This window comes from Muntiacus reevesi, chromosome 21 (genome assembly GCF_963930625.1).
Source record: "Muntiacus reevesi chromosome 21, mMunRee1.1, whole genome shotgun sequence".
In the NCBI taxonomy this organism is placed as follows: Eukaryota; Metazoa; Chordata; class Mammalia; order Artiodactyla; family Cervidae; genus Muntiacus; species Muntiacus reevesi.
The window spans coordinates 12,465,344-12,753,701 of NC_089269.1; the positions used below are offsets into that span (position 1 = coordinate 12,465,344).

Below are 288,358 nucleotides of genomic sequence, written 5' to 3' on the forward strand. Positions count from 1 at the left end.
AAATCCCATGGACAGAGGAGCCTGGCAGGCTACCGTCCATAGGGTTGCAAAGCATTGGACACGGCTGAAGCAACTTAGGACGCACGCACTCTAACCAGTGTAAGGTGATACATAAATGTCATTAACATACGATTCATGTATATCATATATCATATATATCATGTATATCATATCATGTATATCATTGATATACAAATCATGTAGATACACAAATCATTTCAGTTTTTATTTATGTTTCTCTAATAACAAGCAATACTGAATATCTTCATGTTCCTATTGGCCATCTGTATGTCTAACTTGGAGAAATACCTGTTTAGATCCTATGCCCATTTTTTTCATTGGATTGTTTGGGGTTTGGGGTTTTTTCTTTCCTTATTGAGTTGTACAAGCTGTTTGTATATTTTGGAAATGAACCTCTTGCTTGTCACATCATTTGAGAATATTTCGTCCCATTCCATAGGTTGACTTTTCATTTTGTTTATGGTCTCTTTTGCTATGTAAAGCTTATAAATTTGACTAGGTCCCATTTGTTTATTTTTGCCTTTATTTCTATTGCCTTGGGAGACTGACCTAAGAATACATTGCTACAGTTCATGTCAGAAAATGTTTTGCCTGTTTCTCTTCTAAGAGTTTTATGGTATTGTGTCTTAAGTCTTTAAGTCATTTTGAGTTTATTTTTTAAAAAACATTTATTTTTATTTATTTGGCTGCATAGAGTCTTAGTTGTGGCATGTGGGATCTAGTTCCCTAACCAGGGATCGAACCCAGCCCCCCTGTATCAGCAGCACAGAGTTTTAGCCACTGGAACACCAGGGAATTCCCTTGAGTTTATTTTTGTGTATGGTGTGAGGCACTGTTCTGACTTCATTGATTTACACACAGTGATTTAGACAATGAAAGTTTAATATTAAAGGATATGAAACTATGGCCAAAGAGTAGCCATAAGGTATTATAAAAACTATATATAGTGTCTGAAGGCTGAGACAGAGTTCCCAAGGAAGGCCAAATTTGGAAGAAAGACTTCCTCCCCAAGGCTAAGTTCATACCCCACTGGAGAAGGTGAGGTTGCATCCCACGGTGTGCCAGAGAAGTTTTCTGGTTTTCCTGGACCAGGTCTGAACTGCTCTAAGTGGGCAAAGAAGGAAGCACCCTTCAGGGGAACCAGACGTGCCCCGCTTGGCACCCTGACATGCAGAGAGGAGAGCCCGCCAGGCACAGGCAGAGTATAGATGAGCCTCAGCTAGTGACCAGGGACGGGCGTGCGCTGAGCCAGTGAGGGCGCCTCTGGAGGCAGGAGCCCCGGCGTGTACAGCATCTAGATGGGCCGGAGCTGCGAGGATTTGGAGGGGTCACACATTTGGGCTCTTGGCTGGGGCAGATCGCAACCCTGTTTCAGACACACACTCCTGAGTTTGCACCCTCTGATAACAGCAGATTCCCCCTTCAGCCTACTACATCCTTCCAGGGTCCTCTACTGAAAAAACCCAACATTATCCTTGCTGTAAAGGATGGTGTTCCATCCTTTATCACAGAGCAGATATTGGAGGATAAATTTGGGTCTGAGAGGCAATACACTGATAAGTAGTACATATGAATAAGAAGCTATATGTGATTAAAACCAAATATGGGTGTAATGATTTTCAAAAAAAATTTTTTTGTATTTCTAAAGTTCTCAAATCAAGAACCCCTCTAGATATTGGTTAAGTAGATTCTTGGACTGGATGGACCCTAACTGATCATTAAGATTCTGGAATCTAGAGTGTCAAGTAAGTAGCATAAACCATCTGGGTGAGGGAGCTCCATGACACTTTCATAATATCTAACATCATAAAAAAAAAAAAAAAAAACTCTTGTGAGGCAATTATTAAAATCCTTCTATTGCACATAAGAGAGGCTAGTGAGGATCAGGGAAACATGTACGTCATGATAGAGATAGAAAATGTCTCATCTATCAAGAGTTAAAAGGGCTTCAGAATACTTTAAGCATTTATTTCTGTTTGTTATAAAAATTAAAGACTTTCTAAACATGAGGGGATAAAATAACCCAGGACTAAAGGCACAAGAAATAGTCAATGCAGGGACAGTCTGGTAAGGTGGGAGCACTGATTCTGGAAGCAGACTGATGGGGCTGAAATCAGGGCTCTGCCACTAGTGATGCAATGTTTGAATGACCAAACATTTTACATCTAGCATTTAGATATTTTAAGGTAAACACACTCACTTCTGAATATTTCTACTCACTCTAATAATACAGTTGTTGCAGCTGGAAATTTCTTGCTGTGTCCGCAACCATAATAAGATACTTTTCTACTTTGAATTTCTATTGAATGATAACACAATTCTACACACTGCTTGTGAAAAATAATTGGAGTTGGTCATGCTTTCTTTCTTAGGCAGCCTCATTTCCTAGGGAGCAAATGAGTGGAATATAGGTCCTGCCCTTAATTTTCTTAGTCCAACATGCTTGAAATGATTGCATAGTCTTCTGTTCTACTAGAACAGTTCCATCAACTGTCTCATTCCTTATTCTGTAAGAATATTAAAAATCAGTAGTTTTTTCTGGTGCATGTCTGTACAACTATTCTTGTTCATTTCTGTTTTTCAATTTCCCCCTAAAATTCCAACCTCTTAAATTTTTAAAAAATTCTTCCCACTTATTTTATATCCTGATAAGATTATATATTAATAACCTAATGCACATTATACTTATTAAAGTCTGATTTATTTCCACATTGTGAGGAAGATATAAAAATATATGTGTAAGATGTACAGAACAGACTTTGGGACTCTGTGGGAGAAGGCGAGGGTGGGATGTTCTGAGAGAACAGGATTGAAACAAGTATACTATCAAGGGTGAAACAGATCACCAGCCTAGGTTGGATGCATGAGACAAGTGCTCAGGGCTGGTGCACTGGGATGATCCAGAGAGATGGGATGGGGAGGGAGGTGGGAGGGGGGGATCGGGATGGGGAATACATGTAAATCCATGGCTGATTCATGTCAATGTATGGCAAAAACCACTACAATATTGTAAAGTAATTAGCCTCCAACTAATAAAAATAAATGAAGAAAAAATATAAAATAAAATTCAACATTCAAAAAAAAATAAAGATCCTTCAAATTGAAAAAAAAATAAAGCAAGTCATATGCTTTAAAAAAATGTGTATTTAATTTTGTTTCATTCAAACTGCTTACCTCAGGGATCATTCTTTGGGGTAATTAGTGGATATTCCCTGTATAGGTAACCCTGATAAATACATAACAGATACTAATAGGAAGCCCAAATCTAAGACCATAATATTCAGGGATTCAAGTGCCATTAGTTTAGCAAAATGGTAAATTTCAATAAGTGGTATCCATTAGTATTTCATGGACTCAAACACTAGCCACAGACAGGGCTAGGGTGAGTTTTCAGACAGGAGACACAGTTATTCTCTTTGAGCATGTTCTTTATTTTTTGCACATTTGTAAGGAAAATACATTAGCCTGACTGTTGTTAAACCATGATAAAAAGGCATTAGAGGGAAATGTGTGAAAGCAGAACTCCAACCAAGTAGGAGAGTCAGAGTGTCATGATTTTGTGTCATCATTGTTGATTTGCTGTTGATTTTAGAAGCTTGCTGCCCATCCACCCACCAAGGCTTGGTTTCCCTCTCACCCCCCACCTCCCATTTCCCTCAGTGGGGAACCCTTCCCTGGAAGTGAGAACCCCACTACACCACCTCTGCCTCCAATTGGCCTTGCCTAAGAGCTCCCTGGTAGCTCAGCTGGTAAAGAATCCACCTGCAATGCAGGAGACCTGGGTTCGATTGATCCCTGGGTTGGGAAGATCCCCTGGAGAAGGGAAAGGCAACCCACTCCAGTGTTCTTCCCTGGAGAATCCCATGGACAGAGGAGCCTGGAGGGCTATAGTTCATGGAGTCACAAAAGAGTCGGATATGACTGAGCGACTTTTCACTTTATTGCAAGAGTCTAAACAAAAGTCTCACAACTACTATGCCTCAAAACAAGACCCAACCTCAGTTCCCTTTGGCTTTGGGGTTCTCTATCACATAAACACCCAGGCTGCGAATAGCACCTCAGTCCGTTTTCTGGAATTCCAAAATCCAAAACCTCTAAAAACTGTCAATTTTTCTAAGTTAATAATAAACACATTTGGTAGCAAATCCGACCTGAACTGAAGTGAGAATGTCTACTGGCTTTATTTTTCCCACTTGGTGTGAATGTTCATGCATTTCCCCAGGGACGTACTGATGTGTTTCATAATTGTTCTCAGCCCCTTGCTGCGGGTGTATATTGAGACACTGTAAGCAGGCGCTCACTCGGGGCCCCATATGTACAAAAGGCCTGCACCTGGCAGAAAGCTCTGCGCTCACTATCTTGAAATCTTTAATAACTTTCGAACAAGAGGTCATGCAGTTTTCATTTTGCACAGGATCCTGCAAATTATATAGCTGGTCCTGGGAATAAGCACTGACGCATCTTTCTGAAATCTGAAAAGTTATGAATTATAAAACATTTCTGACTCTGAGGACTTCTGTTAAGGCACCCGAGCTGGTATACTACCAGGATTGCTGTCATTATTACTGACACAATGCATTGAATGCCTCCTATAGGCAGGCGATCTAAGCACTTTCACATGTTAAATATAACCTTGTGAGGTACACAGTACTTTCTTCATTTTAAACAACTGAGTTGAAATTTACCCTGAAGTGTTTATAGTCACCCAGATATAAATGGCAGAGGTAGAATTCAAACTAAGGCAGTGGACCTCAATTTTTCAGCACTAGGGACCGGCTTTCTGGAAGACAATTTTTCTTTCAGAGCGGGGTCATGGATGGCTTCAGGATGATTCAAGCGGATTACATTCCTTATGCACTTTCAGTTCAGTTCAGTCGCTCAGTCGTGTCCAGCTCCTTGCAACCCCATGGACTGCAGCACGCCAGGCCTCCCTGTCCATCACCAACTCCTGGAGCTTGCTCAAACTCATGTCCATTGAGTCAGTGATGCCATCCAACTATCTCATCCTCTGTCAACCCCTTCTCCTCGTGCCTTCAATCTTTCCCAGCATCAGGGTCTTTGCCAATGAGTCAGCTCTTCGCGTGAAGTGGCCAAAGTATTGGAGTTTCAGCTTCAGCATCAGTCCTTCCAATGAACACCCAGGACTGATCTCCTTTAGGATGGACTGGTTGGATCTCCTTGCAGTCCAAGGGACTCTCAAGAGTCTTCTTCAACACCACAGCTCAAAAGCATCAGTTCTTCAGTGCTCAGCCTTCTTTATAGTCCAACTCTCACATCCATACATGACTACTGGAAAAACCATAGCTTTGACTAGATGGACCTTTGTTGGCAAAGTAATGTCTCTGCTTTTTAATATGCTGTCTAGGTTGGTCATAGCTTTTCTTTCAAGGAGTAAGCGTCTTTTATTTCATGGCTGTAGTCACCATCAGCAGTGATTTTGGAGCCCCCAATATAGTATCTCACTGTTTCCATTGTTTCCCCATCTATTTCCCATGAAGTGATGGGACTGGATTCCATGATTTTACTTTTTTGAATGTTGAATTTTAAGCCGGCCTTTTCACTCTCCTCTTTCACTTTCATCAAAAGGCTCTTTAGTTCTTCTTCACTTTCTGCCATAAGGGTGGTGTCATTTGCATATCTGAGGTTATTGATATTTCTCCCAGCAATCTTGATCCCAGCTTGGGCTTCTTCCAGCCTGGCATTTCTCATGATGTACTCTGCATATAAGTTAAATAAACAGGGAGACAATATATAGCCTTGACATAATCCTTTCCCGATTTGACACCAGTCTGCTGTCTCATGTCCAGTTCTAACTGTTGCTTCTTGACCTACACAGAGATTTCTCAGGAGGCAGGTAAGGTGGTCTGGTATTCCCATCTGTTGAAGAATTTTCCACAGTTTGTTGTGATCTGCACAAAGGCTTTGGCATAATCAATAAAGCAGAAGTAGCCGTTTTTTGGAATTTTCTTGCTTTTTTGATGATCCAGTGGATGTTGGCAATTTGATCTCTGGTTCCTCTGCCTTTTCTAAGTTGTGCACTTTATTTCCAATCTAGTGTTGCTGCTGATCTGACAGGAGGTACCGGTCCATGGCCAAGAGTTTGGGGACACCTGAACTAAGGTCTGATTCTGAAATCCTTGTAAGAACACTTAGTATTCTTGGAGAGAGGTACTTTGAAAGTGTTAGGATGAGACTGGCGTATGAGATTGCCAATATTCATTTCTTTTGATGTAGGAAAACAGCATTTTCTTCTGACTTTGCCTAACAGATATGAAGGACTACTTGTAAAACATAAGCTTCCTCTACTTCATCTATTTATTTATTTTTAGTCTGAAACCATGATTAAACTAGTATTTCTGCAAAAATAAATAAAAGATTGCAGTGAAGTCAGAAGAAAAATTTATGTGTTGCAATTTAAACCCAGTTACATGTCTCATCCTGTCTCACCAGAGATGACATCACTGCTCCTAAATGGGGAGGACTGGTCACAGGGGAGACCCTGTTTTTATTGTCATCAGCTGCAGACCATCAGCAACGATGACCTCATCTGCAGCTGAGGAGGTTTGACCTTTGCCCCCTTAGGCATGTGAAGCAGAAAAAAACGCTTCACAGGCCGAGGAATGTAAAACAGACAAGCATCCTTCAGCTTGGCAGAGTTTATCAAGCAAGTGTTAAGTGCAAATGGTCAGACTTGGACATGATGTAAAAGCAATTAAGAGGGAAAAAAAAACAAAAACAGTGAGCAGCCTGGGAGTTGGGTGGGTCCTTTGACATTTCTTGGAAATATTAAAAAAATATATTTTTCATTTTACAATAGTAAAAGATAAAGGAGATTTTTAAAAAACTGTGCTTATATGAATTTTCCATAAAGAGATGGTAGAATTTAAATTCTTTTTGTTAACAGTTTCCATGAGAATGTCTTAGACCTAATCAAATCAGTTTGGTCCACCAATGGATAGGTTAATTGCCTACCTTTAAAAAAAAAAAATTGTAAGACATTCTTTTTAGCTAAGTTTTTTTTTTTTAATTTTTTATTTTGTACTGGGGTATAGCTGATTAACAACGTCGTGACAGTTTCTGGTGAACGGCAAAGAGACTCATCCATACATATCCGTTCTGCTCTAAACTCCCTTCCCATCCAGGCTGCCACGTAACAATGAGCAGAGTTCCATGTGCCTTAAAGCAGGTCCTTGCTGGTTATCCATTTTATTTTTTTTTTCCATTTATTTTTATTAGTTGGAGGCTAATTACTTTACAATATTGTAGTGGGTTTTGCCATACATTGACATGAATCAGCCATGGATTTACATTGGTTATCCATTTTAAATACAGCAGTGTGTAGAGGCAAGCTTAAGTTCCTTCTCTAATTCTGTGTGTCTCTTACTGTTTTGTAAGTTCATTTGTATCATTTCTATTTAGATTCCACATTTAAGGAATGTCATACGACATTTCTCCTCTCTCTGACTTACTTCACTCAGTATGCCAATCTCTAGGTCCATCCATGTTTCAGCTAAATTTTTTAACTTTTGCAGTGATAGTGAAGATTCCACATCAAGGGCCTGGGTTAGACACTCACACACATCCTGTAATGTGTGGACATTCACTGGGGACATTCTACTGAGTATTCTTTTCCGGTCCTTTCTGCTTCCACTGAACAACTCACAGGCAGACCAGTTCCAATGTAACAGTTCCTTCTATTCAAAAATTCCTTAATAACCAGAAATTGTTTAATATTTTAGGGGTTTTGACATATATCCTTTAATGTAGCATCCATGTGCACCATGAGTAGAAATTCTGAAAGTCAGTTTAAAAAGATGGGTGAAATTGTTAGGTCAAAATAGATTGTTCCCATCTTCTGGCTGATTGTTAATCAATATCATCTAAATCAAACAGCCTGTGGGAAGCAGATTTTTTGTGTGTTTCACTCGCAACTAAATTGGAGAGATGGAAGCCTTCCAAAAGAGTGCTGAAATCTGAAACATGAGAAATATTTCATTCAGGTAAAGAAGGCAGTTCATTTTCCTAATTTTAAGCTGGGCAGTTACCCAACGAACAGACCAAATCGTTTATGTGTCCTGAGTGAGTTTTATCTGACCCACTGCTTCCCACTCTCCGAATGAAATGTAGCTCATTCCCTCAAGCTGAGAATCTGAGAAGACCAATTGCTTTAAAAGATGTGAGGAAAAGAGCTGATGATTTAGGTGAAACTTCTGGGGAAATCTTCATGTTCTCTTCTAAGACAGGGGAAACTTATGGGAAAAACAATACAGCAGAATGAGTGTTTAGACCTGGATTTCTCAAGTCAAAAACGTCTGCTCTTTTAGGTGGTTAGCATTGTAAGGATCCCCTCCATTATTATTTTTGTGGTGCTGGTGATGATCATTTTAATGTTTGTCTGATGTATTTCTATTTACTAAAATTCTGTTGAAAGTGAGATGTCAGATTTCAAAAACAGTTCTTATATTCCAGCAATTAGAATTTCAGAGAGTTTTCCTTGGTTATCCCTCAGGACCCCAGAAAAAAATAGTCAATATACCATCTGGGTCCAATAGACCCTTTTAATTTGCATGGTTAAATTGTATTTATAATTCATTTTTGAATACTTACAGAGGTAAACATGAAGAGATAGTATAAAACTTTTGTAGAAAAAGAAGTTCATAAAAGTATTATACCGTAGTGTCTTTCCTTTTCCACTCCGTAAAGTTTATTGGGTTCATAACTGGATGGCGTGAACGGATATAATTGTGATTTATCCATACGATAGAATACTATTCAGCATGAAAAGGATACATCCAACAACATGAGCATAGCTCAGAAAAATTATGCGGAGTAAAAGAAACCAGACCAAGAAAATAATACATTCTGTATGACTCTGCCAGTTATTTAAAATTCGTAGTAAATGGACACTAATCTGTACCGACACAAAGCAGATCAGCAATTGCCTGAAGGTGCCAGAGGAGGGAGGGAGGGAGGCAGGAATCACGAAAGAGCAAAAGAAACTCTTGGGGTTGCAGAATACATTCGTCATCGTGAAAGCTTCACAAGTGTACACACATGTCAAAACTTATCAAGTTGTACACTTTACGTGCAGTTTGTCACATCAAAATAAAGTTGCTAAATTTTATCCACGAAATTAGGCATGAAAAAGCAAAGGGTTAGGTCATGAAAAAAAAACAAGGACTTGCAGTCAGGTCTCCTGACACTAAAGCCTGCAAAGAACAAAAGGATAACTCCGCCCAATGAAATGCTTGCTAGTTAGAGGGGACAGCTTGCCTGGGCAAGATTGCTTGTGGATTAGGATCACGGGTCAAGGATACTTCACTAGGGAAGTCTTCTAGGGAAGGACTGTCAGCAGGGAATTTAACTTGAGGGCCTGTTCTTTTTTTTTTTTTTAATAATTTTATTTATTTTTCGCTGTGCTGGGTCTTCGCTGCTAAGCAGGCTTCTCTCTAGTTGTGATGAGAGGGGGTGATTCTCTAGTTGCAGTGCGCATGCAGACTCAGTAGTTGCGGCCCCTGGGCTCTGGAGCACAGGCTCAATAGCTGTGGCCCATGGGCTTGGTTGCCCCTCAGCATGTGGAATCTTCCCAGACCAGGGCTCAAACCCACACCTCCTGCATTGTAGGTGGATTTTTTTTTGGGGGGGGGGGATTTTTTTTTTAATCACTTAGCCACCATGGAAGCCCAGGACCTGTCTATGTTTTCTCTGTGAGACCTCTAAAATCATAAGAGTGACCTTAATTTATCAGAGAAAAATTAATATGGGTAAATTCATGTGACTTTCCTCGGTCAATGTATGGCTGTTTAGCAAGAAAGTCTTAACGGATCAAGAAATAAACAAATACCATAATCTTGGAAAATTCTGGGAACATATTCACATTCTCTTTTAAATATAGGAAAACTACTGGAAAAAAATAATATACCAGGATGACTGTTCAGGGTAAATAAAGAATAAATTGACTTAATCATAATTCTCCTTTTGTTAAAAATGACAGTAGATAGAAGTTCTAATCCTAAAAAGCACTGTGAATGTTTGGAGAAGGCCTCTCAATGTGGATTCATCAAAGCAACATTTGTATCCAGGGCCACTGATAAAAGATATATTGTATATGTGATCATTTCAGACCCTTCCACAATGTAGAGAAAGAAGTCATTTGCATGCTAATGTATGCAAAAAGATAAGTAATTCCTCCCCTTCTTCTCCTGCTAAATACTGATCACAAAGCTTAGATTCAATGGCAGTCTCTGAAAGCTGGTACTAAAAGTCATTGCTGGGGAAGAGAAGAGCTTTATGTGTCTAGCCAGGCCCATGAACAAAGCCAAGGTTTTAGTCAAATACAAGGCTTACATTCCAGCTGTGCAATCATCTCCCTCTGTGACCTCAGACAAATGATTGTACTTCCACATTCCTATTTCTTCATCTTTAAAAAATGTCAAAGTATGGTGGAGGGGAGAAGAATCTCAGTGTTCCTACTCAAACTATAGATCAAACTGTTATAATTGAACCCACAACATAACCTAGTCCCACAAACCTAGAGTAGATGCCATGATGTTATAGCATTTGTCACTTAAAATCTGCTTATATCCCAGCTGTACAGACACGAAGGTGATGTACTATTTAAACAGTAAAATAAATCCTATTAGAGTGTACTACTAGTGTTGTTCTTTCCCTGCATTCTTTTAACTCCCTTAAAACAAAAGTGTTCTTCTGGGAAACATGAAAAAGACTGAATATACAGGATGTGAAACTCTTTTTGAAGAGTAAGTTTAGTTTTAATCAAAATCCCATTCTTTTGGGGTTAATATTATCCTTCATCTGAGAATGGAAAGAAAAACTTACTTGGATTATGCTCTTAGATGAATAAGAGAAAATTGTTTCTAGCTCTGGTTCTGTGAATAACCAGGTATGTGACCTTGGAAAATTAGGCTGATATATAGAAGAAAGGGCTTCCCTCATAGCTCAGTCGGTAAAGAATCCACCTGCAATGCAGGAGACCCCGGTTTGATTCCTGGGTCAGGAAGATTCGATGGAGAAGGGATAGGCTACCCACTCCAGTATTCTTGGGCTTCCCTGGTGGCTCAGCTGGTAAGGAATGCACCTGCAATGTGGGAGACCTGGGTTCGATTCCTGGATTGGGAAGATCCCCTGGAGAAGGGAAAGGCTACCCCCTCCAGTATTCTGGCCTGGAGAATTCCTTGGACTGTACAGTTCACAGGGTCGCAAAGAGTCAGACGGGACTGAGTGACTTTTTCACTTTATAGGAGAAAATATTATATAACCATTACATACATTTGGGAGGCTTTATAATAACATTGGAAATAATTATAATAAGTTTAAAAGCCTTTAAAAGAATTTTTTGTGCTTTTAATAACTTACAAAAGTAGTCAAATAATATTAAGTGAAGAGGCAAGAAAAGGTATATTAATTATATGTTCAGTATGATCTCAGTTGGCAAGACTAAAAAGAAATCCAACAAAATGTCAGCAGGGGTTGTCTTATTTACTGTGGTAGAATTGTAAGTGATGCTTTTCTCTTCTCTCAACTTTTCTACAGAATTTTCTCTAATACCATATATTATCTTATAACTAGAAACTAACTATAAAAGAAAAAAGAAAATAAATTACCCCAATGCAAAGAGACTGCTTTAGCTTTCATCCGTTAATCCTGCAGGCAGTAGTGACAGTTATCCCTAAGAATGCTCAGTAAACTTACACATGACGAACATTCTCAGAGTCAAAAGATTAGTGATACCCCACACCTTGCAAACATAGATTTCCTGGTATTGCTGAATTTCTCTGCTCATTACTCGAGTCAAGTGATGTATAATCAGGGTTGGCAGTGAGGGAATAATTGCTTTTGCCATCGACCAGGAAGCCATCGACCCCACTGGAAGAGGGGTTGGATGGTGGGCAGCTGTGATGCACTGGGAAACACCTTATTAATGGAGCCACAGAATAACTTTCAAATGAGCGTAAGTCATGCCTAGCAAATGTGTCAGCAAACCTCTGTGGCTTTATTGCTCAACCCTCTTCCTAGAAGAAACCACCTCCCTCTCCCACAGAGGAGTCATGGCCAGTTCTGGAGCCTGCACAACTGCACACATGCTCCAGAAGGCCTCTCCAGTGTCTTTCTGAAATGTACAACCAAAGCTCTTTCCTGGCGCAGCTGTCACATCCCCATTCACTCTATGTTTATCCAGCACCAAGTATGTGCTGGGCTTCACTGGTTCAGACAGTAAAGAAAACCCTGCAGTGCAGGAGACACAGGTTCAACCTCTGGGTCGGGAAGATCCCCTGGAGAATGAAATGGCAACTCACTCCAACGTTCTTGCCTGGAGAATCCCATGGACAGAGGAGCCTGGCCGGCTGCAAAGAGCCTGACACAATTGAGCGACTAACACTTTCGTTTTCAAGTATGCGCTAAACCCAGGAGACAAAAATATCTCCTCGTTTAAACATGAAAGTTTAAAACAAGCCAAATTTGACTCACTCTGGCATAGCAGTATCTTGAAGTTATAACTTGGAGTTTGCCTCAAGGCATTATAGCAAGAGGTTGCATTTTATTTTATTTTGGTTATTTATTTTTGTTCTTTCTTACATTTTCAGTATGTAATCTTCTCATCAAAAGTTGCATTTCAGAGTCAGGAAGAGCTGGGCTTCAATCCTGAAAGAAAAAAAAATATTAATAGCTTTCCCTGATTAATTTACATAAGTTTTCTGAGCTTTGATTACTTATCTACAATGGACCTAATAAGACTGATGGCATTTAAAATCCCTGCAGCAGATCATTGCAATTCTTAATACATGTTACTTGCCTATGCTGTTAGCAACATATATCTATTAACAGTTAAACATAATAGTAAAGGCATATTCCAACAAAAATCATTGCTACTTCAAAAACACATGGAAAGAATAATCAATTTATCTGGTCAGAACAGTGTGCCCCTGAGAAACATGGCTAGAGAACAGACCATTAGTCCCTCAATTACTTGTAATAAACAGAAGTCATTCTAGGCTTTAAAATTTTGTTTTTATCTATATCTGATGGAAGCATTAATTCCAGCATAGAAGCCCCCAAGTAAGTTGCTGACTGTAAAGTAAGGTATCTTACTAGAGCCACCTCTCTCTGAGAAGTCCAAACTACTAGGAAACAAACAAACCAATAAAAATCTCATATACTGTTGAATTTTGGCTCAATCCTAAATCATCCAGAAATGGGCAACCAGCTCAACTAGCTTAAAGCACATTCGTCAAGGAAACGAGAATAGTTGCTTTGTATCCTCATTCACTGTTTTCTAGACAGTAGAGAATGACCCAAGTATTTATGAGTGAAAAATAGAACAGCTACTTTCTGAAATATAAGAGAGAAGACCAGGTCAAATGTTCATTTTGCTGAAGGTGAGGATACATAGAGGGATAGTGTAGGAATGAGGCTTGGAGGAGGCTATAGACCATAATTGGAAGTACTTGTATTTGCCATCATCATTTCATTTAAAACTTGTAACATATACAGGATCTAAGCATGTGAGAGATAAGGAAACCAAAGTAGGTAATGTCACCATGCAAGAAAGGGGATAGCAGGGTAGATACACAATTTCCTGATTCCTAGGCCAGAGTTGGTTCCCACCATCTCATGCAACCTAGTAGATGTCTTACCAATGGACTAAATTCAATGCTTGGCAGACTGGAATAAATGTGCGTACATTTGTTATATTGTTTTGTTATGTTTTGTTCACATGTCCTGTAGCATATGAAATGACAAATTTGTTTTGGTTGCATCTTTGGGGTTAGTATAAGCAATACACGTAAACAAAGTATTCTGAAGAAATATACAGAGAAATCACATGTGGATAAAATAATTGAAGAATCACTTCGGTGATGAAATAAATCACAAGGGTTTTCCTTTCTAGAGAAATGAGCAAATAGAGGAGAAGCATGATTTACCATGCCTGTCTTCTGTTGGATGCATCCCCTCAACTGCAAATGAATTATTTTACTTTCTACATATTTTCCTCCTTGAAACTCTTTGGTAGTTAGATTAGCTGAAATGTGTGAAGCCCACTGTTTGCTGAGAGTAAAGGAGAACTCTCAACTCCAGTCACAGTTCTTCATCTGCTCTTTTTGAACTGTGACAGTATCTGGAGCAAGGAGATATCTGCCAAGGCTTTAAAAATGCCATCTTGCTGCTCCTGCACACATCAGTTAAGTAGAGGCAGGCCCTGACTCAGTCTGACCTCTTCAGCCTTCTTTTCCTCATAGACAGAACTACTTTATCCCCTTCTAAGTTCTCCTTATCCCCAATCTAAGAGACCAATCCTGACAACTGGCAGCAAAGACATAAGTAATGCCAGCTCTCTCTATTCTAACATTTGTCATCTTGTGATACTTGCTCCTAGTTAGGTCATGAGCTTGCATCTAATTGTGAGAAATCAGAGGACAGCAGCTGTGTCTTGCTTTCCTTTGTACATTCAGAACCTAGCATACCAATGGCATACAGTAGTCACTCAATACCTGTTTGCTTTCTAACTGACTGATTCATTAAACTGAGCTTCTGTCTTGGTGCTGAAACCCAGTCACCACCAGTCTGGGGACTCAGTCCCTATTCTGAGTTGGTATCCAACCCCTGTTGGGTACTCCCTAATATTGTAGCTCTTCTTGGACACAGGGCCCTCCGTTTCTCACTCCTGAAATTCACATACAGACCTTAATCCCTGCTCTTGAGCATCCTACTGCAAACTTTTGATTCTTGGATCACCAAATGCCGTCCTTCTCTGCCTCCGCCCTCACTCTGACTTCATGACTTTCCAGAACACTGCAGCAGCCTGCATAGACTCTCCTGAGGGCTGTTTTTGCCTGGACTATCACTTCGATGAGTGTAATGTGTATACCCAGATGTCTTTTGCTTATCAATCATACACAGTAATTGATAAGCAAAATCACCTGTTTTTATAAAAATATAATGGTTTACATGCTACTACAGCCTATTCTACTTACATATAAAATCTGTGACTATCTAAATTATATCAGCATTCCACGAAATAATCTGTCAAATGCAAAAAAGAGATAGGCAAAATAAATGTTATTTATCCAAACAATTAAGTCACCTCACAACTCATTAAAGTTGTGTGTGTGTGTGTGTGTGTGTGTGTGTGTAGTTTTTGCTTAAGTCAGTTGAACTGTCTCTACCCTTTATGTTTCTTTCCAGTTTAAATAACTGTCAACACATTTCCTCATATTGAAAGTTTCAGTCTTAAACTCTTGCTTCATCTTACTTTTCATAAAATCAAACAATCTAATTTGTTGTTTAGATGCTAAGTCATGTCCAATTCTTTTGCAACCCTATGCACTGTAGCCCGCCAGGCTCATCTGTCATGGGATTTCCCAGGCAAGAATACTGAAGTGGGTTGCCATTTCCTTCTCCAGGGGATGTTTCTGACCCAGAGATTGAACCCACATCCACTGCATTGGCAGAAGTTCTTTACCACTAAGCCATCAGAGAAGCCCCAATCAAATGAACTAAAACAAGTCAGAGTTTGGGGAATTCCTTTTAAAAATTCACCAATGGCTCCATTTGTCATGGAATCTGTAGACCCAAGTGTCTTGGCCTTGATACTGAAAACTTACCTCTAAGAAAACATCCCAACCAAAAAACCAACCTCTGCCAGCTCACTGCCTACAACCACTAAGATGAATAATTAGAAAAGTCCCCTGGAGCTTGGGAAAAATCAGAGAAATTTGTAACCTTCACAAAATAATGGATAACATTGTCATCAGTTTTTCAAAATTCTTTCTGAATCATTGAGGAATGAATTGTTTTAATAGCATTTTCCCTTGCTAAGAGGAAAATGACTCATGGCTTCAAAGACCAGCTGATGCCAAGGCCGAGGCAGAACTGTGCTTTCAGTTTATCTACCTCACTGCTCTTAAACCAGTTGTTTGGAAAATCCGCCTAATCTTCCTCAAAGGTCCCCATTAGCACAAGGATCACAAGGTCATGTTTGTCCATATCATGCCACAGCCTACAGCCAGTAATGGACGAGCAGAAAAGTGCTCAGAGGAAAGGCTCACTTCATAACGTTTTGTGTGAAGAGTGAGATGAAACACTCAAGGGAAAATATTTCCTTCTAACAGTGCTTCACCACATGAGAAAATAAAGGAGATTAAATTTAATATTTAAGGATAACAGAATATTAAAGCAGTTTTCTTTCTATCTTTAACTTCCAGATCTAATTGAGTCACAAAGCATTAAAATTGGGTCATTTTAGTTAGGTCGGATCTCCCATTACCTTTCTTTAAAAGTCCAGGGGAAGTAAACTATGTATTGAGTTCTCATGCAATTGTAGTAAAATATGATAATTACATTTAAATTTATCTCCATGGTTGGTGAATGCAGAAAGTCAGGAGGAGAAAGATGGATGTAGTGCATTTGATTGCTTTTATTTGCCTTGTTGCTTCCACGTGTAATAGACCATAGTCGTAGACTGCAAACTGTTCTTCACTGGGCTGGGTTGAGAGGATATTCTGAAGCACTTAACGGTGGCTACCCATGATGTGCAAAGCACAGGAATGGAACAACCACAATTGAAGATTCTTTGTACAGATTTTCCAATGGTATTATATCATATATTATATGATATATTATATCATATGGATATCATATATTATATTATATGATATCATATGGATATATGGATATCATATATTATATGATATTATATTATATCATATATCAACCAAGTCCATATTGGCTCCACTTCATAAAAGAGGAAATAAAGATGACATGCAGAGGTAAAGTAGTTTACCACACAGCTGGTAATTAGCATAGCTGGAATTCAAACCCAGATTGTTTGAAGGCAGAAGCCTACACTTTCAATCACAACACCATATTGCCTCTTGGTCTCACTTTTTTTTTTAACCAACAAGCTGTATGACAATATCCATCTGTCTTGAATTTTTTTCATAAAATGCACAGTAATACATTATGTTCTGTTTGTTTATGAATTTGGGCAAGGTAGAGCACTAATCTGAAAAGGCAGGGTAGTGTAACGGTTAGAATTGATCGAAAGTCAGACTGAAGGGTTTCAGTTCCCACATCTGGTCTGCCCCTTGCCATCTGTGTGACTTTAGGTGAGTTACTTGACCTCTTCTTCATCCATGGTAAAATGAGGATATTAATAATCCCTTCACCATGGGTTTGGTATGAGAATTGAGTTGTTATTGGTACAGTGATCGAGACAGTGGCTGGCACATAATAAGCACCAAAATGTTTTAGCTAAATAGATTTTAAAAATCTGAATAGGTTAAGGCAAAAAGTGTTTAAACATTAGTGTGGATTGGCCACATGTTAAGCAACAGCTTAGCAATCACTACTAACACTTTATAGCCCATGTCTGCCCTCTGCTAATTTTTTAACCAGAAATTTGATCTAAAATGCCAACTTCACGTTAAAAAAAAAAAAAAACTTCTGTAACGGAATTCAGATATGGTTCAGTTGGCGCTCAAATACCAGCACTCAGCCCTTTTCCTCCTCTCACCAGCACTTTCTTCTCTGTTGGCCTCTATTCTCGGGCTGGTTCTGTCTGTGTGGCAGTTTTGAGTACCCACAGATCTCCCTTCTCATCCTGCAGCTGAAAATCCCAGTGAAAAAAAGGTTCTTATCACCGATATGGTCAACCAAGTCCAGAACTGACTCTCACTGGCCCGAACTGGGTCCCATGGTGATCCTGGACCCATCACTGCGCGTTGTGGCTGAGGGCCTGGATGTGTTGATTGGTCTCACACACGCCGTGTGAAGGGCTTCCCAGGGCCAAAGAATCTGCCTCCCAGTGCATGAGATGCAAGAGTTGGGGGTTCTATCCCTGGGTTAGGAAGATCCCCTCGAGGAAGACGTGGCAAATGGCAACCCTTCTAGTATTCTTGCCTCGGAAATCCCACGGACAGAGGAGCAGTCCATGCGGTTGGAAAGAGCCAGACATGACTGATCACACACACATACACATACCGCATGAATGGAAGGTGGGAGAAAGCTTACATCATAAGGAAAATGAAGGTGTGGTTATGAGAAGATGTGATAACCAACCACAGAGAGGCAAGATAATAAATCGCTACCATAATAGGCAATAATACTTTTGTGCTACAAAGGTTGCATTGGGAAATAAAAACTTTGTTTACCTATTTTTTGGTCTGTGCCACGTCCAGCCTGTGCGGGTCTGAGTTCCCCAACTAGGGATCGATCCCATGCCCTGGCAGTGAAAGCACTCAGTCCTAACCACTGGACCTCCAGGGGATTCCCACTGTGTATGTGTTTTGAAATAGTGACAGACTCTTTACGCTGAAGTTAAGAAACTTAAATGATTTTGTCCCTATGGCATTCTCCGACTGTTGAAAAGAAAGATGCCTTTCATAAGCAGAAACCATTTAATACTTGTTTTCACTCTTTGTTAACTATTTACAAATTTATTTTTAAACTCCATTAACCTTGTTCCTTTCAGTTCTCTTATAAAGACAAATGAATAATAAACTCAAGGAAAGCATGAAAAGTCCAACAGACCTATTGAAAGAGCAAAAGGTTTTTGGTTTTGTTTTTTAATTTAATTTACCACAATGACTCCTAGAAACATATCTCTAGAGGTTATATTCCTTTCCAACCTTCCTGCCTCAGACTGAGATCATGGCTCATTCTGTCCTGTACTTTTTCTTTAAATTAATGCTCTCTTTCTACTCAAATGAACACATTAAATGCATCCAGAATAACTGGCATTAGAATGAATAGACAAAGAGATTTTAATGTCAAAATTCGTGTAAGAGAAATGTTGCTGTTTTGTTACCCTCTTAAAATCATAAGGAACAGTGATCAAAAGCGGATTTCCATTTCTTTCCAAGAAATCTTAGTGTAGTTTAGCAGAAGCACAAGATATAAGTGGTATTTGGAAACCCCCTGTATTCTATAATGTGGTTAATGTTGTCATACTGTCTTATCTAGGAATTTTTCTGTGCCCCTCTAAAGTGTCAGTCGTCACATTTTTAAATGTTTATCTTGTATAGTTGTTTGCTTCATCCTTTTCCTAAGTCACTGGAATGATATTTCTAAAGAGTTACTTTAGATAAGATTTGGCATTGACCTTACTTGAAAAAATGTAGGCCATTTTACAAGCCACAGTGAATTCCTCACAGCACGAAACCGCCATGACATATGAGCTTTGTGTGATGATAATGTTGGAGCCCATGAAATGTACTAAATATTAATCTGCTCACACTGTCCTGGCTCTCTACCGAGCCTGCATTCCCGCATGCACACATCTTATTCTCAAGTGAGGTGTAAGAATTGTTGAGCTCAGAGGTGTCAGTCCCCCAGCTCTGACATGTTGTGTGTGTTATCTCCCCTACCAGGCATCTTTCCACAGGCAGCGCAGAACAAATAATGTTGATATGTTTCTATGAATAGAGAAAAAGCTCACATCCAAATTCCCCAAACCTCATGCAATTCTGTGGGTGATTTACCAAGCCCAATTTTCAGTTCCAGATCTTGGGTGCGGTGGGGGAGAGGAGCCCATTAGCCCTCCTTTTAAAAAGCCCATAACAGTTTAACAGCTTGCTCAGCCTTAATATCTGTCCTTCCATGCCTTCTACGTATCTTGTAACCCTCAGAAAACATCTCATCTAGTAAATCCTAACTTTCTGGGGAGATGAAAAGACCAGAGTAGGAAAGATGTTCATGCGATTCTTCAGCCTGTAGTTTAGAGAAAGTAAATGTTAGAATGAAATGCTGTCTCGCTTCTCTGTATTCTTATTCAGATATGGAAGTCCTCAGGTCACCAGTAAGCTCTTCAGCAGGAGCATAGAAATAAGGGTGACTTTGAAATTCTATCACCATGGTCTCAAAATAAGCATTCTTATATGAATGGAAGGCTAAGATGCATCAAAATCATTCTAATAAAGGATCAGTGTAGGTTGGCCCTTTTGCACCACACAAGTAATACCTTTAGGACTGCTATGTGATAAACAAACATCATTGTGCCAGTGAGATGTCAGGGACAAACTTGAAGCAAAGGCTACTTAGGAAAAAAATATTGACAAGGATAAAGGCTGTGGGAAGTGAAGAAGAAAGAGAAGGGAAGGGAGATAAAAAGAAGAGAACGAAAGGTAAGCAAAAGAAGTGAAAAGGAAAGGAAAAGGGACAGGGGAAAAAGGAGGAGATGAAAGACTGTAGATGTAGCCTGCAGAGAGTGTCCTTGGCAGATTAAACAAGCAACTGTTCACAGAGGGAGGGAATGCCTGTCCCTTATAGGCAGGAAATGTGACATAGTTCTTGGACCTCTGTGTAGATGCGGGAGCCAGAGATTTATTTCTCTAGGCCAAATCTAAGTATTGTACATTTTTTCCACTGTCACATTACAATTCACAACAATAACAACAACAAAATGAAGTCATACCTACTTATCTTCCTTCATGAATAGAAAGGAATAACTTCCTGAATAGTTCAGTTCAAAAAACATTAGGTGGGGTGTCATGGAGGGTGGGCGTAGGAGCAGGGACTGCAGTGGCCTGGCAAGGAGTAAAAGCCCAAATGGTGCTGCTGCTGCTAAGTCGCTTCAGTCGTGTCCAACTCTGTGCAACCCCATAGACGGCAGCCCATCAGGCTCCTCTGTCCCTGGGATTCTCCAGGCAAGAACACTGGAGTGGGTTGCCATTGCCTTCTCCCCAAATGCTTGATGAGGAGGGTATTTATACACAGTGTCACTGTTGCTAGGCATTGGGCCAAGAGACTGATTACATATATGCTGCTGCTGCTAAGTCACTTCAGTCGTGTCTGACTCTGTGCAAACCCATAGACGGCAGCCTACCAGGCTCCCCGGTCCCTGGGGTTCTCCAGACAAGAACCCTGGAGTGGGTTGCCATTTCCTTCTCCAATGCATGAAAGTGAAAAGTGAAAGTGAAGTCGCTCAGTCGTGTCAAACTCAGCGACCCCATGGACTGCAGCCTACCAGGCTCCTCCGTCCATGGGATTTTCCAGGCAAGAGTACTGGAGTGGGTTGCCATTGCATATATGGGTGTTGATCAAATAAGTAGATATATTGGAACTATAAGAATGGTGGGGATCAGTATCTTCACTGCCTAGGACAAGCTAGGATGAATCCTGTGATGTTGGATTGAACTTGGAAGGATTAGTACAAACACATAGATTCCAGTAGATAGATGGTAGATAGGCAGGTAGATAGGTAAGTAGATAAATAGATAGATATGGATGTTGTGGTAGTCTGCTTCTAAAACAGCCTCCAGTATTTTTGAATCCAGTTACTCATACCTTTGTGAAGTTCTTTCCTATACTGAATAAGGTTCACTTGTATAAACAATGCTAAAGAAATGAAAGAGTGAGACTTTTGAGGCTAGATCCTAAAAGACATCTGGGCTTCCCCGTCTGGGGAAAGCCAGCCACCACACTAAGGTGATACTCAATGACATGAGGGAAAAAGACCTCCTGCCAACAACTGGTCCCAGTTTGCCAAACATGTGAGTAAGCCACCTTGACAGTATGTTTTCCAGCCCTCGTCAGGCCTTAAGAAGACTACGGTCCTGGCCAGCATCTTGACTTCAACGTCATGAGAGGGATGGAGCCAGGATCACCCAGCTAAAAAACCCCTTCTGAATTCTGGACTAGACTGTGAAGTAATAAATATCCATAGTTTTAAGCTACTATGTTAGTTATATAGCAACATACACAACACACATATAGAGAGCACCTGCTTACATATACAGCCTAATCCTTTCCATTGATAGTATCTGGGTGCAATGACACTTTGAAACTAGTGAGCATACCAGATGCCCAGATGCCAGTTTCTAAACACAGTTCTCCACCAAAAGAAGCCAGCGTTCCTTGGAGAAATGGCTGACTTCAGGGCTAAAGCAAGGAAAAATTAAAGATGAGTCCGAATATTTTATTAGTAAGGAAATGGTCAAATAATTATAGAAGTCATCCTAAAAGGGCTCCCACTGGCCTCTCTAAGGAACTTATAAGTTTATACTGATACAAATAAATAAGTGAAAAAATAAATTGGAAGAACAAATTCCTTACCATAAAATGCCAACTAATAAATGCAGGAGAAATGGTCTAATTAGAAAATAACCAATTGGCAACCATCATAGTAATAATGAATTCAGCCATGAAACAACAGTAGATACTAAAATTAGTGAGTACAAGTTTGATGAAGAATGAAATGTTTACATGGTCTCAACTATCCACAAAATGCTTATTCGTTTCAATGAAGAAAAGAATGGCTTTGCAAAGGAGAAATTTGGCAGACACCACCTAAACAAATTATTAAAATTAATGTCAGTATTAAGGGGATAAATTGAAAACAGGTACCATGTAATTGGATGCAATAAGAAGAACACAAAATCATTATGATTGTATTCCAGCCCTAGAGGAAGCACAACTTGAATCTAATCCTTGGGAGACATTAGATAAACTTAAACTTAGAGACAATTTATAAATTAACTCAAAAACTGTCAAACCCATGAAACTAAAAAAAAAACAAAAAAAAAGACTGAGGAATTGCTCCTGATTTTAAGGGAACTACAGAGATGAAATACCTCTGTATAACATGTGACCCTGGGTTAAATTCTTTTTACTGTAGGAGACATTTTGGGACAAATAGTAAAACTTGAATAATATCTGTGATATAGGTGGTAACAATATATCAACATTAATTTCCTGTCTTCAGGAACCCTCTTACACTGTTGGTGGGAATGCAAACTAGTACAGCCACTATGGAAAACAGTGTGGAGATTTCTTAAAAAACTGGAAATAGAACTGCCATATGACCCAGCAATACCACTTCTGGGCATACACACTGAGGAATCCAGATCTGAAAGAGACACGTGCACCCCAATGTTCATCGCAGCACTGTTTATAATAGCCAGGACATGGAAGCAACCTAGATGCCCATCAGCAGATGAATGGATAAGGAAGCTGTGGTACATATACACCATGGAATATTACTCAGCCATTAAAAAGAATTCATTTGAATCAGTTCTAATGAGATGGATGAAACTGGAGCCCATTATACAGAGTGAAGTAAGCCAGAAAGATAAAGAACATTACAGTATACTAACACATATATACGGAATTTAGATAGATGGTGGCGATAACCCTATATGCAAAACAGAAAAAGAGACACAGAAATACAGAACAGACTTTTGAACTCTGGGGGAGAACGTGAGGGTGGGATGTTTTGAAAGAACAGCATGTATATTATCTATGGTGAAACGGACCACCAGCCCAGGTGGGATACATGAGTCAGGTGCTCGGGCCTGGTGCACTGGGAGGACCCTGAGGAGTCGGGTGGGGAGGGAGGTGGGAGGGGGGATCGGGATGGGGAATACATGTAACTATATGGCTGATTCATGTCAATGTATGACAAAACCCACTGAAATGTTGTAAAGTGATTGGCCTCCAACTAATAAAATAATATTAAAAAAAAAAAAAAAAAAAAAATTTCCTGTCTTCAGTGGTGTTACTGTAGTTAGGCAGAAAAATATATTTATTTGTCAAAAATACACATTAAAGTATTTGAAGATTATAAGTCATCTTGTCAACCATTTGCTCAAATTGTCCAGAATGAAAAAACTCTTCAAATTATTCTTGCTCCTTTTTGTAGGTTTTCAATTATTTTGAAAGAAAGGGGGAAAAAAGAAATACACCGCAGATCTGAAAATTATCTCTCTCATTTGGCAGAGAATATAAAGGCAGTTCAGAGACATAGAATACTAAATAGAAATACACATAAAGGGCATACATCACACACAGGTAAAGTGCCAACAATAACAGCAGCATGAAAGAGAAAGTAGGAATATGAGGAGTAGGTTCAAACAGAGATGTCCAGTGAATTACTTAGTGTCCCAAGAGGAAACAGATGGTGGGTCAAAATAGAGTAACTCAATGAAGGTTTATTTACAAAGAGACACTTCCAATGAGGTGGACTAGGGTCACCATACATCCAAGACTTAGTAATAATAGCCTGATGCCTAAGCTATTAAGAGGGGAGGGAGTAGTACAGAAACCCAGGAAAAGAGTCATGCCTGCTGCCTTGCGGGAATCCATGACTGCTGGAGAGACCCAGCTGGCTGGAGGAGACCTTGCCGGAAGGGTACCAGGGCCTCCCTCCCCTTTCTCGGCTCCAATCTACTCCCAGCACTTTCCACTGGCCAGACTCAACCAGAAAGCCCATGGGAAGCCCCTGGTGTGGTCTGTATGAGTCTCCCTGTCTGGGCAGAACGCAAGGTACAGAATAGTTGAGAGTGAGGCCAATGGGGGTCAGTGGAAGAGATCTGGCCTGCCTATCTTGAATATATGAAATTAAGACCAGCAATATTTAGCTCTGTAGAAGTACCAATCAATAAAGGCTATATTTAAAATCTTTGATAAAATTTCAGAGAGACTGAAAATTCTTTGAAATTGCAAGTAAATGATTCAACACTGTACAAAGAAGTATGGTTGAAAGAGAAGAGAATCTGGAAAGCAGCAGGGAAGGAACTATGAGCCATGTTTCCTCTAAGCACACTGCCCAGGAGGTTTACCAGTTCCCTACTGAGAAAATTGAAAGTAAATATCAAAATTGTTTGGAGACACAATTTTGCCTGAATTACCCATTGGTAAACTGCATAGAGTTCTCATACCTTTGTGTAGATGCAGTCCTTTCCATTTAATCTTTTTGTTGCTATATAAAGTTCAGAAGTCAAAACTTCCCCAGGTATGTAAATCTGAATCGAGTAAATCTCATATTTAAATTACAGTCAATAGTTGTTTTTTTTTTTTTTATCAAACCCCAAATTGACAGGTAAAGGTAAAGGACTTTAAAGGACAGGTAAAGGACTGTTCTCAAAAATGAAGTCTTAACAAGGTTTCTTCCTGACTGATTGTGCCAAACACTCTTTAAAAAAAAAAATTTTTTTAATTTGGAAGACAATTGCTTTACAATGCTGTGTTAGTTTCTGCCTTACAATAATGTGAATCAGCCGTATGTATACATACATCCCCTCCTTCTTGAGCCTCCCTCCTAACCTCCACCCATCCCACCCTTCTAGGTCATCATACAGACCTTCTTTATGGTGCAGACAGGTGCAGAGAACGAGAACAGTTTGCAATCAGGTAAGTCTGTCTCATAGGATTCCTCATATTTAAAAAGCTTTTAATGCAAATAAGTCAAAGAGGAAAAAAAGTATTTTCTGATAATAGTAACTTTGGCCTTTGTGGTCATCTTAAAAGAGACTTTACAATCATTATGTATCTTTTAATAATATTTTTATTTTCATAGCAACACTGTAGAATACTCAGTCTATATTAGCCCCAATTTATATGAAGAAATTAACTAAAATGTCCATAGCTAGTAAGTAGCAGAGACAGGATTCAAATTCAAATTTTCTGAATCCAAATCTAGTAACTTTCTCATTACATGAAGTGAAGTGAAAGTGTTAGTTGCTCAATCCTGTCTGACTCTTTGGGACCCCATGGACTGTAGACTGCCAGGCTCCTCTGTCCATGGGATTTCCCAGGCAAGAATACTGGAGTAGGTTGCTATGCCCTGCTCCAGGGGGTATTCCCAAGCCAGGGACTGAACCCGAGTCTCCTGCATTGCAGGCAGATCTTTTACCATCTGAGCCACCAGGGAAGCCCTTCCCATTATATAATTCTACCTAAAATTAAACCCAGAAGTACAATCAAGCCACTTCACCTATTTTCTATGATCACTTTAAGATTCACTGTTCTGTCATCATAATGAAGAAAGAATTTTCCTCCAGTTAAATTGAACCCAGGAGGCAGGGAGAGAGAGAATGAGAAAGAAAGGGAAGGAATAAAAAAGTTTGTATTTGAAGGACTTTCTGCTAAAATTCACTTGCTGAAAGAAAGTGTTACTTTGAAAGCAAGGCTAAGAGCCACTGATGGTCTTTCTTCATATTCTTGACTATAATTCCATCCCATGAATGGCTACTGCCTGTAATACTACCCAGGTAACCATCAGAAAATTCAGTTCTACTGCTTGGGAACATCATTGCTAATAAAAGATAGAGATTTACTGGGGAAAACAGTAGTAACACCAGCCAAAAAGTCAGGCATTTTTTGAATCCCTGGCATTAAAGAAACAAAGATGAGAAAGTATGATATCAATGAGAATGGAATGAAATATATTTCAGCAATAAACAGCCACCCACTTCCTACTCAAAACTAGGATTAATTTTATGCTCTCACTGCATGTCTATTGCAATTTGTCTGGGTCTCCGCTTCAAGTCATCCTCTCTGGGACCCACACTAGGGAAGCAAACTCTATCTGGAACACTGCTGGTCCTCGCAGCAGATGAAAACAGAGTACACAGCAAATTGTATACTGCTCTTAAAGAGTCCATCTGAAAGAAATACATAACCTTCTCTTCACATTTCATTCCCCAAAGCAATGAATGACCAAAGTTCATGACCACTCTAACTCCAGGGAAATAGGGAAGTACAAATCTGCTGGGAAAAAGAACCAGAAATATTTGTTGAACAAAACTAATGACTACCAGACACTTTCCTGCCAAGACCTTGCTATCTAACTTCCATAGCAGCTCCCAGGGACAGGGACAGTTAGGGCTCACCAATTATTCCATGTGATTCCTGATGTTCCTCAGCCTCCTTTGCAATTACTTTAGAGCAGGGCAATGAGTTAAGGCAAACAGGCCATTGAGTAGAAGTGATATTTATGACTTCTGGGCCTGTGGAGCTAAGACTGATGTGCCACTCCATGCTACTTTTCCTGTGCTAGAGAAATCTCAAAAGCCAAGTGTTACTGGTAGTGTGTGTGCGTGTTAGGGAACTTTCCTGGTGGCTCAGTGGTAAAGAATCTGCCTACAATGCGGGAGACCTGGGTTCAATCCCTGGGTCATGTAGTTACAAATTATTAGAACCTCCATTAGCCTGGTTTCCTGGATGACAGTGTAGAGGAAAATTTCCCTCATCCCCTGCCTATAATTCTTGGACTTAGACAAATAAGATGAACCCTTGGTTGTAAAAGCACTCAGATTTCAACATATTTATTGTGGTAGCTAGCATTAATCATCCCAATAAAGAAACTAACCCCTGAATGCAGGGTGTTGGTGTAACAAAACCTAACATATGTGAATTTGCTTAGTGGGTGATGAACGGCAAGGAAACTGATATCAGAGGCTGAAAAAATAATGATATGTGTTTTGCAGTGATAAAATATTTGGTATAACTGTCATGTACAGTAACTTGGAAGTCAACGCACATTAATATTCAGCCAGAAGTTTCTGAGTGAAACAAGGGAAAATAGATCTTTAGTGCTATGTATTGGTGATGTTTGTTGCATTTAGCAAGGCACTGCCAAGGAGAAATGAATTTCAGGAAAAAAACAAAAATTAAAAAACTAACCATAAGAAAGCAGGCTGGAAGGAAATTGTAGAAAAAGACCAGCAATTCAAGTCCTTTCAGGTTGGAATGTCATCTTATACATCTCAAAAGTAAGAAACAGGATTTATAAAAGCTTTGAGTGACAAATGCACAATTAAAATTCCTAGTTGGTCAAAGTGCTCCTAGGCAAAGTCAGATTAAAGGTGTGTTCTTCCCATTTAAACTTAATAGCCCTAAAGTAGTCTAGATATGACCTGGTTTGGGGTTGAAGAAGCACAGAAATAAAGCAAATCTGAGAACTAGGTTTCAGAAGAGGAAGGTTACTGGTACATGAAATAGATCAGAAACCTTCTTCTCTTAGGGGAATAAGTTGCCAGAGAAATAAGAACTTTGACCAAAAAAGCATTTGACTTAAAACCTCGAAGCTTCCTGGATGAGAATGGATTGAGAAAGCTATTCGGCCCCCAAGGAGGAAATACCCACCCAATGCTCCCTTCAGATCCGCCAAAGAATAAAGAGAAAAGGACACGTCCTGTGAAGACCTACAGACAAAGAGATTCCTCCTGAGAACAGAATCACAGCCCAATGAATTAAGGAAGCTCGCTCAGCCTGGACGTTCACGGTGTCTGCTCAGCGGGATTTCAGTACTTCCACAGCCCAGCACCCGCTGTCTGCCTCCATCCCCCATTCTCTGAATCAGGGTCCCTTTTCTCCCATTGTTATCTGTTAGAGAGTAGGAAGCGAGGGAGAAAACCGGGCTTTGAAGTTCCCCTAAGTCTCCAAACAAGAGGAGCCACATCTGGACCTGACGGAGACGTCACTGTAATAAAATTCACTCTATCACGGCTGTGGTGATACAGAGAAAGAGCAAAATTCTCCTTCACATTTTAACTGTTTTGAGCACTTACGCTACTGGAATTTAAAGCATTTATGTTTTGACTTTTAATAATTTTGTTGGGTCAAACTTAGATGTGGTAGAGAACCAAGGAGGAATATCCCTAGTTTCTCTGAACAAGAGTTAGAGAAATTTTATATAGCAATAAGAGCTGATATTTTGCATCCCAGACTGCTGCTAGTAATAAAACAGGCAAATAGCAGGTAATAGGAAACTCTGTGAGTTGAGATTCCTTTGGCTCCATATGCCCACAACCCAGCAAAAATTAACTTAAGCAGAAAGGGAAGTGAGTTGACGCCTCTGGTTTGGAAACATACTGAGATAGGTCATGAGCTTAGACAAAAAGCCACAGAAACCAGTCATTCGGAGACTGGATCGGGGCCTCGTTGCCACCACAGTGTTTGTCTCCGTCCCATTCTCATTTGTCTTGTGCTCTGCTTCACTTTGCACATTTTTCTATCTTCTGCTCCTTGCAAGATCTCTCCATGCCTTGGAGGGAACAGCCACTGGCAGTCTTGGTCCATATCCTTATGGTTTACTAAGTGAAAGGCAGTGATTCCCCCTCAACGGTAAGGTTATGGGGAAGAATTCTGATTGACCTGATTTGACTGATATACGGACCCTTGGAAAGAACTGTCCAGGTAGGTGTGGCGCTGTGATTGGCTCAGCCTGAGTCGTGTGCTCAAATATGCCCGGAAAGGAGGAGGACAGGAATGCCATGATCAATCTGTATACCAGGACCACGTAAAAGAGGAGAAGGATCCCCCCAAAGAAAGGAAAGTCTGTAGCTACAAAAAGGAAAATGGAGAAGATGAGTGGGCAAGAATAAAAGCTACCAGATTGCTCGAAGATAAATACCAAGAGCAAAGACCCCCATGGTACACACCTAGAAAGTATGCCTACCAAGAGAGGCACGGACACCTCCCTCCAGGGCACATGTGACCCTGGTCAGTTCTCGCGGTTACCCTGTGTCCCTGTCAATTTCCTCACTGCTGTTCACTCTCATTCTTCAGTGGAATACACAGATCTCCTGGGACAAGTACGATGATTATAGTGAGGTTCTGCCTTCTCCTCTTTCAGGCTTGGGAGTGACCCAAGATTAAGTTCACATGCTCTCTTCAGCCCTAAAACCCACAATATTTACATAAGCCTCACATACATTATGATTAAATGACTAAATGCTTTCTAATTACCAAATAGTTTCTAATACCTCAACCAGCTTAATGTTTCTACGGTGCCACTTTGTGTCACCCCTTATTTAAAAAAAAAAAAAAATTCTACTCTCTCTAAACCTTACATTATAAACCACAAATCCCAGGCCTTCAAAGCACTCTATAACCTAAGCCCTAAATATCTTTGCAGTCTGATCTTTTACGAGTCTTCTATTCATGTCTTCTTTCCATGCAAAACAGGCTATTCGCTGCTTCTAGTGTACATATAATTCTTTCATCCTTCCTCATTCATTCATTTTTTAACTTTTACTTATTTGTCTTTGGCTGCACTGGCTCTTTTGCTGCATGCAGGCTTTCACTAGCTGGGGAGAGCAGGGGCTACTCTCTAATTGTGGTGAGTGGGCTTTTCATTCACAAGCTGTAGAGCTTAAGCTCAGTAGCTGTGGCACATGGGCTTAGTGGCTCCATGGCAGGTGGAATCTTCCTGAACCAGGGATCGAATCTGTGTTGCCTACATTGGCAGACAAATTTTTATCCACAGCACCCCCAGCAAAGCCCTTCATTCATTTTTGAATCAACATATATTGATTGCCCTCTTGTGTGCCAGGACTTGTGATAAGTACCAGTGGTGCAAGGATGAATGAAACATGAACCCTGTCTTCAACGGGCTCACTCTAACTATAGAAGAAACACACATTATACATTATTATAATTCTCTGTGAACCGTGGCAAAAGTGAGTTATGAGGAAATTGCTAGACCAATCCACTGTATAAAGAATGAAGAAAAGTTTCCCCTTGGGTATATTTAATCTGGGACTTAAAAGATGTGTGCATGCGTGCTAAGTCACTGCAGTCAGGTCCGACTCTGTGTAACCTTATGGACCATAGCCCACCAGGCTCCTTTGTCCATGGGATTCTCCAGGCAATAGGTGTACGTTTATTCAGTGGAGGAATAAGAATGAGAATTCCAGGACAGGATGAAGGCATCCAAGAATCTAGCAATACGAAGATAGGCAGCTTGTTCAGGAGAATACAGCTGAGTATAAGCTTCCTTAATTAATGTTCACTAAAACAACACTAGAGATTAAATAATGCACTGATTTGCCTGTGTTGGCTGTGTTTGCACTGTTTTGGCTGATGCATAGGACATGCTAAATGATTATAAATTAATATTAAATTCTTCTATTCACCCATAGAATTCTATAGCTGCTGGGTGAGTTTGACATTTATTAAGAGTCAGTGGCCCCCTTTCCCAAATCTGTTGTTATTATAATTACACAATTGAATTAAGTATAATGTAAACCAGGGGTTTTCAATCTCACACTATTGACATTTGGGGCCAACTAATTCTTTGTGCTGGGAGACCATCATGTGCTCTCTAGGATATTTAGCAGCATCCCTAACCTCTCACAGAAGATGCCAGGAGCACCCTCCCTTGAACTGTGAAAACCAAAAGTGTCTCCACTCATTGTTAAATGTCCCCTGGAAGGTGCAAAGTCGTGAGTTGTAGAATTTGGTCAGATCATAAAGGACCTTGTATGTGGACTTGTTTTCTAGGTATGCAATGAGAAATACTTCTTGTTTCCTAGTGGGAGAGTACCATGCGGCAATGTGTTTTGAGAGGATAAATTAGAAGAGATGGACTGGAAACAGGAAGACCTACCAAGGAGGCAACTGCCATAAAGCAAGTGAGACATAACAAACATGTTGATGAATACAGTGGCAGGAATGTTTAGAGGCAAGTTGAAGAGAGAATTTTGGAGATAATCAGACGCCATTCGCTCTCACTAGGATTCCTCTCCATCTTCTCTTCCTACCTGTGCTCACAATTAAATCCAACCCAACTTGAAGGTTCAGTTCAAAACTCACATCCCCAGGCCACCAAACAAAACATGTCCTCCTTTGAAACCCGTTGTTCTTTAGTCACTCAATCATGTCCAACTCTTTGCAATCCCATGGACTGCAGCATGGCAGGCTTCCCTTTCCTTCACTGTCTCCTTGCTTGCTCAATCTCATATCCGTTGAGTCAGTGATGCCATCCAACTGTCTCATCCTCTGTCCACACTTTATCCTCCTGCCCTCAATCTTTCCCAGCATCAGGGTCTTTTCTCATGAGTCAGTTCTTCACATCAGGTGACCAAAGTATTGGAGCTTCAGCTTCAGCACCAGTCCTTCTAATGAATATTCAGGGTTGATCTCCTTTAGGATTGACTAGTGTGATCTCATTGCTGTTCAAGGGACTCTCAAGAGTCTTCTTCAACACCACAGTTCGAAATCATCAATTTTCAGTGCTCAGCCTTCTTTATGGTCCAACTCTCACATCCATAAATGACTACTGGAAAAACCATAGATTTGACTATACAGACCTTTGTCAGCAAAGTGATGTCTCTGCTTTTTAATAAATTGTCTAGGTTTGTCATAACTCTTCTTCCAAGGAGCAAGCATCTTTTAATTTCATGGCCACAGTCACCGTCCACAGTGATTTTGGAGCCCAAGAAAATAGTCTGTCACCATTTCCATTGTTTCCCCATCTATTTGCCATGAAGTGATGGAACCAGATGCCATGATCTTAGTTTTTTTAATGCTGTTTTAAGCCAGCTTTTTCTCTCTCCTCTTTCACCTTCATCAAGAGGCTTTTTAATTCCTCTCCACTTTCTGCCATTAGGGTGGTGTCATCTGCATATTTGAGGTTATTGATATTTCTCTCGGCAATTTTCACTCCAGCTTGTGATTCATCCAGCCTGGCATTTCGCATGATGCTAAGGTCACAAGAGTTGGACACGACTGAAACAACTTAGCAGGCACACATGCACTCAGCATATAAGTTAAATAAGCAGGGTGACAGTATACAGCCTTGATGTACTCCTTTCCCAATTTGGAACCAGCCTGTTGTTCCATGTCTGGTTCCAATTGTTGCTTCTTGACCTGCATACAGGTTTCTCAGGAGGCAGGGAAAGTGGTCTGGTATACCATCTCTAAGAATCTTCCACAGTTTGTTGTGATCCAACATTCAAAGACTCTAGCATAGTCAATGAAGCAGAAGTAGATGCTCTTCTGAAATTCACTTGCTTTTTCTATGATCCAATGGATGTTAGCAATTTGATCTCCAGTTCCTCTGCCTTTTCTAAACCTACCTTGTGTATCTGGCAGTTCTTGGTTCATATACTGTTGAAGTCTCACTTGAAGGATATTGAACATTGCTAGCATGTGAGATGAACGCAATTGTGTGGTAGTTTGAGCATTCTTTGGTGATGTTCTTCTTTGGAATTGGAATGAAAACTGACCTTTTCCAATCCTATGACCATTGCTAAGTTTTCCAAATTTGCTGGCATCTTAAGTACAGCACTTTAATAGCATCATCTTTTAGGATTTGAAATAACTCAGCTGGAATTCTATCACCTCCTCCAGTTTTGTTCGTAATGATTCTTCCTAAGACTTCACACTCCAGGATGTCTGGTTCTAGGTGAGTGACCACACCACCATGGTTATCTTGGCCATTAAGACCTTTTTTGTACGGTTCTTCTGTGTACTCATCCACTTCTTCTTAATCTCTTCTGCTTCTGTTAGGTCCATACCATTTCTGTCCTTTATTGTGCCCATCTTTGCATGAAATGTTCCCTTGGTATCTCTAATTTTCTTGAAGCGATCTCTAGTCTTCTCATTCTATTGTTTTCCTCTGTTTCTTTGTACTGCTAACTTAAGAAGGCTTTCACATCTCTCTTCGCTATTTTCCGGAACTCTGCACTCAAGTGGGTTTCCTGCTGAAGCTTAGGTGTTTCTGTCATGTCTGATCCTGTGCGGCCCTCTAGGCTGCAGCCTGCCAGGCTAGTCTGTCTATGAGATTCTCAAGGCAAGAGTACTAGAGTGGGTTGCCATGCCCTCCTCCAGCAGATCCTCCTGACCCAGGGATCGAATTCAGGTCTCCTGCATTACTGGAAGATTCTTTATTACTGAGCCACCAGGAAAGCCCTCAGATGGGTATATCTTTCCCTTTCTCCTTTGCCTTTTGCTTCTCTTCTTTTCTCAGCTATTTGTAAGGCCTCGTCTGACAACCGTTTTGCCTTTTTGCATTTCTCTTTCTTGGGGATGGTTTGGTCATCGCCTCCTGTACAGTGTTACCAACCTCCATCCATAGTTCTTCAGGCACTCTGCTCATCTGATATAATCCTTTGAATCTATTTGTCACTTCCACTGTATAATCATATGGGATTTGATTTAGGTCATACCTGAATGGCCTAGTGGTTTCCCCTACTTTCTTCAATTTAAGTCTGAATTTTGTAAAAAAGGAGCTCATGATATGAGCCACAGTCAGCTCCTGGTCTTGTTTTTGCTGACTGTATAGAGCTTCTCCATCTTTGGCTGCAAAGAATATAATCAGTCTGATTTTGGTGTTAGCCGTCTGGTGATGTCCATGTGTAGAGTCATCTCCTGTGTTCTTGGAAAAGGGTGATTGTTGTCACCAGTCTTGGCAAAACTCTGTTAGCCTTAATTTTAGCCTCTCTTCAGGCACCTTGTGATATTGTTAACTCAATGCCTAGATTATAAACTAGAGTTTAATTTCAGATTATAAAATCCTTAAATACAGGGTCACATTTTCTTCACATTAACTTTCTACTCAGTTCCCAATATCATGTTCTCCATATAACAGATGATGGATACTATTTGTTGAGTGAATTATGAAACTCTAGCCTAAATTACTACAATAGATTTGTAAGTGATCCTTGAATTCTCACTGTAAGCATTGGGAGAGTATGGGCTTAAATTATTCAGCACTGCATTCTTTATACATCTGCTTCCCACACTTCCTATCTACTCACATCCCTGGAGGAAATTCATGTTCATTAATCTTAAAACCTTTCTTATAAACTGCTCCTTAGAGAAACTCCACAAAACAATGCCCATATGATCCCTTCACAAATAAAAAATTAACTAGAGGCTAGATGGCATCAAACTAGTAACAAATGATACGGAACTATGTTAAACCAGACTAGAATGAGTGTTAAGTAAAAACACCCATCTGGATTTTTCTCAAGGTTCATGTTTTCTTCCTGCCATATTAGTCATCAAGATCATTACTCACAGCTATATTCTTTTTCAACCACTCATAGCTATCCTATTAATTTCTGTGAATGAGTAGCAGGAACTATTAACTGGGGACAAAGTTTTTGTTACAAATTAGGAAATCAGGTACTTGAGAAATAAAGCTCTGGTGATAGAGGTTAGGACATATAAATAAAATCAAACTGAACCTCAGACACTCTGTACATAGGAATTGTCTTTCTACATCAATGAAAATGGCCAAATTGTTCAAATCAATGTTTTTTTGAATACATACTATGAGTTTCATACTCTATCAGCAAAGCAAGAAGTACAGAATTAACAAAGTCAAGAAGTTTCATAAACTCCAAACATTTGCATTCCTAGACAGTTAGCAAAGAAAGATGGTCAATGCAGAGTGGGATTTCCAGAATGTTTACATCTATAATTTAAAAGACTTTAGAAAAAAAAATAATCACGGGATAAAATGTCATTCCTTATTGTATAGTTCAGTTCAGTTCAGTTCAGTAGCTCAGTCGTGTCCGACTCTTTGCGACCCCATGAACCGCAGCATGCCAGGCCTCCCTGTTCATCACCAACTCCCGGTTTACTGAAACTCATGTCCATTGAGTCGGTGAAACCATCTAACCACCTCATCGTCTGTCGTCCCCTTTTCCTCCTGCCTTCAATCTTTCCAAACATCAGGGTCTTTTCAAATGAGTCAGCTCTTCGCATCAGGTGGCCAAAGTATTGGAGTTTCAGCTTCAACATTAGTCCTTCTAATAAACAACCCAGGACTGATCTCCTTTAGAATTATTTCAAATTCTCCTTTCCTCTTTTTCTGTGCATTTGTTGGCATTTGTGTTTCAGGCATCAGTGTGTCTCATCTCAGTTATTGTAATAAGATGTATCCACACAAGTTCAAGGATTCACAACTGAACAAGTGTGAGCAACATCAATGTCAATTAATTCATTCCATCTTGCTGGAGATGGAGAATGATTGATTTTCAGACTTCATATATTTTGTTTGTAGAGGTTAGACACATACTGATGGAATAACCAATTCTAATACAGTACAGAGGCTAGGAGATCAAATATCCCCAGCATGCCTCTCACCAGAAGACACCTCCCTTTCATATCCCTTACTCACCACTAATTTTTAGTCTGGTTCATTTTTTCTCATTCCTACAAATCCAAACATCCATAGACATTTCCTATAAGAGTTCATCCTGACTAATTATCATCTGTGATTCAGCCTCTAGGAGACTAATTCAAGTCTAGGTGTATAGCTAAATTGTTCAATAAGTGAGAATTTCTAGTGAGGAAACCTGTAGTGGTGACCCTGCCATTCAATCTATAGCTCTTAACTTCAAAACAGTGAAGCACAAATGTTTTCATGCATCCCATGTAAAATCAGCCTTCAATGTTCACAAGGCTAGAAGCACAGGCTCCACTTTTATAGAAATGATTCACATATTTCTGTCATCTTGGGGATGCCTCTTACTCATCTGACTTTCTTGGCACCATATCCCTAAATTAGCTAATTCATCAACACAGACATATCCAGATCAGGATTTTTATCTTAGAAAATGTCTTACAACAGCTTTGCACCTCACTAAAAAGTTGGTCACTGATGTCAGTGCAAAATTGAAATGTATTACGTTGCTTTGTATACTGATCAGACAATTCATAAATTTACTTCCATATTTTGTTATTAAAGAAATCAAAGAATGCTACTGTAAATTTTCAATATAGGAGACCTTTTATTGAAAAGTGATACACATTTGAAAACACCCAAGGGTAACTAAAAGAGGAAATAAGGAATGATTTGATAGCATTGAAATTGTAGTTGGCTACCTCTTAAGGAACCACAGGAATCACATTTTTAAACAAGGAATGATAAACTAGCCTTTACTGCAAAGCTGTTTAGTATGAGAACAGGGTACACTGGCACATAACATTCTTTTCACAGTTCATTATATGACTTAAACTCTAATAAGAACAAGATGGGATGTACAGCTGTTTTGTGAGCAGAAAATTTATTCTCCAGAGAAAACAGATTATTTAGGATGTGTTGATAATGCTGTGGGCTTTTTCTAATGTAGAGAAAAGTATGATTTTATTTCAGAATACATCTCTTTGATTGCCTCTGTAATATGGTTTTAAAAACATTCCTCATGCCCAAACTAGTGAGAAGAAATAGTGATGCAAATGAGCCAGGATGTATTCATCTTGGTGAAGAAGAACCAAGAACGGTTACAAAGACAAATTCTATGTCTTTGGCTCATAATGCTACTTCTTACACATAACTGATTTGATCTCCTTGCAGTCCAAGGCACTCTCAAGAGTCTTCTTCAACACCACAGTTCAAAAGCATCAATTCTCAATCCTAAAGAAAATCAGTCCTGAATGGGAGGGACTGGTGCTGAAGTTCTCACACTTTGGCCACCTGATGCGAAGAGCTGACTCATTGGAAAAGACCCTGATGCTGGGAAAGATTGAGGGCAGGAGGAGAAGGGGATGACAGAGGATGAGATGGCTGGATGGCATTACCAACTTAATGGACATGAGTTTGAACAAACCCCGGGAGATGGTGAAGGACAGGGAGGCCGGTGTGCTGCAGTCTATGGGGTCGCAAGGAGTCAGACATGAGTGAACAACTAACAACAACACATATAACATTTAAGACAGCACATCACCAGAGAACAAAAGAAGAAAGGAGAGAAAAAAGACCTACCAAGTGCTCGGGCCTGGTGCACTGGGAAGACCCAGAGGAATCAGGTGGAGAGGGAGGTGGGAGGGGGGATCGGGATGGGGAATACATGTAACTCCATGGCTGATTCATGTCAATGTATGACAAAACCCACTGCAATGTTGTGAAGTAATTAGCCTCCAACTAATAAAAATTATTGAAAACAAAAAAGACCTACCAAAAAAAAGAAAAACTACGTCTCTCAATGAAAGTGACAATAGAATAAGATTATAATTCTATTACTTTATAATATAAAAAGTAACATAATACTTTATAACATAAATACATGTGTGTGAACTGATTCAGTAGGTTTCTTTAATCCTGGTGTTAGCGTCACTTTTTCTCTAGAGATCTGACAAAAACCTTAGCCAGTTGTCACTGTAGAAAATATAGCTTGATCCTTCATGGATCATCCTGATTTTTATCATCCTGATTTTTATGATTGTTCATTTTCTCAAGCTGAACTATAAATATAATAGCAGAACATCCTTGTCCTTCTCTTCACATGGTCAATGTTCAGATTCTGAGTAAAAAAATTTCTTTTCAATGTTCCCTGAAAATGTCTTCCAACTGGGGCATATTTCACTGGCTTTCTTGACTTCCTGTAGCTCTATCAACTTTTCTCCCTGGGAGCAGCAGGTGAGATTTTATACTTTAAACATTTCTCACCTACTTATATGTAGGGTGCAACTATAGATGGTATTACTAACTAGGCTAGAAATTTCTCATTGGAATTCTCTAAGACATCATTTAAAACAGCTTTTGGGGGTTTGGGGCCGCAGATTTTAGATTTTGTAAAAAACCATCATCTAAATATCCCAATTTATTTTATCTGTTAATGAATATGATCACAGCAGTAGGATTTATAATAAAGTACATGGTAGTTCAAATGTTAACATTTGTCTGTGAGTCCAACCTACTATTATAAAAGGGGGAAATTTAAATGCTATAAAGTATACAGAAATATTCTTGATATAAAAATACTTTTAAAGGACAATAGTGAATGTTATTTTTGAGAATCCAGCTTAGGTGGGGAACTATAAAAAAGTTCTAGTCTCTTTCTGATCTAAAACTACATAATTTTAGATCTTCTATGATTTTAGATCTTACTCCACTAAAAATTTTTTGATTCAGTTTTATAAATGTCTTGTATTCATTCCCATCTTGCAATCTTCTCCAAGGTTCAGAACTTGGATCATGCAAAATCTGTGGTCATCCAAAATATTCTGTCATTTCAGAGAAAGACACAATTCTGAGAAAACTGCTAGCGCTGATGTAGGTTCCCCAAGGTCCTCAAAACTGACAGGTTGGTGTCCAACAAGATTATTGCCAGCTGAAATATACTTCCTAATGTTTCATAAGCCACGGTGATGGTTGTCTGTTCATTTTCTGCTTAGAATGGCTTAGTTAGGCCATGGGACTGGCACCCCCTTCAAAGACCTTTAGACACCTTTCTACAAAACCTCACCTTCTTACAACCTGCTTACTTTGCCCCATACTGTCTCCTCTCCTGCAGGTCAGATGTTGCCTTTATTCAGCTCATTTTAGCTTCATCTTTATTTCTCAGTCCCATGCTTGCCCCTATGACCTGAAGAACAGATTTTACTCTCTTGAATTTTGAGTTATGGATCTTATCTTTTCTGATAGTTTGTTGCAGCTCCATCTTATCTTACCATCCCAGGGAATAGCCCTGCCATACCTTCAGGAGGCAGAAACAATCCATCCTATTTCACATCTCCTGCACCATACCAGGATTTGTGCTGTAGCTTCTTAACCATTCTCTTGACTTGAAGTTGTCCCTTTCCAATCTTTTTTCCATATCTTTGCTATTTTCATCCTAAAATATTTGAACATCTCCTTAAAACCTTCCATAATTCCATGCTGCTTTAAGATCTACTACAAACTCCTAAGCCTAAGAGTACCCTGCGTGAGTGCAAGGTCACTCAGTCATGTCTGACTATTTGTAACCCTTTGGACGGCGGCCCACCATGCTACTCTGTCTGTGGGATTGCCTAGGAGTGGGTTGCCTTCTCCAAGGGAACTTTCAGACCCAGGGATCGAACCTGTGGCTCCTGAGGCTCCTGCATTTCAAGTGGATTCTTTATACCCACTGAACCATTAGGGAAGACCCTACCCAATTAACTGCTCTCTACACTCCTTTGTTCCAGCCACATCCGTCTCTTCACTCTCTCCAGAACATACCAGGCTGATCCTTCCTCCCACTTATTATACCCACGTTGCCACTCTCTTAATTCTTCAGGTCCTAGCTCAAGCTCACTTCCTTCATGAAACTTCTCATAGTTGGTCCGCATTGTTCTACCCCTGCTTGAATACATCTAGCAAAGGGACTGAGCAGAGATCACCACTCCAGGAATCCATGGACAGAGACTTAGACGATGTTTGTAGTATTCATTGCAATACTTCACTAAATAGAATTCCTCTGTGAGGCTACATATGGTCATCTAAATTGTAATGTGAATAACCAGTTCTCTTAATGGGAAGTGCTAGGAAGACAAGAGCTGTATCTTAAAATTCTTTAAGCTGTTCATAATACTAACAAATAAATACCTGTTGAAAGAAGAACCCAGAAATTGAAGTGACGTTTAAGATTCTTGTTCCAGTCATCCTTGGGTTAAGACAAAGAATGGGCTAGATTATCTCATAAAATGCTTTTTTCTGTTTTTTTTTCCCTCAGATACTAGACTTTTAGGGTTTTGTTTATGGAAATTATAATTAAAATTCTTGTTTCCAAACAACCAGATGGACTATAATGTCAATGCATCTGCTATATTTCTCATTTTGCATGGGTTTTTGATTTCCATGGGAAATTTGTCTTGATTCACAAAAATTGTCTTTTTTTCAAATACTTCAAACTTGAGCTCTGATCGAGAGGAAGAAGAGTGGAATGATTAAGATTTGGGTTTAAAATCCTGGTTTTAAATTCTGACTCTATCAATGATATGTTGCATATCTTAAGCAAGTAGCTTAAGCTTTTTTTGCCTTTATTTCTTCTTCTGTAAAATAGAAATATTAATAATAAATGAATCAACCTGATTAGATGGTGTGAAGGATTAAATAACATATACATTAAGCAGTAATTATATAATACATAGTTAACAAAAAATATGTGCTAGATCTTATTGTTATCAATCATTTCTATGTAGGCTAAGACTCAATCATGGAAACAATATATAGATTTTTTAATGAATCACTTTTTTACTCTAAGCACTTCATTTATTTATTTACGCTATATGATAGGTCCTGTTGGTTATCCATTCTAAGCATAGCATTGTGTATATGGCAATCCCAAACTCCCTAACTTTTCCTCCCCCTACCCTTTCTCCCTGGTAACCATAAGTTCATCCTCTAAGTCTGTAGGTTTGTTTCTATTTTGTAACAAAAGTTCATTTGTCTCACTTTTTTAGATTCTTCACTTAGGCAATATCATGCAGTATTTCACCTTCTCGGTCTGACTTACTTCACTCAGTGTAACAGTCTCTAGATCTGTCCATGTTGCTGCAAATGACATTATTTCATTCTTTTTAGTGGCTGAGTAATATTCCATTGTGTATACGTAACACATCTTCTTTATCCATTCCTCTGTTGATAGACATTTAGGTTGCTCCCGTGTCTTGCCACTGAAAACAGCACTGTAGTGAACACTAAGGTGCGTTTATCCTTTTAGACCATGTTTTTCTCCAGATATATGCTCTGGAGTGGGATTGCAAGATAATACGGTAGCTCTGTTTTTAGACTTTTAAGGAAATTCCATGCTGTTCTCCACAGTAGCTGTACCAATTTGCATTCCCACCAACAGTGTAAAAGTGCTCCCTTTCTGCCTGTCTTCCCCAGCATTTATTGTTTGTGGATTTTTTTGAGGATAGCCATCCTGAGGTAGGAAGTGATATCTCATTGTAGCTTTTAAATCCATTTCTCTAATACATAGCAATGTTGAACATCTTTTATGTGCTTCTTGGCCATCTGTATGTAATGTCTGCTTAGGTCTTCTGTTTTTGATTGGACTGTTTGTTTGGATTATATTAAGCCACATGAGCCATTTGTAAATTTTGGAGACTAATCCTTTGTTGGTCACATTGTTTGGAAATATCTTCTCCCATTCTGTGGGTTGTCTTTTCATTTTCTTTATGGTTTCCTTTGCTGTGTAAAAGCTTTTGAGTTTAATTTGGTCCCATTTGTTTATTTTTGCTTTTATTTCCATTACTTTGGGGGATGGATTGAAAAGATATTGTTGTGATTTATGTCAGAGAGTGTTCTGCCTATGTTTTCCTCAAAGATTTTTATAGTGTCCAGCCTCACATTTTTTTTAATTTATTTCTTTTTTATTGAAGGATAATTGCTTTACAGAATTTTGCTGTTTTCTGTCAAACCTCAACGTGAATCAACCATAGGTATACATAGATCCCCTCCCTTTTGAAACTCCCTCCCATCTCCCTTCCCATCCCAATCCTCCAGGTTGATACAAAGCCCCTGTTTGAGTTTCCTGAGCCATACAGCAAATTCCCCTTGGTTATCTGTTTTACATATGGTAATGTAAGTCTCCATGTTACTCTTTCCACACATCTCACCCTCTCCTGCCCTCTCCCCATGTCCATAAGTCTATTCTCTATGTCTGTTTCTCCATTGCTGCACTGTAAATACATTCTTCAGTACCATTTTTCTAGATTCCGTATATATGTGCTAGAATACAATATTTCTCTTTCTGACTCACTTCAGTCTGTATGATAGGTTCTAGGTTCATCCACCTCATTAGAACTGACTCAAATGTGTTCCTTTTTATGTCTGAATAATATTCCATTGTGTATATGTACCACAGTTTCTTTATCCATTCATCTGTCGATGGACATCCAGATTGCTTCCATGTTCTAGCTATTGTAAAGAGTGCTGCAATGAATAATGGGATACATGTGTCTCTTTCAATTTTGGTTTCCTCAGGGTATATGCCTAGGAGTGGGACTGCTGAGTCATATGGTGGTTTTATTCCTAGTTTTTAAAGGAATCTCCATACCATCTTCCAGAGTGGCTGTATCAGTTTACATTCCCACCATCAGTGCAAGAGCGTTCCCTTTTCTCCACACCCTCTCCAGCATTTATTGTTTGTAGACTTTTTGATGAGGGCCATTCTGACTGGTGTGAGGTGATATCTCATTGTAGTTTTTTTTTTTTTTCATTGTAGTCTTGATTAGCATTTCTCTAATAATGAGCAATGTTGAGCATCTTTTCATGTGTTAGCCATCTGTATGTCTTCTTTGGAGAAATGTCTCTTTAGGTCTTTTTCCCACTTTTTGATTGGATTGTTTGTTTTTCTGGTATTGAGTTGTATGAGCTGCTTATATATTTTGGAACTTAATCCTTTGCCACTTGTTTCATTTGCTATTATTTTCTCCCATTCTGAGGGTTATTTTCACCTTGCTTATAATTTCCTTTGCTGTGCAAATGCTTTTAAGTTTAATCAGGTCCCCCTTGTTTACTTTTGCTTTTGTTTCCATTACTCTAGGAGATGGGTCATAGAGGATCTTGCTTTGATTTATGTCAATGAGTGTTCTACCTATGTTTTCCTCTAAGAGTTTTATAGTTTCTGGTCTTACATTTAGGTCTTTGATCCATTTTGAGTTTATCTTTGTGTATGGTGTTAGGAAGTGTTCTAATTTCATTCTTTTACATGTAGTTGTCCAGTTTTCTGAGCACCATTTATTGAAGAGGGTGTCTTTGCCCCATTGTATATTCTTGCCTCCTTTGTCAAGAATAAAGAACCATAGGTGCGTGGGTTTATTTCTGGGCTTTCTATCTTGTTCCATTGGTCTGTATCTCTGTCTTTTGTGCCAGTGCCATACTTGTCTTGTTCCATTGGTCTATATTTCTGTTTTGTACCAGTACCATGCTTGTCTTGATAATCTGAAGTCAGGAAGGTTGATTCCTCCAGCTCCATTCTTCTTTCTCAGGACTGCTTTGGCTATTTGGGGTCTTTTATGTTTCCATATGAATTGTGAAAATTTTTGTTCTAGTTCTGTGAAAAATGCCATTGGTAATTTGATAGGGACTTCATTTAATCTGTAGATTGTGTCTGGTAGTATAGTCATTTTCACAATATTGATTCTTCCTACTCAGGAACATGGAATATCTCTCCATCTGTTTATGTTTTGATTTCTTTCATCAGTGTCTTATAATTTTCTGTGTACAGTTTTTTTGTCTACTTAGGTAAGTTTATCCCTAGATATTTAATTCTTTTTGTTGCAATGGTAAATGGGATTGATTCCTTAATTTCTCTTTCTGATTTTTTATTGTTAGTATATAGAAATATAAGTGATTTCTGTGTATTGATTTTGTATCCTGCAACTTTTTAAATTCACTGATTAGATATAGTAATTTTCTGATACTACCTTTAAGGTTTTCTATGCACAGTATCATGTCATCTGCAAACAGTGAGAGCTTTACTTCTTTTCCAATCTGGATTCTTTTTATTTCTTTTTCTTCTCTGATTGCTGTAGCTAGGACTTCCAGAAGTATGTTGAACAATAGTGGTGAAAGTGGACATCCTTGTCTTGTTCCTGATCTTAGGAGGAATGCTATCAGTTTCTCACCATTGAGAATAATGTTTGCTGTAGGCTTATCATATATGGCCTTTACTGTGTTGAGGTAGGTTCCTTCTATGCCCATTTTTTGAAGAGTTTTAATCATAAATGGGTGCTGAATTTTATCAAAGGCTTTTTCTGAATCTGTTGAGATTATCATATGGTTTTTATCTTTCAATTTGTTAGCATGGTCTTCAGTTCAGTTCAGTCACTCAGTCGTCTCTGACTCTTTGTGACCCCATGAACTGCACACGCCAGGCCTTCCTGTGCATCACCAAATCCCAGAGCTTGCTCAAACTCATGTCCATCGAGTCGGTGATGCCATCCAACCATCTCATCCTCTGTCGCCCCCTTCTCCTCCTGCCCTCAAACTTTCCCAGCATCAGGATCTTTTCAAACGAGTAAGCTCTTCACATGAGGTGGCCAAAGTATTGAAATTTCAGCTTCAGCATCAGTCCTTCCAATGAACACCCAGGACTGATCTCCTCTAGGATGGACTGGTTGGATCTCCTTGCAGTCCAAGGAACTCTCAAGACTCTTCTCTAACACCACAGTTCAAAAGCATCAATTCTTTAGTGCTCAGCTTTCTTCACAGTCCAACTCTCACATCCATACATGACCACTGGAAAAACCATAGCCTTGACTAGATGGACCTTTGTTGACAAGGTAATGTCTCTTCTTTTTAATATGCTGTCTAGGTTGGTCATAACTTTCCTTCCAAGGAGTAAGCATCTTTTAATTTCATGGATTGATTTGCATACATCGAAGAATCCTTGCATTCCTAGAATAAACCAAACTTGATCATGGTGTATGCGCTTTTTGATGTGTTGCTTAATTCTGTTTGCTAAAATTTTGTTGAGGATTTTTGAATTTATGTTCATCAGTGATATTGGCCAGTAGTTTTCTTTTTTTGTGTTGTCTTTGTCTGGTTTTAGTACCAGGATGATGGTAGCCTTGTAGAATGAGTTTGTAAATGTTTCTTCTTCTGCAATTTTTTGAAAGAGTTTTAGAAGGATAGGCATTAGCTCTTCTCTAAATGTTTGATAGAATTCTCCTGTGAAGCCATCTGGTCCTGGGCTTTTTTTGGGGGGTGAGGGGAGATTTTTTTATCACAGCTTCAATTTCAGTGCTTGTAATTGGGTTGTTCATAAATTCTGTATTTTCCTGGCTCAGTCTTGGAAGGTTGAACTTTTCTAAGAATCTGTCCATTTCTTCCTGGTTAAATATTTTATTGCCATAGAGTTGTTCATAATATCCTCTTATAATCTTTTGTATTTCTGCATTGTCTGTTGTAACCTCTCCTTTTTCATTTCTAATTTTGTTGATTTGAATCTTATCTCTTTTTTTCTAGATGAGTCTGGCTAAAGGTTTGTCAATTTTGTTTTATCTTCTCAAAGAACCAGCTTTTAGTTTTACTAATCTTTATTATTTTTTCTTTTGTTTCTTTTTCATTTATTTCTGCTCAGAGCTTTATGATTTCTTTCCTTCTACTAATTTTGCGATTTTTTTGTTCCTTTTTCCAGTTGTTTGAAGTGTAAAGTTAGGTAATCTATTCAGTGTTTTTCTTGTTCCTTGAAGTAGGAGTGTATTGCTATAAACTTCCCTCTTAGAACTGCTTTTGCTGCATCCCATAGGTTTTGAGTTGTTGTGTTTTCATTATCATTTGTTTCTAGAAATTTTTTTATTTCCCTTTTGATTTCTTCAGTAACCTATTGGCTATTTAGAAATGTTGATTAATTTCCATGTGTTTATGTTCCTTCACTTTTTTTCTTGTAACTGATATCTAGTCTCATAGCATTGTGGTCAGAGAAGATGCTTGATATGATTTCAATTTTCTTAAATTTACTGAGGTTTGATTCATGACCCAAGATGTGTGTATCCTGGAGAATGTTCCACGTGCACTTGAGAAGAAGTCTGCATTTGGATGAATGTCCTGAAGATATCAATGAGATCCATCTCATCTAAGGTATCATTTAAGACTTGTGGGGTTTTTTTTGTTTTTTTTTTTTTTTTTCTGTTTTGATGATCTATCCATTGGTGTAAGTAGGGTGTTAAAGTCTCCTACTATTATTGTGTTACTGTCAATTTCTCCATTTATATCTGTTAGTGTTTGTCTTATGTATTGAGGTTCTCCTATGTTGGGTGCATAGACATTTACAATTGTTATGTCTTCCTCTTGGATTGATCCCTTGATCATTATGTAGTGTCCTTCCTTATCTCTTGTAATCGTCTTTATTTTAAGGTCTATTTTGTCTGATATGAGGATTGCTACTCCAGCTTTCTTTTGCTTCCCAATTGTATGGAATATATTTTTCCATCCTCTCATTTTCAGTCTATATGTGTCTTGAGGTCTGAAGTAGGTTTCTTGTAGACAGCATATATGGGTCTTGTTTTTGTATCCATTCAGTCAGTCTGTGTCTTTTGATTGGAACATTTAATCCATTTACATATAAAGTAATTATTGATATACATGTTCCTATTGCCATTTTCTTAATTGTTTGGGGTTAATTTTGTAGATCTTTTTTCTTTTGTATTTCTTGACTATACAAGTCCCTTTAACATTTGTTGTAAAGCTGGTTTGGTGATACTGAATTCTCTTAACTTTTGCTTGTCTGAAAAGCTTTCTGTTACTCCATCAATTTTGAATGAGATCCTTGCCAGGTACAGTATCTTGGTTGTAGATTTTCCCCTTTCGGTACTTTAAATATATCCTGCCATTCCCTTCTGGCCTGCAGAGTTTCTGTTGAAAGATCAGCTGTTAAGCATATGGGGTTTCCCTTGTATGTTACTTTTTGCTTCTTCCTTGCTGCCTTTAATATTCTCTTTGGGTTTAGTCTTTGTTAGTTTGATTAGTATGTGTCTTGGCATGTTTCTCCTTTGGTCTATTCTGTATGGAACTCTTTGTGCCTCTTGGACTTCATGCTGGGGAAATTTTCAACTATAATCTCTTCAAACATTTTCTCAAACCCTTCCTTTTTCTCTTCTTCTTCTGGCACCCCTATACTTCGAATGTTGGTGCATTTGATATGGCCCCAGAGGTCTCTGAGACTGTCCTCAGCTCTTTTCAATCTTTTTACTTTATTCTACTCGTCAGAAGTTATTTCCACCATTTTATCTTCCAGCTCACTGATTCGTTCTTCTGCTTCAGATATTCTGCTATTGATTCCTTCTAGAGTATTATTAACTTCAGTAATTATGTTGTTTGTCTCAGTATGTTTATTCTTTAATTCTTCTAGGTCTTGTTAATTGATTCTCACATTTTTTTCATTTTGTTTTCAAGGTTTTTGATCAACTTTACTATCATTATTCTGAATTCTTTTTCAGGCAGTTTGCCTATTTCCACTTCATTTATTTGGGCTTCTGTGTTGCTAGTTTTTTCTTTCATTTGTGCAGTATTTCTCTGCCTTTTCATTATTTTTTTTAAAGTTATTGTGTTTGAGGTCTCCTTTCCCAGGCTTCAAGGAAAGTCGAATTCTTTCCTTGAAGAAGGTTGAATTCTTTCTTCCTTTTGGTTTCTGCCCTCCTAAGACTGGTCCAGTCGTTTTTGTGAGCTTCATATAGGATGAGATTTGTGCTGAGTTTTTTGTTTGTTTTTCCTCTGATGGGCAAGGCTGAGTGAGGTGGTACTCCCCTCTGCTGATGATTTGGTTTGTATTTTTGTTTTGTTTGTTGTTTAGATGAGGCGTCCTGCACAGGGTGCTACTGGTGGTTGGGTGATGCTGGGTCTTGTATTAAAGTGGTTTCCTCTGTGTGAGTTCTCACTATTTGATACTCCTTAGGGTTAGTTCTCTGGTAGTCTAGGGTCTTGGCGTCAGTGCTCCTACTCCAAAGGCTCAGGGCTTGACCTCTGGTCAGGAACAAAGTTTCCACAAATGGTTTGTTATGGCATTAAGTGAGATTAAAACAAATATCCAAAAATGAGAAATCAAAGATGAACCCCAGGCAAATGGCAGTTACAAAATCAGGCAAATAATAAATAAAATAATAAAATATACACATATACATATACATCCATGAGCAAAGTCAAAACAGTCCAACAAAAATAAAGTATAGTAGATTGACCTGGTAAACAAAGGAAATCAAAAGTTATACTTACCTGTAAAGAACAAAGCTAACTTATGGAGAAACTGGAAAACAAAACTAAAGCAAGATGCCAAGTGGGGAATAAAGCAATGAAAACAAAACTAACAAATATGTTGAGAGGAAATGAAAGAAAGAAAAGAAAGGATAGATATGCAAAGTTAAATAGAGGTAGATTAAGAAGATTTATAGACATTAAAGATTAACTGCAAGGGGGAAAGAACGGTAGGAAAGGCAAAAAAAAGGAATAAGTGTAGAAAAAATGATAGCTTTTTAAAAATTAAAATTATAAAGAAGAGAAAACAAAAAAAAAATGGAAGAAGAAAGAAAAAAGGGAAAAAAGGAAAACTCTATAGAACTGCAGAAGTCCAATGTAGAGGCAGGGGTTTATAACAATAGGAAGTGTGACTGCATATACACATATACATATACACCCATAATCAAAATCAAAACAGTCCAACAAAGATAAAGTACAATAGATTGACATGGCAAACAAAGGAAACCAAAATTTATATCTACCAAAACAAAACTAATAAAGCACAAACTGGAAAACAAAACTAAAGCCAGGTGCCAATCGGGGAATAAAGCAGTGAAAACAAAGCTAACAAACATGTTGAGAGGAAAGGAGAGAAAGAAAAGAAAGAAAGAATAGGTATGCAAAGTTAAATACAGATAGCTAAGGAAGATTTATATACATTAAACAGTAACTGCAAGGGGAAAAGAACAGTAGGAAAAGCAAACAAAAGAATAAGTGTAGAAAAAAAACAATAATAGGTTTAAAAAGCTAAAAATTAAAATTAAAAAAAGAGAAAAGAAAAAAAGGAAAACACAGAACTGCAAAAGCCCAACATAGAGGCAGAGGTTTATGACAACAATAAAAAATGTGACTGAGGGAAAAAGTAAATGTCTTAGTGCCAATAAAATTGACAACTACAACAGAGATGGGGGGTGGGGTGGGGAGAAAAAAGAATCCAAAAGAATCTACAGATCAAGTTGAAAAATAAGAATAATAAATGTTTTTCTTGAGTCACTGCTGTCAGAGTTGTTTCCCTCTCTGGGAGTCACAGGCCACCTCCCCTCCCCGGGATGCCCTCCAACACTGCGCTTATCTCAGGACCGGCTGTGGGAAGCTCAGATTCTAACCTGGTCCTGCTTCTGTACGTTCTTGCCTCCAATGTCCACAGCTATTAGAGCTAGTGCGTTTTCTTTTGTGGGAGCTCTCAATGACCTTTATATATTCCATAGACACACAGTCTGCTTAGTTGATCGTGTGGACTTAATCTGCAGCTTTTACAGCTGGTGGGAAGGTTTCGGGTCTTCTTCCTTAGCCACACTGCCCCTGGGTTTTAACTGTGGTTTTATTTCCACCTCTACACGTGGGTCGTCCACTGAAGTTTGCTCCTGAGGCTGCCCTGGAGGACTCAGGTTTGCCCCTGTGAGGGCCAGGTGTGGAGATGGTGCAGCTGCTTGGGTCACAGGGGTTCTGACAGCATCAGGTACTCAAGGGAGCTGGCAGCTAGCGCAGCAGGGAATATAGTGCTCTAGAAGGGGATGGCAACCAGTATTGGTCAATACACTCCAGTATACTTGCCTGGAGAACCCCATCTATGACACAGAAGCCTGGCAGGCCACAGTCTACAGGGTCGCAAGGAGTTGGACACGACCAAAGCGACCCTGCGCACATAGACGCAAGACATATTTTTGCCTGTGGCAGCCCTGCCCCAGCGAGAGTTGAGCAGGAAGGTGGTGCGGCTGCTTGGCTCGCGGGGACCCTGGTGGCGCCAAGGGGGCAGGGACATGGACTGCCTCCACCGCAGGGGTTATGGCCCCATCAGAGTCTTTTTTCAAGCCTCTTGTAGCTGGTGATCAGAAGGCCTCTTTGGCCAGTCTGTCTCTGTAGATCTGCCCATCCCAGCACTTAGAGGGCTCGCTTGCTGTGGGGTCTTTCTCTGTTGTTCAGGGCATCAGGCACATAGAGGGGCCCCCCTGGGTGGGGTCCTGCTCTGTAGAGCCTTGGGCGTTTGATGGGGCAGCCTCTCTATCGTTCAGCTGCCAATGCCCGCGTGTGGGGAGAGAGAAGCTATGCTGATGGCTCCACCCACTATGCGTGACTCAGCAGTATCGCCTTGCTTCCATGGCTGCCTGCCTTTCCTCCACCGGCATTTCCCACCACTATCTCCTCCCTCACATCCCCTCAATCCATCTCTCCACAGTCAATAGTGGCCCTCGCCCTGGAATTGCTGCACAATCCCTAAGCTTCAGCTCCCGGCCACTGCGCCTTCCAGGAGACCCGCATTCCTGTCTGAGGTATGCATGGTTGAGGCAAGGACTGTCAGATCCTCATTCCATTCAGGCTGCCGCAGATCAGCTGTTTCACTCTCAGCCTTAAATGTTTCTCCTCTGACTCAGACAATTGCCCCACTGTGGGGATCAGACCCCTGCTTCAGTTCCCCTACCTGCTGAGCGTAGGTCCAGTCCTACTAACACTCCTGTTTCCCCCACTAGTTCCTTTGTCCTACCAAGTTTTCTGTGGTTCTATATATTCTTTTCCACTGGTCAGGTACTCCTGTCCGCTCTCAGCTGTTGTTCTGCACGCACTTCTGTGCCCGAAGGTGAATTTCTGAGGTATCTGTGGAAAGAGAATGTACTCCACGGCCACCTAGTCCTCTGCCATCTTGTTCTCCTCCAAAACACTTTTAAAACTCTCGCCAGGGACTTCCCTGATGGTCCAGTGGCTACAACTCCATATTCCCAGTACAGGGGGGCCAGGTTTCATCCTTAATCAGCGAACTAGATCCCAGATGCTGCAACTAAGAGTTTGCATGCTGCAGCTCTAAAGCAATGCCCAGATTCTCCCACTTCTTTTTAGTCATGTTCCAGTCTCACATTTAAGTCTTTAATCCATTTTGAGTTTATCTTTGTACATGGTGCTAAAGCATATTTTAATTTCATTTTTATACATGTAGCTGTCCAGTTTTCCCAGCACCATTTATTGAAGAGACTATATTTCTTCCATTGTATAAGATTGTCTCCTTTGTCATAGATTAATTAACCATAAGTGTGTGGGTTTATTTCCAGGCTTTCTATCCCACTCCATTGACTAATATTTCTATTTTTGTGCCAGTACCATACTCTTTTGATGACTGTAGCTTTGTAGTATAGTCTAAAGCCAGGCAGCCTGATTTCTCTAGCTCTGTTTTTCTTTCTCAAGACTGCTTTGGCTATTTGAGGTCTTTTGTGTCTCCATACAAATTTTTAAGATTTTTTTTTGTTCTAGTTTGTGAAATATATCAGGCAACATATAGATTTTGATGTAATTGTTTTTCTAGAATAGTCAGCTGCTATAAATATTTTCCATAGTCTGATCTAATTCACAATTTTGAATCAGACTAATGATAATTAATGTGATTATTCCCTCAGTCACAGAAAGGGAAAGAAGTGAAATCTCTTCGTCTACATAGTTCCAAAGTGCAGAAACAACAGGGGCAAAGCCAAAAAGACAAGTGAGAGCAAAGAAATGGTTTTCTGGCATTCTTTTGGAGGTTCCCTTTTTGGTGACGTGTTCAAGCCTACCCATAAAACATTGAGTAAGTAAGACATCAATATTTCTCACTCCAATCATCTCACTTAGGGACTTCCCTTGTGGCTCAGCTGGTAAAAAAAAAAATCTGCATGCAATGTGGGAGACCTCAGTTTGATCCCTGGGTTGGGAAGATCTCCTGAAGAAGGGAAAGGCTACCCACTCCAGTATTCTGGCCTGGAGAATTTCATCGACTATATAGTCCATGAGGTTGCAAAGAGTCGGACATGACTGAGCATCTTTTACTTCACTTCACTTCATCTGAATTGATTGTGTTTTCTCTAACCAAACTGGCAGTGCATTAGCTGATTTTAATGAGTTCGTCATGGTTGATAGGTTGCTTTTGTCCTAAATTCATTGAGCCATATCTTTGTATGGACACAGAACTTGTCAAGGTGAAAACTGAATATAGTACACACTCCTATATTTAAAGTGGATAACCAACAAGGACCTCCTCTATAGCACAGGGAACTCTGCTCAGGGTTATATGGCAGCCTGGCTGGGAGAGGAGTTTGGGGGAGAATGGTAACATACATATGTATGACTGGGTCCCTTTGCTGGCCACCTGAAATGATTACATTGTTAACTGACTATATTCCAATACAAAATAAAAAGTTTAATTTAAAAATTAGTCATTTAAAGCCAATTTTCTTTCAAAATTTCCCTTGTTTTCACAACCCAATTGTTCTCTATAACTCCTCAAAGAATAAGAACTTAATATTGTGTTTTGAAATCTCAATCATTTTTATTATCTGCATTCAATTAAGAGAATACTAGTTTGCTATGAAATGGATTATTGTTATCAGTGTATTGTTGTCATCATTTATCCATATGTGGTATGGGTTTTTTGTGCTTTGTGTGTGGTTTTTTTTTTTTTTTTTTTGGCTACACTGTGACATTTGTGGGATTATAGTTCCCCAACCAGGGATTAAACTCATGCCCCTGGCAGTAGAGGCACAAAGCCCTAACTACTGTACTGCCAGGGAGTTCTTATCTATCCATAAGTATCTTGTGTAATCATGGCAACAATACAGAGTAAAGAAAAAACAAGTCTTAATAATAGATGTATATTTTGAGATACTGAGAATGTTGAATGTTGAGAAAGTAAGAAAAAGGTTTATTCCAAACACATTCCAGTTGGAATATTTATTTCCCCTATGGGTTCTCTTCAGCATCTTTTTCACTTCTCCAAGTTTCTCCCTGTATCACTTACTTATGGTTCCTCATAAGTCAGAGATATACATCATTAATGATAGGGTTTTTTGTTGCTGCTCTTCAGTCACTAAGTCACATCCAACTCTTTGCAACACCATGGACTGTAGCACACCAGGCTCCCCTGTCCTTCACCACCTCCCAGTTTCCTCAAGTTTATGTCCACTGAGTTGGCCCATCTCATCTTCTGCTGTCCCCCTTCTCCTCCCGCCTTCAATCTTTCCCAGCATCAGGGTCTTTTCCAATGAGTCGGTTCTTCGCATCAGGTGGCCAAAGTATTGGAGCTTCAGCATCAGTCCTTCCAGTGAATATTACTTGTTTTAAATCAAACATTTTAATGAACTGTTTGAAAGGACATCAGTATGTAAATCATCTGGTGCATTTCTTTCAAAATGTATTTGAATATTTGCTTTTTTTTAATCCGCATAACATAGAACGAAGAGAATTACAATGATTCATACATCCTTGGAAATGCTAGGATTCAGCTCACTATACTTAATATTGACCTCACAAAGCACTAGGAGGCCCATTTCTAGTACTGGATCAGTCATGAGTTTAGTCATGATCTTGAGCAAATTATCTAGCCTCCCTGAATCTCTGATTTTTTTAAAAAAAAATTGTAAAACAAAATTGCTAAAGTGAGCAGTTTTTCAACGGCTTTCCAAATTTATTTCTCTATTTTTTTCGTAGGATAAGATCTCCAACTCACATAAGAAAATAATCACATTTGTAAATTTCAATTATGTCTCACCTGTCTTTTAGCTATTGACCTGACTGCAGAGTTTGAAGTGAAATAATGAATACTTTCCACTCAGATGTGTTTTAGTTGATAAACGTTTGCATAGAAATGTTTGCATAGAAATGGCAACAATATAGTAACTTGATAATTGTAAATAAAATACTTAGAGTGGATAAGCACCAAGTTAAATATTGATAATGTGCAATGCCTTTAAAGGAAATGTCTTTAAAGGAAACAACTATTAAGAAACCTCATCTATAAATTCATCCTGTGGCTGAACATTTATTTTCAACCACATGCATCCTAATTCAGAGTTAATGCTAAACACAGTAAAGTAGAAGAGATCGGTGGAGTCTGGAATAGTAGTTAAAACAATTCTCATGTTGCTGAAACATAGCCAGGAATATCTACTATAGTGGTTGCATGTTCTCCAGTACACTGTGATATAAAGTCAGTTGCATCATTTCATCTGTAAGGAGACAAGATGAGGGTGTGCAGCTCTGCTCCCTCATGCCAAAAGGAGAACGTTCTCTGTGTGCAAAGAGGGCTTCCTGCTGGCTCAGTGATAAAGAATCTGCCTGCAATGCAGGAGACCCAGGTTCGATCCCTGAATCGGGAAGATCCCCTGGAGAAGGGAATGGCAACCCACTCCAGTATTCTTGCCTGGAAAGAGGAGCCTGGTGGGCTACAGTCCATGAGGTCACAAAGATGGACATGGCTAAGCGACTAACACTTCACCTCATGCACTGAAGCAGAGATTGGGTTTTACTGATACTCCTACTGTGGGAATAAGGAAAAGTTTAATTTGACAGAAACGTCTATTTGATGAAAATCAGTCCAAAGTCCTGAAGAAATCTAAGGAGTGACCTCAAGTACAGTCTCCTTCTTGCCATTTCTGTTTCCTTCTAATTGTTTTCCTTGGTCCCTGGAGTTGGCAGAGTTTTCCCAAAAGGGTGGCAGAATACCTAGACTGAGGCAATTGTACACCAGAGTTGTTCATTTTGCTGTTCTTCCTGTCTAAAAAGTGGCTGGTCAATCCTGGAGGCAATCTGTGTTTTTAAGAAGCCCCCCATGTGATAATACACTCAGGTTCGAAAACATCAACAAAGGTTTCAGAGTTTCACTATGCTCCCTCCCCATACCCATCCCACAAGAGTAACAAGGCTTAAATTGCCTTGAGACATTAGATCCAGTTTCTCAGGGCAGTTGTTTTATTAAAAAAAATCAGAAGTATCTGACACCTTGGTTTTTTATCCTTATTAAAATCCTCTAAAGCATCATGATTAAAATATAAGCCTTCTTTCCAAGTATCAATTGAATAGAGTGTTTCAATAAATATCTATTGATCTCAGCAACTTTATCTTCCAGACAGTCTCTGAATTAAAGGGAAAGGTGATGATAATGAATTTACTCTTTTATATTGAGAACCCTGGCAATATGCCATCCCAGATATGAAAAGAAGAAAAAATTCTTCCTGGATTCCTCTCCTTTGCTTAGCTAAAAGTAGCAATAACTCCAGAAATCTTATCCCTCAGTGGACAAGGAGCTGTGTATAACAAAACTAAGGTATTTTTCACCTATATGACAAAAGCTGAAAAGAATGAAAACTAAAGCTAAAGGATAAATTCAGGTTCAAAGAGATCAAAATGAGCCAGAAAGCTATTTGTCTCCAACATAACAGTCTGGAGGCAGTCAGTCCAGAGCCCACAGTGCAGTTCCAGATGTCAAGGACTCGTAGCTTTTCTATTTTGTTGCTGTGCTGCATGGGAATTTCACATGGAAATTGATGTCCAAAATGATAGCTGACCCATCAGCCCTATCTACATTCTGAGCAACAGGTAAAAAGGGGAAAGATGACAAGTCCTTTACTTAAAGAAAACATTCCACAAGCTCCACATACCATTACTTTTAGATACAACTTTTTTTATTTATACATGCCATTATCTTTAGATCTCATTATTAGACCTTAGCTATATTGTCACATCTAGCTGCAAGAGTGAAAAAGGCTGGCTTAAAACTCAGTGTTCAGTAAACTAAGATCATGGCATCCAGTCCCATCATTTCATGGCAAATTGAAGGGGGTAAAATTGAAAACGGTGACAGACTATATTTTCTTGGACTCCAAAATCACTGTGGACGGTGACTGTAGCCATGAAACTAAAAGATGCTTGCTCTTTGGAAGAAAATCTATGACAAACCTAGACAGCGTATTGAAAAGCAAAGACATCACTTTGCCGACAAAGGTTCGTGTAATCAAAGCTATGGTTTTTCCAGTGAATTGGACCATAAAGAAGGCTGAGCGCTGAACAATTGATGATTTTGAACTGTTGTGCTGGAGAAGACTCGAGAGTCCCTTGGACTGCAAGGAGATCAAACTAGTCAATCCTAAAGGAAATCAACCTTGAATATTCATTGGAAGGGCTGATGCTGAAGCCAGGTGGCTCAGGAGTAAAGAATCCTTCTGCCAATGCAGGTGACTCGGGTTCAACCCCTGGATTGGGAAGATCCCCTGAAGTAGGAAATGGCAATTCACCCCAGAATTCTTGCATGGAAAATTCCATGAACAGAGGAGCCTGGTGGGATACAGTCCATGGGGTTGCAAAGAGCCAGATGCTGAAGCTGAAGCTCCAATACTTTGGCTATCTGATGCAAAGAGTCAACTCAATGGAAAAGACCCTGATGCTGGGAAAGATTGAGGGCATGATGAGAAGGGGGTGACAGAGGATGAGATGGTTGGATGGCATCATCGACTCAAAGGACATGAGTTTGAGCAAACTCTGGGAGACAGTGAAGGACAGGGAAGCCTAGCGTGCTGCAGTCCATAGGGTCTCTAAAGAATCAGACAGGACTGAGTGACTAAACAGCAAGGAGCATAAACTGGTGCCATGTTTCTATGAACGCTTTGGAAATATTCATCAAACACTTTAAAATGTGACCCAAACACTTTAAGGAAGTTATCCTAAATGTCTTTAAGAAAAGGCATGTATTATTATAATATTTACAATAGTGTTTTTTTCCTAGTTGTGGTAAAATAGACATAAAATTTACTATACTTGGAGAAGGAAATGGCAACCCACTCCAGTATTCTTGCCTGGAAAATCCCATGGATGGAGAAGCCTGGTGGGCTGCAGTTCATGGGGTCGCTAAGAGTCGGACATGGCTGAGCGACTTCACTTTCACTTTCCAATATTCTTACCTGGAGAATGTCATGGACAGAGGAGCCTGGTGGGCTACAGTCCATGGGGTCACAGACATCACTGTGTTGGGCATGACTGAGCATGCACTTGCATGCACTCACAGGAAGTATACTCAAAAAAAAATTTACTATCTTAACCATTCTTATGTGTACAGTTCAGTAGTGTTAATTAATTTTACACTGTTGTGCAACCAATCTCCTGAATGCTCTTCATTTTGCAAAACTAAAACTCAGTACCCTTTAAACAACTGTTCATTCTCACTTCCACTTTCCTCCTGATCTACCCCCAGACCCTGACAGTCACCACTCTGCTTTCCATCTCTATGAATTTGACTACTCTAGGTACCTCATATAAGTCAAAATATACAATATTTGTCCTTTTGTGTCTGTTTATTTTACTTAGCATGAAGTCCTCATGGTTCATCCATGTTGTAGCATGTATAAGAATTTCCTTACGTTTTAAGGCTGAATAATACTCCATTGTGTATGTGTATATATATATGCCACATTTTGTTTATCCATTGATCCATCAGTGGGCACGTGGGTTATGTCCACCTTTTGGCTATTTTGAGAAATGCTGTTATGAACATGAATGCATACCATACTGATTTTTTTTAACCACAGTGATCTTAAGAGCACACTTTTTGCTCTTACCACTTATTGACGGGAAAAATACATTGCTATAACAGTGACAGGAGTTAAATATTAATTAAATATTTGTATTAAATATATACTCATTCACTCTAATCATCAGCCCAAGAGTAGCCATTCTGTTTAGGTCTGACACACGTCTAGTCAATCACGTCTGGATAGCACTTTATCAGGAATGCATAGAATGTATGTGTCTTGCGAAGAATAGGATAAAATAAGCCTCTGCTTATGACCTCTACTTATGAAAAGCATTCTCATAGGAAGCTGAAGCAGATCTAAGCAGAGAGTCATATAGCATTAGTACTATTGTTATTATTATTACTGTTACTGTCTTGTAATACCTGTGCCAAGTTTTGCTATCAGCAAAACTTAACCATATAAAATGAATTGGAAAATGAGCCCTCTTCTATTTTCCAAAAAGGCTGTGTAGAATTGGCAGTTTAATGTTTGGAAGTATTTATCCTTCTTAAATGTTTGGAAGAATTTATCAGTGAACCCATCTGGGCCTAGGGACGGGGTGGAGAAGATAGTTTAAATCATGAATTCAATATCTGTAGTTGTTATAGGATTATTCAAATGGTCCGTTTCATATTTGATGAGTTGTGGTAGTTTGTGCTTTTAGGAGAATTGGTTCATTTCAACTAAGCTGTCAACTTCATGTGTATAGGGTTCTGTGCAGTATTCCCTTATTTCCCTCTTGATGTCTGCAGGGTCTGTACTGATACAGACCCTGTTACAGTGATTCATTCCTGATTTATGTAACTTGTGTCTTTTTTTCAATGTTGTTAATCTTATTGGAGGCTTATTAATTTTATTAATCTTTTCAAAGAATCAGGTCTTTTTTTCATTGATTTTTTTCTTTTTTTCTGTATTCAAGTTCGTTTGTTTATCTCCTCCTTTATGATTTCCTTTCTATGCTTACTTGGGGGGAGGTATCTTAACAATTCTTTTCCAGTTTCTTAAGTTGGAAAGTTAGATTATCAATTGAGATTTTTCTTCTTTTCTAAGGTACCTAGCACTATAGATTTCCTCTCAGCACTGCTTTAACTTGAGCCCCCAAATTTACATATGCTGTATTTTAATTTTCATGAAACTCAAGTGTGTTTTTAAATTTCTTTGAGATTTAGCAGCATGGCAAATGCTAGGCTGCCAGAGTTTGTTGGCCCACCAAAAAAATGATTTAGACAAGAAATAAAATTATATGACATACTGATACAATTATATTTTCACAATAGTATTATGCTTTCCTTAAAAATTGGTCTATTTTCTGTAATTTATACAAATTCTTGAAGTGAAAATGGGTATTGTAAAACATAAGATGTTGATCCATATTAAATTTCACTATTTGACTTATTTTACCAACAAAAACATTAGCTTTTTTCATATAGAAAGTATGCAACATTGTTTCATGTGGTTCAACCTAATAGTCCTTATAATATGCTGCATGAGATTCTTCTGTAGTCATTGCCTCTCGATATCCCATCTCAGGATTAAAGACCACAAAAAAAGAAAAAAAAAAAAATGTGTGATGCAGATCAGAGTCAGCAGCATGACTCAGAACCAGCTGAGGTCATAGGTCCCCTAAGTCTACCAGATAAGAGAGCAAATTCTTGAGACTTAATTAAGAGAAAAATGAAGCTTTGACTGGCTGTCTTAGGTTTTCTAGAGTGCCCAAGAGGTCAAGGTACAAGAATGAGAAGACAGTGCCAAAGATGAGGTCCCAGGTAAAGGCTTCTTGCTCCAGGTTTGGCTACAGGTGACAATCAAATATATCCTTTAGAGGGTAAGGTATAGAATTAGCTAGACAGAAATCTGTTTCTGTGACTTGCAGTGTGACATTAGGTAAGTTTGCTTTTTTTTAACCTTGTCTATAAACCTGGGATCATAATCTCTGGCTTGAAGTGCTGTCGCAGAGATCTAACTACATAATATAAGCTGGGTGCTTGGCATGAATTAGGCACCCTGTAAACGTTAGTTCCCTTCTTTATCAGTCTCCAAGGAAGTCATGCTCTGGCAAACCCTAAAGTTTGAGAAGGGGTATGTGTCACTGGTTCAAGCATGGACTTTGGAACCCCAAGGCCTGTGTTCAGATCTCATTACCATGTGACTGTTGCCAAATTATGCAACCTCCCCATGCCTCGGTTTCTTTCTCTGAAAGATGTAACAATAGGGCATACTTCCTCAGGATGTATAGATGATTAAATGAGCCAATATATGTAATGTGTTTAGTAAACAGTCTGGCACATAGCAAGCACAATGTAAGTACCATTTTATTTGTGGTCTGAGAAAATTAATTGGGATAGAAGAAAATTCATTTTTAAGGGAAACATGAATTACAAAGGAAGAAGAGTGGGAGGAAGAGGAAGGGAGTGGAGGGAAAGAGAGAAAAAAGGAGGAAAGAAGAGAAGGGGAGGGGAGGAAGAGAGGAGGAGGGAAAATATGTGTTGAAATAGTTCCTTTTTTTCCTGAGAAGTTGGGAGAAGTAGTATTAACACTGTGCCAGACAGGGTGCTCTCTACATAAGAGTCTCTGGTAATGAAATCTAGAGTATTTTTGTTTGTTGTTAAAGAAAAAAAAGCAGGTAATGAGGGAAAGTCCAGAGAAAAAGACCTTCACAATCAGTGAATGAGAACGTAGGTAAAAATGAGAGGGAAAGTTCATATGCAGCTATATTTCAGCCATTGTGTATTCCATTTCGGAGAATTGTGAGTGACAGATAATCACTTCATTTACTTTGTAGGTCTCTGGAGATAGTTCTTGATGCAGGAGTATCTTTGAGGAGCTCCTTAGTGATTTTTTTCCCCCGTAATGGATTGACATCTTCGTAGAGCATGTTGCGAAAATTAACCTTGCTTCATAGAATACGTTGCAAAAGTTAACCTTGCTTTATCTCCTAAATGCATAACCTTTCAGTTTTCTTTTTAATAATTGTTGGCAACTAGCTTGCATGACAGCGCTGAACACAAATACCACTGATGATGATGAATGTATAGAGGAATGTGGGTTGCATTGTACTGAAAGGGTAACACATTATGTCTGTGTAATTGCTTCATCTCCCTTAGGATAGACAAAGTTCAAAGAAATGTGAATGTAGATGACTCACAAGACATGCTCTTTGGGGCTACCCAGAATTCATTTCTCTAATTACATTAACCTTTTCTCCCTTCCTCACTCATCACATGCGCACTCATTGGACAGGGCATCTTGACAGGGTACTCAACCACTTCACGTGCCCACTTTTATTTATTGCAGTCTTTTCTCAAAGACAAAGCACTTAAAAACACTAAAGTGGCAGGAAAACATCCATTTGAAATTAGATTTCAACATTTTTGTAAAATATATGATAAGGAGTTTAGGAGTTTCATTTAAGTATTTCAAGTATTATTCCTTCAAATTTAGTAATAATATTGCCCATTATTATATGCTAAGATGAGTCCTTCAAAGCTTTCTTAATTTTGATGCTTTCCAGTTAACAATTATGCGGATACCTGATTTTTGGCTAGAAACTACCTTTGAAAAGCCAGATTCCTAAGAAAAGCCAGATTCCTAAAACAGCTTTGTTGCGATGCTATTCCAATTAACACTGTTTTCTAACAAATGAGATGTTCAACAGATTGTCATCCAGACACTTCTTGAACCTTCTATTGCCTGGGAACTCACTGCTTAATGAGGCAGCCCAGACTATTGTGAAAGACTTTGAATATTTAGATGATTCGTTTTGGTTTTGAGCTGAGATATTAACCATACCATAGACCATACCTCTTCAGATATTCTTGGAATATCTAAAAACTGCTATTATATGCCCTCATTTTATGCGGAGCAGTCACTGGACTGAACATCATTTTGGCTAATATCTTGAGTTGGATAGTGTTGCTCGTGAACTCTGTACCTGATAGACGAAATATTCCAGCATAATCTACTAGTCAGAGTTAGAATACAGTGGAACATTTACTTCCTGTATGCTGAATCATATTTTTCCTTGCCAGAAGCCCCGGGTTGTGTTAACCTTTTTAGAAGCAGTTTATTTCCTTTCAAATCCAGCCTGTGATCACCCCAAAGCCCTGGTCCTCTTTCAAATAATCTGTTGTAAAATCAGCTCTTTCCTTATCTATTGTATTCTGCTGTTTGTTTTAGCACATCAAAAATACCCATTGTATGGGTTTAACTCTTACACCATGCTGAGGGCATCAAAACAGAATGACTAGGAATATGTACTTTAGAGCCAGTCCACTTAGATTCAAACCTCAGCTCTATTCTTCCCTTGTTAAGTGGCCTTGGGCAAGTAACTTGAAGTTCCTCATCTGTGAAACAAGAATTAAATGAGCTAATACTTGTAAGGTAGATAGAAGAATGGATACAGTAAGCACTAGGCGAGGATTTGCAGCTGTTATTTTGTGTTCAGCTGTTCCTTCCAGTTTTGTGTCATCTAGAGTACTATGATTTCTACTTTTTAATCGAATTGATAAAAATGCAAACAGGATAGCAGTAAGGATAGACCCACAGAATTTCCCTCAGATTGTCCTTTAAGTTTGAGTTCTGAGAGTAGAGTAGACATTTACCTTTCTGTCTAGAGTGTTGGAAGAGGCAACTTCACAGAGTTATGGAAGAGACTGTAGAGATAGCAAATCTTGCCTTTGATATTCTATTACTAACAGCCGTATTGTTATCGTTGTTTAGTTGCTAAGTCATACCTGAGTCTTTTGTGATATAGCCATGAGAGGGCTATACATTACCCTCCTTTTGAATCTGGTGTGATCTGGGCTTCCTGGTGGTTCAGACAGTAAAGAATCTGCCTGCAGTGTGGGAGACCTGGGTTGGATTCCTGGATTGAGAAGATCCCCTGGAGAAGTGAACAACTACCCACTCCAGTATTCTGGCCTGGAGAATTCCATGGACAGCAGAGCCTGGGATGCTATAGTCCGTGGAGTTGGAAACAGACACAACTGAGCGACTTTCACTTTCCCTTTTTGTGATCTAGCCGAGAGGGCCATATTTTACCCGCCTCATCTTCCCAAGTCCTTCATGACCTAGAGTGGTATAGAGAGCAGCTGGAAGTAGAATATGGGGTTTAAGTAAGTGTGCACTAGAGAGAAAAGCAAGGTGATGTGCCAATCCAGGGTTCTTCAGTGTGGATGGGGAGTGGACATGAGAAAGGTACCAGGAGGAGAGTCCTCCACTAAAGTTAGGATTTAGTTGTGTCTCTGTAGATTGTAAAGGCAGGTGAAGCACCCAAACTAGGCTGGTGCCCATAGACTGTCCAGTCACCAATGGCACCAAAGCAGAAGAGTTACCTCCAGAATAAAAGGCTAGTAAAGAGCACTGTGGATCAAGATTGAAAGCTGACAGCTCCAGGTCCAGTGATGCCTTGAGACAGTTGCATCACAGACCTTCCTGATTACATTTCTTATGTATATGACTTTTTCTGAACTATCGTGAAACCATAAGTATGTACATCGCATAATTAGAAGACCCTCCCCCACGCACACTCCCTAAGTTTCACCCTACCACCTCCTTTTATGTGATACTGTCCTTCTTCCCGTCACCATTATAGAAGGGTTACAGGGCACTCATATTAAAGTGAAAAGCACAGATTATTTCACCACTGTAGATGAAGTAAAGTACAAAAAGACATCATTATCCAGTTATACTGAAATGGTTTTAACCATGAAACAGTTCGTTTAAGCATTCTCTATAATTCTTTTAATGTAGCATAGACCACTGGCTCTCAGCTTTGGGGGTCACTATTTCCATTCAGCTGTGACTATTTAAAAGTAACAGAAAACCCTACCCAAGGTCACTTACATAACATTTATCAGTAACAGAAAGGAAGTCCAGGTGGAGGTCAGGCTTCAGGAAATGGTTGAACCAGGGGCTCACTGAAGTCATGAGGGCTTCAGTTCTTTTCGTTTCTCTGTGCTTCCGTCCACAATGTCAGACTCATCCCTTCATAGCTGTAGGCTGGGTCACATGCTTCCCCAGACTGTGCCTTTAGTCAAAGAGCAGTTTTTCTCTCTCAAGAGTCAGGAAAAACACTCCATGATGGGTCCCTCAGATTTATTTTTCTATTCTCTCTCATTTAAACCAAGTATTGCAAATCAGATGTGGGGTTATCCTTAGATCAAACACACCTCCCTAGAGCAGATATTAGTCTCCAAAACTATATCATTGCTACACATTGGGGAACCATGACTGAGGGAGTTAACTACTAGGATGGCTGTAGTTGAATCCAAAGAACACGATGGAGCCTGTTCCCCAAAACACAAATGTCTACCGAGATTTTCCCACAGTTTCGGGGGGGTTCACAGGGCCTCCTGAAGCACACTTATGCCTCCTCTAGGAGCCTACAGACCTCAAGGTTATAAACTTCTCAGCAAAATACTGACCCTGTGCTGCAGTCATCCTAGCATGAGACCTTTCTTCAGTCTCTCCGGCCAGAAATTGCTACGGTTCTCCCTCTGACCTCCAGAGAAGAAAAGGCATCATGTGTATGCCAGGAAGCTCTTTGGTCTTGAGTGTGTGAGTGCGAATTCTCTCAATTGAGTCCAACTCTTTGAGACTCCATGGACTGTAACTCTCCTGACTCCTCTGTCCATGGGATTTTCCAGGCAAGAATACTGGAGTGGATTGCCATTTCCTACTCCAGGGGATCTTCCCAACCCAGGGATCAAACCCACATCTCTTGCATCTCCTATATTGGTACCACTATGTCACCTGTCTTAACCTGATATATAAAATCAACACCTCCGGGATTGCCAGTCTCCTTCTTTCTCCTTCCTTCATTGTGTGTTTTCTGCACCTCTCCACACAATCCATAGACCCCCCCACACATGGAGGCTTATCCAATTTTCAGGTCACATTTATCCTTCCTTTCTCTCTGCCTTAAATTCTTTATTAAAAATCGACTACCTTAGTACCTACATTCTGCATCAAAATAGCCCACATTCTAAGACACAAATTTATTAAGCATTTACTGTGGAGTAGGCATGCTGGTAGGTAGTTTTTGTACATTAAGTTGTAAAATCTTGCAGCATCATAGAAAAGGTATTATTTGCCTCGTTCTAAGGTGATAGAGTCACTGTTCAGAGAGGTTGGTTAGCAAGGGACAGAGCTGGGATTTGAACCCAGATTTTTCACTTGACTCTGGGTCATGTGCTCTTTCTACATCTCTCCACACTGTGAGACTTTCTGGCTCTGGACATGACCAAAAAGATACCAGATGTTCAAAGAAGTCTTTGCTAAATGCCTATTAGCATTTTAAATATTTCAGGTCTCACATTTATACAAAGCCATGAACATATTGGTTCTTGATCCAGAACTCACCCTTCAACTTACAATTGCCATATGGGGAATTTCATCCTGGTTTCATAATTGATGCTCTCAAAAAAGAGACTTTTTTTTCACCAGTCACAAAATTTCAATTTTTTTTCTTTTTCTCTACTTCTCACAAAGTCTTAACTTGACCTAATAATCTGAAATATTTGCCATGTGACTTTTGAGCAAAACAACACAATCTTTTTCTTCCCTCTTTTTAGCCCTAACTCTCTGAAACTCTCCTTTGGTTTTCTTAATCCTATTCACAGAGACCAATTGTCTTCTCCACATTCCGGCCAGGGGAGTGGATTCACACACAGAAATAATCTTTTTACAAACGCTGTGATTATGAGAAGAGACAGAACTCTCCTTTCAAAGCTCCTTGCTTGAAGAAACCATAATTACCCTGCAATTCAGTAATGTTGATAACAAAATCTAGTACCTTCCTCTCTTAAATAAATATCTTGCTATTTATGATAAGTATAAATAACAGCTACAAAATTGAGTGTGACATCCATGTATAATAGAGATGAAACAGAAGAATAGACTGTGGGTATCTTCACCATCCTGAGACTAGGTTGATAGATGACAAAGTCAGAGAAAGGGAGACTCGGTAGCCGGTAAAAGAACTGACATAATAGCAAGGTGTTTAATAACTGGTATGGTACAGGCCCCTGCCACAGCACATGCAAACCTTAGGCCCCGTATAGGGCCCTACAAGCCTCTAACCATGCCAAGGCCATCCTGTTGAGATGCTGGAGGGAGGTCTGGAGAGTCCTGGGAGCGGTGCTATAATGGTGAAGGTGCTTTGTCTAATGATTCACTGAACAGAAATATCCCATGTGCTGTGCTTAGTTGCTCAGTCATGTCGGACTCTTTGCAACCGCGTGGACTGGAGTCCGCCAGGCTCCTCTGTCCATGATGATTCTTCAGGCAAGAATACTGGAGTGGGATGCCTTGCCCTCCTCCAGGGGATCTTCCCACCCAGGGATCAGATCCAGGTCTCCCGCATCGCAGGCGAATTCTTTACCATCTGAGCCACCAGGGAAGCCCAGAAATATCCCATACATAGCTCCTACTCTTTGAGTGTGAACCTGCTGCATATCAGCTTGGAGAGAGAGAAGGGCAGGTGATCAGACACCCCAGGGTGCTCAGGATGGTCCCAGTTTGTATTTGTTATCCCAGTGTCATTATCAATGGCTCCTTCTTAGAGGATCATGTTTGGTCTTTGTGTCCTTGTATCAGGATGACCATATGAAGTCTTTTAAAGTGTTCTCAATTAGGCTGTATATAGACACCCTCATAAAAGGACACAAAGGCAAACTATGGTTCTCTTTGAAGCAAAAAGTCACAGGCAGGGGAAGACCTTGACCACCGGAAGGAGGGGAAAAAATGGTAACAGAGAAAATATCCCCACTACAGGCCCAGCAAAGGCTGTGGGTATATGAATGTCAGTTTTCAAGGTCGTCTAGGAACTCAAGGACAGAGGCAAAGACGGCCTGGGATAACAGAGCTGCCAACAGATCCCACTGCCAAAGCGCCAAGGAAAGTAAGAGCGGCAGGAACAGCAAAATACACAGGGAAGCTTGGCAAGAGACTCCTTCAGCTACAGTCAGCAAGACAAAAGGCAACCAAAGAACGGCCTGGGCTGCCTCGCATGGCCTTGGCGGCTGTGCATCCCGCAGCAACAAGGGCGCCATTCCCCAGACTTTGATGCAAATGTCAGTGTCTAGAGTTGAGCAGCACACAGCGTGCATGTGGCAGCTTCAGAGCAGCGCTAGTCCAGCTTCCTTGTGCCCACAGAGAATGCAATTTTTGTTATGCACACTTTTAATTAAATGCATTTCTTTGCTGAAACCCCTACAGTCTGTTCAATCATTCAGACGGTTCGTTCAGATTATGTGCCAAGAAGTCCATGGTATTAATTACTTGGCAACCTTGAAGAAAGGTAATCTCTCCATCCCACCATCAAGGAACAAAGTATATCAGAGACTCGATTTTAAAAATATAGGAGTTAAAGCAGTGAATAAAGATTCATTAAGGATTCTCCCACACTGTGGAAAAATTCACAAAATACACATTCTTATCAGTACACAGACCCTATCACTTCCTTTGAATAATGTTCTTTTGCTTGACAAGGAGTCCAATTAAAGACCATCACACATTACAGGGTGGGCAAAGATAGTCAAGGAGATTGCATTTATTATAATTCTGAGGTTGTTAAAAACAGCAACTTCCAAATCATCATGGAAAATAAATATGGTACTAGTATATTCCAAACTCTCTCACAGACAGGGTGCAAATGAGGAATTTGTTTAATTAATGCCACGAAATCACAATGTCCTCAGTTCATCCTTTTGTTGCTAGAAATAAATAGAGAAATAAATTTTTTATCTGACAAAAGGGTCAGTGGTGGCTGAATTAAAATATAAACGCAGGATCTCAGTGATCTAAAATGATATTTTGACAGTTATCAGGAGCTTGGAAAAAATAGTATAGTTTGTATGGTAGCTAGTAACATTTAAGATCATACTTTTTATGTTCCCACATTCATGCCTTTGTCTACACCATTCTCTTCTCTGATCATGTCTTAACCTTTCAACCTACTGAAATCTAGTTCATCTTGAAGGCCTCTTCTATGAAGCTTTCCAGATCTCTCCAACAAAATTCAAAGTCTTTACCATTGCATCTACACCCATTTCATGATAGGCACTGGACTCCACTTTTTAACACATATATTTGTATGCTTGCCAGACATCTCTGGGCTTCCCTGGTAGCTCAGCTGGTAAAGAATCCACCTGTAATGCAGGAGACCCGGGTTCAATTCCTGGGTCAGGAAGATCCACTGGAGAAGGGATAGGCTATCCACTCCAGTATTCTTGGGCTTCCCTGGTGGCTCAGCTGGTAAAGTATCTGCCTACAATGCAGGAGACCTGGGTTCAGTCCCTGGGTTGGGAAGATCCCCCTGGAGAAGGGAAAGGCTACCCACTCCAGTATTCTGGTCTGGAGAATTCCACGGACTGCATAGTCCATGGGGCCGCAGAGTCAGACACAACTGAGCGACTTTCACCTCATACTTCTTAGTTGATTAAGGGCTTCCCTCATAGCTCAGTCTGTAAAGAATCTGCCCGCAGTGCAGGAGACCTGGTTCTATCACTGGGTCGAGAAGATCCTCTGGAGAAGGAAATGGCAACCCATTCCAGTGTTCTTGCCTGGAGAATCCCATGGACAGAGGAGCCTGGCAGGATATAGTCCATGGGGTCGCAAGAGTTGGACATGACTTGGCGACTAACCCACATCATAGTTGATTAACCATGTTGTGTTAGTTTCGGGTGGGCAGCAAGGTGATTCAGTCATCCGTTATACACACACCTATTCTTTTCCAATTTCATACTCAGCATCCGTGAAAGTGACTGTTAGGCCAATTTACAGCAAAGTCTTTTCAATACAAAGGCCTCTTAGAACATGTTCGTTGTCGACCTGCTTAATGATTTGTTTCAGCAGGAGTGTGGTACATACCGCCCCCCCCCCCCATACATACTCATCAGTTAGGATTGCTTATGGCTGCAAATAACAGAAACCTAAATATATAGACTACTAAATAGGGGTTTATTTTTAAATTTTTATCCTGTAACATGGGCTTTAGGACAGAAGGTACTGGCGAAATCTGGAAATAGAAGGGTGGCACATAAAATCTAAAAAGAAGACAATTTTTCTGAGTCAAAAAACTCACAGTTCTTTCATTGATACATGATTAATGCATCAAGCATTTATTGAAAACCACTATGGTGCTATCTATTTATCTATATAATATATATTTATATAGTCCATGATCTCTAGCAGCAAATACTCTAGTTACTTAAAATGTAAGCATGTATGTAGACCAACATTCACAGTTAAGCCTGGATCTTAAGATCTCGTGATACTAAAGGAATGGTCTATGGCTCACTTTACAGTAAGATTTGAAGGGAAAAATTAAGCTCCCAGAAGGGATTCTGTAAAACCTTTAAACTACGCTAAGAAAATCCAATAGTGTAAAGCAATATTTGTGATTTCCAGTTACTCTCAATAGTTTGTACCAAGTCCACTGTAGGTAGACTTCATGCAAGTGGAGGTAGCAAATCAGCTGGAAGCATGGAGGAAGGGAAAAAGTCAAGCAGAGTAGAGACACAAGCATGACTTTTGGGAGAGCAATTGTTCCTCGCGTTTGGGGTTATGGTGGTGAAGGGTTATTCTAAGATTTACTGGAAGTTGGAGCTTCCCAGGTGGCGCTAGTGATAAAGAACCCGCCTGCCAATGCAAGAGATACAAGAAAGCGGGTTCAATCCCTGGGTTAGGAAGATCTGCTGGAGAAGGAAATGGCAACCCACTCCAGTATTGTTGCCTGGGAAATCCCATGGACAGAGGAGCTTCATGGGCTAGAGTCCATGGGGTTGCAAAGAATCAGACACTATTGAAGTGACTTAATGCACACCAGTGGTTGAAAAAAAATGCCTTCAGGACCCAGTTTATCACAAAATTCTCATATGGTCCACTAGAAAATTTACAGTTTTATGTTGCTAAACTGGCTCAGTGCAAAAGAACTTGACAATTAGCTTGGCACCAAGTCAGCTCGTGCTCTCACCCACCTAGTAAGAAGCTGTGAAGATGCAAACAGAATGTTGGGACTCCAGAGATAGGAGATGAAAGTACCCACTGACCAAGCCTACCTCATGAGAACTTCAACGGGCCCAAGACAAACTATAAGCCGCATACTTCTGGCATAGGAGAATGTTCCAGAATCTCAGAAAGTGCCACAACATTTCATTTATTTTATAGAGGTACACTGTGGTTTGGTCTTTGGAATTGTGAGAATACGAAGGCAAAAGGGCACCAGAGACCTGCAGGTCAATATGTACATTCACTGACTTGCCGCCGCCACCACCCTTCCATTTCCAGGTCTAGCCATTGTCATTGGTATATACTAATACTTTCCTAATTCTTTTATTATCATTTTCACATCATTTTGAGGAGGGAATAAACATTTGTGGCCAATCCACCATTTTCATCTGGAAATTAATCTCTCAAATTCTTTGATCTCTGGTGGGATTCAGCAAAGATGAAGAATGCCAGTACATTCTCTGAACCCTAAACTCAATGCTATACAATTCCAGGACCTGGGCTTGTGCACTTATCAAAATATTCAAGACAAACATTTTATGAGCTTTTAGAAAATATGAGATAAAATGGACATCTCCTAGCAGGGTTTTCCAAATAACCATTTGTATGAAATGATAATTTTATAACCAAAACAACACACTTTTATTAGGTATTTGTTGCCTGTCGGTAGCAGGTTTTGTAAAACATCTAGGTCCCTGAGTGACATAGCATTTCTCAGAATAACAAGGAGGCGGTGTGGTTAAGCTGAAAAAAAACGATCATTGCTCATGTGAGGCAGGCCTGGAGTCTCAACCCTGCTGAGTCCTTTCCCAACCACTGAACCAGTGTTTTCATGTGTGAATAACTAAACTTCACTGAGATGCCAGAAAACATCAGTAACATCACATGTGTCAAATACCCAGCAGAGGTAGATGCTCGCTAAACATGAGTGCCCTGCCCTTCCCCTTCTGGCTAGGGTCCCCACACACAGGAGGGGACCCAGCATCAGAGCATGATTCTTCAGGGTCTCATCCTGGTCACAGACAGCCTTCTGGCAAATCCTGGAGGCAGGAAAATGTGTGCAACTAATTCCTACCATGAGAAAGCTGCGCCCACTGTGACGGGCGGGCCGCTCGCTGGAGACAGAGGGGCCCATTAAGCAGGCAACGCATCTGACCTGTCGTTGGGGTTTAGTCACTGTCTGCAGCCTGGCTTGCTGCCTGTTGCTCCTGGCGGCTGTAAATCACCATTGTGACAGAGAGGGCTTTGGGTCAACTACATTCCACTAACGGATCAAAGTGTTTTCTTTTAGACTCATAGAAAAGGAGAAGGAATATGGAAGATATACAGCTTGGAAGGGACACAAGCTTGGCAGAAACAGACATAAAAAGGATTTTTGAATGTAAATCTGAAAAAGTCAAAAGACCCAAATGAACTCAAACTGCCTGGTTGTCAGAACTGAATCCTCTAGCCCAAGGGTTCTCAGTATTTTTCCCATCATTACTCAAAAGAGACCAGAGGTTTCCATGAGTGGGCTCTCAGAATCAGGGGACTCAGTTGGTACTCACCATCTCAGGAGAGCAACTCATTGATTCTGCAGTCCAGAAAATTATGTCATAATTTTTATATAGCTTGTTTTAAATTAATTTGGAAATCTGTTAGCGAAAAAATGAACATTCAACTGGATAAAGCTTGGGATTCTGAGTTTCTTTACATTTTTTTTTCCAAGGATATTTTACATTCTCAAGAAATCATCAGAGACAATTCATACTGTCTTCTCCTAAATACAGTTTTCTTATCATTTATTGGCTACATGAAGTCCATGAAGATAATTTTTAACAAAGATATTTAGAGGTTACTCTATCTTTCACAGGCGTTAGCCACCTCTTGGATTAATTTGGTTTGGGCAAAAAAAAGGTGGGGATTATTTCACATGATGGAATGGAATGAAATTCACAACTATGAAAATGATTCTAGGACCAGGAAAAAAGTCTTGACAGGTAAAGAAGAGCTTAGATGCTTTGCACACATAGTATACAGACATGAATGCTGGAAACTAACTTTCAGGAGAGAATATGTGATTACAGATAGGATTTGAGTATACTATTTTGTTAATTAATTTCTTTATATTTTGTTTTCAGTTGTGCTGGGTCTCTGTTGCCACACACAGGCTTTCTCTAGTTGTGGTGAGGGCGGGCTACTCTTCGTTTCAGAGCATGGTCTTATCATTGCAGTGGCTTCTCTTATTGTGGAGCGTGGGCTCTAGGGCTGTGGGCTTAGTAATTGTGGCACACAAGCTTAGTTGCTCCACAGTATGTGGCATCTTCCCAGGCCAGGGATCGAACCCACGTCCCCTGCATCAGCAGGCAGATTCTTATCCCCTATACCACCAGAGAAGTCCCTGAGTGTAATATTTTAAAGTATCTTTAAACTCGGCTCATTTGTTTCATTTTGCTTTCCATTAGGACATAGATGGTATTAAAAGATTTCATTTTGGGCCATGCACAACTATAATTTCTCTAAATTGACAACTGCCATAAGCATGTATGTATGGCTATTAAGAACTGGTTAAGTTGTAGAGAATTTCAATTTAATTATATACACATTGCATGGCTCTCTGTTGAGGATATTATTTTGTAGGTGCTTTAATTAATTCTATACATATGTGACATCTAACAGTATCTAGAGTGAATGGATATATTTATATTATGATAGGAAGTACTTTGTTAATCTTATTTTTATATATGTGTATAATAACATGTGATGAAAAGACCAAATTAAATCCTGAATTGCTTTATGTCTGGTATTTGATTTAGGGGAAAAAAAACACTTTTACTGTTTCAAATCAAACAGCTAAACAAATAGTTAAATTTTGTTATAAGGTGGAGTTGTTGTTAATATCTGAGCATCTTTCAAGTGAAACCTAGCCAGATAGGAAATCCATGATTTTTTGTTACTATGTGGCTTTTTGTGACAATAATTTATATCTTTTACCAAGGTCTTCCCTCACCCTCCATTTTAGTCATCAGTAGTGTCAAATATACTGATTATATTTATCAAAAATGAATCTACATATTTTCAGACCTACAAATGGAAACTAAGCTGTGATTTAAAGGGATTACCAGTAAATAATGCCAGATATATGATGAGAAAATAATTTTATTTATTCAAAATCCTGTGAGCACTAGGCATGTACTGTCCTTCAAGATTAAAAAAAGAAATTAGCTAAGTAAGGAAAATTATATTCTGCTTTTTTCCCTCCTAGGAGTTATCTTGGTCTGCAATCAATCCTTCAGAAAAATCCCTCACATTATCACTTTTGTGCAGTATGTTAACTAGGAGCAAAATGATAGTGTATGTCAGTCAAATGTAAAGCGTGACTTCTATTGGTGTTAAAACCTGATGATTAATGCAGAAGCTCATGGCAAGTCAGGTTAATCTGAACAATATATTATTTCCTTTTAGTCTACAATCTGTCATTTCACAAACTATGGTTAATAGAATGCCCCAAATAAAAAAATCAATTTAAATGAAAATGTATAATATATTTTGCATCTCATTTATACCTTATTGTATTGAAAGGCAGGCTAACATTAGCTAGTCTGTGAATGTGATATGAAGGAGATGATATACTTATTTGTTTTAAAAGCCTTAGGTATGCTTTTTACACACTGAATCTCTAGGGGCTTTTGATTGTTGAGAATACTGCTTCCTATCTTACTGACTTACTACATTTAAAGGATCTAAATTAATTAATTAAAAGATCCAAAAGGAATCGTTGAAAGAATATGCACATTAAAAACAATCTCTAATTCTATTCTCTTGAATCTTAGAAAATAAAAAGTAGAATTATTGTATTATTATTCACTTGTCCTAGTATAACAGATGTCAGCTACCTGGATGATTCCAAATCTCTAGCTTGCAACCATCACCTCATCCTTTAACACTTAAACTAGTTCAAATATCCTGACTTACTTCGGGCTGGAATCCGAGTCTCTTGTTAAGAAATGGTGAGCCGCACAGAAGGTTAGTTTTCTCCAGGCCTCTGGTTCTAGGAGCTTTCTGATTTCTCTGAATTTTTGATCCCTGCTGTCATTTCACCTCCTAAGGAAGCATCCCTTTTCCATATAGAATCAATAAACTCTACCACCTGATTGTCCCCCATCCAACTTGTGTACAACTCCGCTTTTCTCAGTTTCACCCAGTCTAGGCTGTGACTCAAGCAAACTTGATGAAGAATTTGGGAGGAAGAGGGGTGGGAGTGGCATATGCCACAAACAGTCTTAGCATTCCAACCACTGGGGAATTTGCACTGTTTCTCGCCTCTCCTCCATTCCAGCTTCCATTCAAATTGCAGGCCAGCTTTATCTCCTCTGACCTCCCCCATCTCCTTCCTGATAAGGTCCCTTCCCCCTCCAAGGTCCCATTTGCTCCCTTTCACAGAACAGAACTGAAACTCTTCATCCAGCTCCAGTTCATAAAGGCCCTGCTGGGCAGGGTGAAGGGGTGTGAAGCAACTCCTGCAAAGCCACTCCTGCTCAGCACAAACAATGCTTTTCACAGAGGAATTCTGTAGTCATCAGTTTCCTCTCCCTTCTGTAATAGGAAGTGATTCAGGGATCAAGGACTTAGAATCTGGCTGTGCAATGAAAGGGGGCAGCAGACAATGAGAATTTGGAAGAATTGTCTAACTTTATGCATATATCTAGGAAGACCCCCTGGAGGAGGGCATGGCAACCCACTCCAGTTTTCTTGCCTGGAGAATTCCACAGATAGAGGAGCCTGGTGGGCTGCAGTCCAGAGAGTTGCAAAGAGTTGGACATGACTGAAGCAACTTAGCATGCATCCTATACTATGGACCCTATGAAGTGAAGTCGCTCAGTCATGTCCAACTCTGCAACTCCATGGACTATAGCCCACCAGGCTTCTCTTCCGTCTATAGGATTTTCCAGGCAAGAATACTAGAGCGGGTTGCCATTTTCTTCTCCAGGGGATCTTCCCGACCCAGGGATCAAACTCAGGTCTCCCACATTGCAGGCAGACTCTTTACCCTCTGAGCCACTAGGGAATCCCATGGACCCTATAGGAAATGCAAGTTAGAAAAGAATCATGCAAAAATTTGGAGCAGAAGCTCCAAATGAGGTGGTGAGGTGGTAAAGAATCCACCTGCCAATCCAGGAGATGTAAGAGAAGATGGTTCGATCCCTGGCTCAGGAAGATCCCTGGAGAAGGAAATGGCAACATGCTCCGGTATTCTTTCCTGGAAAATCCTATGGACAGAGGTGCTTGGCATGTTATAGTCCATGGGGTCACAAAGAGTCGGACACAACTGAGCACTCACCCAGACAGATGCATATACTGAGATCTAAATATCTTCTGTTCCAGACAAGGAAACTGATACCTAAAGAGTCCAGGAGACTTGCTGGAGGTTAGACAGCACTTTTCAGTTGGATAGAACTATCTGGTTATAGCTTTCCATGAGCTCATGAAACAACACAATTTCTCAGAAGCCAAACAGCATTTCATCTTTGTCTATTTAATTCTGGGCTGCGTTGCCAGCAAAGGGCCCAGAGGAAAGAATACAGGGGGAGGCAGGCAGCTACTACACACCTAAATCATATTATTGCAAGTACTCTGGTATGTTCACTCTTCAATTTTCACTTCTCTGCCAACCATGCATGTGTAATTAATTCTCTAATTTCTAGGCATGATATTGATCTTATGGAGGTCAGTGTGTACACAAATCCTTTGCAGCTTCCATCAGAGATAAAATACCAAGCTGAAGCCTTCTTCTTCTGACCCCCAAGAAAGTGAATTGGTTAAATTTCTTATGTTCCTAGAAAAACCAAGGAAGGTAGGGTGGGGAAAGAGAGAGGTGCTTGTAATAGAGGAAGAGGCAAATGGAAAATGATCATGGTTAATCATGTTGCTGAAATAGGACAAGAAAAAATATTTAACCTATTTATCTACCAGTAGAAATTCAACATCTTCTATAATAAATTAGGTTCCCAACACTTATATTTGCTATAACAAATAAATACCTAAAGAAATAATTTATACATATTAAGGAAATCGGAGCAATAAACCTGAGAGCTACATTTGACTGACAAGACTCACTGAAAGAAACTTACAAGATAGAGAGAAAAATGTATCCAAACCACTTCCTTCTGTGGAAATGAAGAAAGTCTCCTCAGCAGAATTCAGACATTTAGCAGCCATCTTGGTTGTAAACATTTGTCCAAACAGTCAACAGGACAAAGAAAATGCTCCTGTGAAAACAGTAACCAGATCTTAGGGCTCTGGTCTTTGAAGTTTGAAATATTTCCCTAGAACTGCCACATTCCTCTTTCTCCCATTCCTCTAGAAGATCACAAAAGTAAATTCTCGTTTGTTCTCTCTTTCTGTTATCCTGCCAAAAATACACATTCACTGATAAAACCCACCAGTGATTCATTACATATCATCATCCCAAGGTTTCCAGTATAAATGCCATATTAAATGAGCCTCTTCTGTTTTATTAATGCATAACAGACACTTAATAGCAATGATGGTGCCAAGGATTCTTACTGTATCATACCATTAAAACCCAGATGTTCTGATACAGTCAGAAGCAAATACACCAGCTCCCAGCCTCTTTTCCTCCATCTTATTTCCTTAGAAGTGGCTGATCTGGGATTCATTTGGAAGCAGAAACAGTGGTATATTACCTCTCTTTTCATATTTCTCCTTTTCTCTACAGGTCAAATTCATTTTCAGTATTCCTCCACTTATCAATTAAGGAAGAAAGAATGAGAGGAAGAGAGAGAGGACAAAAAAGGGGAGGAAGGTCTTGGAATTAAAATTTAAGGTGAGACTCTATTTATTTTTAAATTTCTTAACATGGATTAAACAAACATAAATATATTAAAATGATATATATTTCAGTTTTCTTATATTTAATATACAACTACCCCATGTATGCCTTTGCCCAGAGCCTTCATCCAAGATATTCATTCATTTACCAGTCCATGAACAGAGTCCACCGTGACCACTACAAGTTCTAGTGCATTGTCAGTGGGCTCCTGTGTCATGAAGGCATTACTCAGTATGTGTTTTCTATGTTGGTCTTGTCCCCATGGGAACCCCTAAAGCACATGCCTTTTTAAGACTGTAGGAAGGAGCTTGGACCAGGGTCTCCTTTGTGGAAGCACTTTAGCTTCCAGGGGTCTCTGGCTGCTCTGAAGATGGCCTCCTCCAGAACCATCCACTTTGGGTCCTGCTTAGAATCCTCAGTTCTAATCTAGCCCAGCCATCTGGGTCATGTGTGTTAATAGTCCTGGACAAGTAATGCCTCAGCAGATGTCAACCCCCACAGCCCTACACCAAGCCCCAGAGACAAGGGTGATGACAAAATCGGCCTGAGTAACACGCAGGCAGTGAGAAACATCATATAAACTAGAATTCTACTCTCCCCAGGCATTGTCCTAGAAATGAGTATCTGTTACACTCTCCTGGTGTGAGGTGTTCCAAGATTCTGGCCCTCTCAGCGAGGTCTTTTGCGGTCATTTTTGCAACTTAGTAGAATAACAATGATCAGAAGTGAGGAGAAAACAGAGGCAGAAAGAATTTCTACCTACTTGCTCTACTTACAGTTCCCTCATTCAGACAGTAATGGGGCCTCCACAGATGCTCTTTAGCCAGAGTTCTATACTCTGTATTTCCAAAACAAATCCCAGGAAACTGAGTCATAAGAATACATACTGAAGTTGTTCGATGATCTCAGTCATCAAGATATTTTGGTTTCACCTCTCTCTATATAACTCTAATTTGCTCCTTTCCCCCTCATCCTCTTCCTGCCACTGACCTCAGTTAGAACCTCTTTAGCTCTCTATTCTCCACTTTTAATGACCCTTTAAAGTTCCAGCTAGTCTGTGAAACAGGGATGAAAAAAAAAAGAGATGAAGAATGTAAGTGCTTCTACCTCTTGTGCTATGTATGTGTAGGTATGTGTTGCCAGGATCTTTTCATCCTATGATAACCAGGAGTAGAGGCACCTACAGCCCAGCGTCCCTATTCCAGGAAGGCGTCTATAACCTGTTAGCTCACAGAGGAATACTCTGCCTCTGGTGCAGTTCTATGTAGTCACCATCCTGAGATTCATAAAATCTTTCTCTGTCCACCACCTCTGTGACCTCAAGGTTATCTCTCAATGCCTGATGAAAGGAGTTGTCCAACAAACAAGACGGGCTGTCTCAGAGAGAAAGGCAATGCCTGGAAGTCTTAGCACATGACTGACTGCCTGTCACATTAGCACGTATTCAACTGTCCCCATACTGTACTCACACCCTTGTCTTCTACTTTCTCATCCAACCAGTTTCCCTTACTGTGTGATAGGCACTGCCTTCTACTTAGAAACCTGAGCATCTTCTTCAACTCCTCCTTACTCACCATATCCAGGCAGTAAAACATTCATAAACATTCCTGGGAAAGTCTCCCCTTTCCAAGCTCACTGGAATTGCTGTTCAGACACACCATCACTCCCTTTAACCACACAGATCACTGGGTCAGTCTCTGGACTGACTCTTTCTGTCTTCACAATCTCCCTTCCTCCAGTCTGTTCCTCACCTACCTATCTGGTTGAGCTTTCTAAAGTAAAAATTTGATAATGTCACTCTGTCTTAGAACCCTTCAGTTGCTTCTCAATACTACAGAATAAAATTCTGACTTCTTCAGTTCAGTTCAGTTCAGTCACTCAGTCGTGTCCGACTCTTTGGGACTCCATGGACTGCAGCACGCCAGGCTTTCCTGTCCATCACCAACTTCCAGAGCCTGCTCAAACTCATGTTCATCGAGTTGGTGATGCCATCCACCCATCTCATCCTCTTGTAGATCTTGCCCCTACCCGCTTTTCCACACTAGTCTTCAGTTACTCCCATTAAGTCAGCAGTAGTTAACCCCATTCAGCTCCATCAACACCCTTCACCATGGGGTCTGTGGGCCAGCCTACTTTATAGCTGGCCTGAGACCACCTTCCTCACTTTGTCTTCTCATTTAGGACTTGGTGGAGGTTCATCCTTTCCTGATTTGGAACCAGTCCAGTCCCTATTTGGACTGTTTCATGTCCAGTTCTAACTGTTGCTTCCTGACCTGCATACAATTTTCTCAACAGGCAGGTCAGGTGGTCTGGTGTTCCCATCTCTTTCAGAATTTTCCACAGTTTATTGTGATCCACACAGTCAAAAGCTTTGGCATAGTCAATAAAGCAGAAGTAGATGTTTTTCTGGAATTGTCTTGCTTTTTCAATGATCCAGCAGATGTTGGCAATTTGATCTCTGGTTCCTCTGCCTTTTCTAAATCCAGCTTGAACATCTGGAAGCTCATGGTTCACATACTGTTGAAGCCTGGCTTGGAGAATTTTGAGCATTACTTTGCTGGCGTGTAAGATGAGGTCAACTGTATGGTAGTTTGAGCGTTCTTTGGCATTGTCTTTCTTTGGGACTGGAATGAAAACGGACCTTTTCCAGTCCTGTGGCCACTGCTGAGTTTTCCAAATTTGCTGGCATATTGAGTACAGCACTTTCACAGCACCATCTTTTAGGATTTGAAATAGCTCAACTGGAATTCCATCACATTCACTAGCTTTGTTTGTAGTGATGCTTCCTAAGGCCCACTTGACTTTGCATTTCAGGATGTCTGGCTCTAGGTGAGTGATCACACCATCGTGATTTTCTGGGTCGTGAAGATCTATTTTGTATAGTTTTGTGTATTCTTGCCACCTCTTCTTAATATCTTCTGCTTCTGTTAGGTCCATACCATTTTTGTCCTTTATTGTGCCCATCTTTGCATGAAATGTTCAGACAAATTTGGCCTTGGTGTACAGAGTGAAGCATGGCAAAGGCTAATAGAGTTTTGCCAAGAGAACGCACTGGTCATAGTAAACACCCTCTTTCAACACACAAGAGAAGGCTCTACACATGGACATCACCAGATGGTCAACACCAAAATCAGATTGATTATATTCTTTGCAGCCAAAGGTGGAGAAGCTCTATACAGTCAGCAAGAACAAGACCGGGGGCAAACTGTGGCTCAGATCATGAACTCCTTATTGCCAAATTTGACTTAAATTGAAGAAAGTAGGGAAAACCACTAGACCATTCTGGTATGACCTAAATTGAATCCCTTATGACTCTACAGTGAAAGTGACAAATACATTCAAGGGATTAGATCTGAAAGAGTGCCTGAAGAACTATGGATGGAGGTTCGTGACACTGTACTGGAAGCAGTGATTAACACCATTCCCAAGAGAAAGAAATGCAAAAAGGCAAAATGGCTATCTGAGGAGGCCTTACAGATAGTCGAAAAAAGAAGAGAAGCGAAAGGCAAAGGGGAAAAGGAAAGATACACCCATCTGAATGCAGAGTTCCAAAGAATAGCAAGGAGAGATAAGAAAAACATCCTAAATGGCATCTTTCTCCTAAAACCAGTTCCTGCCTAGTCCTGTGCTTTCCCCTTTCTCAAAGAGTCAGTTCTTTCTTTTTATTTATTTATTTATTTATTTTTTGGTTACTCCATCTTTTTACAGCCTCCATCTGATTACTCACGACTCTGGTTAATATTTATTTTATTCTGACTTTCACGATGCATTTCCATCTCTGTCCCAACACAAGATCTTGGAAGATTTCTGTATTATGACTGCAAATCTCACAACCTGTACTTTACAGATACACAGCAGGTGGCCAACAAGTCTTGGTAGACTGGCTTAGTGAATGTTAGGAAGTCAGGTTTAAATTGCTTTAGGGGCATGGATCTTGTCACACACTTTTTTTGCGCCATCCCCCGGCCCACATTAACATGGTAAAAGGCATAGGCAACAGCAAATACATATACATCTTACAGTGAACACTGTATCTGCTATTGTAACTGGGAGTTGCTGCAACAACTGGATGCAATTTTAATTTAAAAAACAACAACAACAACACACACACACATGCTCTGCTATTGAGCGGGGAAAAAAACTCCCTCAGACTCAGCTCCCAGCGAAAATCAGCCAGAATCCAGGTTTCCCACCCCTTCCAGTGGCCTGATGTGCGACGTGGGAGGAGCAAGGAGCAAGTTGGGTCAGAGCAGCAGGGAGAGCGGGCTCGGGGGAAGTCCCGGAAGTCATTGACCAGAGCAAGCACCCGCCTCTGCGGGATCAGCTTGGGCTGAAGTCCCAACAATAACAGGCGCGCGGGCCGGGAGGGGGCTGTCGGGGGCTAGAGTTTGGGGGCGGAACCCGTTTTGGGGGAGGCGGGTGGGACGCTTCCCAAGGCCGCAGGGGATTGGAGGAGAGAGATGAGGGGCGGTGGAGCTCGAGGAGTGGGCCGGGGAGCTAACGGGTCGACCGAGGAGAGCGAGTGTTGATTGGGTGGCGCAGAGGGAGACGGACCGGAGCTGCCCGCGGATTGGCCGGGGCGGGCTGTGGGGGCGTGGCCAGCACGCGCGAGAGGGAGCGCGAGGGAGCGGGCGGCCGGCCTGCCTGCCAGCCAGCGCGAGCCCAGGACGAGCGCGGTGGGCAGGGGTCGGATTGCTGAACGCGGCTCGGGAGGCGCGTCCCCCCAGCTGTCCTCCGCGGCTCGAGCACCCCATTTCCTTCCCTCCCCTCCCTAGCGCTCCGGCCTGGGGTCTCGGGGAGGGGAGCGGAGGGAAGGGGCGAAAGCGAAGGAGGTTTCGCGGAGTGCGGGCGGCGTGGGGCGAAGCGCGCGCTGCCTCTTGCTCTCCCGCCGCTGCCTTTGCCTGCTCGCCCGGTGCCGCGGCCCCGGGGCGCCCGCACTATGCAGGCGGACTGCCGGCCGCCGCGATGGCGAGCCGGGCGGTGGTGAGAGCCGGGCGCAGCCCTCAACGTCTCCTAGTCCGGGCCGCGGTCGCCGCCCCCGCCCGGGCCGCGCTCCCCCTCTCCCGCTCCTACCCCCTCCCTCTTCGCTCCAACTCCTCCTCCGCCGCCTTCCCCAGGCCTCTGTTCCTCCTGCTCGTACTGATCCTGCTCCTGCTGCTCGAGGACGCCGGAGCCCAGCAAGGTGAGTTCTTCCCGAGGGGTGCGCCGCGCGCGGGGCCGTGGGGGCGCCGTGGGAGCCTCTGGGGCGCAGGGCGTCCGGGTCGTTACGGAATCTGCAGACGCGCAGGGTAGTTGTGGTGCGCCTCGCTGCCTGGCCAGACCTGGTCCCGCACTCGCTGGGTTGAATTGCAAAGCTTGGCTGTCTGTTTTCCCCCAAGTTGGCGCGGCTTTACTTTTGGGGAAGCCCATTCATTTTTTTTTTAAAGAGGGAAGTGAGACCTTGCTATGAAGACCTCCTTTGGGCATTGGATTGTTCTGGGGAAAGTATTTGAGAGGTAAAGGAGAAGTTTTGGAGATGCTCTGTCTAATGTTTAAGCTAAGTGGGTGGATGAACAGAGTAAAACTGCCAGGTAATTGAATAGCATCTTAAATCCATTGAAGGGAGTTGACGACGATTATCTTTTGTGAAAGTGCCAAGTTCAAAATCGAATAGAGTTGATTCTGGTAATCTTTGAGCCTTGGATTTAGAACATGCTGTTTGCAATCCCTGCCTATTCAGGATGGTGGTCTAGATAGATTGTTTGGGTCAGACTCTACGTCTAGGACCCAAGGCAGCGTGCTCTATTGCCCAGACGGAGCGATCCGTACTAAATGGGCAAGCCCTTACAGAAAGTGACAAAACTTTCCTACTACAATCCTTCGAGATTCCAGAGCGTACAAAGCTATTTACTTAATAATCATAGTTGAAAGAGAATGCTGGGCTGATTTCTTCCCCTTTTTAGTACTTTTTTCAGGCATTGAACGGCAATTTGGAAAACAATTTGACAGGTTATTGAACACATTTCTCCATTGCATTTCCATTTTATTACAGTGAGAGATAAGAACTGGATTGATACTTAAAACTTGGAAGAGGTTTTGTTTGTTTGTTTTTAGGTTGATCTCCATGTTTAAGTCCAGCATAATGTTGCTTTCATGTAGTTTTCAGTAGAGTATGGAATCATGGCCTTAAGCATGTCATTGTGAAGATGCTAAAACTTTGACAGGCATATGGAAATATAATGTAAATGGAAAAAATGTATTTGGTAAACTGACCTCTTTCAATTCTAGGCAGCATTCAGGTTTCAGTTAGATCATCTCCTTAATTGAATTCTTGAACATCAGCACTAAATTAAAGTGAAATCCTTTCCTTCATTGAAGTTTTAGCACCTGTGCTTTTATTTTCCTCCTGGTAGAAAGAAAAAGCAAAACAGACTTATATTAACATGTGGCTAACATTGATTGAATGGGTCTTAATTTGTGACAACCCTAAGGGGTTTACATCTATTAACTCATTTAATCCTCACCACAGCAGTCTGGAGTTAAGTATTGCTATCCCATTTCAAACACAAGGAAACAGACACCAGTAAAATAAGGTATTTTGATACAAAGTATAACTACATAAGCAGGACACTCTGACCACTTTTGCTTATTTCAGAATCTGAAAGTGTTTATGTCATGTTTAAAAAAAAAAAGATCTTTGAATAGTTTATAACTGATTAAATGTCTCCTCCGCAAATGAGACAATTGCTTTGTTTTTAGAGTTTCTCAAGCCTGGCCTAATTAAACATGCAACATTACGTTTTTTTTAAAGTTTAATTTTAGTTTTTAACCAAGTATTTTAACAACTAGAGTATCTGGTTCTCTTTCACAGTGTCATGTTGTATAAAAACATCAGTATAGATTAACACAAATAGAAATGATCCTGATAATTTAAAAAACCTAATTTCTAGTTCTCCCAAGTTGATTGGGTAAATTTTGTAAACTCACTTAGTTTCTTTGTACCTCAGTTTTCTACATCAGTGATAAGAGAATATATACCTGTTTGCTAGCTTGGTGAAAATGAAATGCTAGTACACAGGAGTCTGGCAAAGGGTAAAGTACAAACAGCTATAACTGATTATCATTGTTAATCATGAGCTTACTAAATTGATAAAGTAAGGGTCATTTAGGTATACATCACCTGAAAAACCTAGGAATTGTATGGCATTTGAATTCCCCAATTTTTTAAAAATTGTATTTCTTATCCAGTGGATCCGGATGCAGTCTGTGGTCTGTCCATGTTACTGGTCTTAACAGATGTGCTTTAGGGTCCACTGGGATTCTTTACATAACCTGGAAAGAAGTCTGGCTTCAAAATGAGAAGCAATGTTTTAAGATGCCTATAGAACTTTTTCTAATGGGGATGTCTACAATATTGTAATGTTAAGTTACACGCTGGAGTTTTTACTCTATCAGAAGTCTTTATAATAACCCTGGAAGGAGATAATAAAATGATAAAAGTTGTCTTTCGATGGTAGAGTTGTAAATTTCTTTATGCATTTTCAAATGTTCTGCAAATTGCAATAAAAATAAGCTGTGAGAAAGTGTTTTGTGATATACAGATTTTTTTTTTTTTCCCTTAGCCAGCCTAGGTAGAAATGCATTTAATACGTGTTTTGAGGTAGAACTGTATTTCAGGATATTTTTCTTTTAGTCTCTCAGACCTCATTTTGAATTGGAAGATACTACACTCATTCCAATTAGTGCCACACATTAATGCCATTCCTCAGCAGATTTTCTGCTGACCAAATGTTTTTTTCTTTTTATTTGGTCTAGAATAAAATTTATCATTGGTCTGAAAACTTGTCAACCTTTCACAACAGAGATGTATTTAATTAATCTTACTTCATTAACATATTCATAAATTCTGTTTATTCACATCTCTTTGACTGTGATGCTGTTTTCGACATGGCTTATATTTGTGTGTCTTGAGTTCTAAGTTTGATATTAAGTTCACCTTCAAAGTCTTTCTCATTTTTATTGAAAGCATTTTTTACCTGTAAAATATGTCTCTCTAAAAAACTTAAATTGGTGGAACTTATTATGCTGATTGCCTGCCTGTTACTGTAATAAACTTACTTAATAGGAAGTTGCAGGCCTACAGAATGAATTTTAGTCTCTGGTTTACATTATGACTGTAGGAATTTGTGTCACCTCATCTCAGGAGCTCAGCTTCCTCCTTTGGGTCGCGGAGGGTTCGCCTGCCTTCTGGGTTGGAATTTTTTTCTTTTTGGCTGTGCTGAGCCTTCCTTGCCTTTGTGCAGCTTTCTGTAGTTGCGGTGCGTGGGCTTCTCATTGCGGTGGCTTCTCTTACTGTGCAGTGCAGGCTCGAGGGGGCTCGGGCTTCAGTAGTTGTGGCACACGCTTAGTTGCCCCACAGACCAGGCAGGGATCGAACCCATGACCCCTGACTGGCAGACAGCATCGTATTCACTGCACCCCGAGGGAAGCCTGTAGGTTAGAATGTTATTTAAATGTGGTAAAATATCAGGGGAATCAATTTTTAAAAATCCATTGAGACTGACTTCTTTATGCCTATTAATACAAAATATTCATGAAAATAATTATTTTTGTTAGCTAATTTAATAAATCTGTCAAATCAGATTCTTTTTTAAAAAGAATCATTCAGTATTACAATGATTTTTGAACTAACGTGTGAAAAAAATTTACAGTCTGTGGGGTAGTGCCTTTATTTGCTTGTGATGCAGGGAAATAGTTTTTGAGTAGTATTTGTGAATTGTCGGAAGTGAAGAACATGTCCCAGTGCAAAGACCATTTGTAATTATTACTAATATTGATATTAAGTTAAATTAGAATTTTACGTGATCTGTTTTTTTGCTTTGATGAAACATTAGGGCTCCCTGGTGGCCCAGATGATAAAGAATCTGCCTGCAAAATGCAGGAGACACAAGTTTGATATCTGGGTCTGGAAGATTCCTTGGAGTAGGTCATGACAACCCACTCCAGTATTCTAGCCTTGAAAACTCCATGAACAGAGGAGTCTGGAGGTCTGCAGTCCATGGGGTCGCAAAGAGTCAGACACGACTGAGCAGCTAACACTAGGGCTCTTATGTGTAGCTTTTTTCAGAGGCAAAAATCAAAGCATGCTTTTTTCTCCTGTATTTCCGATTAATTTTGCATAGTGGTTAGAAATATAGCGCATATTCCATATGTGTTAATGATCAAATTTAAAATTCATATTTTAAAAGCTTGTAAATTAAAAATTAATTGTAAAATTACAGGTTAAGGATTTTTAGGTAGATTTCCCAATGTTATCAACAGAGAGGAAACTTTATTTTGTTCTGGAAATAATTAATAGTTCTGTTCGAACATTCAAGCTTCCAACGAAATGTGTATGAGTTAAAGTATCAGTACTAGAATTTAAAAAATAATGAATTAATTTCCAAAAAGAAAGCATCAGATTATAGTATGATGAGGAAAGTCTTGATTTACATAGAATTAGACTTTAAATATAAGACTGTACTTTACAAAATGAACCCAGGGTATGAAAATTCAGGTATTAATTAAATGTATGCAAATAGATGGTTTCCACTTCCATTCTTGACTAGTTGGAAGGATGTGGACTGATGACATGAAACTATACGGATCAGGAAAAACTTTGTAGAGGGAGTGATATTTGCTAAATGTGATTGTTGATGTAGTAAGTGAGACCACTTGGCGATTTTTCTTGTGTGGTTCATGGATTCAGTTTGTTTTATAACAACCTTATGGCCTTAGCACTTTATTTATTTTAAAAAATATCATACAGATAGCAGTTATATAACAATTACTCAAAACCAAAAACTTAACTAATAATTACAGTCCTACCCCTAATCTATCCATTTGTAATTTTTGTTGGTCTTCCCTTGTGATTTAGCTGGTAGAGAATCCACCTGCAGTGCAGGAGACCTGGGTTCGATCCCTGGGTTGGGAAGATCCCCTGGAGAAGGGAAAGGCTACCCACTCCTTTCCCTGGAGTGCATTCCTGTCCCAGTATTCTGGCCTGGAGAATTCCATGAACTGTATAGTCTCTGGGGTCGCAAAGGGTCGGACATGACTGAGCGACTTTCACTTCACTGCATCTTCCTTTCTAGTCCATATGCACACACCTGCATAATCTTACGTGGTTGTAATCTTAGTAGTGTGGTGTTGTGTTCTGCAGATGTATCATGTTAAAATTAATATGTAGGCTGATTTAGTACACAGAAGCCTACTTTGAAAATATGGCAAGACAAAAATTTTAAATTAAAATTTTTTCACAGGACATTGATTCTTTATGAAGTAATTACTATATTATTCAAAACTGCTATTACATTATTTCCTTTAATCCATTTGATTAAATTCTTCATTTAGGATAGGATCTTTAAGAAAGTATGTCAGTTCAAACTATTACTTTAGAAGCCCATATAATGCTAATTTTCCAGGTCCTTATGTGGATTGAATCAGTATACTCTATAAGTACAAAAAAATACAGATATTCACATAAACTAGAATTTAATGAATACCAGTGTCCACTGAAGCAGATGGATAATGGAATGGTCTTAAAAGGCTGCTAAAGCATCACCTGCTAGATCCACCTGCACTCGGAAGGTATGTAGTTGAAAGAAGATCTTTGGCTCGCTCCTTGAGTTACAGGAAAGACCCCAAGATGCACACTCCCTCAACTGCTTTCTAAGGAAAGGAGGCTCAGCATTCCTTGCTTCTGTGGAGTACACTTTCTGCGAGTTTGCAGCCAGAACTTATTCGCTTGGGATCAAAGAGAAAATGCTGATACTTGTTATCATCCTCTCATAAAAACTCTCAGCATGAGAGAGTTCCAGCTATAAACTCCCATGGTGTGTGCACATATGTTAACACAGCCCCGAGATAGTTATGAACGAGTAAAATACTGTCATTGTCTTCAGGGATCCTGCAGCCTAGTTGGGGCAGTAATCATCTTCGAGTTGGAGCATGTGTGTAAATAGCCAGGGAAAGTTGCACAGTGCTGTGAGTTTGAAAAGGAGGGTAAGCTCACAGTGTCCAGGGAAGTAGGAGAAACCTTGCTGATAAAGGTTTTAAGCAGATCAGCTGTTAGGGTCAGTAGATTCCTAGTTCACAGGGATACGTGACATTTAAGGAGTAAAGCTCGCAGCATCAGAACAGCAAGGAGTCAGGAAACTTGTGAATGTCAAAGCCAGCCCTGCTGCGGTGAGTAGCATGCCTCAGACACTGGCCCTGGCCCACTGCTTCCCCCGCAAGCCCCATACCCTGCACTCTTGCCCCATATTTGGGCAAATATTTGTTGGTTCTTTTCTGAGGGCTATGGTTCCGTGCACTGGGGCACCGCCCTCTGGGAACTCTATTAATCCTTCCGTAGTGTGTCCAGCAGCCCCTTTATCACCTGTAAGATAAAATCTACCGTCTTCCCAGTATCTAGACTCCTATGCTTTTATAGCGAGAGGAGTCCTTTGCATTTTATATGTATTTTTTCAGAATCTGGCCCCTCCCTTCCTTCTCTGACTTGATCGCATACCAGCATCCCTCACCCTTTATATGTATATAGTTCTGTGTAAAACTGAGATGTTTACTCCTCTCATATGTAATTTGATCCTGTTTTGCCTTGTTCTTTATTCTGATCTCTTTACGTGTATCGTTTTCTCTACTTGAAGAGAAAGAGCGCCTTTCCTTATCTGCTTGATAACCTCCTTGCTGTTATTTAGTTGCTGAGTCATGGCCAACTCTTTGTGACCCCATGGACCGTAGCCCGCCAGGCTCCTCTGTCTATGAGATTTCCCAGGCAAGAATACTGGAGTGGGTTGCCGTTTCCTTCTCCAGGGGATCTTCCCGACCCAGGGATTGAACCCGTGTCTCCTGCTTGGCAGGCAGATTCTTTACCATTAAACCCCCTGGGAAGCGGTAACCTGCTCATCATCCTTCAAACCTTCCTCAGTATCATCCTCTCTGAGAAGAGTTCTCTGTCACCCCATGCACTCATCTCGATGGTAATTTCCAGTTTTTTTCTGTTCAGTCATTAATCACAATGTATATTAAATATTTATATCTGGCAGAGTTTTATTCATTTTCTAATACTTAAAAATGTGAATTTAGGGGAACTCCCCGATGGTCCAGTGGGTCGGACTCGGCGCTTTCATTGCCAAGGGCCTGGGTTCAGTCCCTGGTCAGGGAACTGAAATTCCACAATCCACTCGGCCGGGCCAAAAAGAAAAAGAATTCAGAACTCATTTCTGCAGTGAATTTGCTGCCCCAAGCATGTTATTCATTAGTCTCTGGGCACCTGCATGCCCTTCACCCTGTTGTCCTTTGTCTATTCCCTCAGAGCCTGGGCTTCTCAGTTCCATGGAAATAGAGCCCTTGCTTGAACCTTAAGCTGCTTGCACAGGGCCTGACATCCTGCCCAGTGTTTTCCCAGCCACCCTCTTCCCAGGAGCTAGCCTCTCTTGCTTTCGGAATGAGAGGAGTCCTCCCTCAAGCGGAACTCTGAACAAAGCCACGGCTGCTGTTTAGAGAACATTGCTGTGTTGCCCTGTCAAATAAGTGGTCTTTAAGAGCTATGCTAAGCCAAAATCAATGAAAGCCAGTGAGGTCCACTCCTTTGTCTGCTCATTCAGATTTTGATCTCAATAGTCACCTCCAGTCACCTGCCTTTTTCTTTGCTGGCTGAAATTCCTGGAGAACATTCAAGTAGCTTCACCAATCTGGTGTCAGAGGAAAGTAATGCAAAACAGGCCTGAAATGACAGTGGGGACAAGATTGTGGAGGACTTCCACTCTGGGGCAGACTGAAGAGTTGGTACCTTATAGTGATAACAGCAGTGACATCACCCTTAGCTACCTCTGCTTCTCCCCAGCCCATTTGCCCATATCTGGGTCACTTGTCTCAGCCCAGGTCCATCATCCCACTGATGCTTCTCCCCATATCCTTGGTCGATCCTAAACCTGGCCCACATGCCAGTCCCCACCGCTTTCTCTCGTTCGGAATAGCTCTGGGTTGCTGGAGAAAGGCATGTGGCCTTTGTGACTAGATCTGCCTCAGATAAGGATCACTGGTCGAACGGCCCATGGGGTTTCTGCTCAGCCGCAGCATCATGACTGACCTGCCTTGTCCCGAACCCTTGTCCCGCTCTTCATCCCTGCAAGTAAAACTACGTCCTACCTCGCCTTTTCTTCTTCCTCAAATCATCTCTTCCACCTCGTCCAGTACCCTGCTTCATTGGGGAATGTAAGTTGTGCCTTTTGTATGATTTAAACTTCCATGGTGCTTCTTAACCTTGTATCTGGAAACACAGTCAAGACGCCATTGGCTTATATATACATCTTTTCTTTCAACTGGTTGCTTTGCCAGCAGCTATATTTCTCCTTTTTTCAGGGACCAGCCAACAAGTAGACTACGTTTGTGCTGTACATTTTCTTAGTGTCTAGCACACATAAGATAGTTGTTAAATGATGAGTTCCTTGCAGTCTAGCTTCTGCTCTTCTGAAAGTGTCTCTTTAAGTGTGAGTTGTTTTTTTTCCTTTTAAACCTGAGAGCTTTCTTTTCTTCATTATTTTTTAACTTGGATGGAGTTTGAAAGTATAGAGATGTTGGAGTCAGACATACATGGATTTAAATATTAACACTAGGCGTGTCACTCTCCGTGGTTTTTTTTTTTTTAAATGTATAACTCACCTCTGTACAATGTATGAGGCTGTGACCAAATCTAGGCAGTTGCTAAATTTTGGTTCAATGAGTGAAACAATGTGTGAATGAAAATTTTGTTTCTCTTTCCCTACTGTGCAGTTAAGATTTCCATTTTCAAGTGTTGGCTTTCTACTGAGATCCAGTTTCTCCATCCATCTGGCCCTTCTCCCCATTTTCCCTACACTTACTGTATAGGAAAGTTCCACCCCTAGCTTAGTGGAGGGGTCAGGCCGTGTAGTGAAGAAATGTGACAGATTGTTCATGTGAAATGTCCTTACTTGGCCTCCAATCCACCGAGACCTTAATACAGGCTTTGTCCCCTTGCTTTTGGCCTCCCCTTTCTCCAACTTCCTACCTGTTGATTGACTTCAACTTCCTTTGATCTCCACCCTTTTCAGGTTCATGGTTTCTCTCCCTCTTCCTAGCATGACCTATTTCTGGTTACTCTTTTTATCTTAGATGCTAACTTTATAGGTCTGGATGTGAGACATTCTGTTGCACAGGTGGAGGAAGAGTGTTTTAGTTAGGGTTATAGGGAACTGAAAATTACACATGCTTAAAGTAGAAGGTAATTTTGGGCAGCATTTTGAGGTAGCTTATGGAATCTTCTTAAGGACTGAGCCAGACTAAGCTCTGGGAAAAGCAGGGATGCTGCCAGACCTCTGATACCAAGGACTCTGTCTTGTTACAGTCTGGCTTCCTCTGTATGCAGCGGATCATGGCTGCTGGCAATCCTCAAGGCTTGTAGCCTCAACACTGGAGAGATTCTGGGGTTTCCCTGACATGGAAGGGCAGGAAATGGGAGGGCAGGGTAAGTTGGCCTCAGATGGGCAGAGTGTGAGTCAGTACCCACCCTTGGACCAGTTAGCTAACCAGGGGGCATGAGGTCATATGAAAACTGTTGCAACCTACAAAGTAGTTCCCAGAAGGAAGGGAGGGTACTAGATATGTAGACATCATCTTCAGAGAGATTGTTCCCATTTATAGAATCCACTGCATTTTACATGAGTTCTTACCAAGCCCTCACGATTACCTTGGGAGATGGGGTGGTATTATTCCCATGTCTAGTTGAGGATGTAGAGGTTGAGTGCTAGGATCACTTCAGAAGTTGGCATAGCTAGAGTTTACATCGGAAAGCCTGTCTGATCCCCAGGCCTGTGTACTTGGTATTGTATCACTTATCTCCCATGTGCCTACCCTTGGTTTGTTTTGAGTTTGTTATTTTCTAAATTCGGCAGCATTTAAGAACCAGCGTGCCTTGTTTCTATGTCTGGGGCTACCCAGGCGAACAGAACGCATTGCCTGCCTAGCAGAATTCTGCAGCTGGTGTGGCAAACCGACATAACTATGCATAATTAAGCATATTCAGTAAAGAGATTTTAATCATGGAAATGGAGAGAAAGACCTGGACTTTCAGAAAGGTTTCCTGAGAGAGCACCGAGTAGGTATTTGCCAGGTGGCTCTGAGGAGGTAGGACATTATTGCTGGCAGAGCTGGGAAGTGCGGAGAGAGAGAGTGGGTGCAGCATGGGGGAGTTACCTGGGAGTCACCCACAGTTCCAGAACAGAGATCCAGGGGGCAGAGAGGTTCTGGACAAAGTTGAGAGATGAGATGGGAAAGGGAGTCAGGGGAGAGATTATAATGGACTTTGTATTCTTGCCAAAGAGTTGGAGATTTATTGTAGCATCAGTGGAGAACAGTTGCAGGTTTTTTAAATGAGGGACCCACATGACCCAGTCTAAGAAACACTGGCAGGAGTGTGAGCAGTGGATTGGAGAGGAAAGAAAGGAGGTGGAGGGAACCTGTTGGAGAACTCTTGCAAGGGCCTGCACTTGTCAGAGGGACTAAATTTAGAGATACTAAGGAAGCAAAGTATAAAACTTAATGACCAGTTAAATTTGAGAGAGCAAAGGTCAGTTAAAAATGCTGGGTCTTTTTCCTTCTGGAATTGTCTTCTCTCTGCCTTCAACACCTCCCTCATCCACAAGTATTTGTCTACTTAATTGGTATTTATCCTATGCATGCGCACGCATACACTGTATCACATCCATTACTTCCCTGCAGTACTCAACATCCCGGAAATTATTTATTAATACTATGTCTGTCTTACTATTTTGTAAATTCTGTAAGGACAAGAGCCTTGTCATTTCTCTTGTTCTAACACCTGGTTCAGTGCTTGGCACATGGAAGATGCTCATTGAATGCTTGGTACATGAGTTTGAATACTGTGGAATTTCTGAGTGGAGATGCTTAATATAGAAGTAGATGACAGATCTGAGAATTAGGAGAAAGGTTGGAAACTTTGGAGCATTCTCCACCTAGTGGTAACTGAAGTCGGGGTGGAGAGATGGCCCTGGCAGCATCCAGAGAGAGGGGAAAGAGCTCTGGAGAACCACAGCCTCAGTGATCTGTAGTCCAGAGATGTCAGCTAAGATGCCGGAGAAGTGGCAATTAGAGAGTTAAAAGAAGAACTAAGTTGGGGAAGGGGAGTTCTAAGAAGGAGGGAGGGCCGATAAGGAAGGAAGGAAGGTGGGAGGGAAAGAAAGGCCAGCAATACCAGATGCTGTGGAAAGGTCACAGATGATAAGGGTGGCAAAGTGTCAGTTGCCTTGGCAGCTCGCACACTGACCGCTTTAGTGAATTAGTCCCATTGGGAAGGTAGGTCTGCGCTTCCTGGTGCTGCCATAACAGACCACCACAAATTTAGACGGCTGCAAGCAGCAGAAATTTATTGTCTTACAGTTGTGCAGGCTGAACTTGTGAAAGTCAGGTATTGGCAGGGCCATGTGCTGTCTCTGAAGGCTCTAGGTGAGGGCTCTTGCTTGCTTCTGGCTTCTGGGGGTTGCAGTCTTTGGAATCCCTTCGCATCGTTCCAGTCTCTGCCTCTGAGGTTCCGTGGTATTTTCCCTATGTCTGTATCCCTGTCCAAATTTCCCTCTTTTTATAAGGACACCAGACACTGGATTAGGGTTTGTCCTAATCCAGTATGACCTCATTTTAAATTGATTACATCTGCTAAGACCTGTTTCCAAATAAGGTGACATTCATAGGTTCCAGGAATTAGGAACATATAATTTGGTTGTTGGGGTATTGGGGTCTAGGGAAAGCACAATCCAACCCACAATTGTCTGGAAACTGAATTGTCGTATTTTGAGCCTAGAATGGAAGGGAGTACAGGACACAAAGAAATAAGACATCAAACGTGGAAAACTGAGAAATCTCTATAAGGAAAAAAAAATGGGAAAAAGTGGTAGATATTGGGGGACACTGGGTGGAGAAAGATTGTATGTTTTTGTTATTGCTCTCATTGTTAGAATTCTGAAGTTTATTAAAAGTGTGGATCCTTCCTAGGCACCACTGAAGCAAAATTATACCTGTCGTGCAAATATAAAATTAACACGTCAAAGATTTTATTCAACTCATTAATTAATGAAGGAATCAGTAAGAGGTTAAAATGTGTCCAAAGAGTATTTGAGAGACTAGGTGTTTAGATAGGCAGTGTTAGGCTGTAACTGCTAGATTAGATGACTAAAAGTGGGCTATTAGGGCTATAAACTGTAATAATTGGATTTATTTTTTTCAACTGTCCAGAAATTATACATCTCCACAGGATAAAAATCTACAAGTTTATAGGAATAAAACTAGCATATGACCCAGCAGTCCCACTACTGGGCATATGGCCTGAGGAAACCCAAAACTGAAAAAGACATATGTACCCCAACGTTCATTGCCGCACTATTTACAATAGCTAGGACAGGGAAGCCACCTACATGTCCATCAACAGACGAATGGATAAAGACGCTGTGGTACATATATATAATGGAACATCACTCAGCCATAAAAAGGAACCCATTTGAGTCAGTCCTAATGAGGTAGATGGACTTGTAATTTAGAGCCTGTTATACACAGTGAAGTGAGTCAGAAAGAGAAAAACCAAATATCATATACTAACACATAGATATGGAATCTAGAAAGATGGTACTGTTGAACCTATTTGCAGAGCAGCGGTGGAGACACAGACATTGAGAACAGACTTGAGGGGAGGAAGGAGAGGGTGGGATGTATATAGAGACAGTAACATGAAATACACATTGCCATGTGTAAAATAGATAACCAGTGAGAATTTGTTGTATGATTCAGGGAACTCAAAGTGGGACTCCGTAACAACCTAGAGGGGTGGGATGGGGAGGGAGGTGGGAGGGATGTTCAAATGAGAGAAGAGGGACATAGGTAAACCCTATGGCTGATCCATGTTGATGTTTGGTAGAAACCAACACGATACTATAAAGCAATTGTTCTTCAATTAAAAAATAAGTTAATTTAAAAAATTGCAAGTTTATGTGCAACCAAGACTAGGACCTTTAGTTGATGATAAATTACAAGTCCGATTAAATACTTTGTAGTTTGGGGGCAGCTTTTGGTCTCTATGGCATTTAAAGCTTCTGCTGCTCACCTTTTTTTTTTTTTTTTTTAAGCCTATTTCCAAGTTTCAGATAATTTTTCTTCCATATTTATTATAATCTATTGAAACAGAGATGGGGGCCTGAGAACCTAATGTTCTAACGTTGACAAAATTGTGAGAAAATCTGAGTGAAAATACTGGTGACTTTCAGTGCCCATCTGCGATCAGGATCCATTACTGTAATGTCAGATGTTCCTTAGACTGTGATTTTTTTTTTTCTCCAGTTGTGCTTGGCTCCTGGGCAGAGAGATCATTTGATCCCAGGTGGAGGGTTCCCAGGCAGATAGATCCTCGAGAAGGCATAGGGCCCGGAAGTGAAGGGGCCCGGAAGTGAAGGGGCCCGGAAGTGAAGGGGCCCGGAAGTGAAGGGGCCCGGAAGTGAAGGGGCCCGGAAGTGAAGGGGCCCGGAAGTGAAGGGGCCCGGGAGAGTGTAGCTCACACACTGGATGTGAGAGCCAGGCTGGGTGGGGAAAGAAGTGAGGCTAAGGGCAACATAATAGATGGGGAGAAAAGAGAGAAGGTCCCAGAAACCGAGCAGTGGGTGTAAAAGAGCCGGAGGGTCAGGAGACTGACCAAAGGAGTGAGACATTAAAGATTTTGACATTTCAGAGGTGGGAGGAGTCTACAGTAATAGCAAGAACAACGCCTAGGTTGTGTTTTCATGAGGCACTGAAGTGAAGTAGAGGTCATCCGGGAGAAGATTAGTGGGAATTACTTTCTCATGATTTATACTTTTCACAGGACGCTGTACTCGAAGCTTTAAAGCTGCTGTAAATCTTCTGAAGTAATGAGCCATTGTTCTGACGGCTAGCGAGGCTGTGCCAAACGCACTGGATCTACATATGATAAGCAGAAGCCTTTCTGGTCTTTATGACTGTAATAATACCCTCGGACATTTATTGTGGATTAGGCCCTTGATAGTAGACAGGGTTTTTTGCTTTGTGTTGTGTTATCTTTTTATTTATTTACGTATTTGTTTATTTTTGGTCGTGCTGGGTGGTTGTTGCTCTGTGGGCTTCCCTCTAGTTGCTGCGAGCGGGGCTACTCTGGTTGCAGCGCACCGGCGTTTCATTGCGGTGGCTTCTCTTGTTGCAAAGTATGGTCTCTAGGGTGTGTGGGCTTCAGGAGTTGCACACGCTGGCTCAGTTGTCGTGGCTCCTGGGCTCTAGAGTTCAGGCTCGGGAGCGGTGACACAGGGTCTTAGTTGTTCTGTGGCATGTGGGATCTTCCCGGGCCAGGGATCTAACATGCATCTCCTGCGTTGGCAGGCAGACTCTCTACCACTGAGCCACTAGGGAAGCCTGATAGTAGGTGTTTTCATACAGTATCTCATTTCATTCTTCCCCTATGCGGCTTGAGGTAGTAGTATACCCATCTGAAAAATAACTGACCTTTAGCAGCAGTAAACAACCTTCTCAAGATCACAGTGAGTGGTAGGGCGTTTGCATTCATCCTGTGACCCCAGGGCCCATTTTGCTTAACCATTGTGTTCTATGTAGCTGTGTGTGCTTGGGGATTGAAGAGGATTTAACATCTCACTTTCGTACATGTGATTCAGTTTTGCAAATTATTACTACATGCAGGCAGGAGTTTGGGCTTAAAGAAGACTGAGCTGGGAGCTGCTGCTTCTCCTTAAAATTGCCACCGTAACCCTCTTGCAGCTCTCGGCACTTATCCATCTTATTGCAATATTTTTTCAAAAAATGAATGAAATTAAAGTAGGGCCTTGAAGTATCTTTTTGAGATTGTCGTGATGCAGCTTTAAAAATCTTAGAGTAATAGGATTTATATAGTACTTTGTAGTCTGAAAATTCTTAGTGCTAAATAGTGCATTAAAAATCTTGATTGAAGTCTAATGAAATAGGATATTCTGATTAATGTGAGTCATTCTTCGGAACACTTTTCCTACTCTGATTTCTCTCTTCTCCGTTTCTTATAAGATCTCACAGATGTGTTACAAGATGTGACAGAAGTGACTCTTATTTAGAGGAAGTATACAATCAGACTCACCCGTGCACCGTGACAAAAACCCTTGAAAGTCCACTGGAAAAATATAAGCCTCTCCTAGTTTATAATGATTGTAATGAAAGTTGCCTTGCTCTACATTTTTGGCATATTTATGCAAGTTTCCTACATTTGTGTTTGTTCTTGTTAAAGAAAATGTTTTTAGAAGTCATTTCGTGTTCATGTTAATTAAGGTAATTTCTATTATTTTTAATAGTAATGTGACTACAATATGGGGTTAGCTGGAGGGTTACATAAAATCAGAATCGTGAGCACATGTTTATCTAAAAACACACTTGCCGTTTAGAAGGCAGCCTAAAATAAGCATGTGTTTTTTGTTGTATTAATTCACTGCTATTTAAATTAACATTCCTTGTGTTTTCTCTTGAGATACGTAGTAAAAAAAAAAAAAAATTACTCGGCTATTTTCCTGGAGCAGTATCAAAATTTGTATCTGGCTTACCACATCTGACCTGACAGTATTCGGAGGAAGTGAACACATGTTCTCTGAGTAATCCCCTAGATACATCTGCAGCCAAAGGGGCAGTGAAATCAAATTCCAGTGTTTTCTGTCCACTGAAATAAAATTAAAATTCAAAAACGGCACGAAGAGGCTTTCTACCCTTTATGGTCCACTATAGTTTGGTAGAGACCATCTAGGGAAGAAGTAGCTGACAAGCACGGGGGTGATGATGGACTTGGAGAGGGAGAAAGAGCTGGCCATGTGGAGTTACTGATGAGAGTGAGTGTGTGGATTGGTCCTGCGATACCCATTTTGAAAATTATTTTTCCAGTAGTGGTTACACTCTCTGTCAATTCTGCCTTGTGAAAGTGAGTAATAATAGGTGGTGTTAGCCTGGTCACAGATTATTATTCTTTCCAGTTACAAAGCTAAGCAGAAAATCTAGAGACTCTTACTTCCTGACCCTATTACCGTCCTTTTTTCAAACACTCGTGTTAAGTGAGGGACCCCGACCAAGAAAAATACTTGAGGGCTGCAGAGTAATAAGAAGAACCTTTTTTTTTCCCCTCTTTGGCTTAAAGAAAAATAAGCTTTCTGCTTATTTCTTTGACCTTGTGGGAAAAACTATTCCCTGGGTTGTACCCTTAGCCAGAGGAAAAGGAACTAACTCAGATCTGTTGGAGACGCCCTAGCCTTTTCTCCAAGTCAGCCCATCTCAGCCTTGACTCTATTTGACACTTTGGGTCCCTCACCCTTTTATTCTTGGGGGCTGTTCTGTGCCTTGTAAGATACTTGAGCAGCATCTTTGGCCTCTACCCGCTGGATGCTAGTAGACCCTCCCCCTCCAGTGGTGACCTGTCTCTTGTTATTATTTAGTGGCTCAGTCAGGTTGGGTGGGTTGCCATGCCCTCCTCCAGGGCATCTTTCCCACCCATCTCTATGCTCTGCCAAGTGAAAGGTAGAATTGCTCCAGTGTCCCCCATTCCCGTTTGAGAACCTCTGCTGTCCTGTGTTAGGTGATTTGTTGATAATATTTTGCCGATTTTAGTGCTATTTTAAAATATGTCGTTCCATTTCCAGTATTTTGGTGTAGACTGGGCTTCACTTTTAAGCACTGTAGACATAAACTGGAAGCACATTTTCTAATTTGGGGGCAAAAATGAGGACAGGTCTTTCTTTGAGAATTCAACATTGTCACCTTTTATGCGTGGTAGTGTTTTTTTTTTGTTGTTGTTGTGCAGGTAGGGACCCTTTGGTGGGTCAGGAATATATATTTAAAACCATATTGAGTCACAGTGTAAAATACATTTCTTACTTTGTAATAACAGAAAAACTTTTGAAAACTGCTGGCATAGTGACCCTCTCCAACTAGAATGTTCTAAACATGTTCTTCATAGCAGTAGGTATTTGATCAGGCCAGCTAAACTACTTATCAAATCAGGTTAAACTTATCAGATGGACTTGGAAATATGAAACATTCAGGCTTGTGCATTGCAGTAGGTTTGAGACTTCCTTTTAACTTTAGTTTCTGGTGCATATCATCTTGTTTGCAAGAGGAGAAAAGCTCTGAACTCCATCACATATTTTAGAACATTCTTGGCACGTAACTTGTGGACTGTTCGTGCCCTCCCCCTACACAAGATACTGAAAAAAAGACAGCTCCATTTTAATTGTTTTCTTCATCAGCACATGTGCAAAAATCCTGTTTTTCATTCGTTAGTATTTTGTTAACTTTTGTAAGAACTACACTGCATAGAGGAAAAGGCAAAAAGACGTTTTGTGTGCTTATGAAGAATCAAACAAATATGAACATAAAGATATCTAAAAAAGATATCTCCTCACACTCTGCTTGTAGTCTTTTTGAAAAATTCATTTTTATATGACAACCTTAGGTTAAATAATAGCCTGTGGGGAATACATGAAATGCCACAATCTGCCATTACTAAGTTCTGACTTCAGCTGTTAATAGCAAAATTCTTGGCTTTCTGAAATCCATCAACACTTCTAATCACTTAAAAAACTGCCTTAGTTTTATACATACTAAAGAAAATACACTTATATTTTGAATTACTTCATTTATTCAGGGTTACTTTTTAAAGATTGAAACACTTCCAGAAAGCTCAGTTTCATCTTTTCAGTGCTAAGTGTACATTCTGCTAGTTTCAAATTGCTATTAATAGACGTTCTCTTAGGATGGTTGTCTTTTTCTCTAAGGAAAAATGTTGGTGATTATTCAAAAGTTATTTAAATTATAATTCATTTATTTTCACAAGGGAGGTTTTTGTATCCCTGTGTTTTTAGTTTAGGTGATATCCAGAAGCGATATTTAAAGGTATTTTCATGGTAGTTTCAGGGGGAAATTTGTGGTTATTTTCTATTCCTCTGAGTTGTATAACGTTCTAAATTTTATATTTGTAAAAGATCAGTGGATGTATTACAAAAACTCACAGGTTTACTTAATGGTACTTTTCTGTATTATGATATCATTGAGCCACAATGCCTCATTTTTGTGTGTGGAGTGAAGGCAGGTGTAGAAGACAAATGAAGTCCTGGTGGGTCAGATGGTAAAGAATCTGCCCGCAATGAGGGAGACATGGGTTCGATCCCTGGGCTGGGAAGATCCCCTGGAGGAGGGCATGGCAACCCACTCCAGAATTCTTATCTGGAGAATCCCCATGGACAGAGGAACCTGGCGGGCTGCAGTCCATGGGGTCACAAAGAGTCAGACACAACTGAGTGACTGAGCACAATGTTGGTTAAAAGCTACCAACAGAGAGACATTGATTTAAGAAGCCAGATGTTGGCATTGACCTCAGTAGACTAAGTAACAATACTAATGTGGATTTGAGAGTAAAATTTCTCTATTAGCGAGATACTAAGTATTGTCCTCAGAATCTAGGTACAGAGTTGTTGTTCCTTCCTTGAAGCTAGTTTTGGGACTAGTTAGAGATAACTTTTTCATAGGTTAATGTACAGTTTCTTTATTCATTCAGTTCAATTCAGTTGTTCAGTCGTGTCCAACTCTTTGCGACCCCTATGAACTGCAGCACGCCAGGCCTCCCTGTCCATCACCAACTCCAGGAGTTTACTCAAAGTCATGTCCATGGAGTTGGTGATGCCATCCAACCATCTCATCCTCTGTCGTCCCCTTCTCCTCCTGCCCTCAACTTTCCCAGCATCAGGGTCTTTTCAAATGAGTCAGCTCTTCTCATCAGGTGGCCAAAATATTGGAGTTTCATCTTCAGCATCAGTCCTTCCAAAGAATATTCACGACTGATTTCCTTTAGGATGGACTGGTTGGATCTCCTTGCAAATAATCATTTATTTTACATCTGCTACTTGTTAGATACTATGTTCTTATTCATAGACTTTTAAAACTCTTTTCTAATAAATAAAATCAACCCTGCATTGTTCTTAAAAATAAAAAATCAAGATAATAGAAAATTTTCTTAAATTTATCTGTATCCATATTGAGGTTGAAACTCAGAGGTGTCACTTTTAATAGTGTTTTTTTCCCCTAAGTTCTTAACTATTCCAAAAGGTGATTATAAACAGCTCTTTTGAAGGAGAATATACTATCATTTTGAAAGGATGTATTCATTTTCCTATTAGACATTTATTTGAATCTCATCATTAAGGAATGCTAAATGATACAATTGGAGCAGCAACTGAAACTTTTTAATCAATATTATTGTCTCTTTCCAGGTGCTCAGTGAAATAGCACATTTTATGATAAAGGGAAGAATGCGGATATTGGATTTTTACAATGTGTTAAGTTAGCTAGGTTTCCATATTCAGTTGCTGAGGGAATTTCTGGAACAAACAATGCAGCTCCCAAGATGTGAAGGGTTGCTGTGCCCTCCTCCAGGGGATCTTCCCCACCCAGGGGTCGAACCCCCATCTCTTAAGTCTCCTGCATTGGCAGGCAGGTTCTTCTGCCACTTGTGCCACCTGGGAAGCCCCAGTCTTTTGTATAGCTTAAGTATTTTTAGAAATCATTCAACTTCTTACAGAGATTTTAGAAGAGGCTTGTGGTGTTTGTAAGTAAATAGATGAAGCTGATCATGTAGATTTATTTTTATAGTTTTATTTATTTTGAACAATTACTGTGAATTAATACTCTTAAAGATTGGATTTGTTATGGTATGTATATATAAATATGGTATAATTGTTACTAAGTTATGTTTACTTCTGTTTATTCTGATTGGAAAGTTCTTTGAACTCATAAAGCTAACCATTGATTGTTTTGACCTAACCTGGCTTCTCCTGGCTCACACAAGTAGATTTACCAAGAACCATGTCATCTAGTTTATCTTGTGTATGGGAGTTATTGGCGGTTAGTATAAAATATCTGATGTCATACATGTTTTAAAATACTCACAAAACCCTGACTATTTATAGTGTAAGTTAAAGATGTAAAGAATAATATATCACTTCTTTTTTTTTTAAGGTGATGGATGTGGACATACTGTACTAGGTCCTGAAAGCGGAACCCTGACGTCTATAAACTACCCACACACCTACCCTAACAGCACTGTTTGCGAATGGGAGATTCGTGTAAAGACGGGAGAGAGAGTGCGCATCAAATTTGGTGACTTTGACATCGAAGATTCTGATTCTTGTCACTTTAATTACTTGAGAATTTACAACGGAATTGGAGTTAGTAGAACCGAAATAGGTAGGACATTTTCAATATATCCATGCCCAGAGTTTTAAAACTGAAGCCGTATTAGATGCTTAACACTGATTAACTGTGCTCCATAGGATATGTGGGAAATTACTCAAATGTCTGGAAATCTTGAATTTGAATCTTCTTTTGGGAAGAGAAGATTCTTGTCTGTCTTGTCCACTTTTCTAATAAGCTTGTGTTGGTTCCTTTGTAACAAGATACCACTCTACTGCTTCCAAGGAGGAGGAAGTTAATTATCTTTTTGTACTGGTTTTTTTCTTTGATAATTTTATCTGCAGTTAAATATAAGTCTTGCTTAGGAGTCAGTATATCATGGTAATTAAGGGTATGGGTTTTGGGTTCAAACTTCCTGTTAGTGAAGTACTAACTCTGCTTTTAGCTTGCTCTGTGTCCTCAGGAAAGTTACCTGATCTCTGTTTCCTCAGCTGTAATATAGCAAATGAGACTAGTACATGTGAAGTGCTTAGAATGGTACCTGACACATAGTATTTGCTTAGTAAATACTAGCTGCTGTTGTCTTTATTTTTAGCTAAGAACAGTGGTTCTCAATTACAGCTGGATTTTAGAGTCACCTGGATAGACTTTTAAATAATGCCAGATCTCTGGTCCCCAACCTACAGCAGTTGAATCAGGATTGGGTGGGACCCACACCTTGGGATTTTTAAAGCTTCCCAGGAGAATATACTTTGAGGTCACGTTGAGAACCTTTGGCTTAGAGATCAGCACCTTTCTCTTTAGCAGGAAAGGTAGAAAAATTCCTAAGACTATCTTGGTGAATTAACATCATAAAATTAACGACCCTAAAATTCTCTGTGACTTTATTTGGAAAGACTTACTGATACAGGTGTGTAAAATGTCTTTTAAAACTATAACTGGAACTTAGTATCTTGTTCTTTTGAGCATCGTGTTTATCTCCTGGGCTTCTCTCCATCTCGAGTGGAACCCTTCATCTCTTCCCCACTTTTCAACCTAACAAGAGGAACAGTTCCTGGTCTGTTGAGTGATAACCTCTGTTGTCTCCCAGGCAGCTCTCAATTAATCTGGGTTCTTGATCACCATGTGCATATTGCCTTGAATATGTGGTCTTGGATAAACTTTTAGAAACTCAGATCGCCTGAGGAACCGTCTATCACTGTAACAGTAATAGAAGATAGCTGGATATTAACTGCCTCCTGAGGTGATGCAGTAGGGAGTCAGCAGTACCACCTGAGCAACTTTGAGACAGCAATGAAAAAAGTGAACCACAATCTGATCAAGCCCTTAGCAGTTTATAGGAAATAAAGGAGCTAGAGAAACACATTCTATCAACCATAAAGACTACATGTAAGTGACATTTTTTAAAAAAGAAAAGGAAGGAGATCAAGATAACTGGCATGCATTAGACAGATACATCTTCCAAAAGTAATGTGTGGACCTTGTGATTTTGTTTGGATCTTGATCCAACTTGATTGCAAAAAGACATTTTTAAGATACGCAGAGAAATTTTAGGGTAAGATAAGAGTAGTTGGGCATACGGCAATACTCAGGAATAATTTTTTGAGGGTATGGTAACATTATATTGGTTTGTTCAAGATCTGGTTTGTTAGAGACATTCTGAAGTTCAAACAAAATGTCTTGGATTTGTTTTTAAATAGGTCATAGAAAAAAGTGGTAGGAAGAGGGCAGGTGAAACCAGGAGGGCTCACTGGGCACATGGGAGTGCATCTCTCTACTTTGAGGTTTTTTTGAAAATTTCCACAATGAAAGTGCTTTTTATTAAAAAAGAACACAAGAGGATTATGTATTTGGACAGTAGGGGCATGCTGCTAGAGAGGAAGAGTGACATGGGAAAGAAATGGAGCATAGGTTTTAAATCACTCGCCAGGTTCTCATCCCAGTTCTAGGACCTACTTGCTGGGATTCCTTTCTACAGGGCAAAGTCATCACCTGTACTGTAGGAAGATTAAATGAAGCACTTTACAGTGCTCAGCTCTCCCTTATTTCCGTGGGGTTTGTTTTCCCTTGCTATCTCTTCACACAGGTGAGTGGGAAGATGCAGAAAGGTCAAGGGGACTGAGTGATGATGATTCCTGTTGGGCCTGAGTTCTGCTCCACCCCAGTTCCCTACCCCTCCCATCTCCACCTACCATATGTCCTCCGGTCCTCCATCTGAGGAGCTGTTTGAGGTTGGGGGGGGTAGAAAAGTAACTTTCCTGATTGGCAGAGAAATAAAGGTCATTCAAGAATAACTGTTTAATATTCTGATTAGGTAGATATGCCAGGAATTACAGGATAGAAACAAATATATGTGGGCATAAGATTCCAGTGGCAATGGTAAAGAATCCTGTTTTCTGTGTTACCTTTTCTCAGGGTCCCTTTTGAACAGAGGCAGCTTCAAATGAGCTGCATTTTCCTATAAATATGGTTCCTACTTTGGTATAAAGCTTAGATTTTTTCCCCCCTGTAGGTGTTAATTTTAGGGACTTTTCTCCCCTGAGAGATGGTATTAAGGAATAATCAAGAAAAGAAAGTGAAAGGAATGCTTTCTCAAGGAATCACTTTTTAAATTGTAAATCATTAGAATGTGACTTAATTGATAAAGCATTTTTGGTTTACATGGTTATTTTCTATTTTATTTAAAGAGTGGGCAGTAATATATAATATTATTTAAACATACGAGTTTATTATGATACTATATAACAACTTTCTAAGTAGCTAGACTGTCCAGAAGTCTTTGTGAAATTAATGTAGTGGTACTCATTTTCACTGACAGAAAGGATGTGTTTAATGATAGAGCTAAGACTGGCTTTCCAGATCTGTTCCTTTTATAGGCAGATTGTGTAGGAATGAGAAATTTTCATTGTGGCTTTTCCACTTTGATTATTCTTTAATCCTTGGTATCTGAAACATAGTGGTTGCTTTATAGTTGCCCCACAATCATAGAGGTGAAAATTAAATTCATTTGTTGTTAATCTTAACTTTTATACATATATAAATATATAACTCCAATATTTTATTTTGGTCCATAGACATCCTGATGGATATTGTTGATAATTAGTCCAAACATGAAATTTAAAAACAAATATTTAAAAGAAAAACCTTTGCTTACTTGTAACCTTTTCCCTCTCTATTGTATATATTTTCTTCCTGGATTTTGCTTAAAATTTCCATTTTAAATGAACTTCTGGGGAGATGAAGGAGTTTGTGGGTAGCTCTCTGAAAGAGAAGGTAAATATTTTAAAACCAAGTAGCTATTAAAGGAACATGCATTCCGTAGAAGAAATGTAAATATGTGTCTATGTGTTGAAAGGTATATTTAAAGATATATATTCTGTCTTAAACCTTCATCCAAAGTATCTTTAAAAATCGTGTCTCTTAGATTCTTCACATGATATTTACAAAGAGGGAAACTGAGGTCCTCAGGGCTTCATCTCGTAAATGATTCTGTGTCTATTACATTTTCAGAGAAGTTTCTCTTTCTTTATTGTTTGTCCCCTTTCTCTATAATATGCTTCGGTCTTCCTTGTTTAAGAGAAAAAGTAAATATATTTTCTTTCTGTTTACCATCAAACCTCTTGAAAAAGCTGTAGTGATGATAATATTAGGTATGCAATGATAATAATGCTTTCTAATATTTTCTGATTGCTTATTCTGTAGAGGCTCAGTTTAATAATGAAAATACTACCATGCATGCAGTGCTTGCTATGTGCCAGGAACTATTCAGATCACTTTTGTCAATTAACTTACGTAGTCTTCACAAGAACTCTTGAGATAGGTGCTTTTATCACCTCATTTACTGATGAGAGAACTGCGGCCCAGAGAGGCCCAAGGTCACACAGCTGGTGGGTTGCTGTGTGATCACACCTAAGCAGCCTGGCTCCAGAATTGGCGTCTCTTACTCTCAGCCCTTGGCATGCTTGGTTGTATTGAGTCCTGCAAGAATCCTGCACATTATTCCCATAAAACTGATAAATAGAAGATTTAAAAAAGGTAAGCAACTTGCCCGAAGTCGTATAGGCAGAGTTGGGACTTGAATTAAGGTCTGGCTAACAGCAAAGTCTGTAACCTCAACCACTAGGCCATAGAGTAATAGATACCAGCTATTAGTAGGTATCTGTTGGCAGGTATTAACAGGTATCCAGCTAGTACACGAGACACAAGAGACATGGTTTCTATCCCTGGGTTGGGAAAATCCCCTGGAATAGGAAATTGCAAACCCGCTCCAGTATTTCTTGCCTGGAAAATTCCATTAACAGAGGAGCCTGGCAGGCTACAGTCCAGGGGGTTGCAAAGAGTAGGACCTGACTGAGCTACACGCATGGTGGTGGTGACATTACTCCTTAATTTTTTTACTACGTGGTCTACTTACCCTAGGCTGTTGAAACTAGCAGCTTTCTAGTAAACATTAACTTTTTCCTTTTAGCTATCTGTTTTGAAATAACCTTGTTTTTTGGGCCATGTGGCAGCTTGCAAGATCTCATTTCCCTGATCAGGGACTAAATCTGGGCCACAAGAGTGAAAGCCCAGAATCCTAACAACTAGGCCACCAGGGAACTCCCTGTTTTGACATTATTTTTTCTTTACAGCCAGTGTTAAAATATTTAATAGTAGTTTCAACATAGGTATTGACCAATCAAAACAAATGTCAGCCCTGAAAAATCTGTTTTTCTACAGTGACTAAAATATGTTAACTGATGCACATACATGAGAGAGACAAACTTTTTATACAACAAACACAACTTATATGAAAGCTAACCACCCAGAGGTAATATCTGCCTTCATTAACTCGCTCGGATTTCTATTACAAATTATCCTAATCCTTACCCTTCTCTCTCTCTAAATCCTAGCTGGACCTGTAACTCTTGTATTTAGCTTCAGCCTCATGCTTAATTTAACTCTCTAAACCTCAGTCAACTAGCTTTTCTTTTTGAGAGCTTTGTCATTTTCTCTTTCGGGAGTGTTCTCAAAAGTTTGGCATTTTGCCTTCCAAGGGGACACTGGCGATGTCTGGAGACATTCTTGATTGTCCCACTGGGGGAGAAGGCAGTGTTACTGGCATCTAGGAGGCGCTGTTACGTGCCCTAGAGGACATAGGACAGCCCCCAAAGTACTGTCTGACCCAAGTTCTCAGCGGTGTTGCTTCAGATTGAGAGTGTCAGTTCACTGCCTCTAAGTTGATCCTCAGGTAGTTAGTATTAAAAGAAACATTGTACACATACTGTTAATGTTAATAGTTTTTTAGTTTTATTGCATTGTGCTTAGAAAACTTGTAATATTCTACTTTATGGAACTTGCTTTTATTTTATGTATAACCTAAGATATCTTTTTTTGTGACTGTATCGTGTATGCTTGAGAGGAAGGTTTATTCTCTAATAGTAAGATATAAAGTTTGATATGCCTCCAGAATATCTTATTATGCTGTTTAGGTTTTCATATCTTTATTTTTATCTACTTGATCTGTTTCTAGTGTCTTTTTTCTTGCGGCATATCTTTGGGTTTTTACTTTTATAAAGGTGATTACAATGTTGTTGCATAGCTATTCATAATTATAATGTCTTCATTTTAAATCGTGACTTTTAGCATTAAAAAGTTTCTCCTTTGTCATATTTAGTACTTTTTAGTTTGCATTTTTCTTTCTCTGATATTAGTATCACATGGACACCTTCCTCCTTATCTCTTTTTACATTCATTTGCTTGGCATTCCTGTCTTTGCTCATTCCTTTTCTTTTAGCCTTGCTGAATCATTTTGTTTGGGATGTATTTCTTACATATAACATACTTGAGGGTCTCATTTTATGAACCAAATTGAAAATATTTTTTTAAAATAATTAAAGCTAAGACCTGTTTTATCTGTTTATAAAACCGTAATTTTTTTTTTCTTAATCATGCTATTTTAAGGTATAATCAGTCATGTGTTTTATATTTGCTATGTTTATCTCTTTGTATTGTCTTCTTTTCATCTATATCTAAACTCATAAGTTTTGTAGTTTTAAGTATGACCTACCAATTTTACTTTTCTTTTTTTTCAATTTTATGTTCTTAAATGCCTCTAATCCCATTGACTTCTTCTTTTATCTGATTTGTCTACTTTTCATGGTGTCTTTTCATTCCTACCAGTTGCCTGTAACTCCTGTCTTTTATTCATATAACATTCAGTGAACTGTTCTATTACGTTGGTGCAAAAGTAATCGTTATTTTTGCCTTGTTGACATTTACCATTTGATATTGAATACATTCTTAAATAAATATGGTTATGTTATACCTCATTTTACTACATGTCTTTCTCTGTGGGTTTTTTTTTTTTTTTTTTTTTGCTAATGACTTATTGCTTGCTGTGTATTTTATATGTATTTTAGACTGTGGAAATGATGTTAGACAAAAAAGCAAATTTAAGTGGTTTTCTTATATTTGAGTTCAAAATGGGTCTTAAAGCAGCAGAGGGACAACTTGCAACATCAACAACGCATTTGGCCTGGGAACTGCTAACAAACATAGAGCGCAGTGGTGGTTCAGGAAGTTTTGCAAAGAAGACAAGAGCCTTGAGGATGAGCGTAGTGGCCAGCCATCAGAAGTTGAAAATGACCAATTGAGAGCATCATCGAAGCTGATCCTCTATAATTATATGAGAAGTTGCCGAAGAACTGAATGTCGACCATTCTATGGTCATTTGGCATTTGAAGCAAATTGGAAAGGTGAAAAAGTGGGTGCCTCGTGAGCTGACCACAAATCAGAAAAATCGTCGTTTTGAAGTGTCGTCTTCCCTTATTCTGTGCAACAGTAAGGAACCATTTCTTGATCAGATTGTGACTTGCAAAGTGGCTTTCAGACAACAGCCGGCGGTCACCAGCCCAGTGGTTGGACTGGGAAGAAGCTCCAAAGCACTTCCTAAAGCCAAACTTGCACCAGAAAAGCTCATGGTCACTGTTTGGTGGTCTGTCGCTGGTCTGATCTGCTACAGCTTTCTGAATCCTGGCAAAACCAAATATGCTCAGCAAATCGATGAGATGCACCGAAAACTGCAGTGCCTGCAGCCGGCATTGGTCAGCAGAAAGGGCCCACTTCCTCTCCATGACAAAGCCCGACCACATGTCGCACACCAAGGCTTCAAAAGTTGAACGAATTGGGCTGCAAAGTTTTGCCTCATTCACCATTTTCACCTGACCTCTTATCAGCCGACTACCACTTCTTCAAGCATCTGGACAACTTTTTGCGGGGAAATTGCTTCCACAACCAGCAGGAGGCAGAAAGTGCTTTCCAAGAGTTTATCAAATCCTGAAGCACTAATTTTTATGCTACAAGAATAAGCAAGCATATTTGTCATTGGCAAAAATGTGCTGATTGTAATGGTTCCTATTTTGATTAATAAAGATGTGTTGGAGCCTATTTATTAATGATATAAAATTCACCGTCCGAAACCTTAATTACATTTGTACCAACCTAATTCTTTCCTCTTTCCCGCCTGCTTCTTTCTTCATTTCTACTCTGACAGAACAAAATTCATAACACATAGCTTGTATCATATAATATCTTAATCTTCAACTCATCCAACTTTTATCACTGTTTAAATATATTAAATGCTCACCGGCAGTCTTTACTTAAGTTCTGCCAATTTTATCTTAAATGGATGAAGTTCATCTTTGAATAGATTGATTCTTTAAAAGAGGCTTGAGTACAGTTATCTTGCATGCTTAGAGCTGCTTAATTTAAAATTTTTTCTTACCTTGAGTATCAGTTTGATTTTATATGTAAGGTTTTGGTTCATGTGTTCATTCTCTGAGGGTTTTTTTTTTTTTTTTTTTTTCATTCTTTTGAGTTTGAAAAAAAAATGCTCTTCCATTATTGCCTGACTTTTTAGTGTTATTGTTGGTGTTTTTCAAGAAGTTTGATACTAATTGAATTCTCTTGCCCTTATAAGATATTTAATCTTTGTATTGAAGCTGTAAAGATTCCTTTAAAGTCAAACAGTTTTACAAGGATATGTACTGAAGTTTATCATTGGGTTAGTTTTCACTGTATCCAATGAACACTTTCACTATTTAGATTCTAGAAAACTTTCTTGAATTATACTTCAAGGTTATTTCTGTTCCATTTGTCTTGTGTATCTTTTTAGAATACCTTAATTGTAAGAAAACAGCCTTCTTTGCTGTTTCAGTCACATTCTTTAAGCCACGTTCTCACTGATCCTTTTTACTTTTTCCAATTTCCTTTTCATTGTTTTTGTTCTTTTCTTCAACATTTATTATATTTTCATTAGAATATTATTCCTTGTGCACCTTGTAATATTTCTGACATAATTTTGTCACTGTTTTGTATTTCTTTTCTGAGATCAGCCAACTCTTTCTTTCCTGCTTTTTGTCCATTTCTGTTCTTAGTTTTTGAGTTTCTGTTTCGGGGTGTTTTGCCATATCCCCAGTTGCTTGTTGGAGGACATTTAATTAAGTTTAGTGTTGTGTTCCAGTTTCCTTCTGTTTTACCATCGTTTGGGGGGATTAGTGGGTTTCCATAAACTGAATCGCTGAGATTCTCATTTTTTTTCTACTTTTTTTGTTTAAATAGGTAAAGACAATGCCTAAGTATTTCTGTGGACAGTGCTGGCAGTTTGCAGTGGTTTTCAAGTTTTGTAGTTTATCATAAGTTCATGATAGCCCTCTTCTGTTAGTGTAGTAAATTTTTCTTTCCTACCTTTTTTTCCCCCTCAAGAGAAGAGGCCGTAGAAGAGAAGGGATTGTATATCCCTTTTTAAAAAATATATATATATATCTTGTAAGATCCTAAATTTCCTGCTCTTATTTAACTTCATCCCCATCTTTGCCGTACAGTTTCCATATCTCTCTGCTACTTTTAACCTACTTCTTCCACCAAAGTGTTTCCTTTCCAAAATTGCCCTATTCAGGATTTCTTTGCTTTTGAGTTCCTCCTCTGAGGTCAGTCGTCTTACTTACCAGTGGATTTAGTCTTCAGTATTTTCTAGCTATGCGTGGGATACCTTAGGTGTGTTTGTCTTCCCTGATTGGTCTTTCGTTAACCTTTGCCACTTAAGTTACTTTTAGACTCCATGAAATCTCTTGATATGTTTTAGGGATTTGTGACCCTGATAAAAATAAAATAAATTTCATTCTTGGAGTTTCTTTTAAAGTTCTGTTTGTCAAAAAAAATTTTTATTTTACAACAGTTTAAAGTATAAATTATTTCATTTCATTTGAAAGAAGTGTTATTACAATAAAATCATCACTAATATTTTACTTATGGGCAGGAATTAAAGACGTGATCTTTAATCTTAATGATTATGGGTATTTTCCATAGTAGATTTAAGAGCCATGTAAGAATTTCATGTGAGATAAAGTCCTGGTCTGTGAAAACATGATCTCAGGAAGGCTAAAGTCATCTCATATCTGTTTACCACAAAAATACATTGATTACTGTGAATTTTTTTTCTTTAGAAGCTAGATGGGTACCCATATTTAACTTGGTTTTGTTCCTAATGCAGAAGCATCATATGAGGTTGGTTGTTGCATTGGAAAGTACAGAGGCCACATGCATTTCAAAAGACATTAGTGAATCTTTGTACCCTAAAATGGTCAAGCTGGTTTGTGGACTAGAACAGAGAAATGCTAAAGCTTTGTCTCTGTAAATGGTATCCTTCAGAATGTTTTTTCTAATGTTTTGAGACAGGTTAGTGAGGAATTGACCCCTGTCGCGTTTCTCATTGTCATTCAACTGGATAAAACTAAGCCATGTGATGCTGACCCTCCCTAAGAACTCCTATTTATAAACCCTTACAGGAAATATTAAAAAAGTCTTTGACATCTTATAAGTGGTAAAAAGTTTACTTTTCCAGAAAATCTTTGAAAGAAATTTCTCGGTATGCTATGTATGTCTCACCTGTGATGCTTGGCAGCATTTTGGTTTTGCTGAAGTCCACACAGTTGTGACTCATTGCTTTTCACATTAGTGTACCTAGTATGAGAAAACTGCCGGCTGTCCTGAAAGAAGCTGTCAACTTAATAAGAGCCAGGGCCTTGAGTCATTTACCTTTTCTGAGTATGGAGCTTCCCTCTATCCAGAAATGTGCTGCTTTTCCAGAGAAAAAGTCTTGTAGTTCTCAGTTTGGGTAGAAAGTTTCACAAAAGAGAAGGAAAGCCTACTTAGAAAGATTTGATAAGGAAGGTTGGTATTGCTTTGCAGACATTTTGATCCACATGATTGCGATAAAATTTTCAGTCAGGACCCTTTAAGGGTCAGCATCATGGGAACTGGTAAAAACTTGGGTGCTCTTTTGTCCATGCTGCCGTTATGAAAGAGGATATTGGAGGAGACAACTTTTCTTATAATCAGAGAAATGTAAAAGTTTTAGAACTAAGTATATGACCTCCTCCCTTACTCTTGGATTGGTTGAAAACGTAGCTTTTAATATAGTGCTGTGATGAAATTTGTCATTTTTTTAATATTGAGGCTGTATGAACTGGCATAGCTCACTTAAGTAGCAGTGTGGAAGCAAATGTTAAAAATCACTCTAAAAAAATCACTCTTAAATATTTTAAAAGATAGAAGTTACGTTAGGAAAATGTTTATTGCAATATTATTCACTGTGTAGAAAAATCAGAAGCAAGCTAACTTCTGACAATAAGGAAGTTAAGATATATCCACTATATGAATAACCCTTTTTGGCTGTTATTAATTGTTTGCTGTGAATGTTCTCTCACCTATCTTTTGCTGAACATTAATGCACATTTCTGTTTCTAGGAGAGGAATTGCTGGTTCCCTGAGTGTCCATATGCTCAGCTTTGATAGATATTGCCAAGAGCCTCTGTGGTAGTGCCATTCCACACCCACCACCAGTGTGGGAGAGTTCTAGTTATTACTCTCTATTTTTTTCTTTTATCACACGTCTAGTGTGTATGAACTGATATCACGTTGTAGCTTTGCCTTATCTAATAGCTAATGATATTGTTCTCTCTCCATGTGTTTATTAGCCATTGAATATCTTCTGTGAAGAATCTTGAAGTTTTTAATGCATTTTTTCTATTGGATGATTATTTTATTTGTAGGGGTTCTTTTATATATTCTGGTTATGGGTTCTTTTTAGACATAAATGTTACAAATATTCTCCCTTTCTATAGCTTTCCTTTTTATTCCTTTATATTGGTATCTTTTGATAAGCAAACATTAATTTTAATTTAATTTTAACATTCACATTAATTTTTTTTCATGAGTAATATTAATACATTTTGCATTCTCTTTTAAAATCTTTGCCCTCTTACAGGTTATGAAGATGTTCTCAGGGTTTGCCTCTAAATGCTTTAATTTTTCCCTTCTGCATATTTAAATCCTCAATCCATCCAGATAGTTCTTTGTGAATGTGTGAAGGAAGAGTAAAGGTCTCAAGGTACATTTTCTCACGTGAACCTTATTCATCTTAAAATGTGCAGATACTGGATCTGTCATTTAGTCATGAACAAAATAATGCTGAGATAGCTACTTTTCCCTGAAATCAAAACGAACAAGGACTAAATAGTCCTAATCTTTCCTTCTCTAGAAGGAAAGGCAAATCCATTCTTAGTGATGTTACTGAGTCCCTTTTAGACAGTAATTTGTCCCTCCCCACCTCTCTCTCCCCCCTTTGGTAACCATAGTTTGTTTACTGTGTCTGTGAGTCCATTTTGTAATGAATTCATTTGTATTATTTTTAGATTCCCTGTATAAATGATATCATAGATTTGTCTTTGTCTGACTTAGTTCTCTAGGTCCATCTATGTTGCTGCAAATGGCAGTATTTTGCTTTTTATGGCTGAGTAATATTCCATTATGTATGTCTGTGTGTGTGTCTGTATATATATGTATGTATATGTATCTATATATGTATATATACCACATCTTTCTTTTATCCTTTCATTTGTTGATGGATGGTTAGATTGCTTCTGTATCTTGATTGTTGTAAATAGTGCTTTGTGAACACAGGGCGGGGTGGGTACACATGTCTTTTCAAGTTAGAGTTTTTGTCTTTTATGGATATATTACCAGGAGTGGGATTGCTGGATCATATGGTAGGTTTATTTTACAGTTTTCCATAGCAGCTACACCAGTTTACATTCCCATCAGCAATATAGGCGAGTTCCCTTTTCTTCACGCCCTCTCCAGCATTTATTATTTGTAGAATTTTGATGATAGCATTCTGACAGGTGTGAGATGATACCTCATTTCTCTAGTAACTAGCAGTGTAGAGCATCGAAATGTCTTCTTTAGAGAAATGCCTGTTTAGGTCTTCTGTTCATTTTGATTAGGTTATTTTTCACAATTGACTTCTGCATATCAACCTTGTGACCTTAGCTCCCTTACCAGTTCTGGTTTGGGTGGTGGTGGTGGTGATAGAGGTAAATTATTTAGCATTTTCTACTCACATGATAATGTATAGTCAGTGGAAGTACACATTACTGTTATTAAAGTGATTTGGTGGTGGCTTAGTCACTAAGTCGTGTCCAACTCTTGCGACCCCATGGACTGTAGCCCACCAGGCTCCAGGCAAGAATACTGGAGTGGGTTGCCATTTCCTTCTCCAGGGGATCTTCCTGACCCAGGAATGAACCTGGGTCTCCTGCATTGCAGGCAGATTCTTTCCCAACTGAGCTATAAGGGAAGCCCATAAAGTGATACTGCTCAACTTAAATATTTTAAAAACTTTTTATTCAGAATTTGTTAAAGTTACTGTGCGCATAAGAAAAACTCTTTTATTTTTATTAGTTGGTGCAATATCTTTTCTTTCAATTATTTTCTTTTCTTCCCTCTTATCTTAATAAACTTAGATCTGTTCTGAGGGAAGATCTGTTATTTTTTACATGTCTGTTAGACCTTAAAGAGTAAAAGTTGCTAGGCAGTTAGATATATGCTTCTGAAGTTCAAGGAAAAGGCTTTATAGAGGCGTGAATGTGAATGGTCATGTCATAGTTAAAACTGTAGGACTGAACATGACAGAAGGGGTTGACAGAAGTCCAACAATTCTTGGAAGAAAACTTGAGAAGATATGTAAAAGTTTGGAGGTGTCCCTGTGCTCAGGAATCTAGGGGCACCCTATGGGAAACATGTTAAGAATACCACCGATTAACTATTGGTTCATTTATGAGCCACTTGCCTACATGAAATACTTTAAGTTAATTTTTTTTAAATTCCTTGTCACTGTTTTAATTCCTTGTCACTTGTGTTTCACAGGATATTGAGTCATTATAAGGTCAGTGATGTCTGAATACACTGTTTTTCCCTTTGAGTCATTTGAACAGTTTATTACTTGCTGTTTTTGGTTGTTTTTTTTTTTCTCTCCAGAGTAATATTCTAGTCATCATTTTAGATTAATGTAATACATAGTTTGTTCAGCTTGGTGTACTATTATGATTCTGTTACCTACGTCGTAAATAATGTTGACTTTATGAATCATACCAAATATCTGCTTTCCTGTCATCCTAGGCAAATATTGTGGCCTGGGGTTGCAAATGAACCATTCAATTGAATCAAAGAGCAATGAAATCACAGTGCTGTTCATGAGTGGAATTCACGTTTCTGGACGAGGATTTTTGGCTTCATACTCAATTATAGAAAAGCAAGGTAATTTTCACCTTATATGATGATTCTCACGTTTTACAAATTCTGAAAACAGAAATGCAGTATTTTCTTTGAGTACCTGTTATCTGAGATTGGAATAGCGTAGGAAGATTGAACAGTTTATAACACATACATAAATCTGACAAATAAAATTAAATCAGTTTCAGAATTTTAAAAATTAAGTATATTAACTTTTTATAAAGTGCTTTTATATACTTACCTTTCCTTAGCAGAAGAAATACTGATTTTTCCACTTTTATAAGATTGGAGCACAAGCAATAACTTTTAAAAAATCTGTCAGTTGCTGAGATGATCAGTTTAAAGCTTTATTATCCACAGGTTACCGCTTCATCTTACTGTGTTAAAAACCATATTACCATTCTTTCCTAAGAAGCGTGTTGCTTACCAGCAGGGGTAATGGGGAAAGTGCTCTCTGAGACACTGCAAAATAAGCACGAGATGTTTTCTAAATTGTTGACGTTTACAATATGAAGGGGGAATTAAAAACAAGACTATTAAGTGGAATAGAATGGAAAATTAACTCAAATCTCTATAAGCTAAAATGCAGGACTTGAATGAAATCTCTCCCAAGTTTTGGTCACTGTATTCGTTCATTCCCCTCTGCCATTGGGTTCTTGTGGTGAGAAAAAGTTTTTTAATTTTATTAATACAAGGTCATATGAAAGAAATCATTTAAAGTAGAAAATTGATAATTATTTTGATATTCAACAATGACTTACCTAGGTTGGCCATTTAAAATTAAAAATTAGCCTCTACTTTATGTTGTGTAAATGAGAAAACTGTTAAGAACCTCCTCGGTGTGAGAATGTCTGGGAATGAATGGGCCTGGGAATGATTCAGGGCCATGCCAGCTATTCCTTCTTGGCTGCGGTGGGTTTGAGATACACTCTGTACCTCATTAAAAGTCGCGTTAAGAGGATAAGAGAGGGGAGCGGCTGTGTGTATAGGAAGGTCTGCTTCCCCTTAATCTCTAAGCTATGGGAAAAGGTGTGATAGAATCCCTCAGAGTGAAAAAGAAAGCTCATTTGAATGGAATAATGGAAAGAAATGAGCTGGAAATGTTGTGCTAAATAAACAGTTAATGTATTTGACAGAACAAGGAGACCAAGGCAGTGGGGTGTTGCAGAAGGGGCACTGGGCATCTGGAATCAGAGCTTGTCTGTGCCAGGCACCAGCCAGGGCACCTCTGACCGGTCATGTCACCGTGGTGAGCTTCATCTGCAAGTGGGTTAGTTGTGAGGACTAAATCTAATAATGTTTAGTGTTTTAGGCCCATATCTCAGTAGGCAGAAAACATGTTAGTTTCACCCTTTCACTACTGTACAAACACATATCTCGTTTTTTCCCGCTGCCCACCCTCCCACTATCAAGAGAGTAAGGTGGAAAACAGAGTGAAATGATACGCTTCCTGTCCTTTTTAGTTTTACTTTGTGAAAGTCTTGGGTTATGGGTGAGAGGATAGAAGATAATTAGCTGCTTATTCTCCTTAAGTTTCTTGTCGCAGGGTTAGTTTAAATTATTTATTCTGCATTTTCCTGTTTTCCTCTTTCTCTGTTAGTCATTGAATTAAAGGTTTCTGGGAAATAAGTATCTCCTCTTTAAAAAAAAAAAAAAAGAAAGTTTCTCACATTGGATATTTAAATTACGGAGCTTTTGATCCAAAGGGACCTGAATGTCCTACTCTAGAGTTGATTAAGAACTTCCAGTCATCTCAGACACCAGAAGCAGTGTCTTGTAGACGTGTGTACATCTGTGGTAAACCTCAAATAGCTGTGTCATTATTTTAGATGAATCTTCAGTTCCAAAGATTTTTTGAAATATCCACCATAATCTGGAACTTCTTTATAGTAGCACTGTCCAAAGTCATAATCATCTTGGGAAATCCTCATTTCACAGCTCACTCCTGGACTTTTTCTTAATGTTTTTTGTGTGTTCTTGCCCATCCATCAAGCATTTGTTTTATTTGAAGTGAATTGGCTAGATTCAAGGGAGCACTGGTTGAATCTCATATTACTTCTTCTTGGGTGGCCTTTCAGACATAATTTCTTATAATGACTTGTTCATCTGAAGGCTGGTTGGCTTTGGTTTAGAGTCTCAGTTTGTTTCCATCAGGAAACCTAGCTGCCACACTGAATTCCATGAATATTTTCAGGGAACATCACATGTGCCCAGCTTGACAACCTGGTTGAAGGTTGAGAGTATTTGGGAATGCAAAAGTGGTGAAAACCTTGCTTTACTGGCTTCCTCATGTGTTAAAGTGTCACAAAGACTTGTTAATGTTATAGTGTGATATGTTATTGATAGAGTCATGATTTTGTATGAAATAGACTAGTTTTCGTTACTTCTTAGAGGAGCCCATTGCAAAATTATATTCCCTTTTTAGTGCCTTGTTTCCTGCCGTATTCCTGGCACTGGGAAGACAGCAGTAGATGAGACAGAGGCAGTCACACCTTCATAGGGTTTGCGTACAGGGTTGGAAAAAGGCATTAGACTTGTGGTTGTTTAATTGCAGTTACAATAAGCGTGATGAAGGAAGCATTCAAACAATAAGAGGCCAGAGGGGTACGGGTAGTAGGAGACAGATGAAGATTAAAGCTCTCTTGAAGAAACCACTCCTGAGCCCAGAACTGAAGGATTAATTGGAGATTCCAGACAAACAAGAACGAACACTGTAGGGAGAACAGCAGATGCAAAGGCCTTGGGGGGGAAGGAACTTTGAGGAAACTGGAGAAACAGCCAGCTCAGCTGAGGTGAAGTGAATGGATAGAAAGTCTGTCACCTTATTCAGGACTTTGTGGCAGATGTAAGGGTTAGAGTTTTATCCAAAAAAAAATTGCATGGAAGCTATTAGAGCAGAGGAGTGATATGATTGGATTTATGTTTTTGCAATTCCTTGATCTGTAAAGAATGGGCCAAAGAGAGGGAAAAATAGTTGTAAGGAGGCCAGTTAAAAGGCTCTTCAGAGGAGTCTGGTTCAGAGATGATCAAATTAAGAGATCTTGTTTGGGAAGATCCCCTGAAGGAGGGCATGGCAACCTATTCCAGTATTCTTGCCTAGAGAATCCCATGGACAGAGGAGCCTGGTGGGCTGTGGTCCATGGGATCACAAAGAGTCAGCCAAGAAGGAAGTGATTTAGCATGCATGCATACAATGCATGTTATAAAAGTAGCTCCAGGATTAGGCCAGATTCTAATCTAATTCTTTTTAAAGACTTTTGAACCAAACGTGTCTTTTCCTTGGAAACATTTCAAAGAGTTAGTATTTGGTCTGCACAAGTTCATGTTGAAGTAAGAGGCTCTGGACACAAAGAAGCCTCTTGGGTAAGGCGTTGAGTTGCTGTGGTGTCTTGGGCTCTGCACCTGATGTCCTCTTCCCTTCGGGGTCTAATTTTTATAACTTTATGGCCTTATTCCTCCTTTTTATTTTTAAAATCTTTCAGCAGAAGTTTCCAGTCTTTCCCATTACCAGTTACCACTTTTAATTTTCACCTGTAAATGTCATTGTTTGAAAGATTTTATCTACCAATGAAAGGAAGTTTCTCTGTTTCCACTGAGTAACATAAAAAGACAAAAATATATGAATCAGCACTTCAGTGATAATTAGAAGGTTGGTAGTTCTACTCTGACTTGGCATGTATGTTAAGTCACTTCAGTCATGTTCAACTCTTTGCAACCCTATGGACTGTAGCCCACCAGGCTCCTCGATTCTCCAGGCCAGAATACTGGAGTGGGTTGCCGTTTCCTCTTCCAGGGGATCGTCCCAACCTAGGGATCAAACTAGACTTTCTGAAATTGAAATTTTTATCTGACAATTGAAGGGACTCCCTGGTTGCTCAGGCAGTGAAGAATCTGCCTGCAATGCAGGAGACCAGGTTTCAATCCCAGGTCTACAAGATCCCCTGGAGAAGGAAATGGCAACCCACTCCAGTGTTCTGGCCTGGAGGATTCCATGGATGGAGGAGCCTGGCGGGCTACAGTCCATGGGGTTGCAAAGAGTCAGACACGACTGAGCAACTAACACTTTTTCCTTTTCTGGCAGTTGAAGATGTTCATGGATTCTGAGGTATCCTGGGGTTAGAAGTTCTGTAGAGAGAACTCCTTACTACTGCTGGTCTTACCGAGAGAGGCACAGCCAGCCTTGCACAGGTCCAGATGTACTTAGATCTTTTAATCCAGAATGATAAATGATGCTGACATTTTTATCCTAAAATGTAAATGTAAAAAACAACATTTACCACGGGACTTGAAAATAAAATAAATTTTATAGATGAGTGCTCTCAATTCCTGGTTTTGAATCTGTTCAACATTAGCCGGTTTCTAAGTAAAGCTCAACGTTTCTGGGATGACTCTGGGCAATAATTTTTTAGGTAATTTTAGTTACTGAATAATGAGCTCAGAAGACACACACCCACATTTGCATCAATAACTTCAGGTCTTTTAAGGCAGCCTCTCTTTGTTATGTGCCATCAATTAGCTGTCTTTGTGTGTGACTCTGTGTGTACACATGTCTAGGTGCATGGCCAGCTGAAAAGTGATAGTCTGATCCTTTTTTAGAACGTGAATTATCACTTAAAAAGTAATGCTAAAGCTTATTACTTCAGATTTCATCAATCCAGAGTTTAATAGTGGTCAAAGTTTGCCTTTTTTTTTTTTTTCTTAGAAACAGGAGCTAGTTTAAAATTTCATGTGAAATAAAGTAATCCAATGAAGATATATTAACATATTCCTTAAGTGGAATTCATAAACACTTGTTTATTCATTTCCGCCAACACCTTCGAATCTGATGACAGTGTACATAAGGCTTGGGAACAGCTGAGCCTGCAAATATTCCCACTTCACAGGGTTATTGTTGCTATATGTTAGATTATTTTATACAGCAATTGTATAAAAAGTTTTAATTGCTACATTCTTTAACTACATTTTTTTTTTGCAGATATTTTCCATTTCTTCCATCTTACATCAGATTATATTAACTTATAAATAAAACATAGGGGCAGAATAGAGAGCTCCTTTCTAACAGTCCAGATTTCTGTAACTGGTTGGTTTTTTTTTTTTTTTTTCCTGCTTGGGATGTTTTTGGTTTTGAAAATAGAGCATGAATTCCTTGGATTGTTTGCTACCTTAACTGCACAGTACTTTTATAGCATCCTTTCTGTTTTGAGGACTGTGTTAGCTGCGTTTCTGTTTGTAGTTTTTCTGTTGTGTACCTAGTTTCTGTTGTATCTGGCAAACAGTTTAAAACTTTTAAACTATTCAGTAAGATTTTATTAATGAAGTCTCAATTTACATGCATATTTTAAAATCTGTCCTTGTACATAAATCAGTGCACATGGTGTTTGTGTGTACACATGCAGAAAAACATATATTTTGTTGTCAGTTTGTAGAACAAAGGTGCTGATGAATAAAGTTTTTACTAGTTTTGCAGAGAAGTTAGCATTTATAAACAGAATTAGTTTGTTAAGATGGTGTGACCCAAAGAGGCAGTTTATCTTTGTGAGATAAAGTTTATTTCAAGCTGACAGATAACCTGAAGAGCACCTTAATGATTTTAAGTGTTTTCTAGGTGGTTTGGGTTTTATTTTTGTTTTTTTTTTTCTTTTTAGTAAGTTAGAAGTGCTTTGAAGGGGCTGCATATGTATTTGTGCTGACTTGTGCCACCCAGGGGACAAATTCATTCACTACTACTCTTACTAGATATTAGGAGTGTCCTCGATACTAGATTACAAAAGAATTTTAATGTCTTATAATTTTTAATATTTTTAAATGTCTTTTATATTTCAATATACAATGTCTTATGTTATTTTAGCATGTCATAATGTCTTTTAATATGTCTTATAATTCATTTTTTAGTATAGAGGCATTTAGGTGTGAAGAGGATTTGATTTAGCCATAAGTAGTTTGTGGTCTATTCAACTGTATCACTTACTGCTTAGGCAACTAACTGAGCCATGCCTACATTGTCTGTTTAAAAACTTTTTTTTTTTTTTAATATTTCCATCTGAGAAAATTATCCCTGAGCTCCTGTTGTGGACTCAGCTTCCATAGATGGTGATGTATTAATAATCTTTCTAGGAGAAACATAAGATTTACTCTACTCTCAGTATGCTAAAGGAAATTAGATGTAAAATACTACATGAGTTATCTCCCACTTAGTAAATATTAGTTACTAATGTCAGAGTCTCAATCACGATAAATTACATTTTATTATACATGTAAATTTCCCTGACACTACATTGCAGATGGTACAAATCAGTGCCAGGTTCCTATTGTGGAAAGAAGGAATTATGCCCAAGGTCACACAATAATACTGACGTGAGAATCTAGTAGAAAGATGAACCTTGTCCCTAGTCCTGTAGCTCTTGAATGGAGTGACTGGCTGTACACCTACAATGCAAGGTTGCTGACAGAGTGAGAATTAGGAAAGCATGGTGTCATGTCCCTTCAGGCTCTGGGGGGTTTGTTATTTAAAAGAATTCAGAGCAAATAAAGGAGGAGAATCTGTAGGTCTACATTGTCTTACTTCATGTATTTTCTTCCTTCTGGTAAATAAATATAATTAGTTATAGTGCTGTATGCTTTGTTGAAAGAAAAGTGAAAGTGTTAGTCAATCAGTCATGTCCAACTCTTTGTGACCGCATGGACTACAGCCCGCCAGGCTCCTCTGTTCATGGGATTTCCCAGGCAAGAATACTGGAGTGAGTTACCATTTCCTACTCCATGCATTCTTGAGTTAGAATAAATACAGGCACTCAAGTACCCTTCCCTCAGGAGTAAATGGCTTCAAGTGGACAAAACTTACACCCTGCAGCTAATGTAGTTCACATTATACTTTTGTGATAGATACTAACACCGCTGAGAATCTTTTCCAATATATTCAAGATCACAAAGCTGACTATTAATTGGAGGAAAATCTATATCTCTTTCACAGTCTGTAGTCTAGGGAATAACCAGTGCTGTCAATCAAAAATATTTCTAAGTTGGTAACCAATATGCTGATATTTTTGATTGTATATGAACTTATAAAGTATTTATCATATTTTCATAGTATTTTATGTGGATTAGCATTAGATATTATGTTTTTTAAAAATATTTCATGAAATAATTATGAAGCTCCCAAGCCTATTCAGTTATTATGTATTGGGAAAATTTTAATTGTACTTTAAAGAAAGGCCTGTGCATAGGATATCAATTGTGGCTCATAGTGATATTGCTAACTAAGTCAGAGCTGTCTTAGGAAATCTGATGTTGATGTCTTCATTGTCATCCTGTTATTGAATATTGGCTCACGTTTTTATTTTTTTTTTAATTTTTTCATGCTCTTTCTCACAATCACATTATCCTCCCTTCAAAACCCCACTGACCCTTTCCTCCTCTGTAAAGCCTTCTGAGGTTAAGGAAGGCAGATGTTACAGCAGCTGTTCGTGTAGACATTATGATCACGCTCACTTCGGGGTAGACCCTGCTGCTAAGACCAGTGTAGAGTCTGCCCTGTAGATCCCACCTGTCCTTTGGGCCCTGCAAGGAAAAGAGGAATTGAGTGCTGTGGGCTTTGGAAGAACCCCATGGGCATCCTCCTTGCTACTGCTGCTCCTCTGTTGTCCAGAGCACCAAGATGAAGTACGCCAGATGTTTGGTGTTTTGTGTAGTAATGTGTATGTTACAAATATTCTTTTGTATGTATTAAGGATTAAAATTACCAAAAAAAAATTTCCCATGCAGAAGCTCTTAGTGAACAGAGTGAATTACATACTGCTGTTCACTGTGAACATGCTACTGATTCCTGGTGTTGTCAGACATGGTAAAGTGGATCCAGCATAATTGAGCTGACAATGAGTGCCTTATTAGTGCTGCTTCTTACAGTTATTATTGCCTAACTGTTATGTGTGTGTACTCAATCGTGTCTGACTCTTTGTGACCCCACGGACACAAGAGATACCTGGAGTAACAGTCACATTTGACCTCGGAGTACAAGATGAAGCAGGCAAAGACTAACAGAGTTTTGCCAAGAGAACGCATTGGTCAGAGCCAACACACTCTTCCAACAACACCAGGACTCTACACATGGACATCAATACCAAAATCAAATTGATTATATTGTTTTCAGCCAAAGATGAAGAAGCTCTATACAGTCAGCAAAAACAAGACCAGGGGCTGATTGTGGCTCAGATCATGAATTCCTTATTGCCAAATTTAGACTTAATTTGAAGAAAGTATGGAAAACCACTAGACCATTCAGGTATGACCTAAATTGAATACCTTATGACTATACTGTGAAAGTGACAAATAGATTCCAGGGATTAGATATGATAAGAGTGCCTGAAGAACTATGGATGGCGGTTCGTGACACTATACAGGAGGCAGTGATCAAGACCATTCCCAAGAGGAAGAAATGCAAAAAGGCAAAATGGTTGTCTGAGGAAGCCTTATAGATAGCTGAGAAAAGAAGAGAAGTGAAAGGCAATGGGGAAAAGGAAAGATATACCCATCTGAATGGAGAGTTCCAAAGAATAGCAAGGAGAGATAAAGCCTTCCTAAGTGATCTGTGCAAAGAAATAGAGGAAAACAATAGAATGGGAAAGACTAGAGATCTCTTCAAGACAATTAAAGATACCAAGGGAACATTTCATGGAAAGATGGGCTCAATAAAGGACAGAAATGGTATGGGCCTAATAGAAGCAGAAAATTTTAAGAAGAGGTGTCAAGAATACACAGAGGAACTATACAAAAAAGATCTTCATGACCCAGATAACCATGATGGTGTGATCACTCTCCAAGAGCCAGACATGCTGGAATGTGAAATCAAGTAGGTCTTAGGAAGCATTACTACGAACAAAGCTAGAGGAGGTGATGGAATTCCCATTGAGCTATTTCAAATTCTCAGAGATGATGCTGTCAAAGTGCTGCACTCAATATGCCAGCAAATTTGGAAAGCTCAGCAGTGGCTGCAGGACTGGAAAAGGTCAATTTTCATTCCAATCCCAAAGAAAAACAACGCCAAAGAATGTTCAAACTACTGCTCAACTACACTCATCTCACACGCTAGCGAAGTAATGCTCAGAATTCTCCAAGCTAGACATCAAAACACTACGTGAACTGTGAACTTCCAGATGTTCAAGCTGGATTTAGAAAAGGGAGAGGAACCAGACATCAAATTGCCAACATCTGCTGGATCATCGAAAAAGCAAGAGAATTCCAGAAAAAATGTCTGCTTCCACTTATTGATACCCCAAAACCTTTGACTGTGTGGATCACAGCTAACTGTGGAAAATTCTTCAAGAGATGGCAATACCAGACCACCTGACCTGCCTCCTGAGAAATCTGTATGCAGGTCAAGAAGCAACAGTCAGAACCAGACATGGAACGACAGGCTGGTTCCAAATTGAAAAAGGAGTACATCAAGGCTGTATATTTAACTTATATGCAGAGTACATCATGCAAAATGCTGAGCTGGATGAAGCACAGGCTGGAATCAAGATTGCCAGGAGAAATATCAATAACCTCAGAAATGCAGATGACACTACCCTTATGGCAGAAAGTGAAGAAGAACTAAAGAGCCTCTTGATGAAAGTGAAAGAGGCAAGTGAAAAAGCTGGCTTAAAACTCAACGTTCAGCACTCGCCCGGGAGGTCCGGGCGCGCGAAGAGGGGCCGGGAGGTTTGCAGGTGTGGGTGTAGCGAGTGGCGTAGGGGACAGGGCGCCTCCGGGTTCAGGATGCAGCCCCCGGATGAGGCCGCAATATTTTCCTTATATGATCGGGCCCCGTGGCAGGCGGCGCCGCCGGCCCGGAGCCTGAGAGGATTATGAAAACGTGTTAGGCGAAATGGGGCCAGGGACCCGGGGGTTGGGAGGTTAGGGGAGGCAGTTAGGCTAAGGTTTGGGTGTGGTTAGGGTGGCCCCTGCCGCTCTGTGAGCCCTGGTCGATGATGACGGGACCACTGCGCAATCTGAGTTCTGGGAACTAGGTGATGGAGCGTGTTCTGAGAACGGACTGAGACCGAAAAAAATAAAAAATAAAAAAAATAAAACTCAACATTCAAAACACAAAGATCATGACATCCAGCCCCATCACTTCATGGCAAATAGATGGGGAAACACTGAAAACAGTGGCACTCTTTATTTTGGGGGGCTGCAAAATCACTGCAGTTGATGACGGCAGCCATGAAATTAAAAGACGCTTGCTCCTTGGAAGAAAAGCTATGACAAACCTAGACAGCATATTAAAAAGCAGAGACATTACTTTGCCAACAAAGGTCCCTAGTCAATGCTATGGTTTTTCCATTAGTCGTATGTGAATATGCGAGTTGGACCATATAGAAAGCTGAGCACTAAAAAATTGATATTTTTTTTTTTAATTGATAATTTTGAACTGTGGTGTTGAAGAAGACTTGAGAGTCCCTTGGACTGCAATGATCAAAGCAGTCAATCCTAAAGGAAATCAGTTCTGAATATTCATTGGAAGGGCCAAAGCTGAAGCTTCCATACTTTAGCCACCTGGTGTGAGGAACTGACTCATTCCAAAAGACCCTGATGCTGGGAAAGATTGAAGGCAGGAGGAGGAGAGAACAGGATGAGGTGGTTGGATGGCATCACCACCAACTCAGTGGACACGAGTTTGAGCAAGCTTCGGAAGTTGGTGATGGACAGGGAAGCCTGGTGTGCTGCAGTGCATGGGGTCGCAGAGTTGGACATTACTGAGGGACTGAACTGAACTGATTATGCATGTGTGTTCAGTCATGTCAGTCTCTTTTTGACCCCTTGGACTGTAACCTGCCAGTCTCTGTCCGTGGGATTCTCCAGGCAAGAATACTGGAGTGGGTTGTCATTTCCTCCTCCAGGGGATCTTCCCAACCCAAGGATGGAACCCGCGTCTTCTTGCATCTCTGGCATTGGCAGGCGGATTCTTTTACCACTATGCCACCTGGGAAACCCACTGCCCATATGCTGTACTTGGAATGCATACCTTTAATTAGCACAGTTCAGAAGCCTTCAAGTTATCCTTGACTCTTTGTCTCAAACCTCACAACCATCAACCACCTCTCTGAATATATATGTACATACTTATCAGAATCAGACCTTACTGTGATTTTTATTTTTATATCCCTGATAGCTAATCATGTTGAATGTCTTTTTAGGTGCTCATTGGCCATTTGGTGTATCTTCATTGGAAAAACGTCTATTCAGATCCTTTGATCCTTTTAAAATTGAGTTTTCTTTTTAGTGTCTAGTTGTAACAATTCCTTGTGTATTCTGAATACTAGATTCTTACCAGATACATGATTTACAAATATTTTCTGTTATTCTTTGATTTATCTTTCTTTTTCAGGATAGCATTCTTTGAAGCATAACAGTTTCAAATTTTGGTGAAATCAGTTTATTTGCTTATGCTTTTGGTGTCATGTCTAAGAAGCCATTGCTTAAGGCAAAATTAAGATCTATACCTATATTTCCTTCTAAGTATTTTATGTTTTGAGGTCTTCAATTTGACTCCGCCTCGAGTTAACTTCTGTGTATGATCTGAGATAGGGGTTTCGTTTCCTTCTTTTGTATGTGGATATCCAGTTGTCCTAGCACCATTTCTTTAAGATATTTTTGCCCCCATTGAGTTGTCTTGGCACCCTTGTTGGAATCAATTGACTGTAAATTTGAAGGTTTATTTCTGGACCCTCAGTTCTAGTTCTGTTCCATTCATTATGATAACTTCCTACATTGCTATGTGAAGTCTTTCCTGAGTCAGATGGTTTTCTTTGAGCTGTATTCATCTTGCCCAGGCTGCATACTTATTAACTAGGAGCCTTAGAGTAATAGTGATTTTCTGGAATTCTCTTTACTTGGGAAATGCTTTCTTAAAAAACACATTTTAAAACTTACCAGTTCTCTGCTTAATTGATATTTTCTTTGCCCTTGTGGAGTTGTAAAGGTCAAAATCTCTAAATCATGACTTTCTTTGTCTGTTTTCTTGACTCTGCTTATAGCTTTCTGTTCTGAATTCATGTTTTCCTCCTAGGGAGCTCTTTTAAGCCCCCAGGGAATTTGAGAGTGAGATCACGTGAGTTACATACATTTGAGCATAATCTGGACTTTGAGCACTGCATGGACTTTTACTATAATAAAGCCCAGCTTTGATCAAGTATATCCATAGTTGACTAGCATCCTGGCATGTGGCCTGAAGCTAATAGGGCCAGCTGGCAGTCTTCTTGTGACTTGAATACCATGCTGGACCACACAGGTACCTTTTCATCCCAGACTATTAATCTTAGAAGTTCACTTTCTAATCTTAGAAGCTGGAAACTCTCTTGGTGGAGCAGGAAAGTGGAAAATAAATTTCTTGTTGAGGCTGTGTAAAGATTGCCTTGAATAGCTATAAAGTACAGGTAATTCAATTTGTCAGCTTTTCCCAGTCAGTCAACCAGGTGGTCGTGAAACTCCAACCAGGCATGTATCCTCTCAAACTCCTTAAACACAGATTCAACTTTATCGTTATTCAAGTACCTGTGGTATGTAAATACTAATCCATGTACTCACTCTCAAAATACCACTTTCCTGTTAGTTTAACAGTTGTTATGCTCTAGTTCCTTCAAGATACATAGCAGTTGGATAATAAATACATAATTTTTCTTCAGAATTGTAAAATAGAATACTCGGTTATTTTGTGCTTTCTACTGATTTAACAGATATCTGTACCCCTTCATTGTGCTGGGAAGTGTGTGAAGCATTACTTCTGTCAGTGTTTTTGGTGACCTCATCACTCATATTGTGTGTGAAATCTCACCTTTTTGATTGGCTTACGACCGTCTTCTAGGTTTTCCTCCTGTGGGGTAGTCTTATGTTTGGACTTAGCCAAACATGTTAGCAGTCAAACATTTACTTTTCCATTTATTCAATAAATGTTAGCAGAAAGCCTCTTCTTGAAACTCTGTATGCTCTGGTAGTTGCTGACGATACAAAGATAGAGACCAACAGCCTCAGTCTCTACACCTAAGATGATGTTACTTCTAACTCTAGAATTGCAGCAGACCATTCTTACATAAGACTGTGAGAATGTATATAGTCATCCATTCGTTAAACCAGAAAACCTGTTTGTGCCTACTACGTGCTATCACAGTTGGACTTGCAAAGATCAGGAACAGCTTTTGAGAGGATGTGATGGTTGAGCTGAGCTCTGGAGAGGGTCAGCCAGCTGAAGGGATAGTGGGAAAACCTTCCTGGCCAAGAGAGCACCAAGGCACAGAAAGAAGGCTCATATGGCAAGAAGGCAAGACGGGGACAGAACCAGACCTTGAGACGTTGTTCCTTGAGGTGGGACCTTGTGGGCCATGTTGACAATTTTGCCTCTGTCTTAAGAGCAGAAGGAAACCCCTGAACTGTTTGAACCAGAAGCCTCTTACACACAGCATGTGACTTAGTTCTTAATTGGACAAGGTTAGCTCTTACACAGATTTGATTTTGAGATAGAAAATGTTAAAACTTTTATGCTTCATCTTTTGTAGAGGGTGCTTTAGAATTACCTGCAGGACTTGCTAAAACAAATTTTGGGGCCCCACCCCCAGAGATTCTGTAGCTATGGATGGTGTTCAAGAATGTGAATTCCTAGTAACACCCCAGAAGATGCTGCTGCTGCTGCTGCTAGTCCTACCCATGGACCAGATTTTGAATAGCAGTTATTAGCGCCATGGAACTAACTCACCTCTCTTTTCTTACTGTTTTCCTCATGTGTAACCAGCAAAGGATCATTTTTAGTCATGTAATAACAAGAAACATTTTTTATTTCAGGAGCTGTATATTATAGAAGCTACTTCCGGGCTATAAATTATACTTTTTCTGTGTACCATCCATGTGTATGATAGGTGATTCTGTGAGGTGATGTGGCAGTATTTAGTAACAGTTGGTGTTTCTGCAAGAGTAAACCTACTTTTATTGAATCAGGTTTTTTTTTTGCTTGTTTTTCTAGATCTAATTACCTGTTTAGACACTGCATCCAGTTTTTTGGAACCTGAGTTCAGGTATGACTATATTTGTGACTTTTTTTCCTTAAATGTCACTGTTCATCTACTTCATCCTCATCTTATACACTTGATTATATAATGCACGTTGTATGACTTATAACCGTTGTTCTAAAACATCAATAAATAAGAACTTATTTAAAGCCACTCAGTTGTCATGTTTAAGTTTTGCTTTACTCATAGCATGTGAATCTTCTCTACAGTGGAAATATAGTTTGGATATACTTTAAAAGTAGAACTAGTCAATCTTCAAAATCTAGTAAAAACTCCTTGGAAAGATAGAAGAGCTGTTTATTTCTGCTCAAAAAGAGTTAGGTAGACAGTTGAGGCTGTTAGAGGAGAATTCTCTGTTCTTAGCCCAGTGGCATTTTTACTATCATTTCTCTGCATTACACCCTTGACTCTTGCCTGGACTAGGATGAACTCATAATTGGTTTCCCATTTCTAACCTTGGCTGGCTTTTTTCTGCCATTCACATTCTGCCAGGTTATTTTTTAAAATCTGTGTTCTATCACTCCTCTGCTTTGAAATACTATTTCAAAACTTACTATGACAAAACACCATCCCTATTTCTTAGCCTGGTTTTCAGGGTCCTTCACAAATTGTCTGTAGGCCATTTTTCTAGTCTTACATTGAAACGTCTCTGGATTATTTATACTGCTCTGAGCTCTCAGAACTTTTGTCTGGAATCACTTTACTCTTCGCTGCTTAGTAAATTCATTTTCGTCTTCAAAGACCCATCTCACTTACTTCCCCCAGCTTGCTGCTACTCCCCAAAGAAACTTCATTTTATCTTCAAGAATGGGTTCATTTTATCTTCAAGAATGAGTCTCCCTGTGTGAGCTGGGGGTGCTCTTCAGCCCTCCAGGGGGATCCTGGTCAGCAGAGGCATTCCTGGTGTCAGTGTGTGTCGTGCAGCCCTCCCAGAGGGTCAGCTGTCTTGAACCCCCCGTGCACCAGCTCCATCTTCCCCACCCAAGTGCACGCTGCCATCCTCTCTTGCCTGGACTACCTAACAGTGTCTTATCCTCCACTCATGGTCCTTACACTCTCTTTTCTTTCCAGGAGCCAGAAGGACTTAAAAAAAAAAAGCACAGTCAGGTTATGTGTAGACACCATTAAAATCCTTTAATGACTTCCTCTTTTAGAAATATACCCCCAAGTCTCTCCCCACAGACCCCCCAGCTTCTGTGTGGTCTGATCCCTGGCTCCTGTTCCAGGCTTCTTTCAGACTAGCTGCGCCTTTCTCACCGCACTCGGCCTGCATGGTTTGTCCTTGGTCCAGACCCACACGAGCCACCCTGCCCAGGGAGAGGCTGTTTCTCCTGGTTGGAGCGCATGTCCCTGCTGTCTCCAGTGATGGTCTCTGGTTCCCTGCTGAGGCTTCGCTTCCTCAGAGCCCCATCCCTTGGCCGAGGCAGTTGCCAGAGCCCCACATATGAACACAGAAACTGGAGCCCAGCCGCCTCGGCACGGCTGTGTGACCTGGAAACACAGCTCCTCGGTGTCTTCATCTGTAAAATGAGGATAATGATGGTACCTAGCATGTAGGGTTTTTACGTGGATGACCTGAGTGTAACTCAGAATGCTGCTTGGCGCATAGGGGGTTTGTCAAACATTCATAATACTTTTGTGAAGTTAGAGTCCTTCTGATTATTTCACAGAGTACCTTTTCTTTACAGCAGAAACGTAATCCCATTCTTTGATTTCATGAAGTATTGGCTTAATACTTAATACTTCTCCTACCATGGGCATATAAACCCAGAGAGGACCGCCACCATGTGTCTGGTTGACCTTCATGAACCCCACCCCTTGCTCAGCCCAGCACTTACAGTGTTACAGACATACATACATGTAAATATGTGGAGTGTGTAGGTGGATGAGTGAGTAAGTGAATGAATGCCAAACATTTTTTTAAAATCACGTTAAATTTGATCAATAGAGGATGGGTGAAACAAATTATAGTTCATCCACAAAGTCAAGTATTATGTAGCTTCTAAGTATTTTGAATTGCTTTTACAGCAGAAATATGTCCACCATTCATTATGAAATAATCAAATCAACATGTAGAATATGAGGTGATTTTTGTGTATATGTGGGTGAAGACATGTGTAGATGGATGGAAGAAAGTCTTAAGGACCTCTTAGAAGTGGTGGTTCTCTCAGGGTGGTGAGATTATGGTATTTACATTGAATTAAAAAAGGGTACGTTATTTTTTGTTTTTTTCCCCAGAAAGTACAGCAATGTATACCATTTAACTTGTTTTTATTTCACAGCAAGTACTGCCCAGCCGGTTGTCTGCTCCCCTTTGCTGAGATATCAGGAGCCATCCCTCATGGATACAGAGATGTAAGTTGGTTGTAGACTTAAGTTAAAGTGATGCCAAAACTTCTCATAGACAGATGTGTAACCTATTGTTTATCTTTATTGTGACTTCTATTTTCTGACAGTTACTTCTTTTTAGTAATATGTAATGTTTTGTTCTTTTTCTTCTGCTACAAATCAATTCTATGTTATATTACCAGTCATCTACCCCCTCTTTATTAAGAAAACTGCCCAGATCAAATAATTTCTAGAGGAAGTGTAAGCGTTTTGTTTATGAATCATCAAAAGAAAATGTGGACCTCATCTTGTCTCTTTCCTTCCTGAAGTCCTCCCCGTTGTGCATGGCCGGTGTGCATGCAGGCGTCGTGTCAAACACTCTGGGCGGCCAGATCAGCGTCGTAATCAGTAAGGGCATCCCGTACTATGAAAGCTCTCTGGCTAACAACGTGACGTCCGTGGTGTAAGTACACGTGCTGTTTGTAATAAATGTGCTGCGTGGGGTGGGGTAGGGCCGAATGACGCCTGAGCAGCATCGCTGGTGGTGGTGTTCATGAGATAACGCTTGCGTGACAAGGACTCACGTGTGTGTCCGATGTCTGAGTGGCTTGTTCTCCAGCTGACAGGGTGGTGGTCATTTGGGGGGAGTAATTTGTTTCTTCTTTCTGAGCATAGAAAGAGCCCAGAATGAGCCTGGAAGTTTATGGCCAAATCTCTACTTCATTTTAAAGATGAGAAGGCATAACTAACTACTCTGTTCCTGATGCCTGTGTGGCCCAAGATGGATTAAGTTAATTGAAATGCACTGAATAGAAGTCAAATTTTGACATAAATCAGAGATAGTACTATTATGAATCCCTGCCATCCCGAGAGAATATTGTAGGAATGTGTTTTCGTTATATTTATGATCTACTGTTTCACAAAATCTAAACGAGGTATCCAAAGTGGGAGGAATTGAAACCCCGAGTAGAAGCATAGCATGGGTGATCTGTCTGTAAACCTTACATCTCAGACATGCCCGGTCCTGCAGTATAATCGAAACCAACTTCTCTTTAGGTCCTGGCCAGTCTCCTTCAGAAGCCCAGAGCTCCACACTCAGGACAGTGGAGAGTTTTACTGTAGAAAGCCAGTATCTCTGTTGCTTACTCTTTTTTCATTTTATTTACAACTTTTTAACCATGTAAAAACCATTCTAAGCTATCTGATCACACAAAGCAGGCGACTCCTGGACTGTCATTGGTCCATCCCTGCTATCGATAGAGTCAGCTACCTTTTCCCCTCTGGTTTCTTCTGGATGATTTTATGCAAGTTGTTTCATTCCTTTCCTCTGTTCTACTTTTAGAAAGAATTTTTTTTTCATGAGTTCTTTCTTTTTTTTTTTTTTTTTTTAATAAAGGACAAGTCGCATCCACTTGTGATGGTGTGAATGTTGTGCTGAAGGCAGACGCATACGCTGCTGATTTGGATGGTTTTATCCCTCCAAGTTCCTCAGGGCTCCTAGACCTGCCATGTGGTGAACTGATCACTTGTCCCACCCATGCGCTCTCCCCAGGCACCTATCCTGCCAGTTACAAAACCCTAATGCATTGCTACCTTGTAGCACTGAAACATTGATTTCCTGTAACAAATGTAGTCTCTTCTTAGTAGTCAGCTTTTCTTCTGTTTGCCCCTGGAAGCTTGAGCCTCCTTCTCCAAGAAGATCACCTTTTGTTTTAGAGTCCCAAAAAGCAATTGCTGTAGAAACATTTTAGAAATATGTTAGTCTTATGAGAAGGAAATAGAATACATACTTATGAAAGGTTGCATGGATACACTTGCATAATCATGTATGAAACTAGGCACTAGATACTTGAAGACAAAATTATTTATGCTGATTTCAGAAGTTGTTCTGCTTAATTAGAAATGTGACTCCTTTTTTGCTAGGAACAATAGCAGTTGTCTAATATATAGCCATAGACTATTCTTAGTAAAATAAAAACAAGAAAGTTTTGCTAAGACAAATATGAGGAAGTCATGTGTTGTATGAATGTCACCAAAAAAACCTTTCTCTCTTTCAGGGGACACTTATCTACAAGTCTTTTTACATTTAAGACAAGTGGTAAGCCTCTCATGGACTTCATAACTTATTATGATTTATATAAATTATATATAATTTATATTTTAATTTTTGAACACCGTATGTCAGGCACTTTGCCAGTTTCTAGGTTTTGTTTTTTGTTGTGGTGGTTTTTTTGTTTTTTGGGTTCTTTTTTTTGCACTTCCTCATTTAGTACCACAAATAACTCTAGGAGAGAAAATAGATTGTTGTTTAGTCACTCAGTCGTGTCCAGCTCTTTGTGACCCCAGGGACTGGAGCACACCAGGTTTCCCTGGCCTCCACCATCTCCCACAGATTGCTCACACTCCTGTCCATTGAGTTGGGGATGCCATCCAACCATCCCATCCTCTGTCACTCACTTCTCCTGCCTTCGATCTTCTCCTGCATCAGGGTCTTTTCCAGTGGGTCAGTTCTTCGCATCAGGTGACCATATTATTGGAGCTTCAGCATCAGTCCTTCCCATGAATATTCAGTCCTTCCCAAATCAATTCAGGGTTGATTTCCTTTAGGATAAAATAGATACTTAATAGTTTAATGAATAGAATAAACTGAAGGTTTTATATTAATAGAGAAATGATCAAGAGACCATGAAAGTTTCCTAAGTAAAAGGGATTTTTTTTAATATGTCTGAAGAAATTAATTAATCAACAGAAAATAATGAGTGCCTTTTTTCATTTGTCAGACACTCTTCTGGTGCTAGTGAAACAAAAGTGAGCAGAATTTCCATTCTGGTAGTGAGATATGGACAATGAACAGTGGATAAGTAAATGAATGTTTACAGTGTACTGTCTATAACATTATAAAAGATATAGGAAATAAGGCAAGGAGCGAGGACAGGCACTGCCGGAGGGACTGGTTGGGAGTTTGAAGTGGGTTGGGGCCGGCCTCGTGGAGAAGGTGACGTCTGAGCAACACCTGGCGGATGTCGGGGAGCCTGTTGCCTGGCGAGGAAGGTGTCCCAGGGAGAGGGTAAGGTGTCGCCAGTGACTAGTGGGCATTGCTGTGAATGGGCTTCTCAGGTGGCTCAGTGGTAAATAATCTGCCTGACAATGCAGGAGATATAGGAGATGCAGGTTCAATCCCTGGGTCAGGAAGAACTTCTGGAGGAGGAAACAGCAACCCACTCCAGTATTCTTGCCTGGAGAATTCCATGGACAGAGGAGCCTGGCGGGCTACAGTCCATGGAGTAGCGAAGAGTCGGACACAGCTGAGCACACTCACATGCATTGCTGTGAATAAATAACGTCTGTGTGTTCTCTGATGAAACACAAAGACAGACCCAGAAAGCATTTGCCTGCTTTTGAAATCCTCTAGTATGGGCTATTGTCAGCACAGCAAATGTTAATTAAAGGTACAATTCAGAGTTTCCAATGAATAAGTATGTGTAGCTTTCTGAGTTTATTTCTGGAAACCGAATGACTTTCTTCTGTGTTTCAGGTTGTTATGGAACGCTGGGCATGGAATCCGGCGTGATCGCTGATGCTCAGATAACAGCATCCTCCGTGCTGGAGTGGACAGACCACACGGGACACGAGAACAGCTGGAAACCCGAAAAGGCCAGGCTGAAAAAACCGGGGCCTCCCTGGGCTGCTTTGGCCACTGATGAGTATCAGTGGTTGCAAGTAGATCTGAATAAGGAAAAGAAGATCACAGGTAAAAGAGACAGAAGTTTCTAGATGATTTATAATGCTGACTTCATTTGAAAATCTGGTGACATGTAAGAATTTCATAGAAAATTTGGTCACTGCCAATTTAATTATATGATTTTAAGTTTAGTTCTGGAGAAGGAAATGGCAACCCACGCCAGTATTCTTGCCTGGAGAATGCCACGGACAGAGGAGCCTAGCGGGCTACAGTCCGTGGGGTCACAGGAGTCACACACAACTTAGCAACTACACCACCACCAAGTTTAGTTTACTGGTACTAATATGACCGAAGAAGGTTTTATAAAGCATTGCAAAGGAGAGGAGTTAGTATTTGATTCTTATTAGTTTTTCTTTTCATTGTAGTAAGTTTTTTTTTAGGGTAGTACTAGAGTAAAGGGATCTTGAGGCATCTGTAATAACCATCTCCTACAGTCATTAAGTGGAGAAGGAAATGGCAACCCACTTCAGTGTTCTTGCCTGGAGAATCCCATGGACAGAGGAGCCTGCAGGGCTACAATCCCTGGGGTCACAGAGAGTCAGACACGACTTAGTGACTAAACAGCAACAACAGTCATTAAGAGAAGTTTGTGTTCAATGAGTCTATTTTAAGTGCTGCAAATAATATCCCACATGTATTAAGAATATCCCACAAGTATAAATTTAATTATTTAGAGCAACTTAACAAATGGCCAGAATAGTTCGTTAGGATTACTTTAGATAATTTTGTTAAAATTTATTTTGCTTTGGTACTAAAAATAATGCCAATAATCTTTATTCATCCCCAGGAAGTCATTCTCTTTCATAAGTGAGCAGTATTTTGCAGTGACATGAGTACAGGCTGCCAAAATACAGTAGTCCTTTCCTTACATGTGGTCATAATTCTTCCTGTCCCTCCAAGGGAACGAAGCCAAGGAGCAGTTCCTATTAGGATGAAACCTGGCACTTAGGTATGGTCCTGTGCCATAGACAAGACTGTTTGAACCGTACACGTTAGGGGTTAATGCTTCAGTGATGACCAAGCTTCAAGGATCCGACTGTGAGCTCTAATGAATGACCTTCCTGTTCCCAGGCATTGTGACTACTGGCTCCACCATGGTGGAGCACAATTACTACGTGTCGGCCTACAAGATTTTGTACAGTGCCGATGGGCAGAGGTGGACTGTGTACAGAGAGCCTGGTGTGGACCAGGATAAGGTAAAATGATCACTAAGGTATTTCTAAAGAGCATTTTTAAAGTGGGTGATGGGTAGGTGTGGCCTCTGCAGTGAGCCACAGAAGCTCTTCCTATGTGATACTGAAAATTAAATATCACTTGGTTTTGCTCTGCCCTCTCCTGGTTGTTTTAGGTAGTGTTGGTTACTGGGCTTCCCTGGGGGCTCAGATGGTCAGGAATCCACCTACTATGCCGGAGACCCGAGTTTGATCTCTGGGTTGGGAAGATCCCCTGGAGGAGGGCGTAGGAATCCCCTCAGTGTTCTTGCCTGGAGAATGGAGGGCTGTAGTCCATGGGGTCGCAAAGAGTCGGAGACGACTGAAGGACTAAGCATAGCGCACACGGATATTGGCCTTACCCTTCTAACATAGTTAGGGAATTCTCAGGGCTTCTGGGTCCTTTTTGATGGTTGTAAGGGTAAGAACTTTCTTGATTTCTTTTCCCAGTATTAATTAAATTGTTTAAATAATTCATTATTTACTGTAATTAATTAGTTTCTTATCTTCAAAAACCTCTCTTATCAGTCCACAGAATGGTGGAGATCCTAATTTGTTCCTAGATTTCTGCTCTCTAGGCAAGTTGAGGGGGGTGCAGAGGACAAGGCAGAAGGGTGTTAAATTATAGGATATTATTGAAAGATCATTTCAAGATCACCTCACCAACGTTTGTTTTAAAAAAACAACTGTTTTTTTTCTGCGTGGAGAATTTCCCTATCTCATTTTTCAGTTAGCCAGAAAATGACAGTCTGTAATGTGCCAGAACAGAGGCTGAGGGGTGGAGCGAGAGTAGCAGAGGTGGCCCTCAGCTGGAGGTCAGTGTCTTTCTCCTGGGCTCCCGGTCTTGATCCACCCACCGCAAGGGGCCCCTGTCCCCAGGGACAGTGGATGCCTCTCACCTGGAATTGAATTATGAGCACATTTTTTCAGTGAAACCTCCCCGTGAGTTTTGTTTTGATTTTATGACACTATCAGTTCTCTGTCGTATATATGGTATGCTGATATTTTCACTTGCCACTTATCTCTGTTCAAAACACTCCAGGGGTTCCTTTTAGTCTTTCATCTGGATCTAAACTCTTCAGCTGTTACTCAAGGCCTTCCTTCTTCTCTTCTGCTTGATATCAATCACATGAACTTCACCTTTAGTGAGCCTCCACCCCTTGAAGCAAATAACAATATTGTCTCTGTATGTAACTTACTTCTGCTTAATGCCCCCAAACTTGACTACTTATTATTAGCACATCCATATTTATTTGTATAGTAATACTTGTTATACTTGTGGAATAATTTTTATAATCATAAGTATTATCAATGCTTATATTTTGAAAATATCTTAACAAATTTCTGAAAAAATATTTTTGGGCTCTTTTTTGAAAGATAATTTCACTGAGTTTAGACTTCAAGGTTGGGACTTCCCACGTGGCTCAGTGGGAAAGAATCTACCTGCCAGTGCAGGAGACGCAGTATACAGCCTTTAAATCCCTGGGTCAGGAAGATCCCTGTAGTGGGAAATGGCAGCCCACTCCAGTGTTCTTGCCTGGGAAAGCCCATGGACAGAGGAGCCTGGTGGGCTACAGTCGATGGGGTGGCAAAGAGTTGGACATGAGTTAGTGACTAAACCGCCACCTCTAAGGTCAGAGTTCTTACCTGTAAAATGAGGAAGGGGTCTGGCTTATCAGTTCTGATCTGCTTTTCTGCTGTGACACACACAGCTATTCTGGGATGCAGTTAGGTCACTTGGAAATCATGTGATCTTTTCAAGGCTTACATTTTTGTGTTGTTAGGCAAGACCTGAGCAGCTTTAGTTCTCATCTTTCCCGACTACTGAGACAGTATTGTTCTAAGAACTCAACCCCGTATCCTTTGTCTATGAGGCTTCCCCCCTCTCTGCTGGCAAAGAAATGGGAACTGTTTTTATACAGTTTCTCCAGTAGGTGGAGATATATATCCCCATGTGTTTATTAGTGTGTTCACTTTCAATTTATTGACAGAAAAATTATGAAAAGTACACAGTAAAGCATTTCCTCTAAGACCTCAAATGTTCAATTATGCTTTACTTTAAAAATAATTTTATTTAAATGGCTGATGTTTCCACAGGAATTATTAATACAATATACTGTGCACTGCAATTAAAACCTTCTCCTCAAATTACCGTTCAACTTTTGTTATGTTTAAGTCATTTAAAATGATTTTTATATTCAGTATTTCCTTTTCTGAAATTTTTATGAGGAATGTGCAGCTTCTTAATAGTTTTTCCAAATTATGATTTATTTTCATACAAATTAATGCTTATTGTCATACTTTGCAGAGCTCTTTTAAGGCCCAGAGCAAAACCTAAAAGCATGTTTCAGTGCAGCAGTTTAGCCCTGGCCTCTGTTGATGTAAAGTATCAATTTTTTGTTGTTTTTTAAAGATATTTCAAGGAAACAAAGATTATCACCAGGATGTGCGTAATAACTTTTTGCCACCAATTATTGCACGTTTTATTAGAGTGAATCCTACCCAATGGCAGCAGAAAATTGCCATGAAAATGGAACTGCTTGGATGTCAGTTTATTCCGAAAGGTAATTCAACAATATGTTTAAGGCATCTTGTTTTCACTGCATTAATTAAAAATGACTTCGCTGTTCTCTGAGAAACTAATAATAATGTGCTTATCCTGTGGTTATCATATCTTCTTAGAGGGATTTTAAAAAAGAAATAGTTATCCCTATTAACTATCATATTAGATATCAAACTGGTTTCTAAAATTACAGGTGGAAGAAGAAAGAGCATCACTGATGAGACAAAGAGTTGGATTTCCAAATGTAATCTCAGCCTTAATCATTTATAATCAGGTCTCATGTAGTAGAATATTTCTATCATTTAAGCACTGATGATTGTAACAGTCATCTTAGCCTAAGTACATTTTACTTTAAATAAATTAAAAGTAGGCATAAGTTCCATCAAAATTATGTAATACTTTAATACTTTGTTTACTGTTATATCCCCCAAAACCACCATAGTGCCTGACACATAGTAGGCCCTCCATAAATATTTATTAAATGAGTTGAATGAGTAGTAAGTATATATATATTGTGACAACATTTTTATAGCTTTATCCTTTCAATATCATCTGGTATTTTCCTTCCTAAGAAGATTCTTTTCGGACAATTTGATTATTTAAAAACTCAGAAATCTCAGTATATTTGTGCATTTACTGCAGATCGCATTTATCATTCTGACATCTTTCTCTTAGATTTAAAGTTACTGTGTAAAACTAAGTGCTATGGGAAATGTTAAACACATTTAAAATGACTATTTTTTAACAATGATTTTTATAAGCAAAATGTAGAAACTTTTCTAAACCATTTTTCAAGGTCGTCCTCCAAAACTTACTCAACCTCCACCTCCTCGGAGCAGCAATGACCTCAGAAACACTACAACCCCTCCAAAAATAGCCAAAGGTATGCCTCCTTTAAAAGTGAGCATTCAGTATTCCCTAGTTTTGTGGTATAATTTTCCATAAATATGTTGAAAGCATTATAAAGTAACTATTTTAATCAAGTTGGTGTAGATAAAAGAATAAAGAGTTTTTAAAATTTCTTTCAAGGTCGTGCCCCCAAATTTACTCAACCACTACAACCTCGAAGTAGCAATGAAATTCCTACACAGACAGAGCAGACAACTGCCACTCCTGAAATCAAAAATACTACCGTAACTCCAAATGTGACCAAAGGTATGCAAACCCAAAAATTAATACCTGTTTATAGGAGTGAATTTTTTGTTTTTAACAAGTTTTCAGGAACATCTCCAGCTTTTAAACCCTCGAGGTTTCTCCCTCCCCTTTTTTTAAGTATAGCAAAAAGTTCAACTCCATACCTTATAGAAAACTGGCTGCATTGCTAAGTTCTGTTATCTGTTACAATGTAAAATGTTTCTTTAAATATTTAGAGATGGCTGCTGTATTCTAGGCTTCCTTTTGTGATTTTTTCCCCTTCTATAGCTAAATACATGGAGCCTCAGCCTTAGAAAGAAAATTTTTCTAGAAATAACTAAAACCATAGCAAGAAGCAAACTTTTTTCTGATTATATATTAATTTGTTAGACAGGGATTTGGTAGCGAAAAGGGAAGAAGAAAAAAATAACAAAAGGTTTGGTGAAAATTAACATACTTTAAAAAAAAATAAGATACTCTGTTAACATTTTTTTTAAAAATGTGGTCTCTGTCTTTTAAATGTTTATAGTTACTTTTTCAGGTGACACTGTCCAATTTACTTTCAAGCTTGTTATTTAGTATTGTTATATAAAATGTTAACATATATAAACATACTAGTTTTTTATTTTACTAGTTGAAAACAAAATTTCAGTTGAATTCAGGAACAAAAGAATCAGTGCCATTAAGGAATTAATTTCAGTGTTGACAGATGAAAAGCACACTAATTTTCAAGACAATGCAGAGAAGAGAAAGCATCCATTCAGAGTGACTTAATAAAATTTTAATCATTCTCATTTTCTGAAAATTAGTCTGGATTCAGATAGCTTTCTACAACTTTCCACGTCAGTTTCCTTCGTATCTTCTAAAATATTCCCAAAGAGACCTGTGTCTTTCTCATGTTGCAGGAAAGGCTAGTGTTGACTGAAAAAAAATAAAAACAAAAAACTTAAAGCCTGAAAGTTGAGAATTGTGTTTTAGCCAGGTTCTTACTGAGGATTGTAGTCTGGGATACAGCCTCTCAGATAGCTCTATGAAACCGTTATAAAGACATAAGGGAGGAGCTGGGATATATAGGAATTTTTGCTGGGGAAAAAAGATTAAAAAGCAAGACTAATCTAAAGTTAATGATTTTAATGCTTTTCTATGTAGGGGAAGATGCAAGCGTCTGCGCTCACTGAAATTATTCATTAATATGTATCTTGACTGTTTAGAGTCAGTATTCCGTTTTTCTCCATCCTGAACTCCTCTCGGGGTACATGGTCACGGGTGGGCGTAGTGGCTGAGAACTTGAGGCAACACTGATTACTGAAATGGCAGGCAACATTTATTTTGTCCACGTTAGAAAGAAGCCAGAGTTGACAGAGACAAGAAATTTCAGCATCCCACAAAGAGCTTCAGTTTACAAAAAGCATGCATTTGGGTGGGATCCCAGACCACATACCATATGGAAGAGCAGTCATTTTAAAGTGTTGCTCATCTTAAAATCTGATTATAGAATTTTAAAATCTTAGGACTAAAAGTGTTCTTAAAGCATTTTATTCTGGAACTAGGATCCATGTAATCTTTAAAAGACTAACAAAGAGCGTACAGGTCTTTTTGGTTGAAGACTTCCCTGTCTCCTTTTCTTTGAAATAGTACTGTATAGAATTTATTATTTTTTGAACCTAAGCATATATTGTGTTAATAATACCTCTGATTAGGTCAGACGGTATCCATCTGAACCTATTTCTGTACAGTTTCCCACATTTTAGGGATAAAGCACTTTTGCTTTTCTAATTTCTTAGTCATTTCTATCCTGAGTCACTGTTTCTGTTGGACGCCCTTCTCCTTTCTCCATCTTTACCTCCAGTCTAAGGGTGATGCTGGTGAAAATCACATCATGGCCAGATTTGTGGTGCTCTAGCATCAGGGTCCTCCCTCAGTACCAGCTGGTGGTCTTTCTATTTCCCTGGTTGGTTCTTCCGTCTGTTCCCAACAGTAGCTCTTAGACACATTCTCTGTATTTTTCAAACCCTTGACCCAGAGATCCTCCCTCAGTCTCAGTTACATCTTCAGCTTCACATTTGAAGGGCACTTCAGTGGAAGCTTTCTCTGGAACCTGCATGCTCATCTGTTTCCCATCCATCCTACTTTCTCAGAGGCCTGGTGTTCTGGATTATCCTCTCCCTTCCTGACTTCAGGCTCGCTCCTTCTTTGGGCTCTGACGATATGGAGTAAAGGAGATGCAGGTCTGGAGCTTCCCACCCAGCAAGTATCAGCAGCTGTTGCTGTTGTCATCGTCATGGTCAGGAGGAGGTTAAGGAGTGGAGGAAGAAACCAGCTTCCCCGATGACCTTCGCTGTCGTTCAATCGGCCAGTCATTTCTGATTCTCTGCGACCGCAAGGTCTGCAGCCTGCCACGCTTCCCTGTCCTTCACTATCTCCCGGAGTTTGCGCAAACTCATGTTTGCTGAGTTGGTGATGCCACCCAACCATCTCATGCTCTGTTATCCCCTCCTCCTCCTGCCCTCAATCTTTCCCAGCATCAGGGTCTTTTCCAGTTAGTCAGCTCTTCACATCAGGTGGTCAAGGTATTGGAGCTTCAGGTTCAGCATCACTCCTTCCAGTGAATATTCAGGGTTGATTTCCTTTATGATTGACTGATTCAATCTCCTTGATCTCCAAGGGAGTCTTAAGAATTTTCTCCAGCACCACAATTCAAAAGCATCAACTCTTTGGTGCTCAGCCTTCTTTATGGTCCAACTCTCAACATCCATACATGACTACTGGGAAAACCATAGCTTTGACTATCAAACCTTTGTCAAGAAAGTGATGTCTCTGCTTTTTAATATGCTATCTAGTTTTGTCATAACTTTGCTTCCAAGGAGCAAGCATTTTTAATTTTGTAGCTGCACTCACTGTTCACAATAATTTTGGAGCCCAAGAAATAAAATCTGCCACTGTTTCCATTTTTTCCCCATCTATTTGCCATGAAGTGATGGGACCAGATGCCTTGCCATCATCTTATTCGTTTTTTGAACATTGAGTTTTAAGCCAGATTTTTCATTCTCCTATTTCATCTTCATCAAGAGACTCTTTAGTTCCTTTTTGCTTTCTGCCATAAGGATGGTGTCTGCATACCTGAGGTTGTTGATATTTCGCCTGTTAATCTTGATTCCAGCTTGTGATTCATCCAACCCAGCATTTTGCATGATGTACTCTGCATACAGGTTAAATAAGCAGGGTGACAATATATAGCCTTGACATACTCCTTTCCCAATTTTGAACCAGATGATCTTGTTGTTCACTTGCCCAGTCATCTCCAACTCTTTGTGACTCCATAGACTGCAGCACGCCAGGCCTCCCTGTCCGTCACCATCTCCCAGAGTTTGCCCAACTTCATGTTCACCATCTCATCCTCTGATGCCCTTTTCTTCTGCTCTCAGTCTTCCCCAGCATCAGAAACTTTTCCAATGAGTCATGTGTTCACATCAGATGACCAGTGTACTGGAGCTTCAGCTTCAGTATCAGTCCTTCCAGTGAATAATATTCAAGGTTGATCTCTCTTAAGATTGACTGGTTTGATCTCCTTGCTGCCTGAAGGACTTTCAGGAGTCTTCTCCAGCACCACAGTTTGAAGGCGTCAGTTCTTTGGCATTCTGCTTTCTTTACGGTCCGGCTCTCAAAACTGTACCTGACCACTGGAAAGACCATAGCCTTGACTATATGGACCTTTGTCAGCAGAGTAATGTGTCTGCTTTTCAACACACTGTCTAGGTTTGTCATCATTTTCCTGCCAAGAAGCACATGTCTTCTGATTTCATAGCTGGACCCACCGTCTGCAGTGATTTTGGAGCCCAAGATGAGGCAATCTGTCACTATTTCTACCTTTTCCCCTTCTGTTTGCCATGTCGTAATGGGGCCAGACGCCATGATCTTAGTTTTTTTTTTAATATTTAGTCTTAAGCCGGCTCTTTCGCTCTCCTCCTTCACCCTCATCAAGGAGCTCTTTAGTTCCTCTTTGCTTTTTGCAGTTAGAGTGGTATCATGTGCTTATCATGAGGTTGTTGATGTTTCTCCCGCTGTTTTGGTTTCAGCTTGTCACTCATCCAGCCTGGCATTTCTCATGATGTGCTCCGTGCATAGCTTAAACAAACAGGGCAACAGCAGACAGCCCTGTCCTGCTCCTTTCTCGATCTTTAACCAATCAGTTGTTCCATACAGATGACCTTAAGCAGGCCATTTTCTACCCGGGATTCCTTATCTGTAGAGTGAGGTCACTTAATCCCCTCATTAAGTGATAAGTGATTAAGTGATCTCCAAGTTCCCAGAGGCTCCAGCATTGTGTTGGCTTCTGCCTTGTTCATACGTGCATTTGGTTTCAATACTTAATACTATATGCAGAGTACATCATGTCAAATGCCAGTCTGGATGAATCACAAGCTGGAATCAAGATTGCCAGGAGAAATATCAATAACCTCAGAAATGCAGATGACACCACCCTTATGGCAGAAAGCAAAGAGAAATTAAAAAGACTCTTGATGAAGGTGAAAGAGGAGAGTAAAAAAAGCTGGCTTAAAACTCAGCATTCAAAAAATGAAGATCTTGGCATCTGGTCACATCACTTCATGGCACATAGATGGGGAAACAGTGGAAGCAGTGATAGACTTTATTTTCAGGGGCTCCAAAATCGCTGTGGATGGTGACTGCAGTTATGAAATTAAAAGATGTTTGCTCCTTGGAAGAAACAGAATGACAAACCTAGACAGTGTATTAAAAAACAGAGATGTTACTTTGCCTACAAAGATGTGTATAGTCAAAGCTATGGTTTTTCCAGTAGACATGTACAGGTGTGAGAGCTGGACAGTAAAAGGCTAAGTGCCAAAGAATTGATGCTTTTAAACTGTGGTGTTGGAGAAAACTCTCGAGAGTCCCTTGGACAGCAAGGAGATCCAACCAGTCAATCCTAAAGGAAAAGAACCCTGAATATTCATTGGAAAGACTGATGCTGACACTCCAATACTTTAGCCATCTGATATGAAGAGCCAGCTCATTGGAAAAGACCCTGATGCTTGGAAAGATTGGAGGCAAGAGGAGAAGTGGGTAACAGCGGATGAGATGGTTGAATGGCATCACCGACTCAATGGCCGTGAGTTTGAACAGGCTCCAGGAGATGGTGAAGAACAGGGAAGCCTGGCGGGCTGCAGTCCATGGGTTCACAGAGAGTGGGACATAACTTAGCAACTGAGCAACAGCCACAACTTGGTACCAGGGTGTTATCTTTTCACATCTGTGACTATTCTGCCGTCACTTCCAGTATCTAGGTAATATTTTATTATAAGGAGGATACGGTGATTTACTTCCTCCCCCTCACTGTTGAGCATTTGGATTACTTCCTGGTTTTCACTCTTCTGCAGATACAGTAGCAAAGATCTTTAAAGGTATATCTTTGAATGCCATCATAATTTTCTCCTAAGAATCGTTCTACATAGAGAGTTGCCAAGTAAGCACCTTTTTATAAATTTTGCCCCCAAATGCCAATCAGAATGATAGTTATAGTCCCATCAAAATACCTCTTTCTTGAGACCCTCTTCAGCAATTAGTTGTTCTTTTAAATATTTGCCAGTTTGATAAGCAAAAATAGCATCTTATTCTTGTCTGAGCTCTACTTCTTTGATTACTAGTGAGGTGAACATGTTTAATGCTCACTTTTTTTTTCCCCCGCTTGTTCAATAAGTTTATTATTGTGTTTATCTGAAAAATTTTGATAGCAAATTGTGGTTTGGTTCATTAACTCTCGGCAGCCTGTTCCTGAACTTGAAGGAAGCTGATCTTTCTTCTGAGCAAGTGACATTTTGGGACAGTTCCACCTCTTCTTTTTAACTTCTTTCTTAGGCGTGTTCTCATACGCTGGATTTTCTCGTATTGCAGCGTGAGCTTTCTTATACATCTCCTCCATCATGTCTGGAGTTACATTGTCCTTTATATACTGAGAGAATTGTTTCTTGTAAGCATCCTCATCTTCTTCAATCAGGTAACGCATGTCATCTGCAGCATCCTGCTCCACGATATGCTCTCAGTGTACCTCAGCGTTGAATTCTTTGCCTCTTAATGCATTGCTTTTTCATCTCTGCTGACCTGTTTATTTTTTTTACTATAAATTCTGTAATAGATTAACTATTATTAACCTCTTATTACATATGCAGAAAATATTTCCCAGTTTATCATTTGTCTTTTAATCTGTCTTGGTGTTTTAAAAACATACAGTGGTGGAGCAAATAATGCAACAAATTTCCATGTATCTGTGAAATCTCTACAGTTACCACTTGTGCCCACTCTCATGGCATAAATTATGGGATTTTTTTTAAGCTAGAAAAACTTTGAATGATGATACGATTAATCTTCACTCTTCTCCTTGATGATTCTTTCTTTGGTGTTAACATCTTTGTCTGTTTCTGTTTTTTAGATGTAGCCTTGGCCGCGGTCCTCGTCCCCGTGCTGGTCATGCTGCTCACCACTCTGATTCTCATACTGGTGTGTGCTTGGCATTGGAGAAACAGGTTAGTGCAAGACCAGTTCACCTGACTGGTCCTGGAGGGGATGTTTCCAAATGTGAATAGAACTAAATATAGAAGATGAACCCTTTTGAGAGGAAGAGTTAAGGTGGCCATTAAAATAAAAGGATGTACATGTCTCCTTTATTCCCGTAAAAAATGAGTAACTTGAATCCCGTAGTAAGTTATTGAGTACCTTTATTATATCAACCTTTGTGTTACGCACTGGGTTACACACAGGAGTAAGGTAAATAGACCCTGAGTAACATTTACTGAGAGAATGAAACGCCATTCTTATCTCCAGATTGTCTGGCAGATTGACCACTAAACTTTGACTTGATGAGTTTTACGTGAAGTGCAGAGTAACACAGATGCAAGAACCTTGAGAGTTACCTGAAACCTTTTTCCCAGAAAAGAGTAATCCTCATATTTGACAAGTTTTCCCTTAAAGAGGGAGTTGATTTTAGCTAGATAGAGGAAGAAAGAACGGCCAAGACTGAGTGCATGGCTCGGTAGAAGGCAGGAGATGTGGAATGTAGGCAGAATAGCGAGTTGTCTCACAGGGGCTTGGCATGGGGGAGCACTGGGAGACTCAGAGATGCAGCCTGGGTCTGGACCAGGAAGGGCTTTCTGTAGATGGGGAAGACATTGAGCAGTGTTTAGCAGGCAGGTGATATTATTATCAGATGACTGTAGGAAAGTGGTGGCAGCTGTTTGGGAGGGTGGATTGAAGAGACAAGAGAGTAGAAAAGACAGAGAGATGAGTCAGGAAACTGCTAAGGCCAGGCAAGAACGTAACAGCAGTTCTAGGAGACGGGGAGACATGAGGCAGAGAGGTTTGCCAGTGGTGTCGGGGGGGACTTGATGGGCTGCCTGCCAGAGGAGGAAGATCTAGGATTCACTCCAGCTTCTTGCCTGTGCAGTTAGACCAGTAGGGATAACAGAGCCGTGGGGACAGCTTTGGTGACTAACAGGTTTGGAAGGAGTTCATTTGTTCAGCCATTAAATATTTGCGCTCTGACTCTGTACCAAGTATGTCAACCGTCTGGCGGGAGTCCTCTGGTGAGCCCCAAAGTCTGTCCAGTGGGAGAGAATACATTGCAAAGAACCATCCACCATGGAACCTGCTTGTCATAGGGTGGAGGTCTCAGGGCAGGTAGGAATCACAAAGATTAGAGTGGCCAGTATTCAATAAGTCGCTGGGTTTATTACACGTAATTAGCACAGAACTCAGGTTGGGCAGAGTAGGGGGTGTGGGGTAACAAACCACTCCAAGGAGCAGCCTGGAAGGAGGCGTCTCGGCAGCAGCAGCAGCAGTCTCTGGTCCAGCTGCAGGCCTTGGCCCCAGCAGGGCCACGGGCAGCGTCCCTGTGCATGGGGTCAGGGCCTCCAGCCAGGAGCCTTCGGGTCACTCAGCTCAGTGGTCTCCTCGTAAGGAGTAACTGTTCCCCTGGGGAGGAGCCTGACTCCTTTGGTCGGTCTGTCTGTTCCTGTGCTGTACACGGCCCATCAAACTTCTGAGCTAAAGTAATGTTCTCAGTTTACCGCTCTAAGACCCTGGCAGCCCTATAGCAGATGTTTCAAAACACCTCTTAGGAGAGTTCACCGTGGCCACTGGGACTCCCATTTTGAACTAGGTAGCAAGTCGTGCGGGCTTCCCTGGTAGCCCAGTTGGTAAAGAATCTGCCTGTAACGCAGGAGATCTGGGTTCAGTTCCTAGATTGGGAAGATCCCCTGGAGGAGGGAATGGCAACCCACTCCAGTACGCTTGCCTGGAGAATAGCACGGACAGAGGAGCCTGCTGGGCTACAGTCCGTGCGGTCACAAAGAGCTGGATACAGCTGAGCAACTAACGCACATACACACACACACACACACACACATCATAAATAGCTTAAATCCTGTAAGTTTCACACAAGAGGAGTAGGAATCGTAACACAAATCCCATCAAAACAGGACTGACTACAGTGTGTTCCGGGAGGAAGGACCCTGTCTGCGGGACTGACAGCTTAGTGGGGAGGGGGAAGAGGAGGAGGGAGCAGGCTCCGGGAGGGTCCAGGAAGGGAAGCTCACGCTGCTGTCGGGCCAGTGGGCAGCAGCAATAGTGGGGGCGAGAATAGCACCAATGGCAAATCTTTATACAAAATAAAGTGAAATGCTGACTGTACGCATTGTTCTAAATGCCTTACATGTTTAACGCATTTAGCCAGTTTGTAAAGCAGGTATTGTCACAAATCCCATTTTACAGAAGAGGAAAGTGAGGCAGAGGGAGCACGAGTAACTTGCCGAGGTCACCTGGTCAGCACATGGCAGGGTGGGGATTTTCCGGCCTCTGACAGTCAGCCGATCAGGCCTACTCATCTGTGGTTACAACCCTGGGCTGGGCGCTGAGGAACGGGGAGCAGAACTGCTGAGAGCCCGCAGGCAAGTCCTGAGATGAGTTTGGGATGGTATCTAGAGGACTCTGTGCACATTCAGACTCCAGAGAGGCAGATGGAACACGAGCCTGTTCAGGACAGAAGGTCTGAGCTGCAGAGTTAAGGTTACTTTTAAGAACTTAGTGGGTGCAATGTCGGACAGCTGGCTTTGGGACAAGGAGCAAAGAGGAACTGCCTGCCGTTAAGGGGCTTACAGAACATAGTCAGGAGAAAAGTAGTAATAAAAACAGCCGCCACTCACTGAATCCCTGACCCAGGCTGGGCACTGTTCTAAGTACTTTACATGTCATGAATATAAACAACCTGAAGCTTTTTCATTTGAGATCAAGCATATGCAATCCTTTATAGTACAACCATTGGGCAACTTCAGCACCTACCTTCTTATTCACAAATTTTACACTATACTTACTTGAAATAATGAAGTATTATATTTTAAATACAGCTATACTTTTAAATGAGGAAGCTTTTAGTATCAATAATAAAAACACAGTCTTATACTGGAGAAGACAGTTTCCAAGTAGGAAAGGCACATACCTTGGGCTTTTTGAGGAAGCCTCATTTGTGATGGTGAGCAAATCACATAACCCTCCTAAGCTCATTTATAATGATGGAACAGCTTCTTTCTCTTTAGCTTGCAGCACATTACTTTAATTAGATTTACTTTCTTGAACCAGAAAATGTCCTTTCCTGTGCTTGATATTTTTCTCTGTAGATAGCAGTTCTTAATGCCGGGGAGAGACGGGAGTTTCTCCAGGGAAAGACATTCTGAATTCTGAGGAGCGGGCTGCGGAGAACCTTCTCCACAGCCCGCGTGGCCCTCAGCTCTCTCACTGTGCGTGATGGTGTTGGCTTGTCCTGGGCAGGGTGGAGGAATCAGGTCTTCACACTTTTTTGTGACAGTTTAAACTTCTCAGGTGCAAAGGACCGTAAGGAAAAAGCAGTAAGTTGAGAAAATAATAACAATGCAGAAGAAAATGTGAGGGTTCTGTTATTCTTGTTGTCCTGTGAACTTGATGAATCAACAGATTTGTGAAATTTGTATTTGAAACCAAAATGACCCTAGCAGGATTTCCCCATCTTAATCCACACATCAGGGTTGGGTCTTTGGTTTGATTCAGCTTTTTTATTTACAGAATCAGTCTTTAAAAAAAAAAAAACTGTTTATCCATTTTGAGTGGGAAATAGTTGGGTAACAAAATAACTGTCAGCAGATAGTTGCTTAATAATTATTGAGAGTCCAGAGTTCAGCCATGGCAACCTTGAAAGTCAAATGAAAAAGAGGTCTCCCCTGGGTAGAACAGCAAGTAGCAGTGTGTACTCTTGACTAATTATTAACTTTTGAGTGTTTATCTTACTGTTTCAGAGCTTTCTTACTAGTGAATTCATTCTATTTGCTTTTTTTTCCCCCCTGTATTTTTCCAGAAAGAAAAAAACGAAAGGCACCTATGACTTGCCATACTGGGACCGGGCAGGTAATTTACAGCTTCGTATCTCTATCAGAGGGAATTCCTGCCCTGTAAGGGGCGACAGAAGAGGAAAGCCATTTTCAGGCGCACATCAACTCCCCAGCACTGTTAGAAAAATAGCATTTCTCTTCTGATCATTTTTTTCTTTTCTGTAAAAATCTCCTGTAGTCTCTAAGTGATGAAATGGAATTTCATTATAAGAATTTCTCATAACACACGCTTTGCTCTTTTCCTCCTGGAAACCTTGTCTGATTTGCCTCCACGTACGTCTCTGTCCTGAGACCAGCTCTCTGTGTGGGGCGCGCGAGCACTAGGAACGAGGCAGGGGGCTGTGGCTCTGGTGACAGCGTGGTCGCTCTGCTGTGGCCGTCTGGCCCGTGGGGTTGGTCTGCCCTCTCTGCCACGAGTTGTCGTTCCTTCTGAGTCCTGCTGTGTGTGGCCGGGGGCGGCAGGGCCCTTCTGCGGGTCTGCCACCTCCCCAGCCTCAGTGGGGTGACTGGAGCCCAGAGAGCTCACTGCGAGCAGGGCAGAAAAGAGCAGTGGTGGGGTCGGATCCTGTGCTGCTGCCCCCCCTCCCCCCCACAGGGTTAATCTTAGAATTCTCTGAGCTTATTACTGTATTAAAAGCCCTGCTGTACCAACTGTCCGGCTGCGCTGTGACAGCAGTGGTTTGCTTCAGTGTGTCGCTTTTGGTAGAGGTTTGTACCGTGTTCTGCTTTGCACTGGATAGTCTATCAAAGCAGAAAATAAGCTGGGACAACTTAAGGAACTAGAAAAAGAACAAGCTCAACCCAGAGCTACTGGGAAGAAGTAAGTAATAAAGATTAGACAAGAGAAAATAGAGAATAGGAGGAAAAGAGAAAATGGCAGGTGTTGGCAAGGATGTGAAGAAATTGGAACCATTGTGCACTGTTGATGGAATGTAAAATGGTTCAGCTTCTTTGGAAAGTAGATTTTTTATCAGTTCCTCAAAGAGTTAAAAATACAATTACTGTTATGATCGAGCAATTCCACTTCTAGGTGTGTACCCAAAAGAATTGAAAGCAGAGTCTTGGACAAATGTTTCTACATCCATGTTCATAGCAGTGTTATTCAAAATAGTTAAAAACATGGAGGTAACCCAAGTATCGATCCACTAATGTATGAATAAGCAAAATGCAGTGTACACATAAAATGGAATGTTAAGCCTTGAAAAAGGAAATTCTGCAGTATATACTGCAGTGTGGATGAACCTTGAGGACTTAATGCTAAGTGAAATAAGCCAGTCACAAAAAGAAAAATAACATACGACTCTGTTTATACGAGGTACTACTCGTATGTAGTATTCTAAAGACAAAGTAGAGTGCTGGTTGCCAGGGGCTGAGGGGAAGAGAGAAGCAGGAGTTACTGCTTCATGGATATGAAATCTCAGTTTCACAAGATGGAGATATCTGGAGTGAGGGTTGCCCAACAGTGAACATATGTAATATCACTGAGCTGCTTAATTAAAAATGGTTCAGGACATTCCCTGGTGCCGTGGTGAGGATTCCAGGCTTTCCCTGGTACTGGATTCAATCCCTGGTCAGGAAACTGAGATCCTGGAAGCCGTGTGGGTGCAGCCAAAAAACGGGGTAAGATAGAAAATTCTGTGTATTTTACCATATTAAAAAAAAAAAGTCTTGAACATCAAGGCTCATTTTATAGATATTTGTCACAGAAATGGCTTAAATGCAGCAGGACTTCTCCCCTCATATACTGTTATCATTTCAAACATAGCTTTCTCCTTAATGGTCTCTCTTGCTTATGATCACAATGAAGGTTGGTGGAAAGGAATGAAGCAGTTTCTTCCTGCCAAATCCGTGGAGCACGAGGAAACCCCAGTTCGCTACAGCAGCAGTGAGGTGAACCACTTGAGTCCAAGAGAAGTCACCGCTGTGTTGCAAACGGACTCTGCAGGTAATTCTAGCACGGCCCGGGCCCAAGGAGAAACGCTGAGCTTGCCGCAAGCACGTTGGTATTTACAGTGTTTATTTTTTTCACGTGTAGGAGATGAGCTAGTTTCCACATGTAGATCCACTTTTTAAAAAAGACCTCGAGAGAGTCATTTCTGTGTCTCAGATGTTCTATCCATAAAATTGGGGTATTCATTTCTAAAAACTTTGGGCATATGTCTGCTCACCTGGAATTTCATTTGATTTTATTGGGAGTTTGAGGGTAGTAAAAGGAGAGCAGGAAAGACACAGTGGCCTCGGTATTTATCCTATTAACCCAGTGTATATTTTAAACATTTCCAAATATTTGAAAAAGAAAAACATGAAATTATTTTCCAAGACCAATATTATTTCTGTAATGGACTATTTTCAAATGAAATAGTTATCTGTAAATCTGAAGAACACATACACTCTTTATGTAGAATTCCACGAATGAAGCTTTCTGGCACATTGACATATTACCTTGAGATAACATCTTTAATTTTAATTTTTGAAGTTGATTCTTGCAGGAAATCCATCCATCTCCAGGATAGCACAGGTGCCATAAAGATGTGTGTGTTTTCAGGGTAAGCCTGTGGCATTAACGAGAGAACTTTTCTGTTTGTGTTTTGCGACACCCAGAGTATGCACAGCCACTTGTGGGAGGAATCGTGGGTCCCCTCCATCAGAGGTCTACCTTTAAACCCGAAGAAGGAAAAGAAGCAGGGTATGCTGACCTCGATCCTTACAGCTCCCCAGCGCAAGAAGTTTACCACGCCTATGCAGAGCCGCTGCCGGTGACCGGGCCTGAGTACGCAACCCCGATCGTCATGGACATGTCCGGGCACCCCTCGGCTGCAGCTGGCCTGCCCTCCACGTCCACTTTCAAAGTTGCAGGGAACCAACCGCCCCCCTCAGTGGGAACATACAACACTCTCCTCTCCAGGACCGACAGCTGCCCCTCAGCACAGGCCCAGTATGACACCCCGAAAGGTGGGAAGCCGGGCCCCAGCACCCCGGACGAACTGGTGTACCAGGTGCCGCAGAGCTCACAGGAGGTGGCAGAAGCAGGGAGGGAGGGTGAGGGTGACGTTTGTAAAGAAGTCCTTTGAAGGTGATGCTGCTTTTTACAAAGCATCATTTTAAAGCACATGGCCTTTTTTGTTGTTGTATTAGTGGTAGAACGTGTTACATATCTGTCACGGATGTGGTTGGGGGAAGTGTGATGACCGAGGTACAAAAAACTACTAATCTTACCATCTTGCTTTTAAAGGGTTACTGTGGCAGTTACTGCTTGCCTATGAAATTTCAAACATCGTGTTTGTTACTACTGTAAAACACTATTTTATACAGAAAAGGCTTCCTACTATGCACTTCAAAGAAATTTAAAATCACTGAGTATTTATTACCGATGCTGCAGGTACATTGATGAACTCGAGATGGCTCTGTAAGCCTTTCTGGCAATAACGCATGGTACTGTTCTTAAAAATGTCTGATGGCTTGAAATTCAGCAATTTATGAAAGGTGGGTACTATTGTGATTTCTTCCTCTTCTATTCCTGTATTGCTTTCTGAATTTAAAAAATATATATTGATATAATCATTGTTTTGATTGCAGCATTATGTATTTATCCATCTTTCCTTAGGAAGAGCTGTAGCTGGGAAACTGACCTGTAGTGAGCAGAGTGATTTTTCACTTTCTGACACTCTAATGAACTTAAGCATCTCATAGTACATGACCTGGGCTCATCCCTTGCTTGTTCCACCTGGGGCCCTTGGTGGCCTGCCCCATTCTCATGCTTATAAATGCCTGGGTTTTTTTAGTGGGTGATGCTTGCTATATCAGTCTCATTAATTTAGATCCCCTAGTGTCTCCATGCGGAAACAGGAACAATTTTATAAATTTAAAAAGCTATAAAGGAGATCCTCTGCTCCAAACTCTATTTGCAATGGAATTCTTCCTAGGAGAGTGTGAAAAGTTAAGGGCTTCTAAACAGGAACACTGTAAACAATGCCCACTTAATATTTATCATCAACGTGCAAGGCAAAATTATTCCTCAGGAATCATGTAAATTACCTCCCCTCCACAAAAGTAACCAAATTGCTTTGGTTTTATATACAGACTGTTCTTTGAATCTCAAGGTATTTATTGCTTTTAGTGAAATAAAGAAATGTTTTTCCACAGTAAGAAATGTAAAGCCAGCATGTGTTCTTCAGCTCTCTGATTATGCCATCTATGTGGTCGGGGGGTGTGAGTAGCCTCATATATCACTAGGAACAGAGGGGACAAATGTTTTAGCATCCTAGCAAAGGAAAATTCCTGTCTTGCTTTTGATACCTCTGGGCAACTTCGGTCACCCAGAAGTAGTTTAAATGACCGAAAATAGAAGTCATCTGCAGTTTACTAGCCTTAGTGTAGAAACCATCTTTAGAAGTCTGTAGATTGGTAAGATGATATGAGAAGCTAACCATATGATTAAAATATATGAATTTTACACCCCCTAGTTTAGAGTTAATGTTGAAATGTACTTCCCCAGCAGGTTCTAGTCACTTCTTTTAGCCTGTACCGCCAGATGATGGCAGAATTTGCTAAAATTTGACCAACCATATAGTGTTCATTCTGCTTGCTTCCACGAGTCTTTCAGTATTGTAAAACGTTGCTCCAAAACAGAACTGCCAAATCCTACAGCCTCCCTGTGTTCTAGTTGTATGATTTTGTTGGTCTTATTTTCAGATGCTTTTCCTTTTTCCAACAGGCTTTTGAGGCATAATTTTATTCACTGAAAAGCCAATACACATTTTGTTTCAAAATATTTGAAACAAAAAAGCACAGATGTTGATCGTTTATTAAAACAGGTATGAATGTGTAAAGCACATATATTAATGCAGTCATCCCCCTCCAGGTGGGAAGAGAGTAAACCAATTGCTTTATTTTTTTATTCATCCTTAGTATACAAAAATCTACTTTCTAAAATCATATGCCTATTTGAAGCTTTAAGAGAAATGAGTTCAGTAACTATTTCTTTTTTCCAAAGATGCTTGTTATTTTTAATTGTGCGTACCTGATTGTTTTCCCATAGAACTTTTTTTTTCCGAAGCAAATGTTCTCTTAAATAATGCATGTTTTAAGACTTGATTCATATATTGCCACTGTGCTGTCCCTGAACTACCAATAATTTTTACAAAATGTCTAGTTTTTAACTACTATTATATATTTTACTTTCCAAATGAAGAGCTGAGCCTGATACAAAAGATTAGTCTGGTTTGTACTTTTGAATTCATTTTCATATTAGAGTTTTTTGTTTTTTTTTTAAACGTTACTATGTCTGATATATATACAGCTTTGGAGACAATCAAGTAACAACTGAAAATGTGAAGGTAACCATTTTTTACAAAATTCCCTTGATTTTTTATTCTTTGCTTGAAACATGTAGGGAAAAAAGTCACTGTGACTTACTGGGTTAAATTTTTTCCTGTTAATGCAGTTATAAAAATAGAATCAGACCGTGGTACAGGAAATATGGCCCTTAAGGTTTCATAAAATTACACTGACTTCGCTGTTACTTGATTTTAGGAACCAGCACAGTTAAAGGTAAGATATTGTGAATGCTGATTTATATTGTATTAAAAGCTGTAAATCTAAAGAGATCCTATTGTGTATGCAGGGTCTAGCCCAGTTATTTAAGTTCACGTTTCGCTATTTGCACTTTGCATTGAACAATGGGTTTATTTGCTGTTGAAATGGTTCGAGTAGAAGCTTTATACAGTAATTGAAATTATGTTATGTATACATTTGCCCTTCTCCCTCCCGCCCACAAGAGGGAGCAGAAAATGAGCTTATTTAAATATGAATGTGGCCATAATTCTGTGGAATGTAATAAAGCTTGAACCTCTTTCCCTGGGCTCCACATTGTTACCTGGAGAGCAAGAGGGTTATAGAAAAACACCATGTCAGATAATAGGATTAGAAAGAACAACTAGATTAGGTGGGATAATAAAAGCTTTTCAACCCTCTTAAGAGAAATCAGTGAAATTCTGTTTATTTAAAAAAAAAAAAAATTACCTACTGGCTCTGCCTTTTGGTTCTGAACTTGAAATCCCTAAACTGCAATATCTAAGAGTTGGATATTTTTAGGTCAACTGTGGCATCAGTTCTCATATAATCCAACTTGTAACTAGTTTCTTCTTCTCCTCTCCTCCTCTTCTTTTTTGGCACTGGGAAAGGTAGAAACAAAACATATTGAAATACGTATTGGAAATAAAAATGGCTTTGAGTGTCAGTGATATTTCTCCCAGAATGTACTTTTCTTACCTCGGCATGTACTGTAGTCACTCAATATTTGTATATGTTGCTAGAATTTGATTGTATAAATAGTGAGATTTTAATGTGTTCATGTGTTTTTAATAAATTGTATATATGTGTCTTGTTCCTTTTTTCTCCCCCTTAAACCTTGAGGTTTGTAACCATTCTCATATTATACAAAACACCAGATTCCTCAATTTTAAGATCAGTCAGAAATGTTATGGCCAGTGTTTATAGTATTTACATTTGAGAACATTTGAAAATGCCACCATTAGTGTTTGACTTTTAACTTTTTCTATAGACAGCACCATCCTTTCTGAAACCAGACTCAGCATCCACAGTCATAGCTGTGGCCCCTGGCTGTGTGGTGTGAGGGAATGATCAACTCTGCCTATGCCACCTGAGTTATCAGAAGGATCAAACGAGACTGGTATGTGGGAACATATGCTGGGATTAACAGCACAGAGTCCACATTCAGCATGTCGGTCTGAGTTCAGTCGGCTACTAGTTCTCTCCCCACTTCTCTTCAACACCACTTTCAAGTATGTCATTTATTCCTGTTTCTGACCCAATATTTACACACCCTCTTTAGAGAGGCAGGTTGTCAGTGATAATTATCACTGTCTCCCAGTGATACCAATTCTTTCTACACATACCTCTTCTGACAGCTTTTGATTCTAGCCAAGTAACGTCTACTGCTCTCTCCACCCCCTGTCCCCCTCCCTCCCCATAGCCTTTGGTTATAGTCATCAAAGTAAAAAGGGAGGCTGGCTCACCACTTTAGTCCACCTGGCTTGTCTGCATCCCACAAGTCTTTTCTGGCGCACCCTAGGCGAGCTTTCCATTTGAGGATGGGACTGACTCAGGTGGACAGCTGGTCTTGTCATGAAAGCGCCACTGAAATCCAGAAGCAGCTCGACTCTTAAAGGTTTACTCGTTCTTGTCTTCCTTGTTTCTTGTCTTTTTTACTTTACTTCAAATAAATTGCTTTGAAAACATAATGAATTAATAAGCCAGGCAAAAAATACCACTTAAAAATTTTCTTCTTGAGCTTGCCTACTTCAGCTTCTTTGTATAAACTTTATTTCTTTAAAATAATGAAATCACCAGACTTGAAGAATTGCAGTCTTTGGTTATTTACTTATCCAGAGTTTCATGTTTATCCTGTTTCTTTTGACTTGAAAAAAAAAAATCTTCATTCTACCAAACTACTGATCATAATCATGGTTTACTTAACTGCAGGAGAAAAATGCTTAATTCAGTCAGTATGATCTTATATTTCCATAACCAATCATGCTTCAGGTCTGGTTTAAGATTCCAGTCCGGCTACTCAGGTATAACTAAAAAGGAACTAGAGTTATACACCTGAAGTGGGTCCAGTACACTACATCAAGGAACTGCCACACACCAGTTCACAGTAGCCAGATGAACCTCTCAAAATGTCCTGTTACATTCAAAATTTGTCATAGTAAACTTAAACCCCCTTACTTACTAGGAAGTCACAGCCCTTCGGAAGTCTAAGATGAACTAACTATAGTTAAAAAACATCTCAGAAAACTAGCTTATTTTTAAACAATGCAATGCAAAGTTCACTTTCCCTGATATCTTAACATCTTGGTTTCCATAAATTAAATATATTCACAGAAATTAAGCTGGTGGTTATGAATCACCAGGCAGCAAGAGACTTAATACACACAATTTCTTGACAAGTACATCCAGCATATTTAAAAATAAACTAAAAATTGCAGTATAAAAATAAAAACACTGTTAGCATTATCTTCTGAGTCTGTAGGGTTACTGTTGGGTCAAGTCGGTTACAAAGTTTTTTTCTATAATGTCCTTCAGAAAGAGCTGCTCCGCAGTGACATTGTGATATTCATTCTAAAGAAGAAAAACAAAAGTCACCGTCTGTCCCAATCTGAAGATATCAACAGCGGCAGCAATGGAATATGCTATATCAAAAAAAAAAACTCAAGTAACAAGTGACATGGACTTGAACTTTTACCTAATTGTTTTTCGTTTCTCATTCTTTTGCCAGAGCCCTCCCTAAAAGCCCACTCTTTCCACTTAAACCATCAGTTAAGTAAGAGGTTCCCTCACATCATCTTCTGGTCTACTGAATTATGGTGTAAATCTAGAAACCAAAATTGACAAGATCTAACCTGAATAATTCCACTTCTTACACAGTATTTAGGGATGAGGATTTAAGGGGACTGGTTTCATTTCATGGGATATAGCCATATACTTAACAATAAATCACTCACTGTTCAGTGTTAACATGTACATGTAATATTTTAACTCCTATCACTTGTGCCACTTATCTAAGTTATTAGGAAAATAGGAAATTTGTTCCCATTCACAGTAAAAATTTAAGGATCAAATCTACCATTATTAATCCCTATTCAAGAGAAAAATGATCTAGTATAAAAGTTTACAACTTTTCTGACCATGAAGATTCTTTCATGAGGTTAAAAAGTTATAGACCTTCCCATCTACTTAACTGAAAAACTCCAAGAATTAGTATGATCATGGCCATGCTTTTGGGTGAATCTGCCATATCTCAAACAACAGGTTTCTCTTTTCAAACAGTGCATCAAATACAGCATCTAAGGTAAGGCTTGGTCCCTATGTAGGTTTCATAAGATTCTTCCAAGGGTCTGAGGCCGACAGACTGGGAGCTGCTGCAGTGAGAACTCTGGACCCCACTCCTAATTTCAGCACGTGCTCTCTCTGTAAACCCTTATTAAGCCATCAACCTCTCAAAACCTGTTCCCTCAGTAAAATGACAGGGTGAAATGGCAGAATATATAAGCTTACCTCACTCATCAAAGACATGGTGGCATTCCCATAGTAGTGCAAAGGACTCTTGAGGTCAGAAAAGTTGTACTTAAAGCCAGCAAGATGAACTTCATGACATATGTGAAATGCCAAGGTAATGGCAATAATGCCTGTGGTTGGGTGTTTGGGTTTCTGGGGGAGGAAATGAAAATTTAGGGAAAGAAGTCCACACAAGGTACTTGTTTCCAAAGCCTATTTGGGTGATCCATCTTACAGCATCTTCTGAGCATTTCATCAAGATAAAAACTTCAGTTCAACCTTCATCATGCCCCAAGGCTCAAGTGCCAAGTTAATGTCCTAACTCTATAAGGTGTTGGTTGTAATCTTAGAAAGTCTTTCAAGTAAAACCTAACTGCAGTACTAGTCCAGAAGACAACTATCAGATGGAGCCTTGAGGAAAAGGATGCTGCCTCCTTGTTTAAAAAACACATCAAGTCTGGCAACTTGTGGAAAAAGCAAAGCCTGAGAATATTAAACCCATGTATGAAATGTAAGAACCACTTAATTCACTAACAGAATCAGGCTAAAAGGCTTCAAATCATTTAGCCAGAAAATAGTTCTGTTTCATAATGCTGATAATTCAGCTCTAGGGAAAGATGGCTTTAATCGAGTAACTTCAATAACAAACTGCCAAGGTGAGGATATGACTAGAAAATGAAGATTCCAGATGTTTTGTTTTTAAATTGATAAATTTCAACAACAAGAAATCAAGCATCCCCTTCACATGTACATATATCTTAAAAAGTCCTATCATAGATGTCTGACTGAAGGGTCGTGGCATTCTAAGCTTTAATTCTCCTAGGATAGCCTTCAAAAGCGAAAACAAAATATATCTTTGGTTTTTTTTAAAAACAAAAATTCAAGGAGATTTTCTTTTGATTAAATGTTTCCTACAGATCCCATGGAAATTACATATGATTACTTATGGTTTCAAGAAAAATCAGAGCAGCATAATAAAATCAGGTAAACTCCAGGAAGCAAATTTGTCTGAAAGCCTAACAGCCTTCTACCCAAGTTTTTCTTTACCCCTCACAGAACTGTGACTCCACCACAGCTTCTCCATCTGCTGTGAAAGGAAGTTAATGGTTGGGTTAAAAACCTAGGGGTCATCCCAGCTCACCGATGACATCACATTTCAGGTTCTCTCTTTCTTCACATCTTAGAGTTTTCCATTCACCATTATAGGCATTCCCTTATGAAGGCCTTCAATTTCCTTTGGCACCCACCACCCACAGAACCTATACTGTCCCTGACAGAATCTTAACCCTGGTTAAGGTCAGAGAAAAACGGCATACTTGACTGGTCACAGATTACATTTGTGACCATCTCAAGTGGGCATTCAGTCATGTCCAACAACCCAGTTACACTCCCCTAGTAAACTTCCATTTCTACTCTGTAAGATGGCAATCTCATACCTTTCTATCCAACAGCTCTACCTTCCTTCCTACTTTAAACTGTCAGTTTAATCCTCATTTTTCTTAGAAAACAGAATCGCTCAGACAAGAGCTACATCACCTCCCCAATTCCAAATCTCCCTTTGTCTTCACCCATATTTCCAGTGTTCACTCCTATGTGGATGAGCTGTCCCTGTTTCTCCCGAAAGCCAGCCTCTCCACTCATGCACTCCATTGTCCCTGTCTTTTTTCTCAACAATTTTGCTTCTACAAGTATCCTCTTTCTCTCATCATCAGTATTTCCCGCTAATGAATCATCCCTTCAGCATACAAACACATCTACCTAAAAAGCCATGACAACAAAAAGGACCCTTCCTTGAGCCTATGTCTTCGAGTCATTCCTCTGCTTTCTTTTCTAGCAAAACTCCACTGAGGATTTGCCTCCATTCACTCATGTCCCACGTTCATTCTCTCTAACCCAATTCAGTCGGGCTTTCTTCCTCTTTCTATACTTGTCCCTAACAGTGTGACCTCTGTCCAGGACGGCATCTGACACAGTTGACCTCTGAAACACAGCTGTGTCCCTCACTTGGCTTCTAGGACAGTGCCCTAGTGGAATTTCAGTGCACTTAAAACTAGTTCTAGTACCGTCTCTAAGTAAGACCAGAGGCTTCCTGTGGACTGCCTAAAGCAAAAATCAAGGGATAAACCTGACCTAACCTCACTTAGGAAAGTAACAGCTGAAAATTCACAAAATATACATTCAGAAGCTGTCCTTTCCCCTCAAAATTAGCAAGACAGGACTTAATATTTATGTTTTTTTGACTTCGGGATTCCACTTCCAGGTGTCTTTCCTACAGAAATCACACAAGTGTGCAGAAAATCCCTATAAGCACATGCATTTCTACATTACCCATAGAGGAAAAAAAGCTGGCTATAAAACTAAAGGTCTACAAATAGGGGAAGAGTTAATTAGAGAGGAGAAACAGCAGAACATAGTATAATCACAAATTACACTCAACAAAAAAAAAAGTGCTTGTGTTTGTAACTGCATAGACCAAAGTTGAGGCAAACAATAAGTGCTGGAGAGGATGTAGAGAAAAGGGAACCCTACCTTTGGTGGGAATGTAAATTGGTACAGCTACTGTGGAGAAGGAGTATGCAGATTACTTAAAAAACTAAGAACAGAACTACCATATAACCCAGCAATCTCACTCCTGGGCGTATACCTGGAGAAAACCGTAGTTCAAAAAGAATACATGCACCTCAATGTTCATTGCAGCACTGTTTAAAATATCCAGGACATGGAAGCAGCCTAGATGTCCACTGACAGAAACAGATAAAGAAGATGTGTTACATACAGACAGTGGAATACTACTCAGCTATAAAAGGGAATGAAATAGTGCCCTTTGCAGACATGGATGGAGCTAGAGACTATCATACAGACGGAAGTCAGAAAGAAAAATATTGCTTGTATGTAGACTCTGGAAAAATGGTATAGATGAACTCATACAGAAATAGAGACACAGATAAACTTATAGATGCCAAGGAGAGAGGAGGGATGGGATGAATGGAAAGATCGGGACTGACATGGATACTCTAGCGACATGATGTATAGCAGAGACAACTAACGAGCAACCTATGGGACAGCGCAGCCAACTCTACCCAACGCCCTGTGGGACCTACAGGAGAAGGCGGTCTAAGGAAGGGATATCGGGACACGTCTAAGTGACTGATTCACTTTGCCATACAGCAGAAACGAACACATTAGAAAGCAACTATACTCCAATAAAATTAAATGGTATTTGTGTTTGTAAACGCACAGACAAGTGTCTAGAAGGATATAAAATGCAAACGAGCTTGGGAGATAATATGAATTATACAGAGAAAAAAAGGATGATTTCCTTTTTTAAAAAAATATTCCTTTGTAAAAGCTGTTTAAGCATGTACTATTTCAGAATTTTATTGTGCTCATGAAAAGGTACAAGATACAAGTTTATTTCTTTGGATTTTTCCCAGTTACAAAAACGAAAGCCTCCTTTCAGCTGAGATATCACATTACACATTTACTTAAGCTTCAAATGAAAAATACAACCTGTCACTGTATGGATCTAAACTACCTTTTTCCTAGGGAATGTAGACAAACAGGGCTACAAGAGTCAAAGTCAATGAGATTCCTTGTAATTAAAAAGAATTCAAGAATCCTGCTGTCTGCACACAGCCTGCCCGTCAGCGCTACACCCCTCCCCTTCCCCATCAATACCCTCCTCCCTGCAGAGCAGTGAAGAGGCGGCGATGAGAGGTGGGCCGCCTGGACATCTACAAGGAGACCCCAGAAGGGCCTGCAAGGGCAGCAAAACACTGCACTTAAAAGGTTCTTTTCCTTGCAACCTGAACAACATACAGATAAAGTCCACAGATAACCTAATCTCACTAACTCAGATGTGGCCCTCAGAAGTCACCTCACGAGTCATGGTTCTCACCCAGGTTCCAAGACTCCCAGGAACCCCTCTATTCCACCCCAGTCGTGTCTTTAGTTTGAAACTGTGTGAAGGAAAATACATACCTCATTTTTGGGAAACACTTTCGGGAAATGAAGCAGTTCATAAGCTGCCATTCTGGTGATGTAAGGATCTAATATTCTGATTTGATAAGGTTTATAGATCAGATTTAAAGCTGGTTCCTTCCAAAAACCATTAGGGTTCTGAAATAAAGTAAGAATATAGAAAATACAACTTGTCTTTTTTTAAAAAATATTAAAAAAAAAAAAACACTGAAGGAAAACAGATCGATTTTGCCAACTTACTATTTTGCCACCTGTCAACAATTCCCACAGCCACTTTAAATCAAGAGGCTTAAAAGCAGTGAGAATCACCGTAGTATTAGGGTCATTGTGATCAGGATCTGAAAAAACAGATTCTGGATAAAAAAGTCGGAAGGTAGTCCTTCTTCCAACTTCCTCTTCATGTCCTAAAACAGGACCATTATTCATTCTGTGGGTAGTAAACACACAAAACATGTAGACGAAGAGCAGTCAGGGTCATTTCCATCACAGTTCTCAGAGATTTCAGAGCCAGACAAACGTTGTCAGCCACGTAGCTGGGCTCTAAAGCCATGTGGCAATCCATCAAGTCTTTCACAGCTAAGGAAATAACTCCCCTTCCTGAAACAGCTGCTTGATCAAACATTTGTGTTTGAAAATTAACTGTGGGGCCACTAATAGTTCCTTCTTACCTCCAGAAAAACTGAAGACAAAATGAAACAAATGGGAGCATAAAACCCCAGAATACTCAAAACAGACCTTGGAGGACATCTCGATAAAACCCTGAGTGCTTGTAGATAAGGGCCCTGACATCCATAGAGATAAAGTTACTTGCCCAAGATTGCACCATCATGGAGCATGCGGATGTGTGCCTAAGTGACTAACAGGCAAGAGTCAAGCTGATTTGAAGACCCATCAAAATTGATGCGCTCTGAAGTAAAGAAACAACAAAACTGCTATATTTATACCTAGGCATAACCAAGAGTAACTATTGCTGGGATGAATGAAAGAACCACAAATGATCCAGTGTTGGATTTGCAGATGCTCAAAATAAGCCAAGGTTAGACGTGCACTATTTATGCACACACCATGAAGGTGTGCTATGAAAAGGAATGCTTTGTTGCCAAAACAGTGTCCCCTAGGAGACAAATACTGTCTGACCCTGTGGCACTGTGTAATATAAAGCAGCCTTAATAACACCTGAGTTAACTTTCATAATATCTTGCCAGGGGCATTTTCCCACAAGGGCCCGGTGTGGTCCTAGGGAACCAGATTTTACACCATTACAAAGAAATCTGTGAGTGCTTGAACACTGTTTTGTGGATAAATCTTCACAGCTTCCTCAAAATGGATAACCGCCAGAAAATGCAGTGACCATACTGTGCAGAAACCCTTGGCAACTTGTAACCCAGCAAAACGCACAAGCACTGCCAGGCCATCCTAATGCATTGCTCAGCAGGAAGTTTCCCCTCTCTTCAGAAGACTGCTCACAGCCATTCCCAACACATACACAGTTCATGACCCACCACTAGGTCTATGGGACTCTCTATGTGGGTCTGTGGGACCCACAACCTATGGGACTAGGTTGTGACCACAACCCCAACTTTCCCTTCCCCTGCAGAGATAACCATGCTGTGCTCCGGGTCCCAAGCCGTCTTTCGTTACCATGCCAATCTTTTTATTCATTTCCATCAGTTTACTAATGTTTTAGAATCTCCTATCTTTATAAAAAGAAACAAAACAGAAAATCTCCTTTAGGAGCCCAGAATTATCTCCAGTGACCATCTTATGTCTCAACTCCACAGTGAAATTTCTCCAGAGTGGTTTATACTAGTTTACTAGTTTCTCTGCTTTCTCGCCTGTTATTCCCTCAAACCGCTCCACTTGCCCAAGGTTGCACCATCATGGAGCCTCCAAGTCTTCTGTCAAGAGCATCAGTGAGTTCCAACTTGCCAGTCCAATGTGAACTCTGTCCCCACCTTACAGGACCTCTCACCAGCATCTGTCATGGTTGAAACCTCCCTGTCTTACAACATTGTGTTGGCTTGGCGTTTATGATCACCTTTTCCTGACTTTCTTCCTACTTCGGCGGCAGATCCTCTCCTTTACTCCTTTCTCTTTGCACAACCTTTAACTTTTAAGTACTTCAAAGCTCAGGCCTGAGCCCTCTCTGTCTGCTCCTGGGAAATCTCACCCAGTCCATGGTCTAAATACAACTTAAGATTTAACCTCTCTATCTAACTGCCTACTTGATTTATATACTATAAATCTAATAAGCATCTCAAACGTGGTACGTTCATACCAAAATCTTGATTCTCCCCTAAACCTGTTCCTACCCTAGTCTTCCCCAACTCCATGAACGGTATCACTATCCAGCCAGTCTATTAAGCCGAAAACCTGGAAGTATCCTGTATTCCTTTATTCCCACCTCTGCTCACATCTAATAAAAAGCAGATCCTGATAACTGTAACTCTAATACATGCCTCAATCTAGTCCCTTGCCTCTGTCCCTGCCACGACAATCCTATTCTCTACCCAAATGCAGCAACCTGACTGAACTCTTCATTTCCACTCTTGTCCTTCAAGTTTTATTGTCCATACCAGCACCGGGGTATTTTAAAGATAAAACCAGGGCTTCCCTGGTGGTCCAGTGGTTAAGAATCTGCCTGCTAATGCAGCGGACACGGGTTTGATCCCTGCTCTGGGAAGATCCCACATGCCATGAGGCAACTAAGCCCATGCATCCCAACTGCTGAACCTGCACACTTTAGAGCCTGTGCTCCACAACAAAAGAAGCCGTCTCAACGAGAAACACGCGCAGCGCAGCTCAAGGGTAGCCCCTGCTCACTGCAACTAGAGAAAGCCTGCGTGCAGCAACAAGGGCCCAGTGCAGTCATAAATTTTTTTAAAAAAAAGACATAATCAGAGTTGCATTCTTGTTGAATGATTTTCAAAACTTTTCTGTTATACTTAAAACACGAGCCCAAATCCTAGCTGACAAAATCCTACAAAGCCCACTCCTTAACAATATCTTCAGCTGCCGATTGCACCCCTCTCCCCAGCCTGCTGTCCTCTAACCTCACTGGGTTTCTTTTTTGCTGCTCTCAAACCCAGCATCATACCTTCCGGAGGACCTTCAGTCAACATTTTCTCTGCCTGCATTGCTCTTCCCGAGTCTTCATATGGCCAGTACTGTGTGGTCACTTAGGTCCAGTTTAAGATGTCTCTGCCTTAGCATTGCCATCCATTCAAAACCATTCATTTATTCATTCTTGATTATTTTGACTGTTTACCTGACATTTATTATATTTCTTTTGTTAATTACTGTTTTCTTCTTCCCATTAGAATGTAAGCTCCACAAGGAGAAAGAACATTATTCTTATTCACTGCAATAGCCCCCTAGGGCTAGAACTGTGCCCAGAATGTTCAGGGGATTTCATAAATATTCACTAAATGAATGACCCGAAATCTAAGTCTACTCCAGCCAACAACTTGAGTAATATGTAACGTACTTAAACATACTAAAGCAACTCCACTTCCTTTTAAAAATCGTCATACTAAAGCAGGAAACTATGTTCTTTTAAAACAGTTCCATGTTAGCAAATAGAAAACATATTTACCTTATTATTATATCATATGAGTCAATTTTTTCTCCTAATGTCTTATTCTTCAAAATTCCTCCATTACCAACCACCACACACTTCTTACATGGCACACTGTTGAACAAATAGACAAGTGAGAGATTGAGACATCTTTTACAAAACTGGCTGATTCCAACAACCTGTTCATACTTTGAGGAACCCAGAAAAAAGAATCAATTGTAACTCACAGTTCTAGGGATATAGTAAGACTCAAGAAATCATGTTCCATAGGAACTATATGATTGTTAGCAACTATTAATGCTTATCAGTTCATATACATCCCCTCATTATGCTTCTCATAACCACCCATGGAGATAAGTAAGCCTGATATTTCAATTTTACAGAAGAAAAGATATTTAAAAATGTTTAGGTAACATTTCAAAGTCATACTGCAAAGAGGTAGAACTAGGATTGAGTCCAGACCTCTGGACTACAAAGATACCCCTCAACTTAAGATTCTCCATGTTTATATTGATACAAGTGGGTTCTATACTAGATGTGTATGTATTTTCCATCAGTGTTAGCCATTCCCTGAGATTCCAGCTTTGAATTATGGCTATGCATTATAAGTGTTGAGACAGACAGTATAGAACCTGCTGGGCAAAGTGCGGTTTCTTTGTACCTGCCCATGCTCACTTCAATTCCCCAAACAGGTACTGATCCTTAAAGTTTAACCAGTATACAAACGAAAAGTTTACTCTGTATTCCTGCCAAAGAGCTTTAAAGTAGGACATGAAGTGGAACTTCCTGTTGCTGGCCGGAATCAGCCTCAGCCAGCGGATTATCTATTGTTCAGCTCTCAGCCAACAGGACCTGGCCTTCAACATAATAAAGGCCATATATGACAAACCCACAGCAAATGTCATTCTCAATGGTAGAAAGTAAAAACTGAAAGCACTTCCTCTAGGATCAGGAACAAGACAAGGATGTCCACACAAAGCTGTTTAATATAGCTTTGGAAGTCCTAGCCACAGAAATCAGAGGAGAAAAAGAAATAAAAGGAATGTAAATTGAAAAAGAAGTAAAACTTTCACTGCTTACAGATGGCATGATACTATACGTAGAAAATCCTAAAGATCTACCAAAAAACTACTAGAACTCATTAATGAATTTGATCAAGTTGAAAGATACAAGATTAACATGCAGAAAATCTATTGCATTTCTATACACTAACAATGAAAGATCAGAAAAGAGACATTAAAGGAAAAAATCCCATTTACCATCACATCAAAAAGAATAAATTACCCAGGAATAAACCTACTAAGGAAATAAAGACCTGTACCCAGAAAACTACAAGATTCCGATAAAGGAAACCAAAGATGACACACACAGATGGATATGCCATGTTCTTGGATTGGAAGAATCAATATTGTGAAAATGCCTATACTACCCAAAGTAATCTACAGATTCAATGCAGTCCCTGTCAAATTACCAATAGCATTTTTCACAGAATTATGACAAAAATTTTTTACAATTTGTATGGAAACATAAAAGACCTTGAATAGCTAAAGCCATCTTTTTAAAAAATATATTTATTTTAATTGGAGGGTAATTACAATATTTTGATGGTTGTTGCCATACATCAACACGAATCAGCCATGGATATACATGTGGCCTCTATCCTGAGCTCCCCTCCCCCCTCCCTCCCCAGCCTATCCTGCTGGGTTGCCCCAGAGCACTGGCTTTGGGTGCCCTGCTTTATGCATCAAACTTGCACTGGTCATGCATTTTACATATGTTAATATACATGTTTCAATGCTATTCTCTCAGGTCATCCCACTCTCACCTTCCCCCACAGAATCCAAAAGTCTGTTCTTTACATCTGTGTCTCTTTTGCTGCCTTGCATGTTGGATCAGCATTATCGTCTTTCTAAATTCCATATATATGCATTAATATACAGTATTTGTTTTTCTCTTTCTGACTTACTTCACTCTGTATAGGCTCCAGTTTCATCCACCTCATTAGAACTGACTCAAATGCATTCCTTCTTACAGCTGAGTAATACTCCGTTGTGTATATGCACCACAACTTCCCTATCCACTCATCTGCTGATGGACATCTAGGTTGCTTCCATGTACCAGCTATAGTAAACAGTACTGCAGTGAACATTGGAGTACATGTGTCTCTTTCAATTCTGGTTTCCTCGGGGGTATACGTCCAGGGGTGGGATTGCTGGGTCATATGGCAGTTCTATTCTCAGCTTTTTAAGGAATCTCCACACTGTTCTCCACAGCGGCTGTACCAGTTTGCATTCCCACCAACAGTGTAAGAGGGTTCCCTTTTCTCCACACCCTCTCCAGCATTTATTGATTGTAGACTTTCTGATGACAGCCATTCTGACCAGCATGAGAACTGTGGTTCTGGTTTGCATTTCTCTAATAATGAGTGATGTTGAGCATCTTTACATGTGCTTTTCATGTGGAGGTTGATTCCTCCAGTTTCATTCTTTTTTCTCAAGATAGCCAAAGCAATATTGAGAAAGAAAAATAAGAGCTGCAGAAATCAGGCTCCCTGACTTCAGACTATACTAAAAAGCTACAGTAACCAAAAAATCAAAACAATATGATATTGGCACAAAAACAGAAATAAAGGCCAATGAAACAGTATAGAAGGCCCAGAGATAAACCCACGCACCTATAGTCAGCTAATCTATCACAAAGAAGAAATAAGCGGTATAGAGAAAACAGGACAGCTACATGTAAGATAATAAAATTAGAACATTTCCTAACACCATACATAAAAATAAACTCAAAATGGATTAAAGACCTAATTGTAAGGCCCAGTACTAAAAAATTTTTAGAAGAAAAGATAGGCAAAGCACTCACTGACATAAATCACAGCAATATCTTTTTTGATCCACCTCCTAAAGTAATGAAAACAAAAACAAACAAATGGGACCTAATTAAAATTTAAAGTTTTTGCACAGCAGATAAACCGTGAAGAAAACAAAAAGAAGGATTAATTTCCAAAATATACAAACAGTTCATGCAACCCAATATCAAAAAACAAACAAACAAAAAACCCAATCAAACAATGGGCAAAAGACTTAAATAGACATTTCTCCAAAGAGGACATACCGATAGCCAACAGTCACATGAGATACTAAACATCACTAATTATTAGAGAAAGGACCAGAGCGACGATGAGGAATCACCTCACGCAGGCCACAATGGCCATTGTCAAAATATCTACAAACAACGAATGCTGGAGAGGATATGGACAAAAGGGAACCCTCTTACTCTGTTGGTGGGAATGTAAATTGGTACATACTATGGAGAACAGTATGGCGGTTTCTTAAAAAACTAAAGATAGAGCTACTGTTATGATTCAGCAGCCCCACTCTTGGGCATATATCTGGAGAAAACCATAATTTGAAAAGATACATGCAGCCCAATGTTCACTGCAGCACCGTTTACAAGAGCCAGGATATGGAAGCAACTTAAATGTCCATCGACAGCGAAATGGATGAAGACAATATGGTGCATATATACAATGGAATTTTAGTCAAGCAAAAAAAAAAAGAAATAATTTCATTTGTGGCAACAGGGAGGGACCTAGAAATTGTCTCTGAGTGAAGTAAGTCGCTGTAAGACAAATATCAGATGACAGCACTCGTATATGGAATCTAAAGAAACGGTACAAATGAACCTATTTACAAAACAGAAATAGAGCCACAGATGTAGAAAACAATCTATGGACAGAAGGGGGGAATACTGGGAGCAAAAGAGTCAGACATGACTTAGAGACTGACCACCACCAACGTATAACCACTGAGGGCGTCCCGTACAGCACAGGGAACCCTACTCAACACTCTGCAATGACCTGTACGGGAGCAGAATCTAAGAACAGAGGATATCTGGTGAACGGATTCAACTCACAACATGGTCAATCAAGTACACTCCAGTAAAAACTAATTAAAAACAAACCGGCAGACAAAAAAAAACCATGGCCTGGCCCAATCCAGCTCCAAGCACTCACCACCACTCAGCTAGGTCTAGAGAAATAACAAAAGATAACGTCCTTCTTCTCCCAGGGGCAAAGCTACAGAGGGTAAGGCAGTTGAGATTGTCCTTGCAGGGCCCTCATGACATGGAAATAGGAGAAAAAAAACTGTTTCTCTAAGAACCATGAGATCAGCAGACTAGATGAACTCCAGATCCTAAGGGCTTTTGGAAACTAATGAGTAGCAAAACTGCACAGAATTCTTAAGCATAGAGAACAGAGAAGTACAGGATCTACCACCAGGCATCGGCCCTGTTGGGTTAAGAAGAGACAAGATACACATTCCTATAGTTGTGAATGTACCTTTTTAGTTCACCTATTTATATTTGATGGTTTTACACCTTAAACTTTCTAGAGATGTTTCTTTTCTAAATCTGCTTGCCTTTAACTACGAAAGTAACATTTCTAGTTGCTCTAATATACAAGTTTGACATAAACCCCAATCCCAGGAAACCACTCTGTCCACCGCGCTCTGCAGCCAGGTGGCCTGGGAGAAGATGGGATTGCTCGCTGGTCAACCCTGTCCTCTCTGGGTCTGTGACCCTGATCATCCTCCCCGGCAGATCTAGCCCATGAGGGCTCCATGGCAGGGAGCAGCTCCTACACTCACAGCTTGCATGGCTTTTCCTTCCATAACCTCAGGGCCAGTAATGCAAGTGAGACGCTGAAACTCCAGACACTGGCTTCACCTCCCCATCAGAACCCTAAGCAAGGCTGGGCACCAGGGAGGGAGTGGCTAGGAATGGACAGGATGGGAATAACAGCTCTGTTCCTACGAGGTCACCTCTGTGGAGGTGAAGGAGGAATATCTATCATTTATGGCATCTAGACTAACCCTCTTTCCTTCAAAGAAGGCTGCAGGCCACTCCCTTCCCCAGTCATTTCTTCTACCCAGTCTTCTCAGCCTCTTCCCACTTGGGAAAAACGGAAAGAAATCATGGACACTGCCTCACCCAAGAGAACTCCAGTTCCAAAGACGCTTTATACTGCCAAGGTCACACATTTTAGAAATCTCACTGTTTTCTTCTCTGTTAGCTTGGCAGAGGGCAGGTGGAATGGGGAAGGTCCTTCACCATGGGAAAAGTCTCCTGATGTCTTTAAAAGCAAACCTTATCAATGGAATTTTCCTTTTTCTCCCAGCAAGGGATACAGCAAAGATCCACATTTTTTTTTTTTTCCAGAATACTGTATCATATATAACACTAGAAACTTCTTTAGGGATATGCCCAAGACTACTCTTTGGCAATAACACCTTCTCTGGAGCAGAGACTCACAATGCCCCCGTGATGCTAGGAAATGCACGATGGAACAGATACAGTCTGAACCACACACCTCGTTACTCACTGCTTCCCTCTATCCCCAGAAGGTACTCTCATGTTATCAAAGGAGTGATTCACCCTCCCCATGGCTTCATCCCCTGGCCTGGGCTCCTGGCCTCCCTTGCTTCCGTGACATGAATCAATAATTTTCAGTGTTCGTTGGGTGACTCTATAACTTTGCGCCATTTAATTAACACAGGCGTCCCAGGTTGTGCGGGTGGTTAAAAAATCCACCTGCCAGTGCAGGAGATGCAAGAGATGGTGGTTCAATCCCTGGGTCAGGAAGATTCTGGAGGAGGAAATGGCAACCCACTCCAGTATTCTTGCCTGGAGAATCCCATGGCCAGGGGAGCCTGGCGGGCTGCAGGCACAAACAGCTGCAGTGAACCGTGAACTGTGAATCCCTAAAGGGCAAGAACTGTATCATTTATATTTCTGCATCCGCTAATCTGGAATTTCCTGATTCACAAGTTGTACATTTTAGAAACTGCTTTGGTTGTCACTTTGTGACTTTGTATCTGGAGAAATCTGTTCTTCCTTCCTCTATCCTGGAAACAGAGGGATCCACGTGCCTCAAATTGCTTACCCAGAAAACAAAATAATTCCCCGACTGCCTGAACCGATTAATGAAAAATCTAGAAAACTGCTGAGATAGTAATGGTAAGAGCTTACACTTCCTGTAGGTAAAAGACATATTTCTCAATCAGTCAGGGAAATCCAGAAAAGTTACTAACTTAGGCAGTGAAACATCATCAGGGGAAGTAAATCTGAAGTAAATTTGTCCACTTCCAATGATCTATGATCTGTCTTTTCTGCATGCTTTAAGATATTCATTTGTCCCTTCAGCAGCATCACATACATTAAAATGTATCATTCCATCTTCAATGTAACAATCTTTGGCAGATCCCACTTGTCATATTCCCATTACCCCTATGCCTGCTGGCAGAGCCTTGCTTTCACAAGCTTAAGAGTGGTGAGTATGTTCTTGTGTCAAGGTTGGTTTAGATGTGGCCATGTGACCCATCCTTGGGCAATCAGATATTAGGGAAACCTTTTACCCTCAGGAAGAGAAAGGTTTGAACAGAACACTTTTGTTTTAGCCATCCCTTCCTTTCTGCTTAGATATTGACACATGATGACAAGCTTAGGGCAGCTTCACATCTGAGGGGGAAAGACAGAGAGAACCACCAAGAGGCTGCCCTGACATCACTGAGCCACTAACTCAATCCCGTAACCAGAGCCAGTCCACACAGATGTAAGCTGGTACACAGTCCAAATACAAAGGTACCGTTCAGACAACTACATGTGCACGTCAGCACCCCCTGGGTTTGTGCAATCCAGTCTGTGCAGCCATGCGTGGCTGCCCTATGAGCCGGATCCACAAATCTGTGGCTGTAAACTCACACATCTTTAGATATGGGATATAATAAACATCCGCTGAGTTCAGATCACTCTCAGGAAGAGTGTCACCTGCAGCCTGCAGATTCTAAAACCCTGGGCAGTGGACCGGAGTGGAGGGCTCACTGCTAACTCTGGCTCCCCCAGCCAGAATCTCTGGGACCCTGGTCATGCGACCGAACCTCTTGGGTCTCCGTATGCCCTTTTATGAAGTAAGGACGTCACTGAGGTCTGCATGCACGCTCAATCTCTAGTCGAGTCCAACTCTTCGTGACTCCATGGATGTAGCCCACCAGACTTCTCTATCCATGGAATTTTCCAGGCAAGAATACTGGAGTGGGTTGCCATTTCCTCCTCCAGGGGATCTTCCCGACCCAGGGATTGAACCCACATCTTCTGCACCCCCTGCACTGGTAGGCGGATTCTTTACCTCTAGGGCACCAGGGAAGCCCCCTTACTGAGGTCGGGAATGTCGCTGATCGATGTTGCATGGAGCCATTTCCCCTAGCATGTGTACCATGGTTTCTGCATCTCTCTCTATCCAACATGTGACCGCAGTAGCTGCTATAAAACACACTTATGTTTCTCTTTGCCATGTATGGTTCACTTTGTTAAAGCAGAATATCAACCTCCCCTCAGCCGCAAGTCTTCCTCCTGGCTGAAAATGTTGCCATGTAAAGACACTGTGAGACTGGAAGGTGTCCAGAGCAGTGAAGCAGACACTGATATTTCTTATAGAGCTTGGGCTATTTTTTTTTTTTTTTAATAAAGACACTGCTGACATCTTAAGTTGTCAAAGGCCATGCTCCTGTACTGGCTGACTGCCAATCTAACCCAGCTCTGCTGAGCTGACATAATGCATTCTGCCTGAGTGAGCAACGAGGCAACTTTCCCAAATCCCCCATCCATTTAACAAGCAAATGACTTAACGCAGTGCTTAAGTTAAATATCTCACTTAATACCTTAAGTGAGATATTTATGCTGAATTACTCTATAACCACCGGTGCAGGACTCGGGCACTCTTTACAGAACCTGGCATGGTTGCAGAATGCGACAGTGACGACTGGGGGTGGAGAGCTGGCTCATGTATTTTAAGTGAGGGCTACGAGTCTGTGATTCAGGGTTGCCACTCCTCTGGCTGTGGAAGGAGGCACTCCCACTGAGGAAAAGGGAACAGCCCTCAGGGCCAGGGTTCAAGCGGGTGCTAAAGCGCTCCACGGACAGCCAGGAAGGGTCAGGACCGCATTACATGGGCACATTCTAAGTACCGCTTCTCTGTGATGCAATTCCCTTAAAATATCTTCAGTCACTGACATTTATGAAAATATAAATATATAAATATGTGTTTATATATATGGCCACCCTGCACAAGCTGTGCCTTGGAGAATAATGAGGAATGTGAGTCCTGAGAAATCAACAGTGACAGCACAGGGCAAATATGGCAAGAGAACTAGGGTGTGCTATTCCGAAACATCCATTCTAATTGGGTCATCACTGTGCCCTCTGAACAAAGCAACTGGAAAGGAAACTAGAGGATACCTCAACCATCCCCCCTCCTTTTTAAAACTGCTTTTTTAATTGAAATATAATTCGCACGCCATAAAATTCACCCTTTAAAATAATAAAATTCAGCAGGTTTTTAGCAGTTTCACAGAGCTGTGCCACAATCACCATTATCCAACCCAGGACACTTTCATCTCCCCGCAGAGACATCCCAGAGCCGGTAGGGGTCACTCCACTGCCCCCCTCACCCCTGTCTGTGGCTCAACTAATCTACTTTCCATCTACAACTGATCTGTTTATTCTGGCCATTTCCTGGACAGTAGACATGTTGACATGCTCTTGAGCTCGGTCATGTCCAGCTCTTTGCAACCCCGTGGACTGTAGCCTGTCAGGCTCCTCTGTCCATGGGATGTTCCAGGCAAGAATACTGGAGTGGGTTGCCATTTCCTATTCAGGGGATCTTCCCAACCCAGGGATCAAACCCTCGTCTCTTTGCATCTCCTGTATTGGCAGGTGGATTCTTCACCACGACACCACCTGGAAATGGTAGTCACCTACAGTAAATGGAGTCTTAAAATATGTGATCTTTTCTGACTGATTTCCTTCACTGAACTGAGCAAAATGTTCTCAAGGTTCATTTGCGCTAGAGAATGAATCAGTACTACACTGCTTGTTATGACTGAATTACATTCCATCATGTGGATGTACATTTCATTTATCCATTCAGCAGAGGCTGGACATTTCAACTGTTTCCACTCTGGGGCTATTATGAACGATGCTGCTATGAACATTCATGTACAAGTTTCAGGTGGTCATCTGTTTTCAATTTAAGCTTTCTATTTTGAAATAATTCTAGACTCGCAGGAAGTTGCAAAAATAGTGCTGCGAAGTCCTGCGTACCCTTTACCCAGTTTCTCCCAGTGGTTACACTGACTTAACTATTGCATAATGGCCACCCTCACTTAACTATTAACTAGCAAAACTGACTCTGGTATAATGTGCATATGCAGTTCTGCCTCCTCTTTTACAAGAAACCAAGGTTCAGAAATTCAGAAATTTGCCCAAGATCACAAAACAGTTACAACAGACCTGCTGGCTTTAGCAATTTTTCACTAACAATGCTGTCTCCTCTGTTTTAGATGGACCTCGCCCACTGCCTGCCCTCCCCTCTCCCTCACAAAAGAATAAAACAAACTATGTTCTAACCTATCCTTTCTGTCCTTATCATCACTGCTCTGCTGCCGAAGTTCTAGTCAGACAGCTAGTTTGAGTATTCCCAAAAAAGGAGGAACATGAAAAAAGAAAACAAACACAAAAGGTTACTCTAATAATTGTTTTAAAATGGTTTGTCTTTTTGGAACTAGCTAGAGGTGGTGGCTACATAATCTTGTGACTGTACTAAATGCCACTGAACTGTTCTCCTTAAAATGGTTCGTTTATCTTATGTAAATTTCACCTGAAGGGAAAAAAAAATTGGTTTCTCAACATTTCTTTGAGACTGTTTTTTTTCTTTCCCACATTTAGGATCCTCTGGCTGGAGGTGAAATTACAGAGAAGGCCAACTGACCTATTTACTGTGCATGATCTTCAGGATGAGATTTGAGAAAACTTTTTCAGCAGTATCTATTCAGAGAAGATTCTATCCAGATCATTTATTTTTAAGAGGAAAAAATTTGAATATAGTTCTATTTCAATGAATCTACACATGCAACATCAGTTCAGTCACTCAGTTGTGTCCAACTCTTTGCAGTTCCACGGACTGCAGCACACCAGGCTTCCCTGTCCATCACCAATTCCCAGAGCTTGCTCAAACTCATGTCCATCACGCCAGGGATGACATCCAATCATCTCATCCCCTGTCATCCCCTTCTCCTCCCGCCTTCAATCTTTCCCAGCATCAGGGTCTTTTCCAATGAGTCAGTTCTTTGCATCAGGTGGCCAAAGTATTGGACTTTCAGCTTCAGCATCAGTCCTTCCAATGAATATTCAGGACTGATTTCCTTTAGGATGAACTACATGGATCTCTTTGCAGTCCAAGGGACTCGCAAGAATCTTCTCCAACACCACAGTTCAAAAGCATCAATTCTTCACTGCTCAGCTTTCTTTATAGTCCAACTCTCACATCCACACATGATTAATGGAAAAACCAAAGCTTTGACTAGATGGACTTTTGTCAGCAAAGTAATATCTCTGCTTTTTAATATGCTGCCTAGGTTGGTCATAGCTTTTCTTCCAAGGAACAAGCATCTTTTAATTTCATGGCTACAGTCACCAACTGCAGTGATTTTGGAGCCCCAAAAAACAAAGTCATTCACTTTTCCACTGTTTCCCGATTTATTTACCATGAAGTGATGGGACCAGATGCCATGGTCTTAGTTTTCTGAATGTTGAGTTTTAAGCTAGCTTTGTCTGTCTCCTCTTTCACTGTTATCAAGAGGTGCTTTAGTTCTTCTTCACATTCTGCAAAATGCACTGGTCACAGCAAACACCCTCTTCCAACAACACAAGAGACTACTCTACACGTGAACATTACCAAATGGCCAATACCGAAATCAGATTGATTATATTCTTTGCAGCCAGATATGGAGAAGCTCCTTACAGTCAGCAAAAACAAGACCGGGAGCTGACTGGGGCTCAGATCATGAACTCTTTATTGCAAAATTCAGACTTAAATTGAAAAGAAAATCACTAGACCATTCAGGTATGACTTCAATCAAATCCCTTGCGATTATATACATGTAACATAGAGATGTTTTTAGTTTAACCCTATGAAAGTATTAAAAAATAGTTTGAGGTCAGGACTTCCCTGGAGGTCTGGTGGTTAAGAATCTGCCTTGAAATGCAGGGACACAGGTTCAATTACCTGGTCAAGGAACTAAGATGCCATGCCATGGAGCAACTAAGCCTGAATACTGCAATCACTAAGCCCACAATCTCTGGAGCCCCGCGAACTGCAACCAGAGAGCTTGTGCACCACAACAACAGATCCTGCATGATGCAAGAAGACCTCACATGCTGCAACTAAGACACAAAGCAGTCTTAAGTAATTTTTTTTAATGGTTTGAGGTTAAGGATAAAGCAAAAGCCACATTAAATAATGGTGGGGGGTTGCTTACAGCCCTGGAAATTCTAAAGAATATATCAAGCAGAATTCACAATTACAGTGTTTTCTTTTCCTTACCTCTTCAGATGGCGCTCAATCTAAGACATTCATTGTGGAGTCTTCTGCTTTTTCTCTGCTTGTTAAAATGCAGAGGGAGGAAATAGAGAGGAGTGCAAGTCCAGAGACCTGCTAACCTCCAATGGACCTCAGTCCTCTCATCTTCATGAGGGAACTGGACTAGTGATACCCATCCTTCCTGCCTCTGACCCACTCTGTGACTTTACCATGCTTTTGGGTCTGGCTCCCAGTCCACAGGCTTCCCAGGGGGCACTAGTGGTAAAGAACCCACTTGCTGGTGCAGGAGATGCAAGAGACACAGGTTCGATCCCTGGGTGGGAAAGATCCCCTGGAAGGAGGCATGACCACCCACTCCAGTATTCTTGCCTGGAGAATCCCCATGGACAGAGGAGCCTGGTAGGCTCCAGTCCATGGGGCTGCAGAGAGTCAGACAGGACTGAGGTGACTTGGCACAGCACAGACCCAGTCCACGCAACTGAACAGGAAGGGGCCGCTCAGGTAACTGGGATTCTTTAGGGAATGGTTCAGCAGCCTCAACCTTCACCCCATCCCAACCTGTTGACCACTGCTCAGGAGAGAAACCCAGAAGGAATATAGAGGGAAAAGTCCAAGATTACTAACCTTCCATTAAAAACACATACCTCAAGGATCGAATCAAGAAGAAGATATAACAATTACAAATATTTATGCACCCAGCATAGGAGCACCTCAATACATATGACAAATGCTAATAACCATAAAAGGAGACATCAACAGTGACACAATAATAGTGAAGGACTTTAGCGCCCCCCTTACACCAATGGACAGATCATCCATACAAAATAAATAAGGAAATACAAGCTTTAAGAGACTCAACAGACCAGATAGATTTAATTGATAATTTTGGACATTCCACCCAAAAGCGGTGAATACACTTCTTCTCTAGTGCCATGGAACATTCTCCAGGATAGACTACATCTTGGGTCGGAAATCAAGTCTCAGAAGATTTAATAAAACTGAAACAGTATCAACCATCTTTTCTGACCACAATGCTATGAGATAGAAATTAATCAAAGGGACAAAACTATAAAACATACAAAAACATGGAGGCTAAACAATGCACTGCTAAATAACCAAGTGATTACTACAGAAATTAAAGAGGAAATAAAAATACATAGAAATAAATGACAACAAAAACAATGACCAAAAACCTATGGGACACAGCAAAAACAGTTCTAATTTACAGCAATTCAATCCTTAAGAAACAAGAAAACTCTCACATAAACAATCTAATCTTACACCTAAAGCGACTAGAAAAAGAACAAAGAAAATCCAAAGTCAGTAAAAAGCAATGAAATCATAAAGATCATAGCAGAAATAAATGAAGTAGAAATGAAGAAAACAACAGCATCAATAAAAGTAAGAGTTGTCTCTTATTAAAAAAAAATTGATAAACCTTAGCCAGACTCAAGAAAAGAAGGGAGAGGACTCAATAAAATTAGAAATGAAAAAGGTGAAATCACTACTGACACTGTAGAAATACAAAGGATCATAAGAGACTACCTCGAGCAACCATATGCCTATAAAATGGACAAACTGGAAGAAATAGACAAATTCTTAGAAAGGGACAGTCTTCCAAGGCTGAACCAGGAAGAATTAGAAAATATAAACAGACCAATCACAAGTAACGCAACTGAAACGAATTAAAAATCTTCCAACAAACAAAAGTCCAGAACCAGATGGCTTCACAGGTGAATTCTATCAAATATTTCAAGAAGAGCTAACACTTATCCTTCTAAAACTTTCCCCAAAAATTGCAGAGGGAAAAACACTCCCAAATTTGTTCTATGAGACCACCACCCTGATACCTAAACCAGACAAAGCTATCACAAAAAAAAGAAAATTATAGGCCAATATCACTGATGAACAAAGACGCAAAAATCCTCAACAAAAAACCAGCAAACAAAATCCAACAACACATTAAAATGATCATACACTATGATCAAGTGGGATTTATCACAGTAATGCAAGGATTCTTCAAAATACACAAAATCATGATACACCATATTAACAAATTAAAGAATAAAAATTATATGATAATCTCAACAGATACAGAAAAAGCTTTTGACAAAATTCAACACCCATTTCTGATTTAAAAAAAAGAAAAAAAAAACTCCAGAAAAACAGGCATATAGGGAACCTATATAATAAAGGCAATATATGACAAGCCCAGGGCTTCCCAGGTGGTGCTATGTCAGGAAACATTTAACAGGAGGCTTCCTGTGTGCTGTTTTAGAGCTGTCATGAATCCTCTAATCCTTATTAATTCCTGAATATTCAGGAATTAAGAGGAGAGGCAAGCCTCTCCCAGGACTGACAAATCCATGTATTTCCTTCATTAGTTTTTCCATACAGTGGAAAGTAACTACTTACGACCCTCTTTTGATATGGATCGCCTTTTGGCCTTATGGCCCCTATTGCTCCTTGCTTCCGTGGTAAACTTGTAAAGTCTGGTCTCTTGATCTTTATCTAAAGAAGCTACTGGTATATATACTCTTACAGAAATCAATAAAGCACCCTTGCTCCATCAGAACTTGGGTTCCCGTGTCTGTCTTTCTCTCTCTATTTCTGGCTTATTCTGGAGCGTGAAGGCCGGCTGCGTAACCCAGGGAGTATTAGCCTCTTTCCATCTTTCACTTTCTTATCGTTGACTCCGGACCACCAGGTTCCGGTCCATTAAAGGACTCCAACATGTGGCACCCAGAACAGGGCCTAGTACACGTGGCAGATTCGGATGGAGTGACCTCAGGGGCTATTAAGGTCGGTGAGTCAACTGGCTGGAAAGTCCCTGCACATTTCTACTTCACTTTATCATTTATTTAAACTTCAGGGACTTTCACTTTAACGCTGGCAAATAAAGGCTTGCCTTCAGACAATGGTTGAATGTAACCCTCAGTTCCCTGATGAAGGTAGTTTTAATTTGGCATCAGGTCAAAGAGAATGTTGAACTAGCTGCCAGACAGGGAAAAAAATATTCCGATAGATTTCTGGCCCCTATGGGCTCTCATTGAAGCTGTGATTCTGCCATTTCAAGGTAATTCTAGCCCTCCTGACATTTGGCAACAGGTAGAACACTTACTACATGAATATGAACTAGATGATGAAAACTTACAAAAGCCCCAATTAAAAAAATATAAGATATTTCAAAATTTTCCTACTAACCCTGCCCTGGTTGCTCCAAGCACTCCTCTCCTGACAGCGGGCACAAATCCCAAAGTCTCTCCCTTGATAGAACCTAATGATTCTAGCAATGACTCCCTTAAGACACCTTTTAACATTAAAACCTACAACACCTTTCTGAATAACAATAATCTACCTCTTTCTCGACAGAGGCTCTCTGAATTGCTGGCTTTGCAATTGCAAGTCTCTGAAACCGAAGGTTTCTCCGCCTTTCCAGTTTAAGCAATGTTGACACTCAAGGGCAAATAATATCTCAATATGAAGGTATTAACCTTTTTCACATGCAACAAATGAAAAAGGCTGTAACTATGTGTGGCCCACATTCACCTTTTACTAGAGAGATTCTAAATGCTATGGCATCGTCTATTGAAACCTTTATTCCCTATGATTGGTGAATTTTAATAAAAGCCCTCCTTAAACCAGGAGAGTATCTTCAGTGGACAATGTGGTTTCAAGATATAGCCAGAGATCATGCTAACAAAAACGCTTGAGCTGGCGCTACCCCAAAACCAAATTACTTTTGAAATGTTAACTGACACCGGACAATTTGACGCTATAAAAGCTCAAAAACAATGCCCTCCTTTGTTGCATCGACAATTAAAAACAGTGGCCCTTAAAGCTTGAGATAAAATTACTCCTCAAGAAAAACCTACAGGTAGCTACACTAAAATATTGCAAGGACCTAGTGAAAATTATGCTGATTTTTTAGCTAGATTAGAAACTGCTATTTCCTGTACTGTAATTGGAGAAAAAGCTAAAAGACAACTAGAGAAATTACTTGCTTATGAAAATACAAATCAGGAAATGTCAAAAGGCTGTAGCCCCGATTCGTGAGACAGAGACTATTATTGATTATTTGAAGGCTTGTTGCAATCTAGGATCAAAAACTCAAAAAATGCAAATGGTAGCTGAAACAATGGCTACTTACTTTAAAAAGGAAAATGAGAGATGTTTTATACGCGGGGATAAAAACCATTTAAAAAGGGATTGCCCTAAGAAAGCTAATAAAAAAACCTCCAAAAGTCTGCCCTTGGTGCCGTAGAGGAATGCATTGGGCCAAAGATTGTAAATCTAAATTTGATATTAAAGGAAAACCTATTCTGGGAAACTCCAAGCAGGGGACCCCCCCGGGTCCCTTTCAACAAAAACCAGGGGCAAATTCCATCTTTTCCCTCAAACCCTCAACAGCCGGCAGTGTTGCCATCGATATCTCCATTACCCTCAAGCAGTCCCCTCTAGAATACCTACCGGATTGGGCCCCTGCCCCCACAAACCTTCGGTCTTTTATTTGGCCGATCTAGTTTGACTTCTAAAGGGATTACTGTTCACCCTGGAGTAATTGATTCAGATTATAAAGGAGAAGTTCAAATTATGATGTCATCTCAGATTTTATGGCAATTTAAAAAGGGGGATAAAATCACTCAATTACTCCTTCTACCTTACATTTGTATTAACTCCTCTAATAATGTACGGATGGGTGGATTGGGCAGTGCAGATCAAAAACAGTCCTTATGGACATCATTGGTATCTAAATTTGCCCGACCGAATATAAATATCAAAATTAGTGGTAAAAGATTTTCTGGTCTCCTAGATACTGGATCTGATATTACTATTATATCCAAACATTTATGGCCCAAATCCTGGCCTATACAAAAAAATCTCTTGCCAAATTGCAGAAATTTCTCAAACCAAAGTACAAGAGGTTTATCAGAGTACTCAAGTTTATCCATGTGAGAGACCAGAAGGTCAGCCTACAACATTAAGACCTTATGTGATAGATACACCCCTTAATCTAATAGGAAGGAACTTACTTATGCAATGACAAACTCAGATAAACATTCCACATTTTTCCTAGGGGCCACTGCTCATTTAACAAACAACGCAATTATTAAAACAACTTGGAAGAATGACGAGCCTATTTGGACAGAGCAGTGGCCCCTCACGAAAGAGAAATTACAGGCAGCTAAGGAACATGTGCCACTATCCATACCCAACGCTGAACGTGTATACCTGATATGAACACTGATGTTACTCATTTTACTAAACATACGAACAAGATGATTGGGGCTACAAATACTCCTGAAGCCTCAACTGCATCACTCTGGGAGATGTTAACTAGTTCCCCATGGTGAAAAACTATCTTAATTACAATCATTCTGACTGTTTTGTCTTTGCTCTTTGCTCCCTGCATCTGTAACTGTGTATAACTGGAATTGTTTCTAGTCACATGAAAGCTTTTAAGTTACACATGGTTGCTCAAACTCCTGCTACTGCGACAGCTTCTTCCAACTACTACCTGGGGCCCCTGGATCAAAAATCCTCAGTATGAGGATTAGAAGAATATATTGCCTCACCAATTTAGGGACAACGCCCCTTGTCAGCTCCAAAGCAGTTATAAAACGAGAAGGACGCCCCTTTTCCCTAGGCAACATAATTCTCCTGAAAGAAAAGGGGGGGATGAGAGGGTAACAGGCAGGAAGGCCAGCGGTCTCCAAATGGAGGAAATAGGCTGCAACTGTCAGACATTTTTATCTATGGCCAAACACACACTCCTGTTCCCTCCCCTCTAATTCTGGCCCAAGTTATTCAGGGTACTAACTTTAGAAAAAGGCTGATCTGCCTCCCTGAGTTACTTTACTCACATTACCTACAAAGATAGCATAAACAAGACCTCGGAATGATCTGCAACACCAACATTTTTCAACCACTTTCATCTCCAAGAGACAAACCACCACTGGCTCCTTCAAGTGAGCGAGGTTGGTAGAGTGTTACATAATTGACTTAAGAATCTTGACTATTTCCAGGCACAGAAACAGAAAATGGTAGACAACACTGACAAAGACTGTTAACTGCCACTCAGTAATCATGTTTCACTAAGCAGGCACACGGCCACCTAGAATAGAGGCTACACTTTCCAGTCCACGTCCCAGCGAGGTGTGGCCCTGTGATTATACCTCTAGCCAGTGGGACATAATTGGTGGCTGCTAGCAGGTTTTTTTTTTTTTTTTTTTTTAACAATTAGTCCTCTTTGGGAGACAGGGAGATGATGGGGAGCCTTGGTTTGTAGCATCGCCATTTTCCATGGTATACATTCCCATCACGGCTGACTGCAACCTTCCACCTTGATGGCACTGAACACAGAGTTGGGAAGAGCAGCAGCTCTCTCACAAGTTGGTACCAACTGGCTTCCGCACATCACCGGATGTAATAATGGGCTGTATGTAACTTCTGGGAAAAGGCCTTAAAGAAGAAGGCAAGTCTCAATGGCTGGGGGCATGCCCTTCCTCCTTTGTCCCCTCTACTGGCTAGAATATACATATGACTGGTCAAAGTCTAACCATCAGAATGGACCAGAGGGAGGAATAAGAGTCACAAGAGAGAAGCCTTGGTCACTGAGCTGGTCTGAGAATGCTTATATGCAGACTTCATTTACATGACAATTGTGAGAAAGAGGAAAATTTGTATCTTATAAATGGAACTGATATTTGGAGTTTTCTCATTCACAGTGTAATCTATCCCAGCATGTCCCTAGGACAGTGCTGGCACTGTAGAGGATGAAAGTTCGATCCCTCCTTGGGGAACTAAAATCCTGCAAGCCAGGTAGAGCAGCCAAAAAAAGAAAAAAAGAACTCTACCCCAACTAAGAGATCATGCTTGCTACATAGGATAAGTAAAGAATTCAGATCTGAAAGAATGAAAAAATATCTTAAGCTTTCTGGGAGGACAAAGAGGACAGAGGGTGAATAGAAAAGTCAAAGGGGGAAGGGACTTGAAAAAGAGGTTCTTGCCCCTCTCCACCTGAGCCCGTCTCCTCGCTGACCCACAGAATCCTACAAAGAGTGCACCCACAGATCCCTCCTAAAGCATGTGGGCCGCAGGTCCCAGATCCACAGAGAGGCTCAGGGAGGACTCCTCAACTAAGAGGGGTCCAGATCCTCAGCCTGAGAAGACCGACTGTTCTCAGACCTCGTTCTTCTAGAGCATCTTCCCAGGTAAAGAGGAGAAATGAGAACCACATAAAGGTCACTCGGGGGACAGACTAAGGGGACTCTGAGGCAGCAGTTGGCAGTTTAGTGTATTCTGCTTTGCTGGAGTTTACTTAAAATATAAACTTGGGCATGGGCTGAGGCCTGCTATTATCTTGGGGTTGTACTGTGGGTTTCAGACAAATGTAGAAGGACGTACTTAGAATGTGGGTCAAATTGATTATTACATGTCAACTCCTCCTAAAAGTCAATATGTAAATGAAGATAATTTTGTCACAAGTATATATTCTTATTTACTTTCAAAACACTCTTTCTGACATCTCTAGGGACCAACTTTGGACGCGTCAAACAAGCAATTGAGCAGTGCTGAGTGTCCAGCGCATCACCATGGTCACTCTGGGAGGCTCCAATAGGGATATTCGCCCTTCACTCCACACCTGAATGGTTTCTGTCTGTACACTGATGTGACTTCCATCTCTTAACAAGTTCAGATCCAAGAACCCTTGGACCATGAGCATGATTTTCAATCCTTCATCACCACCCACACCGACCTCCCTCCCAGGGCTGGTGACAGTAAGAACCTGACGTGGGTTGGTGGTGGGTGTGGGGGGCACTCCCTATGAGAAAGGAGGAAGTGTGGGGAAGAGCCAGACCAAGTCGGCAAGAAGAGAGGAAGTAGCCTGCCTGAGGTACATACAGATGATGAACACTCGTGTAGAGAGTGGCTCTGAAAGCAACTAAATAAAGCATAGATAGCTTTAAGCTATGACAAACCTAGACAGTGTATGTTAGAGAGCAGAGGCATCACTTTGCCAACAAAGGTCCGTCTAGTCAAAGCTATGGTTTTTCCAGTAGTCATGTACAGAAGTGAGAGTTGGACCATAAAGAAGGCTGAGCACCAAAGAATCGGTGCTTTCAAACTGTGGTGTTGGAGAAGACTTTTGAGAGTCTCTTGGAAAGTAAGGAGATCAAACCAGTCAATCCTAAAGGAAAAGGGCCCTGATTTCATTGGAAGGACTGATGCTGAAGTTGAAGCACCAATATTCTGGCCACCCAATGAGAAGAGCCAACTCATTGGAAAAGACCCTGATGCTGGAAGAGATCGAAGACAAAAGGAGAAGAGGGCGGCAGAGGATGAGACGGTTAGGTACCATCACCAACTCAATAAACATGAGTTTGAGCAAACTTCAGGGGCTAGTGAAGGACAGGGAAGCCTGGCATGCTGCAGCCCATGGGGTCACAAAGAGTCAGACGTGACTGAGCATCTAAACAACAATAGTTCTGAGATAGAAACCAGGCCAGAACAAAACCTCCAGTCATGTACCGTCTAGAATCCTGACAGCATCTCACATTTACAGGGCCAAAGAGTTTTTCAAAGATTTGCAGATACTTGCTACAATTATTTAAGACAATAACCACTATCACTCTTAAACATCCAGCCCTGGATAGACCCACCCAGGTTCACATGTTGGCTCTGACATTCACCAACTATAACAAAGGACATGGATTTGCCTAGCCTCAGTTTCTCAATTTAAAAAATGAAGATCACCAAGCATACTTTGCTGGGTGCTTGTAAAAATTGGAGAGAACTGAAAAAAGCACATGTGCCAAAGGTCGGCATAAAACGATACAGATGAGAGTTATACAAACTTCAGGCAGGAATATATATGGCTGCTGTGGATGTGCAATAAAAATTGAAAGTGATTAGGTTGATGGCAAAGCTTTAAATTATAAAAAGTATAATCTGAAATGAATCAACATTATTACATAAATTACACCTCAGTAACCTGGGTCCCTGACAGAGAAAAGCGAGATAAATTCAGACAAAATCTGTCACCGCTCCTCCGGCTCTGCCTTGTAAACTATCTCCAATTTCACACTTTTGTCCGCTACCATCATTGCTGTATGTATCAAAAAGCGCCTCTATTCTCCTGGATAAGAGGGGAATTCTGCCCATTTTCCTTTTTAATGGAGGTGTCACATCTGCAGGTCACTCTTTTCATCCCACTGGACAACCAGCCAAATTCCAAAATTCAGTTTAAAACTGTGGGAAATAAGTCCATCTCTGAAAAATAAGTTGACTTGCTAAGAAGTCTGTCTTTGACAACTCAGTCCCTAAGAGGTAACAGAATACCAAAATTTTCTAAAAACTAAACTGCCTTTTGTTGCCAGAAATGTGTGTCTAAGCACGCCGTTCACCTCCCTCAAATATAATTCTGAATAAAAGGAAGAGAGTTGTTTCTGAAATCCAATATTCAAGTGAAACAGAAAAGATTCTCATGATCGAGCAATTGAGAGCATGTATGGGAAGGTATGGGAACCATGGAGGGAGGCTGTGAGCTGATCAACAGGGAGTGTGAATTAATTCTTCAGTAACAACAACTTAGAAAAGATGACTGTGGGTTAAAAATGTCCTGACTTGACACTAGCATGGTGTGTCATCAAGACTGTCTGCAATTTTGAGCCAACAATTATGCAATGTCTAAATTATATTTGTAGTTTGTTACTTCAAGTGCCACAGAAATAACTCCTAGGCATTTTAGTTATGCACAAAAGCTATGGTATCTTCCCGAGTGAATATATGTCACACTGAAGTACATATTTTGTACTAAAACTTAGCTAAAACTAAAAGTAAAACAGAAGCAAGAAAACAAACTCACTTGTCAAACTCATCAAAGAGACCACAATTCTGCAGTTTCGAAAGAGCAAGTCGAAAGTATGTGGCTAGAAAACAAGCGGAGTGTTAGGAATAAAAGCAATCATGACTTCTTAGGTACATGGGAAACCACTTTATCCTCTGCCCTCCCCCAAATCCACTTCAAACTGGCATGATTACTTATGATTTATTCTGTGGTGAAAATTCATGATACGACTGCAACTAGTCAGCCCTACTTAACAGGGGCACCTAAAATGTAAATGCTCTAAGGATACTTTCCAAAAATCCCAGGAAAATAATATGTTAATCTGAAAATAATCATAACCCAAAATTAACCATATCAGATGATTCAGAAAATGACAGTGGTATAGAACTCAATATTCTGCCAGTTTAAATTTATCAAACTCTCTACAATATATTCTAAATACATACACAGCATCAGCTGAATAAGGAAAATCTAACTCAGGAAACTATAGACTTGTCACCTAAAACGCTTTCAGGGTTTCTCAAAAATCTAGCATGTAAAGCAAAGCAGTGGTCAGTAAGCAGAGGGAAAATCATTTCATCATTAGTAGATGGAGCAATTCTCTCTAAATTTAGCAAAAACAAAACATCCTCTGATTAAATTAAAAGACTGACCACGGATTTAGAACTTGCTGATGACATAAAACTCCTAAGAGTCAAAATGGGAGAATAGGAGGAAGTTAACGCACAGAATTGTCTTGCTAATTCTCAACTGGAATAAAGTAAAGCATTGAACTCACGAATAATACGGTGGTAAAACAAAAGTGAAAAACAGTTTCTCAACAACAAAAAAATCTGCCTTTCTTCACTCTTTTATTCTACACTGACTCAAAATGAGTGGGGATTTACATACTAAAATATAATTCCTTTCACCCAATCTCAAAAATCACATCTTTAGGAATCACTATGAAACAAAAAGATTAAAAGATCTTAAAATTATAGAAAAACATATGGTTCACGTCAAACACCAGTCATAGTATTAGGGCAAGGTAAGAATAATATTACTGACCTGATGCTCTTATCCCATAGGGCAAATCAAACTTATCGCTACCGTAGAAGGAAACAGTATTTTTAAAATCAGCTGCACACAGAAAAGGGTGAAACTGATGATACCTGGAAGAAAAGGATAAAGAATGACTTTCCCAAATGTGTACAGTATTTGCAGGTTTTTAAAATCACAACTGTAAAAAACAGTAGCATGTCATTCCTATCGTTAGATTGACTATAAATGAGCATATAATTATTTTTAAGATTCTTTCAAAATCATCTTAAACACCACTTAAATGCTACATAGGATAGGATAGGCAATGGAACTACACACTCAGAATGGAAATGCTTTCCAGGCAGTAAAACCAAAACCACGTAACAGCTTGCGGGAGGGGACACAAAGCTTAAATACAAGTGAACCCCAAAGGTAGCCATCTACAGGAAGAGTCAAAAGAGCAAATGAGCAAAAATAAAAGTACAAATGCTGATCCACTCCCCAAACAAAAGACACCATATATATATAAAGCTGTTGCCAGCAGTGAAAATTACAATCCCACTTCTGGGCATACACACTGAGGAATCCAGATCTGAAAGAGACACGTGCACCCCAATGTTCATCGCAGCACTGTTTATAATAGCCAGGACATGGATGCAACCTAGATGCCCATCAGCAGACGGATGGATAAGGAAGCTGTGGTATATACACACCATGGAATATTACTCAGCCATTAAAAAGAATTCATTTGAATCAGTTCTAATGAGATGGATGAAACTGGAGCCCATTATACAGAGTGAAGTAAGCCAGAAAGATAAAGACCAATACAGTATACTAACGCATATATATGGAATTTAGAAAGATGGTAACGATAACCCTATATGCAAAACAGAAAAAGAGACACAGAACAGACTTTTGGACTCTGTGGGAGAAGGCAAGGGTGGGATGTTTCGAGAGAACAGCATGTATATTATCTATAGTGAAACAGATCACCAGCCCAGGTGGGATGCATGAGACAAGCGCTCGGGCCTGGTGCACTGGGAGGACCCAGAGGAGTCGGGTGGAGAGGGAGGTGGGAGGGGGGATCGGGATGGGGAATACGTGTAACTCCATGGCTGATTCATGTCAATGTATGACAAAACCCACTGCAATGTTGTGAAGTAATTAGCCTCCAACTAATAAAAATAAATGAAAAAAAATAAAAAATAAAATAAAATGCACTAAAAGCTAGATGAACTCTCTCCTGATATCATTAAATTAAAATATTCTCAAGGAGGACGGGTGTCTTCTTGCCTCCCTGCCCCGCTCCTACACTCAGGTACGCCCTCAGACAAGAATGTTTCATGAGACAGCTCTTTTTTTAATGGTCCCTTCTTTCCACCCTTACCAGTTTTGTTCTTCCTAAATAAATAAACTGCAGGTGGAGATCAGAGTGCCCCTGGGGTTTCAGAGGCCATGTGACAAAACAGAAATAAGAAGCACTCGAGTAGGAATGAGGGCTTCCCCAAAGGCTCAGTGGTAAAGAGTTCGCCTTCAAGGGCAGGAGGTGCGGTTCAATCCCTGGGTTGGGAGGATCCCCTGGAGGAGGGCAGGGCAACCCACTCCAGTATTCTTGCCTGGAGAATCTCATGGACAGAAGAGCCTGGTGGGCTACAGTCCATAGGGGTAACAAGAGTCAGACACGACTGAAGCGACTGAGCAAGCATGTATAAGGATGAATTAGCTTCAGCTTTATCCTGGTTTTGCTACTCAGGAACTACTAACCTGGGCAAGTCACAGGAGCTCAAGATCTCCAGAGCTGAGCTGAGAACTTACACCATATTCAGACTAAGCAAAGAGGTGACAGACCACCCCTTCCTACTTGAGAAGAGTGTCTTTGTCAGATTCAGTTGTGACAAGTGTTAGCAGCCTGGGGAAGGGGAGCCCAGCCAATTTCAAAAAGTCATTATCTGTATCAGGGTTGATCTCTAAGCTCGGGATCTGCTCTGGGAAGAGAAGTGTCAGGGCTCCTGACTTAAAATTTCTAAATGAAATAACTGTTCAACACTGTGGGCAAAGAATATGGCCTGCCATTTCAGTAAACAAAGGATATTGAAGCCTTTAAGCCTTCAACTCCTCCATCTGAACCCCAACTGCACTCTGTCGGGAATTCAGGAAGAAAAACAAAAACAGGATACAGGCCCCAGATAGCTATGGTGCATATTCAAAGAGTAATTTCGATAATCCAGTCTCTTGCATCTTCCCACACATAGAAAAGGGCTGAATTCATTATCTTGAGATGTCTGTTGAGTTTAATTAGCACTAATCTTTTGATGTTTGACTCCCTGATGTTGGTTTGTTGTTTTTGCAAAAACTCCTATAAATCCTGACTTCTCCTATACCTCTTTGGAACAGTCCCTCAGAGCTATCCGAGAGGCTGTAACCCCGGCTTAAGTCCTCAGTAACGCCCCAAATAAAACATAATGGTCAACTTGTAGGTTGTGGGTTTTTTCTTTTTTTTCCAGTCGAAAGCACCATGTCTCACACATAGTGCTCAATAAGTATCAGCTTTATCTATAATAACTATACTTGACATTGTATCATATTATAATGGGTTATATTACATTATAATGATCATATTACATATCTGCTGTTGGTACTCCTACAAAAGCCTGGAAAGTAAATTCTACTAGTCAGTTTAGACTGTCGAAAAAAAAGGTGACCTGCCATTTCAGTAAAAAAAGGATGCTGAGGCCAGCAAGCCTTCAGCCACTACAGCTGCCCCAGAGGGAAATTCACAATGGAGAAAAACAGAATACTGGCCTTAGACAGTGCCCTAGACGGCTATGGTACATAACAAAAAGAATAATTTCAATAAACTCAGACTCCTGCATCTTCGTATCTATAGAAAAGCATGAAAATCAATAACTTGAGATGTCTGTTTTTGTGATTCAGTTCAGTCGCTCAGTTGTGTCCGACTCTTTGAGACCACATGAATCGCAGCACGCCAGGCCTCCCTGTCCATCACAAACTCCCGGAGTGTACTCAAACTCTTGCCCATTGAGTCAGTGATGCCATTCAGCCATCTCGTCCTCTGTCGTCCCCTCCTCCTCCTGTCCCCAATCCCTCCCAGCATCAGCGTCTTTTCCAATGAGTCAGCTCTTTGCATGAGGTGGCCAAAGTACTGGAGTTTCAGCTTCAACATCAGTCCTTCCAATGAACACCCAGGACTCATCTCCTTTAGGATGGACTGGTTGAATCTCCTTGCAGTCCAAGGGACTCTCCAGAGTCTTCTCCAACACCATAGTTCAAAAGCATCAATTTTTCAGCACTCAGCTTTCTTCACAGTCCAACTCTCACATCCATACATGACCACTGGAAAAACCATAGCCTTGACTAGATGGACATTTGTTGGCAAAGTAATGTCTCTGTTTTTTAATATGCTGTCTAGGTTGGTCATAACTTTCTTTCCAAGGAGTAAGCATCTTTTAATTTCCAAGGAGTAAGCATCTTTTAATTTCTTGGCTGCAGTCACCATCTGCAGTGATTTTGGAGTCAAAAAAAAATAAAGTCTGACAATGTTTCCACTGTCTCCCCATCTATTTCCCATGAGGTGATGGGACCAGATGCCATGATCTTAGTTTTCTGAATGTTAAGCTTTAAGCCAACTTTTTCACTCTCCTCTCTCACTTTCACCAAGAGGCTCTTTAGTTCCTCTTCACTTTCTGCCATAAGGGTGGTGTCATCTGCATATCTGAGGGTATTGATATTTCTCCCAGCAATCTTGATTCCAGCTTGTGCTTCTTCCAGCCCAGTGTTTCTCATGAGGTACTCTGCATATAAGTTAAATAAGCAGGGTGACAATATACAGCCTTGATGTACTCCTTTCCCTACTTGGAACCAGTCTGTTGTTCCATGTCCAGTTCTAACTGTTGCTTCCTGACCTGCATACAGGTTTCTCAAGAGGCAGGTCAGGTGGTCTGGTATTCCCATCTCCTTCAGAATTTTCCACAGTTTATTGTGATCCACACAGTCGAAAGCTTTGGTGTAGTCAATAAAGCAGAAATAGATGTTTTTCTGGAACTCTTTTGCTTTTTTGATGATCCAGCGGATGATGGAAATTTGATCTCTGGTTCCTCTGCCTTTTCTAAAACCAGCTTGAACATCTGGAAGTTCTTGGTTCACGTATTGCTGAAGCCTGGCTTGGAGAATTTTGAGCATTACCTTACTAGCGTGTGAGATGAGTGCAATTGTGCGGTAGTTTGAGCATTCTTTGTCATTGCTTTTCCTAGGGATTGGAATGAAAACAGACCTTTCCCAGTCCTGTGGTCACTGCTGAATTTTCCAAATTTGCTGGCATATTGAGTGCAACACTTTCCCAGCATCATCTTTTAGGATTTGAAATAGCTCAACTGGAATTCCATCACCTCCACTAGCTTTCTTCGTAGTGATGCTTTCTAAGGCCCACTTGACTTCACATTCCAGGATGTCTGGCTCTAGGTGAGTGATCACACCATTGTGATTATCTGGGTCGTGAAGATCTTTTTTGTACAGTTCTTCTGTGTATTCTTGCCACCTCTTCTTAATATCTTCTGCTTCTGTTAGGTCCATACCATTTCTGTCCTTTATTGAGCCCATTTTTGCATGAAATGTTCCCTTGGTATCTCTAATTTTCTTGAAGAGATCTCTAGTCTTTCCCAACCTGTTGTTTTTTGTTTGACAACACGTCTGTCTTTTTCAGTAAAAACGACTCTATATCCTGGCTCCTCCCTTCCCTCTTTGGAAGCATTCCTCAGAGCTGTCTGAGAGGCTGCCATCCCAGGCTTCAGTCCTTACTATTTGGGCTCTGCTCTATCGCTCAATCGTATCTGACTCTTTGTGACCCCACAGACTGCAGCCCACCAGGTTCTTCTGTCCATGGATTTTTTTAAGCAAGAATACTGGAGTGGGTTGCCATTTCCTCCTCCAAGGGATCTTTCCGACCCAGGGATTGAACCCACATCTCCTGTGTCTGCTACACCGCAGGTGGATTCTTCACCTGCTGAGCCATAGTAAGGTAATAAGGTTCCCAAGTAAAACATTCTCAACTTTTAGGTTGTGCTTTTTTTTTTTTTAATTCTGTTGACAAGACAAAGAAACTGAAGCTATAAAAAAAGTGAAGTAACTATTATCTGGAGTCACTAACCCATTTGTTTCAGCTTTCAAAGCTGAAACCACACCTAATCTCAACACTAGGGAAAGGTGTCCAGTCCTAGTACATTCACCGATGGTAATACTGCCAGGTTTCCCAGCAGAGCTTCTCCCAAAGGCTACTGACAAAGGATAGCCCTGCCTCCAAGGAATACTATTCACAGGTGTGCAGACTTACACATCTGCTGAGCAGTCTTTCATAAATATTTTAACCCCTTTGGGTTTTCTCAGAAAGGAAATACCTTTCTTCTCTAAAGAGTACCTTGATTCTAGAGAAGCATTCCAAATCTGCTGTCTGCAACCGTTCGTGGCTCATGAAGTCAATTTTGCAAGTCAAGATCAGCTCACTAAAGAGTACCTTGATTCTAGAGAAGCATTCCAAATCTGCTGTCTGCAACCGTTCGTGGCTCATGAAGTCAATTTTGCAAGTCAAGATCAGCTCACTTTTAAAAAGTGAATAGAACAGATTATAGGGTATCTGGAGTAGAAGAGGTAAAAACTGTTTATTTTTTTTTATTATAAATAAACTTAGTACAAACACTAAGTTCCAAGGCAAGATGTACTTCTTACTATGGGTCATGGTAAACAAAAAAATTTTTAACCACTCTTCTAGTCTTGCAATGGTCCTAACTGGACACACACCCATGGATTGACTACAAGCAGCCATGGTACAGCCATAGTTGGACATAAAAATATCTTGTGTTTCTAAAGCATTCCAGAGTTGGCTGATTTTAAATGGATCTGTAGCCTCAAAAGATTAAGAATCAGTCAAGGAAAGGTGCTGAGAAGTGGAATATTTCCTGCCATACCAGTAAATAATGTCTCAGTCATCAGTGATTGTAGCCACCACTGATGGTGAACTGGTAAGCCCTGAGGGAACTCAGGATGTGAAAACATAGGACATTAGCCCCAGATAGCTAAGGTGCATATCAAAGGAATGATTTCAGTGGGCCCAGACTCTTGCGTCTTCCCATACATAGAAAAGCACTAAATTCCTTAACTTGAGATATCTGGGTTTCCTTTAACTAACAATAATCTGTTAACATTCAGAATACCTGCCCTTTATTGCAAAACTTCTATATAACCTAGCTCCCCTACCTTCCCTCCTTGAAGCAGTTCTCTCAGGGTTACTTGAGATGCCGCCTCCTGGACTTGAAGTCCTAAAAATGCCCGCCACACAAAGCATAACTCTCAAGTTTTAGGCTGTGAATATTTTTTCAGTTGGCAGGACAGTACAATGATATAAGGAAAAAAAGACGATGTGAATTTTAGATCCTTAACAGATAAAAATGCTGAAAAGTTTCTATGTGTTTACACAATTGAACATGCCCAGACCTGACTGTCATTTATTTCTGGAAGCATTTTGACCAGCACTCTGTCAAAGCTGTGGTGACAAATGAAAAGAATATTTGTGGATGGAACAGTAAATTCTTTTCAAGTCCTGACAACCATAATCAACAATCAGTTACATCCTATGAAGTTCATTAAAAGTTTGTGAAAGGAAAATTTCTGCTGTACACTTTAACCTAGAGGTAAGGCAGAAGAAACCAGAAAATAAAAAGGGTGGAAAAATAACATGGGAACGAGGGTGGGAAAATCAAACCCCGAAAGGCCAGTGCAGTCTTATGATCAAACACAACCAGACCTCTCTAATCTCACCTGTGTGAAAAGAAAACTGGTCTGACTGAGTTCTTCATTGCCTTTTCTTAAAATATATGCAGAGTTCTGACTAAAAGCACAAAAAGACATAGGACAGTCAAGCTCTTCCTTAAATGCAGGGTATCCATTTTACATTGCTAAGATTTGCACAGAAAGAAAGCAAGCAAGTGTGCAGAACAATGACAAACACATTTTTGAACATCTCGTGGGCCGCGGTTTCTTTTGTATGTTTACCTCAGGAGAGAGGCAAAAGCTGGCTTTGATGAACAAGGCTGGATCTTACTCCTTTGCTTCATGTCCATAGGTGTCACCCTAGGAGACAAAACAAGGGTCCGTCAGAAAGCAGAACTGGGCAGCCAGCCCGAAGGGAAGCAGGCGCCCTGGGAACCCGAGCGGGACCCCCAGGGAGAGGCTTCTCAGACAGGGGATATGGATCCTCACTGCAGCCCCTGAGGTAGGACAGAAACTTCTCCTAGTCCGGGACATGTCTGAGGATTCATGGATATAAAGCAAGAGAGCGTGGAAAAAAGGCTGAGGTGACAAGTGACCCAGAAGGGCCAGAGAGCAGCGACTCAAAGGACCCTTCGAGAAGAATTGGGAAAAAATAAAGAAAGTAGAACTAGGACTCCCACACTATGGAAGCCATGACCTGGCTCATAGTTTAGAAGTTCCTGAATGCCTGAGAAATGCACACGGCTGTCAAGGCCCTCCACGCCACCTGCATGGATACCTATGGGCAGTAAATGCCAGAGAGGCGCTGCCCCAGGCGGGTTCCAGAGCCCCTGCCTGGGACCTGGGGACCCACCGTCTCACTACTTGGCGTCAGAGCGAACTCTCCTCTCTTCTTGGCGCAGGTTAGGTGCCTGTGTGTCTCCTGAAAGGAGCTCTGTCTCCACCATCTGAAAGGGTTTTGTGAAACCAGACAGAGCATGACAATGAAGACAGATGAAGGGGACGGGGCGGCAGGGTCCAGACTCAGCCGGGAAAGAGGAAATCAGCCTCACGTGAGAAACTAGGAATGATCATCAGTGGTATGGAGAATTAACCTAAAAAAGGAAACCAACCAGTTTCCTTCAGTAATCACCAGATTCAAACAGAAAGAACCTAACCCCTTCAGGGACTGACTCAATTTTAAACTTTTTTAGGACAAAATTCTCAGTTAACACTCTAGGTTTCTGTACCACGAGGCTAGTTGAAGAGACTCATCTTTGGTAAATACCTCAAATGGCAAAAACCTCTTGATTTACTTGTAAGGAAGATACATAAATACGGTGGGATATGACACCAAGCCATGAAAATCAAATTATAGTCAGAGGACAAAATAAAGTATAAAATATTACTTGGCTTCCAAGTCTATTAAAATAGAAAACAAACTATTTGAGGGTATTGTGAAGCCAAACTTTGAGTGTTTTTCTTAAAAGACAATTATTCATCTTAAATAGTTAAGGAAGCAAGTTCACAGCTTCTGAGGTAATTTCATGATATTTTCTGTGGAGTAAAGTGTTCGTTTAGGAGTGACATGAGCATGCCTCGAATTCTAATGGCAAAAAAATGTGCTGAATTTGGACCCTTTTCATTGTCTTCTTTATCACTTCCCCTGTGAGCCAGGATATGATTTCTTGGGAATCAGCAATAGAGCCAACTTTGTACTTTCTCTGCTGTTCTTATCTCCCATTACTAAGCATGGAACAGAGGCAGGAAGGTGCAAAGATACAGGGAGAGATGCTGGGAGTAGGAGCCTCACGGGGTGCACGATCAGACTTCTAAGATCTCTGACTCATTGGCGATTGGTGGTTTAGTCACCAAGTCGTGTCCAACTCTTGTGACCCCGTGGACTGTAGCCTGCCAGACTCTTCCATCCATGGGGATTCTCCAGGCAAGAATACTGGAGTGGGTTGCCATTTCCTTCTCTGGGGGATCCTCCCCACCCAGGAATGGAGGCCGGGTTGTCCAAAAACCTCAAAACTTACAGTCAAATGCACGCACCTGGCACTGGATTTCTCCAGCGACCATAAAGAGCATTATAATGATTTGCTAACTTCCTTCCATAAAGAGCACTACAAATGATTTTTCAATCAACCAGTAATGAAATCAAATGCAGAAGCAGCATTTTTTTTTTTTAATTTAGTAAAACAAAACCTAGAAACATGATCCAGCATCTACTATTCAAACACTGGCAAAAAATACTGGACTTATGTCTAAGTGACGACGTTTCTTGTAGTTTATTTGACATCACATAATACGACCCATTCAGAATTTAAAGGTCATTAAAACTCAATTCCTTGCCAAAGGACTGGCAATAGGAAGAAAGGATACCTCGAGTCTATCAGACAGCTGTCCTCCAGGACTACAGTATACATTTACAAGCTCAGTAATCGGGTTTTCCAACCTGCTGTCCACATCACAATTTTTCTGCTCTAGTCGTCTGCAGAAGAGGTTTTTTTTTTTTTTTTTAAAACATTTGTACTAAACAGTAGGCAATTTCTGAGCAGAACTCTGGGAAACTCAAGCAGAGTAATATCAAAAGTATCAGACTTCTGAATTCTGAGTTTTAAAGATATATTTTGAGGAGAAAAAGACAATCTATTTTGATGCTTTCATTTTAGTATTTTTGAATCACCCATCCTCAGTGTTAAAAAAAATTATTTTGTATAACTGAGGATACTTTTGTTTCAAACCATGTTACTTTACATGGTTTGTTGCAAACATTGCAAAATAAAGCAACATGTATATTAACTTTTCTATTTATCTTTATTATAGAAAATATTCTAGAATGTTCTCCATAGACTAGCATAGTTATCAATGGTCTCAAACTCTTGGTGGGAATGATAGTTAAGCAAAGTATAGCTCAAGAATTTGGCAAGTTAGAAAGAGAGAGCCTCTCTCCCCACCCCTATCTAAATGTGAAATTTGGTAAATTAGAATACTTTATAAAAATCAAATTCATATTAATCATCATTATAAGAGGTGTTGTTTTTAACTACATTGAAGACAATCAGGAAAGTTTTTTTCCCTTAATGTTTCTCCCTAGGGTAGCATCATAACAAAAACTTAATGCTAAGAAACATTTTATATGCTATAAAATGTTCAATACACAGTTTAAACTAGATTATCTGTTTCTTATCCCACAATAACTAATCTGTTTTTAGTATCAGCAACATTTGGCAAGTTTATTTTTTAGATATAAACTGTGGTTCATCTGTTCACTGTTTCAAGTAAAAAAAAAAATCATTTCCAGGAGAAAAAGCAGAAAAAGCATCAATTAACAAGAAGGACAAGTGACTTCATTTGTTTTTAGAAAAGAAATGCTTAATTAACTATCCTGTATTTGGACTTATTCAGGTGTTAAGACATTGAGGGAGGTATAAAAGATTAAATGACAACAGCGCTCTTTTTTTAACCTAACAGGCCAGCCTTAACTGTGAACTTGAACCCAAAAAGGACAGTTGTCATAGAGCGACTCAAGGAAATGTCTGGTTGGCATTGATAATACCAGCAATAGTCAAATGGAGAGACATACTTGCATGATCAATTCAGTCTCTAATTCCAGTGAGTTCTTTGCTTTTAGAAGCACCTCTCTTTTTTTTTTAAACACACCACAAGGAAAGTATAGACAGTTGCCTTACATCACATGCTCTGTGACTTATAGAAATCAGTACACTTTCAGATTAGATCATTTTTTTAATCTTTGGATTTGTTTGCTTTAGTTTGAAAAGTTGTCTTGTAATTAATCAACTCTAGCAAAATTTTGTACATGGTAGTATAGCGTTAATTTATCCTGTGACAATGCTGCTCTGAATTTTCTAGCTTTTTAAAAAAACAAAACCTGTTGCTTAGAAGCCATGAACCATTTTACTCTACTTCAACGTGTCAAAATTTCCTTGTTTTAAAAAATGATCATGTGGGTTCACTCAGGAAATTCATGTCCGGAAGCTTGCATTTAAGTTGGCTAGTTGTGATAGATCAGGAACTGCTGTTACTCCTTTTTCAAAGAAATATAAATGATTTTGAAGCTTTCTCAATTGTCACAAGCTCTGCACTTAGTGCAAGGAAATCAAGTCCTGTGTTGTGTTTGTTCCAGTCATTTCTATTCAGGTCACATATTATAGCTAATTTTTATCTGTAATTTGTTTATTCAAACTAAGTAAATACTTTTCAACATAGAAAAGGGAAAAGGATAAAAAGCTTAATATAGGAGTTTTCTCTGTAATAAAGCTACTTGTGCCTCTCCAAATTTTGTATGTGATATTTCAAGTCAAAGTCATTTCAAATTCTGCCTCTATCATTATTCAGCAAATATTTTTAAACAAAGGAAACCATATGTAGTGTCCACATTTATCAACAATCTCTATCCCAGTATTTTAGACTCAAGACTCGAATGGCACTGAGTCTAAGAAGTACTCCATCAATTCAAAAAGATGAATGATATAAATCAGAATCCCAAAGACTGTCAAGACCACTGCTTCACTGAAAAGTAAAAAAAAAAAAAAAAAAAAACACAAACACCGATGTTGCTTACCAGTATTTAAATGGTTATGTGTAATATATAAGATATTAGAATGGTAAAACTCTAATCTATAATGGAAAAGCTAGAAAAGGCTCAAAATGCTACAGGGTTTGTTTGTGCGTTTTGTAGTAGGTCCTTCTAATACCATTTGTGTGTCCATGTGAAAGGCCAGTTGGGGGTTCATTTTTAAGCAGCAAAAGTAAGACTTACCCGTAGTCATTTGTTCTCCACAATATACAATGCAGCACATAATACAGGAAGACGGCACTCAGCAAGACGGCCACAAGGTACCCTCTCATGGCTGGCCCACCTGGAACACAGGGAACGATGCCAAGGGGGAGGCAAGGTCATTCCACAGATGCTCTACACAGCGACCTGCCTACAAGCATCAGCGGATGAAGAAACATGCGAGGGAAGAACAGAAGAAACTGATGTCAGCCTAGCATTTTGGAAACACCCACTAAATTTGCAGAAGGAGAATACTTTTTTCTGTCTCTCACTCTCTTTAATCAACACAACACGATTCATGTCTAGAACAATACTTTCCCTTATTAAAGAAGTAAAAAATTCACTCAGAACAAAATTTTACACATCTATTTAACACTCATTTTTTCAAAAAACACCTATTTTCTCTTTCTCAAGAGAAGTGAATATATACCTTAAGATGTAATAAAAACCTTTTGCTTCATCAGGGCTCAAACTGACTTTTAAATGCTATATAAACTAAAAGTCATTTCCTCACTTGAAAAGACTGGGAAAAAAAACTACTAAAAAATATTTACCATATCCTCAATTTTTACACACTTTTATATGCACCACGTCACAGCATAGGTAAATTTAGCCCCTTTACAAAATAGATTTTTTTTAAAGCCTAAAACATTTTCTTTAGTTTCCACTTCTGCTTCATAGGCAGATATGAACAAGGTCTCACTTCTACATGGAAGTAAATGTGAAAGACAAATTTAGAAATGTCTTTATTTCAGTGCCTCTTCCCATCTCCTACCAGGTTTCTGGTTCACCTAGATTTGAATGTCCCACTCCACTCACTCTTGTCCAAAGTGTGAAAGTGTTCACTCAGTCATGTCCGACTCTGCAATCCCATGGACTACAGCCTGCCAGGCTCCTCTGTCCATGGGATTCTCCAGGCAAGAATATTGGAGTGGGTATGGAAATGGCTATTTCCCTCTAGAGGGAATCTGCCCAGCCCAGGGATCGAACCCAGGTCTCCTACATTGGCAGGTGGATTCTTTACCATCTGAGCCACCAAGGAAGCTAACCTCAATTAGGGTGATGCAGTGTAGAACAGGTGAGTCTAGTTAGATTCTTTTTTTTTTTTTTTGTAATTTTATTGAAATATATTTGATTGGTTAGATTCTTAACGAGCTCACTGCCTTTATGGGTATGATGGACTAAACATAAAAGAAGCTGTTCTTGACAATGTGAGGTCATCATAACAAATGTCATTCATTGTTCTGGGCACAATTAGAGTTGAGACTCTCAGGAGCTCCTGAGGGTGTGGGGCTGTTTGGAAGTGACCCTCCACTGTAGGGATGATCCCACGGAGATTGCTAGGCACGCCCCCCTTGCTGTCAGCTGTTGCTTCTCACTGCAATTAATGCAGCCACCACCCCCACACGCCACTATTATAAATTAATTAGAAGTGAAGGTTGTGTCAGGAGGAAGCAAATGAACGCCTTAAATGAGCAAACTTTAGTTTATCCATACTTCCAATTTAGCAACAAAATCCCCAATCAACACCAGTTGGAAATCAGAAGACAGAAATCATGGCCCAACTCCAGTAATTCCTGGCCTGGGGGTGGGACGGGGCTTAGGTAAATTAATCTCCCTTTTCCAACCCGACTCTTCTCACTTGTTGAGGAGTAAGAACACACACCTACCTCTTTGGACTATTAAGCCCGACTGGCCAAAACGATGGGCGTCTGGCATAACCCAGGACACAAAAGGACGGGCCGAGTAAGTTTGTATATTTTATGGTTGTTTGTTTTCTAAAACTAAAGCCAGCTGTGCGTTTTGTTTCTTACACAGTAAAGTGCATGGGCTTGAGAAAGCCACAGGGAGACTTGGCCCACCCACTGCGCAGCCTGAGCCGTATCCCACTGGACTGAAGGCGGGGCTCAACTGGGCACGGCCATGGCACAGAGGCCGCGTCCTCTGCGGGCAGAGAGGCCAGAGCAAGCAAGGGCACAGACCGTCTCGGGCCCAGGCCTCCCTGCCCACTGTATTCTGTCCTGCTCGCCCCTCTGCAATATATGCCTTGACATATCATGCATTATTTTAGAAATCATCTTAAGTTTTTGGTAAAAAGCAAGAAATAAATTGCATGATCATCCAGTGGGTTAAAAAAAAAAAAGTATGGTTCTGGGTTTCTTGAAAAATAATTGACCAAAAAAAAAAATCCAAGGAATGGAAAGAACTCAGGTTTGGGATGATCAGAGTGAAAGCCCAAGAAAACGAGGCACTGAAGATGGTGGATGCATCACTGACCTAGCTAATTGAGGAAACAAGGACAGCAAGACAGCGAGCCCACAGCCTGACCTTTAGGACACGTGCGGCAGATGCTGGCTCCACCTCTTCCCCTTCCTGCGCGAGACAATAACGTGTGCTCAGGCGTGTCCAACTCTTGGCGGCCCCGTGGACTGTAGCCTGCCAGGCTCCTCTGCCCATGGAATTTTCCAGGCAAGAATACTGGAGTGGGTTGCCATTTCCTCCTCCAGGGTGGTCTTCCAGACCCTGGGATCGAACCCGTGTCTTTTGCGTCTCCCGCATTGGCAGGTGGATTCTTAACCACTCGCGCTACCTGGGAAGCCCATGTGAGAGAAGTGATAATGTTAAACACTTTAGCCAGAGGCCACGAGCCATGCTTCATGCTGACAGGATACAGGGAGCTGGCACGGACTGGCCTTGGCTCATGCCTTGGACTGAACTGGCTCTGGCAAATGTTTTTGTTTTTTTTTCATGCATCACACAAACATGAATGTAGGATAAATATAAAAGACTCCAAAGAACACTGAGGAATTCTTTATATACCCTGCGACTCATCTAAAAATACACTGCAACTAAGCCTTTCTGTTGTACATCTGATGGTCTCAGTTATCAGGGATGTTTAGCAACTAAGTTCTAAAATGCACAAATTAGACTTGGACCAAGAAAGTTGGTTTTTAGATATTACTGATATCAGGCTTAAGACTGTCCTGGAAGGCATTTTACCACGGGCCAAAACAATCATCAAACAATTTGCTTAAATACTCAAATATTTAAGACTCCATCCAAACTAACATCAGTTATGCAAACACCCAACAAGGATGCCACTTACCAGTAACAGGAGTTTTTTACAAAACATATTTAGGGCTTCCCTGGGGGCTGAGTGGTAAAGAACCCTCCTGCCAACGCAGGAGGCATGAGGTTTGATCCCTGATCTGGGAAGGTCCCAGATGCTGCAGAGCAACTAAGCCCATGCGCCACAACTATTGCTGAAGTCCAAGCCAGCCCGCCCTCCACAAGAAAAGAAGCCGCTGCAATCAGAAAGCTGAACACTGCAACAAGAGGGGAGCCCGCACAGCAGTGAAGACCCAGCACAGTCAAATATAATGAAAATCAATCCCCAAAATCTGCATCTAAGGTAAGGCAGTGCATTACAGTCTAAAGGAAGAACTCAGTATTTTCAGTTCAGTTTGCTCACCTGTCCCTCAAAACACATTCCTCGGAAATTTACCTATCACTTTATATTACAAGGAAGTACAAGTAAGTGAGATTGTTGTTTTTGCCTCACCAGTTCGTGGTTTAGCTGAAAACGAAGAAGGGTGAGAAACATTTTTTTCCTTCAAAACATAAAATGAATCTACTGGTGAAGGGTCATTGTGTACAAAATGTAAAATGAATCTACTCGTGAAGGGTCACTGTGTACACCACCTGAGAAAAATTTGGGAAGCTTTGTCACTCTCTCAGGTGTCACGGGCAACTCACAGCACCCACACTCAAGCTGCGAAGCAAACTGGGGCCAGCCAGGATATCCGTGTGATAAGCATGTCGAGTTCTTCTGCTTGCTCACAGGAAAAAACTTGCAGAAATAAATGAAGTCTCTAATTGTGAGTCTATAAAGGAAACAACCATTTTGAAACAACAACTTTGAATCTTTGGCTCAAAGCAACACCAGTTAGGATTTAACACAGAGTGCCTGGTTTACAGGGGAACAAAGCCCTTCAACATAGCTCCAAGAACCAAGATAAGCCTCAACATCCTGACATTAAACAATACATACCAGCTTCTTGGCTGCAGACGCCACTATTAATAAGACCAGGGTCCCTAAAACACCCTTATAATTGAATAAATCAATTATTCACCTAGAGTGTGCGTAGAGTTTCAAAGGAGAGCAGGAATCGCTGGCAGAGATCAAATGCTTATTTCTTCTCAAATTATGATACATAACTGAGTAGATGAATAATCTACATATGCCAGAGGTCTCCCTGGTGGCTCAATGGTAAAGTATCCATCTGCCAATACAGGAGGCTGGGTTTCGATCCCTGGGTTGGGAAGATCCCTTGGAGTAGGAAGCAGCAACCCACTCCAGTATTCTTGCCTGGGAAATCCCATGGACAGAGGAGCCTGGTGGGCTACAGTCCACGGGGTCACAAAGAGTCAGACACGACTGAGCGACTGAGCAGGCAGGTATATTTGGTACATATACCAAAGTGGGCTCAACCCTGGCAACGGGTTCTCCTTCTCTTTAATGATTAAAGTATATATTTTAAGTTCATAAAAAGCTTGTAAGTCTATCACTTAAGACTCAAAACGAGCTTGATAAATGAATGTGCGGGTATCATTTCCTTGATGAAGGAAGGAACTGAAAGTTTCTCGGGGTCAGCGATCGGCCCAACTCACACGGTGTAAGAAACAGAAGCAGGCTAAGTGTGGTCATTGCTTCCCACAGTTCTATTCCTATCTATCAAGACAAAATGCATGAGGGGAGCCCAAAAGAGAACATTCTAACAGACAACTTCCTGAGAGTGCTCCGTTGGTGGGCAGAGTTCCAGAAGTGCAAATTCAGACACAGTGGACGGGAGAGGGCTGCAGGCAGGCTCCCCAACGTGATGTGGCAGGTTCAAGGGTCTGTACCAGCCGACGACTTGTAACACGCACATTCCTCACCCCCTACTACACCGGAGTTTCTGGGGCTTGGGGACATGTATTGAAACAAGCGCCCTCCAGTCTGATTCTTATGCTGACCCAAATTAAAATTGGAGAATCATTGCTCTAGGATTCTCAAGGGAACCATGGAGGAAACTAATAACAAATGTACTGAAATACAGAGAGTATAACAGACGTTACAATGACGACCCCACTAGTTGGCAAGACCCAGGAGAGCAGGACTTGTCCATTATTTTATTTCCATGCATCTAACAAAACATGTTACATAGAAGACGCTATGTAGACAGTCATAGAATGGAGTTCCAGATCTTATAACTAGATGTTCTGTATTAATTTTTTACCCAAAATGCCCAGCACATGGACCAATGCCCAGTGAATAATGGCTTATTAGAATCATTAAGATAAATGTGTATTATACATGTGTCAAGGCCCCTGATAAAATGCTTCTGTATTTTATCTAATCTTTTGTATTATCTAATGTAATCTTCATATCCACCTTGTGAGGCCTATAGCAAACTCGTAATTACCATTTCAGAGATAAGCATACTGAAGCTCAGAGAAACAGTAACTTTCCTGAGCTGATAAACTGCAGAACAGGTCTCAAGCCCATATCTATCAGACCAGAGTCCACACACTGTACTGCTGCTCTCCAGATGTGAGCTTTTACGGATGGGTGCGGGTCTATTCTTCCGATACCAGACTAAGCATTACACAGTGTCTAATCTGTCCATCCTGCCAGCCCCCTAAGCAGTGACAACCCTAGGAACTGGTGAAACGGAGATCAAGTTCATGGTCAAGTGCTGTGCCAAAATAGAACTCTACTACTTACAACCTTCTTCTTCCCTACCCCATTCTTCTGGATTTCAATAAATCCATTATTTTTTTTTCCTCCGAGTGTCCTAGAGCAGTGATTCTCAAACTTCAGTATGTTTAAGATTCAAACTGGAGGGTTCTTATTTCAATGTGCATCCTTGAGCCCCAGAGAACCATAACAGTGTTGCCTATGAAAACTAAACAAAAACCCTGTGGAATGACACTTGAAAATGTCAGATTCTTTTCTGAGACTCTCCTAATGCTTTTTTGAATATACAGGGGCTGGTTTTTTCCAACCACCAGTTAGAAAAAAGCACATTCATCAATAATTCTGGAAACATCATTCTATTCCCTAGGTACAGAAGCCCTGCTGGTATCTCAATGCATCATACGACTTCAGGGAAGAACCACGCTTCCCCACGTGGGTGGACCCAGCCTGTCTGGCTTCTCTCCACCCCGTGCCCTCCAGGTCCAGCTGCAGACACATCCCGCAGCCTGTCTGCAGGCTCAGCCCCACTCCAACCTCTGATTCTGACTCTGGCCCAAAGGACAGGAAGCTTCAGAAGCCTTCAGCAGCAGCTCAACAGTTTGGTCAGGTTCTTACTAATCCCCCGCTGACCTTGAACATGTCATTCACCAGACCTCTGAGTTCCTATTGCCAGGTCTCTGAATTACATCCTAATTTTCCAGGGTCTGCAGTCTTCTCTCTCTCACAACTAACCCAGCAGCCCGGCAACCAAATGTCCAATTTTAAGTAACTAGCATCCTAAACTGTGTCGTCATCCACTCTCGTCCCCTGAAATCCTGTTTCGCCAGTGACCAGTGTCTTGCTCTGCTGAGGCTCTGTCTCCTCTCTCCCCAGCATAGTGATGCTCAACAAAAACACTCAACCACTTGCAATCTTTGTGCAAGTTAGAAAAGGACATCCCTTCCGGCCCCGCAGAACCCTGTGCGGACAGAATTTCAACCACAAGTTTCCTCTCCGCCGCCTGCCCCTGTTACAAGGTTCACCTCCACAATCTTACCAAGCGGCCCTGCTCTGAGGCTGCGTCCGTCCAACCCGGGGAGAGGTCCTTCTCCACTCAGGGCTCCACCAGACCCCAGCTCATGATGACACACACCCAAGACCGTCTCAACTCGGCAACAGATCTTACATCCTGCCTTCCTTCCTCTTTGTGTTTACTGCTTGCTCAGCCTGTGACTCCTCTGCGGTTACGTGTCCCTGGGAGCATGAGCAGCGGCTCTAGCTCTGCGCTCATGTCTAGGTCCGCGACTCCAGCCCCATGGGTCCCCGAAGCCTCCTAGATCGCCATCTCCACAGAGTCCGAGCCTTAAAGGAGACACACAGGACTCGGTAGCGATGGGTGCAAAGGCCTCAGTTCTCTTTAACTCATTTACTGCCCATCTTTCATGTAACGGTCCTTATCATGAATGGCACAGTCCAAATGTGTCCCCTCATTTATACACCAATGAGCTCCACCCTTTGGGGCTGATGATGGTGTAAATAACAGCACACTTCATTAAGTACTTCCCTGGTGCTTCAGATGGTAAAGAATCTGCCTACAATGCAGGAGACCTGGGTTCGATCCCTGGGTCAGGAAGATCCCCCAGAGAAGGAAATGGCTACTCACTCCAGTATTCTTGCCTAGAGAATTCCATGGACAGAAGAGCCTGATGGGTTCCTATAGTCCATGGGGTTGCAAAGAGTCGGACGCGACTAGCACTTCCACTTTTATTAAGTACTTACAAAATGCCAAGCCTTGCACCAAGCTCTTTCCACACACGATGATGAAAGCAGGGATGTCAGCATTCCCACTCAAGAGATCTTTCTATACTTTATGGGAAACTTGTAAATTGTACATTCTGAAAAACTATAATTACTAAATTTTATAACTATAACAGCATGAACTAAATACAATCACTTAACTTTTTAAGCAAGGAACGATAAATATGCATCTATTAAAATATACCTAGAAATAATATAATATGAAAAACTGTTCAATTCACAATTGAACAATTCACAACTAAAGAGATAAATCTTAAGGAATTAGTAATTCTGGTTGATCAGATTTCTACTAGAAGGATCTAAAATCTTTCAACAGGCCATAATTTTAAAATAAAGAATAGTACATATAAAATTAAGTAGTAAGTAACATTATACCACCTTAAAAAGCTAAACTGAAATCTGAAGTTCTGAGCTACTGTTATTTAAAACAGATTAAGGGAGGGTGGAAATCTGATATTACTGAGTAAATAAATAGAAAACAATAATTTCATTTATGCACACTTCCCCCTACAAAAGATTTGTATAGTTTCAACAAATTGGACCAACTGTATACACTTGGCTGATTTCTAAACAGCATGTTGTGCATAGTAGCAGAAGAATATGTATCACTTTCTTTCTCTTCTTCCCCTCAGTTCTTCTGCTATACAATGCTATGCAGCTATTTCCTACATGTGTACACACACCACCTCTTTCAATCTTTCAAGAAAGCCAATGCTTTTCCCAGATTTCGTCCTTAGGATGTATAGACATATCTTTTTACCCAATAAAAGCTAATCCCTCAGTGCCAAAGCAGATGACCAAATCCTGCCCCCTAAACTGGGTATGCTCTCTGCAAAGACTATAAAAAGAAATGACTTATCAGCAGAATTTTGGTGTTTTTTCATAGCATAACAGGACACATCAAAATCATTCAGCTAATAGTACACTATACTAGATGTTAAAAATGAACAAACTGAACCTCCTATTTTCAAGATTTCTCCCTTGAGACTCAGCTTCGTTGAAAATAAACAAAGGAGTTTTTTAAGGGAACTTCTTATGTTCCTACTGTTCATTCATATTTTCTCCCAGAGACCCATTTCTTCTGCCAGAATGGAAATTTTCTCTACTTCTTAGATTAATGCCCCACTGACTAAGTAGACTCTATGAGTAAGAGATACTGTTAACAGGTTAATGATGTGGCCAATTTTTAAGATTAACTGTGTAGAGGGAAAAAATTATAATAAAATCCACCACTTTTAAGTGTACAATTTCAGGAGCTTCGACAAACCTGTAAGGTCGTGTAACAATCACCAAAAACATACTAAACATTTCCATCAAGTGTGAAAGTTCCTCTGTCCCTCTTTGCAGGCAATTCTCTTCCCCCAGTTTCTGGCCCCCAACCCGTTCACCACTGTAGTTTCACTTTCTCTAAAAGGCCATATAAATGGAATCACACAGTCCATATCTTATTTCTGGCTTATGTATATTAGCATAATGCTTTTGAAAAAAATTATCCATGTCATTATTTCTACCAGGAATTCCTTCCTTTTTCTTACTGGGAGGGAAAAAATGTTGCTTGCCATTCCAATAAACAACAGGGTTGCCCACCATCAAACCACCAGCCATTGCAGCCGCTTCCCCCACTCCCTCCACCACCCCTAAACCTCTGACAGCACACCCTGAGATGGACAAAACAGGATATGGGCCCTCGACAGTTAAGATGTCTATCAAAGGAGTGACTTCAATGAGCCCAGACTTTGCATCTTCCCACACACAGAAAAGCACCAAAATTATTAACTCAAGATGTCTCTTTCGTGATTAGCAGTAATTTTCTAATGTTCAACTACGCTTGTTTGTTTGCTTAGCAAAGCAAGCATGAGTTGCCCAGTCACGTCTGACTCTTAGTGACCCCGTGGACTGTAGCCCACCAGGCTCCCCTGTCCACGGAATTCTCCAGGCCAGGTCAGCGATCTTCCTGACCCAGGGATCAAATCTGGGTCTCCTGCACGGCAGGCAGATTCTTTACCATCTGAGCCACCAGGGAAGCCCTTTAATTTAGCAAAAACTCCTCTATATCCTAGCTCCTCCTTACCTCTTTGGAGCAGGTCCTCAGAGCTATCTGAGAGGCTGTCTGTCCAGTTACAGTCCTCAGAAAGGCCACCAAATAAAACACAATTCTCAACTTCTAGGTTGCACACTTTTTAAATTAGTTGACATCGCTAAGTAGTGTTCCATCTTATGTCTATACCATAATCACAGCTTATCAGCTCACCAGTTAACAGACATTTGGTTACTATTATATAAATACAGCTACTCAAATCAAGCAGGACCCCGTGGGGTTCCTGGGCACAGAGGCCTTTCTGTGCCCCCCACCCCTTTCCTCGTTTGTAGGGAATAGCTTCCAGCCTCCATGGTCTTCCCTGAATTTTAAAGAGCAGATTCAAACAGCTGCTGATCAGGGAAGGAAGGGGATGCCGATACAAAGGAGACCCTGAGGCCAGATTAAAGGAGCCAAGGACCTGCACACACCTAGATCCCCATCAGCAACCATACCCTTGGGCCACTGCTATAAAATTTCTCACCAAACCCTTCCAGGAGGGGAGACACAGTTTTTCAGCGCACAAGACTGCCATGTTCCCCTTTGCCTAGCAAAGTAATAAAGCTATTCCTTTCAACTCCACCCAAAGCTCTCTCTGAGATTCACTTTGACACCGGTGCACAGAGACTTCAGCTTTCAGAATCACTACACCGAAAATTCTAATACAAGGATTTGGGTATACACGTGTTATCATGGGTCACATAGTAAATGTATTTTTTAACTTACATGAAGGTTATTACATTTGCTTCAATCTCTCAGTTAAAAGGAAAATCCTCTATCTATAAACAATTTAAATTACTGATGCCACTGAACCATACAAATCGCTGACACGGGTAAGAACGGATTACTCTACGACTACTGAACACTTAATACAGGTGTGTGCTCTGCTTCAGGACAAGGTGAACGGAGCTCCTGGTCTGGTGAGGGCAGTTACAATGTTCCAAAAGGAGTCTGATTACCTGCTGTGGTAAATAGAATGAAACATTTTAGACCCCAGCTCCTCAGAGTGTGGTTCAAAAACCAGCAGGACCCAGTGGGACCCTCTCTGGTATACATCCTTCCTGTGTGCCCCATAGGAAACCTGTATGCAGGTCAGGAAGCAACAGTTAGAACTGAACATGGACCAACAGACTGGTTCCAAATAAGCAAAGGAGTACGTCAAGGCTGTATATTGTCATCTTGCTTATTGAACTTATATACAGAGTACATCATGAGAAACGCTGGGCTGGATGACGCACAAGCTGGAATCAAGATTGCCGGGAGAACATCAATAACCTCAGTTATGCAGATGACACCACCCTTATGGCAGAAAGTGAAGAACTAAGGAGCCTCTTGATGAAAGTGAAAGAGGAGAGTGAAAAAGTTGGCTCAAAGCTCAGCATTCAGAAAACTAAGATCATGGCATCCAGTCTCATCACTTCATGGCAAATAGATGGGGAAACAGTGGCAGACTTTATTTTTGGGGGCTCCAAAATCACTGCAGATGGTGACTGCAGCCATGAAATTAAAAGATGCTTGCTCCTTGGAAGAAAAGTTATGACCAACCTAGACAGCATATTAAAAAGCAGAGACATTACTTTGCCAACGAAGGTTCATCTAGTCAAGGCTATGGTTTTTCCATATTCATTGGAAGGACTGATGTTGAAGTTGAAACTCCAATACTTTGACCACTTGATGTGAAGAACAGACTCATTTGAAAAGACCCTGATGCTGGGAAAGATTGAAGGTGGGAGGAGAAGGGGATGACAGAGTATGAGATGGTTGGATGGCATCACCAACTCAATGGACATGAGTTTGATTAGACTCCAGGAGTTGGTGATGGACAGAGAGGCCTGGCATGCTGCAGTCACGGGGTTGCAAAGAGTCAGACATGACTAAGCAACTAAACTGAACTGAACTGATGCATGTTTGAGTTCTTCTGTAGAAACTACAGCATCCCACCCAAGTCTAAGATGATAACTTCAGGCTCAGCACAAGATTCCTGGAACATACCCTGTTACCTCACCACCAACCAATCAGAACAAAGTCACATACCCTGCATCCCTCATCCCATATTTTGCCATAACAACTTCTCACCCCAAATCACCTGAGAGGTGTCAGGGGTTTTGAGCACAAGCCACCCACTCTCCTGGCTTGGCCCTGCAATAAACCTTTCTCTGCTCCAAAATCTGACATTTAGCTATCTGGCCTCACTGCAGGCTCACAGACCTGCACTGGGTAACAGTCCCAGCATCGCCTCGGAACCTCGTAGAGATGCAGAATCTCAGCTCCACACCTTGATCCACAGAGTCAAACACGCATTTTAACACGATCCCCAGTGATCTGCATGTTTGCAAAGCAACATGTTTGCAAACATGAAGGTCCAAGGAAAAAGGGATTAGATCCCATGGAGAGGATCAGGGCTTCACAAAAAACAGTCAGAAGGAACTGGAAGCTCATTTTAATTTCCATACTACCCCTTTTAAGAGTTCTTTGGGCTTGATCTTTTAAAATTTCCAATCAACAGAATTTTGTCTGAACAAACTCATGGGACTCTCTTTGAAAATAAATGGTTTTGAGAAAAACTTCAGTCAGCATTCCAGGGGATGTTTGCACTCTCTTTGTAAATTCCCAGACATTTTCTTTCCTATATTGTTTATAGCCTCAGAGAAAATATATAGGATTCCTCTCAGATTACCCCTAAGGGACACATACTTCATTCTCCATCACCTTCTTATTTACCTAAAAGGGCCAACTGAATTGCCAAACAATCACAACAACATTTCCAATGATTGCTATTCACAAGTGGGACCCAGGTATTATAGATCTTAGAGCTAGAAAAACTGAAAGAGTTCAGGGCATTCAGACAGAGTAAGGTCCTATGTCACCACATCACAGAAGGAGCAGACAGGATTTAGAAAAAAAGCAAAGACTTGCCAAAAGTGACCTCACTCATCAGTAGCAGAGTCGGCAGCTCAGGAGAACATTTTTATGTGGGTTTTCCTCCAGCCTGACTCCAGGCTCGTCGTGGGTACACAGTAATAACCCTGAAGTCTTCACTTCATTCCAGGCCTCTTCAGTCTCTACAGTTTTCAATCCCTAAAACGCCTGCCTTGGGTGGCACAGGGTCTCACCCCTGTTGCCTGAGCTTCTAACTCCTTCCTCTTCTTGCTCACCACACCTAAATACAGGTGTTCTCAAGCTCTTATCTTCATCCTGTTTTCTAAACCCACGCTCTCATTACTTCTCAAACCACTAGCAATGATCTCCAAGTTATCTTCCCTTAAAACCAGCCCACGTGCTCACTGGCATAAACTCCCCAAAGGCCAGCTCTCATTCTGTCACCTGCCCCACAGGAAAACCTTCAGTGGCATTCCATCGTCTGCCAAATAAACATAAAATCACTTAGCCTGGCATTTAAGAATCTTTAAGTTGGTTCTTCCATCTTCCTTCTCACCTTCATACAATTCAGTCTTCGTAGCAAGCAGCACAATTGGGTGTTAAGGTTGCCTGTGTGGTGATCAGACCCCTGGGTTTGAGTTTCAGTTCCTTGTCTAGTGATATGACCCTAGGAAGTTTCTTAATCTCTTTATACCTCATCTGTAAAATGGGAATAAAGATAGTACCTAATAGAGCTATGTAAGTTGTAAATATAAAGCACTTAGAAAAATGTCTGGCACAGGGTAAGGACTTTCCTAATCTTGTTTTTAATTCTTCTTTTAAAACTAATAAAGTATCAGCTGCTCATACACCAAGACTTCATGAAAAAACTAACTCATAACATCCTGGTAAATATACCACAGAACTCATGACATTGTACAACAAAAGCCAAAAAAAAAAAAAAATTAAGCTTCCATTACTGTATGCTAGCTTTTATTTCTCCACATTCATTAAAACATTTCAAAGTATCTGTATTGGAAAGCCTTACTCATCGGCTTATAAAAGGCATTTAAGATAATAGTAATTCATTAGCAAAACTCAGACCATATTTCTGGCTATAGAAGTCATATCTTTTTATGCTTTTCATAATAAAACTTCTCTGAGCCCTAGTAAAACCAAACAGCCTAGATTTGTAATCAGCATATCAAATATATGTCTTGAAGCAAGAAATGAAATCAAGAGCTTTACAAATAATCTGACTTGGAAAAAAGTTTTCATCTTACACTCTGATTTGGACCCATTACAATGTTGAGGATTCAAATACTATGTTTGAGGCTCAGAAGAAAATGCTGCGGTCAATTAGCAACACCTAACACCTTCATAGTTAGAACTGGACATGGAACAATGGACTGGTTCCAAATAGGAAAAGGAGTATGTGAAGGCTGTATATTGTCACCCTGCTTATTTAACTTATATGCAGAGTACATCATGAGAAACGCTGGGCTGGATGACGCACAAGCTGGAATCAAGATTGCCGGGAAAAATATCAATAACCTCAGATATGCAGATGACACCACCCTTATGACAGAAAGTGAAGACGAACTAAAAAGCCTCTTGATGAAAGTGAAAGAGGAGAGTGAAAAAGTTGGCTTAAAGCTCAACATTCAGAAAACTAAGATCATGGCACCTGGTCCCATCACTTCATGGACAATAGATGGGGAGACAGTGGAAACAGTGTCAGACTTTATTTTTTAGGGCTCCAAAATCACTGCAGATGACGACAGCAGTCATGAAACTAAAAGACGCTTACTCCTTGGAAAGAAAGTTATGACCAACCTAGACAGCATATTAAAAAGCAGAGACATTACTTTGCCAACAAAGGTCCATCTGGTCAAGGTTATGGTTTTTCCAGTGGTCATGCATGGATGTGAGAGCTGGACTGTGAGGAAAGCTGAGTGCTGAAAAATTGATGCTTTTGAACTATGGTGTTGGAGAAGACTCTTGAGAGTCCCTTGGACTGCAAGGACATCCAACCAGTCCATCCTAAAGGAGATCAGTCCTGGGTGTTCATTGGAAGGACTGATGCTGAAGCTGAAACTCCAATACTTTGGCCTCCTGATGCAAAGAGTTGACTCACTGGAAAAGACCCTGATGCTGGGAGGGATCGGGGGCAGGAGGAGAAGGGGACGACAGAGGATGAGATGGCTGGATGGCATCACCGACTCGATGAACATGAGTTTGAGTAAACTCTGGGAGTTGGTGATGGACAGGGAGGCCTGGCGTGCTGCGATTCATGTGGTCACAAAGAGTCGGACATGACTGAGCAACTGAATTAAACTGAACTGAACACCTTCATCCTAACAAGGTAAGGATGAAGAGCTGAATATATGTCAGCCCTAGACTAGGGAATGGAGGAAGAAGAAGAAACAATGCAACAAAGGGCAAGAAAACTAAATGCTTTGGGTATATAACTCTTTTAATCCTCAAAACCACCCCTTAAGAAAGGTCATCCTGTCATACAGATGAAGACACTAAAGCACAGAGAAGTGATAACGTGCCCACAGATGCTCAAGTCGTAAGTGGCAGCACTGGAATTTGAACCCAGGCACACACCAGAATCTCTGCTCTTCACTATCAGGTTATAAAGATTCAAAATATTTCCATCTTCTTGATGGAAGGAGATATATAGATTGACAGGAAAGGCAGTTCCACAAATCACCAAGATGATTACAGCAAGAGCAAGAGCTCTGCAAGCCCAGTGGCTTGGGACACTCAGGATAAGCTTTGAATCCACTCATAATTTTGGTGTGAAGAATGAAGATCTCCAGAGATTCCCAAGGACTAAATCCCCAAACCATTGTCAATGCCCAGACTCCCCAGTACCCATAAAGCACAATGCTGTCAGTCAATAACTGTCCTTCACAATATGATTTGCAAACAAAGTGATGACAAATTTGTGAGATGACTAATAGTTCTCTGACAAATCTCAACATACCAGAAAGGTGATGGATTCCCGGGTAAAACATAGAGCTAATTCCCAGTAGACATTTGAGCTCCAGAGCTTTCTCAGAATAAATTTATAAATTGGTGTATATTTGTACATGGGATTCTAGGAATGTAACGAGAATATATCTACAAACTATATTAAAATACTTCAGTGAATATTATTAATTGTAGGATAAAGGCAGAGAGGGAACTAGAGTTCATTCTAACACAGCTGGTGAACAGCACTTGTGATGCACATAATATTCTAGTTGTAACTTCAGTTTACTTTCTCTTTCACTCTGATGTTGGTTTACAACAGTCCCAAAGAAGGCCATTAAGACTGAGAATAAAAATAATAACTAAATCTTTCATAGTTCAGTTGTGAGATATGCTAGAGAACTGACTCATTTGAAAAGACCCTGATGCTGGGAAAGATTGAAGGCGGGAGGAGAAGGGAACGACAGAGGATGAGTTGGTTGGATGGCATCACCGACTCGATGGACGTGAGTTTGAGTAAACTCCGGGAGTTGGTGATGGGCAGGGAGGCGTGGAGTGCTACAGTCCATGGAGTAGCAAAGGGTCAGACATGACTGAGCTGAACTGAACTATAAGAGTCATTGGTTACATAATAATGTAGTTTCAAAGCCCTCTGGCTACATGTTAAACTAGTGAGAGATAAATTAACAGGTATCTGTATACAGGGAAGGAAAGGGTGTTTAAAGTCACCGGCCAGCAGAAAACTTGTCACCGGTCAGCTTGGCGCCCTGTGCTGACCTGGAGGGGCGGGATGGAGGGTGGGGTGAGAGGGAGGTTCACAAAAGCTACATGTAGACTTACGGCTGGATCACACTGTGACGCAAGCAGAAACTAACCAACATTGTAATGCGATTATATAGCAATAAAGTCAGTTTAACTGTAGGAGAATTGTAACAGAACATTTCAAGTGTTCACACTTCACATCCAAGAAGGCTGAGATGCAGTCCCGGGGCTTCTGCTCACCTACACCGTGAGGAATCTGTTCCCCAGGGGTCCTCCTGTCCTTGAGGGTGCAGAACGTGGTCAGGGCGCCGGAGGCCCGGCAGGCTGCTATACTGTCCGCTAGAAATTATCCAAGGCAAGAGGTTGTGCTGGTGCTTCACTTGCAAGTACTGAAACAAAACACACATTCAGCATGCTTATAAGGATGGCTCGGCAACCCAAGAAAAATCTTAAGGCATTAAAAAGAAAAGTCTTAATGAAAACACTACTTTAGCAAAGTCACTACAGGCCCCTCCCTAAATTCTCCACTGGATGACATGATTACCAAAGACAAAGAAATCCAAGAGCAAAACCAGAAATCCAAGAGCAAAACCTCCCACATGGACTACATGACCGCAGCTCACGACTGGTTATCCACGGGACCCAGCTCGGTCCCCTTGAAAAAAATAACAGATCCAACTCAATGAATCCGGAGCAACCTGGTAATGAAAGAACCATCTGTCTCCTTTTTCAGCTCCTCTCTACACAGACACACAGCTTTATTGTTCAATGCAGAGGTGAGAGGAGGAGCTGCTGGAAAAATCTCTGAAGAGCAAGGGGAGGGAGGGAGACAGAAGGAGGAGGAGAGATCAAGAACAAAAACATCAAGAAGGAAGGGTGGGAGGTTAGTGTGAACAGCCACTGCTTTAACAATGTGTGGTAGGCTACTTTCTCCAAAAAACTTTGGAAGAAAAAAAATCTCAAATTGCTCCTGCTACCATTTTCCTTACACAAGACTAAAACCTCTGATACAGAAACAAATAAAACATAAAACCCCGCATGTTCTATATTTCTTGTGTTAGTAGAAAGTGTTTAAAAATAAAAACTCTTAGGAAACAAATATCATAAACAAAAAACCACCAAAAATGGGGCAAATATTTATTTCAGAACTCATTTATGACTCTAACGTCCTACAATAAAAAAAATGATTATGCTTAATTATGAACATCATAGAGTAACATGAAAAATATTTAGATTCTACCAAATAAAGGAAGTTTTAAAAAGCTGAGTACATTTCCATACGTGAGATGCATGTGTGGTGACACATGACTGCAAGACAGAGAAAAAAGAAATCAGTTGATAGGCAGAGTTGTGGACTGCATGGGATTTTTTTTCTCTAAAGTTCAAAATTTACAGAGAAACAGAAAATGCTTATTTTCATATATTTCAATATACATTTCACGTGTGAAGTGCTAAGCAGTCTGTGCATTTAGAAATTAGAACAAAGGCAGAATGGTGCTCTTTAGTGGCAATTACAATAGAAGACTTCTATTCTGTTCTATTAGGGAATTCCCTGGTAGCTCAGCTGGTAAAGAATATGCCTGCAATGCAGGAGACCAGGGTTCAATCCCTGGATCTCCTGCCTCCAGTGCTCTTGCCTGGAAAATCCCATGGACAAAGGAGACGGGCAGGCTACTGTCCATGGGTTGCAAGAATCAGACACAACTTGGCAACTAAACCACCAGCATTCTATTCTACTCTAATTCTATGATAACAGACGTCTCCACCGTGAGACAGAATTTTGAACCTAAGTAGATTGCGGATAATGATAAACTTGCACCTCAGAATCATTCTCCCTAAATGGACAGAAAGCACAACTCCTGGGTTTCCATCCTCTTCAACCTATACTAGTTACTGTCTGCTAGAGTCCAGAAGCAATCACAAATCTAAAGCTGGAAGGTTAGCAAAGAAACCTCAAACAATGCTAGAGGATGGGGATTTAGTTATACCTGGAGAAGCTTACATCGTGGAAGGCAAATAAGATGGCCATTCTCAAGTCTGAATGGCCTTCATGAAAAAGAGGCATAGCCTGGTTCTGAAGGCTAGCGGGGGTTAAGCCAAGGCCAGTGAATGCAAAATTCAAGGAATTAACTACTTTGAAGTTGGCATGGAAGAACATGCTTAGGTTACCTAAAGATAATACAGGTTCCATTTCTGGACACTGAGTCACTCATTACTAAAGATACTCTTTTAAAAAAACCACTTGGGATGGATTTGTATAGTAGTCCTTAAAAAACTTTAATGTCCATTATCATCACCTGAGCATCTTGTTAAACTGTTGATTCCTATCAGAAGGTCAGGGGGTCATGAGAATCTGCATTTCTTGCAAGTTCCCAGGTGACGTCCATGCTAAACCAGTGTGGTTACAAGCATTAGAATTTCCCAAAGTTTTCTAACAACATGACTTCAAAAGTACTCTCCAACCCTGATTTGGGAGCAGATGATTAATAAATTTTATATATTAGGTAGTTATTAGTGGAATTTTTCAGGCACACATCTTCAAATGTAAAAAAATAAATAAATAAAGCTATAGGTTGGTATCTTCCAATATCCCCCCAGCTGATACTTTTAAACAATAACCAATTTTGCCCAATTTTAAACAATACTTTTTTTTACTTCTATTAAAAAAAAAAGAATTAAAAAATGACAATTTTACTCCAAGTTTGGCAAAGTAAGTGTGTCCTGGTGAATGAATGAATGAACAAGCATGCTCAGCATTTAAAATGCAGTTACTTACGATTTCCGTATGCAACAGTTAACAGAGAAGTAGGACAAGACAAAACACAGCTATAACTTTTCTTCCTAGTCATTTGTGTTACAAATCATGTGTCTCCAAAGGTGAGAGGGTATGCGGGCAGAAGACTCCCAAGGTGACATTTGTAGTTTTCTTTTTCCATGTAGGGCTCTGCCTTCTTTTCCGAGCCCTGATATTTCACCTCTCCTCCACCCCATTTGGGTGGTAAAATCCCTTCCAGTGCTTTGAAAGTTTCCTTCTTGCTCACATTTTGCTCAGCCTGCTACTTATCTAAGAAACTTGGGCTTTTAAGCAGTTCAAAATCCTAAGTGACGTCTTTCCTGGAGAAATATGCTGGTATCTGAACACACAGCCCTTCCTCAAATTTTAAATCCTTCTTAGGTTTCTCTCCCAGAATAAATAAGCCAACAGCTAACAGGGAACTGGCTTCCTGTCTTTCCTCCTACTCTATAAGTCCCCTTTCCAAAGGGTTTATTGTTTTATAGTTTGCTTAAAAGTTATAAGTAACATTCCATCTGATTTACAAAAGCCCTTTTTCTCAAGCTACTTATTATTACATCAGTGTATTCTGAATGAATGCAAGCTTATTCTGCTCCCTGAGAAGCATCATTTCCTGCTTAATTCCCCTTTTGCTATTTTTAAAAGAAAAAAAGCAAGTAAGCTTGAGGATAAACAATCAGAAGAGCATATATCAAATCTTAAGTTTAAAGTACTGGAAATGTTCCGGCTTACTATCCATCAGAGGATTCTCCAAAATCAAATTACAAATATGATGCTAAGCTTAACTTGGGGTATCTTATAATTGTTACAAAGAAACCATCATACATGTGATATTTATTTTTATTAAATCATATATAATCCTAGATTTACTACCGAATGCAAGCTAAATTAATCCTCTACGCAAAGGGAGTTAATTCATTTCCTGGTAAAATTAACTACAAAAGTTTTCACCTCTACTATAACTTTGCTGATTTAGGCAATAACCAATTTCTGGGCTTTCCTGGTATTTCAGAGGTGAAGAATCTGCCTACCAATGCAGGAGACACAGGTTGGATCCCCAATCCATAAAGATCCCACATTCCGAGGAGCACTTGAGCCCATGAGTCACAACTGTTGAGACTTCTAAAGACCAGGAGCTGAACTACTGAAGCTCACAGGCCCTGGAGCCTGTGCTCCGCACCAAGAGAAGCCAGCTCAGCGAGAAGCTCACGAAAAGCAATGAAGAAGAGCCCCCGATCGCCACAACTACAGAAAAGCCTTCGCAGCAGCGAAGACCCAACGCAGCCAAAAATAAATTTTCAAAAGCAAAACAAAAACCAACTTCCCAATGCCAGACCTTGTTCCAGGCACCAAAGACAGACATAGTAGTGAAGAAGAGCATCCGTTTACAATCCAGGAAGAGAGGGAGAAATTAACAAGCAGTTGTTTTTACTATTCAGTAATACTATTCGGTGTTATTATTACGTAGCAATTATTGAATTACAACTGTGATCTGACGAGGCACTGCCCTAAGTAGGGGGGGTCAGAGAGCCTTGGAGGAATTTGAGAGAGAACTCCTCAGAGAACTCCTCTGAGGAGTAAACAGATGAAATCAGGTAAAAATGAAAAGCATTCCAGGCAAAGAAAATGGCATTTGTGACTGAGGCTGCTGCTAATAGAAGTGAGCATGAAAAAAATGAAAAAAAAAAAAAAAAGAAGTGAGCATGAAAGTAAGAGCTAATCTTTGTTGCATGGCTACTATATGCATGAACTCACAGAATCCTCACAACAGTGCTGAGTTGGGCCTGTTTTTCTAATTCTGTAAATAAGGAGGCTGAGAGGCATAGAGAAGTTAACTTGTCCAGGGTGTCTCAAAGCTAGATGTTGAGCCAGGATTGGGCTAGGTAATCTGCTGCTGGTCTATTTATTCTGAACCCATCAGCTACTCTAGCTTTCCAGGAATGAGATCAACTTGAAGCCTGCCTCATCTTCAAGATTCATTCTGCCAATTTTCATTTTTCACAGAATGACATAGTGAAATATGGATGTATCGGAAAATCTTCAGTCTCATTCCCAGAGTCTTGATAAATGTAAGATTCCTAGTTTGAAACCTATTATATTGGGAAATATTACATGAAATTTTTTCATTACAGAAGCATTAACAGAAGTCCGAATGTTAACAACATAACATAACATAACATAACATAACATGACAAATGCTCACAAACCCATTAACCAAAATCACCATTATCTTCCCAGGGATTCTTTTTTAACGGAGACTTTTGTTCCTCTCCCTACCCTCCTCTTTTTCTCTGGGATCCAACCACAATCATGAATTTGCCTACTTTTTATTCACACGTACACACATATGTGATATATGATGCTGTTTTAGGTAATAGTTTAACATTCACATATGAAATACAGAATATTTTGAAATTTGAATTTTTTCACTCTACACTTCAGGCTTAGAGATCCATCCATACTGATGCATAAAGGTCTGGTTCATTCAAATTCTGTACAGTATCCTATTAATCAATTGCATCACAAATCTTTCCATTTCCTATCAGCAGATATTTAGGCTATTTTCAGAGAACTACTGATCTAAACATCATTTTGGAGCCAAATCTCTTTTTTTCCAATCTAAAAAAAAAGCAGTTTACTAAGATAATCTTACCAACGACTCTGTGACCACATGGAGCCCAGAATACTGGAGTGGGTAGCCTTTCCTTTCTCCAAGGTATCTTCCTAACCCAGGAATGGAACTGGTATCTATAGTATTGCAGGTGGATTCTTTACCAACTGAGCTATCAGGGAATCCCTACAAACTGCTAGGAATACTTTAAAATTGAAATTTCACTTCCACAGTCTTTTTTCTAAAGCATAAACTTTGATAACTCAAGCTGTTTAAAAATACCTAGATATTTAACATACCAGGAATGACTCTTTCACTATGCCAAAGCCTTCGACTGTGTGGCTCACTACAAACTGGAAAATTCTGAAAGAGATGGGAATACCAGACCACCTGACCTGCCTCTTGAGAAATCTGTATTCAGGTCAGGAAGCAACAGTTAGAACTGGACATGGACCAACAGACTGGTTCCCAATAGGAAAAGGAGTACATCAAGGTTGTATATTGTCACCCTGCTTATTTAACTTATATGCAGAGTACATCATGAGAAACGCTGGGCTGGAAGAAGCACAAGCTGGAATCAAGAATGCCGGGAGAAATATCAATACCCTCAGATATGCAGATGACACCACCCTTATGGCAGAAAGTGAAGAAGAACTAAAGAGCCTCTTGATGAAAGTGAAAGAGGAGAATGAAAAAGTTGGCTTAAAGCTCAACATTCAGAAAACTAAGATCATGCCATCTGGTCCCATCACTTCAGAGGCAAATAGATGTGGAAACAGCGACAGACTTTATTTTGGGGGGGGCTCCAAAATCACTGCAGATTGTGACTACAGCCATGAAATTAAGACGTGCTCCTTGGAAGGAAAGTTATGACCAACCTAGACAGCATATTAAAAAGCAGAGACATTACTTTGTCAACAAAGGTCCATCTAGTCAAGGCTATGGTTTTTCCAGTAGTCATGTATGGATGTGAGAGTTGGACTATAAAGAAAGCTGAGTGCCGAAGAATTGATGCTTTTGAACTATGGTATTGGAAAAGACTCTTGAGAGTCCCTTGGACTTCAAGGAGATCCAACCAGTCCATCCTAAAGGAAATCAGTCCTGAATATTCATTGGAAGGACTGATGCTGAAGCTGAAACTCCAGTACTTTGGCCACCTAATGTAAAGAACTGACTCATTTGAAAAAACCCTGATGCCGGGAAAGATTAAAGGTTGGAGGAGAAGGGGATGACAGAGGATGAGATGGCTGGATGGCATCACCAACTCAATGGACATGAGTTTGAGTAGACTCCGGAAGTTGGTGATGGACAGCAAGGCCTGGCGTGCCACGGTTCATGGGGTTGCAGAGTTGGACACAACTGAGCAACTGAACTGAACTGATGAGACTGTGAAAACACAAAGTTAATAGTATTTTAATGAGAAAATACACTTCTAGGTAAAGTAAATCTACAATCATTCTATTGAAAACAAAACATATTGAAGAAAAAGTGTATGCAGAAAGTCTTCTTATAACCACTTTCTTTTTCTGTTAACCACACTGAGTAGGCAGAAAACTCTGAGCGCTTGAGCAAGTAGATAAACAAACCACAGGTTTCCCTGGAATGTTTTGTTCAGTGTTTTAGCCAGAAAATAATCCAAGGCACTACCCCACAGAAAGATGATCAAATTTCTCTTTAGAATTGAGTGATTAGGAAGTACTCCCATGTACCAGAGTCAATGACAGATAAAGTGGACAACAAAGCAAAGTAATAAAATACCAAGTCTTTCACCCTGAAGTCTTTAGACCCATAAACAGTGTGACCACACACAATGACCTATTTACATTAATGGAAATGTTTAGCTCAAGGACATTATAATGAAGTTTTATTATCCAGGCTAAACTGAAGTCAAGTCTACAAATAAGTGAAGGCTTATCAATGGCATTCCTATGCCTTTAATATCACTTTCTATAAAGAATCTGAGAAAACCTCAAAAGGTAGATGTTTTAAGATATGAATAAGCGTTTACTAACGGCTGCATTCTTTACACGCTAAAATAACCTAGTCTCGGGAGTTCCCTGGTGGCCCCAGTGGTGAGGAATCTGCACTTTGCCTCCTGTGGCCCAAGTTCAATCCTTGGGAACTAAGATTCCCCAAGGCTAGGTTAGCCAAAAACAAACAAGCTACCCTCGTCTAGAAGATGTAAAAGAAATTCGAAAAAGAGTATTTTCTCTGAAGAGAGGGGGGAGAAATGTCTCCTCTCTCAGCAGATTTCCAAGAAGTGTTCAACATTCCTAAGAAGGTAAACAAAACTGGGTTTCCAATGAAAGAAGTAACTCCAGTGCGCTGGGGATTACAGTGCGGTCAGCTCCCTGGTCACAATCAGCCAAAGTGTTTTAGCACATTTCACAGGCCAGAGCCAACGGGATATCACTTCTAGATTCCCGGTCTCCAATCCAAGAAATCCCCCTGGGCTTAGGAAAACCTACCCAGGCTTCAGGAGGCAGCTCAGAACTCAACTGAAATCCATCCTACCAGTAGTTCAGGGAAATAACTGGCCAAGCAAATGGAGAAACTCCATTATCCATTTATCCATCCGAGACAGATACCTACTGCCCATCCTATCACATGGCACAAAATCTCAGGGAAAAAGAGAACTCTGTCTGAGAGCACAGATGCTCTGAAGGCAAGTCCACAAAAACACAGACATACTAAACATAACCTTTGCCCCATGCTGACCTCTTAACTATAGCTTCGGGCTTAGTTGCTCAGTCGTGTCTGACTCTTAGAGATACCATGGACTGTAGCTCATCAGGCTCCCCTGACCGTGAGATTTTTCAGGCAAGCATACAGGTGTGGCGTGCCATTTCCTTTTCCAAACTGTAACTTCAAAGTGCCCTATCTTCTTGTTTTTCAATTAAGTAATAAGTATCTTACAGAGAAAACACAGAAGCCTAAAACATGCAACTTTTTTGCATTCCCCCTCAAAGGGGCAAACTATATTGTATGAACAGCAGAAACTAGTTATAAAGAGAATAAGAATCAGCAACAGGCCAGAAACCAAAATTAGAACTGCTTAAACTGTTCAAACTTCCCCACGTTGGTGCTTTTTCTAAATGTCTGGTGACTTCCCCTGGTGTTAGCAGCAGTAAGCAGTGACTTCTGAACAGAAAGCAGGGGCCGTGAGAGGCACATGCCCTCTGCAACCACGCTAGGCTGTGGACACGTAAGGTGAAGGGAGAGTCTGTGCTGAAGATTCCAGACAAACGTCCCCAGCAAATCTCCGGGTCCTGAAGGAAGAGGAAAAAAGAAGGGCAAAGCAAGCGGCCGGAGCAGGTGAAGTCTCCCTGGGGACTTCCAAACAGTATGGTTCTTACCATTCCCCTTACCCTAGAAACTCAGCCCAGAATAAGCGAAGTTACTGTCAGGCAGTCTAAGCCCACTCCTTTGCTGAAGAAAAAAGTACTCTGTCATCTGCTACCCTCTGCGCAGTTCCTTCTCACTAACTGAAGCCTAACTGTTGGGCTGTTTTTTGGATCTGAGGGTTTTTTTAACTCTCTGAAACGAGAACTGGCCTTTGATATGTCAAAGTAGAGCAAAATGAAGCCTTTATTTGCAGCATGCCGTACTATTCCAAAATAGAGGTTTCACTTAAAGAATAGAGTTCTATTTTTTCCCCTATCAGCGATGATCATGAATCAGAGTAACTGAGGATGACTTGCCAAAGGAGGTGGCTCAGCCCAGGTCCGGGAGAACGGGTCGAGGTCACCTCCGCAGAGACCAGAGAGGCGCCGGCGGGGGAAGCAGAGAGGCGACGTGCGAAGCTCGGTCTGGGATATGCCAGGAGACCGAACTGCTTCGGTCTGAAATCACGGGGGAAGAACAGCGTGGAGAAATAAAGAAAAAGCCCTATCACTGCCATGAAGCCTCTGTCCTCCTACGGGGCACACTGCAGACATGCAGAGGCCAGGGGCAAGACAGGGAAAATTCCAGAACCAAGGACGAGGGGGGGTCTGGGGAACGGAGGAGGCAGGAGGCTCGGGCACCAGGCCCACAGACTCTGTGTTCATTGCCCAGGGCTGCAACAGCAAAGGCCCACACACACGGCGGCTACCGTAACAGAAGGGTAGCATCTCACAGTCCTGGAGGCCAGAAGTCCAGGCGCCAAGTGTGGGCAGGGCCACGCTCCCTCTGGACCTGGTGGGGGAGGATACTTCCTTGCCTCACGCTAGCTCCTGGTGGTTTGCTGGCGCTCCTGAGCGACCCCCGGCTCGTAGATCCCATCACTCCAACCTGCTGGCTTCACACGGCGCTCTCCCCGTGTCTCTGTCCTCACGCATGCTTCTTATGAGGACCAGGGGCCCCCCTACTCCAGTGTGACTTCATCCTAACCCCTACATCTCCACGACCCTAGCTTCAAATGAAGTCACATTCTGAGGTCCTGGGAGTTGTAACCTCAACATGTCTTTTTAGGGAGACACGACTCAACCTATAACGCATCTCTTGATGCCCAGTCCTTACTCTGAGCCAGAGGGACTCTGATTCTCTGCGTGCATGCTAAGTCGCTCAGTCGTGTCTGACTCTCTGCAACCCTGTGAACTGTACCCCACCAGGCTCCTCTGGCCATGGGATTCTCCAAGCATGAATACTGGAGTGGGCTGCCATGCCCTCCTCCAGGGGATCTTCCCGACCCAGAGATTCAACCCGTGTCTCTTAGGTCTCCTGCACTGGCAGGATTCTTTACCACTAGCATCACCGGGGAAGCCCTTCTGACATCCTAGACTCATTCAGAATACGTGGGTGTCATTTTGAATTAAAGAGGAAAAAAAAATAGCCTACAGTGATGGAAGTCAGAGCGGTGGTTTCATTGCAGGAGAGGAGCGGTGATCAGGAGAGAGTGTATCGTGCACTCCTGGAAGGCAGGTTATGTTCCACCTCTTCACCTGGAGGCAGGTTACACAGGCGTGCTTCTCGGGAGGAAATGTATTGAACCACATGTACATGGGCTTCCCTCATGGCTCAACAGGTAAAGAATCCGCCTGCAATGCAGGAGACCTGGGTTCAATCCCTGGGTTTGGAAGATCCCATGGAGAAGGAAATGGCTACCCACTCCAGTATTCTGGCCTGGAGAATTCCATGGACTGTATATCCATGGGGTCGCAAATAGCTGGACACGACTGAGTGACCTTCACTTTCACTTCATATGTCCATGGTTTGTATACCCCTCTGCATGGATGATGAGTTTCCCATAAGAACTTTACTTTTAGAGAACCTGGTGTGGTCCAAGAAATAAAGGTGTTGACAGCCCAGGTGTAACTTCAGAAAGGAGCTTTTCCTGGGAGAAGCCCCAACCCAAGGGTCAGCCACTCAGCCCTGCTGGTTCAGACATTCGAGGGGTCCGTTTACCTGAGATGTTCAGCTCCCAGGGGCTGGTGTATAAATGGAAATGCCCAAATAACACACTTACAATAAGAAAAATATAAGGGCCAAGGAGTACATATATTTGAACTAAAAGATTGACAATTTCTAGAAGCAAATTTCTGGATGACTTAAAAAAAAAGAAAAAAAAAGTTGTTTGATAACCACAGACCCACAATAAGGGCACAGACTTCCCAAAACAGTGCCAGAAATGAGCTACAACAGTTTTTGCTCTGCCCTGTTTTCCTAGCCTTCTTGTGGACCTCTGCCCCACACTCCACTTTCAGGCTAATCACAGCTCAAGTATATTTCAGTGTTTTTTCTTTCACATCTAATTCTCCTCTGGGAATTTTAAACTCTTATGGTTAGGGAGTTTTCCATCCTACTGCCTAATTTCTAAGCAAGAGAGATCAACACCAAAAGACAAGAGTTAAAATACACCAGACCCCACTCAGACTTGGTAGAAAATATATTTCTGCAGTAAAAATACGTAGGATTTCCTAGAATTAAATATAAGTCAGGCATTTAACATCAGATATTGCATAAGCTCAGTTGTAGAAGTGTCTGGTGATGGAAGCAAAATCTGATGCTGTAAAGAACAATATTTCATAGGAACCTGGAATTCCATAAATCAAAGTAAATTGGACATGGTCATGCAGGAGATGGCAAGAGTAAACATGGACATCTTAGGAAACAGTGAACTAAAATGGACAGGAATGGGTGAATTTAATTCAGATGACCCTTATACCTACTACTGAGGGCAAGAATCCCACAGGAGAAATGGAGTAGCCCTCAGAATCAACAAATCAGTCTGAAATGCAATAGTTAGGTGCAACCTTAAAAACAACAGAATGATCTTGGTTTGTTTCCAAGGCAAACATCATAGTACTCCAAGTCTATGCCCCAAATCACTGATGCCAAAGAAGCTGAAGTTGATCAGTTCCATGAAAACCTAGAAGACCTTCTAGAACTAACACCAAAAAAAGATGTCCCTTTCATCACAGGGGACTGGAATGCAAAAGTAGGAAGTCAAGAGATACCTGGACTAACAGGCAAGTTTGGCCTTGGAGTACAAAATGAAGAAGGCAAAGGCCAACAGAATTCTACCAAGAGAACACACCAGTCATAGCAGACACCCTTTTTCAACAACACAATTTTATACATGAACATCACCAGACGGTCAATACTGAAATCAGACTGATTATATTCTTTGTAGTCAAAGATGGAGAAGCTCTATACAGGCAGATAAACAAGACCTGGAGCTGACTGTGGCTCAAATTATCAGCTCCTCATGTTAAAATTCAGGCTGGCAGTAAGCAAAGAGGAACTAAAGAGTATCTTGATGAGGATGAAGGAAGACAGTGAAAAAGCCAGCTTAAATCTATATTAAAAAAACTAAGATCATGGCATCCAGTCCCATCACTTCATGGCAAATAGAAGGGGAAAAGGTGGAAGCAGTGACAGATTTCCTCTTCTTGGGCTCTAAACTCACTGGGGATGGTGACCACAGCCATGAAATTAGAAGACAGTTGTTTCTTGGCAGGAAAGCTATGACAAACCTAAACAGTATGTTAAAAATCAGAGCCATCACTTTGCCAACAAAGGTCTGTATAGTCAAGGCTATGGTTTTCTTCCAGTAGTCATATACAGATGTGAGAGCTGGACCATAAAGAAGGCAGAGTACCGAAGAATTGATGCTTTCAAACTGTTGTGCTGGAGAAGTCTCTTGAGAGTCGCTTGGACAGCAAGGAGATCAAACCAGTCCATCGTAAAGGAAATCAGTCTTGAATATTCACTGGAAGGACTGATGCTGAAGCTGAAGCTCCAATACTTTGGCCACCTGATGCGAAGAGCTGACTCACTGGAAAAGACCTTGATGCTGGGAAAGATTGAAGGCAGGAGAAGAGGGTGACAGAGGATGAGATCATTGGATTGCACCACCAATTCATTGGACATGAACTTGGGCAAACTCCGGGAGATGGTGAGGGACTGGGAGGCCTGGATTGCTGCAGTCCATGGGGTGGTGAAAAGTCAGACACAACTTGGTGACTGAACAACAATAATTGCAAAGCTCTGAATAACATATTGATGTGTTGAAAATTGAATGATGTCTTAAAAATGGGAGTGGGGAGGAGAAGAGGAGTAAGAAAGGGGAGCAGAGAGGAGGAAAGGAAGCCAAACTTTTAACTGCAAAGGAACCAAATAAAAATCAAATCTTAATCAAACTGTACATAAAAATTATCAAGCACATAATTATAGAAGAGGAAGGCTTTCAAGGCTTTCTTGAGTGTGAAATGTAATAGGAAGGTACTGGAAGTTTCAAGGCTATGAATTTATAATAGTCCTGTGGACTGTTTTCCTGGGATATCTCTGTCCTGTTGAAGCCCCTCACCACTCTCAAATTTCATATAGAAACCCAGGTTTCAGAAGTCTCAAATGATACTTCACATCTCTCTTTTCTCTTTTTTGGCTGTGCCATGCGTGACTTGCAGGATCTCAGTTCCTCAACCAGGGACTGAACCTGGGCGATGGCAGTGAAAGCCTGGAATCCTAACCAATAGGCCACCAGGGAACTCCCCGACATTTCTTTCAAACACTTGAAAGAAATGGCACATGAAAGGTGTCCAAATATTTATTACTGTCCAATGAAAACTAAAGAATACAACAACATGAGTAGATAGAGTCCAAAGTGAAGTCACAGGATGAGATGGTTGGATGGCATCACCGACTCAATGGACAAGAGTTTGAGTAAACTCGGGAGTTGGTGATGGACACAGAGGCCTTGAGTGCTGCAGTCCATGGGGTCGCAAAGAGTCTGACTTGACTGAGCAACTGAACTGAACTGAAAGTGAAGTCGGGTTCTAATAGGACTCAGACTGGTTTAAAAAAAAAAAAAATTAGAGCCAGAGAAGGCCAAACAGAAAGACTTTCTGGAGAAAGTCAAATTTTAACTATCCAATGAACAAGAGTTATGATAATAGCTATGATAAGAGTTATAATAATAATAATCTAACAATATCAATTAAATGTTAGGTATTTGGCAGGCCCTATACTGAACTGTTTGCATGTGTTTTCTTTTTTAATTATCATAACTGTGATGTGGGCATTATTTCAAGTTTAGAGATGAAGAAAGTGATCTTCACAGGAGTTAGGCGTGTTCAGAGTCAGGCAGTTTATCAGCCGTGAAGCTGGAAAACGAACGCAGGTTATCATCTAGCTTGAATGGGGGTGGGTGGGGAGTGGAAAGGCACTAGTTCTAAAGGCCTTCACAACCTGCAGCACGGGGAGGCTCGCAGTGACTGCAGGGGCAAATGGGCCAGTAAAAAGAAAATGAGCAATAGGAGAGAGCAGAAAACTTCAAAGACCTGTGGGAGGAATTCTCTGGATTTTTGAGCAGAAAAAATTTCTGTAATAAAAACCACGCTTGAGGAATGTTATTATAAAAGGTGCATGGACAGGAATATTGGTGGTCATAGGTGGAGACTGTGGGTAGAAGCTTTGTAAGAAGAATATAATTGCATTATTTATGGTTAAAGCAGAGGAGGCCTACACACCAACTCTAAAAATAGAGGCAAGCTTTTCAGTTTTTTTTGCAGTAGATGGGCCCGTTTTGTCCTCCAAAAATATTCCAGGCCTGTAAAACATTTACAGATATTTCAATCATCAGAAATTATACATATCCCTTAACATCCTGCTTAAGAAAAAAATCCAATTACTTCTAATCTAATTGTAACACAGCTGGGATCAAACAAGAGTGATTAGCTAACTTACTCTGACATTTACTTGAGATATTAGCTTCAACTATCAAATGGATCTTGACAGCAGTATTCTTTATTTCACCAAAATCATTCACCAAAAAAAAGTCCTATAACTTGCAGAGTCTGTCCATTAAATAAAATTATGAATTAAATTACTTACTGTTGCTGAAAAGCAGTTAGAAATCCGTCTGGAACCTGATCAACTCATTGCTCTTGTCTAAATGCAACAAGATAATCCATTTCTCCATTTTAAGCACAGTTTATAACTTTATTATACTATAACAGTTACATATTACATGATCTAATCTTATATCAGCTTTATATTATCCATAAAAACTAATCAGGGAATTTTAAAAAAAATTGATTTTTTTAATTCTTTGGCTCTGGGCTCAACATAGACTATGCGCATATTCCCTATCTTTGCCTCTTCTATCCCTTAAGACATGAAGGACTCTTACACACTAAAGGGTTGCACAGATTTTAATAAAAGCATTTCATTTTATTACACTTTGTACTGTATTATTTTATTTTAATAAAAGCAGCACCTTCTACGGTGCTGGCCTAAATATTTGCAATAGAATATTTCTTAAGAAGAAGACTCCTCTAAGCTATCAGAAACACTGGGCTGATAATGTCTCTGAGGACTAAAATCTTATTGGGGAGGGAGACTCCATAAAATCAGCTCAAAGACAAGAAGACTGTTTATATTGTTTATATTATAGCAGGATGTTCTTGAGGAATGGGAGGGGGGGAATCTAAAAGGTAGAATCTTTAAAATATGTATACAGAATATCTCTATTAACCAGGAAGATGCCCTCTAAAGACATCATTCTTTGTGAGAAACAGTTACTATGAGTTTCAGCAAGAGCCCACAACTGGGCCCTTCTCAGTTCCCTCCGCCAGGCAGGGACTACCCCTCAGCTCTGCCCCTGATGAGAAGAGCTTTTTACCCCCAATGTATTTCTTTGTGTCTCCAGCTAGGTTAAATGATATCTAACAGAAACCTAAGACATATCATAATAAGCAATGGAATTCAAGTGGTGCTTACTAGAGGGCATGAAATCATAGATGTGAGATGCTGGGCTATTCAAGAGGGAAATGACTTTGTTATCTACTCTCTTGGCACACGTATCTCCTCACTAATGTAACTACAAACCCAACTCAAATTATCATAAATTATGAACCTGAAAAGTTGGTGTTGTTCAGTCTCTAAGTCGCATCTGACTCTTTGCAACCCCGTGGACTATGGCAAGCCAGGCTCCCCTGTCCTTCACTACCTCCTGGAGGTGGTCAAATTCATGTTCATGGAGTCAGTGATGCTATCTAACTATCTCTGAAAGTTTACTGTACATGAAAACAAATTTGAGAATAGCCATCTGATAATATTCAATACCAGTCTCTTACATGTCAGCCTAATAATTTTCAAAAATAAAAAAAGGCTCCAAACCAGAAAAGTTTTAATTAATTTAGACAAATCCACAGGAATGAACGCACCCTCAACCTATCTTCTCCAATGGGTCAAGTTTTTGAGATGATACATTAATGATCCTAATAGTTACAAAGACGAAGCCTAAGAGTTATAAAGATGTTACAGCTGAGCTAATATATTTACACTGTGAGTTAATCCATGGGCGCGGATGGAGACGCCTGGCAAACATCTGTTCTATCCATAACGTTCTGACCACCACACCAGGTGGAAGACACAGGGGCAAACAAGATAAGACATCATTGCTGCCTGCTCAAACTGAAACATGTTCCAGATTTTACGTCAGCACATCAGCCATAAAGAAACAGCTACCAAAAGCTGAAAGATAACTGATATATATATATCAGTTCAGTATGTGAATTAAAAAATGAGCAGGGCATCTGGCTAAATAATCTCAAAGGTCATTTTCTAAGAGTATATCAAGTTTCCCCAGAGACTTGGATACTGGAGATGATAAGCTATCTTGGAATCAAATGACACCTGATAAAATGCCTCTGTTCATTTCTGATAAACCAGTGCTACTAGGAAGTACTGCCTTGGACATAAATTTTCATGACTTAAGTGCTACTCTAAGAATGAGAAGATTACCTATGAAGAACAATAGAAACAAAATTTCTAAGGCATAGTATAGTCCCATGGTACCAATTACAAGAGTTCATTTCCACTGAAACTGTAACTCCCCGCATAGCCTGGGGGGAAGGGGGCTGGCGTCAAGAAAAGGGAAGACTTTCCCACTATATAGAATATCCCCTCTTCGGACAATCATTGTCCTTTTGGTTGATGTCATCTGAAACTACATGGGAAAAATTAAGTTGATCATCTACTCAAATCAATCACACTCGCAAACGATACCAACTGTGATCGATTTGAGTAGATGATCAACTTAATTTTTCCCATCTAGTTTCAGACGCCACCAGCCAACCCAGAGACTTAGAGACAACTAAATATTCAGCCTAGAGAGAGGCTGAGCAATCAGGGCTAGTGGTGGAGAGTTTCAGGCTTGAGTGAGTACAAGGATTTATTTCAGTGAGTAAGAGGAACACTGTCCACAGTCCTCTGAGGACGGCTTCTCACTGTGGACATGCATGTGCCCTGGCCTAGAGCAAGGAAGGGGAAATCAGTGATGGCCAATCAATGGGGAAGAGAAAAATGTGAAGAAAAAAAACATGAGAGAGTGAGAGAGAGCACGCAAGAAAAAGACCAAGAGGAAAGTCCATCGCCCACCAGGTAAAGACTGAATCTCTAAATCAACCTCCAGTGGCATCTTATTCTAATTAAACCACAACTCAAACTCCTCCTTAAGACTTGAAGGTGTCTCATAAGTAGTCTTCTGCTTACCTCACTGACTTCCTCGCTTCTAGCTTACCCTTTTGCACTCTTCACCATCTACAAGTTCTTCAAACATCCCCCATTCATTTATGCCTCGGGGCCTCTGCAGCTGCTGTTTCCTCTGTCTAGAATGCTCTTCACTTGACTGGCTTCTTCTCATCATTCCTATCTTTCTTCATACACCCACTCCTCACAGCAGCTCTCTGATTGCCCTAAACCGGCTTCCCTCACGTCCTGGCACACCCCCACAATGAACTGTCTTCATAACACTCATTCTATCTGAAAAGTGTTTTCCCATATATGTGTGTCTGATTTATTTATTCCATTTTCCACAGAAACATAAGCTCTGCAAGAGCGGAGAACGTGTTTTGTTCAATGCTACACACCCACCTAGAACATCTCCTGTACATGGTAGGGACCCAATAAATATTGGTTGAATCTCAAGTTCTACCATATAGATGACTGCAGAAAGTCACCCAAGAGCCACTGCAAAACCACTCTCTGCCCCTTTTTGTTGCCCCATCAAAGCACAGTGACCATGACCCACAACCACACCAATTCCAGACACGCCACAGGGGTGAGAAGAGCATTGCTTCCCTTGGAGAAATCGCCAGCTTCCTTGCCATTTCCTCTCCTGGAGGCCTTATTCTCTCATCTCCCACAGATCTTTCCATCCCCAATCACATAAAAAGTAAGTCAGTGCTTAAAGAATTCTTCAAAAACCAGCATTACTCTGTGCAACTGGAAGAAATGATGCCCCTGGCACATTGCATCTCAGGAATAAGGGGGAAGAAGAGAGATACAGAAGAGACTCTTCACTCAGCTTTCTAGTGCTTATGATGAGAAAATCACCTAAAGGTTGGGTGCGTTCTCCTTTTTCCCAATGGTCCAGGAAGGTGAAAACCCTGGTCAGATGCAGAAGGTTGTGGTAGTAAGTGGCAAGCTGCCCATTCCGCCTGTGATGACCAAAAGATCTCCAAAAAGAAAAAAAGAAATATGGACACGGGGAAGAGACAGAGATCCTACTGCTCCTCACTCTCTTTTATCCTCATTTCCTCACCCACAAAATATCACTGCTTCTCAGCCCGACCGCCTGTCTGGCAGCCAATTCCTGACCAATTTAGTCCCCATCGGGAGAAAAAAAACCTGCTACCCCACTACAGTGAGAACTGTGCTTCTGACACCCTGACATGGAACCATAAATACAGCTTTCTACAAAAACACTGTGATGTCCAATGCACACATCCTGTTCCATACATCAAGTGTACTCTAAATTAAACACTTTAATTCATCAGGGTTCAATTGGAAACTGTGGTGTATGCTGTTATCCACTGTAGTTAGGATAAACAGGAGAGATTCATTTCAACAGTGACAGTGAGGATGTAGCCCTGGGAAGATTTCTTCCAGGCAAAAGGAACTTCCCTGAAAATACATTCAGAATGAAAAGAACATTCAGAACATAAGCTATTGGCAATAACAGGCCCCTGTAAACCTGGCCAGACACAACCCACCCAAGGGGCATGTCAAAGATGTGGAGAAGACAGAAGATAACTGTTGAAAGGCTGAAACTAGCAAGAGGAAAGACAAAGTTATCAGAGCCCCTGCTCAGGAAGCCAAGCCCGAGGGGTAATTAAGCAGGTGTGTCCAGACGGGAGAGGCAATGCAAGTGAGGGTGTGGAAGGCGCAGGAGAAAGCCGTGCAAAGAGTGGAAGAACCTGTGAGGAACATCTGCTGCAGAGGCTTCCTGGGACCCCTGCAAGGCAGAAGTGAGGCGACCCTCCTGTGATCCAATCTAAGTCACTTAACCTTGGGCAGTCTCAGGTGTGTGTTGTTTGTTTTTTTAATTTTTTATTTTTTCAGTGGGTTTTGTCATACATTGATATGAATCAGCCATAGAGTTACATGTATTCCCCATCCCGATCCCCCCTCCCACCTCCCTCTCCACCCGACTCCTCTGGGTCCTCCCAGTGCACCAGGCCCAAACACTTGCCTCATGCATCCCACCTGGGCTGGTGATCTGCACCATAGATAATATACATGCTGTTCTTTCGAAACATCCCACCCTCACCTTCTCCCACAGAGTTCAAATTAAATTAAATAAGGTCAAGCATTCCTGTCTCCTAGGGTGGTTGTGAAGATTACATAAACTAGCACAGGTGAACTCACTGGGGATCATAGTGGGAACCACCTGAGTTTTCTGTTTCCCTCTCCTCCTTGATAAGCATCCCCTAGAATGCCCTTAAACAGGTCACAGGTCCCCAGTCTGAATGCAATCACAATGGAAAAAGGCCTGTTGGTAATCTGCATGGTTAGTAGATGATGCTTATCAGAGAAATATGGGAAGCACAGCATTACTTCTCTCTCATAATATTGCATGTGACACGGAACACAGAAATATCTCCAACAGAAGCAAACAGCTGCCACTATTATTTAAAATGAGAAAACTTGAAAATTACAATTTTCACAAAAGACAGACTGATTTTTTTAAATGCTATGTCTCCTAAAGTCATTCTTCTGCCAACACTATTTCTATTCCTTTTGAGCTTCAAGGATTTGTATTGATTTGGGGCATGAGAACAAACTATTTCCAACAAATCTACTGAAACAAAACAGCAATCTCATTCTATTACACCATAATACGGAGACACGGTCCAACCTGAAACTGACAAACCAGAGAGGGATTTGGTGGAAATATTGCTCAAGAGAAGGCCTCCCCTCCCCCTCCACGATTAAGGAACGCTTGATGCCAGAACAGAAACACAGTTTCTAGAAAAGTTCTCTTCTAATAAACCAAAGTTGCCATTATCTAAAGTGCTTCCGGGCCAATCAGCCTCATTCGGAGACAACAGACTAGATCATCTAAGAGCGGCTCTATACACATCTTCTTACTAAAAGTCAGCGGCGAGACTAAAAGGAAGGGGAAAGAAATCAATTTACAAATGTCAAATCATCATGCTTCAAGTGTAAAAGAGCCTGGCAACCTGACCAGATCTTCCCCAATATGTAACATCTCCATATAAGTCAAAAGACAATTTCTCAGCCGGCAGCCGGGACAGGAAGTCTTAACACTGGAAAGTCAAATATCAAAGCTAGCCTTGAAACAGCAGCTATCAGAAACCACGAGACTAGCGTGAACATGGGGCCAGAGCGCGAGGAGCTCCTGGTAGATTCGCAGTTTTCTTAACTACCTACCTAATTACAGTTCTCGGGTGGCGGGCCTCTTAAAGCACGTTTTACTTTTGGATTTAGAAATCTGCGGCTTCTGTAGTTTCTGATACGTTGGCATTCAAGGTGTCTTTTTCATCACCACTCCCAAGCACGTTTTTAAAACAACATCTTTGACCAGCAACCCCACCCTCAACCCGGTCCCCAACCTCTCTCCCCGCCCTTTGACTGAAGACCTGCCCCTCCCCACCCCACCCCCCAAAAAAGGTGCTCTGGGTTTGCTTTCAGTTTCTGAAAACCCGCCTTTCATAGATTCTCTTTCAAGCCCAAATAACAGCACCCAAGGGGCTGAGATCGCCAGGGAGCTCGGTAGCATTCGGCCTCAAAACCACAAGTTTCTTCTCCCCTTTCCCCCAAACTAACGGCAGGCCGAGTCCCTGCAATTTTCTCGCCGCCGCTCTTAGCGCCAAATCGCCTCGGAGCTGGTTTCTTTGGGTCTAGTTCCACTGTGGCCGCCGGAAGAAGGGTTTTCTCGTAAACTTTTTCTAAGGTGAAACGAGAGAACCTTCCAGACCTCTCGCCCCCGCTCGCGTACATCCCCTTTTACAAGGAAACAATAGTGAGGAGCCCGTCACCCCCCGCCCCGGCCGCCCTACCCGGGGAGCACCCGGGTCCGCGCGCCCCCCGCTGCCTGAACCCGGGGCGCGGGGCGAGCGCACGCAGCTCCTGGGGGAGGGACGGTGCCTGGAGGCGCGCCCCCCGGCCCCTGATCCTCAGTCTCAGAGGCAAAACCCGCGGATCTCCCCGCACCCCCAACCTCCCTCCCCCGGGCGCTGCCAACCCTCAGCGGAGCGGGCCGGGGAGAGTTACCCGCCGAGGCCCAGGCGCGGAGACCGCAGAAGCGCGCGGGGCTCCGGGGCCGGGAGCTCGCCCGCAGCCGCTCGCTCCAGCCGGGTGCTGCCTCTCCCGCGGAGCCCGCAGCATCGAGCCGGCGGAAACCGGAGGACGGTGGCGCGGATCTGCGGCGGCCCGGGAAGGAGGCAGTCTCCCCGGACCCGGCGGGGGGCCGGCCAGGGCGCGCCGGCGCCGCCCGGGGTCCGAGGCGCCCGGCGGCGCGTGCGCTGCCCACCGCGCCCGGGGCCGGATCCTCGGAGACTGCGCCGAGCGCCTCCGCAGCCGCGGGGAAGCTCCTCCCGCGGCAGCGGCCGCGGCCGCCCCCGGGTGCGCGGAGGAAGGTGCGGGGCAGTGAGAGAGCCGCTGGGGCCCCGCGGCCCCGGGCAGGCGAGGCTGGAGCGCAGCCGGGCCCCTACCTTTCCTGCTGGCGGGACTCCAGCCGCGCGCCCTCCCCGGGCGTCCCGGACAGGAAAATCACCGGGGGAGGGCCCGGGGAAAGCGGCGGGTGGCTTTGGACGAGGCAGGAGGATCAGGTTCCACAGCCAAGGAGACACTCCCTTCCCGCCCCGGTTTTTTTGGAAAGCTGCAGGGGCGAAAGAGAGGGGCGGCTAGGGAGCTGCCTCCTCCGCCCGGGCTGGCAGGCGGCAGAAGTAAACACTTTTTGCTTGGCTCGGCGGGCACTTCTGTGACACGAGGCGGGGCAGGCGGTTTGGTCCCCAGCAGAAAGGGCGGGGGTGTCCAGAGCAGAATTGCTGGGCTCTGCCCTTCAAGGACAAATGTGTTCGTGCTTTTTCTCTTTTGGAGGAAACGATACGTTAGGGGGAAGGAAGATGAGATGTGTAGTTTCTTGTTAAAATAGGTCTGCCTTGAGAAAAGCGTGTGCTATAGTGATGATACTTGGACAGCTGTGTTTTTTAAATGTCAGTGTTTGCGAAATAAATCATATGCCATCAAATGATCCCTGGGAGAAGAGCCACAGACTTGGGTGCAGTTCAGAGTGAGTAACGTGTCAGGCAACTGAAACAAAGTCCTTTGTGATGGAACTTCTGGTGTTGCTGTTAATTTTAACAACGGCCCTAGGAGGCAGCACTTATTTTTCCAATTTTATCAAAGAATCGGACACGACTGCGCACACACACACAGAGTCAGAAAACCCAGAGAGTTCAGGACGTCCCCAATCTTACCCTTTCTACAAATTGCTTCTGTAGTAACCCACACAGATGTTGTAATTATAAAGGTGGTACTTCAGACATCTGAGTGGTGGTGGTGGATTAGTTCCTGAGCTGTGTCTGACTCTTTGAGACCCCATGGATTGGAGACCTCCAGGCTCCTCTGTCCATGGAATTTCCAGGCAAGAATACTGAAGTGGGTTACTATTTCCTTCCCCAGGGGGTCTTCCCCACCTCTCCCAGGAAATGAACCTGGGCCTCCTGCATTTCAGGTGGCCTTCTGCATTGCAGGCAAATTCTCTACCAACTGAACCACAGGAAGAGGGTATTTGTCCAACTGGGCCCATTTTTCTTGAAGTTACTTTGCTCTTTTAGGTTCTCCTGAGTGTATTACCCTTCTTATGTTCATCATCTTCAGAATTAAAGCAGTGATTTTACCTCCTACTCTCTAGCTTTCCTAGGAATTTTTTTGTTTAAATGTGGACCATTTTTTGTCAGTCTCTATGGAATTTGTTACAATATTGCTTCTATTTTATGTTTGGTATTTTGTCCCCAGGGCATGTGAGACCTTAACTCCCTGACCAGGCATTAGAACGTGAAGTCTTAACCAGTGGACTGCCAGAGAAGTCCCTTTCCTAGGATTCTTGAATCTGCAAAGTCATGTGTTAAGGGAAGAAGCAGTCCACTATTCTTAGGTGACATTTGTGCTTCTTCATAGTCAGTAGTGGCCAAGAAGCTATTCACCATAGCGTGATAACCAAGTTCAAATTCCACTTCCTCCTGTGGCCTGTGTGACCTTGAACAACTGACTTAACCTCAATGTGCTTCCTTTGGATCACCTGTAAAGTGAGAGAGTACAGCCTCTCTTCTGGGGCTGTGATGAGGATTAAAATAGATGACGAAGTAGAGAGTTCTTGGCACACTGCTTATCACAAAAACATCAATCAAGAAGTACAGATATTAACTCCCAGTTCTTTCCTACCATGAGTCAACTACCCTTTGTGTATCATGCCTGTTCCTCCCATTCATCCTGCAAACCAGAATAATCTCATCCCAGAAATGACGAAACAGAGTCAGGAGGTTACATAATATGCCCAAGATCATACCTACCTATTTTGGAGCTGTGATTTGAATCAAAGTACCTAGAACTAAATTTTTTTTTTTTTTTTCCAGAATGCCTTACCTGTTATGTAACTATCTGGGCAGGTGCTTTTGACATGTCAAAGATTTTTTTAAATGCAGAATACATCATTTCTTGGGCACATGATTGCAACTATGTAAAATTTTTGTATTCTTGTGGAAGGTGGTAAAGAATTAAGCAAGGTAAATTTGTAGCATTCTCTGGGCTACAATGTTTTCACAGTGTAAAGGTAATTAACTCAGCCTTTGTGTAGAAGATTTATTCTATTAAAGTGGGGGGGGCGGGGTGGGAAGGGCCAGGAAATAAGAGAGAACTATTGGGACATGCAGGGTCTTTTAAAGGTCCTTGAAATCATAATATTTAGGCAGTGTACATATAGGGTTGGCCCAGTTTGCTAGGTTTGTTTTTTGATTATAGATGGTGTGATCTCTTTGAATTAAAATGACATTGTTTGATGGGATGTGTCCCAGGGTATCCAGGGACCGGTGAAAGCCAGGTTCCCCACACCACCCTGGAGTGCCATTTAGTACGCTGGAGAATCACAGTCTAGAGTAAAGTTCAAGAAAGTAGTGTTTCTTCCTGACCCCAGTATATGACCTGCCTTCCAAATTCTCACACCCTAGCCAAAGCACAGGCTTTCTTGGCATGATTGACGTAGGACTGTCTACTCTATGCAGAAGAGAGCTACTTGTCGGGGCATGCTCTCAGCAGGTGACATCAGAGCATAGTAGATGAACCTCAGCACTGCAGGTACAAAGTGACAACATCCTCTTTTAAGTTTATGGGGGGGTGGGGGGTGGGAATGTTTTCTTTAACATTCTCAATATGCCAGGACATTTGGAAAACTCAGTAGGGTCACAGAACTGGAAAAGTTCAGTTTTCATTCCAATCCCAAAGAAAGGCAATGCCAAAGAATTCTATAACTACCACATAGTTGCAAAAATAAATAAATAAATAAATAAAACTACCACACAATTGCACTCATCTCACATGCTACCAAAGTAATGCTCAAAATTCTCCAAGCCAGGCTTCAATAGTACGTTAACCATGAACTTCCAAATCAAGCTGGATTTAGAAAAGGCAAAGGAACCAGAGATCAAATTGCCAACATCCATTGGATCATCAAAAAAGCAAGAGAGTTTCAGAAAACCATCTATTTCTGCTTTATTGACTATGCCAAAGCATTTGACTATGTGGATCACGATAAACTGGAAAATTCTGAGAGAAATGAGAATACCAGACCACCTGACCTGCCTTCTGAGAAACCTGTATGCAGGTCAGGAAGCAACAGTTAGAACTGGACATGGAAAAACAGACTGGTTCCAAATAGGGAAAGGAGTACCTCAAGGCTGTATATTGTCACCCTGCTTATTTAACTTACATGCAGACTACGTCATGAGAAACACTGGGATGGATGAAACACAAGCTGGAATCAAGATTGCTGGGAGAAATTTCAATAACCTCAGATATGCAGATGACACCACCCTTATGGCAGAAAGTGAAGAAGAACTAAAAAGCCTCTTGATGAAAGTGAAAGAGAAGAGTGAAAGAGTTGGCTTAAAACTCAACACTCAGAAAACTAAGATCATGGCATCTAGTCCTATCACTTCATGGCAGATAGTTGGGGACACAGTGGAAACACTGCCAGACTTTATTTTTTGGGCTCCAGAATCACTGCAGATGGTGACTGCAGCCATGAAATTAAGACGCTTGCTCCTTCGAAGAAAAGCTATGACCAACCTAGACAGCATATTAAACAGCAGAGACCTTACTTTGCCAACAAAGGTCCATCTAGTCAAAGCTATGGTTTTTCCAGTGGTCATGTATGGATGTGAAAGTTGGACTATAAAGAAAGCTGAGTGCTGAAGAATTGATGCTTTTGAACTGTGGTGTTGAAGAAGACTCTTGAGAGTCCCTTAGACTGCAAGGAGATCCAACCAGTCCATCCTAAAGGGGATCAGTCCTGGGGAGTTGGTGATGGACAGGGAGGCCTGGTGTGCTGCAATCCATGGGGTTGCAGAGAGTAGGACACAACTGAGCGACTGAACTGAACTGAACTGAACATTCTCAAGGCTTTCGGGATTCAGTTTTAAACAGTACCTGGCTGGAGACTGAACTTGACCAACATACAGTCCTTCCTCCAACTCTAGGTAGAGATCCTGCCAGCTCTGTCTTCTGATTATCTTGTGGTTTTATCTCCTACCAGCAATTATTTGTCACAGTGGCAACAAATCCACCTACCAGTGCGGGAGATGTAAGGGACACAGGTTCCACCCCTGGATTGGGAAGATCCCCTGGAGCAGGTAATGACATCCTATTACCTATTACCTATTCTTGCCTGGAGACTTCCGTGGACAGAGGAGCCTGGTGGACTACAGTCTATGGGGCCTCAAAGAGTCAGAGCTGACCAAGTGACTGAGCACAGGGAACTAAGACCTATCACACTGCCTGGTGCAGCCAAAAAGATAAAAAATTCAAGGGTATGTGGATCTCAAAAACAATAAACCAGTGTGTAAGGAATGTAAATCTTAACTTAGAGCTATGACTCTGCCAGCAGTGTAGAAAACGGCAGTCAGTACTCTCAAGCAGAACCCTGACTTCTCCACCATCTCCATTCCAAAGCAGGGTATCAGCTACGTGTTTGCATACATAAATAAGCATTGTATTGTTTTCCCCAGAATTGCAAGTTCATGAAAAAGGAATTCAAGTCTATCAGAAAGCTTATTTGCCACTTCATAAGTGATAGTGTCTCCTGATTGTGCTAGTCCTGTCAAGGTTTCAGAGGTCTTAGTGGCCCAGTAGTTATCAGGGACTGCATTTACTCTCCTTGCACAAGTGAGCAGAGGTGGGTGAACTGGGGCTCAAAGTGTCCTAAGCACAGGAGCATGTCAGTATCTACATGATGGGAGGCAAAATTAAGACAGCTGATGGAAAATGATTGCAATATTATTAAAAATGGTTAACATCCAGAATAAATTAAGAATTCCTATGGATCAATAAAAAGGACAACCCATTTAAAAATAGAGCACAAGATATCATCAAGCAATTCACTGAAGAGATACGAGTTATTCAAAAACATGCAAAAATTTTAGTGTCTTTTTTTTTATAATAACACTATGTGAGAAAATCTAGATAGTAGTGAGAAATCAGACAAGCAAAAAAAAAGGGGGGGTGGCAGTGAGCGAGTTAATGAGAGCTCTGCTAGCTATCCAGCAGTTAAGAATCTTCCTGCCACTGCAGGGGACATGGGTTTCACAACCATGGAGCCCAGATGCTGTAAGTACTGGGACTCAACTGCTCCAGAGTCCGTGCTCCGTGACAAGAGAAGCCACCACAAGGAGAAGCCCAATCACCGCAACAAAGACCCAGCACGGCCAAAAATAAAATAAGCAGATCTTTTTTTTCTTTTTTAAGTGAGTTAATGAGTTTCTGGCAAGGGTGGCAATGAATCTATTCAAATAAGTGTAAAGAACTACTTCCTTTTTAGAGGGCAATTTGGTGGTTGCTGTCAGATCAGGAAAGGAGTATGTCAGGCTGTGTCACCCTGCTTATTTAACGTATATGCAGAGTGCATCATGAGAGATGCTGGGATGGATGAAGCACAGGCTGGAATCAAGATTGCTGGGAGAAATATCAATAACCTCAGAAATGCAGATGACATCACCCTTATGGCAGAAAGCAACGAAGAACTAAAGAGCCCCTTGATGAAAATGAAAGAGGAGAGTGAAAAAGTTGGCTTAAAACTCAGCATTCAGAAAACTAAGATCATGGCATCTGGTCCTATCACTTCATGGCAAATAGATGGGGAACAATGGAAACTGTGAGAGACTTTATTTTGGGGGTCTCCAAAATCACTGCAGATGGTGACTGCAGCCATGAAATTAAAAGACACTTGCTCCTTGGAATAAAAGCTACGACCAACCTAGAAAGCTTATTAAAAAGCAGAGACATTACTTTGCCAACAAAGGTCCATCTAGTCAAAGCTATGGTTTTTCCAGTAGTCATATATGGATGTGAGTGTTGGACTATAAAGAAAACTGAGCTCCAAAAAATCGATGCTTTTGAACTGTGGTGTTGGAGAAGACTCTTTAGAGCCCCTTGGACTGCAAAGAGATCCAACCAGTCCATCCTAAAGGAAATCAGTCCTGAATATTCATTGGAAGGATTGATGCTGAAGCTGAAACTCCAATACTTTGGCCACCTGATGCGAAGAACTGACTCATTTGAAAAGACCCTGGTGCTGGGAAAGATTGAAGGTGGGAAAAGGGGACGGCAGAGGATGGGATGGTTGGATGGCATCACGGACTCAATGGACATGAGTTTGAATAACCTCTGGGAGTTGGTGACGGATAGGGAGGCCTGGTGTGCTGCAGTCCGTGGAGTCGCAAAGAGTCGGACAGGACTGAACGACTGAACTAAACTGATCAGATGTAAAAGGTTGTTTGGAATTTGAATTTCAAAACCCTATTAAAGTTCCTTGACTTTTCTCCCTGGGAGATAGTTCTGGCCTCAAGCCAAGTGATTTAGGAATGAGGATCAGAAGAGAAAGGACCTGAGATCTCTCAACCAACTCCCAGTTACCCCATCAATGAAGAGGGTGGCCTTCCTGGTTGCTGGGTAGCCCCCTTCACAGCACCCACTGGTGGTAGGACAGCCCCTCCCCCAAAATAGTAGGACAGCCCCCGGAGTTGTATGGGGGTATTGCCCAAAACTGCTTTATCTTGGAGCAGCTTGCTCAGAGCTCTTGCTCAATTCTGAGAAGCATTCAATGCCTGGACCACTGTCCTAGCAGATATGCCCCCTCCCCATCCGTCTATGAAGATGCTCTGCTAATTTTCAGTCCTGTGACTGATAATTCAAGCAAAATATACAGGTCACTTCACTCAGAGCACTCAGCCCACTAATGATAAAAATGATGACATTTTTAACTAACACCTTTCTCTCATAACTGGTTTACAGAGCTGAACTTTTGCTATTTCATTTCACGGGAGTGTTGCTATAGGCTGCTACTGCTGCTGCTAAGTCGCTTCAGTCGGGTCCGACTCTGTGCGACCCCATGGACGGCAGCCCACCAGACTCCGCCGTCCCTGGGATTCTCCAGGCAAGAACACTGGAGTGGGTTGCCATTTCCTTCTCCAATGCATTAAAGTGAAAAGTGAAAGTGAAGTCGCTCAGTCGTGTCCGAATCTTCACAACCCCACGGGCAAGAGTACTGGAGTGGGTTGCCATTGCCTCCTCCATTGCTATAGGATGGATCCCTAAAAGTGGAATTGCTGGGCAAAGTGTACATAAACCTACACTCAAATAATTAACTATATTTTTATGTTCAAAAATTTATGCTTAGAAGAAAATATTTTCCATAGCACTCCTGAAGTAGAGTGCAAGGTGGAGTCATTACAGTGGGCTATGAGTGGCACAAGGCTTCTGTGTTTCCCAAACTCTAGTCTGCTGTAAATGCATGTTCATTTCAAATCAGCAACTGCATGCTTTGGGACTCCATCCTGCAGAAATAATTACATAGGAACACAAAAATACATATGGGGTTGGTCACAGAAGCATTGCCTGTAATGTTTAAAAACAGGAAAATAAAAGAAAGAATAGAAAGCGATTAATTAGATTATGGTAGTATATCCTGGGCTTCTCTGATAGCTCAGTTGGTAAAGAATCCTCGGGCAATGCAGGAGACCCCAGTTTGATTCCTGGGTTGGGAAGATCCCCTGGAGAAGGGATAGGCTACCCACCCCAATATTCTTGGGCTTCCCTGGTGGTTCAGTTGGTAAAGAATTTGCCTGCAATGTGGGAGACCTGGATTCGATCCCTGGGTTGGGGAGATACCCTGGAGAAGGGAAAGGCTACACACTCCAGTATTCTGGCCTGGAAAAATGAGCGCAACTGTTGTTAAGCTATTAGAAATCTGCATATACATACACTAATATGATGACAGCTATTATAGGCTTTAGAAGTCCTGCATTCATAAAACACATATGGTGCAATTCATTTATATCAAGCAGAAAAAATAAAGGATCACTGACGTGTGTGTATATATTTGTAAGTACGTAAGAAAAAGTCCTAAAGACTGCACAAAAAAATGCTGACAGATTTCTTCTAGAATTACAGGGGCAGAGAAAGAAAGAGAAGGAGGATTTTTTGCTGTATGCTCCAAGTGTTTCTAACTTGTGGTATTTATAATATGTATGAGTAATGTTTGTAATTTTTAAAAAGACACTAACAGAATTATTTGTTGGTGTTTGGGAAGAGAGTAAAAAAATGTCAAATAAAAATGCATCTGTGTTTAGGTGCAAATTTGAACCCTTTAACTTGGTGATTCCTTCCCTGTGTGCTCTTTATTCTGTACAATGTGTTTTTCCAATCAATAGAGGCCAGATAAAAATATCAGATGAAAACAAAAACAAAACTCAAGCCCACGTTGAAAAAACAAGAGGAAAATCTATGTGAATCTTGTTTTCATTTTGAAGTGGGAAAAATTAGGCATGAAGGAAGCTTGAAGAAAAAGGTTAATACATTTGACTTCACAAAAATGTAGTTTCTAAAGACAAAATACACCAAAAAATAAGAAGACAAGCTGGAAAAAATACTTGCAGCACTTATCAAATGGTTACTCTTCTTATTCTGCCAAGAGCTCTTAGGAGGCAAAAAAAAAAAAAAAAAAAAAAATCAAGACTTTAGTAGAAAAATAGGCAAGCTACATGGAAAAAACAGCACTCTGAGGAGAAAAATAAACATTACTTAATTAAACAAATATGTATGCCTACTTTGTGCCAGTTACCATTCTAAACAGGTATATATTAATAGCAGTGAAGGAAACAGACAATAATTTCTGCCCCTTTGAGGCTTACATTCTAGTAAATTTGAAAAGAGTCTTGACTTCACTAATCAAATTAAAGTTATGTATCATTTGCACTTATTGGTGAAAATCATGATTATTAAAACTTAGTGTGAAGATAATTTCTTGTGCTTTTGGTGCAAATGCAAACTGGTGAGGTTTTTCCAAAGGATATTTTAGTAAAGTCAATTATAATTTTAAACATGTATACTTTACTGTAGAATATATACTTTCTGTATACAACGTATACTTTATTGTAGAAGTTCCACTGATAGAAACTTCTGTTGTAGATACCTTGCATAATTATGCGAAGTTTTGTTTAAGAATTGCCATTTAGATATTGCTTATTAATGGCAGCCCACTCCAGTACTCTTGCCTGGAAAATCCCATGGACAGAGGAGCCTGGTAGGCTACAGTCCATGGTGTTGCAAAGAGTTGGACACAACTGAGTGACTTCACTTTCTTCTTTCTTATTGCTTATTAAATATAATGAAGAGATACCAGAATGACTCAAACAGCCATTGGTAAGGGATTGGAGTTGTAGGGATCACATATGCAAGAGATTTCTGTATATTCACTAAAACCATGAGCTAGTCCTGCAACTAATGACTTGGAATAATGTCCAAGATATTACTAAATTTAAACAGCAAGTTGCTAAAGAGGTTGCCTAGTAGGATCCTGTTATTGTGAGATGTTAAAAAAAAAATAGAAATAATGATGGTTATAATAAAGCTTATGTAAGAACACTAACAGAAGGTGTCAAAGGGGATACACACCAGCCATGGACGTAAGCCACCACTGGAGGATGTATTCATGGAGGACTTTTCTTTCTAAATTATGAATTTCTGAATGTTTGGTTTTCACAATAAGCACCTATTTATTTGTAACCAAAATTTCAAAACATTTCATGTTTTGGGATTTTTTACATGCAGTAGAAACTTACTTAGAAGCATTTCAAAATACTTGGAATACTTGACCCTCCTCCAGGGGTTTCTCTGAGAAGTGATGATAAAAACTCTGTTGTAAAGGATGATTGAACACCATTTTAATCAGAACCCTGATAGTGACAGTGTTTTGGGGTTTCTATTATTCTCAATTTTTGAATTAAAAGGGACTCAGCTAGTGGAAGTGATGGAGTTTCACCAAAGCTATTTAAAATCCTAAAAGATGATGCTGTTAAAGTGCTGCACTCAATACGTTAGCAAATTTGGAAAACCCGGCAGTGGCCACAGGACTGGAGAAGATAAATCTTCATCCCAATTCCCAAGAAGGACAGGACTATGGGATGTTCAAACTACCAGACTGTTGTACTCACTTCCCCTGCTAGTAAGGTTATGCTCAAAATCCTTCAAGCTAGGCTTCAGCAGTACTTGAATCAAGAACCTCCAGATATACAAACTGGGTTTAGAAAAGGCAGAGGAACCAGAGATTAAATTGCCAACATTTGCTGGATCATTAAGAGAGCAAGGGAATTCCAGGAAACATCTGCTTCTGTTTCATTGACTATGCTAAATCCTTTGACTGTGTGAATCACAACAAACTGTGGAAAACTCTTAAAGAGATGAAACAACCAGACCATCTTACCTGTTTCCTGAGAAACCTGTTTGCGGCTCAAGAAGCAACAGTTAGAACCTTACATGGAACAATTTACTGGTTCAAGACTGAGAAAGGAGTAAGTCAAGGCTGTTTATTGTCACCCTGTTTATTTAACTTATATGCAGACCACATCATGCAAAATGCCAGGCTGGATGAGTTACAAGCTGGAACCAAGACTCTATGCCAGAAGAAATATCAACAACCTCAGATATGCAGATGATATCACTTTAATGGCAGAAAGCAAAGAGGATCTAAAGAGCCTCTTGATGAAGGTGAAAAGGAGAGTAAAAAAGCTGGCTTAAAACTCAGTATTAAAAAAACTAAGATCATAGCATCCAGTCCCATCACTTAATGGCAAATAGAAGGGAGAAAGGTGGAAGCAGTGACAGATTTTCTCTCCTTGGGCTCTAAAATCACTGCAGATGGTGACCATAGTCATGAAATTAAAAGATGATTGCTTCTTGGAAGGAAAACTATGACAAACATAGACAGAGGATTAAAAATAAAAGACATCACTTTGCCAACAAAGGTTCACCTAGTTAAAACTATGGTTTTCCCAGTGATCATATATGGATGTGAGAGCTGGACCATAATGAAGGCAGAGCATGGAAGAATTGATGCTTTTGAACTGTGGTGTTGGAGAAGACTCTTGAGAGTCACTTGGACTGCAAGGAGGTCACACCAGTCAATTCTGATGCTGGGAAAGATTGAGGGCATGAAGAGGAGGGGTGGCAGAGGACAAGATGGTTTAGATGGTATCCCTGACTCAATGGACATGAGTTTGAGCAAATCCCGGGAGAAAGTGAAGGACAGGGAAGCCTGGCATACTGCAGTTCATGGGATTCGCAAAGAGTTGGACATGGCAGCAAGTGAACAATCAGGGTTTCATTGATTTATTCATTTATAGGTTTATTGAGAACCTACTGTATGCCCAGCACAACGGCAGTTGAGGCATTAAACATACAGAATCCTAGACACTGGAGTTCCTGCCTTGAGAAGTGATATGAGGGAAATAGGCTCATAAGTTTCAGACTACAAACACTTTCTGAGATTCTGTGTCATACACTGGCTGAGTTCAAAGAACACAGTGGTGAGTGGACAAAGTCCCAACTTGATGATGATTGCAAATGAACAGACATGTAGACTAACACTGGTTATGAGGGTATTGTAACTGCTGGACATAAACAGCCTGGTGGAAACAACTTCCTGGGAGAACTTGGAAAGATAACTTTGGAAATTTGCTTTATGAAAAAAAAATAATCTTCCTGGTCTATTTTTTCCTAAAGATTTTTCTTTTCTTTTCTAGTGTTTGCTTAAAATGACATGCACATACTTAGAATTTGCCAGAAGACAATCTTACCCAAGTTTCTTAGCCACTGAAATATGAATGGCTTTTCCTAAGAGCTTTAGAGTTCTTACACTCTGACCCCAGTCACCTAACATAGCTCAATAGCCTAATTATTGCTCCAGATTGTCACCCCCACCTCAGGATTTCTATTTCTGTGGCACTAGAGTGTGGCCTGAGAATTTTTATTTCTAATAGGTTTCCAGAAGTAGCTGATGCCACTTCAAAAACGGGTTAGGGAATTAAATATACCGACTTCCCAAGTGAAAGACTTTATTAAAGGACTATGAGACAGATGATATCTCTGATTCATAGGAGGAATAACAAGGTTCTTAAAAAAACACAAATATATATAGGTAGGCAAGACACAATAATAAATATTTTCATTTCAGTTCAGTCGCTCAGTCGTGTCCGACTCTTTGTAACCCCATGGACTGTGGCACAGCAGGCCTCCCTATCCATCACCAACTCCTGGAGTTTACCCAAACTCATGTCCACTGAGTCAGTGATGCCATCCAATAAATATTTTATATCATATTTAATAAATGAAAGGATCTATTAACTTGAGGTCAGAAATTTCCTTCTATCACTGATTGTCAGGATTCGAAATATTTTAAAGGTGCTTTATGGTTTAACTTCACATAAATTTTCTTTTTCTCTCCCATACCCATACACAGATGTTTTAGAAATTTAGATTAAAAGCAATTTCTAACTACATCCAAATGCGTAATGTTAGATTCTGTGATGAGAACACAGTCCCAAGGCTGTGGGGGAATTTGTTTTTTCTTGTGAATGGGCCTCTTGGGAAACAAGCTTCTAAGGTAGCAGCATCAATGAGTGCAAACAACAGGCATAGGATGGTGGTGACCAGCCAGAAGGTTTGGGCAACATGAGGGGGGAAGATGCCAATTAAGAGCCTCTAAAACATGAGAAGAGAGAATCTGTGTTTGTAGATTAATCTGTCTGTGGTCTGAAAACTCAACGTGCCTAACATCAAGAGGACTGGATGACTGCCAGCTGTCATGAGTGAGTGATTTTAGTAGTGTCTGACTCTTTGCTACCCCATGGATTGTAGCACAGTATTCACAGTTTCTGGGGCTCAGGATATAGACAATTTTGGGAGGGAGCGTTATCTGGCTTCCCACATGTGCCACTTATTTTGTTCTGGTCAAAAACCACTTGGAGCAGTGTTTTCAATACCCAGCATCACATAATAAATGATATTCTACAGAAGAGAAAAATCATCAGTCATTCATTTAGCAAACATTTGTAAGGTGTTCACTATGTTCCAGGCACTTGGCGAGAAGAGCTTTGGAGATGAGAGCATAGGCGGTTGTAGAATCTAATGCTCATGAGCCAGGACCCTGGAGTCTAACCACCTGGTTTTGAATCCGGGTCTCACCGTTTATATACTGTGTGACCTCACAAATGACTTAACCTCTCTGTGTCTCAGCGTTGTCACTTATGAAACTGAAGTAAAACATTAACTGTCCCATAGGGTTCCTGGGAAGGCTACATGAGGCTCTCGATGAAGACTTTGGCATAATGACTGCACGTTGAGTTCAGTATATGTCGGTACTGAGGAGGCATGAGCGGACAACAGCAGAGTAGGAGGTGCAGAATGACCACAAGGAATTCAAAAAGGCTTTCCGGAGGTAGGTCTTGAAAGTTGAGTTTCTGCTAGTTCATCCTAGTTCATCAACGAGAAATGCAGAATGTGTAGTGAGAAGACATAGTGAAAGGTTTGGAAACCACAAGGACTGGCTGAGCAGATTGAGGGATTTAAGCTTAGTAGCTTTAGGAATAGGGATCAGAGTCACATGAGCGCTGCATTTAAATCCTCTTGCAGATAAAGCAACAGAAAGAAATTACTTATTTTACTTCTATCCAGAAAAAAAGCCAAGCCTGAGTGAAAATGACAAAAGCAACGTTCATCTCAGTATTTGAAAGAACGTGTGAATAATAAGGATTCCTTTTTGTAATGGGGTGGGAGAAAGCGAAAACAGCTCAGTTGTGTCCCATTCTTTGTAACCGCATGGAATGCTCCAGGCCAGAATACTGGAGTGGGTGGCCGTTCCCTTCCCCAGGGCATCCTCCCAACCCAGGAATCAAACTGGGGTCTCCTGCGTTGCAGGCGGATTCTTTACCAACTGAGCTGTCAGGGAGAAGCTGATACAAATGGTGCGAGAGGGAGTGATACAAACCCTTCTTGTGCCCCACTGACTGTCAGACACACAGCCTTCTTGATGGAATGGTTGGTCTTAAATCCATTTTCCCCTGCTCTCTTGTCAACAGAAACCCAAGTATTTTGAGAACTCAATGGGCCATAAACTTTAAGGGACACTGGGCTTTTTCCAGCCCCAAGGGTGTAAATCAGGATTGGCTTGAACCAACCATGGTAACCACCATGGTTGAGGAGGTCAAGAACAGGCATGCCCTTTTAAAATTTTCCTTATCTCTTCAGAAGGTAAATGAAAAAATGAGTGTTCTCTCTTTCTTGAAGTGAAGAAAGAAGTGACTTTCTTCCAGGAATGAGCCATCAAGTTAATATCTGGAGATGGCAGAACAAGAAGACAGAAAGGATGGATCCTTCATGAGGTGGATCAGCTGCTAAATTATCCAACTCTGGAATTGTTGTAAAGTTAATTTAGTGAGTTGTGCATGCCATTTATTATATCAATATGTAATATATTAAAATACACTCAGTGTTAAAGTCAGTCACATTTTGCATCTTACAGCCTGAAAAGCATCTTGCCATACAACTAGCACTCTAGTATGCTGACAATCCAGGCTGTCATCAGAAAATAAACATGGACCCTCTGTGAGTGAGTGAGTGAGTGAGTGAGTGAAAGTCGCTCACTCGTGTCCAACTCTTTGCAACCCCACGAGTCCATGGAACTCTCTAGGCCAGAAGACTGGAGTGGGTAGCCTTTCCCTTCATGGACCCTCTGTAGAGTTTATAAAAATGCAGGCTTTGAGAACTAATTTTCAATCAAGATTACTGACTGGATTTCCAGGTGGAAAATTCTGTTAGACATGTTTCTTGGTTCATTTTTTCTCTACTTATCTTTAATTTTATCTTTTGGACCAAACCATATTGTTAAAGGGGGCTTCCCAGGTGGCACTAGAGGTAAAGAACACACCTGCCAATGTAGGAGATGTAAGAGGCTGCAGGTTCGATCCCTGGGTCAGGAAGATGCCCTGGAGTAGGGCATGGCAACCCACTCCAGTATTCCTGGCTGGAGAACCCCACAGATAGAGGAGCCTGGCGGACTACAGACCATGTGGTCGCGAAGAGTCGGACACAACTGAAGCGACTTAGCACACACGCATATCTTTAAAGGGCAGGATACTTGTCCAGCCATTCAAATTAACGCCACATGGCGTCTAGTGATGGAATAACTTGACTGTGTTAACAATATAACTGTTTTCAGAATCAATTCCTGCATATATATAAGATTAATTTTATAATTCCTAAAGTGTATATGTCTAAGAGTGTATGATAACATTTCTAAGCAATGCACTAAACCCACTATATATTGGTAAGCTGATTCTTCTGCTATTTTGAAAATTCAACCAAGATATACTCAGAAAAATATGCCAACAGCAGCAAAAGATGATTTCCCTCATGTGGAAAAGAGAATTGTCCCTCCAATTTCTGATAAATGTCCTTTTGGGACCATACATTCCTAAACACCCTTACAATCTCCTTAAGCCTCTCACTTCTCCATTTTGTTTTATCCCATCCATCTCATTCTCCTTTTCAATTGAGATGAGTTGAAACAGTTTACTGGCCCAGTTTTAGGTTCTGGAAAGGGTCAGCTCACCAGTGATAACAGTGTATACTTTTCTCTTCTCACATAGCTTTTCTTCAACTATTTTACAGGTCCTATGTCTGCATTTACAGCTGAATAGAGTAGTTTCATTCTGAGCCACGTCCTTGCCAAAGTTTACTAAGAATATCTGTAGACTACAACACATTTACAAGAATCTTTTCTTTTAAAAGAGCCTGGACAGAGCAAGAAAATTTGGTCTGTCAACCCCAAGTCTAAGGAAGAATGTCAAGTCACATTTTAATTACAGAGTCTAAGACAATGGAAAAAGGCAAGGTGTTTCCACTTCTCTCAGGCACTCTTGCAGTTAGAAAGTGAAGATTTCCAGAAACCTGCAGCTATGTTTCAATCATCTTTTGGGAGTTTACAAGACTGAACAAAATAAACTATATTTTCTTATATTTTCTGTACTTTTGATGCTCTTGTATTTGGAGCCTCACTGACTAGTGTGACATTGTGATTTATAATAAGAAATGCAAATTTGGTCTCAGTACCCATTTCTGGCACAAATTTCCTAAGTGATGAGAGTCACAAAGCATCTTTTGTTGTTAAGGAAGTGAGTTTTGCACCCAACCGAAGGATGGGGGCTGGTTGCCAGGGGAACCAACTCTGTGGTTCAGTTCAGTTCAGTTCAGTCGCTCAGTCATGTCCGACCGTTTGCAACCCCATAGACCGCAGCTCTCCAGGCTTCCCTGTCCATTACCAACTCCCGGAGTTTACCCAAACTCATGTCCATTGAGTCAAAGATGCCATCCAACCATCTCATCCTCTGTTGTCCCCTTCTCCCACCTTCAATCTTTCCCAGCATCAGGGTCTTTTCCAATGAGTCAGCTCTCCACATCAGGTGGACAAAATATTGGAGTTTCAGCTTCAGGATTTGTCCTTCAATGAATATTCAGGACTGATTTCCTTTGGGATAGACTGGTTGGATCTCCTTGCAGTCCAAGGGACTCTCAAGAGGCTTCTCTAGCACCACAGTTCAAAAGCATCAATTCTTCGGTGCTCACCTTTCATTATAGTCCAAATGTCACATCCATTCATGACTACTGGAAAAACCACAGTGTTGACTAGATGGACCTTTGTTGGCAAAGTGATGTCTCTGTTTTTTAATATGCTGTCTAGGTTGGTCATATGGAGAAGGAAATGGCAACCCACTACAGTATTCTTGCCTGGAGAATCCCAGGGATGGAGGAGCCTGGTGGGCTGCCGTCTATGGGGTCACACAGAATCAGACACGTCTGAAGCGACTTAGCAGCAGCAGCAGCAGCAGATTGGTCATAACTTCCCTGCCAAGGAGCAAGCATCTTTTAATTTCATGGCTGCAGTCACCATCTGCAGTGATTTTGGAGCCAAAAAAAAATTAAGTCTCTCACTATTTCCACTGTTTCCCCATCTATTTGCCATGAAATGATGGGACTGGATGCCATGATCTTAGTTTTTTGAATGTTGAGCTTTAAGTCAACATTTTCACTTTTCACTTTCATCAAGAGGCTCTTTAGTTCTTCTTCACTTTATGCCAAAAGGGTAGTATCATCTGCATATCTGAGGTTATTGATGTTTCTCCCAGCAATCTTGATTCCAGCTTGTGCTTCATCCAGCTCAGAGTTTCTCAAGATGTACTCTACATATCAGTTAAATAAGCAGTGTGACAATATACAGCCTGGACGTATTCCTTTCTCTATTTGAAACCAGTCTGTTGTTCCATGTCCAGTTCTAACTATTGCTTCCTGACCTGCATACAGGTTTCTCAAGAGGCAGGTCAGGTGGTCTGGTGTTTCCATTTCCTGAAGAATTTTCTGCAGTTTATTGTGATCCACACAGTCAAATGCTTTGTCATAGTCAGTAAAGCAGAAATAGAAGTTTTTCTGGAACTCTCTTGCGTTTTTGATGATCCAGTGGATGTTGGCAATTTGATCTCTGGTTCCTCTGCCTTTTCTAAATCCATCTTGAACATCTGGAAGTTCACGGTTCACGTACTGTTGAAGTCTGACTTGGAGAATTTTGAGCATTACTTTGGTAGCATGTGAGATGAGTGCAATTGTGTGTAGTTTGAGCATTCTTACCCATTGTGTTTCTTAGGGACTGGAATGAAAACTGACCTTTTCCAGTCCTGTGGCCACTGCTGAGTTTTCCAAATTTGCTGGCATATTGAGTGCAACACTTTCACAGCATCATCTTTTAGAATTTGAAATAGCTCAACTGGAATTCCATCACCTCCACTAGCTTTGTTCATACTGACGCTTCCTAAGACCTACTTGACTTCACATTCCAGGATGTCTGGCTCTAGGTGAGTGATCACACCATCAAGATTATCTGGGTCATGAAGATCTTTTTTGTATAGTTCTGTATATTCTTGCCACGTCTTCTTAATATCGTCTGCTTCTGTTAGGTCCATACCATTTCTGTCCTTTACTGAGTCCATGTTTGCATGAATGTTCCCTTGGTATCTCTAATTTTCTTGAAGAGATCTCTAGTCTTTCCCGTTCTATTGCTTTCCTCTATTTCTTTTTTTTTTCCCCCTCTATTTCTTTGCACTGATCGCCGAGGAAGGCTTTCTTATCTCTCCTTGCTACTCTTTGGAATTCTGCATTCAAATGGGAATATCTTTCCTTTACTCCTTTGCATTTCACTTCTCATTTTTTCAACAGCTATTTGGAAGGCCTCCTCAGACAGTCATTTTGTCTTTTTGCATTTCTTTTTTTGGGGGATGGTCTTGATCCCTGTCTCCTGTACAATGTCACAAACCTCTGTCCATAGTTCTTCAGGCAGTCTGTTTATCAGATCTAGTCCCTTAAATCTATTTCTCACTCCCACTGTATAATCATAAGGGATTTGATTTAGGTCATATCCGAATGGTCAAGTGGTTTTCCCTACTGTCTTCAACTTAAGTCTGAATTTGGCAATAAGCAGTTCATGATCTGAGCCACAGTGAGCTCCCAGTCTTGTTTTTGCTGACTCTATAGAGCTTCTCTATCTTTGGTTGCAAAGAATATAATCAATCTGATTTCGGTGTTAACCATCTGGTGATGTCTATGTGTAGAGTTTTCTCTTGTGTTGTTGGGAGAGGGTGTTTGACTCTGTGGTTAGAGGGATGGAACTTTCGGATTCATTCCCAGATCTCCCCAAAGGAGAGAGGGACTGGAGGTTGAATTAAGTTACCATTAGCCAATGATGTAATCAATCTACATTAAAAGTGAAGTGAAGTCACTCAGTTGTGTCCGACTCTTTGCGACCTTGTGGACTGTAGCCCACCAGGCTTCTCCGTCCATGGGATTCTCCAGGGAAGAATACTGGAGTGGGTTGCCAGTTCCTTCTCCAGGGGATCTTCCCGACCCAGGGATCGAACCCAGGTCTCCCGCATTGCAGGCAGACACTTTAACCTCTGAGCCACCAGGGAAGCCCAATCTGTAAAAGCCCAATAAGATAGGGTTCAGACAGCTTTCTGGTTGTTGAACACATGAAGATTTGGGGACAGCAGTGTGTTCTTCAACATGGGACCAGATAATAATATCTGCCCAATTTATTTTCAAAATGTTTTGGAAGACAAATATATTAAATATATACCAGTGCCAGGTTAAAACCTTTAGAGACTCAAAGGCCCCACATGCTACAGAGCTCATTTTCAATACATAATTCAATATAAAAATAATTCTAAGCCATAATATAAGTGGAAGAGACCAGCAAGAGCCTTTTTTTTTTTTTGCACTCCTAAAATTTAAAAATATAATTATATGCCGACCTCTATTTAAAAGAAAAATAGGGTACCTCTTCTTCTGGTGCCCTAAGAATGTACTTAATTTACCTTTGGATAATCTATCAAGAATTCTAACTGAACACTTACCATGCAAAGCCCGGTGCTCTGCGCTACATGAAAATTGAGTGATAACAACAGTGAGTGAGTGGTGGGCTTCTGACTTAAATTCTTAAGATTATTATAAAAGGTTCTCTGAGAAGGGAACTTTTAAGTTGAAGCTCCAGTAATGAAGAGAACCCAGCTATGTAAAGATCAGCGGAGGGAGCAAGTCAGGAAGAGGAAGTCAAAAAGAAACAGCATCCTGGACATGAAGTAGCTCCCAGATAGTCAGGGAGACAGAAATAAAACCAGCTAATTTTAACACACACCCTGGTTCCTGCGGTACTGTCCACGAGAGCCGTGTGCTCTGAGAAACCAGAGGGAGTGATTAATCAGAAGTGAGCCACGCGGTGGGGCTGTGCCAGCTGGGTATATAAAGACGGAGAAGCTCAGTGGGAAGATTTAAACCCTGCCTTCATCAGAGCTGTCTGTTGAAAACAGATTCCTGGGCTTCACTCCATGTTTACTCAGTCAGGATCTCTGAGCTGGCTGCCTGGAAATCTCTGCTCCTGACAAGCCCTCTGCTGATAGGAAGATATTTTGAAACCCTTTGGTTCAGAGAGCAGACCTTGGAGATAGAGAAACAACTTGGACACAAGGCTGAAGTCTTACTTTCTTCTTTGTCTTCCTCACTGGGGAATTCTGAGGATTCAACGAGGGAGTATTTGTAAAGTGTCATCTGTCATAGCCATTGTAAGAAAAGCATAGCTTTGCTCATAAGGGAGAGAAGAACTGCAGAGCTCATGCACGTATCCCAGGATGTCACCTTGCAGGGGAAATGACAGTGGGGAGCTCAGAGCTATTCGACAGGTGAGGGAGGCTGGAGAAGCAGCAGGCAAGGCCAGGGCGAAAGCCAGTTTCCACTGGTTCCAAAGTACAGTGAACAGCTGCAAGTTATCAAGGTTCTGTAGGAAACAGCTGCCTTTGCCACAACATTGGTTTTTTGTTTCTTTTTTTTTTTTCACTTCCTCATTTCAAATGCAAATTGTTTAAAGTCTTTTCCTCCCTAAGACCCCAGCCTAGTCTTAGGCTAAATCAAAACAAAGACATCTTGTTAAAGAAAGAAAACCCCAAGGGAAATTAGAGTGTTAGAAAGAAGTTTGGCAGAGGGACGTCAAGTCTGGAAAATAATGCATTGACTCAAATTCCTTCTACAGTTTCTACAGCCTGAAAATAACTGTCTGCAACTGACAAGCTCATTTCTTCCAACTGGTCTGATGAGCCTGAGGAGGGGGTTTAACTCTAACCCTAACCCCTTAACTATAAAATTATTCATCCCTTCCTAAACCAACCACCCATAAACCAAACGCAACCAAACAAAACCACTCACTTCCAGATAACCACCAAAGAATTATTTCTAGGAAATGGTTTTCCAGGGTTGCTGTTAACTGCAGATATACAAAAAACCACCTGCCTTTCTAGACTCCAATTAGCTCCAAATATTCTTGAGATGGTGGAAATTTCTAGGGGGGGATGATTTCTTTTAAGCGCTCCTTTTCTTCTGTGGTTCTAGTAGAGCGACAAATGGGCTACCAATATTCCATGAGAAGAGGAATAGGTTATAGGTTTTCTACTTTGTGGTAGGAGGGGTGGCAGCCAGACAACATGTTAGAAGGATCATTCCCACACTGCACTCTGCAATGGTAAAATGATCCCGGGCTTTAGGCGCGAGCTTTTAGGGCTTTAGTCAGTCAGGCCTAGGTCCAAATTCCTGCTGGCCTCAGTCCTAGCTGGGTCCTAGCTGGGTCCTGGAGAAGATGCCTCTGATCTTAGAGTTTTCTTATCTGTTTCATGACAGACACTTCTCTGATCTGGCAGCTGCAATAAATGATCATTCTGCCCTCAACATTTAACCTGTGATCTGTTATCAAACCATGTAAAGTACTGGAGGCCCACATGGTTCTTTGTATTGTGAAAGCAAGTAAGGTCTCCTAACAACTGATGCTTTTAACTAAAGTATCTCTCAGTGCAAAGCAAGGAAACCTCTTCACTTTTGATGACTGGGAGATATATATTAATACATCGAGTGCTACTGTATATTTTTAATGATACGAAAATTTAACTTTCAGCATTTAGTGAGTGCTCAAGGGATGGCTCTAAAAAGATAATATTTCCTACATTTTAAAGTGTGATTCTTTTATAAATGTACAGAATAATTTCAGTGTAAAATAGCAAAGAGGTTTCCCTGGTGGCTCAATCAATAAAGAATCCACCTACAAGGCAGGAGACACAAGTTCTATCCCTGGGTTGAGAAGATCCCCTGGAGAAGGAAATGGCAACCCACTCCAGTATTCTGGCCTGGGAAATGTCATGGACAGAGGAGCCTGGCAGGCTACAGTCCATGGGGTTGCAAGGGTCGGGCATGACTTAGTGATTAAACCACTACAAAATAGCAAACATATCAGAAAAAAAAAATCTCCAGACAAAGAATGAAAACATATAACCTCCATAGGTTATGACTATCACTGAAGTAAGGGCACGGGGATTATGGCAAGATTAAATAGTGGCATTGATTGATGAATGATCCCAGTGGGACATGAGGGCCAGGAAATTTTCTAAAGAACACATCAGTCTGACCAGGTGATAGTTATCCTCTCTAGCTAGGTATGTGACGTGCACACACACAACCTTTAGTAGGGGTGTGACCATCAGGGGCCACAAGAACAAAATAATTATAGTAATAGCCACATTTCACTGAGTACCTACATTGTGTTACAATGACAGGTACTTTATATATTTTCAATATACTACTTATTACTTTTCCAAAACTCTCAAAGAAAACAGATGCTGAAAGGTTAAATAATTTATCTAAGGGCCTATTATATCTAGCACACCAGAGAACAGATCCCAGGTTTCCCTCTTTCTATTAGACTAAGAAGTTTCGGTTGGGAAGGAATGTAACAGAGTGAAGTGGATTGGCCCAGCAAAATCAGTAGTTCTACAGACCTGCCTATGTCATGTCAGACCCTGACATCTTAGGGCTGGGGAAGCAAGGATGAGTAACAGATCTCTGCCATTTCAGAGTTCATGCTCCAGACACATAAGCAAATTTAATAGAAATTCACGCTACAAAATTCACGCTATTTATTCTCTATAAATACAAGAAGCAGAAGGGTGAATAACCATAACAGAAGGCGGGGAGGTGGTTGTGGGCAGGTTTCAGAGGTCATGGTCCACTGAGGTGTCATTTCACTGGTAGACAACACTGGCTGGGAGTGAAGAAGAGAGAGAAAGATCTGAGTGTTGTGCGGCATTAGAAAGAACGGTGAACCCCTTGTGCGACCCATGAGAGCAAGGCGAGAGTCCGTGAAGGGAGATGACAGCAGATGATCAGTTTCTCGGCATAATGAGGACCCATGAATAATGAATAGAGAATTTGGAGATTCTTGCTAAAGTGGTAGCTTTAAAAGGTGTAAGTAAAGGAAAGAGTTCATTCTGATCTGTTTTCAGTAACTTGATAAACAGCCTTTAGTTCATCAGGGGAAGGTTAGATGTTTTGAAGATGTGAAACAGAATCAAGAAAGCCCCTGGCAACCCAGTACAAGGTACTTCCCAGGAGGTTATATATTCAGAAGCTCAGGACAGTACCACACTTCATTTAGAGACTGTGGCCAAAGGCTGACTTTACCAGCGAAAGAAAACTGTGAATATCTGACTAGCACATAAATGAAACTCTTCTAGATTTTGTCTGTTTTGACTCATTAACAAAGAAACCTTGAGTGAGGAAGGTTTTTTCTTTTTTTGCTGTTATGAAATCATTTATGTAAAAATTTTTGAGGATTAAAATGCCAGTTTCTATATGCATGTTTAAGTGTGCAAGCATTTCCTAATTAAAATATGAACTTTTAGCTAATGACTTTGGACCAAAACAGAAAAAAAAGAAAGTAAAATTTGTCTATATATTTTGTCTAGAGAAAATGAAAACCCTTCCCATTTATACTGGCCACTTTATCCCTAACTTGGATGAACAAAGAAATTGTATTATCCTTTTTATGTGACTACTGTGCTGTGGATTTCTTGAATTATAGAAGACTGAAGTAAAAATTTCCCAGTTTGGGCCTCTAACAAACTCTGTGATATTAGGTAACTCATCTAGCTTGTCTAAATCCCAGTTTTGGGAATTTCCTGGTGACCCAGTAGTCAGTACAGCACTAGGAGCTTTCACTGCAGGGGGACTAGTCTCAATCCCTGGTTAGGGAACTAAGATCCTGCAAGCCGTGCAGAGCAGCTAAATTTAAAAAAAAACACCAAAAATCCAAATTTCCTTAGGTACAAAATGGAATTGATGACATGTGCTTGATATAACCACTCATTTTCTAATATTTACTCTGTCCATATTAAGGGAAATAGTATTAGTAGGAATTGAGAGCATAATGAATTCATCTTCTGGGTCTAATAGCTACTTGTTATGTGACCTCTGTGAGTTCTGAGAGGGAACTTTACTTTTGTGAACCTTAGTTTCTCCATTTACAAAATGGAAATATGAATGCCTACCTTTATAAGACTGAGAATTAAATCTGGTGATATCTGTAAAGAGCTTAGGACAGTGCCTGTTGCATATATTTAATACATATGTGTGAATGTGTGTGTATTATACATCATGTTCTTGGATTGGAAGAATCAATATTGTGAAAATGACACTACTACCCAAAGTGAAAGTGAAAGCCACTCAGTCGTGTCCGACTCTTTGCGACCCCATGGACTATACAGTTCTTGGAATTCTTCAGGCCAGAATGTTGGAGTAGGTGGCCTTTCCTTTCTCCAGGGGATCTTCCTAACCCAGGGATGAAATCCAGGTCTTCTGCATTGCAGGTAGACTCTTTATCAGCTGAGCCACAAGGGAAGCCCAAGAATACTGGAGTGGGTAGCCTATCCCTTCTCCAGTGGATCTTTCCGACCCAGGAATCTAACCGGGGTCTCCTGCCTTGTAGGTGGATTTCTCACTAGCTGAGCTACCAGAAAATTCACCCAAAGCAATCTACAAATTCAATGCAATTCCTATCAAATTACCAACGGCATTTTTCACAGAACTAGAACAAAAAATTTCCCAATTTCTATAGAAACACAAAGGCTCCTGAATAGCCAAAGCAATCTTGAGAAAGAAAAATGGAACTGGAGGAATCAACCTTTCTGACTTCACACTATACTACAAAGTTACAGTCATTAAGTATGGTACTGGCACAAAAATAGAAATATAGACCAATGGAACAAGATAGAAAGCCCAGAGATAAACCCAGGCACCTATAGTCACCTTACCTTTGACAAAGGATTTAAGAATATACAATGGCAAAAAGACAGCCTCTTCAGTAAGTGGTGCTGGGAAAACAGGACAGCTATGTGTAAAAGAATGAAATTAGGACACTTCCTAACACCATACACAAAAATAAATTCAAAATGGATTAAAGACCCAAATGTAAGGCCAGAAACTATTAAACAGAGGAAAACATAGGTAGAATACTGTTTGGCTTAAATCATAGCAAGATCCTCTTTGACCCACCTCCTATTGTAATGGAAATAAAAGCAAAAATAAACAAATAGGACCTAAATTAAATTTAAAAGCTTTTGCACAGCAAAGCAAGCTATAAACAAGATGAAAAGACAACTCTCAGAATGGGAGAAAATAATTGCAAACGAAGTGGCTGACAAAGGCTCAGTCACTGAAATACACAAGCAGCTTATGCAGAGCGACAGTCCGTTGTGTTGCAAAGGACTGGACACTACTGAGCACACACACACACACACACACACACACACACACACACACACCAGTCTAGGTATAGTCTTATTCATAAAAGCACAGATCAAATATCCATTAGGTGTAAGAATGGAGTTGAGTTTTAATTTTCATGCTTTTAGAAATGCATTAAGGTTGATTTTTTTAACCCTCCCCAGTAACAACTCTCTTAGCTTTTCCCTCCTTTTCCCACTTATGTGGTACCTGCACCACTCTAGCACTTTCCGTTTACTCTAACTTTCCAAAATTGTTTTCTCTCTTTATTTTGAAGATATCTTTTCTTTCTCCTCCCATAGCTCAGGTTCTACCTTTATTGCCAGCTTTCAACAGCAATTCCATAAACTGGTTTGACAAGGACAGAGAAGATATTCCCTGGGTGGCTGGATTCCTAGAGGAGAGAAACGGAGGAGTCTGAGGCATCAACCCACTTCTGTGCGGGAAGGAAAATACCAGAATCTTGTATGTGCTCTATCGCACATGTGTTAGTTTGTGAGCTCCTTCCTGGTAAGAGCTAGCATGGAAGCAGGAGAACAAAAAAATCATAACAGTTGAGTCTTGATGAGATGTGAGGGTGTTAAGAAACTACACTCCGATGGGGTTCTGCAGATTAGCTCTGCGGGATATAAGGCTGCCAGCCTTATATAGTTCCCGAGTACTTAGCAAGCGATAGAAGTCAAGGGTAAGGGCATTAAGGAGGAACACAAGTTGCTGTTTCTTAGCTTTGAATAAAGCCAATATTATGTTCTCTTGGTTGCATCCTATCTTCAGCTCCTTTCTCCCCAACACTGAATCCTTTGCAACCCAGCCAGTTAATTTATCTTTGCTTCATATGTTTTTGAAGTAACTATAAAAGCTTTTCTCTAGCAAAATTGTTCTAAAACACAGGACAGAACTCTGAAAGGAAAATATTAAACTCTGAGGTTACTGCTGTATTAGCAAATGCTTGTGGAGTTTAAAGGAGATGAAGAGACGGCTCGTGTGGAAGCAGTAGCCCTTTAGAAACAGAGACAGAAGCAGTACTGCGCTCTCACTCTGGGAACTTATGGGTCTGTTGCAGTTGCTGTATGTACAGTGTGCCCCAAAATAACCCTCATGATTCGTATTTTGAATGCCATGAAGTTAGAATCATTGGTAGTGGGTCCTCTGCACCTGCCTACACAGAGGGCTGACTGTCAGAGACTGTCTTATATAAAGGACTTGAACATCTGCAGGTCCGGTATCTTCTGGGCTCTTGGAGCCAATCCCTCTCAGACACCAAGGTACCACTGTACTTCACTTATAAAACCCACTTCTTCCGCTTAGGTATGAAGAACGATGCATTCGAAAGACTAGGAAGGAACTGACTTCAGACAAGGGCATCTATTTCTACTTATGGCTTTGAATTCAGCAGAAGGACTGAAGTCATTTTCATGTTTCATGCTTATGGTGAGGCATCTCTTTCTTTTTCAGTAAATGTAATTGTTGAAGAAACTTGCCTTGATTTTCCCAGAGGCAAATAGCATGTTTCATTTGATTAAATCCCAATTCAAGAAGTTAAGAGTCTGTTTGTTAAAGTCCTGAGTGGGTTGAATATGTTAGTGTTTCATTTTTAACATTTATTATAGGAATTATTCTGTCATCTCCATAGCCAATTTCCCACACAACAATCCTATTTTGAAAATGTTTAATCCTGTTTGAAAATGTTCTGGAAATATATTATCCCTTTAGGGTTTGTATTACTTTTCTATTGCTATTGTAACAAATAATCACCAACTTAATGGTTTGAAAAGTCACAGTTCTGGAGGTCAGAAATCTGAAATGAGTCTCATCAAGGTAAACTCAAGGTATCAGCAGGGCTACACTGCTTCTGTCTGTGTGACAGAATCTGTTTTCTTGCCTCTTCCAGCTTCTAGAGGCCATAGACATTCCTTGAGTCATAGCCCTTTCCTCTGTCTTTGAAGTCAGCAGCACAGCATCTTCAAATCTGTTTCTGACTCCAAATTCCGTCTCCCTCTTCCACATTTAAAAGGCCCTTGTGATTACACTGGATCCACTGGATTAGCTAGGATAATCTACCTTCAAGTAAGCTGATTAGCAATTTTAATTCCTGCTGCAGCCTTAGTTCCTTTTTGCCATGTAACAGTTTACTCACAGTTTTAGGAGACAGCGGCATGGACATCTTTGGAGGGCCATTATTTGCCCACAGGGCCTAGGCAATGCAGGTGTGATCCAGCTAAACTCTCAATCTTGGAGGTCCATGAGCATTATCATCTGTCACCAGAATTAACCAGACATGAAAACTGAAACTCAAAGCCATCAGGGTTTCTGGAGACGGCCTCAGAAAAGTGCTAGGTTTTGTTCTTGGTTACCACTTAGGTTTTCCACTTTTACTTTCTGAAAGTCGCTCAGGTGTGTCCAACTCTTTGTGACCCCAATGACTATACAGTCCACAGAATTCTCTAGGCCAGAATACTGGAGTGGGTAGCTTTTCCCTCCTCCAGGGGATCTTCCCAATCCAGGGATAAGAACCCAGGTCTTCTGCATTGCAGGCAGATTCTTTACCAACTGAGCTATCAGGGAAGCCCATTTTTACTTTTACTGTGATGTTGGTTTTTATGGATACCTTAGTTTCCTTGACATCGCAGAGAAACATGAAATATATCTTGTGCTTTATTTCATAAAGTTTTCAATTGTTTTTAAATTTCATAAACTTTTAAATTATTTTTCAAATATCATATTAATTCATATATATGGAATCTAGAAAAATAGTACTGACGAACCTATTTGCAAGGCAGGAATAGAGATGCAGACATAGAGAACACATTTATGGACACAGTAGGGGCAGGAGAGGGTGGGATGAATTGAGAGAGTAGCATTAAAATATACTCATTATCATATGTAAAACAGATAGCTAATGGGAAGTTTCTGTAGACAACAAGGAGCTCAACCTGTTGCACTGTGACAGTCTAGAGGGGTGGGATGGGGTGGGAGGAGGGAGGGAGGTTCACGAAGGAGGGGACATATGTATGGTTGATTCATGCTGATAATATGGCAGAAAACAACATGACGTTATAAAGCAATTTCCTCCAATTAAGAACAAATAAAATTTTTTAAAAAGCTTACATTGTTTTTGTTTAAATTGAAGTATAGTTCATTTACAATATTGTGTTAATTTGGGATGTACAAAAAAGTGACTTAATTATATATACATATAGATTTTTCAGATTATTTTCCATTATAGGTTATTATAAGATATTGAATACAGTTCCTTGGGCTACACAGTAAATCCTTGTTGTTTACCTAAATGATATATCATAGTTTAATCGCACATTCCTAATTTTTCCCTTCCTCCTCCCTTTCTCCTTTGATAACAGTAAGTTTGCTTTCTATGTCTGTGAGTTTGTTTCTGTTTGTATATAGATTCATTTGTATGATTTTTTAGATTACATGTAAGTAATATCATATATTTTGTCTGACTTACTTCACTTAGTAATATAATCATCTCTAGGTCCATTTATGTTGTAACGAATGGCAATATTTCATTCCTTTTTATGGCTGAGTAATAGTCCATTGCGTGTGTGTGTATGTATCACACATATATATATATATCTCACATCTTCTTACACTAGTTGTTTGTTGATGGGCATTTGGGTTGTTTCCATGTCTCAGCTGTTGTAAATAGCCCTGCTATGAACATCAAGGTGCATGTATCTTTCAAAATTAGTTTTCACCTTTTCCACATACATGCCCAGAAGTGTATGTCTTCTTTGGAGAAATGTCTATTTTGGCCATCTGCCCAAGTTTTAACTTTGTTTTTAAATTTCTTTGTTGTTGAGTTTTATCAGTTGTTTGTCTATTTTGGATGTTAAGCCCTCGTTGGTCACATCATTTGCAAATATTTTCTCCTATCCTGTAGGTTGTCTTTTCATTATGGTTATGAAATGAAAGGTGCCTAGGCCTTATATTGGTGTGGTATCAATTCTGTTACACACAAATGGTGAAATAAGTCATATTATCTGTCTAGATTCAAAGGGTGGAAAAATAGACCTCTCCTGATGGAAGAAGCTACAATGTATTATAGCCACTTTTGCAATCTAGCAGTCTATCCTTTGGGAAAAAATTACCATTTCATCCACGTGTAAGATCCCCCAAATCTCATCTCATTATGGGATCAGGCTAGTGTGGAATCTTGTGATCTAAATCAGGTCAGATGAGGCTCCTCAAGGCTTGTGGCTTTTTAGATCATACATTGCTTCTTCTGGCAACATATAAGCTAAAAGAGACTGATTATCTGCCCTCAGCACACCCAGTAGTATACATGATTGGGCAGACAGGATCACTACAGGAAACACTGCCATCACAAAGGGAATATATCTGAAACACATGCAGCCACTGGTTTACAGAAATTCTGAGATCCAACAGGACATTTGTTACTAGGCCCTCCCATTCTGGGGGTGGGAAATATTTCTGGATTAAGTCTAGTTTCACCTCCCTGCATCATTGTCCTCCAAGTCTCTTAGCTCTATCTTCTAAGCTCTTGGCTGTCTTCTGAGACTTTGTTCCTTTTCTCTAAGGCTCATATTTTGTAATTTGAGCAATCTCATTTCTTTGACCCAAGTACATGGTTCATTAGTACAACTCTAAAAACTTTGTGGTTTGTCTCTGAATCTGACTGGAGTCTATTTAGCTCAAGGAAAGCCACACCCACGATTCTTTAGAAGTTGAATTATGTGGGTGTGTCAGTGTGTTGTGGGATAGCAGCCTTAAAATTCTTAGACATGCTCCCCCTCACCACCACCCCCCCCCCCACTTTTCACAGTTAAGAGGATCAACTAGATGCCTTCAAACTAGATTCTTTCAAATATCTTATTAAAGCTTTAATGGTCTCACTGGGATATGATCTTTGATCTCAGGTTTCTTTCGCTTGGAGGATTTTACTGGTTAAAGTGATGAGAAACTCTTATTCCCTGTATATTCCCTCTAAATTCTTTCTTCGGCTCTTTTCTGTCTTCCTGGCACCTAAGTGAAATCAACCAACACTTTCAACATTTTGCCAGGACATCATTTTTACAAGGTCCATAAATTCATTAGCAATATGAATTTTTAAAAATCTTCCAAGTTTCTGCAGATAACCATGGGCCAATTGTTTTTAAGTACATGGTGCCATTTCTCTGGATGGCTATAGCAATTTCCTCACTGTTTTCCCAGCAACCATTAATAGTTTGCTCCTCCTTTCTAGTTTTTGCTACCAGGTTCTTAATGTTCTTCAGTCTCTGCCCAATTCCGAGACCCAGGGCCACATGTTTTAGGTTTTCATCGCTATAGCAACCCTCTTTTAGGTACTTATCAGTTAGTTTCTTTTACTGTATAACTCACCATTCCAAAACTAACTTGCCTGAAATAGCAGTCTTTCATTTGCCGACTCCTGGTACTGTGGGTTAGCATGTTGCACTGGACTCAGCTGCAAAGTTCTGCTCTGGAATCAGGTGGTCTTGCCTATGCCTTCCTGGTCAGCTGGCGGTCAGTGGCCTCACTCACATATCTGTCAGTTAGCTGGCTCTGCGATGGGGACTGGGCCACACCTCATCATCCGCCAGGCTAACTTAGACTTATTTACATGCGGGGGCCTCACGGTTCCAAAGAGCAGCAAGGGAACAATCCCCAACAGACAACCACTTTTTAAGTCTCTCCTTGTGCAATTATTTCTACCATCCCATTGTCTGCAGTGCAGATTCAATGGATAGAAGAATAGACTTTCTGGTCTTCATGGGAGTAACTGTAGTCATGTTGCAAAGGAACATGCATACAGAATGGATACAATTTGTGGCCACTTTTGCAATCAATTGATACAATGAAATAAAAATGAAATAGTTAGTAGTCCTTATGTTAACCATACAGCATAATGCTAATCATACAGCATCATGCTAAATTGATATTTCGATATTTTTGATAAAGTCCCCGACAAGTTTGTGCTGCAAATGAGTGTCAGTTCTACAGCTCGACAGTTTTCTCCTTGTTCATTTGTGCACGCGTTACTCACCCTTTCACCTAGTTGCCAGAATACGTTGTTTTGAGTCATCTGTTCATTTTGTGAGTGTTAGTTTGAAATCAGAACCGGGATATATCAATCCACTGAACCAGGCGCACGTGGTCTAACACACACAGGAAACCAACAAGAAGAATGCCATTGTCAACCCCTTGGCCTTCGACACCTTTCACTCCTTCCTAGGTCCTCTTTCATACCGTGTGTGACAAATGATTGGTAGATAATCACCAGGACAAATGTAGATATGAATATTGTTTAGACATTTATTTTAAACTAAAACTACATACTCATTCTCATTAGAGATTTAATAGGTTCTGATATTTTCTACCTGCACCCCAGTGGATTGTCTGATATTATCCCCTGCTTTAGATAATTTATCATCAGGGCTACCTATCACATTCTGGGAGAAATCACACCACTTTAATTTTAACTTGTTTCAATTTAATTTTAAATCACTGTGCATAAGTTGTGTGCATGTGTGTGTTTCAGGCAGGAGGTGGGGAGAGTTATGGTTCTAGTCATTGTCCTTTTGGAAAACAAAGAAGTCTGAATGCTTTGTCCAAGTTTGCCCTATTTCCAGCTCAGACTTGGGTAGACGGTAGGGCTATTTCTAATTCTCTCATATAGATAGAATATTTACATGTAGAAACACGTCATTTTATTTGAAAATCTTGATGAATCTCTCTTTTTGTTTGGTTTACCTTCAGGTTTTAGGAGGAAGAGGCTAATTGCAAGTGAAGCTATTAATAATAGTCAAGATTTATTTACGACACCAAATTTTCAGTTATGTCCAGTGGTCAGTACAGAATTTGGCCCAATGCCTTGTATATCTTTAGCCCTTAAGCAGGAACTTCAAATGTTTCAACTCATGATCCCCAAGGTACCATAAAAATATCTTCCATCTTTTATGAAAAAGTATGTATTTATTTATGGAATGATGGACAACTTCATGTCAACTTGTGTAGGTCCTGGTGCCCAGATATGTAGATGTAATCAGATATTATTCTGGATGTATTTGTGAGGGTGTCTTTCAATTAGATTAACATTTAAAGTGGCTGACTTTGAGTAAGGCAGATTACCCTCTGTAGTGTGAGCGGGCCCCATGCAATCAGCTAAAGGCCTGAAAAGAACAAAAGACTGACCTCCTCAGATCTAATCGGGGTTCCAAGCAGAAAGCCTTTGCTCTTGAACTGGTACAAGGGTTCTTTGCTGGGTCTTCAGCCTGACAGTCTCAACCTTTAGGTTTTAGACTTACCAGCCTGAGTAATTGCATGAGCCAATTCTTTAAAATAAAGGAATTTTATTTTAGGTTTTTTTTCACCAGCTCTTTGACATTGGGTAAGTGAATTCATCTCTCTCACTTCATTTTGTTCATCTACGAAATGAAGACATTTATATCTACCCCATAGGTCTGTTGTAAGGATTAAATGAGTTAATTATAAAATGTTTTGAACAGTGTCTGACACATAGTAGAGGAAAGATATGTAAATTCTTTTATTCTTCTCTTTAATTTTAACTGAGCTTATTTGTTTCTTATCAAGATATTTTCAGTCTTTCTGCATACTTAATACTTTGTCTGATTCTTGAGAGGAAGAGCATTGTAAAATCCGTTAGTACGTGGCAAAAGAATTGGCCAGAGAGATACAGAAGAATAGTTTCCATAGAGACGGTAAATCACACCCTGGATTTGTATTAGATAGCCAAGAAGGAACATGATTCATGAGTCATTTGAAAATACTTTAAAAATTGCAAATGTGTTTTATCAACTGCTTCTAAAGGTAAGACACAAGATGAAAAGTCTAGGTTTGAAGTTTTTCCTATGGAGTTTTGATTCCATGCGGAATTTCAAATGGGGAATTTGTATTTTCAAGTTATTTTTGGTATTTGATACAGTATCTACCTCTTTGATAAGCAGGAGCAGGAAGGAGGTTGGGAATTCTTACTTACTTCATACAATTTTGATGGTTCTTTTATTGAATATGAATATGCCTGGGAAAATTTGCCCATGTAAAATACTTCTGTAATCATCAAGATAAGTATAAAGCGGCAACAAAGTGTTAGGGATTTATAAGAGAGTTTTATGGAAAGGTTAATTCTAATATGAGCTCTTAAAAGAATTTTTGTTTTTGAAACAGAGTTTGGACTAGTTCTCAGAGAATTAGTAGGACTTTGTCTGGAATACCGCTAAAAGTGTCATCAGGTAGATGTTAGTCATTTTTTAAGTAGAAAAATATAAATTATTATTTTTACATAATTAACCTCAAGCCAGATCTATTTCTTACTCCCCAGAATACCTAGGAAATTCTAGGAGAAGGCCTGCCTAACAGAAAACCCTAGTCCATTTTTACTTCATTTTTTTTCTTAACAATCATATTTTTATAGCCAGAAAAACACAATCACTTAATCAAATCATGAGCTTGTAACATTCTTTTATTGTTCTATGTGAACTAGCATTAATGTCCCCAACTAGTTTATAAACTCTTTGAGGGTTTTATACTCAAAATGCATTTGTTTTAATGCTTCAATTCATTTGTCTATTATTTCAAAAACTTAAAAACTTAAAAAAAATCTTTTGGGGGTGATTGGTTAAAGAGAGAGGAAAGTAAACTAGTATTTCTGCTTGATCACTCTATGTCTTACACTTCATAGACATTAGACATCCTCTCTTATCAAACATAACATCCCTATGAGGTAGAAACCATCACCTTCACTTCAATGATGAAGAAATTGAATGATGCTTGAAGGAGTTAGTCAACTTGTCCTAAGCCACTCTGCTAGGGCACATAGAAGGCAGAATAAAAATCAGATCTGTATTTATCAAAAGTCTATCTTTTAATAAATTTATAAAATTTACTTATTAATCAATATGCATATCAACAAGATGTATTTTTCATGTCTTCATTCACGCATCACTTTTTCCTCTGAAGTAACACTAAATTTGTAGCACTGGATTATTATAACAAGATACTAAGTAACCACACTGGTAATCTAGAATGAAGAAAAGATAAAACCAACACTTTTCTTGGTTAGTCACACAGATCAAACCACAGCAAATTCTTGAATTTCTTTCTCCCTCCCAGAGGCTTACACTGCTGCCGCTGTTGCTAAGTCACTTCAGTCGTGTCCGACCCCATAGACGGCAGCCCACCAGGCTCCCCCGTCCCCGGGATTCTCCAGGCAAGAACACTGGAGTGGGTTGCCATTGCCTTCTCCAATGCATGAAAGTGAAAATGAAAGTGAAGTCGCTCCATCCGGTCTGATTCTCAGCGACCCCATGGACTGCAGCCTACCAGGCTCCTCCGTCCATGGGATTTTCCAGGCAAGAGCACTGGAGTGGGGTGCCATTGCCTTCTCCGGATGCTTACACTAGCATAGAGAAAAAAAAAAAAAAAAATCCACCAGGAAGATTAATTCAATACATCATCAGACAAACTGAGAACTTTTTGATTCATTCACCCGAAAGCAGCCTGGGTAACTAGGCCAGGGGGCAAAGCAGTGCGGCTGGGTGGATCTGTGAGTTCCTCCAAGGGACTGCGTTCCCATCTGCTGGTCAGCAGTTTTCAGTAAGCCTCTGGCCTCGCAGGTGGAGCGGCCAGGATCATTTCCTAGTTGCCTCTGCCGTGTGGTTGCAGAGGAAACTTGTTTCTGTCAACTTTGACCTGGAACCACCCTCACCAAAGGCCACAGTGGCGAGTGGGGAGCGGAAGCACGTGGAGGCAGGGCCTGAACATGGGAAGGCGGCGTGTATGGGAAAGCCCCGGCTGTGCCTCCCCGGAGGGAGTAGGGAAATGAGTCAAATCATGCAAAGTGCCTGAAACTGGAGGGAGTATGCTGTGATGCGGAGCTCAAGTGCCCGGATGGGAGGGCAGGAGGGTGTATGCTCAGAGAAGGTAAACTGCGGTGATGCAATCAGCGACCAACTTGGCTCTGGGTTAATCTCTGCTAGTCCCACTGGTTGGCCAGAAACACTTGCCCTGTGCTGTTTTGCAGTTTGCCCTAGAATTCATTGTTGCAGCAAAATTGACAATAATTATGGCACTGCCTGCTCTTCCCTTCCGTTGCCCTATATGTTCATTTCTTCCTTCTTTCTTTCTCTGCTTTCCCCACTTCTTATTTTTCCTTTTTTATTCAGGTATTCCCTTTAAATGACTGACACCTCCAGATGCTGTTTATAGTGTTTGCAGAAGAAAAACATTGTCACCTGTTTGAGGATATGGACCAAGACTTTTGTAGGAAGTACCCACCTATATAGATGTATTAATATAAACTTTACTTGTTAATCTTATTTTACATACTTTTGTCTATATGTCTCTACAAGTATCTGCATATCTTGTTCACACAATTTTATATTGGATAAGGAAATTTATTTTGCTAAACAGAGTCAAACCAGGAATTTTTGTTATTGGTACTATAAAAGACTGAACTGAACTTTAAGAATGTTGGAGAATATGACTAATTGCACCTGCTAGATGAACTGTCAGGGCAACCGTACGAAGTACTGTTAAAGAATTATGAAGGATGAAGCATCAGAGTAAGCCTTACCAAGAACTGTGAAACATAGGATGTCAGAGTAAGTTCAATGTAACTATTGATACAAATTGAATAACTGCTGATGGTTTACTAAAAGCAAGATGATACATTCATTGTAGCTTTAATTCTATTTAAATAGAGCTGAATAGCCTTTGTACAGTAAGTTTTAAACTCTGAGTTAGTTTCCTGTTTTGGAATGATGATAGCTTCCTTGAAGGATTGTTCTAAGCATTAGAGGTACTTGTGTAAATCTTCTGGTATATAGTGCTTTTTACCCAGTGTGTTTTCCAAAAATAAAAAGAATGCTGCTTATTATAAATTAGTTAGGATGTACTCTTCTTGCATGGAATATCATGTCATTATTTAAAATAAATCTCCAAAGACTATTACTGTGGAACAAATGCTTATGGTAAAATATAAAGACAGGTTATAAAACCTGATATTCAATATGATTTAAACAAAGTGGATTAAAACTCCACAAGAAAGAAATGTTTGGGAGGACACATACCAACACGGAAGAGTGAGTGTGTATTGCCTTTTGCACTGGAAAAGGCAGGTGCTGCTTTGCAAGGAAAACCCCTCGCAGCTGGGGAACTGGTAGGAGATTCATTTCTGGCCAGTGGAAAATAAGAAGTCTAGGGAAGAATTTCCTCTATTAAAAAAAAAATGACATATGGGAGAAATAATCATTTTGGGGGTCCAAATATTGTCATATTGACCTGTGATGCCTGGAACATGGGAGGCCATTATGTAAGCATGACGGCATTGAGCCAATGACCGGCTGGTGGTTGGAGAGTTTGCCACTTAATGCAATTGTTGAGCTGCTTTAAGAAATCTGGGGACATTTCCCTCCAGACTTCTTAAATGTAAAGCAACAAATTTCTATTTTTAAGCCACTTTAAGTAGTGTATGTGTTGCTTGAAGCCAAATACACACTAAGTGATTTGAAAAATATAGCTACTTAAAATTTTAATTAAAATTTGTTCTCACAGTTTCCACTTTTGAAGAGTTTGAAATCTTTCAACTGAGAAAAAGTATCATAAATAGTAAGCCATACAATCTTAATATTGTGATTTATTAGTGCCGTTTGACCTTAATTGAAGGATGGTTTCCAAGGGCTATTGAGTAATTATTTTCCTTCTTCCTCCATGCCCCTGTGACAGACTGTGACTGAGTGTCAACACTCTGATTGCTACTATGTATATCAGTAAAATGCATGCAATTATCTCAGGTTTGACCAAACCGCTGGCTGTGGCATATCTTAACCATATTATTACTAAATGACAAAGGTGAATGGCATTCACCAAATAGGTATTAGCATTCACTAAATTGGTGGCTTATTATTATTATTATTTTGGTTTAGTGTTATCACCTACCAGTAGTATGTCTTATTTTTTCTACCAGTTTTATTGAACTATAATTAACACATAGTGCTCTATGAGTTTAAGGTGTCCAGCATGATGACTTGATTTACATACATCATGAAATTACTATCATAAGGTTAGTGAGCATCTATTATATCACATATGAAATGTGGTGGCTGGATGGCATCACTGATGCAGTAGACATAAACTTGGGCAAATTTCAGGAGATGGTGGGGGATAGGGAGGCCTGGTGTGCTGCAATCCATGGGGTTGCAAAGAGTCAGACATGACTGGGCAACTGAAAAACAACATTATATCACATAGATACAAAATTAAAGAAGTAGAAAAAATTTTTCTTTGTGATAAGAACTTTTAAGATTTACTCTCAGCTTTCATACATAACACAGCAGTGTTAATTATAATGATTATGCTGTATGTTACATCCTTAGTACTTATTTAAAACCAGAAGTTCTGACTGCCTTTGTCCAATCTCCCCCATCCCCTGTAACCAAAACTATGATCTTTTTTTTATTTGTTTGTTTATTTTTGAAGTATAATTGACCTACAATATGATGTTAGTTCCTGAGATGTAATCAGTTCCTAATTCAATAATTCTATACATTTTAAACTGATCACCATGATGAGACTAGTTCTCATTTGTCACCATACGAAGTTACCACATAGTTATTGACTGTATTTCCCACATTGCACATTTCATACCCGTGACTCATTTATTTTGCAACTGGAAGTTTGTACATATTAACTCCTTCATTTATTTCTTAACTTCCCACATCTCCACTCCCCTCAGGCAATCACCTCTTACTCCTCTAATCTATTACTGTGTTTCTATTTTGTTATGTTTGGTCATTTGCTTTGTTTTTAGGTTCAACATGTAAGTGAAATCATGAGGATTCTGTCTGGCTTATTTCACTCAGCATAATCCCCTCTAGGTCCAACCATGTTTCTGCAAACAGCAAGGTTTCATTCTTCTTATGGTTTAATTCTATTATTTTGTGTGTGTGTATATATATACCGCATCTTCTTGATTCATTCATCTATTTGGTTGCCTATCTTGGCTGTTGTAAATAATGCTGCAGTGAGCACAGGGGTGCATATATCTTCTTGAGTTACTGCTTTTCTTTTCTTTGGATAAATACTGAGGAGTAGAATTGCTTAATCATATGGCACTTCTCTTTTTAATTTTTTGAGGAATCCCTCCATATTGTTTTCCATAGTAACTGCACCAATTTATATTCTTAACAACAGTGCATGGGGAATCTCTTTTCTCCATATCCTTGCCAACACTTGTTATTTGGTGTCTCTTTGATAATGGCCATTCTAACAGGTGTGAGGTGATATCTCACAGTGCTTTTGATTTACATTTCCCTAATCATTAGTGAGTGTGAGCATCTTTTCCTCTGTCCATTGGCTGCCTGTGTGTCTTCTTCGTAAAGATGTCTATTCAGATCCTCCACCTATTTTTGAATCATGTTTCTTTTTTTTATGTTGAGTTGTATCACTTCTTTGTATATTTTAGATATATTAAACCCTTCTCAGATAGACTGTTTGCAAATATCCTCTCTTACTCAGCAGGTGGCCTTTTTGTTTTATTGATAGTTTCCTTCACTGTGCAAGAGCTTTTTAGTGTGATGTGGCATCATTTGTCAATTTCTGCTTTTGCTTCCCTTCCATGAAGAGATATTTCCAAAAAAATATCGTTAAGACCAGTGTCCAAGAGTATAGTGCCTCTGTTTTCTTCATTTATGTGTGTTCAGTCGCTCAGTCGTGTCCGGCTCTTCTCGACCCCATGGACTGTAGCCTGCCAGGCTTCTCTGTCCATGGAATTTTCCAGGCAAGAATATTGGAGTAGGTTGCCATTTCCTCCTCCAGGGGATCTTCCTGACCCACATCTCCTGTATTGTAGGCAGATTCTTTACCAGTGAGCCACCAGGGAAGTCCTTCTTCATTTATGGCACCAAATAGAAGCCAACGGTCATGATTAAATACATGAAAAAATGTGCTCGCTTCGGCAGCACATATACTAAAATTGGAACGATACAGAGAAGATTAGCATGGCCTCTGCGCAAGGATGACACGCAAATTCGTGAAGCGTTCCATATTTTTAAAAAATAAATAAATAAATAAATACATGAAAAAAATGCTAACAAAGTATTAGAGACATTAAAATATTAGTTTCTGAGTTCTTCTTGTTCTAATTCTAATCACAAGAGAGCTCCCTGACCTGTTTTTTTTACAAACTAAACATTCATAGGTTTTTCCAAACATATTGCCTAAAGCTTTATTTTACAGAACAGAAAACTAAGACCTTTGGGCTTTCCAGGTGGCTAGGTGGGAAAGAATCCATCTGCCAATGCCGGAGACACGGGTTTGATCCCTGATCTGGGAAGATTCCAGTCTTGAATGACTACCATGGTGTGGTCACTCACCTAGAGCCAGACATCCTGGAGTGCAAAGTCAAGTGGGCCTTAGGAAGCATCACTACAAAGAAAGGTAGTGAAGGGGATGGAATTTAAGCTGAGCTATTTGCAATTCTAAAAGATGATGCTGTGAAAGTGCTGCACTCAATATGTCAGCAAATCTGGAAAACTCAGCAGTGGCCACAGGACTGGGAAAGGCCAGTTTTCATTCCAATCCCCCCAAAAGGGCAATGCCAAAGAATGCTCAAACTATTGTACAATTGTGCTCATTTCACAAGCTAGCAAGGTCATGCTCAAAAATCCTTCAAACTGGCTTCAGCAGTATGTGAATTGAGAACTTCCAGATGTACAAGCTGGGCTTACAAAAGGCAGAAGAGCCAGGGGTCAAATTGCCAGCATTCACTGGATCATGGTCAGAAAGCAAAGGAATTCCAGGAAACATCTACTTCTGCTTCACTGACTATGCTAAAGCCTTGGACTGTGTTGATCACAACAAACTGGAAAATTCTCAGAGGTGGAATACCAGACCACCTTACCTGTCTCCTGAGAAACCTATATTTGGGTGAAGAAGCAACAGTTGGAACTGGACATGGAACAATAGACTGGTTCCAAATTGGGAAAGGAGTATGTCAAGGCTGTATGTTGTCACCCTGCTTATTTAAGTTCTGTGCAGAGTACATCATGAGAACAACAACCAGAAGGATCCCACACGCGGCAGAGTGATGAAGCCCGTGCATCACGATGACTGAGTCTGTGCTGCAGGGTGTGAAGTCGGTGTGCGCGAGAGCCCGTGATTTACGACAAGCGAAGTCATCACCATGAGAAGCCCACATACCCGCACAAGAGAGGAGCCTCCCCTTGCTGCAAGAATAGGAAAAACCCTTGTATCGGTGAAGACCCAGGACAGCCAAAAATAAATAAATAAATACAATTGCGCAAAAGAAGAAAACTAAGACCCTGGGAAGTTAGGGACGAGGTCAAAGATTGCACGACGGACAGACCACAAGCTATAACCCAGATCTGGACTCTCTATCAATCCAGAACACTTTTATCCAAATATTGAGGGAAGTGTAAAACTTCACAGCAGACAGTTTTCCCATTCAGCTGTCAATAGGATATCTCCTTCTTAAGTGAGCAGCAATATAGAGGTCCGGCACTTATGGTGATGACAATAGAATTCTGGGGCCAAAACATAATTTTGTTTCATTTGGTGCTTTTCAAAAAAGTATTCTATGATTTTTCTCTTTATGCTTTAGTAAAATTTTTTGTGTAATAAGTTTGCAAATATTATATAATGTCTTAGAATTAATGACAATTTATAGTTAGGAAATTAGGAACATGGTATTGTTGTTAGATCTTGGCATGTCTCCTCATATTAAATTATTTAAAGCCTTATTAAGCCTACTTGATTTAGAGGATTATAGAAAATAATGTCAATATAGAAGATGTAAAACAAAGAGAAGGTATTCTGCTCATTTATTTTATAATGCGGGAAGATGGGACATCACACCCTAAGAAGATAAATCAGGCTAAAGTGAGGCTCAAAGAGATAAGATATATCTCATGAAAAAGATGTAATATTTTATCTGGGGGGAAAATCACTTAAACCCTGAAAATCGTAGTTTTCTCATCTGTTAAATTGTCGTTGTTTAGAGTCTAAGTCATGCCTCACTCTTTGCAACCCAATGGACTGCAGCCTGCCAGCTCCTCTGCCCTTGGGATTTCTCAGACGAGAATATTGGAGTGGGTTACCGTTTCCTTTTCCATGGGATCTTCCCACCCAGGGATCAAACCCACGTCTTCTGCATTGGCATGTGGGTTCTTTACACTGAGACACCCAAGAAGCCCCATGTGTTAAACATGGACAATAGAATACCAGTTTCAGAGGGCTGATGTAAAAATTAAACGAGATAGTTCTGGGAAAACACTTAGCAGGAGGCCTGGCATGTGTAGCATTAATTGATCTTTGTAGATGCCATGCTTCCAATTATTTGCTTCATCATCCCCTCTTCTCTTTCCTCCAGTTAATCTCTATAATACTTTCTTTTTCCTTTCCTTTCCATTCCTGCCCTCTTTTCCCTCTTTTGTGCTTCTCTTGCTCATCATTTTTCTTTCCAAATAATTTTTCATTCTTTTCTACCCAGAATATAACCTTAGCCAATGAGGGCTAGCACGCAGAGCTAAAGAGTTATTGACTTCGAATCCCTTAACAATCCTCTGCCTAGTACTCATTATAAGTCTTTTTGCTCTGTTTCAGTTATACATCATGTTAAAAAAGGAGGCAAGCACTTTTAGTAAATTACGTGGTTCCTTTAATAGATCCATATACTCTTTTAAGACCCTTGCCTTTGAATATAGATTTTTTTTATTTGTACTTTTTGAAAACAAAATTACTTTTATTTAGCATTTACTTTTAAAAATTCTGAACTAAGTTGATTAGTCAATTTTAATACTCTGCTGCTTACTTGATCACAGATTATTGAATGTTCTCCTGCTTCTCTCACTGGTTTATGTTAAAATTTGAATGACAGGGACTTCGCTGGTGGTCTAGTGGTTTAGAATCCAGCTGCCGATGCAGAGAACATGGGTTCAATCCCTGGTCCAGTAAGTTTCCACATGGTGCGGAACAACTAAGCGCTTGTTCCATACTACTAAGCCCAAGTTCTGGAGCCCACGAGCCACAACTATAGATGCCTGCATGCCTAGAACCCATGCTCCGCGGCGAGAAGCCACTGCAATAAGTCTGTGCGTCGCAGCCAGAGAGGAGCCCACACACAGCAATGAAGACCCAGCATAGCCAAAAAATAATAAATAAATGAATAAAATTTTTTAAAATTGAATGATATCATGACTGAAAAGGTATTTTTTAAAACTTAACTGTAAATTTTGGGGGGCTCCCCAGGTGGCGTTAGTAGTAAAGGATCCACCTCCCAAAGCAGGAGACACAGAGAGGTGGGTTTGATCCCTGGGTCAGGAAGATCCCCTGAAGAAGGAAATGGCAACCCACTCCAGTATTCTTGCCTGGAGAATCCCTTGGACAGAGGAACCTGGTGGGCTATAGTCCATAGGGTCGCAAAGAGTCAGACATGATTGGAGCAACTTAGCACGCAGCGCATAGATATTTTAAAATTGCAGTTAACCAAAAAGTTGAATTTAATTTCCTGTGTAGTACACATAATAACTAGCCTTTATTGAGAACAGACTATGTGCTAAGTCCTGTTCTATGCATTTCATGTTTATTTACTGACTTATTGCCTAGAATAGCATAGCATGTATATTTTACCTGGGAGAGTACAACATCTGACAAAAGCAGGTTTTTTAAAGTTTTTTGAAAAAAGTTATAGGTCCAGTAAATAAAATGAAGACAGCACAGATAAGCACAAGAAATTAGCTCATACCCATAATTCTATGATTCATAATTGGTTAGCACTTTAGTGTATATCATCATACATGCATATATATTTTATAGACACACATATCATATAATTGAGATCATACTGCACACAGTTTTTTAACTGCATATACACAATTTTGTGATAAATTATTTCTTGATGTTGTGATGGGGCCTGTGCATTAGCAGGGAACCACAGTCATGCATGTTCCCTTCATTGAAGAAAGGCCCTCTTCTCTTTGGAAAAATCACCATTTCCCATTGATCACAAACATTCAAATTGCTGTGGCAAGGATGACCCATGGCGGAGACAAATGAAAGATTGGGAGGAAGTAGAGAAAGGTTATTATCCTAAAATGTTCACAGTAAACTTGCTGGTTTTTTTTTTTTTTTTTTTTTGCAGAAAGCTAATGATACATTTTTGGATATCTATGACTTGTATCATTAAGTGTGCATCTATTACCATTCTCCAAAGGGTGGTATTTTTCTAAAGAGAGGCATCTAAGGCACTCTGAGAAGATAACAAGTAGAAGAGAAGACCTTTATTTAACATTCCTAATAGAGCTCCTTACACTATACTTCCTGTTTTCAATATTACATAAAAGTACAGAACAGATACAACAGTAAATTTCTGCAGGAAAGTTTCATTAGGAACCAAAATCTTTGGTCTAACTTGGACAAGGCTAAAAATTTCAGAGTATCAGCAGTGTTTTAGAACAACAACTGGTGAGGAGATTCTAAAATTCTTTTTTTTCAATAGCCTTTATTGAATTTGTTACAATATTGCTTCTGTTTTATGTTTTGTTTTTTTGGCCGGGAGTCATATAGGATCTTAGCTGCCCCAACAGGGATCAGATCTCTCCCCCGGCATTGAAAGACAAAGTCTTAACCATTGGACTGCCAGCGAAGTCCCTGAAATTTTTAGAGCATGTCACAAGGAGTTGAGTCACACACTGAGATACGTCTGAAAAAGGAAGGAGAGATAAAAATTAGTATGAGCTGAGTTTTTGCAGCAGAGCCAATTAACACAGAGTAAATATGTAACAAACCACTTGTGAACCCTCAGCTTTGGAGATGATGTGATTGGCATACTGTGTACCCTTCTCTTATGGCCTGGCCCATGGTGAGTGTTTTCGTGAGGATGGGGATTTCCATTAAATGAGTAATATAGTCTGTGACTAATCTGAGGAAATCCGGGTAAGATGACTTTGAAAACATCAGCTGAATTTACCTGAGAAGTCAATACAGAGACGAGGGGGGATTTACATCTAACGGATGAGAACCTGGTTTCTTGGTGTCCCGCAAGTTTTACCCTGAGGCTAAAATCAACTCACTTTTTAGCCATATTTGGGTGTCAGCCGTGCCTGTAGTTAACATTGTTAAGATCTTTAAAGGATCCATGATAGTGCTCAGTCATGTCCGACTCTTTGGACTGCATCCCACCGGGTTCTTCTGTCCACTTAATTTTCCAGGCAAGAATACTGGAGTGGGTTGCCATTTCCTCCTCCAGGGAATCTTCCCAATTCAGGGACCAAACCCATGTCTCCTGTGTCTTCTGCATTGCAGGTGGATTCTTTACCCACTGAACCATCCGGGAAGCACCTTTTAAAAGATAGCAAGGAGTGCACGTGTCTCTTTCAGATCTGTTTTCCTCGGTGTGTATGCCCAGAAGTGGGATTGCTGGGTCATATGGCAGTTCTATTTCCAGTTTTTTGAGAAATCTCCACACTGTTTTCCATAGTGGCTGTACTAGTTTGCATTCCCACCAACAGTGTAGAGGGTTCCCTTTTCTCCACACCCTCTCCAGCATTTATTGCTTGTAGACTTTTGGATAGCAGCCATCCTGACTGGCGTGTAATGGTACCTCATTGTGGTTTTGATTTGCATTTCTCTGATAATGAGTGATGTTGAGCATCTTTTCATGTGTTTGTTAGCCATCTGTATGTCTTCTTTGGAGAAATGTCTGTTTAGTTCTTTGGCCCATTTTTTGACTGGGTCATTTATTTTTCTGGAATTGAGCTGCAGGAGTTGCTTGTATATTTTTGAGATTAATCCTTTGTCTGTTGCTTCATTTGCTATTATTTTCTCCCAATCTGAGAGCTGTTAGATTTGAAAGAGACATGTGCACCCCAATGTTCATCGCAGCACTGTTTATAATAGCCAGGACATGGAAGCAACCTAGATGCCCATCAGCAGACGAATGGATAAGGAAGCTGTGGTACATATACACCATGGAATATTACTCAGCCATTAAAAAGGATTCATTTGAATCAGTTCTAATGAGATGGATGAAACTGGAGCCCATTATACAGAGTGAAGTAAGCCAGAAAGATAAAGAACATTACAGCATACTAACACATATATATGGAATTTAGAAAGATGGTAATGATAACTGTATATGCAAAACAGAAAAAGAGACACAGATGTACAGAACAGACTTTTGGACTCTGTGGGAGAAGGCGAGGGTGGGATATTTTGAGAGAATAGCATCAAAACATGTATATTATCTATAGTGAAACAGATCACTAGCCCAGGATGGATGCATGAGACAAGTGCTCAGGCCTGGTGCACTGGGAAGACGCAGAGGAGTCGGGTGGAGAGGGAGATGGGAGGGGGGATCGGGATGGGGAATACATGTAACTCCATGGCTGATTCATGTCAATGTATGACAAAACCCACTACAATATTGTAAAGTAATTAGCCTCCAACTAATAAAAATGAATGAAAAAATAAATAAATAAAAGATAGCAAGGAGTTTTGTTTTTGTTTTTTTAAGTTTTCTAATAATGTAGAGTAGTTGGTTACAGACTAAACCTTCCCCTGACAATAAGAAATTCTGGACAGTACCTAAAACCATTGCTTAAAGACATTTGAAACCTATGATACCACCAAGGGCTTTGAGAGAACAAGATTCCTAGAAGGTGCATTGGATAAATTGAGGAACCTCCTTAAATCTTCAAGGTCCTATCAGTTCCCCAGGTCCTCAAACTTACCATGGACATGAAGTCACAACCATTTCAGGCTCTGCAGGGTGCTTGCATTTCCTCCAAGATGAGTGCTAGTCTCGAGCACAGATTGCATTGCTCCTGAAGCATGAGGAGCTGCTGCAGCTATGCACCAGGTCCCACCATATCCGTAAGGATCTGATTTCTTTCATTGGCTCTGAAGTTAGAGGAAGTAACAGGTTGTAGGGTATGGGATTCTGTTTCCTTGTTGGGTCTGAAGAGGTCAGTTGAAACATCAGGAATGCATTGATGTTAATGACTTACAGGGTAAATGTTGACCAATGAAAGTTAAGTCAATCAATTGAGGGAGCCATTGAATAAATTCCTGTCTTTTTCTTCCTCTAACAGACTGTTCCAAGACAAAGTGCTTCTACATAGTGAGCTTCTCTGCATGAAGCTGTGGTCATCTGCCGACTAACCTATATCTCCTTTTCCTCCTTTTCTACCAGCTTTATTTTCCTTTTCCTTTTACTATCTCAGAGTTGTTCAGTTCAGTTCAGTTCAGTTCAGTCGCTCAGTTGTGTCTGACTCTTTGCGACCCCATGGACTGCAGCATGCCAGGCCTCCCTGTCTGTCACCAGCTCCCAGAGCGTACTCAAATTCATGTCCATTGAGTCAGGGAGGCCATTCAACCATCTCATTTTCTGTCATCCCCTTCTCCTCCTGCCTTCAATCTTTTCCAGCATCAGGGTTATTTCAAATGAGTCAGTTCTTCACATCAGGTGGCCAAAGTATTGGAGTTTCAGCTTCAACATCAGTCTTTCCAATGAATATTCAGGACTGATTTGCTTTAGGATGCACAGGTTGGATCTTCTTGCAGTCCAAGGGACTCTCAAGAATCTTCTCCAACACCACAGTTCAAGCATAAATTCTTTGGCGCTCAGCTTTCTTTATAGTCCAATTCTCACATCCAAACACGACTACTGGAAAAACCATAGCTTTGACTAGACGGACCTTTGTTGGCAAAGTAATGTCTCTGCTTTTTAATATGCTGTCTAGGTTGGTCAAAGCTTTTCTTCCAAGGAGTAAGTGTCTTTTAATTTCATGGCTGCAATCACCATCTGCAGTGATTTGCGAACCTAAAGAGATACAGTCTGTCGCTGTTTCCATTGTTTCTCCATCTATTTGCCATGAAGTGATGGGACTGGATGCCATGATCTTAGGTTTCTGAATATTGAATTTTAAGCCAGCCTTTTCACTCTCTTCTTTCACTTTCATCAAGAGGCTCTTCAGTTCTTTTTCACTTTCTGCAATAAGTGTGGTGTTATCTGCATTCCTGAGGTTACTGATATTTCTCCCAGCACTCTTGATTCCGGCTTGTGCTTCATCCAGCCCGGAATTTCTCATGATGTACTCTGCATGTGAGTTAAATAAGCAGGGTGACAATATACAGCTTGTTGTGATCCTCACAGTTGAATGACTTGGCATAGTCAATAAAGCAGAATTAGATGTTTTTCTGGAACTCTCTTGCTTTTTCAATGATCCAGCAAATGTTTGCAATTTGATCTCTGGTTCCTCTGCCTTTTCTAAATCCAGCTTGAACATCTGGAAGCTCATGGTTCATGTATTGTTGAAGCCTGGCTTGGAGAATTTTGAAAATTATTTTGCTAGCATGTGAGATGAGTGCATTTGTGTGGTAGTTTGAGCATTCTTTGGCATTGTCTTTCTTTGGGATTGGAATGAAAACTGATCTTTTCCAGTCCTGTGGCCACTGCTGAGTTTTCCAAATTTGCTGCATATTGAGTGCAGCTCTTTCACAGCATCATCTTTTAGGATTTGAAATAGCTCAACTGGAATTCCATCACCACCACTAGCTTTGATCGTAGTGATGTTTCCTAAGGCCCACTTGACTTCGCATTCCAGGATGCTTGGCTCTAGGTGAGTGATCACACCATCATGATTATCTGGGTCATGAAGATATTTTTCGTATAGTTCTTCTGCATATTCTTGCCACCTCTTCTTAATATCTTTTGCTTCTGTTAGGTCCATATCATTTCTGTCCTTTATTGAGCCCATCTTTGCATGAAATGTTCCCTTGGTATCTCTAATTTTTTTGAAGAGATCTCTAGTCTCCCCCATTCTGTTTTCCTCTATTTCTTTGCATTGATCACTGAGGAAGGTTTTCTTATCTTTCCTTGCTACTCTTTGGAATTATGCATTCAAATGGGTATATCTTTCCTTTTCTTCTTTGCCTTTCACTTCTCTTCTTTTCAACAGTTATTTGCAAGACCTCCTCAGACAACCATTTTACCTTTTTGCATTTCTTTTTCTTGGGGATGGTCTCGATCCATCTCCTGTACAATGTCATGAACCTCTGTCCATAGTTCATCAGGCACTCTGACTATCTAGTCCCTTGAATCTATTCCTCACTTCTACTGTAGAATCATAAGGGATTTGATTTAGGTCATACATGACTGGTCTAATGCTTTTCCCTACCTTCTTCAATTTAAGTCTGAATTTGGCAATAAGGAGTTCATGATCTGAGCCACAGTCAGCTCCCAGTCTTGTTTTTGCTGACTGTATAGACCTTCTCCATCTTTGGCTGCAAAGAAGATAATCAATCTGAGTTTGGTTTTGACCATCTGGTGATGTCCATGTGTAGAGCCTTCTCGTGTTGTTGTGCTGTGTATGCTTTCTAGTGAAAAATTAGCACTTAACATTTACCTCAGGATCCATTTTCTAAGGAACTTAGGCTAAGACAGAGTGAAAATTTAGAGAAGTGAGCCCAATTTGACCCTAATGTCTCGCTTTAGCCATTTATCTGTCTATGAGTAGAAGCCAGGAGGCTAAGAAGCTGAGCAGAGTTTCCAACATCCTTACAGTGCTTGTGGTCAAAAATGAAGGCTTCAGGCTGACCAAGGAGAGACTCAGGCAAACACTCCAGTTCTAACTTACAGCTCTACAAGGGCTAGACAGTAAATCATCGAAATCCTTGATTTAATGAAGCTTAATCTTTTAGCTAACTGCTAAACTGCCAAGCAAAAATGAATGCTCTCTGTAAGGTATTATCTAGAATTTTAAAACATCTCTACAATTTATCATATATACAATTATCATATATATTGCACACATACAATTATCATATATATTGCATATATACAATTATCATAGATATTGTCTAACTGCCAACCAGAAACTCCCAGGTATACCAGAAGGTGAGAGCACCTGATTGAAAACAAGAGGAAACAGATTATAGAAATATACTCATTGGGAGATCCAAATATCGGAATTATTATACGTGATCTTTAAGATAACCTGTTAATTGTTCCAGAAATAAGATGACAAAATGGAAAATCTCAGTATAAAACTAAAAAGTATAAAAGTCTTCAAATGGAAATTATAGAACTGAAAAAAATAACTAAAATGAAGAGGCAATAGTAGCAGATTAGGAGCGATTTAGGAGAGAGGGAGAGAGAAAAAGAAGGAGGTAGGGAGAAGGGCTGGTGAACATACAAAGCAACTAGAACTCATATAGTAGGAATGTAAAATGGTATAATCAAT

The 288,358-nt window shown here is 40.6% G+C and overlaps 2 protein-coding genes and 3 non-coding genes across 12 annotated transcripts; 4 read left to right on the forward strand and 1 right to left on the reverse strand.

Moving 5' to 3' along the window:
- The first annotated feature begins 80,759 nt into the window (after positions 1 to 80,759).
- DCBLD2 (discoidin, CUB and LCCL domain containing 2) lies at positions 80,760 to 153,992 on the forward strand. The gene is made up of 16 exons (XM_065913587.1): positions 80,760 to 81,308; positions 101,201 to 101,428; positions 114,875 to 115,012; positions 128,979 to 129,030; positions 131,307 to 131,379; positions 131,682 to 131,815; positions 133,410 to 133,450; positions 134,888 to 135,103; positions 136,166 to 136,290; positions 138,719 to 138,869; positions 139,665 to 139,751; positions 139,898 to 140,023; positions 146,448 to 146,541; positions 150,396 to 150,445; positions 152,237 to 152,374; positions 153,031 to 153,992. Exons 1-16 carry the CDS (start codon positions 81,092 to 81,094, stop codon positions 153,498 to 153,500), a joined length of 2,340 nt encoding a protein of 779 aa, XP_065769659.1. The 5' UTR covers positions 80,760 to 81,091; the 3' UTR covers positions 153,501 to 153,992.
- On the forward strand, positions 124,728 to 124,870 carry LOC136152584 (small Cajal body-specific RNA 17). Its single transcript, XR_010660256.1, has one exon. It is a non-coding gene; the product is annotated as a small Cajal body-specific RNA 17 (non-coding RNA).
- LOC136152581 (small Cajal body-specific RNA 18) lies at positions 124,945 to 125,027 on the forward strand. The gene has a single exon (XR_010660253.1). It is a non-coding gene; the product is annotated as a small Cajal body-specific RNA 18 (non-coding RNA).
- A 1,153-nt stretch (positions 153,993 to 155,145) lies between the features above and the next one.
- ST3GAL6 (ST3 beta-galactoside alpha-2,3-sialyltransferase 6) lies at positions 155,146 to 239,243 on the reverse strand. 8 transcript variants are annotated; one of them, XM_065913589.1, is made up of 12 exons: positions 239,006 to 239,243; positions 217,396 to 217,544; positions 200,921 to 201,089; positions 196,438 to 196,515; positions 189,403 to 189,506; positions 188,374 to 188,437; positions 167,084 to 167,179; positions 163,729 to 163,915; positions 163,489 to 163,626; positions 159,508 to 159,660; positions 157,467 to 158,571; positions 155,146 to 156,602 (listed from the first exon to the last, which is right to left on the reverse strand). In XM_065913589.1, exons 3-11 carry the CDS (start codon positions 201,007 to 201,009, stop codon positions 158,485 to 158,487), a joined length of 996 nt encoding a protein of 331 aa, XP_065769661.1. In that variant the 5' UTR covers positions 201,010 to 201,089; positions 217,396 to 217,544; positions 239,006 to 239,243; the 3' UTR covers positions 155,146 to 156,602; positions 157,467 to 158,484. The 8 variants fall into 8 exon arrangements, with proteins under 8 accessions (XP_065769661.1, XP_065769665.1, XP_065769660.1 ...); XM_065913593.1 differs by lacking the exon at positions 239,006 to 239,243 and adding an exon at positions 238,566 to 238,700 and having other exon boundaries at positions 200,921 to 201,020; XM_065913588.1 differs by lacking the exon at positions 239,006 to 239,243 and adding an exon at positions 238,566 to 238,700.
- A 38,797-nt stretch (positions 239,244 to 278,040) lies between these two features.
- Positions 278,041 to 278,147, forward strand: LOC136152554 (U6 spliceosomal RNA). The gene has a single exon (XR_010660231.1). It is a non-coding gene; the product is annotated as a U6 spliceosomal RNA (small nuclear RNA).
- Positions 278,148 to 288,358: the final 10,211 nt, after the last annotated feature.

What these genes read in the sequence shown, in the direction of transcription:
- DCBLD2 (XM_065913587.1), top strand. Translation starts at nt 81,092, where the DNA reads ATGGCGAGCCGGGCGGTGGTGAGAGCCGGGCGCAGCCCTCAACGTCTC. An exon ending in TTTTACATTTAAGACAAGTG is followed by an intron (nt 133,451 to 134,887) that starts GTAAGCCTCTCA and finishes TCTGTGTTTCAG; the next exon opens with GTTGTTATGGAACGCTGGGC. An exon ending in GTTGCAAACGGACTCTGCAG is followed by an intron (nt 152,375 to 153,030) that starts GTAATTCTAGCA and finishes TGCGACACCCAG; the next exon opens with AGTATGCACAGCCACTTGTG.
- ST3GAL6 (XM_065913594.1), bottom strand. Translation starts at nt 201,009, where the DNA reads ATGAGAGGGTACCTTGTGGCCGTCTTGCTGAGTGCCGTCTTCCTGTAT. An exon ending in TGGAGAACAAATGACTACGG is followed by an intron (nt 196,516 to 200,920) that starts GTAAGTCTTACT and finishes TTTGTCTCCTAG; the next exon opens with GGTGACACCTATGGACATGA. An exon ending in CTCTTTGATGAGTTTGACAA is followed by an intron (nt 167,180 to 188,373) that starts GTGAGTTTGTTT and finishes TTTGTTCAACAG; the next exon opens with TGTGCCATGTAAGAAGTGTG.